Source organism: Melopsittacus undulatus, chromosome 5 (genome assembly GCF_012275295.1).
Source record: "Melopsittacus undulatus isolate bMelUnd1 chromosome 5, bMelUnd1.mat.Z, whole genome shotgun sequence".
Classification (NCBI taxonomy): domain Eukaryota; kingdom Metazoa; phylum Chordata; class Aves; order Psittaciformes; family Psittaculidae; genus Melopsittacus; species Melopsittacus undulatus.
The window spans coordinates 18,307,859-18,596,216 of record NC_047531.1 but is presented as its reverse complement, the minus strand read 5'-3'; the positions used below and the strand labels follow the sequence as shown (position 1 = coordinate 18,596,216).

Here is a 288,358-nt window from a genome sequence, read left to right as displayed (position 1 = left end):
CAGTATTCACCTAACAGAGAAAAGAGATGATTTACAGTGCAGTTATTAAGGTTTTTTGATATTTTAACTTCCCCTGTACTCCATACTGGAAGCAAGACTCCTTTCTCCTAATAAGTCAAACAACTAGATTTGAGAATCATGTCTGTTTATTCTCTTTCTTTATGTCTATTGGAAAATGATTGAGCAGGACTTCCAGTTTCAACAAAGACATGTGAAGAGTCCCATATCTAGGAGTTACCTCATGCAACAGTACAGACTGGTCACCAACTGAGTAGAAAACAGCTTTGAAGAAAAGTAACTGCAAATCCTGGTGAAGGGTAAGATGAACATGAGTCAGCAGTGCTGTCCCTTTCCATGAACAAGGCCCAATTGAATACTGATTTGTACTTATGAAGTCCATAGTGAACAGATCAAGAAAAATAGTTATTCCACACTCCTGGCACTTTTGAGACCACACCTGGAGAACTGACTCCAGTTTTAGGGTCTTTTCTATGCAAAAAAGGCAGTGACATACCAGAGCAAGTCCAGCAAAGGGTCACCAAAGTCACTGGGAGGTGGAGGACAGGACATAATGATAATAAATTGAAAGAACTGTTTTTTCTCAGTCTTAAGCAGAAAAGGCTGAAAGAACATCTAGATGCTATCCTCAAATACCTGATTGGAAGTTATGACAAGATGGATCCAGGCCCTTTGCAGAGGTACAGCGACAATACAGGAAGCCAAGGGCACAAGTTGAAAGAGGTGAAATACAAATTAGATTTAAAGTTTGTTTTTTCACTGTGAGTATGGTCAGACACTGGAACAGGTTACCCAAGGAGGTTCTGGATTGTCCATCTTTGGTGATAGTCAAAACCTAGGTTATAGTCATAACTCAAAACAAGGCTCTGAGCACTATGACCTAACTGAACCTGCTTTGAGCAGGAGTTAGATGAAATGATATTGAGAGATCCCTTCCAAATACTTTTTTAATGATTCTGTAATTTTATGAACTGTGACAATCCATTTGAAGTGCATAATAGTACCTTTTCACTCAACTCTGTGTCCCTGAGTGGTGTAAACTCTGAAATGTGTATACAAGCAAACTAACTATACTAATTACATCAGTTATATTAGAAACCAAACGAAGTATCTGAGCAGCCATTGTCTAAATTACATGGGCCAAATTCAGCCAAAGGTAAGCAGATTTAAACCTACTAAGGGAACCAAAATTTATTTGATAAAAATTATGGGACATAATGTAAACTTATGCAGGCTTTTCCTAGTCTTTCTGTATTGTGCAGAGTTGACCTCTGACTTTTTAAAATCAAATTATGAAACCCCTCTATTCCTTCTGATTTTCCACTGTGTTATGGTCAGAGGCTCCTTCTTATTGATGTTCATACTCCATTCTCCATCTCCTCTTTATTGTTCCCTGAATTTCAGTTGGTTCTCCCACTTTTAACATTTAATACATTTTCTCATAATGATCTATTTCTGGATCATTATGAAAAATGACCCCTTAACCTTTTAAAATCTCTTATAGCATACCTCAGTGCTTCATGACAATAATGTTGAAGAAAAAAAAGAAAATCTTGGTCTCCTATTCTGACAAATTATTATTCTTGAATAGAAATGTTTTCTGTTGATTACTCATAACATGTGACTGCCAGAAATATTCTTTAACAGAGGGGGAAACCGTAGGTTGAGGAGCCAGAGAGCAATAGGCAGGAGGAATCATTGTAGTAAGAGGATTAAAAAAGAAATGGAAACATTTTTAGTGATGAGAACGGGAGAAAAAGAATATGGAAAAGGAGATGGAGACACAGAAGAGGATGAAGAAAAGGAAGACTGCGTTGTCCAATGCGTGGAGAGGAATATATAAATATTTTAAAAAGACAAAGGTCTGTGGTCTTCTCTGATTTCATTGCATTGCCTCTTTGTCTTTTCATTACTATTTCCTACTGTGACCTGCTGAAAATTCCTCCTTACAGCTCCTTAAATCCTGCTGTAAAGACATATGAAAGAAAATTCCTGCACACATTTTGGTGTGAAAAGAGTTGGAGTAATTTTCCCACTTACCAAGAAAGTGCCAGCTAATTGATAGATTAAAAACCCCACACTATTTCTCTGGTCACTTTCTGTCTTTGGGGATACAGCTTTACTAGTAAAACAAAGAGTGTAAGGGCAGGGCTGCCAGCAGTGATATCTGCACGCCCATGCCATCCAGTCACTATTAAGCTCCCAGAAAGAGTTTAGATCTGTGTTAGCTACCTTCCCCAGAGGATGGCACAGGCCATGAGGGTGCATACAGCCTGGGCAGAGAATGGACTGAGACCAGCCCTGAGGAGAAGGACTTGGGGTCTTGGTTGACAAGAAGCTCAACATGAGCCAGCAATGTATGCTTGCAGCCAAGAAAGCCAAACTGTCCTGGGCTGCATCAAAAGAAACATGAGCAGCAGGTTGAGGGAGGTGATTCTCCTCCTCACAAGATGGATGTGGACCTACTCAAGCACATCCAGGGGAGGCCATAAAGATGCCCAGAGGGCTGGAGCACCTCTCCTGTGAAAACAGGCTGAGAGAGATGGGGTTGTTCAGCCTGGAGAAGTCACCTTTGCAATACCTAAAGGGGACCCTACAAGACAGATGAAGAGGGACTTTCAACAAGGGCATGTAGTGATAGGACAAGAGGGGATGGCTTTAAACTGAAAGAGAGTAGATTTAGATTAGATATAAATAAGTAGTTCTTTACTCTGAAGGTGGTGAAGCACTGGGATTTGTTGCCCAGAGAACTTGTGGATGCCCTACCCCTGGTATTGCTCAAGGCCAGGCTGGACAGGGCTTTCAGCAACCTGGTCCATGGCAGGGGGTTTGGAACTAGGTGATCTTTAAGGTCCCTTCCAACTTAACGCATTCCATGATTCTAATGATGTTTGATAGGGCACCTATATGATCAAAATATGTGTTGAAGAAAAATGAAGAGACATAAAAAGCCTTTAGTTACTTTCTGTGTCCCAAACTGTCTTGGCAACCCAGGTTTCAACTTATCCAAAGATACGATTTTTAATTACATTTTGTATTTTAATTCCTATAAATTCTTTTCTGGGAAGGTTTTCTCTTCAGTCCCTGATTTGGAAATACTAGCTCCAAATGGAAAGATGAGTGCATCACACTGTGACCTGGGAAGTTTTCTATGATGGCCATCATTCACTAGCATTGAGCAACCACTTACACTGCTCACATGCAGTAAAAAACTTGTATTTTGTCTCTGCAAGTGATCTAAATGAGAGCTTTAATCCTCTTTTGCTTTAGTGCAACAGTAGTAGTTATTTATAGAACCTCTGGCGATGGATGGACATTGCAGATGGCTCTGTCTCACCACAGAGCTAAATTAAGTAATTTGTTTCTGAAGGGGAGGTTTATTTATTGACCTCAATACAGTTAATCTTGCTTTTGCCTACAGCTCAACATGCAAGTATATTCCCATAGGTTCATTTCACCTATTCTGTGATTTTTCAATCTTTAAATGTCTGGCTTTTTTGCCCTTTACATACTGTTCTACATCATGGTTTAATGTCCCTCTTATTTCAGACCCCACTGCTTTAGGCTTATTCTTATGTCATTTTCTACATGTGTTCAGATTTAGCTGGCTGCTTGGGAACCTACGCTCAGCTGTACATATGGTGTGAAGCCAAAAACTTGTGAAAGTAATGGAAAATACCTTCACAGCTGAACTTCTCGCACAAGAGAGCCTGATGCACTGAAACAAGGGGTCAAGGTGGTCCTGCTGCTGCTGTAGACCTCCAGAAGAGCCCTTTCTTACTGACCACTTTGCTGGCTCCGACTCTTACAAAGACAATGGGGTGGCCAAGACCTGACTTGTCCCCTTGTCTCTTGACCTGGGGACGTGCTACAGTGTGTCAGAAGAAATCATAGAATCATAGAATAGTTAGGGTTGGAAAGGACCTCAAGATCATCTAGTTCTAACCCCCCTGCCATGGGCAGGGACACCTCACACTAAAGCATGTTACCCAAGGCTTCGTCCAACCAATGCACTAAACCAGGACTCCCTGCAGACATCAAATCTCACGTTTTTTCTTTTCTTTTCTGTTGCTAACAAAGGCAGTGGGCATTTGGGTTTTGCTGCCAAACCCAACCACAGCTGCTTTTGAGACCAAACACTGCTGAAGCAAGGTGACAGTGTAGCAACCAGGCTTTCTCCTCTCCTGCTGAAGCAGACAAATTCAACCTTTCCCATTGCTTCAGGATCCTCACCAACATCACCAGTTCTTATGGCACTGCCCTGCCTGCTCTTAGGGTTTATATTACTTAGCCTGTTATCCCTAGGAACAGGAAAGATACAAATGATTCCCAAGGCCCTATCCAGAACAACATGATTTTGTAGAATCACAGAATAGTTTGGGTTGGAAGGGACCTTCAAACTCATCTAGTCCAATCACACTGTCATAAGCAGGACATCTTTGACTAGATCAGGTTGCTCAGAGCGACATCCAGCCTGGCCTTGAATGTCCCCAGGGATAGTGCATCTACTAACTCTCTGACAACCAGTTCCAGTGTTTTACCACTCTTATGGTAAAGGATTTTTTCCTCACATCCAGCTCGTATCTCCCCTCTTTTAATCTAAAATGATCACCCCACATCCTACTGCAACAAGCCCTGCTAAAAAGTCTCACCCCATCTTTCATATAGGCCCCTTTTAAGAACTGAAAGACTGCAAATAAGGTCTTTCCGAGTTCTCTCTTCTCTAGGCTGATCAACCTCTACTCTCTCAGACTTTCCTCACAGAAGTAGTACTCCATCCCTCTGATCATTTCTGTATCCTCATGTGGACCATCTCCAACAGGTCCATGTCATTCCCACACTGAGGACACAGTACTCAAGGTGTGGTCTCAACAGTGCAGGGGGGCAGAATCACCTGTCTTGACCTGCTGGCCATGCTCATTTGGACTGTTTATCATACAACATCATGAGCTGAAATCCATACACAAAGGCAATTATGGAAGCAAAAATAAAACCCCTAATGTCTATTGAAATTCTTCACAGTATGTATTCCTTAATACCAAGCTACATGTAAATCAGCTAGTGGACTGACTGTAATTTTCTTGCATCAATATCAAGAAAGTCTATACAACAGCATTTCAGGTGAAGTGAATATGCCTTGACGAAACACCAGGGCCTTGCTGATGACAGATGTTTGTATAGTCTTGATGTGACCATGACAGGCTCACAAACAAAGATAATGTGGTTTGCAATCCATTGCTTCTAGAGTAAATATAAAAGTAAATTGCTTAGCACAACAGAACTACCAGAAGTGATATCTTATTTAAGAAAACAAAATTCACTAGAATTCTTATTGCAGACTGATCTGAAGCTGTGATATGTACCTAGACCATGATGACATTTTACCCCTCATCTAGTATTTTAACCAAGTACAGCAGTTAACTAGAGTTAACCAAATACTTAACTGCCTGGAGAATATACTTTCTATGGGCAATTTTCCAGCCCATATCTGCATATATGTGTTGAAGATAATTCTGCTTTTTGTCCTTGTTTTCTTTTGGGGGGACTATTTGTACCAAACATACTAAATTGTATAATCTTGCCTTACATTTGAACTCTTTTGCTTCTGTAATAGTTTGCCAGGTCTTTTATTCACTACAAAAATTAACTCGGGGGCCAATTTAATGCTTAAAGGTGTAGTAAGGAAAATGGACAGTTTCTTTTAGTAATACTATGATTCCTTGATCTAATTCTTATGTCCTGTGGAAAATTAATCTAGTATTCTCAAGGCTCTTAGCAGCATTTGCAGAAAATTGAATTTTGGCTTTTTTATATATTTAATTTGTAAAATAACAGCTTTACTTTATAATTTTGTGGTAATCTGGTGACACACTGTGCATAATTGGAATATGAGAAATCGCAGCCCAGGTTTTTAGATAGATATAAGTAAGAAGGGTGGTGAGGCACTGGAACAGGTTGCTCAAGGAACTGGTAAATGCTCTGTCCCTGGCAGTGTTCAAGGCCATGTTGGACAGAGCCTTGGGCAACACGGTTTAGGGTGAGGTGTTCCTGCCCATGGCAGGGGGGTTGGAACTAAATGATCATAAGGTCCTTTCCAGCCCTAACTATTCTGTGATTCTATCAATGTACTTGGTTTTTTACATATTTTCAATTAACCGATCACTGCATTACTATAGAAGATGCCTGTGTGATCAGATGACATGTTATTTGGGTGACACAGAGCAAAAAACCTCCATTATATCTTTCATCTGAGGTTAATCACTAATCTTCAAGCTAATTACAGATAGTCTTTATACCTTCACTTAGTTTCTAAAGAAAGCATGTTATACGTGATTCAGTTATAAAATTCCCTTGGTATCTGTGTTGGGACCGATCTTGTTCAACATCTTTGTCGGTGACATGGACAGTGGGATCGAGTGCACCTTCAGCAATTTTGCTGATGACACCAAGCTGTGTGGTTCAGTTGATATGCTGGAGGGAAGGAATGACATCCAGAGGGACCTTGTGAGGTGGACTGATGCCAACCTCATGAAGTTTAACCATGCCAAGTGTAAAGTCCTACACCTGGGTTGGAGCAAACCCAGGCACAGCTACAGGTTGGGAAGTGAAGAGATTCCGTGCAGCCCTGTGGAGAAGGACTTGGTGTTGATTGATGAGAAAATGAACATGAGCCACCTTTAGTGTGCGCTCGCAGCCCAGAAAGCCAACCATATCCTGGGCTGCATCAAGAGGAGCGTGACCAGCAGGTCAAAGGAGGTGATCCTGCCCCTCTACTCTGCTCTTGTGAGACCTCACTTGGAGTATTGTGTGCAGTTCTGGTGCCCTCAACATAAAAAGGACATGGAACTGTTGGAACAAGTCCAGAGGAGCGCCACTGGAGCAGCTTCCCTATGAAGACAGGCTGGGAAAGTTGGGGCTGTTCAGCCTGGAGAAGAGAAGGCTGCGTGGAGACCTTTCAGTATATGAAGGGGGTCTATAAGGATGCTGGGGAGGGACTATTCATTAGGGACTGTAGTGACAGGACAAGGGGTAACGGGTTAAAACTTAAACAGGAGAGGTTTAGATTGGATATAAGGAAGAAATTCTTTACTGTTAGGGTAGTGAGGAGGCACTGGAATGTGCTGCTCAGGGAAATTGTGAATACTACATCCCTGGCGTTGTTCAAGGCCAGGTTGGACAGAGCCTTGGGTGACATGGTTTAGTGTGAGGTGTCTGTGCCCATGGCAACAGGGTTGGAACTGGATGATCTTAAGGTATTTTCCAACCTTAACTATTCTATGATTCTATAATTCTAAAATTATAATATAGTTTAAATATTATGATTCGTTGAATGTTTTGCTGTATTAGTGGCTTGATGTACTAGAATGATGTACTACTAGAATTCTATGCTTCATTAATGAATTATAATTGCAGATTAATTTCTACTTAAAATTTATTTCTGTTAGTTCTATTCCAAAGGCCATAATTCTTCCAGGTACACAGGAACAGTTAGTTCCTATTGAGCATGCAGGAGGTTCTTTACATGCCAGAAATGCAATGTGGCCAGTGAAAACAGAGAGGGTTTCTGAGTCTACATATTTTATTAAATGTAACTGAATGTTTTCTGTTCTGAAGATCACATTTGCTCAAGATGCAGACTACCCTGACCTCTTATTCAAAAGCATAATTTTTTTTTGCCAGAGGAGAAATGAATTAATGCTTTGTTTCACATATTAAATTTAGTCATACTCACGCTGCCATATAAAACCCTGTGACAATCAACATCACTTTTGTTGTGATTGTTTAAGTGGAATCCACTTAACACTGCCAATGATTTTTAGTTATGGTCTAGATGCTGTAGTAAAAATTCCCTGAAAAGAGAAATATTGCCTTAATCATGTGTAATCAGAAGAATCTTTTCTTATAAATGTTGCATACCCGTAGAAGAGTAATCAAGCAGAATATGTAGACACCTGAAGACTTTTTAGGCTTTGTAGATTAATTAGGTGCAGAAATAGATTGGAAGATGAGAAGCAGAATATTTCAGAGGAAAACTTAGTACTAGCATTGACAATCAGCCACATGTGCATTTCAGCTGCTTTTCCAAATGACGTTCGCTACTCAAAACTAACATTAGATGCATCCATAATCTGAAAAAGGGGGTAAGAGCCTAATTCCTTTTTTCTGCAAGTCATTGTGAGGTTTGCTGTTGGTTTCAGCAGCAATAAGCAAAAACCTGGGGAGAGCAGGATTTGCTTGGAGCTTCAGCCATAGATATGAGGTCTGATGCTTAAAGACTCACTGTCCTCAACTTCTGTCAAATAAATAAGATCCCTGGATGTAGTATAACAATACAGTGCATCTGTCTTGCAGGAATTACACAACCGTTCATCCAATTTGGTCTCCAAGGATTTAGATGGTCCTGCACTATTCCACAGAAGCCATTTTTTGCTCACTATTTAAAGTGTTCTGTTTGAACAGTAGAAGTACTGCAGCTCAGACATGGACAGCCTCTAGTAGAACCTCATAGAGCATTGCAAATCTATCATAAAATTGCAGAATCGCAGAATAGTTAGGGTTGGAAAGGCCTTAAGATCACCTAGTCCCAACCTCTGCCAGGGGCTGGAATGCCTCACACCAGACCATGCCACCCAGGATCTGTGCAGCCTGGCCTTGAACACTTGCCAGGGATGGGGCAGCCGTGGCTTATCTGAGCAACCAGTTCCAGTGTCTCACCATCCTCACAGTAAAGAACCTCTTCCTTATATATAATCTAAATCAATCCTCTGAATTTAAAGCCATTACCTTCTCTCCCATCTCTACATGCCCTTGTAAAATGTCTCTCTCCAGACTTCTTGTACGCCCCCTTTAGGTACTGGAAGGCTGCTTTAACCTCAGGGTTCCCCTGAGCCTTCTCTTCTCCAAGCTGAACAACCCCAACTCTCTCACTGAAAGAGTTGCTCATTGCTATTTGTTCTGATCCTCATGAGAAAGATTTTTTTCTGTTGAGAAGGAAGTCAGGCTGGGGGGTAACAGATGTGATTCCCACATTTTCTGAGTACCGAAATACAAATAAGTAGATTGTGCCTGGGGGCATTAATTAAATTTCTGTGGTAGGTGACATGGTTTTACTGAGTGCTTTGTTCTCTATTTATTTATTTATTCTAAAGTTCCTAGTTAAGCCTAAGACAATTTTTCTACAATCCCCTTGTGTATAATTACATACTAATAGATAATTCCAAAGCAAAATCCTGGTCCCACGGATTTCACTCACAAAAATAAGTTCAATTGCCTTTATTGTGAGAAAGACGAGTTAAAACAGCCTGAGCCCTGAGCTTCTGGCCCACGTTTGGATATGCTTTTAACATCTCAGTATGTATACTGCTTTCTATCTTCACCAGCATCAAGTAATAACTGCAGGTAAGCCAAGTTTTGCTATTCAGGTGTGAGATCCAACGGATACCCATCAATCTGGTATGTACTCAGACATGCATATCAGAGCTGCCAGCACTCTTTGTCAGTGGATGCTTATGGAAGAAAACTTGAGAAAGGGGCAAGATTGAAACTGCAGGATTTTCAATAGGATTTGCATCTTCTTGTACTGAATTTGATATTTAATACTTCGTATCCCCACAGTACAAGCTTGTTCACACAAGTTTTAGTGGATGAGTTCCCAGAAGTGGAGTAACAATACTGGTTATTTAAATGCACTTCTGCTCAATTTTGTTTAAAGCAAGAAAATATGAAACACCACCAGATTATTCACATATTCATCAAGGTTTTTACTTATCTGATGATAGCAAGTTATGAATTTAAAAAGAAGGGAAAAAAGGGTCAGCATGATCTTTCTTTTTCTTTTTTTTTTTAACAGGCATTACAGAACCATTTCAAAACATGGCTTGCTGCTAGGAAGTCTACATCAATAATGTATTACATAAAGAGATGTAGCATTGTTTTTTCCAAGTCTGTTATTTACAGCTGTGATATTTAAACATGTGCCATGCTCTATGTATAACAGACATCGTGATATGGAACTGTCCCTCTCAATAATAAGCAAATCAAAATCATACTTGGTTGGTATGGAAACCTACATACACAATCCCTTTCCCCCTAAAGATTAATATGCACTTTATCTATTTCTCCAAAATCAACATTTACTGGGTATATTAAAGATTATATCCTCATAATCCATAGCAAACAATTTTCCTGCAAGCCCCCTCTACTGTCAGATGCACTGTAATCCTTCTTTCACTCTATCAAATATAATCCTACATCAGATACCAAAACACAGCTGCTGCTGCTAGGACACAACTTCCTTCCCCCACCCACTCCATTTCTAACATACAGAAGCCTCCCTTCAGCTGTGGCACAGGTTAACTCTGCAGCCCATCTTGCTTACCTCTGAGCTGGAGCAGCTCCAAGCAAAACAGATCGAGGTGTTAATGTGTTTATTTACATTTTAATGAACCAGAGGTAGGTACTGTTATTACCATCCCAAACTACCTGGTTTATCGTTGTGCAGAGGAATCTATGCCTTACTGTACTGTTTGTGGTATAGATTTTATTTTCTTGCTATAAATTACAGTAAAGAGTGCATGATTGAAAATATATGCTCTACTGTAATTTAATATGAGGGACTTGTTGTCATTCACAAACCACTTAAGTTGAATTCAGTGCATTAGCAGGTCATCAAAACTCCCTACATTGCATTACCATCCAATATTCCATTTTCTATCTTGAGTTAGTCTTTATTAAAATATGAAGTGAATCACTGCACAGCAGGCACCTTGCCAGGCAAAAAGTTATTAAATCAAAAGCAGGAGACACAGGTTTGGCTGAAGCACAGTACTAATGGTTGCCTTATTTCTGCTCTGATTAGTAGCGAGGTTTGTCAGAACACCTGCCTTACCTTCTCCTGTGACTTTCAGCCCACAGTGCTCTCAGCTACTCAGCAGGGATTTATAGAGACATCTGCTTTTCAAAGACATCTGACTTTTTCTCTTTTTTCCTTGGGACCACCTGCAGGAATTCTGTGCTGCATGAAATTTTATGTACAGAAATGGCAACCACCTTCAGAGCTGTCAAAAAGAATCTATTAAATGTTCCATGTATGACTCAATACATGGCTGTAATCGGAGTTTCTTATTATTCAACTACTAGGAATTTTAGATGAGGATCCTATTAGGTACTCTGCCTGCTAGATTTCCTGCTGCAAAAGAAAAATGCCATGGAGTGTTTCTCTTTCTCAGGAAAATTTGATTACATTATCCAGAACTTGGCATCATTGAAACAAATTGCTCTAATCAGAACAATCATTTCTGTCCTTATATCTTTTCATCTTGACTTCAGATACTGCAGAATGGAAAGTGTCTCATGGTTTACTAGTGGGCCTTGTGAATACTGAAAACCAGTCATTCAGTATTGCTGCATGTATTGTGTGTAACACACACTAACCATTAAGAGGGAAAGCATAAACAGCAGACTGACAGATGCAGCATGACAGCTATAGGAGGATCTGGTTATGTGCCTTAAAGTCAAAGAAGGTCCATAAGTGAGAAATCCATTTTAGGAAAGGGAGCAAAGAGGCACCGGAAGGGTTTCCAAGACAGAGAGAAGCAGCCAGGCTATAGTAGACATGGGAAGACTGCTGCTAAGAGCAGGGAGTGCATGCAGACAAGGTGATGGAGAGTACAGGTTTTGATCATGGTTAGGAGGAGGTGTATTCAGTGATGAATTGCATGGTAAGAGGACTAGGGACTGACTGTTCACTCTCTCTTCCAGTACAGCAGCTAGGTGATACCAAGGAAACCATAAGGGGGCAAGCTCAAAACAAACAAAAGATTTTTTTTCTCACATGGTGTATTTAAGCTGTAGAACTCCTTGCTTGAGGTTTTGGGCATTAAATTTTGTATTGATTCAAGGGAAGGCTCAATAGGTTTCTGAAGAACAAATAATCTGCTTTAAAAAGAATATAGAGAATATAGCTTATAAGGTATCAGGGTCTGGTTACAGATCAGAGAGTGCTAAGGGAACATACTGCACAACTCCTCCTACTTTTATACTAGGCATCCACTTTTGGCCCGTATCAGCGACAGAATACTGGATTTACAGGAACTTTTAGTCTGATCCAACAGAGCCACTGTCATTTTCTGAATATGAAATTCATGGGTGTTTACCCTGGGTGTCAGACAACAAGCAAGAAGCAGGCTAATGAAATCTAATTAATCACAAACAATGGACTCACAAAATGTTTGCTTAGTTGACATGCTGGTCATTCCAGAAAGCAGTTGAACTTCGTACAGTTGAGTTTAATGAGTTGTCTTCTGAAAACCCTTCTGAAATGCTAACTTCTTCATGAACCACTGAAAAAAATCTACATTATGGAAGAGATAGGAGGCTTATCTTAGTGGCTGTGACAGCTTCAAAGTTAATTTGAAAGCTTAGCTGGATTTGATAAATTTCGGAATTCTGCCAGATGTTAACCCTGATGAAACACTGATGCATAAACTAAGTCTAGTACCATGTCACGCAGACAAAATACAGAGGTACTGCTGTGGTGATTTAAACAATGCTAAACCACCACCAGACAACACCAGGGAACCGGGGCGCTGAAGCTACCGTGCTATCAGAGTCCCCATAACCAGCCTCATGCCATGGTTTGCACAGTCTGCTCTGCCCCTCTCAGCAGTTTTCTCTGTCCAGAAGGGAAATGCAGAGTTGACATGGATGAGTGCAGAGCATCTTGGGTCACAGAAGGGTAAGGAGAGAGGAGAGCCTCACTTACCACAGAAGGCTGGAGGAGAAGCAGTCCCAATGCCTTCCTCTGCATAAGGAGATTAAGTTCCCCAGAGGGAGCTTGCAGCAGCAGGGAGGTTACCAGGTCTCTCCATCCACAGCTGCTGAAGATCCCTTTGGATCCTTTCTTCAGAAATATTAACAGTTCTGTTGTATTTGGCAGTAAGCATGATCCTCTTTGGTAATATGTGCTGTGACAGAGCCCGATGATACTGCCTGTTACAACTGCAGGTATATTTTGTCACTAATCGTGTTTTAGGAAGGAACCTGAAATGGCCTCCTTCCTCAGTCCTTCCCCCTCCTCGTGCATCAGAGATATTTCACTTACTTCAAAGGTCATGAAAGAACAGTCAGCCTTTTGGAAAACTTGACCTAGATTTTTGCTAGCTTTAAAGGTCAAGGCAGGCCCTTTGACAGTGATATGGTACTGGAGCCATCTGATATCCATACTGCTACCGGGCTGCACTGCCTCAAGGCGGTGCAATTCGGGCATGAAATTCGTTTTAATTTCCACTTCGTCTCCAAGACCAGCTGGGAAATGCAATGATTTAGCACACATTGGAATGAGAAGGACCACATCTGAGAGGAAGGAATAAAATCCCTTCACATCAGAGGTAAAAGAAGCTCTTTGGTCATGGCTGTCTGGGATGCTAGAATGTCATCGGTTTGGGGTTTTTTCTCTACTGTTGTCATAGAGGCGATTTCCCAAATGATCTGAATCACAGAATACTAGGTTGGAAGGGACCTCAAAGATCATCTTTCTTGGCAGGAGAGCTAGTCAAGATGTCCCAGCACTCTGTCCAGCTGAGCCTTAAAAGTGTACAATGTCAGGGAATCCACCACTTCCATGCGGAGATTATTCCAAAGGCTGATTGTTCGCATTTTGAAGTTTTCCTCCTATGTCTGACTGGAATCTTCCAGGGGATAACTTGTACCCATTACCCCTCATATTTTCCATGTGACTCTTTGTAAAAAGTACCTCTGGCTTCCTTCTAGCTGTCTTTTAAATAGTAGAAGATGGTAATAAAGTCTTTCCTGAGCCTCCTGTTCTCTAGGCTGAACAAACCCAGCTCTCAGCCTTTCGACATATGGCAGGCTTCCCAGTCCTTGGATCATCTCCGTGGGCCTTCTCTGGACCCTCTCCAGCCTGTCCACATCTTTTTTGTAGAGCTGGGACCAAATCTGAACACAGTATTCCAGGTGTGGCCTGACAAGCACTGAGCAGAGACTGCTGGCTATGCCCTTGATGTCATGCAGCATCCTGTTGGCTTTCTTTGCTGCAGGATCACACTGTTTTCTCATACTGAGCTTGCTGTCCACCAGGACCCCCAGGGCCCTCTCTACAGAGCAGCTCCCTGGATGGGTAGATCCCAGCCTGTTCACCTGGATTTTGTTTTCCCAGGTGCAAGACCTTAAACTTGTGCTTGCTGAACTTCAGGTTCTTGTTAGCCCTCTCTTCCAGCCTATCCTGGAGGTTATGTCTCCCTTCCAAAGTGTCCACTCAGTTTGGTAATGTTATCAAACCTTGTTAGGGCACACTTGATCTATCACCTAGATAAGAAGTTAAACAGCACTGAGGTCAGTATTGATCCCTGGGGGACTCCCCTAGTTACAGGTCGCCAGTTTGAAAGGGAGCTATTTCCCACCCCCCTCAGTACAGCCAGTTCCCCACCACCACCACACAGGCCACTTGTCTAGACCAAAATGTATCAGTTTCTCTAGGAGAAGGTTGTGTGCAACTGTAATGAAATGCTTCCTCTACATATTTTGGGACTCTGAGCCCAAATTTATCTAATACTCAGCTAATCTCAACATGTGATGCTGCAGATGAAAGTTAGGTCGACACATGATCAATTACTCTAAATCACAAAACACATCCCTGTCAAAGATCGCTTCAAAGGCAAAACAGGAGGTGATGTGGTTGTGCCAAGTCTTAAAAAAAAAACCTCTGAATACAACTTGCTTTGTGTTAATATTGAGCATTGATGCAAGCCGTGGTTCCACTTCTCTCATGGGTTCATCTGGAAGATGAAAGATGTATAAATGTGGAAAATTCCTCTTTCTCTAGCAGTTTGCCTTCTTTAGTGCTGGGACCCTGGCGCATCAGTGAGGTTTAGGTGATCCAGGGGAAATCAGTGGTCTTTCTAGTAAGTTTTCTATATTAAGCAGTCCCCTTTCCCATGCAGTATTTATGAAATGAATTCTTCTTCTCTGCCACATTTAAGCAAATTGGGCTGAAATACAGTTTAAATACAAAGTGGAAATAAGCTCTTCTTTTATATTTCTTTTCTTTCTCTGAGACACAAAACTGTAGAGTTGGCACAGATTTTATAGAGGGTGTCACTATACAAAAGGTTCAGACACCACCAGATGCCTTTCCTGTCCTGCAAAACGCATGTTAGCTCAGCCCAGCTCTCAGGCATTCAGGCAAGAGCTCCATCAGTTCTGAGCAGAGGCAGTGTAAATCTGCACCCACCATCCAGATAGACCCACTTTTAGCATTTTTTTATCAGCCTTCAAAAAACCATTTTTTCCATTCACCTAGTACACCCACTTAAGTGCGGTTGCACTCTGGACTTGGACTGTGTGCACTTCTGAGACAGGAATTCACGCTTCGTATGTGCTTTATTCTCAGTCAATAAAGGAATATTGACATCTAACTAAGACGTGAAGATAAGACTGTAATACTATAAAAATTTCAGAAATTACCTGGGTTAAATTCAGACACGATAACACTACAGTCAAAATGGTCAATAAAGAGCTTTCATATCCTGGGGAGAGGGAGGAAGAAAAGGTTTTTTCCCAATATTTAAGATTTTCAGCAATGCACAGAAAATCCAGAAGAAGAGAGAGAAGTACACAGGAAAACAAGCCATTTTACGTTTAAAAGATAGGCCTTGAACACCACATTTAAATGTCACTAGTCAAGGCTGTAAGCTCAAGGTTATTATGGGGTTGAATGTGGAAGGTACATTCCTCACCCATGGTTTGGAATTTGAAAGTTTCTGTGGTGACTTTTCTTCAGTTAATTTTTTTTAACCAACAAACCTTTCTCAAGGTGTCTATGAAGGCAAAGCGGTACATCGAAAAGATAGAAAAGGAGGTGGGGAAAAATCACTGACCCAGAAAAGATGCAGGGCCAGAGCTGCAAGACACAAAGTTAGCAAGTGTCTGCTGTCTCCTGCTTTATTTATCACATCATCAAGCATATATACCACTAGCTTGCATATTAGTTCAAATGTGTCAGGTTCACTAATTTTAAATATGTTTTGCATTTGCTTTAAATTGGATTTATCATTATTTCTGTCTTTTAGAAAGACTGCTAGAATTACTGCCTTGTTTTCCCATCAGCAGTGTCTGTACTTCAGTTTAATACACTGCAGTCTAGAAGTAAATGACTGATATACATGTGATTTGTGACATTAGCCATGCACAACAGAATTTAGTTATTTTCCTGAAAAAAAAAACCCAATATTTAAATTCTTCTTAGTGTAGGAGAGGGGGTTTTGTAGGATATATCCATACCATGTATGCAATACCGTCAAAACAGCTACAATTCAGTTCCACCTAAACATCACTAGATGGCACTGGCAGCACCAGCAATTCTTGGTCACAGACTGCAGTTATTAAACGAAAAGCTTTAGACATCAACCTGTCAGTGTTTCATGAAGATTTAGAAGAATCTTTTACTGAAAGCAAAGCAGTTTTGAACACCCGTTCATCATACCATGTCACATGTGCACTTCTGATGGATACTGATTTCTAACTTTCTCAAACATCACTATAGTAAATGAATAATTCATATGTTGAAAGGATATGCATCATCCCTGCACTTTTTGAAAGCTGGCTGTAGTTTTCATGTACACCCCTCGGATTCTTTGATTATAAGCTTGTTTTATACCTGTGCTATGTAGCAATATGGTAGTTTGATTAATAGAATAATAGTTTAACAGAGATGGGATCAAACTTAAATAGATACAAAGCAAATGCTGAGCACAGATCTAAATGGTATCTTTCAAATCTACCCCTGAATTTAGTGTGTCAGCTGCCAAGGGCCCAGTGAGAAGACTCTGATCAGAATCCAGTCCTGCATTTTTATCTCCACATGCAGTCACCAAAGGATGTGACCTTGGAAGCTTCTTTTATCTGAATGTCTCCATAGCTCTAGAATTCAGATAAGCTAAAACTAAGATATAGGCTCCTTTTTATCATCTTTGGATTTTCCCAGGCCAGAAGTTCACTCATTTTTTCATTCATCTCTAGCAAATGACCCCCCAGAACTTTGTTGACTTGATCTAGGCAATTAATGCTGACTTTTTGTCTGTTAAATAGAAAGAAACACTGATAATCTGGGGAAAGTTTCACGAAAGAGCAAGGGGACAGTGTAAATGAAGGGTGATGGCAGACATTCGTCAATTCTGGTTTAAATTATTTTTTGTAAGCTTAACTACTTTGCAGGGAAACTTGTAACTAATAGCTGTGTCTGGGGAATATTCTTGCAGTTTAAACAGTCATGGACTTCAGACCAGGAAAAAGAATTCCAATAAACCAGATTGTATGAGGAATATTTGTTCCTGTCCATGATGGAAACATGAGGCATTTCCTAAGATCCTGACAAACTTCCTGGTGTTCTCATGGTGTTGGTCTCTCCTGCAGTGTTCCTGTGCAATTTTTATGCCTCTGCTCTATTATATGCAAATATTTGAAATTTGCTTGTTGTAGGAGGTGTTGTGCAGGTTCTGGTACACTGCAGGTGCGTTGGCCTCGTTTCTCTGACCTTTCTGAATCTACTGTGATTGTTTAGGGACCTTTATGATTTCTGTAATTGAATGATCACCTGCAATTTCAAGGCACAAGCTTTGAAGATTGCTTTTTAAGCCTCTGTGCCTACTTTCAGTCACTGTAGGTAAAAATATAAAATTATTATACTGCAACACTAGCAGCTGCTGTTGATAATAATCATAATTTCTCCCTCATAAATGACATAAAAATCTCTTTTGCTATAAACGTACTATCCCCGCATCTCCCAAACTGAGATGACTAAAATATGACACAAAGATCACCAGAACATCTTGACAGCGATGAGGAGAGCAATATAAAGTTCATAACGTAGGATCTCTATTTTGAACAGAAGTTACTTTATTTAAAAAGTAACATCTTTGTAGTTCTTTTATAAATCTCAGCTTTATTCCCTGTGGGTGTGAATGTGAAAGAGCACATCATGTTGATGCTCCACTGGTGTAACTGAGCTCAGAGTTCTCTTCCCCACAGGCAAAATTGGACTCATTTCATCACAGCTCCCAAGCAGCCTCAGAAACCTCAATCACAGGCTCCTGAGGGGACAGAAGGGGTTTTAAGCAGAGGTAAGAGGATGAGATATATTATTAATATATCTCATATTATTATATATAATCTCAACATATACCATTCAAGAAAACTGTTACCTATGGAAAAAAACCCTGATTTCGAAATAGAGTCTTATGATGGAGTAGGCTACTTAATCCAAGCCTCCTGACAAGCATCCAGTAGAAGCTATATAAAATTATTCATGCTTATTCTATGAAGATAACTAGTATTACTGAAGTGATAAAGTGATTTTGCTGTGGAAGGCGCTGCTGAATATTATAGACCTACTACAGCAAATCTCACACTAAGCTGTGAATATGAGTGTGTCTATGAAGCTTTTAGTCTCTCTAAATCATGAAAGGTACATGTTGGAGTGTAGAGTACGAAAGAAATCTCAGCACTTCAAATAAATGACATTTCCCTTTAGCCTTAGAAGATGAAATAACCAGCTGTTTTTCTATATATCCTGCAGAAGGAATTACAGAGAAAACCTTCAAATTTAAATTCAGTTCACAATAATTACAGCTACAATATGTACTCTATATACACATATAGGTTATTGCAAGTATCACATTATCGGTGACAAGCATTCATAAAATGAGAACGACCCATTTATGTGTAACTCTCACATGACTGTATCAACTGTGAAAGGAAAAAGAATAAAGAACTTCAGAGTTCCCACGAGGCAAAGTAATTACAAGGAAAAATCCTAAAATGTGACTTCACTACTTGTCCTATAACATGCCAAACACCTGCCAGCTCCACAATGCTGGCTTTGGCAGCAGCTGAGTCAATTTGGCATTCTGAAGTGCTCAGCAGGTTTCAGGACAGCACCTTGCTGAGCCTGATACTCCATATGAATAGAAAAAATCACCAGTGATTGCAATCTCTGAGGGGAAATATTGCCTTTCATTGTATTTAGATTTTATCACCTAAAGTGGGTGCAATTTGAAAAGATGCAAGTGAATGTAATCAGTCTGGAACATGCATTATGCAATTCTTGAACCGGACTTGCAGCACGTACCTCTAGTTAAATTATATTACTGAAGCCATAAAAACTGTATTAATTAAAAGAAAATGGTATGTGGAATCATATGAAGATCACAAATCTTAAGATTTATTTTGAGAAAGATTTTCTCTGTCAATCTTTCTCTCTCATAATGAAACTTTTGTGCAAACACTCAAAGCAACTTCTATTAGTGAATTTATATTAATAACCAAAAAGAACCACAGACATAAACCAGACATGAAACAAAAAGATTTCTCTAGATACTGCAAGCTACCATCTGTGTTGCTCTCCTCCTAGTATAATTCTTAAATCCTTGTCATAGCTTTTGCTAGAAAGTTGAGATTCCATGCCTACCCTCAAAGATGGAGATTCCCACTTTTATCAGGAAAAGATTAACAAATGCTTACTTGAATCTTGCAGTTTTTATTACAAGCCTCAAATATTTCACACACAGGCAAAGTCTGACCAGTGTATTTTGGAGGACTGTAGTATTCCAGTCAGAGGTATGCACAACACTTTAAGAAATGTCTCCTCCATGGATCCCTACTCTAAGACACCATATATGATTCAGCTAATCTTTAGGACCCATGTGCTGTTTTAACTGTACTGCATTTATCCACTGAACCCAATACAACACCATGAATGTCATGTTAAGGACTGTCAGCTACTCCGAATAGTATTTTACCTGTACTTTTCTATAACAAAAGTTTGCTTTGTTCATTAAGAAATCCTTCTCTGGTAGAATTTGGTGGCACATTTCCCCCTGCCTTCAGCCAAACCAAGATACTATCCAGCACATTTTGTTTCCCTGAACATTTTAACAGAACTTTTGGTGAATTGTTTCATTGAAGTGATAAAATTCCATGTGATTTGTTTGAGGACAGAACATTAGCACACATTTGTTTATTTCATATATAGTAGGCCTTTTCCCCAGGACCAGACTATCATAGATAACAGCAGCCAATAAACACAGGCATCTTTTTCTTTTATTTGTTGACACTGAGTCTTCTTGTTTTTTATCTGCTCATACCTTTGTATTTTGACATTTGTATCAGCTGGAATGCTCTTTACAGTCCTGAGAAACTGTAGTTTCTACTTCTGCAACATCCAGTTCTCCCACTCAAAAAAATTAGCAGCACATGACTCCCTCTCTTCCTCTCCTGTTTTTGCACAACTAAACAAGTTTGAACTTCCCATAATGAAAAGAAACATGTAGAAAGAATATCATAACATTGCCTATTACTATGTGAGCCAAGCAGTAAGGCCTTTCTTCAGGCTGAATCAATTGCCTCAATGCAAGGGAGCAGTCTATCATATAGAGAAATGAATTCAGTGAACAGGTAGCCAGCTGGGCTAATCCTTACAAAATATCCTAAATTTCCTTCTGAAATGTAAATTCCTTAATCAGGGCACCACTGAAGAGTTTTAACCTGTCTTAGCTTCTGTAGCCTTCTTCTAGAGGTGTCTTCATTATTCTTCTCTGCAAAGGGATTCATACTCTCTCCTGGGTCCTCCGATGCACAGATCATGGTTTGGACTGTACCTGCTGTAATCTGCCAGAACCAGCAGCCCACATGAGGTGAGGCTGACACAGCTTCATAACCCCACATCCAGCCACTAGTGAGTCCAAGCAGGTATACCCTATAGCCACACACACATGCACACATATATGCATATATACCTAGATATATCTACACATCTACATGGCTGGTCACACAGACAGGAAACACAGTACTTCAGTGAGCATAGCACAAAAGGCCTGATCCTGTTCCCATCTCTGGCTGAGCAGGATGAAAGTCCATTACTGGAAAATATGTAAATATATAAGCACATGACTAGTAGCTGCTCCTAGATCCCAGTCTCCCCTGCTGCTGGCACTGGGACACTGCACCAGTCCAGCTGCTGGTACTCTGACCTACACACGTGCATGCACACATATATGCACATACCACACACACCTCCCAGAACACACACCTGTCGTGGGGATCAGTTGCAGGCCATTGTTAAACACAACCACCTGTTTACACATTTTATCCACTTTCCAAACTATTTTTCCACACTTGTTGCTCCTCAAATGATCTTGATGCCTCCCCTTGTCTGACCTTTGGTTCCTCCCCCAAACCTCCCATAATAAATCTCTTCCATGGCCGAAATGTTCTTCCCAGCATACTACAATGCATTTCATATCCTTGAAGGCAGGACACATCCCCAGTCAATGTAGGGAGAGCCTCCTAGGCAGCAGGGCTGATTTCTCTCTGTTGTAACCCAGTGAGTAGGTGTGCTTGGCTGGCAATGATTAGGTAATTGGGCTTCTCTGCCTGATGTTGATCCCCTACTCCACATATATGGTGATTAACCTTAAATCATGTTACCTAAAAGTCCCACTTTGCACAGAAATTGTTTCTCACTAGTCTCAAATGAGTACCAGTCAATGGTCTTGCTCTTGGGTGACATGCTTTAGTGTGAGGTATCCCTGCCCATGGCAGGGAGGTTGGAACTAGATAATCTTAAGGTCCTTTCCAACCCTAAATATTCTATGATTCTATGATTCTTGGGTGAGTCTTACTGTCACACAAGAACAACTTTGGGTTTCTGGCAGGGTGTGGTGCCAGATAAAATGTCCACTTAACAAAAGAGCCTGGGCCTAGGTCTTGTGGTGCCATCAGACCTTTACAGCTAAGCAGGACAGTCTCTGCTCTCATTAATGCTTTGTGTACAAGTTAGAGCACAAACCAGAGGTCAGGTCTCCATCCAGGTGCCTGAATCATCACATCATTGACTCATTTCCACAATCCCCATCTGTCATGCCCACTGCTTTGATGAGCCCACAATCTCCAGTACAACATGCACCACTGCACACACAGCGACTTTGGGTGCTTTTCTGAGAGTTTAGGCTTACAGCTTCCAACCTCCGTCAGCAGAAGAGGCAGAATGCAAATTCTTTCCTCTTTAATGTTAATCCTTGACCATCTGCACAAAAAAGAAGGAAAGCAGCACTACCACCACACTTTCCAGCCATGTACTGGGAGAGATCTACTTATTATAATATAAATGTCTGCAGGGCCAAGTCCCCAGCTGAGAAATACCACTTCATAAATCATTGTGTGGCTTAATGTGCAATGATTGCTGAGCTTTTGTAGATGCCAAACCTTACAAAAAAAAAAAAAAAACAACTTCAAATACCTGGGCTATACTTTACATTGGAAACATTAAAACATGTGGACTTAAAGCATCTTGAGGATTAGATGGCAATTGGTTAAGAACTGGATTTTAGGTGTCTACCTACAATGAAATTTGGAATAAAGTGACTGAGACCACCTACTTTTCTGTACTTGTAAAGCCTATCTGGCATCTACACTTATTGTGTGTCCACCTTGTAATGGGTTCTCTGGACCTTATCTTTGCAGTCTTTAGACTTGGGAGATAAGCTCCCAAGCACATGCAGAAATGCCCTGCTCTGAGCTGCCAGGCCTGGAAGCTTTCACACACTGGTGCAGCATGTGTGCAGACACATCTCCAAAGAGCACAGATAAAAGCATGTGCACCCCACATCCGTTCCAAGAGACAGCCACATCTTCAGACAGTGAGTCATGCAGTGAATCACCACCTGAACAGAGACATCACCTGTGTTTGTAGAATTTCATCATAAGAAAGTTGAAATATATTTTGGTTTACTACAAGAGGAATATATTCAACACTTCAGCTGTAACACTCCCACCTTTTCTTCTTGAGCTTTTCAAACTCATGCAATAACCCATTCTAAATTGTATAAATTCCTTAGGGGAAAAAGATATATGTCAATCTTTTCCTACCTTGTTAATTTACAGATGTGGTGCTTTTTTGGCTTGTGGGATTAACGAAAATGTGAAGAAAATAAACTTTATTTTGGATAGCAAATCAATATTTGTCACCAAAAGCAAAATAACCGGTTGTCTCCTTGGAAAGACTGTGTGATCCTAGAATTTCTACTCCAATATGCTAACATTAAAAAACAAACCCTCAGATAATGTGAGCACACGAACAGTTTATGTTATTTCTTCTAGACAAAGTTCCCAGGGCTTTTTTTAGCCATTATTCTGTAAAAGCTTCCTCACAGCCTTCTGATAAAGACAAACATTACTTTCTCCACTTTCTGTAAAAAATAAACAGGCTGGAGCACGGTTAAACAACACCAGGTAACACAGGAAAGCTGCAATCCCCAATTACTGCAGTATCTGCACCATTGGAAGAAAGAGCCGGAATCAGAAAATCCCAATGCTATTTTATAGTCAAAACATATAAAATGACCTGACTGTGAATTCATCATTAACATACAGAACTATCTTTCCTCCTACAGACAGCAAACCTATGTAATTAACTTGAGGTCCATTTACCATGCATTTTTAAGAAACAGAAGGCAAGGAAGATGAACTTTCCCCTTTCCCATTAACCAAGCTCTCTTGAGGGTGATATGACTGGCAATGTCACAGCTGTGCTGTGAGCACTCCACACTGAGAGACAAGATTATTTCACCTGCAGTTTAACAAGCTACTGGTAATTGACGGGAGGTCCTCACTGCAGATGTGATATAAAATGTCTCAGCTCAGTCTTCAGGATAGGCTAATAAGAGAAAAAAATGTTTTCCCTGGCAAATGCCAGGGAAGGAGCAAGCACTTTGGCAGTCACCTGCCTTGGCTGACATGCAGTAAATTATTATGGTTCAGAAACCCACAAGTGTGCTTGAACCATTAGAAACAAAACATGTCACCCTAATCAAAATGCAGCTCTGGAAGCTGCCCTTCAGGAGTAATGGTATGTGCAATTCAGGTTTGATCCTGCTTCATACAGAAGGGAGAGTGATTATGCAGAGTCATGAGTTTACTTTACAGATGAAGGAATAATACTAATGATGGTGCTCTTGGAAACAGAAAAGTGTGTGCAAAGCTTTCCTTGTCAGATTGGAGATTATCCTACCAGTGCTGAATAAAAGTTTGTTATATACTAAAAGGGTTTATTTTTAGTGTACATTTTTATGTCCTTTTTTCTGCACTAAGGTACACCTACTATCAAATATTACAAAAACTTACATCACTTTTATTTTGTAATTGCATTTTTACTCAGAAATTGGCATTGGGTTGGTCACCTCTGTTCCACCCTATTTGAGACTGCTTTGAGGCAGGGGTGAACAGGCAGCTGGATATGGGGCAGGACTGCTGGGGAGAAAGGGGAGAACAAAGGAGTGTCACAGCCTGGAAGCCACCTGAGCAAGAGCTGAGGAAAGCCAAGCCAAGCCACCTATAGCTCTTGCTGCTGTCAGTGGGAGGGCAGGGGTTGTGAGCTGGTTGTAGTTGCAGAACAAGTGGCTCTGACACCCACTGTAATCACCCCTCTGTCCCTCCCTACCCCCCAGGTGTTGCAGGGACTACACGTCCAGCTTCCCTGGACTATTCCCTCAGCTATCCCATCCCACTCTCTGACCTTGTGGTCAATTCACTCTGGGATGGCAAAATTCAGCTTATTTGCACTGCAGAGAAGCCCAAGTTGAACGTGCGTGATTATCCAGGCACAGATCTTTCTTAGCTGCTGTAACTGCGTTATCGTGGTTCACAAACATTCCCACACTGAACTACTTATCAGGATGAAAGAGGGCTCCAGTCTCCCCAGCATTTGGCTTTAATTTCTAGAAAGTGAAAGAAATTTTATTTTGGAACATGCTATAAATAAATACCTAATAAACCAGAAGGCAAAGGGAAACACTACAACTAAGAAGAAATAATGTCTCCATTTCATGTTCTTTTGCCTATATAAATCTACAGAAATTGTACTGTGGAAGCAGGAGGTATCAGGCAGCTTTGTGGAAGCAGCATATGTTGGGGAATTGCAGCCTTACAACTTAAAGCCAATCTTGAAGTAGCCTTATGCTGCATAGCACTGCCCTTTTGCTTTCCATGCTAGCAGGATGGGTGCTAGAGAGGGAGGTGCAAACAGTTTGTACCTAGGGTGATCCTCAGATAATTATACTACCCAACAGTAGGTGGGGGCCCAATAAATCCATTACAAGCACTTTGCAAAGCCTTTTTGTTCAGCCTACAGTTTTCTCCTTTGGGGCAATTTGTAACGGCTGGAGGTGATGTTTTGCCCTGTAGTAGTGACTTTTTAAGTAGAGTGTTACTGAAAGGTTCAATAGTCATTCATCTTTTTCTTCCTCCCTCCTGACTAATATAGTACGGAGAAGGTATATCATTAGCACTCACAAGCAAAATGCGAGAAAGTGAACGTCCTGTAATGGATTTCAGAAGCATCCTTGAACTACAAGCACAAAGAAGCAGATGAAACACTGAAACACACTCTGAATTTAAAGGGACACTTTAAAAATAATCTCTATTCATGGCTAATACTGTGTGCACAATTTGCTAAAAGGAAAATAGCCAAAAAAATTGTCTCATTTGTGGAAATAAGCAGAAAATCAGCCACAGAAACAAGGAAAGAACAGTCTTATGCCTTCCATTTCAAAACCTATTCTTCTCCCAGGATTCCTGCATTGCCACTGAATATAATGGCAGTACAGCTGTGCCTGCTTTTCCTTGCATAAGGAGTTATTTTTAATTCAGACTGGGGACAGCAAAAACAGTGACAGCCTTAGAACATTTGCTAATGAAAGGGAAAGACCAGCCATCACGTTCTACAGCATTTGACTTAAACAAATCCGGGGATAAACCGCTTGACAATAATCAATTAAAATATCTATGGATTTTGGGGGGTTTGCCTCTCTGTGGATGATCTGTGATATGAACTGGTAGCTGCAGTGCTGTCGATCTCAATTATTCCTTGTAATATTTGCTAGGTTTTTGTCCACACTGAACTTCAGCAAAAAATACTCTGTGTATGTAGATCAGGCTGCCTGCAGGCCAAGCTCTTCTGGTTGGTGTGTAGATCTTGTCAACAGTTTTCAAAAGGACATTCAGTCAGAGCAAGCAATTGCCAAGAATAGGGAATAATTAGTATGTCAGCCAGACCACTCTGGAAAAGCAGGTTTCCAAAACAAATCTGGCCTGATTTGCAGCATTAGGACATGGCTTTGCCCTGGGCAGTGTTTGGAGCAGCCAGTCTATTCTTTCTGGAAAATGCATGAGCCAGTGTTCCTCCCATGGAAGAAACAAAAAAGGTGAAGCCATGCTCAGCTCCTCCTCCCTGAAAGGCAGCCACATTCCCTGGTCTCTGCCTACAAGACGCAGAGGTGCTTTGTTTGGAAAGTATCACCGTAAGAAGCCAGATAGATTAGCTCACAGTTTTGCCACCACTAGTCTCATGGCAGGGACTATTTATTTCCATCTCAGAAATGTATTTAGAAAGATGTGTCCTTGCCTTTGCACACCCACTCACATACAGGCACTGAGAGGGCTCAGACCTTCAGAAGGTGTTTCCAGCTGCACACTCCATACAGCTCCCTTTGCTTTCTGCCCAGGAAGGACAGACTGGAGCATCCAGTCTGTACTAGCTGGTTAAATGAGTTTGCAATACGTTACAGCAGTGGGTTCATTTCATGCTGACTTTTCCACAACTCCCCCATGATCAAATATGCAATAGGCCCTGTTTGTCTGTCTGTCCTAGAGACAGTTTTATCTGGATACAGCCCTGTATTCCCCTCCAAATTGTGCTCTTTGATGCAATGCAGAGATTTATTACTGTGAAAATATCTTTTCTGAAATTGAATCTCTTTGAGTACTGAGAGCCAAATTTTGCAAAGGGAAGGCAAATGAGAACACTTCAGCAGGTAATAAATGCACAATCAAGCTCATGTTTTTTCTCTGAAGGAATCCTTGGCTTGTGGTCGAATGATTTTGGATGCTAATCTGCTAAAAATAATGTGGTGTCTTGCATTCCAATGACAGGATTGTTATTGTACAGATAATACTTCAGCCTGCATGAGATAATGTGGTTTAGTAGGTCATGCCCTTGAGGGATTTTTTTAATGGCAGAAAACTTTTATAAAGCCAAAAAAGAGTTAGAAAAATACTAATTCCTTGCAGTCTTCTGCAGTGAGAACACCCAAAGGCACACTGACATCAATTTCTGGTAAATTTTTATTCTGTGAGCATAATTTTGCATCACGCTCAAGCCTTAATTATTTCACAGCATCTTCTTATACTTCATATTTTTGTAGGCATAAACTGTGTGATTAACTCTGGTGTTCCATGGGAGATAATGAGTCTCATGACATAGGTCTCCATTGCAGCATCCGTAGGAGTATCCTGATGACCAGTTCCATGCTCTGTTTATTGCTGTGTGAATCAACTGGTTCCACTGCAGAAAAGAGCAGGTTTTTGATAATTGTAAAAGTGTCATTCATGAGAATTACCCAAGACTGAAAATGACAAAAACATCGTTAGCCCTGAAGGCTAAACTCACAGATGGAGAGAACTCTCATCTACAGAGGACACCCAGGAGAGAATGAATTGAGCAGACAGCTTCTGCATGAATTCAGGCCAGGCCAAGTGACATAGGGTTTGGCCAGAAATCCTTTGAATTTTGGGTGTAAAGCTAGTGAGTCCTCTTGTCTGACCCAGTGTGGTCTGACTGTCAAGCTGTAGTCAAATGCAGCATATGGAACACCTGTATCTGGTCTCTTCCTTAGAGGAAATGGGAGAGTTAGAATCATAGAATAGTTAGGGTTAGAAAGGACCTTATGATCATTTAGTTCCAACCCCCCTGCCATGGACAGTGACACCTCACACTAAACCATGTCACCCAAGGCTCTGTCAAACCTGGCCTTGAACACTGCCAGGGATGGAGCATTCACAACCTCCCTGGGCAACCCATTCCAGTGCCTCACCATCTTTATAGTAAAGAGCTTCTTCCTTATATCCAATCTAAACTTCCCCTGTTTAATTTTTAACCTGCTACCCCTTGTCCTATCACTACAGTCCCTAATGAAGTGTCCCTCCCCAGCACCCTTATAGGCCCCTTTCAGATACTGGAAGCATGAATGACACTTGAAGAGACAAGTGCCTCTTCCAGAGGCTAGGAATGAGCTGCTACTGCACTGCTGCTGCTGCCTCTGGCAGACATGGGTGGGAGACAGAGATTCCAGCCATTGTTTTCTTCTCCCACTTCCCCCTCACTGCATACAGCAACAGTGGATCTCCCAGAGACAGACATGGGCTGCAGCGGGTACTGCTCTTGATGGCAAGAAGTTGAGGTAGCAACAGCATCCAGGAGGTGAGAGTGGAAGAGAAGGATGACAAAAAATGGCCAGTCTTCAAAAGACCCAAGTGAACACACCACCTTATGCAGCGATGCAGGCCAGGGCAAGATTTGAAATGTCTTCTCAAGCAGAATGATATCCTCAGTGCTCAGACATTTCTCAAATGCTCACACAGGGCAGAAACCCAGGCTTTGGTCTGAGTACTCATTCTCTCCTTTGTCTGGACTCTGTTGAACATAAACAGTCTTAGCTGAGGACCACCATCCTGTCTTAGCCAGGTGGAGTAATTGCTTGGAGAGGCAGAGTTTTTTTGACAGCAGAAATGGGGAGAGCACTGCCACTAGAGATACTGGGGTAGATAAAAGTCTTTATACTTAGGAGGCTGAGCAGAGAGGCAATGTGACATGGACAGCTAAGTGCTAAGGTAGAAACACCATTATGCCGCCAAAAATACTGCAGCTACAGGGTGATGGCACCAAGCCATGAGCATCTTCAAGGCAGCTGGAAATGGGTCTGCCTCAAAACAGCCTTGGACCCAGAAACTTCACTAACTCTTGTCACCCAGCTGAGGGCAAAAGGAAAAACAAATCAGGAATGGAAGTAACCCGAACTGGTAGGACTGTGTAATTCACTATTGACATATGCTAACTGTTCAATTCTTCCTAAGCTGTCCTCAGGTAATGAAGGTTTTCCTGTCCCCTTAGCAAAGCATTCAGTGATCATCAATGATAACGCACTTTCCATTAAAACTGGTTAGGGAGGCATTTGGCTTTCTCATATTTCAGGGTGAAGCTTGGCTTAGTTTTGATTTATAAGCTTAGTGAGGCTTTGAATCCTGCCCTCATTTCTGCATCTGAAAGTCTAGAGCTGCTTCAGAATAGCATGAGATAATGACATTTACTGGAAAAAAAGTTGCTCATATCTTTCCTTCTGTTCTTCTCCAAACTCCTGGTTTTAGTTCAGCAGTTTAGTCAGTGCCTCCTAAAGCAAAGGACAGAATGGCCCTGTTCACACACTCCCAAACAATAAGGAAACCTATTACTCTTTAGGTAATTCCAGTAAGGGTGTTTCACTTGACTTACTACACCAGAGAGACATGGAAAACATAAAAGACTTCCTGTGTTTCTCAGGATTATGGCTGAAGAACAGTTACGGCTGGAGAGCTGCTTTTTCTAGCATTATGTGTGGACAATGCATCTGACTGCTTCATGAATGCTTTTAGGGAACATTCCAGCATTCGTGGGGAAAAAAAAAAAAAGAAAAAAGTCATCTTTGAGTGTTTATTTTCCAAAGAGATCATGTATTGGTGTTCTTTCAGAATGACTATTTATTTTGTACCAGATGACTGATGGAGCATTAATCAGCTTATCTGATGCCTTCTGTGTGCAACAGGGGCATTTTCTCACGCTATTGCTATTGATCCGTTACTGTCCCATTAGCTTATGAAATTGGCTTATGGAGCACTTTAGACAGGGGAAAAGCATTTGCTACACAAAAGAACCCTCTATTTTTATTAATACACTATAATGAAATTCTCAAGAGTTGGCATGACACCACTGACATACAAGAAACTGTAACCTATCTGTATGTGTGTGATAAATCTGCATCTCCCTGTGGAGTTAGTATTGACTTGTAACGGGATGTCTATTGCTTGTAATAGTCTCTCCTCTCAGTATTAACAGATCAACTTTCTATAGGATTACGAAAAGATAACACAAGATCTAAGTACACCATATTCTAACTTCAATAGTATTTACAGTTCTCAGCAAGGTACTTTCATTACTGATATCAAGAGCTCTGTCTGCTGTCAATCACATCAATCAAGATGGTCTAGTGAAGACTTGTTTCACACAGTCTACTTAGGATAAAAAATATAGGAAGGAAAAAAAAGAAATTTGGAGCCTTAGAAATTTTCCATATGTTACTTTTGATTTCAGTGGACACGTAACTCAGCTCCTTTTTTTACTCTCATATCTGGAGCATACTCTCACTGAGGAGACATTAAAAAAATCCACTGATGTCCCAGGAAGATGATCAATACACACAGCTCATATTTTGACAACAAGGACCTAAGTAAACGTCAGGTCTTTCATACGCAGAACGGGCTTTGAGAAGAGGGAAGTAGATAATTACAGAGCAAGCTATGCTGTTGAAGCAACAGTGGCAAAATGGTCCTTACATGGCCCCATTTGCTCTGGCTGGTTCACAGTGTAGAGATCAAGCAAGTTCCACAGCCCCTGCAGTACACAGCTACCTGCTGCTGCTTGCATCCTACCCATGTCCCACATCTGCCTCTGCACGTCATGGAGAGGGCAGCCACAGCATCAGGAGGCTTCCCAGGCACTGAGGGAAAGCAACGAGTGGTGGGCAGCACTGTGGTGGGCAGCACTGCATTGTCTCACCTTTTCCTTGGTGAGTGGCATGGTATTGCCTGAGCTGGGCTGGGCACGAGACAGGAGGGAAAAGAAGAGCAGGCACTTACTGGATTCAGGCATGTGGAGGTAGCAGATCCATGGGAGATTCCTGTTGAAAAGAGGGGATACTCTGCCTCAGAGTTCCAAGCAGGTTATGGAAGATGACACTTTGGTAAGCAGCTTTGCTGTTGCCATGAAATCGATCGTTTTATGACCCATTATGAGAATAAAATAACATATTTAATCTTCTTCGATTATGGGGAAGAAAAATGCATTTGCCTGCTTTGCTGAGGTCACGGAGCCTACCTTGCTTGCTGGGGCTGGAATGAATGAAACAGCTTTGTGCAGCCCAGTGTGATTATCCTCTGACAAAACCAAAAAGAAGGCAGCTCTGTCATATCTACTTAGGTGCATGCAGTACATTTAAATTGCCCTTTTTCTGAGCAATGACAGTTATTCATACCAATGCAGTCTGCTGCTGAGCAATTAATTTATATTCATTTCAGAGATGAGAAAAATCACCAGAGCATAATGCACAGTGGTGGTGAACTCAGCCCAAAAGAGAGAACCTAAGATGTGACAGACACTTCTGTTAACAAGTAAAACAAAATAGATTCTACAAAAACTCCACATGCTCTCTCTCAACTAGATATGTATATTACGAAATAAATCTTAGAATTAGACTGATTAGAGGTTAGTTCTTAATTTAGACACAAGTTGCCAATATAAAATTTACCAGAACCTTAAAGACTGTGGTCTATATTTCAGGACACAGAGGTCCTCTATAGACTTCCAAGATAAGGCTCTCTTAAAATGAAGAGTGCCAACAAGCAGGCTTTATTCTTGACTGTCTCATAAATCTTGCATCAGTTAGCAACAGTTCTGAAAACCACTCTCTTTTATAATAAAATGACTGCAGATGCTTCCCAGAAATGTATTCTCAGAGTCATGAGGAATGCACCTCCCCCTTTTTTGACTGTGTAGGAATCACTCAGATTTGTAAAGCTGGTGCAAAAATGAGTTAAAAAAGAGGTAGTCTGAAAAAAGTAGGCCTTGGACACATTTGAATGGTAATGGATATAAAACCATGGCTTTGGGTAACAGATAAAGAAAATAGAATGGACTTTGTAAACTGATTATACTTTGTCCTTAGCTTTATTGGTGTCTTTCCATAATCTGTTTAATTCCTTGCACATCTGCAGAAACATCTTTTCCTCTATGGAGATCATTCTTATAAAGTGAATAATTGTTTTGCTCTGTTGCTTCAGTTTTTATTTAAAAGCTAATTTATAGGCAAATTCTGTATTCTCTCAAGATTTTATGAATTATAAAGTATACATTAAATGTATTTAACTTAAACCAACAAATTTTCTCTTTCAAAAGCTAGGAGCTCTTCAGCACTGTAAGAAGTCAGCAGTATCTAAGCAGGCAGATGATAATTACCTGATTCTTTATCAAGCTTGTGAATCTAATGCACATTAATTGAAGCTTTATTTGCAACTCTGAGTGAAACCTCAGTCTTCAAGGTGTTGAACAGCTTGCTTAACACCTGGAGGTGGTAAACACCACTTCAAGGTGCCAAGCTCCTTGTAAGAACCAGAGGCCTCTATTATAACCCAAGGCTTCTCCAGCTCATTAACAAACTTTGATGCATCCATTATAGATTCTGTCTTAGAGTGAGAAATCACTTTATATTTATCTATCTAATATTTGTGTTTCACTCTTGGCTATCCAGACTTCCTCTATCCTCTAACAGAGGATATCAGGCTATCCTCTAATAGAGAACTGCAAGTGTCATCAGACTTCTAGAGATGACATCTGAGTTTGTAATCATCTTCCTAATTCTTATAAAAATAATACATAAATATGTATCAATGTAATGTAACAGTAAGTGTGTATATGACTGAAGACCATCTTGAAGATCATCTTATAGACTCTTCTCCTGAACTGCTTTGGCAACATATTAAAAATAGCATCCTGCAGTCCTCCGTAGAATGCTTTGAGTTCTCCTTAAAGAAAAACAAAGACTGGTTTGATGATAACAATCAGGAGGTCCAGGAATTGCTGACAAAGAGATCCGCCCATCAAGCACACCTTGTTCAGCCATTTTGCTATGTAAGAAAAGCAGCCTTTTGTCTTGCATGGAGTAAACTCTAACAGAAACTTCGAGACATCCAGAACAAGTGGTAGCTCAACCTAGCAGAAAAGACTCAATTATGTGCAGATTTGGGGGTGCACAGAGGATTCTATGAGGCTCTGAAAGCAGGGTATGGACCCACATTTCAGGTTCAAAGCCCCTTAGTTTGTGTAGATGGCTAAATGCTTCTTACAGATAAAATCTCCATCCTGAATCCTTGGTCTGAACATTTTCAAACACTCTTTAGTGCTAACCATGTAGTTCAAGGCGTAGGAATGCAGCACATTTTACAACATCCCGTAAAAAACAAATTGGATATAGCCCCTATCATGGGAGAGACTCTTCAGGCTATACAGCAGGTGAAAACTGGCAAGGCACCTGGGGTCAATGGAATCCCACCTGAAATCCGGAAGCATGGAGGCCAAGCACTTCGTGCTAAATTTCACGAGCTAGTTGTGTGATGCTGGGAACAAGGTAAACTGCCATCAGATTTTCGTGACACAATCGTCACCCTGTATAAGAAAAAAGGTGTAAAGTCAGACTGCTCAAGTTATCGAGGTATAACTTTGCTCTCCATTGCTGGAAAAATCCTTCAAGAATACCATTGAACAGACTAGTACCTGCTATGGCAGAAAAACTTCTACCTGAAAGTCAGTGTGGTTTCAGAGCTAATAGAAGTATCACAGACATGGTATTTCTTCTCAGACAACTGCAAGAGAAGTGTAGAGAACAGAATAAGGGTCTGTATGTAACTTTCATTGACCTCACCAGAGTTTTTGACACTATGAGCAGAAAAGCCCTGTGGCTGATCTTGGGGCAATTATGTTGTCCCCCCAAGTTCCTCAAAATGATTCTTCTGTTACATGAGGATCAGCTCGGCCAAGTCAGATACAGCGATGCACTCTCTGGGCCCTTCCCAATAACCAGTGGTGTGAAACCAGGTTGTGTTCTCGCATCAACTTTATTCACAATCTTTTTCGGCATGATGCTCCAAAGGGCTATGGTAGACCTTGAAGAACAAAGCGGCATTTATATTCGATATCGTACTGATGGGAGCCTATTCAATCTAAGGCGAATGAAGGCCCACATTAAGACCCTAAATCACATTGTCCATGAACTACTTTTTGCTGACAATGCCTCCCTTGCTGCTGACACAGAAGCAGCTCTGCAGTGCTTAACATCTTGCTCTGCAGAGGCAGCGGAGCTTTTTGGGCTGGAAGTCAGCTTGAAGAAAACAGTAGTTCTCTACCAACCTGCACCACAAGACATTGGCGAGTCAGAGCTCAATTCAATTCAGCAGTTCAGCTATCTGGAAAGCATTATATCCTTGGATGCCACAATCAATAAAGAGATAGATAACAGAATAGCAAAGCCACATAGAGCCTTCAGAAAACTCCATAAAAGAGTCCGGTGCAATAAACACCTGAAGAAAAGTACAAAGATTAGTATCTATAGAGCCATTGTACTGTCTACTCTTTTATACGGATCTGAATCATGGTTTATCTACCGCCACCACCAGAGACTCCTCAAACGCCTTCATCAGAGCTGCCTCCATACAATTCTAAACATCCATTGGACTGACTGTGTGTCAAATGTCACTGTACTTGAACAGGCAGAGGTCACCAGTATCGAGGCCATATTGCTGAAATTGCAGCTGTGCTGGGCAGGGCACAGCCTCCCTAAGACTGTTTAATGGTGAACTCGCCACCAGCTGCCGCAAGAGAAGTGCCCCAAAGAGGAGATATAAGGACTCCCTGAAGCAATACCTCAGCCTTGGCCATATTGACCACCATCAGTGGTCCACCTTGGCCTCCAACTGGGAGACTTGGAGACACACCATACATAATGCTGTTGTCTCCTTTGAGAACACACACAGAATTAGCCTCAAGGAGAAAAGACAAAGTAGAAAAAATTGCACCTCACCTGTACCACCCAAGGAGACCTTTTGCTGTGCTTTTTGCAACAGGATTTGCCTATCCCACATTGGCCTTTTTAGTCATCAGAGCACTTGCAGTAAGCAAAGGTAAAGCCTTCCCAAATCTTCGTTTGTGAAGTCAAACCATCATATAGTAACTGTATGTCATATAATATTAGACCAAAATCTCACACTAAATTCTTTATCTAGCTCAACATTTCTACGGCTTGGCTAAAACTGGAAGTAAGTTTTCTTTTTCTTTTGAAGAGTAATTCTCTGTACTCCTGTATTTGCAGTTGCTTTTCCACATTCTGATGTACTGGATAACCAAGAAGAAGCGTGAATTACCTGAGATACAATTTTGTGATGGTAATGACAGCACCCAGGACTCAGTCACTTGATTTTAATTGTTATTGCCCTCGTTCATGTCCTTTCTTGTCCTTCTGACATTTTGTGTCCAGCATAAATGACTAATACTTGTCATCAAGTATACCCAACCAAAACTTCAGCAAAGTTTTTAACTCTGCTAGTATTTTTGTAAGCATCTTGTCTTTAACATACTACCACTGCAGTCCATTTACAGTCTTCTGTTACAGCACTGCAATTTCTTAAGGATGCCATTACATATCATCTGCATTTCTGCTCCCATATGAGTTCAGTTTTCTAATTGCATACATAAACCATTGTATTCTTTTAGTACACTGCTCAAGATACAACCTAGGACACCTGGGCTAGTTCTTGCATTATTACAGGAGAAAGCCTAAGTTTAACAACTTTTATTACTATGACACAGCTGTTTAAGCTATCTGTTAGGTGAAAGCTCTGTGACTAACTGCTTATCCCACTCAGTGGCAGAATGTAAACTAGTTTAGCTAACCTGGAATACTGTCTTCTCCCCCCCCCTTCAAATTGAATAATTAGCTTTAGGGCAAATGAAATGTCTTATACACAGAGTTGCACTCTGAGACCCTACTGGGCCCAAGGAAATCTAGGTTAGCTGTAGCTTCAGTTCCACTTGACTGATACCTTTGGTTAGGGCATTCCCCTGAGCTGAGGATGGCCTGGGATCAAAGTGCTTGTCTGCTTCTGGACAACTGAACAAACATAATCCAGAGAAGTGCTCTAAAGCTTCTGAGCCCAGGGACTGCGGGACCTTTTGGTTTTCCAGTCACTTGTTGCCCTTACTCAGTTCACTCAATATGGATGACACTGAATATTCACTATTCAGTTTACCATTTTACTGGCACTATGTTTGCCTGAGCAGCAAGGGATGGATACTCCTGAGCCGTGCTTGCTGCATCCCCACTTAGGATAGGTAATGTGGTTAACAGGAAACAGTAGGCAGTATCACAGCTTCAAGGGCAAGTCAAAGTGAACAGAACAACCAGGACTTTAGGTGTAGGTGGGAGATACGTGTGGGAAGCCACAACTAAGGTAAGAGGATGAATGAGCCCTGAATAGATGAAGATTACAGGAGGATTGGAAACCATAGAGACACCTAAAGGTAACAAAGCAACTAAAGATAACTGTGCCATCCTGTTGGGATTAATAGTAAGACAGCAGGTAAACTGGGATAAGTGGGAGAGGAGAGTGTGAGAAGAAAGAAAAGCTTTGACTTGCTTTGGTTTATGAGTACCAGAGAGAAATAATGCATTATTCCTTTCTTTCCTCTATGGTTGTGCATGGGAGAGGGGAATGAGATGGTAGGTTTCAAGCATGCTCATCAATAGAGTGAGAAGTCAAGAAAGCAACTCTTGCTTTGTTCTTTATTGGTTCTGGTGGGAGGAAGGGAGCTGGTGATGGAGGAGAGCAGATTTTATTTGCATGTCAGTTGGAGGATCGGTGAGCAGAGTGGGAGGACAGTAAAACCTTTTGTAGGTTTCCAAGATGAAGAGAACTGTGAAAACTTGAAATTTAGCCTCATATTATTTGATCATTAGTGTGCAGAGCACAGAATAAAATAAAAATAATCCATTTCATTGGCTGAGGGTCTTACAGAGAGAAATGTAGTATTTATTAATGTTGTCATGCCCTTGTGTTCATTGTACTTCTGTGGTTTTGCATTCATATTCAATAGCAGTCTATTGCACAACTTGTATTGTTAATGTTTAATAAGCTGATTGTAAGGGAAGGAATGGAAGTAGGACATTTTTATGAGAGGGAGGAAGAAATCAGTGCAAGGAAATTCCTTTTTTTTTTTGGAAAGAGGTTTGAAGAAAATAAAGCAGTGGGTTTTGTGTATGTTTACTATGAGAAGTTTTTCCTTACATCTTATTTTTACTTGACTTTTCCCTGTTGAACAACTTCAGATTTTTTAATCTTTCCTAATAAAGCTGCCATGACATCCCCTCAGTAATTTTAGTTGCCTTTCTCTGTACCTTGTCCAACTCCAATGTGCTTTTCTGAGGACCCAGAAATTTTAAGTTCACAAGACGAGGGTTTTACGTGGTGGCAAAATTATGTTCCCTGTCTCGGCACCTCTCCTGAAGACAATCTGTATCTTGCTGGCTTTTTTTTGTATACTGCTGCTGAACACAAGGGCAATGATTTTGGTAAACCCACTGTGATGTTTCCAAGATCACTTTCCTGAGCTGAAACTGCCAATTCTGAATTCTGCATGTAGGCACACTTCAGATTTTTTACTATATGCATAGTAAAGGTAAAGTGTATAATTTGATGCCTTTTTGACCACCAGTTTTGTAAACTTCTGGAATTCGTCACTGCCTATTACAAGATCTTGGTATCATCTTAAAACTTCAGGATTTCACTGTGTATCCCTTTCCAGATCACTGGTGAGGACTTTGAGTACATCTGGTCCCAATACCAGCCCCTGTAGAGCTCCACTGCTGATGTTTCTCCACCCTAGAAGCACAAATCTGTATTTCCAGTCTTTTAGCCATCCTCCAGTCAATAAAAGGTGATTTCCCACAAGGCTGTGGCAGTGTAAGCTTGTTGTTTGGGTTTGGGTTTTTTTCAGTTTTGGGGATTTTATGAGTTTTGGGTTTGTTTTGATTTGGTTTTATTTTGGTTTTTGTTTCTGTTTTGGTTTGGGTTTTTTTTTTTTTAATTTTTGACATATAATCTGTTCAAAGTCTTTTGGAAATTCAAATGTACTATCCCTTTTGTCCGTGTTAAAGAATGCCAGCAGGCTAGGGAGACAAGGCACCCTTCACCCCAGCCATGCTGACACTTTTTCAATAGACAGTTTTTTCATGTATTCAGTGATCCCTTTCTTTATTATGGACCTTTCCTACCATCTTCCCATGAATCAGACTCACTGCTCAGCAGCTCCCAGGTTCCCTCCTCTAACACTTGCTATAGATGACCAACAGTTCTTCAATTTTATGTCTCATTTCCTTCTGAACTCTTGGGTGAATGCTATCTGATCCTGGTGATTTACTAAGATTCAAACCTTCTGGTTAATCTAAATACTTTTGGTAAGCCTATTTCAAACCCTTCTACCTCGCCTGATCTCTGTGCTGTAATGGATGCACAGGTAATGGGAGCTTTCCCAAGACTGATGCAAAGAATCTACTGAGTTTTTCTTCTGCAGCTTTTTGTCTCGAATTGCTCCTCACTTCCAGTCCTCAGGCTCCAGTGAGCCTCCATTTAACATCCAGGCTTCCTGCTTGTCTGGATAAACCTCCAGGAGGAAGAAACATGCAGCACTGTCTGGTGCTCTCTCCTCCCCTGTAAATGTTCAACTTGTGGAATACATTGGTATTATCACCTTGTCTGGGGTCAAAGCTAATGTCCGTGTTTACCTGCAGTGCTTGATGAGGAAATGAGTAATGAAAAGGATCACAGCATATTAACTACTGATAATTTTTCAAATGTTCAATAAAGAATACTGTTTATCATGCCTAACTTAAAACTACAGGGTATCATTAAGAATGTGTTTGTACTGCTTCAGATTAAAATGTCCATCCAGCCTAGTATGCTGACACTGATATAAAAGCATAGTAACAAGGCATAGTCCCCCAGTTGCTAACAATATGTGGCTCAAAAAAACAATGAAGTTATTCCCTATTCATATTCACTATGACACTCATGATTTTATAGGCATCTATCGTATCGAATCTCAGGGGCACAGACCGGAATGAATAGCCTTATCTATTAAGCAAATTATTTCCTTCTGTTCCATACATTTGTTCATTCTCATCCTTCTCTGGACCTTCAGCTGGAGATTTTTGGTTTCCATGCCTATTATCAAGTCCTTTGCCTAGTTTTAGTTGTTTTGTGTCTGGAGTATAATGTACAAAACAGGGCATCCTGCAAACTTGTTCGTTCTCTTCCAAGTTAGTAACAGACTCTGGCATGGGGATTTGCAACTCTTTCAAATCACATGTCCGCATCCCACTCTACATTCAAAAAGCATGTCATATTTTCATCTGGAATTCCTGGGAATAAAAATGTGCATGCACACTACGCAGAGTGCCCATCATGGCTGTTGACACACAGTTAAACCTTACATCTGAACTTAGATGCTTACCATCTATCAGGAAACAAACTTGTCAGAAAACTAATTCTGTGAATGAAAAGGAAGTAGTTTTTCTTTGGATTAACAAACTGAATCAACAAACTTGTGGCATGAGGTGTGCTAGAGCTAGAGTTCTGTGACTGCAAACATGGTAAGAAAGGGCAGGATCAGTCTTCTGGGAAGCAACGATCAATGAGGACAGCCAGGCTACACCTGTTCTGCACACTGACTCACTGTGGGTGGAACAAATGCAGTTGCAGATCGATTGCAACTTTGAGCTGGATATGTGTTGAAACTTGGTGCAGCCTGGACAAGTTGCAATTACTGAACACTTAGGGAGCAGCTGTACTGGGTGGCCCCTGTGAGAAGTCACCAGGGGCTGCCCCTGTGTTTGACAGACAGCTCCAGCCAGCTGCAAAATAGACCCACCACTGGACACAGCTGAGCCTGCCAGCCACGCTGGTGGCACCTCTGTGAAAATGTATTTAAGCAAAGGTTAAAGACCTGCATAGCAGCTGTGAGAGAGAGGAGTGAAATGTGAGAAAAAACACCTGGAGACATCCAAATCAGAGAAGGAAGAGAGGAAGGAGGTGTTCCAGGTGCCAGAGCAGAGATCTCCCTACAGCCCATGTATAAAATCAGGCTGTTCCCCTGCTGCCCATGGGACATCATGGTGGAGCAGAAATCCACGTGCAGCCCATGGGAGACCCCATGCCACAGTAGGCTGTACCCTGAGGAAACTTGCAGCTCATGCAGAGCCCATGCAAATGCAGGTTTCCTGGTAGAAGCTGTGGCCCATGGGGTACTCACAATAGAAAAGTCTGCTTCTGAAGGACCGTACCCAATGGGAAGGGCCCTTGTGGAGCTGGAGGAAAGTGTTAGGAGGAAGAGGCAGAGAGGAGCTGTTATGCACTGACCACAACCCCCCTTTCTCCATCTCCCTGTGCCACCAAGGGAAGAAGAGGTAGAGAGTTAGGAACAAAGGACTGAAACTGAACCTGGGCAGAAGGTCTGGGGTGAGGGAGAAGGTGGTTTAGTTTTGTTTTTGTATCTCACTATCCTACTCGTATGTTTTTCCTCTCTTATTGGCAAAAAAATTAAATTAATCTTCTCCAAGTGAAGCCTGTCATACCTGTGATGATGACTTGGAGATGATCTCCCCATCTTTGTCTTTACTCATGAGCTTTTCCACCTTATTTTACCCTGTCTTTCCACCTTATTTTACCCTGTCTTGGTGAGGATGTAAGTAAGAGAGCAGCTGGGTTGGTGTCTAATGGCCAGTCAAGGTCAACCACCATATTCTGTCAAACTTGGACTATCTTAACTGCAACCGATTCACTGCATATGCAAAGTAGAAATACAAAGTACTCATATATCAGTGCTGCCCAGTGTCTGGGAACCTCAGCCAGAGAAGTAGCATTCAGTCACATTGTTAGAAATCTCACAATCCTGGCAAAAATGCAGTGATGGTGTAAAAATCACAGACAAGCACAGTGAATTATTGCAGGAACTGATAGAGTTTGCCATTCTGCAACAAATAATAAGTAGGAAAACAGGATTTACAAGAGAAGGTGATCTGAAGTGTCATCCCCAGCCATGCACATGAAGAATGTACAAGTTTGTAGGGGTCTGGGTGCCCTGGTTACACCTGGGAGCCCTAGGATGCATTATACCCATGTCACTGCACATTCATGCAAAGCCTCCTCTGCATGTATTCTGAGGAGAGCGTACCAGACACAGCCCAAATGGCCCTGAATACCATGGAGTAGAAACGTGTGAGAAACAGGTGGGTTTGGGGGCCTTACAGAATTGTTTATCTAAGTGATAACTTTGTTTTCATATGTTTTCCAGAAATCTTGGACTCGGTCCAAGTCACACTTGGCATTTTTCCAGCAGGAGGTGTTGTTGTAGTTCTATTTTCATTGTACTCTGGGTACGTTAGGGGCTTGGGAGTTACAAGTCTGCCATTTTGCTCTCTTTCTGGCTTTCTGTTTGTACAGCTGTAACCAGAACACAAACAATCTTCTTGAAAAGCTGCAGTGATGTAGTGACATTCTCTTCGCAATTCTGCAGTTTTTTTCTCACATTCTGCTACTTAAGGACGTATATTTAAAAATACATAATGATACAATGACCTCAAAGCATCATTCCAAATAGACAAATGAAAGAGCAATTAAGCTCTGTGAAAACACTGAAACTAGGAGAAAAGAGCTAATAACAGTAACACAAAACTGCAGGAGCTAATCTGAATAGTTTAAGTCAAATGCCAGCAGACCTTAGAGCCAGACAGAGATGCTGCTGTGCTTGCTGAAGTCAATGGAAAGATTCTTACACTTTTCAGTATGAGCTGGATCAGACCCAGCCATCTCAAAGATGACAGGTAATTAACACACAGTGTAAAAGAATGAGTTTACAGTATATCATCCTCTATCATTTTTTATAAAAAACACACTATGCTTTGAAATTTGTAATTATTCCTTCTCTTACTACTCATTAGAGCAGCTGAGTACACAACAGCTACTGTAAGATTATTTGGATGGCTGATTGCTTTATTGCTAACACTGAACTGCAGTACGTCAGCATTCTGATCATGTCCTCCTAGAAACATGTTTGAAATTAGCTTCCTCCTTCCTAAGACAAACATTAAAAAAATAAAGATAGTAAAGCCAAGCATTCACAAGCCTGTAATATGTCCCAGTTTGGACTCTTCATGTTAGTGTAGTTTGTTCTTCCATCTGCGTGTTATGATGTCATATTTAATTGTAAGTTAATGAAAAGACATTCCAACTTCACAAAGGAAATGGTTAATGCACTGGGACAAATTTTGAGCCTGTAAGGGTAAAGCCTGTAGGCTGCTTCCTTTAAAGACATAAGTAGACATACAGTGGGTAAGCCAGGGAAAAGCAGGGTGGCAAGTCCTTAAGACTAGATAGCTGAGTGTTCTTCAAGGGACTGAATCCTAACTTTCCTTCAGGTACAAACTGCTTCTGTGATCCCTGACAGTCTTTTTTGACATTTAACCTTCTGCCTTGGGCAATAAGTGAGTCTCATTCTGTGAGAATTTAGGACCATGATTTCTTTTCTTTTTTTTAACAGTAGAAATTGGCATATATTTTGTATAGATAATTTTGTCTTTCATTTCTCTCCTTCTGCCTACAGAATGAGAATAATGATACCATCTAATGTAACGGTCACATTGTGGAGACAACTATAATAATGGTTGTGAATCGCTTAACTTGTTCTATTAACAGCACTCCTGAAATCTCTGTGGAGAAAATGAGATTTCCTTATAATCCAAATCACCAGATGAGATGAGAAGCTACTGAAAAATGTCAGTACACTTTCACATTATTAAAGACAATCACAATGTCTGTGCATTGAAGGAGCAAATTAAAAGTACACAGACATCCTCAGTTCTGTCATTCTTTAGGTTCTAAATATCTGAATTTAAAATCTTTTATCTGTTTTAATGCACCAATTTTGAACCTAAATTTTTGCATTTAACTTTCACAGTGCCCACTTAATCACTTGAACTTCTGGCAAAGCAGACCATTTTATGCTAGGTAGAGAAGAGTCGTAAATTTGGAAGTTGTTTTCTGATAATAAGATACATATATGCTAGTTGCTACAGCCTTTTTCCTTTCAATTTGTTTTGTCTGCTGCTCTTTTGCCTTTCAGATTAATAATCTTCTAACTCTTTCTTAGCTTCCAAATGTTCACAATGAATTTATACTCAGCACTGTTCTATTTTACAGCATTACAGAAAAAGTTATGCTTCGCTTTCAAAGTTGAGAGTATTGGAGATATTAAATACAGTCAAGCCTTGGCACGCATTGCAAATGGTGCTTCCCAACTCTAATGAACTTCCGTGTCCGATTCTTCTCTCATTTAGCCATGTTTCTCAATAAATTAAAACATAATGGGCTCTAAGGATCTAAAATTTAAGCAGTAAAATACTGAAAAAAAAACATATTAAAAATGCTGTATAATCTTAATTGCTAATCCTAGCAGCCATGCATGATTCAGGAGGGACAGCACAAGAGGCTGAAGGAGCTCCTCCTGTAAGGATCTGTGGTGGTGAGGGATACAGGGTCTTGTTAAGCTTCTGTCCTCATAGTGTGCTACAAGGGAGAATATCTACCTGCACCTGCACAATTTTTATTCTGCTGATATGCTTGCACCTCTCTTCCCACCTGTTGTGTCACACTAAAAGGCTTCATTATGTAGGAGACAGTGAAATTTTGCACAACCAACCTTTTCTTTGGATTTTCTTTGGGACTGATAACTCATGAAACCATAATGTTCTAACATAACAGGTCTCAAAATATTCTTGGCAAAGCACTATTTTTATATTATTCTGCTGCTCCCTTCATCCTCAGCAGCAAGCCAAAAATGGTGGAGTTGTTGGCTATTCTATCTAGAAGCAAAAGTGGTTGGCAGTGTGTTTCTTTGTTAATGTTTTCTTTATTTTCAAACGTGCCAATCTCCATATCTTTGCTTTGAGGAAGAAGAAAGAAAGAAAAATAGATTATTCATTTATTTTGAGTTTTTCTTCAGTCTACAACACACCCTTAAAAGCCCGTTCATTTGTCTCTAACTGAGGTCATGCCCTAAAGCTAGGGTGAAACTTAGGCCTCTGTCAGCTTCACTGTTGACAGTGACATACTCCTCCTCCTTCTCTTGAATGACCTCAGCTCCACCAACCTGTCTTCTATTAATAGCATCTAAATGAAATCCTTCTGCTCTATGTAGTCAAAATTTTCATTCTGATAACTAAAACCAATGACAGACACCCTGGTTTTGACTGAGAGTTGACAGGGATGAATCTGGCACATCACATAAACTAACATAAGCTACCTAAAAAGTTTCAAAATCTGATGTGCCAAGTTTGCATTTATCTCATGGTAAATGTAGAAATCAGGGCAATAAAAATAAACTTTGCTAGCATGAAGATTTCTCCTTTCTCACAGTCATTAGATCACAAAGACACCTCAGCTCCTCAATCACTAATTAACCTTAAATTGCAGCAACATAGAAGTAATCATTTTTAAAAGCCAGTCAAGTAAATAAAATTAATTTTCCAGAGTAATTAGCCAAGCAGCTATAACTGAGATGAGTGATTTAATTAGAAATTGAATTATGCAGAACTTCTTGATGCTGATACACAAAAACCCCCAAGCAAATATTCAGTCCATGCTTTGGGATCCTGTGGCTTTTGTTGACATTCCTATCAAGACAACTTCGACAGGAAAGGCTTCTTCTCAAGCAAATAAACAAATCTATTTCTGAGTAATTATTAGCACACATCAGGTAGTGAATGTTTTAAGCCCTGATGCTACATGCTAAAGAAATTGAATTAACATTTAGAAATTCTCTGCCTGAAATGCTGTTTGTTTTTTAAATCAATTAAGGAGCAGTAATGAAGATCAAGATCAGGGTTTATTTTTTCTGTAGATATTTAAGAAGGTGAAATGGTGTTAGAAGACATCCCCTTACACTCTGCCTGTGAAATACAGTCCCAGTATTTGTTATCTCCTGGGGAAGTGGTCAGCTCTGTTCCAGCAGTGCAGAATGGAGCACCCCTTGTAGTACCCCTTGTGCAACTACAGGATACAGAATAGAAAACAAAAATGTGCTTTTCAAATATAACAGTGCAAACATTTTCTTAGATGTTGCAAAATTTGGGCAGCCATTTGCACAGTTCATCTCAGTTATTTTAGGCTCCTAACTGAAGTCCCCAATTTTTAACAATGAATGGTAAATTTCTTTAAAGAGTGATTCAACCAAGCCAAGTATAAGTGCCTCTCTCCATTCATTGATTAGAGGTTTTAGAACACACTTATGATTTCCAGAGGTGTCATAGGGCTGACGGAACCTCATATTCTACATATGGAAGAGTGCCTTGTAAGTACAGTCATCCCGCAGATAATCATATCACACCTCTGTTTGTTGTTATTTTGCATAATGGTACTTTTCCAATGATATAAGACGACCTATTCTTGGTCCTCAAACAATCTCGCAAAAAGTCACATTCTATTCTATTCTACTTTATTCTGTTCTGTAGATCAGATTGACTAACTGCACCACCCTATGCTATCTCATTCAGTCTCATAGTGTTAAGCATTATTCTTCTAGATGACAAAATACTGTATGCATTATAGTACTTCTGCACAGCAAATCATATACACAGAAATTACAGATACAGGTATAATACTCAAATGCTGCTTTAAACTAAAGACAGAAACTGCTGTGATAAATTAGTTATCTCAATTATACTTCAGCATCATGCATTCTTCTGAATATTTAGAAAGTGACTTGATGCTTTTTCACCACTGATACAAGAAGGTTAAACTCTATTTGATTCAATAAGGATTCCACCCATTTGCCTGAAATATAGTAAATATAGGCAAGGAATTTCAAAAGGTTGAGATCATCAGCAGGGTAAAGCATGACCATAATATTATCTTATACTCCTATCTTATATAACAGTTTGAATATTTTCCTTGATACATTCATGACATGTTTATAACGTACTATGGATAAAAGTTGCCACTAAAAAGTATTTCTTTGTCTATAGTTGCTGTTCAATATCATCTTGGATACCATGGTATCTCCCTCTATTTCAAGGGGAAAGGTTGAATTGCTAAGGTACTTACTGTGCAAAGACCTACTGTCTTCTTTATCCTGAATTTTGTATTTTCCTCCTGTGGACTGTGTGGCACAGAAATCTTTTGCACACTTGGAGATTTGCTTGTTGCTCAGCATGGCTCTTTTGGAAAGACTAAAGACTTAATCACTGTAGTACCTAAGCAAATAGTAAGAAATAGGAGGCAATACTGTGAGTAGACAAATACAAAGATACGGGACATCACATCAGCTTTGGTGTGAAACAAGAAGAGCAGACCACAAGCTAAAACATTCTTTGATGTCTGCATATGGAGGAACACACAGGCTCATCCAAATAGCGATGGGGAGATGGACAAACTAACCAGTGACTCACAGAAGGCTGCTCTGTGGCTGTAGCCTTTATCAGTGAACACACTGGAAGGGCAAAGGTAAGGCAGAAATGAATGCCCAGTCAGTCCTTGCACATTGATGGACATGAATGTGTCTAATAACATCATCTCATCTGCCATTCAGTTTTGTGTCTCTTCTTGGGGAATCAAATTAAGCAACAAGCTGTCAAAATTCACTATGGCTCAGAAACAGTGCTAAGAAAATACGACTACATATAGCAACAGGAATAGATATGGTAATGCTATTTCAAAAGTGCAGATAAACTCCTCTTCATTTTCTGAATCTGTTGCTCATCTGAATTGAGTAAGGCTTATGGTGACTGAAAGAGGTTGTAATACAGTCTGCTGAAGTAAGTGCTGCAAAATAAGTTAGATGGACTTCATCCAGCTCCCAAGACACATCTCAAAATCATCACTGCTACTGCCACTAACTGGCATCTGGGCTGGCATTTTCAACAGAAGAACTGAAAGCACTGACAGAGGACAAAATAATGAAATCTTTGCTGCTCCTTATGGATTGTCATTTGGGACAGGCCTGAGACACACTCACAGGAGCAGAGAGCAGTGAATGTCTGTGTGAGAACAGTGGATGTCTTGAGAGCCTGTAGATCTCCCCTAAGTCCAATTATGTCCACTTATCTGCTCTTATACAGCTTTCATCACCAAATTACTTAAGCTCTGTACATGTGTCTGATGTTCTGTGAAACACCAAAGTTTCCTTCCCTTTTTCTTTCAAATAGTTAAAAGACTGAGGTGAACATGCTAAATGACATACCAGCACATACAGAAAAGTCACTCTCACATCACAGTCACCAGGCACAAAGCCAGTTTCTTGAGGCTTGTCTCAGGAATGGTTAACCTGGGCTGAGCAGAGGTCTTCAACACCCAGGCCTGTTGATGTGATACATCTTGTAGGTTTAACATTTTGCATGTATTATTTTTTAAGAAAGAATTAGAATTTAAATTGCTTAGTATAATCTAGGTGTGTAGACCTAGAACCTAGGAACCCTTTTCTGTTGCTTAAATATGACAACATCAAGTATGTAATTCTGTCATTATTTGTCATTGGTGTTTTATTCATCTACTTTTTATTCTTTTGAGTTTTCATTCAAGATGACTACAGACAGTTTATTCATTAAATTGGTATTTCTGCCCTTACTGTGAAAACTCAAGTGATTGAATATGCTGCAGAGAAAATAACAAGCTGGTGTCCTCAGAAATAACTAGAGATGGACTTGTGTAGTGTGTCTCTGAGAAGCAGTCTTTGCCAATACTCAGAGAATTCCTTGTTCAAATGAAGTTTTACTAGGCCTTACTTACAATAAAAATTTAGACACTCCCATAGGATGGAGCAAAATACAGATAAAGAGGTGTAGTGTGAATACACAATAAAATACAAAATAAATACACAATAAAAAAGCTCTGTAGGTGCTTAGTCAATTTACTAGATTTATCAAATTTCCTATTTCATGTGAAAAAAGACCCAAACCCACAATACTTTAACATAAGAATCAAATAAATAATTCTTAATTTGCTACATTTTGTCTATTTGTCCAGGTAAAATTCCTGCATAGACTTAACACCAACTTTTCTCTCTCAAACCAAAATGACTCAGATATTTCCCACTGTAAACATATCATTGCAAGAGAAGTTATACTGAGGTTGGGTACAAAGGTGCACAGTGCTGTTACTTTTTTGAAGTTCTCCACCTTGTCACCTGTTTGCTTGATTTTGATCACCCTGTTTTAAAAATAGTGTACTTTACAAGGAGTGTTTTAGATACAATCCTGAAAAAGAAATCAACCACCACAGACACCAGTTCATGAATTCAATTCACTTATTCCAGCGACTTTACAGGCCTTTGTCCACACAGGAAAAAAATCATAAATTCAAGTAAATATCAAAAAAGTCTCAAATTTTGTTCTGAAGCTGAAGAAAAAAACAACCTATGTGACAACTTCATGATATTTCTTTTAATCCATTTCTTCATCTTTGTTATATGAGTATCCAACCTGCATTCTCAAAGCCAGTTTTCATTTTCAGAGGTGTTTGTGAAATACACAAGTACCAACAGTTCAACATTAATAAGAAATGTCAAGGCTACAGTGTTAAATGCTGTAACCTGTTACCATCATATTAATATTCAATTCTTCAAGAAATAATTAAAAAAGAATAGTTAGATTGTTCTTTTCTCAAGGCCTTAGCCTGAGAAGCTACTGTAGCACTTGAACTGATTTATTCCTTAATCTCTAGTTTTAAAGTGAAAATGGAGGCAGTTACCTCACACAGGGCCTGCATTTACATCACAAAATTCACCAGAGCTGAGTTTCAGTTCAGCCTGGACTCAGGGTCAGAACAGCTTACAAGCTTTACATCATGGCTGACGTACTTTGGCAAAACAATGTGGAAAAACCTGTACAGACTCATACCTCGAGCCACTGCGTTAGGGTTGAATTGATTTGATTTTGCTGCATAGTTTGCTTTATGAGCTAATAAGAAAACCAATATCCTGTTTATGGACGTTGCAATAGCTATGTTTTGCAAGAGAGTGAATTCTGAGTATAGCTGTGGTTGTGAGTGCTCCTACTGAACTCAAAGGTCTGTGGCAGTAAAAAGGGAGAAATAAGAAGCGGTGAGTACATTAGTTTGTGATAAGACTTTCTACTATTACTCAGTTTATTCAGAACTAGCCCCTATACACAATGGAAGGGACTACAGTGGAAATGTACTGTACCATGTATACATATGTGCCACCTACACAGCCTTAGGAAGCAATTTGGATAAGTTTGGTGGTTTTCTGGTATGTGAAGAAAGCGAGATTACTCCTAGTTTTTAGCAACTGCTGCAGCAATAGCTGTCAGTCTTCTTTCAACAATGAAGCCTGATTTGGGGGGGTTTGTTTATTGAATTGGTACCCAATTTTTTTACCTTTTGCTCCTTGTTTTGTGTTGCATGAGAGAGCTCTCAAAGCATTGGGATAAAAGGATAGCACCATGTCCTAACAAGAAACACAGTTCTACTTCCAAGAAAGTTTTCTACACACTTGCCATTGAGTGTATATGGCAGATAGACACAGTGATGTCTGTTCATGCACCACACCTTTTCAATTCTGCTCACGTGGCAAATGTCCATCTTGGCCAGCCAGCTGTGGTCATGGTGTACCACCACAGGCCTTAATGAAGTAACAATTTATGCACATCTATTAATTCTAAATCAATAATCATGAGTTTTACATAGGCTTTACCAAGGTAAGAGGCTGAGATGAGAATACTTCTAGTCCTCTGATTTCAAACTACCTAGCAGCCTTGGGGAAGGGATTTGTGTTGTCTGAAAGCAGTGATGCTACAAGCATGTGTTGTACAGAATCTTATTCTGCCAGTGGGTCCAATGAACTCAAAGACTATAATCTTTTCAATTATGCCTAATCTATCCCTGTAATCTTTCTTCAGACTAACACAGCTCATACATATTTGCATGTGCATGCAGCCTCATGACCCAGATGCATCAGAGCTATTGTGCACATGCAGATTAAACTTCAATGCATCTCCTGCAAAATCAGTGTTCAAAATATGTCTTACTTCCAGTGCATGGGCGAATCAGTTGCACAGTGGGCCCCACATGCTATAAACCTGTCATGTTGTTCATATATCCTATAGCGTAAGTAAGCACATAAGAGGTGGCTGTATGTCATGGATTTGTGGATGTGAAGACACTCAGACACTTGGGAATCCTTGACAAGTGGCAAAAAAACAGTAGTTCAGAAGATGATTTGTAAAAGCAGCAGCCTATAACTAAAACGGGTAAAGTAAGAGTCACACGCCTGGCAGAGCAGTGCTGCAGGTTAGTTTTCCAGTGTGGTAATGATGCAAGTTCAGTCATAATGCCACAGCACAGTGTAACTGGGGGGTGATGACCATGTACATTGCAAAAGTGATTTAGGTTCATAGATTATTTCAGAGAGCTTTGAAACTATTTGGAAAGTGTATAAGGCCAGGTTTGACAGGGCTTTGAGCAACCTGGTCTAGTGGAAGGTGTCCCAGCCAGTGGCAGGGGAACTGGAACTAGATGATCTTTAAGGTCTCTTCCAACCCAAACCATTCTGTGATTCTATGATAAGCTAAATTGTGACTAGAAAGTCTGAGTGAACATATAAGACTGACAACCCATGTCAGAAATAATAAGCCTACATGTAACTAATATTATACTGGTATCTCTGTCTGGGTGGGGTTCTTCACTCTGTGTCAGACTGATCTCAACTTTACAGCTATGAAATGCCTTTTCAGTTGCATTTTTCTGTCTGGCTGATTTCTCATTGGATCAAAGCAAAGACTTTAGGAAATTAACTGTTCCTCTCACTCTTGCATCCAGTATTTCTTTTTTGTCTCCTGGGAAAGTGTTAGGCTATAGGACTGGAAAATCCTATCCAAGAGCAATGGAGTTCCCAAGCACTGCAACATACACAGAAATGAGAACTGCCAAAGCAGGCCAAGATAAATAGTAGCAGGAGCCCAAAGACACATAAATATCAGATTGAGTCAAAACCACCCAGAGGTTTTGTATAACTAAAAATATGGGATCTAATTTAAAAATAGCCCATTAAAGGCAAAATATTCCAATACTGTAGATGAAAGTGTACCCACAGAGGGAGTTAATCTGTTCACTTTGAAGTCAGTGAGAGCAAAAGTGGGTCCCCAGTATTCTGGAAAGAAAATCAAGGAATAAGATCATCCTTAAAGCATAAAACTTGAGTGTGGGTTAACACAAGAATGCTACAACAAACAGAATGAAGAGCCTGAGCTTTGAGGTAGGCTCAGACACTAGCCTTTCATCTGCTGCCCAGTTGCTCTGTGTTTTCCATCTATGGCATAGTAGCTCTTATCCTGTAACATGAATGGATGTTTGACTAACTAGGAAATAAAGTTTAATCACTACATAACAGATAATTTGGTCCTCAATATAACTCTGCCAGAAACTCTTGCTCACATTTCTTAAAATTTCATTTCATTAATTAAATTAATTAAAATTTCAATTTCATTTCACATCATTTCATGTGCTTCCCACAGTGTTGTCCACACAAGGTGTTGGCCAATAAAGGCAGTTCGCCATGACTTCAAAGGAGCCAGGATTTTCCCCATATTGATCACATGGCAGTATATTGGGCACGATAGCAAAATTAAGGATATTTAAAAACTCATTTATTACATGCAAAGAGTAATCAAATAAGTAAGTAGTCAAAGGTGAATCCATCCAATGCCTAATCTTTGCCAACACATATTTATCCTTATACAAGGCACACCTTTTTGCTTAGATTACTTTCTAAAATACACATACCTCTCAATTTCAGGCAAATGACAGGTAAATTACCACTGTCTTACAGTCTCATAAATGGGCACATTAAGATAATCAGCTTGAAATCTGGCTCCACTGAAATCAGTAGGAAAATTTCCATGGATGTTGCATAGCGCCAGGATTTCATGCTCTCTCTGAGGCAGTATCTGAACATGCTGTGACTACCAGATACCTCTTGACTGCAGGGCAGACTTTTTATTACCTTCAGCAAACGTTTACATTCTACAAATGTGGAAAGAGCCATTATACTTTCCTTTAGGAAACTGGAACTGGTATTTTCCTTAGTAGATAGATCAATCTAACAGTCCCTTTAGCTCTGTATTTAACAGTAGCTAATACTATATATTTTGGGGAAAAAGGGTTAGGTAAAATCATGAGTACAACATAATAGGGTTTGTTCACAGTGTGCCCCAATATCCTGTTTATTTGCAATAAAGAAACTTCCAGAGGTCTTGCTTTAAACTAGACAATTGTGTTTAATGTTAAGCAAACAGAATTTTAGAAAATATAATCTTAATAGAATCATAGAAATGTTGACTAGAAGGGACTTAAGGCTGTTGACTGGTCCATCCTCCCACTCGAAGCAGGGCTATAGCCAACACTAGATCAGGTCAGCTAGATTTTTGCTACTCAGGACTGCCAAACCTGCAAGGACAGCGACTTCAATGTCTCTCTAGGTGACCAGTTTGTCTGCCAAGCCATTTTTCTAGAAATAAAGTTATTCCTAATGTCCAAATAGAACCTCCCAACTGGCATTTTGTGGCTGTCACTCCTTCTTAAGCTATCTGTCACTACTGAGAAGACTTCAGATCTATTGTCTTTGTAACACTTCTTCAGGCAGTTGTAGGCTGCTATCAGATCACCCGTGAGATTCCTCTTACCTGGAGTGAGCAAGCTTAAATCCCATAAGCTCTGACTTACAGGACAAACTAAGCCTAGCCAGCTAGCTCATAAACTATGGCTTATGAGTCAAGCATCTCAAGTCCTTGATTGTGTTGTGGGTCCTATCCAGTTCTTCACATCCTTAGTCAATTGGTAACCCGTAAACTGCACAAAACATCCCAGAGACAGGCTCACCGGTGCTGAGTAAGGAGAATAAGATCTCCCACTGACCTAATGACCAGTGTCCTCCTGATAACAGCTCAGTATGCAATTTCTCCTATTCACCCTGACAACACAGTTATAGAAGCATAGAGTAATTTAGATTGGAAAAGTCTGCTCTAGATCACCTGTTTCAACCTAATGCGCAAAGCATTAAGGATGATCTTATTTCTTGATTTTCATTCCAAAATACTGGGACCCCGCTTTTACTCTCACTGACTTCAAAGTGAACAGATTCACTCCTTCTATGGATACACAGTTAGATTAGGATTCTCAGGGCCTTCTCTAACCAGGCTTTTAGTATTTCTAAAGATGGAGATTCCACAGCTGCAACAGGAAGTTGTCAATCTTTCCCACTGTGCTTAATCTCTCCCCATGTAGACTTCATGTTTGTTTATCTGGTGAAATCATCCTTGCTGCAGGTTTTGAACGTGGACTCTTGTTCACTTGCTGTGCAATTCTGAGGAGAATATCTCTGTCTTATCTTCAAACCCTTCCTCATTAGACCGCTTCAAACAGCAATTGGATTACTCTCTTGACCTTCTCTTAAGGCTGAACGAAATCCCTCAGGCTTTGTACAGCACATGGTACTACCCCATCATAGTGTTAGTGGTTCATATTCAATTTAGCAGCTGCTGTGAAATCCGCCACCAGCCCTTTTCATCAGTGCTGCTTCTCAGACAGTTAATTCTGCTTCAGGTGCAGCACTTTGTACCTCCCCTCTTACAACTTCATGAGGTTTCTGTTGACCCAGTCATCAAGTTTCCAAAGCTCTTTCTGTACTGAGGCTCTACTATTTGGCAGGTCATGCAGTTTAGTTGACTGTCAGTAGTTTTCATTACATTGTAGCAATTCTAATCTTATATTTTCTATACTTGGCATTATGCCTCATATAAAGGATATTGGAGCTTTTCCCAAAACATAATAGTGAGGGAATGCCAACCAACCCTGAATAATATGAATGGCAAGTATCCATTTTGGAAAAATCAGGGTGTGGCTTTTAAGTCATTACTATCTCCTTAGCTGTTTTCTGCTGTCCTTTTCCTGTAGATACTGAAGCCAACAGCAAATCAGTACATAGGTCATGTACTGCCATGTTAGGCTAAGTTTGAGAGAGAGGCAATGCCATCACATGGAAGTGGGTAAGAAACAGTCACACACTCCCTCTGTCAGCTGAGCTGTAAGGCCTGTAAGTCCCTTGAATGTGATACTAGCATGTGAAAAGTGAAACATGGAAAGAACAGGCAGGTGTCATTTTCATTAGCTGAGGGCAGAACTGGATGATCACCTAAGGCACATTTTATATTAACTAAAACTCTTAACAGAATATGCTGGGCTGTCCAATAGTAAACCAGATTATGTTGATATGTTCTGTGGTTCTGAGCAAGCCATTAACATTTCTATGTCATTTTTTTTGCCTCTAGAATGGAATATTACTTATTAGTACTTCAAGGATATATTGGAAGAACTAATCAGTTGTTAAGTACTGTGAAGAAAAGTGTTAGTAATAGCAGTAGCATGTAACCACATCACCATGGGCACTACTGCCTTGTCTTATGTTCAGGTGTGACCTTTATCATTCATATGCCTATGTGTAGTCAGCCTGCCAGAGCCCCATTAGTATCTGTGTAATTTTCTATAACAGCTTGTAAAACTAGATATGCACTCTCCTGCAGTATTAGGCTCTGATCAGGAATACAGACTCATTGTAGCAGCATGAAGAAATACAGACCTTTTTTCCAGTAGAAGATTTTAATATTTCAGACTTTGGAAAGAAACCAAGGAGTGTTGAGCCTTTTCACGGCATGGTGTCTCAGCTCTGGGGCAGCCTGTCAGCCTCACCCCTGTATGTCTGGGGAATCAGGATTGCCAAAAAGCCACAAACTGGAGGGTCTTTCCTTCCCAGCTCTCAGTGCTCTGTCAGCCCCCCCCTGCAAAGCAGTCTGGAAGCCCAAAATCCCCTAGAACCAGCCAGAAGAGCCGTTGAGAAGGCAGACAGGGAAGCTGTCAGGCTCAGTTGTCTTGGAAACCTGCCTGGATTCCATTGGAAATTGGTCAAAAATGGAAATTCTCTTGTGGAACATTTTGATGTCAATGAACAGCATATCCTGATGAGAAAATGTTTCATCAGAAATATTCTAGCCAGATTGTTCTCTGTTGGAGGTAGATAAAGATATTTTATGGAATTTTCCCCCCCCCCACTCCCACAGTTTTGGTAGGATAAGATTAATGAGCAAAGCATTCTGAACATTCAGTGGCATTTGGTTCTGAGATTATACTCCAGGAACCCCTCCCTCTAGCTGAAATCTAAGTTCCAGCTCTATCATTCAGGCCTCCGCTGGAGAAATTTTATCAAGTGGAGCACACTGATAACAGAAGATAATCAATTGCTCTTTACTGCTACATTTCTTGTATGCCCGTAAGTGCTCTTAAGTTCAGAGCAGACCTTGCAATTAATTTAACTAGAGTGCTGCCTCTGATTAAAGACATACATTAATACCAGATTAGTCTTAAAGGAAGGGAAGATTTCCTGTGAAAATCCTGGTATACATTTCTGTGAGCAGTTTCTGTTCATTTAGACAGCTTGTAATAGTGCTACAAGAAATAAAACCTAATCCCCCAAAAGCAGCCTCAAAAAGCATAGGATTCTGATTGTTTCAATTTAAAAATGGTCGTATGTAAATGACATTCATTTTGTGACTATAAATGTGTTTTGTGGTTAGGTGGGCAGATACTGCCTAATTGCTGGGAAAGCAGTGAAAATTCCATTAATGAAGAAGAAATGTTACTTCAAACACCATAAAGACCAAATGCCTTTCCTCAGGTTATCATCAGAGACCCTATCATGCTAAAGCCTATCACGCTTAACCAAGGTAACAGGCCATGTAGACAGGAGAAATGCAGTGCATGTCATATACATTGATAGGAGTGGGGCTGTGAACTCTGCCTTTCGTGGGATTCTCAGGAGTAATCTTGGTATGCAAGCCTTAGAGAAAACCTGCTACAACATGGGTGTAACACTGAGAAAAAAACCTGCACTCAATCTGGATAATGCTAAATCCCTTTGTGCTGTGCTACCCCCAGTGGGGTCTGTGTTGGTTCTAGTACATTAACATTCCAGATGATGGAGTATTTAATTTTTAAATAAGCAGATACTTCCATTTGCAGAAGGCTGTGAGGACTTGTCATGGCTTAAGCCCAGACAGTAACTCAGAACCACACAGCCAATTGCCCATCACCCCATTCTGCAGGGATGGGGATGGGAAACACAAGAATGTAAACCCCATGGTTGAAATAAGAACAGTCCAATAACCAAAGCATAATATAAAACTACTGCTACCATCAGTAATAATAATGATATGGGAGATAACAAGGGGAGAGCATATAAAATTAAAAAGGAAAAGGAATAAAAGAAAATAATAAACACAAGTGATGCACAATACAACTACTCACCACATGCCAACCAATAGCCAGCCCGATCCCAGAAGCAATCTGGGCATTCTGGGTAACTCCCCCCAGTTTATATACTGGGCATGATGTGCTGTGGTATGGAAAACCCCTTTGGCTAGTTTGGATCAGGTGTCCTGTCTCTGCTTCCTTCCAGTTTCTTGTGCGCCTCCTCAATGGCAGAGCATGAGACTGAAAAGCCCTTGATCAGGGCAAGTGCTACTGAGCAACGACTGAAAGCATTGGTGTTATCAGCATTGCTCTCATACTAAACCCAAAACAGAGCATTGCACCAGCTACTAAGAAGGAGAAAAATTACAGTTACTGCTGAACCCAGGACAGGACTTAACTTCAGGAAGAGCTGAACGCATAGCAGAAATGGTATAAAAAGACAGGCTACAGCTTAGAGTTAAAAAAATCAGCTGTGTAAATACAGAACTGGAAACTCTCAGCAGGGTAGCAGCTCCACAGACACAGATGAATATCAGTCAACACAACTGCTGTGACAAAAATGCAAAAAAGGATCTAGATTACTGTGTACCATAGATGATTTTGTATTGGTAATAACACCTAAACAGGAGAGTTCTGTTGAGGTTTGGCCACCATGTCTCAAATAATCCAGAGGAGACTGAAAGTCTGGAAAACATAATCCATGAGCAAGGTTTAGAGGAAGTGTGACTATCTTGTTTAGTGAAGGCTGAAAAAAAACAAGAAAAGACATAGTCTTTAAACACACAAAAGGCTAATATCAGAGGTAAAGCAGACACATGGTTCTCTGTCTTCACTGTAGATGAGAGGAAGAAATGAGCATGCCCTACAGCAAGGGAGGTTTAGGTTAGACATTAGGGCATACGGATCCCTAATGGAAACTACATTCTCCATCACCAGATGGAGATAACATAAATATATAGTAACCGTTGAAAAGAAAGGTTCACGCTTCTGATGGGAAATAGAAAGATGGATTAGGTGACCACTAAAGGTCCTTTTCAGCTTCTTCTTAATATTATGTGAGAACTATGCATGACTTTAGCTGATCAACCAGTAACATTTTCAGCATACTGTAAAAAAGGATTTGGGAATAATTTAAACCAGTATTCTGGGAGAAACAACTTCAGTGAATTTCTAACACAAATATAGTACTTCAAGTAGGAAAGTACGTTAAAAGGATGCTTTGTAACACAAATCTGTTACAGTAACACTTCTGTCTAGTGTAAATCAAGTGACTTTAGCTTCAATATGTCCTGTCTAGAAACTAACTGTGCAACAGCATAACAGACTCTCACTCCTCCAGTATTTTCCTTTCATTTCATGCTGTTTCCATTTGCAAGATAAAAGGCTGGTTGCAAGTAATAAAAGTTGAGAATTCAAATCTTGCCTAGATTATTTTCTGAACAAGTGCTAAATAGATTTTCCTTTTGACAAGTTATATTGTTCAAATTCAAAAAGACAAAAAAGAAAAACAAACAAACCAACCCAACAAAACCTACAAATAAACAAACCCCAAACAAGTGAAAAAGAAAAAACACATTCTGGCAAATGCAAATGGTAAAAAACAAAATTGCTGGTTTATGTTTGGGGATTGTTGCTAGAAAGGGCTGTTATTACTTTATTTAAGAATTGCAAACTATTCTGTGCACTTCCTCAGACAGGCACAAGTACAATCTCACATCCTTTAGAACGAGCAAAATTTCCTACAGAGATATAGGCTCAAAAGACAGGGCAGGGCCAGCTGTGTGGACCTGGTGGAGAAGGAAGTCCATGCTCTCTTGAAGCTGGCTTTCCTTGGGAAGGTGGACCCCTCTGTGTTTTTAGGGGCAGGGGGTAGAATCTAGGAGATTGTACTGTCTGGACATTACACAAGCTAGTATTTAAGCTGAGATTTAAACACAAGCCTAACAAACTGCAAAAGCAGAGTAGAAAACACTCCAGCACCACAGGGTGCCTGCCTCGAATTACTGCCTGCCTTGAGTTAAACCGCATCTTTCTGTCTCTCAAGAGCTCTTTCTTTCCTATGCTGTTTGTACAGCACATTACCCTGAAATAGAGCAAGTATTCTCCCAAGGTCATTATTTGAATTAAAATCTGTCTGTAGTTCTATTATATAGGAATCTATGCTTTTAAATTCCAGTGAAAGCCATATTGTTCTTTTGTCAGAAAATCTGTGTGATTAGCCTTGTATGCTATTGAACCCAGCAGCATGAGAAGGGGGTAAAAGTGCTGATGTATAAGCAATGAGTGTCTTGCTGCAAACAGGAGGTGTCAGTTCTGACAAGGTGTCTTGCTTAATGAGATTGTTGTTAAAATCAACTGCTTCTCATACCATACTACTTGGGCAAGCCTCCTTCAGAGACATCTGAGTTTCAGTGACCTTGTCAACTCTGTGGTAGGAGGAAGCAATCAGTGAGAAATATTTTCTTCTTCCTAAACTGCCAAGCTCAGAAAGCCACCATGCCTGTGACCAGATGAACAGAAATTCCTCACTGCACTTGTTTTTATCACTCAGCAAGGCTGAAGCTCTGTCTGAGCTACAGTGTGAAAAGCTTTTGAGAGAGGAATTGGTCAGCTGCAGGCAAAACCAGGAGTCTGCTTGCATTTCACTGTGAATATTACTGTGCTACTTTGAGACTCTCAGAAATAGCAGTGAGATCCACAGAGGCACAATACCAGTGTGAAGATGGCAACTGGACAGTACCAGAGGGCACATGGATTAACTGAGGAGCTAACACCTTCCAAATCATTCCAGAGGTTCTCACAGTTCTGGTTCTTTTCTCCACAGCTGCAAAGTAACCTCCTAACCTCAGTGTATGAACTGACACAGCTTCATTGTTTTAGTCTCAGGAGAGATCATTTTTACACTACGATCTTATGGCTGGTGAGCCGTAAACTCTGCTTTATCACCAATTGTCTACTCCTGGAGTTTCCACAGTTGCCAGGGATCCTTTCATTAGAGGTGAGCTGCTTGAGCTAGAGGGGCAATGATGTAGCTTAGTCTGGTCTCTAGCTAAATCCTTTTGGCCTAAAACCAGCTGTATTTGGATTTGCTTCGCACAAAGTGTGTTTGGTGTCCAAGTTCTCTTTTTCACTTTCAAAGTCAGTCAGATGCCTCAGCTACCAGTTCTGTAACACTCTGTGGTTAGAACTAGAATACCCTCCTCAGGGTTGTGCCTATCAATTTACAGCTAAGGATGCAATTTATTTTCTGTGGTCTAACTAAGCACGACAGTAGGGATGGGGTGATCACCAATGTCTCTGCACTTTTTATCTTACTCATCACTGAGGCTTTAAAGGATGGGGTCTGGTCATTCCATGCTGGTGACAACTGTGTGAGCTGGCAGAACCCTTAATATTACAGACTGCTTTCTATTTCTGTACACATAGGATTTAATGTTTTTTATTATATAACTGAGTACAGGATCTACCCTCCAGATATTTGCTGAGCTGCCCTGTCTTTTTGCCCCATCACCTGAGAGTTTCCTCACAAGATGGAATTCTTTCCTTTCCACTAGAAAAGCCCAGACATGACAACTATTGACAATGGTTTATATGTTGGTAAGGCAGGAAGAGTTATTATCTTGATTAAGCACTAAGGCATGGGTGGGCATGGAGAGACTGTCCATCACTTCCTCTCTCATTTGAGTTTGTGTTATAAAAAGCAGAGCACATGGCTCATGCAGTTACACAGGTGGGAGGAAAGAAACAACAATGAAAGCTGGAAGCTTGCGACTTCTTGCCACAGGAGGAAGGCTCTTGCTCCTATTTGCAGATCTGCACCTACAAAATAGACCAAGAGGTCTGGTAGCAGCTGATAGGTAAGGAGCTCAGTCCAGCAAAGCAGTGGCACCAGCCTAGCCTGAGATGGCAGCAGCAGCACCAGGAAAGACTGGCACTAGGGGGATAACAGGAGCAAACTCCCTGCCGTTGTGAAGGAGGTCCCTGTCAGCTGACCTCACCTGCTGGCAAAGGGCATTTCCTGCTTGCTGGGACTTGTATCTCAGATACTGAAGGAAGACTGTTGACTTGTGAGGTCTTAGACTACTGTCCTCTGATGCTTTTCCGTAAAAGCAACAATGGTACTGCCAGGGGAAGCTGTGAGCATATTAGGCACAACTATATGGCTCTGGTGGGGAGTGTCAAAGACATAAGGGTCCATATATAAGGGCATAAGGGTTTTCTGCTTGATCCTGCCAGAGAAAGGAAAGAAAGGGCTTACCAAGGAGTGGACAGATACTGCAGATCACCAGCTGTCATCATGCAGCTGGCATCAATGGCAAGTATTTGAGTTTTGTGTTTGTAGGACCCTATTTAGGGGTCAACAGCTGCTTGGAATAAACAGGATCCACCTGAAAAAGTAGGGCAAAAGCAACTTTACCAAATGGCTGGCCAGTCTGGTAAGGAGAGCTCTAAACTAGAAATGACAAAGAAGGGAGATAAGGACTTACAGTCTAGTAAGGAAGTGGTGCAGGCTGATATGTAATCAGCACAACAGGTGAAAGAGGTCAACTTAAGCAAACAGACATCAATAAGGAAGTATTAGCATGGCACTAAATATGACATATATGCCAGTATGTTATTAAAGGGATAGTTCTCATACCTTTTCTGGGAAATTAGCACAGCTGGCTGCCTGCCTATCTGAAGTGCCTGTGCATTAATGTCCATAGGATGGAGAGCCAACAGAAGACGTTAGAGATCTGATGCTCTACAGAGCATTCATTACAGGGCTATAGTATCTCATTGGGATCACAGTGATGTCAGGGGATAGCTCACACATGGGGGCTGTTTAGCAAGGACAGGTGATAAGGGAGGGGAGGAGTTGCTCTTATTGTGAAAGGGATGCATGGATATCTGCCTCTGGAAAGGTGTGAGCTAGTTGTGAGCTTATGGGTCAGGAACTATATCTTGTTGAAATGAAGCATTAATAAACTTGGAAGCAAGCTCTATATGTGTCCTGTGAGGAAGAGTTGTAGTTGGAGGAGCTTCATCGTGTGGAAGAGAAGAGCTCTCTGCTGCTGCAGCTCATGAACAATACTATCTGTAGCGTGTCTGTCTCAGGGCATCTACAGTTTCCAGTTTCCAAGATGCTTGTTCTTGACCTGAATCTCAGCTGCAAGTGTTTCTCAGATCCTCCTCATGTAAAACTAGAGCAATGATTTTTAGGGCTTCTAAAGCAATTTGGGAGACTGCTTAGATTCAGTAACATCATAAAATATTACTTTTAAGATGTCCACATCCTTAGATTAGAGGTTTTGCAAAAAATTGACATTTTGGTCTTTATAATGATGAGCAAATTTAGTGTGGGTCTCTAGCTCATTACACATTGCTTATAAGAACTCTAGCCAGCAGTATTTCCAATATTTCACTGCATCTGCACTAATATCTATGTACCAGATGAGTCCCCATATGGTAAAAGAAAATTATCACCTTCCAATTCTGTCTAAATGACAGAATATCCTGCCCTTATTGGCATCAAATTGACTAATTTTATTTAAAAAAATCATAAGGAAATTAGTAAAACTTTATATACAAGGAACAGCCCTTGTAGCATTTAAGGAACCTTAACAAAAAAGGTAACAAAGCTTCCTCTAATGTATCTTGCATGCATACTTTACAGGAGACTCTGGTCACTAGTACTGCCAGTCTATGAGTTAAACAGCACTAGATGCATTCACACGAAAGAAAATGAAACAAGAAACTCTGTGGTCAAAATGTGACATTATTTTAGCAATTGCAATTATAATGACTCCAATGGAATTTTGCTCACTTACGTACAGATTTCCTTTTATAATCATATGCACTTACCTTGAAATAAAAATAAGCCAAAATAAAGGAAGAAAAATGAGTTGATTTTGATATTAAAGAAGAAAAAAGAGATATCTGTGAAATATTGATCAGATTCAGTAAATCAGTGACAAGAAAGGTCTGGAGATGCTCAGATCCATCCCCTGGATTTGGATTTTTTTAATTACTTCCTACCATCCCTTCTATTTATTGTTACTCAGACTTCTTATATCAGAGACCTGATATTTTGGCTGCTTGCAAATAAAATTCTAATAGCAACAGGTGGAGAAGTCACAAAAATGAGAAGGTATCTAGTATATATATCTACCACATCATAAAGCAAACACTAAATGGCACATTCTATTTCAGACATACATCCATACTGACTATATAAAACTTGATAGCACCAGCCAGAAAGCTAATAAAATGCCATCTAAGGAAGATTTTTTCATACATGTTTTCATGTGTTTGGAAGAGGAAGGAGAGGACAGAGGAGTGGGCTTTATGCTGTGCTTGTACATGTTAGATTCTATTTATAGTTACACGACTCAAGACTTGGTGAAAATCACATTTTCCAATTGCTCCAAGACAAACTGCCTGCAGCATTCTCAAAGTAGCTTTCTTCTCTTCTTTCCATTTTTTTTCTGTATAATAATTAAAAGATGGCCTAGGGTTGGCATTTTAGCACTGTAATCCTAGTCCTACCTAATGCAAAGACAAGAAGTGTTTCCTATGATTGTGCTTCTGTGTTGAGAAAAAAACCTTGCATGCCACAGATACTCCAAGTGTTGGAGAGCTGGGTCCCTGCCATCAGTCTGAGGCTGGCTCGTTCACAACACCATCGAAAGACCTGCTAGGGCACAAATATTAGTTTATAGTACGCAAATGTGGAATTTAGGAATACAGGAAAAAAAACCTTTTAAAAGCCATCAGGAATTGCTTTGATGCCAGAACTGATAATCAAGACTGATGACTATTAGTAGAACATCCACTGCTAAAGGTAATAACAGCCTAAAGATAAATCACCTGAAAGGGTTTGCTTTTTTTGTTCTCATTTATCCCCATCAGCCTTAGGATGCTAAATAAGGCATGCATTACATTTAGCTTTCCAGTAATTACATGAAGGAGATGTTTTCATTATCAGTAACGCCCCCACCAAGAAAACCAACAAAACGTAGTGCAGTTCTATAATTTCATTTAGCAAAAATTAGTAGTTGTACGAAAGATAAGAAAATTCAGAAACTTGTCAAAGATGTGAGGCCAACAAGGTCATCTTTGTTCAGGCCCAATATACCTGAATTCCTAAGATACTTTCATTTCTGGCTTTTGCAACATAAATAATTAACAGTATACCTTTTTCTTAGAGTTTAAGAGTTTAATGATAAACCTAATGTAATTCATTGTTTTATTGATTAAAATAAATATAAGCATTTTGTATTTTAAAATTGTAAATTTAGAAAACATTATGTCATGATGAAACATTTAGAATGTATGTGCCTATGAAACACCTTCTGTTTCATACTGAATTTCTTAATCTACAGAAGCAAAAATGGACAGTTCATCACAGACAATAATCAAAAGGAAAATAAACTCCTCTAGGTATAGAGATAATTTTTACTTTATGGAAGACTTCTACTTAGGGAAAATAAGAACTTAGAGGCTCCCTGAGACACTAGGGAAGGTGGCATACCCCCTCTTTTTTGGGCTCCTGCCAGCTGCCTCATTTGCAGGGAGCTGTGACTCTCCACCTGGCACATATTGTGGCACCCTTTCAGACTGGTAAATAATCAAGGGATTTAATCACAGCCATTCTCAGGTCTCAGTTATTTTTTTTGACTTTGATACAGGTGTATTCTTAGGTGCTGGTTATTGTGCAGATATTTCTTTTTTGATACTGCTACTGTTGAAAACAGTTGTTTATCAAAGGAGCCAGCCTCCTTTAGCGTAATGACCTTATCAGTTATGTAGACAGTGTCACCTAATAAGTAATCAGGGGAACATGGTGAAATTTCATATGTTAAGCACTGAAATTATTGTCAAACTAAGCTATACTATCATTTAGAATGAAAAGCTATAAAGACTTTTTCTTGAGCAATGCTCCCACTGAGTATTTCTTTGCTCATTTTGAGATTACATGAGTATGTCTGAAACATCAATGTGTTGTGAGAATTTACTAAAGAAATTACTTGACTAATGTTCAAATAACTATCCGATACCAAGGAACAGCTGGCATCAAAGTTTACTATTTTAAACCCATTAAAAGAAAGATCTGTTGACCAGATGTGGTAAAAATAAGACATGGAAACTGCCCTTTGTCCACCTGACTTTGATGGTGTGCGATATGCCCTGTATTTTAGCTGTGGCTTTGTTCTCAGCTAACAGAAGTGCCACGCTGGTTTTGGGAGAATGCTTTTTGTGGTGTGACAATAGTGGAATGGACTGAATCTGCTGCCCCAGCACTTCCCATGCACACCCTCGCGATAGCTCAGCCGAGGGAGTACCACCAGCAGAGATCTTACACACGATAAAAATGATGTCTTTCCAGCCTGTCTCCCTACCTAAGCCATCTTCTCACTGGGGTAGAGGAATACCAGTGCCAATAAAAATAAATAACTTAATAAATAAATAAATTAAGTCATAAAAAGGAGAAAAAAAGGGGAAAAGAAATAGCAATCACAGAGCACAGCCAAGGATGAAGAGATTACCTTTTCTTCTTACATGATAACACACATCAGCTCTGTCCTACCCATCAAAAAGATGTGTGGTTTTAAGGGGTTTTGTTTGGGGTTTCAGGGTTTTTTTTTCGCTTTGTTTTGGTTTGTTGGTTGTTTTCTTAAGCAGAAAATACCTTTTCCTTTGGGTAACTCCCGTTGTGTTGGGGAAAGTTGTATAAAATCTGGACGAAATCAAGCGTGAACATTTCACACAACCGCACCTCCCCGGGACACCAGACTGACTTTAGGGCACACACGGCACCCTCGGTCGCGCACCCAGGGCTGCCGGCCGGCGATGTGCACACGTGCGGGGCTGTAGGCGCATCCTCCTCCTGACCATCACCCAAGCACGCCCCCAGAGCTGTGGGGCGGAGCCATCCCGGTCCGCCACCGGTAGGGGGCGGGCGTGCCGCCTCCGCGCTTTCCTCTGCCTGCGAGGCGACTCCACTCCGCTTCCTGCTCGGTGGCCGGCGGGCGGCCCGGGCAGCCTACGCGGCACGGCAGAGCACGGCACGGCCGTATAGCCCAGGTAGGGGTTCGCGTCCTTCGCGGGCTGTGTGTGGGGGGGAACAGGCACTCGTGCTGCCGTTCTTGGGGCAGCACCGGCCTCTGCTACCTGGGTTCCTGCCACACGGGCGCGCTTTGCTCCCCTCCACGGGGCAGCCCCGCGAGGCTGGCGCTGGCCGCCCGCCCTTGCCTCCACTGCCGTTAGAACTTCTCTGGACAGTCTCACTCTTCCCTCGGTCCTCCTCGTCCCGGAGCCGCCGCCGTGAGGGGTGAGGTGGGCCGGGGCACCCTGTCCCCTGGCACTCCTCGGGGCAGGCAGCCCCGTGGGGGTCTCCCTTCGCTTCCCCTTCTCTCCGTTCCATTCCTCTTCTCCGTCGGCGGGGCTCACGGCCAGGCGGAGGTACGGCGCCAGCAGCGGTTCCCGTTCCAGCCCCGTGCTGCCGGTGCCCAGGACGCGGCGGAAGGGGGGCATCGTGTGGTGCCGGTTCGGCAGAGCTGAACGCCTCGGGCCGGTGGAGTGAGTGAGGTATTGGCAGTGTGGGCAGCCACTGGTGCTCAGTCAAAGCCTTAGCTCTGCAGAAATGTATCGTGCTGCTCTTAAGTAGATTTGATCCCCTCTCTTTCTCCTTTGGGTGCCGGATCGTGGGTTATAAGCCTTGACTTAAAAACCCGAAATAACACAGTTATAGAGAGCGGTCGTGAACTGAGCAGGAAGGAGAAATGTGCTGTGCATCCAGGTTTGCAGGGTTGTACTTGTCGAAGCAGTCTGTGTCCCTTTAGTTTATAGCTTCTGCGTTGCTGAAAGGGAAAAAGTACAATAATTCTGTATTTTTTCTTTTGTAGGTAAGTGATACTGTATCTAATGTTTTTTGCATGAGCTGCTAAAGAGCTTTATAACTTAGCCAACTTATTTTTCCATTTTTTTCACTTTTAAAAGAAGTTAAATGATAATGTAATAACATAACTCCAGACTTCTGTGAAGATTTCTGCCTGTACCAGGTATGCTTTGTAGTATTCCGTGTGGCCCGCAATGCTCACAGGCTTAGATGCTGTGGGGATTCTGCTGGTGAAGGCAGCTGACTGGTCCTCTTTTTAAAAAGTATTTCGTTAATACTAACAGGAGAGTTACTCGGGGAGGGGAAGGGGGAAGAGAACAACAAACAAATCCAACTTACAGATGGCTGGCTTATGACTGTTTAAAACAGTTCTGTGTTTATGTGCTCCCTTGCTTGTTTGTTGGGCATTTTTGGGCGTGGGGGTTAAGACTGAAAAGGCAATCAAGGTATGAATGTCTTCATTAGCACATATTCCCCCCCCCAGGGATTCTTTTAACAATGAAGAAATCTATTTGTCTATTGGTTTGCATAGTTGTGTTGTCTGTGTGGCAAAACAGGTTTTGTAACTTACTTTAAGCCTTCAGGTAGGCTCTTCACTAGCTGATAACTTGGCATTGTTCTAATCATTTCGGGATGGAGCAGGCCATTGCTTTGTCTTTCCAGAAATCCTGACCATTTCACCCCGTAAGAGTGTAAATAGTTACAAGTCAGTCAGGGTTCCCACAAGCTGCTGCCTAGCCTCTCCAGGTGCAGCCCGAGTGCTTCAAGGCAGATGGGCTCTACATAAAATCATGGAAAGGTTTGGGTTGGAAGGGACCTTAATCATCATCTAGTTCCAACCTGCAGGGGCACCTTCCTTCCACTAGACCAGGTTGCTCGAAGCTCCGTCCAAGCTAACCTTGCCCCCTGCCAGGGATGGGGCAGCCACAGCTTCTCTGGGCAGTCTGTGCCAGTGCCTCACCACCCTTAAAGAATTTATTCCTTATGGCTAATCCAAATCTACCCTTTCTCAGTTTAAAGCCATTCCAACCTTGTGCTACATGTCCTTGTAACAAGTCCTTCAACTTTCTTGTAGGCTCCATTTATGTACTGAAAGGCTGCTCTAAGGTCTCCCTGAGCCTTCTCCAGGCTGAACAAACCCAACTCTATCAGTCTGGGCAGCTCCCTAAGCACTTTTGTGGCGTCTTGTGAACTTGCTCAAGCAGGACTCCGTTCCTCTTCTGTTGGGGGTGCCAGAGCTGAATGCAGTACTGCAGGTGTGGTCTCAGGAGAGCAGAGGGGGAGAGTAACCTCCTTTGACCTGCTGATTACACTCTTTTTTGATGCAGCCCAGCCTACATTTGGTTTCTGGGCTGGAAGCGCACACTGCTGGCTCATCTTGAGCTTCTCATCAATCAACACGTCCAAGTCCTTCTCCTCAGGGCTGCTCTCAGTCTGCCTGTATTTATGCTTACGATTGCCCTGACCCAGGTGCAGGACCTTGTGCTTGGCCTTGTTGAACTTAATGAAGTTGGCTTTGACCCACGTCTCAGACCTGGCCAGGTCCCTCTGGATGGCATCCTTTCTGTCCAGCGTGTTAACCACACCACACAGCTTGATGTGGTAGGCAGCCTTGCTGAGAGTGCGCTCAATCCCACTGTCTGTGTTGCTTACAAAGACGTTAAAGAGATGTTAGTACCAGCCTCTGAGAAGCGCTACTCATCTCTGGTCTCCACTTGGACATCGACTTATAGCAATTCTTTGAGTGCAACCATCCACATTTATTGAAAATTCTTAGTGTTCTAAGAAAAAAAGTGATAATATAGAGCTTGAAAATTTAGTGGCATTTGGCAAGCTAACATAAAAGTGAACTCCTGAATATTTAGTTTCCAGTTTTGTTTGGAATATTAGAACACTATTCAGGAAAGAAGGTGTTGTTTTTGGGTTTGTTGGGTTTTTTTTCCTGTAAGATCATAAAATAGATCAGTACTATGTAACCTAAGAAAATATCAGTTTACTTACTGATTGGTTTGTAGCTTAAACATTAGATGTCCAAAAGATGAATCTGTAGCACAAAGAACTTGTTCCTTAAGATTTAAAATGTTCAGTGAGAAGTTGGTATTCAAATAGCATGTAGGTTCTGGTTTTAAAGTCTGGAGTCCCAGCGAAGTCAGAGGGTTGACATGTGAGTGTAAGGGCTGCAAGTCTTACCACTTACGTAGGCGATCAGTGTCACTGTGAGCCTTAATGTAAGTAATATATATGTTCAGTTTTGATGTTATTCACTAAAATCTGATGAGAAAGTCTAGGATTTAAGGCATAATTATTGTAAACCTGCATGTTTTCTCTGCCAGTGGCCAGCTGCGCTACCCTGTGACAGTCATTTTGCTGTCAACTGCATGGAGTTATTGTAATCATTTTACAGTTTAGAAGGATCCCTCAGGGAAGTCTCACATTGATCTAAAACCAAGACTGTTCATAAATTCTCAGGATTGGTTTAGGAAAAATGCAATCTGCAGTAGTGTAAGAAGTCTTAAGTGTCCTACAGTGGGAGTTCATGAGAAGACTGAACAAAACAGCCTGCTACTGCTGTGCTCTGCCTCCCAACACTCCTAAAAGTTGTCTACTAATCTGGCAGAAGTTATATTAATTCTCTTGCACTGGGTTAACTTTTTTTGGTGAGCAAAATCATGTGGCCTGGGCTGAAGAAATGGTGAGTGGGCTGGAGCAACCTGGCATGTGAGCTCACCTATCTCATAAATTTCCATGCTTCCCAGAACTGGCCAGGCCTGAGGCCCAGTGATGTGAGAACAAAGAAGAGCAGTGATGAGGAATAACTTTAAACCAGTATTGCTACTTGAAACCTCATTTCTTAGCACCAGAATTTTCAATTCATATGGATGTTAACACATCTGTAACCTATGAATAGGTGCCAAGCACAGCCTTCTCATGCTTTTCTTAATGCTGTATGTGTCACAAGAGGACTTTAGGATTTTTTTTTTCTTTTCTTAAAAGTGACTCTTTTGGAACTGTTCAATTATTTTTGCTCCCCATATACAGTACCATATTTCTGTGATACAAAAATAGTTTGTATCTTCACTTTCAGGCAGAGCTACAACTTAGATTTTTTTTTTTTTTGTTTCTAGCTTTCTTTGGAGCTCAGTGCCAAGAGGATATGGAAGAAACTTTGTGGTTTAGGAGGAAGCTCTGGTAGACTTATGAGGACAGAGGGAGCTGGTGGAGTAAGCCCTACTTTGCTGTTGAGTCAGTTTAATGGCAGAAAGTAGTGCAGTGTTCATACGTACAAAAGCATGGTAGTTCTCATGAGTGTCCAGTTAAAATCTTAATTAACATCAAAGTATATCACACTTAGTCTCCCCTCTCTTCACAGGACTTGCTTTCTTCTTGTGACTGACTGACTTCCCTTTTCCCACTGTCTCCACTTCTGTTTTATCTGAGGAAAAAGTATCTCCTAGTAGCAGAGACTTATTTTCTTGATCTGTTTTGGTATCACCAGTTAGTTATCATTTCACAAAAAATTAAGCTGGTATAAGGTAGAAAGCTGCTGACTTGCTCCCAGACACTTATTTCTGCTTTTGGATAAGCCCAGATATTCTTGAAAGTATGTGGACAGGTGATTGAGGGAATTACCATGGCTGTTTGTCTGCTTGCTGATCAGCTGGACATCAGTGACACCTCAGTGATTTTGGAACTGCACTTGAGTTGGTTCAGGTAGAAGTTTATTACTGGAATGTCTGTAATAATCAGTGTATTTCTCTTAAAACAGCATGACCCAGAGAGGCATGGTATCAGGAGTTATGATACACGATGATTACACATCAGTGTCTTCCTGTCAACTGTGTCTCAGTAGTAAGCTCACTGTGGTAAGCACCCTCCATGATACTGACGGATGCTGTTCCTCAAATTAGTTTGTGTACTTAATGTGGCAAATTGACCTATTGGTGATGACATGCAGTAACATGCTATCCCACGTATTTTTTTCCCACCGATGATAATTGTTGGATTTTAAAATCTCAAAGGATAGCAGGGGGCTGTGTTTGATTATAGTTAGTGGGGTGTATACCAATTGTTAACTAATTTTGTTCTAATTCCTTCACACTCAGAAGCCAGTGCAGAGACTGCAGTTTTTGTTGCTGTCTCTATGTCTTCAGTAGAAAGAAATGAATCACTCTAGAGGTGTTAAGGATCATGTTACTGACTGACTTCCTTTCCATTTCTGAGCATCTTCCTCATCATTGCTTCCAAATTATGTCCTGTCCAGGGCTAATGTAGACCAGTAGCTATGACTTGGCTGTACCACAATAGCACTGCGATTCTGAGTGTATCATGAAGCCGGGACGTTATTAGTCATCAACAGCACTCTTCTTTCTGCAACCTGATCCCACTCTGCAGTGTCCGGTAGGCGTAGCATGGCCCCTATGTGTGTTGGGCTGCTGCTACCACTTCTCCCTGGAGCTGATGCACGATGCTGCCTCTGCTGGGTGCTCCACTCAGCTGGTGGCACACTCTTTCTGTAAAGGAACAAAGTTCTGACTCACAAAGGAGGTGAGTGGATGAGAAGGCGCTCTGTGATGGAGCAGGAGTTTGTGTCTCCCATGGAGCAAGAGGAGGGAGAGATACCAACAGTACTCTGAACTGTCACCACAGTACTTTTCCCAGAAGCACACCTCAGCTTCCCAAGATCAGCTGTTCCCGAGCAAAGGTTAAAACACTTCTTCAACATGCAGCCTCAGACCATGCTGAACTTCTGTTGAAGAAACTTAAATGCTTGGTAGTATCATAGTATTTTTTTTGGCATCAGTGTGTGGTGGTGTCCCTTGCTATTATCAGTACCCTTGATCCTTTCTGCCTTGCAAAGTATACAGGAGTTCTGTGCCTTGCTGTGTCTGTGGTCTTGGTGTGCAGCTCTAATGAGGCCCATGTAGGGGTCTATGCAGAAAATGAATCTCACTTGTAAGATGATGATCTTATTTCTGACATCTTACAGCTGCTATCTAGAGTCTGGCTGTGTTTGGAGAGAATAGTGCAAAGAAGCAGATTCCTGCAGTAAACTTGGACCTATAGATGAAATATTTGTAATGCTGCTTTCCTGTTCTGCTTACTTGACAACATTATTTAAAATGGGTGCCAGTGTGAACTGCAGCACTCTTACCATAGCCTGAAGTAAATTTCTGCGGTGGTTGTGTGTGTTTATATCAACTCATAGTAATTACTTGTATGTTACTTGTTTTTCAGACCCATAACCTCTTTTTATGGTAGTTCTATTGAGAATTACTGTATGAGGCAGGATACAATCAATCCATGGGAGTGATGCATTATGGTGATAACAAGCTTGGTATTTCTGTATTGATATAAAGATGTGAGAGCTGTTGTACATTTGCAACGTTTACTGGATTTTGGCAAGACCTTGTTTCAAGTGAGACCTGGTGATCTTTCAGATGAATACATTGCAAAGCTTTATGTATCCTGTTGTGGACAGGCTGAACAGACTTTGCTGTGCTAGGAAATCAAGGTGGTAATTTGTTTCTTTAAAGAAAAAAAAAGACAAAACAAATCAGCTTAAACTTTTGAACGGGTGGAAATTGCATCGGTGCTTCAGTTCCATGATAGCTTGTTCATCATTTGACAGAAGAAAATGTTAAACTTCACTCTCTTAAACCTGTTGTGAGGTTTATGTGTATCCCTGTGATGAAGTTGTAAAAGAGGTAGGTGAATGAAGTTCAGCAGGTTGTCCTTGAAGATTTTATCAAACTGAATTTCTCGACGTGATTTTATCCAACCCTATAAAATACACGGTTAAAGATTCTCTTCAATAGATACGTCAGCACCAGTGGCAGAGTTTACTTCATCACATTGCGTAGATTGTAGGGCCAGTAAAATCCTGGTTTTAAATATATGGTCTAATAAATTTTGTGTAGTAATATTTGGGAAGAGTCTTCAAAGTACGGATAAGGTACTTCATTTGGTGTGGGGTTTTTTTTCTCCTTTTTTTTATTTAATTGCAAGAGAAATGTGGATTGAGTTTCATTCTCAGTGGAAAGAATGCCTTAGTGCTTCTATTTCAGGCTTCCCAGAATTCAGAAGAATTGTTCTGTGGTTGAGGCTGACTTTGTGTGTTGCCTAAGGTGAAAGTACTGGATTGATGCCACCAGCAAAAGCTTGCATGGTCAGTAATTTGACAGGTGACTTGGGAAAGTTTATTGTGCACAGCAGGTATTAAAACAGTCCCCATAATGCTGCTTCTTGTGTATGTTTCCTTTCATAGGAGTGGAACTACATAGCAGCATTTGCAGCATAGGATATGCAGAGGTAGCTGAATTAATCTGGTTTTAATTTTGGTTTCATTTGCTAAATTTATGTGGGTTTCAGTTGCAGTTGATAGAAGTAGAATAGTGACTCATTTGAACAAACAAACACTTTGGGTCTAGTTTAGTGTTGTCAGAATACCAAGCTGAGTCTTGCACAGTATATGGAAGAATACAGTTCAGGTGGTATCATCTTTGTAAGAAGTTAATTGTTATATTTCATGGTACTATTTGTCTCAAAGGCAGAAAAAATACACATCCGGGATTCTGTAAGGTGTTCTGTGTGAACAGACCTTTAGCTTGTGTGGAGTTCTGCCATAATCACAAGGAATTCACATGAATGTAGGAGTGCATGTATTGGGTGACAGTCTGTGTTATCAGAAGACACCAGTGGTGCATGATTATACAGTACAATTGAACTACAGTAGTTACTTTTCTGAAGATACATATTCTTTTTTATATGTGCCCTTCACCAGTTTCAAGTAAAATGGATTCTGTAAACGTGGTGGAAAAACTGTGTAGTCTAGCAGAAGGGTAAGTAATCATCTTGGTAAGGAAATGCATCTTGTATTTGAATAAAATGATCATATTAGAAGCCTAGATTCTTACTCAGATTTAGACTTGGAAAGATTTTTTGATTGTCTCAGCTGTTTGGTCTATGCCATATAATTGAGATTGGCACAACTGCTGGCTTAAAACTAGAGCTCACATAAGAATAGCTAATGCTGTCTCACACATCTAATTTGTTGTGTAATTTTTGAGAAGACCACCACTCCTCTGAACTGCTTGAAACCAGACTGAAATGTCTATTAGCAGGTCTCGTTTAAATAGCATATTGTTTCATTGAATGTGGTTTAACAGCTAAGAAGAGGTGAAATGGCTTTTGTTTTTCTTCCCAGGAAAAAGCATCTGCTAATCATTGAGGAAGGCAGTTTGTGCTGCAAAAAATGAACACTGTCCTAACCTACTCGTGACTCAAAAGTAAAAATAAAAGCTCAAGCCTTTTTTTTTTAATCTTTTTTTCCTTCTTTGGTACTAAGTAGTTTTGAATGCTTATCTGGTTCTAGTACTGTGTACTTTGTATGCTATTCATATTAACCATACATGTAGATAAAACTAGGTATAACATTATTTGACCATTTTTGAAAGTGTACAAACTTTTAAATCCTGTTGGGGGGAAAATTTCCCTCTGAATTTAATTCACAGCATCTCAGGCTGATACAGATGCAGTGTGACAAATCTGGGTACATATGTGCATATAACAGTGTAAAAATATGGGGTTAATATTGAAGGTGACATGCTTATCCTGTAGACTACCTAGGTTAAGAAAACATGTTTCTTGTATTTTTTTTTACTTTTGTGATGATTTACAGCCACCTTTTGCGTTCCTTATTTGTCCTTGTAGCTGGAAAATTGTTCTTTAACATTATAGCTACAAGTAGATAAGCAACTACCAGAGGATATTGAGTGCAGTCCATCTCAGCGTAAAAATATGTTTAAATTACACCATGGAGGTAAGAGGCAAAGGTGTCCATTCCTTACTCTTTTTGCTTTTACAGTTCTTTGCAAAGCAAACCAAATTCTTTTAGCCCTTAGTTGTTTTATTTAGGTCATGTAATTGTTATCTAGATTCTTCCATTTGGGGATTATGCTCTTAAGGCAGATTTAGAAAACACTACATATGGGTCTCTGTCAAAAGTCTAGATAGCACGTAGGGTATTTTTTGTTTAAGGCAGAGCAGAGTAACTGCTTTTTGTTTCACACACTGCAGTAGCATTGGTACAGTTCACAGCAGTTACACTTTTGCAGCAGCACCTCACTGTTGACCCCAATATTAAAGAGTTGCTATAATCTCTTGAATCCTTTTTTTTCATTACTGCTGCCTGTTTTGCTACATTTGATGTCCATTCTGAAGTGTATTACTTTCTGGTTTATTAAACGTTGATTTTGGGACCTTTTTCTAATCAACTAAGGTCAGAATTCAAAGATATCTCAACCTACTAAATTGTTGCCTCTCATCTTTGCTTGTTTTTGTGTGCCCATTTAATGAATATAACCAACACACATTATCAAACTGCTAATGGAAGCACCATTGTCCTGGGAATTAAGTAAACTGATCTGCATGTTTCATTATTATCCATGAAAACATTTATTCATTCATGTTTGAAAAAGCCTTACAAACAGAAATAGATTTCAAGTGACCAAATCTTTCATGCTCAGTAAGTAGGGCCGAGGCTGTGCCCAAGTGATAAGTGCCCAAAATCATGAAGTCTGGACTTCATTCAGGGTTGTCAGTATGGCAACACTAATAAGAACTGTTTGTATGAGTTTTGTTGATTACTTTACTCACCTCAATACAATTTCATCTTGCACCTTGATTATGGGAGAACTTTCTTAATGACCATCATATCTTATGCACAGACTTGGAAAGAACTCAATCTTGGTGTGTTGGAAACATTATATCATCTAATAAAACATGATGATGATTTGCTTGGCAGAATTATAGGCTCATATTTTTTTCTGAATGAAGTTATAAGGTCTCTGTGTGAAAAACCTGACAGGGTTCTCTTGAGAGAGGTCACTTTTAAAAGCAAGTATCTGCTGCTTTACTGATTAAAGCTAGTTCTACTATGTTTCAAAATGTGCAGTAGTTGTGTGGACTTGTATGCTGAATTCCTCCAATTTGTGTTGAGTTTGTTATCCCCACACGTTAGTAAGTTGAGCAGAGATGGGGGGGAAGCCTTTTACTTTCTTCCCTTTTCTTTTATTGTAAGCTGCCGTTTTCTGTTTTTTTTCTACTTTTATGTTGCCCTGTGTATAGCATTTTGGGCTCTCTTGGGGGTTGCTTGGAATGGCTTTGGCACTGGAAATTTGCAACATCTGGAAGTTGCCCTGGCTTTGGGACAAAGTACAGTGCACAGGGATGGGTGGAGTAGAACAAAAACAACCAGTAACCACAGTTCCCAACTGCCTTTGACATATCCCCTCCTTAGTTGTTTGCATCCAGAATAAATAATTCTTTTTCTGCGCAGATAGATGTGCAGCTCCATGCAGGGAACAGGACAGTGACATGCCAGCATTCAGAAATTATTTATAACCTGTAACGTCTTCTCTGGTTCAGAGTGCTGTCTACCTTTTCCCTCCTACTCTTGAGGGATTGAGCAAGTCATGCGTTGGGCAGAAAAAGAACTTGCCAGTATGGCAGCACCAGCTTCCTGCCTGACTGCTGGTTTTCTTTTACCTCTATTGTTCAGTCCATCATGTTCTGCTGATTCAGAGAGAAGTTTCTACATCAGTTTCCCTTCTTTCTTATGAAGACAGGCTGTGAGAGCTGGTGTTGTTCCACCTGAAGAAGGCTCCAGGGAGACCTTCGAGCAGCCTTCCATACCTAAATGAGGTCTATAAGAAATGTGGAGAGGGACATTTTACAAGGGCATCATGTAGGCATGAGATGAGGAGGAATGGCCTTAAACTGAAAGAGGATGGATTTAGATTTGATATTAGGAAGTTCTTCACTGTGAGGGTGGAGATGTACTGGCACAGGTTGCCCAAAGAAGCTATGGCTGCCCTATCCCTAGCAGTGTTCAAGGCCAGGTTAGACAAGGCTTTTTAGCATCCTGGTCTAGTGGAAGGGGTCCCTGCCCATGGCAGGCGGGTTTGGAACCAGGTGATCTTAAAGTCCCTTCCAACCTAAACTGTTCTAGTATTCTTTGTTTTCTACCATTTGGTATTTCACAGCAATCGAAGGAATGTTGTTGCTACTGGTTTTGTGCATCTGAGTAAACTCAGTTGGGAGTCATTGTGTACTTTGTTTTTAAATGATCCTAAAATACACACTGTTAGAAATTTAAAATCCATTTTTATATCACTTCTGTAGTTCCAATTATGAGGTTTAACACTAAAGACATGGAATAATGGTCTATAAGCAGTCACAAGGTTTCATGGGCTGTCCTTTTTTTGTTTCTGTTATGTCTTGAATAAAAAATAAAACAACCACCCCCCCAAAAAAAAACATTACAAGATAATGCAGTATAGGAGAAGGACTTGCCGTTCATGAATTATTCTCCTGCAGTTAGATAATACTGTGCAAAGTTTCTGTACTGTAGGATTCCTGTTTTTATTTTCTGGATCAAAACGCACAATTTCTTGGTATGCTGTAATTCAGGAAAAGAATCTCTAAATCACTTTTAAAATTCCTTCAAGTTGAGGCATGACATACTCATTTTTACTTTTTCTAAATAAAAAATAGTTAACACTTAAAAATGCATCTTGTGTATTTGTTAATTGCAACAAATAATCGCTGAGCGGTTGGATGGTGGGTGTTGGGATAAAAGCATTCTTGTAGTCAAGGCTGGATCATGTGATAGTTTCACTTTCTGCTTTTTGGTTTTCTACATATCCTTGGTTTGATGCTTTGAAATATGTGGTTTTGTTTATAGTAAAACAAAAACTAAACTCTTTTTAGTGCTGCTTTAAAACAAGCTCATGGTTGTTCAGACTAAGACAGTGTTTATTTTAATGTTGATGTATTTCTGGAGGCAGGGAGAGGAGAGAAAGGAGCTTAGAATAATTCTGTTCACAGATTTTAAAATAAAATGGCTTTATCTGCCCTGGCAGAATCTTTCTGCCTTTTTACAAGACAGAAAAATACTAGTTGCTCACTGAAAGAAGGTATTATGTATGGATATAATATATGTAGCTATATAGTGGGTATATTATTTCCATACTGTGCTGAGATTTCCCTTGTACAATCTTGGCATTCAAAACAGGGATTTGCTTCTCAAACTTGTTACTTATTTGCAAATTCTTAGGGAACAGAAGTAGTTATTTCTATACCTGTATTTGTTTTTTCTTGTTTATTTCTCTACTAACCATTTTCTTGGAAACTGTAAGCAGCACAGCACAGTGGCTGTGTATTGGCAAAAAGGATCTGGACGCAAATCACCAAACTTGAAAATACTGAGTTAAGTGAGGGCAAAAGGTTGTGTAGTACCAATTTCTCCTCCCTGTAATAGGCTATGGGAACCTTGTGGGGTGTTCAGTGATCTTCTCTAAATGATTTGCATTTCCGGTCTTGTGGTAAGAGTAGTCTTTAAAATAATTTCTCAAGATAATGTTTTTGGTGGTTTTTGGAACCATGGCGTAGGACTGCAGTGTGTTAAGGATGCTGTACCTTTTGTGGTGGGGGTGTGGGATGGCTGCTTGGATTAGGATGGTAGTTTATTACATGTTTTCGAATTTGGCCTTCATATAGGTGATCCAACAAGATCCCTGAAGGCCAATAATTTTTTTCTTTTGCTGTATTAGACGTAAGTAGTTATGCAGCAAAATGCTAATTCAGAATTCCTTTTTATTGTTTTATTATTTTTTTTAATCAAGGAGGGTCCTGATTTGCATAGATACCATGTCAATGCTGGGAGTTCTAAATTGCTGTACATGGCCATCTGCTCTGTGCTTCTTGAATTGGGAGTGGAGGGAAGCTTTAGCCTGAATATGTCCAGGCTCACTGAAGCATGGGTCCACTGTGGCTGAGCATGGGCAGGGTGCAGAGACAGCATCTGCTGTGGCCCTGCAGGCAGAGGTTAAGGGATTTGGTGCAGGCTAGGGACAAGAGGAGGCTTGAAGAGAACGGTATTGCCTTTGAGCAGAGCCTCTGTAGGTTGTGACCCCTTCTGACTTTACATGGTGGTAAACTTCTCAAGAAGAAACTTTTGAATGTTACATGGTATTTGTTCATAGGCAGCGATTTTCAGTTTGTTCTGAAATAGCTCTGGGGTTGCTGCTTCTGTCACTACCGACCATCACATAAATCTTCTGAATGCTGCTATGAGTAACAAGTGTGTTGCTATGTTTCTGTAGTGCATAGATTGAAGTATTAGTATAACCTTTTTTCTGTTCCACTAAATGCAATTTATACACTATCCTAAAGGCTGAAATGCTTAAATCTTTGCTCTTCAAAGCACAGTTTGCTTTGTTATGTTGCCAAATAACAACTTGCATCTGAAAGTTGCTAGGACTTTGAAGCAATGCAGATAGAGTTGTTAACTTTTACCACATAACTTGAGGAAATCAAAGACTGTTTAAGATACAGCACTGATAAACACTTGTTTCATAGACTGAAGGTTGAAAGCTCAATGGAATTTGTAGCAGATTTGATGAAATTAAATTAATGTTTTTTCAGGACGCATGTTTAGTGAAATAACACATGAAAGTAATACATCAGAAATCCAGCTTAAATCTTTTTCCCTTTACTGTGAGCATTAAGAATTAGGTATTCGGGACAATCAGTGTTATTGGCTAGGAAGTCTATGGGTTTTTTTTTACTGGTAACGCATCATGAAATACTCATTTAGCTGTCATTACAGTGATGTGCTTTTCTTTTCCCCCTAGGTGGTTGTTTTTAATGCAGTAGTGTCATTAGCTGGCTGAAGACTAAACATGAGAATAGCAGGTAAGCACACTTGATAAAAGCAGACTTCTGTCATTTGTGAAATAAGTCTCTATATACAGCATTAACAAGTAGTAACAATAAGGTTTTAAAATAAATTTAACTGGCATACAGGCATTGCTGCTCCATTTACCTGGTGTTTAATGAAACTCATTTTGGCATTTGGGATTGTCTAAGCAGAAGCATATAGTTAAAATACTTCAGCTGATCTGTAGGGACTGTTTAAGTTGCCATAACTTGATATGCTTGGCTGCTAATGCTGTAAGGTGTTAAAAGAATAAGGAAATGCCAGTTGATGTCTTAGGCAATTTCTTAACTGCCTCACACCCCAACTAAAAATGCTATGCAATGTTACAGTGTCTAAAACTTCCTAAATGGTTACTGAGAGATTGAAAGCTATAAAAGCCTTTTCTTAGAGGTAGTTTACTGTAGTACAGGGTTGCAAACCAGACTGAACTTGACAGAAGGTGTAGTGGTTGTAAAAATAAGATCTTTTCTGATGTAACACTACAAGAAAGTATTATTTTAGACATTTCCTTGCAGTGGAATAGCTTGTGTGGCAATTGAACAGTTTCGAGTTTCTGATGCATTGCACTTTTATCAGGAATTGTAGTGTTATGTTTCAAAAGAAGCAACTATTGGCGCTTCTAGGAGAGAATTATACGCTCTTTTCCAAGAGGGCTGCACATTAACCTCCTTAATGCATGAAATTAGTCCTGAGTTTTGTCACTACGGTATGTATAACTGGGAGCAACCTGCTAAAGTAGGTCTGATAAAGAACTGGAAAACGTATCGATTTTTAGAAGATAGCTAAATCACCTGGAAAATTACTTTTCCAAGCCTCCTTTTTTCCTCCAAGTTTTTTTGCTAAAACCCACAGACAATAAAGATAACAGCAGTTTCTAGAGAATGTTCAACCTGTGGCAGGCAGGCTGGGTTTGGTTCAAGTGCTAAAAGAATTTTCTGGGAGATTTCTTACCTCTCACTTAGAGGAAGGCCTTGCAGTTCAGTTGAAAGGCTCAGGATATAGAGGGGAGGGGATGGTTAGTGCTCAGACTGAGTTCTTGTCATCTCGCCTACTGTCTACTGAAATACCATGTTTTCCATGTGCCACTTGCTATGTGACATGTTCCAAAGTCTGGTACCGTCTTTTTAAGCACTGTTACTTTGAAAACCTTTTCTTCACTTAACGTATGCTCAGATGGTACGTTTTCTCTAGTGCTTACATGTGGTTCACTTCCCTTCAATTGCAATAATCTCTGAAGTTCCAGCTTGGTATTTTTCAGTTAAGTTTGCATCTGTGCTTTCTTAGTATGTGTGTGCTTGTACACATGAAAAGAGAAAGTGGGAGAGGAAGGTGGAACTACAAACAAAGAAAAAAAAATGTTATCTTTTCATGTTGCTTTTCTTTTTCATCCCAATATCTTTATTTAGGCTTTTAGACGGATTAACATCTCTTATCCTTCTGAAGGCTGAGTAATTGATCTATTTTAAGGTTTTCTGAACAGCCCATCACATCAGCCATCTGAGATCTGCTGGAGTTCAGAAGTTTGTTTTTTTTCTGAAGGATTTATTTAGCTGTCAATCTGATAAACAGAAACATGCTCTAGGATTGCTTCTTCCAAAGCAGTTGGACAGCAGGGAGGAAAGATGTCGATCAGATGCCTCCTTGCCTAATTTCTACTCTCAGTCAGTATTTTATAATAAACTGAGAGTAGATTCTGAAAAAATTTATTAAATTATGCTAAAAAATGGTGGTGCTCATGGCAGTACCACATAGACCCAAGTTTCAGATATAAATTACTGTGGTTGTGTGGTTCCGGCTCTTCTCCTATGAGGTAGTTTGTCCACTCAGCACTGGCAAAAATTAGGCATGTAAAAGTTTAAGCTACCTGAAGCTTTGACATATTGAAGAGGGAAGGGGAGGGCTTTTTATTACTTTTGAAATTACTTCTTTTGAGTCTTCAAGCTCTTTTTTTTGAAGGTCAGTAATTTTAATTTGATGAAAAGGAGGTGAGGAGGCTTTTCTGGTGTGTGGTTGGTTGCGGGGGGGGGGGGGTTGATTTGTTTTTTGGTTTTGTTTTTTTTTTTAATGTAATGCTCAGACCTGACTGACCAAAGCAGCCAAGCTGCACTATATGAAAAGTTCCCTAATCACTCAATCTTGGCCATGAGTTAAAGTAGAGGAAGCTCAGTTTGAGGGGCAGCAGAAAAAAGAGGAGGAATTGTGAACAGTGAGGAAGCAGGTACACATAGTTAAGAACAGGGCAGTGAAATGGGAGATGGAAGTTTCCCCTTTGAACAGTAGACAGTTAAATCGGCTTAGTTCATCCTGTCAAGATGGATATCCAGAGAAAGGTCTGTGGTTTCTCCTGGCTACTGGGCTGAGGTGGCATACTGTAGTGTCAAACAAGCATGAAGCTGGAGGAAGCTGAGGGAAGGGTGTATATATTTAGTATAGTAACCTGATGGACTGGTTCAGTTGCTTCCTGTGTTACAATGTCCATTTTCTTACAGATTACTTCTATTTAATGAGTCACAAATGGTCATCCTGTTCCTGAGTTCCCCTATGTATAATCTCATACACATTTCTCATGTTGTTAATTTTGGTAGACTTAATGTTACCATTTGCAGATAATGTTCTGAAACCTCCTCTGCTTCCAAATAGGTGCTGCAAAGTTGGTAGTAGTCGTAGCAATATTTTTACTGACGTTTTATGTCATCTCTCAAGTGTTTGAAATAAAAATGGATGCAAACTTAGGACACATATTTGGTAAGTAAAGTGATGGCTTTGTTTTCTCTGAACATCCATAAACATTCAGTTGAGCCATAATCAAGAATATTATATTCAGATTGCTTTAAGCTTGATTTAGGCTCTTCCAGTTAAAAGTTATGTGTTCTTATTGTCTGTACTTGTTGGTTTTTACATCTGTATTATACATATAGAACGTGTGTATTAAATTTTTTCTGTATGAAATATTTAACCTACTCTTAATCAGTTTGATTCTTTTGCTGGCCAAATATGCATAATTTTGCCTGCGTTTTCTGTTTATCACTACTTACAGTCTTAATCTGGAGTTATAAACTAGGCAACCTGAGTGATGCTTCTAGAAGTTTCCACTCTGCCTTTCTACTGCTCAGACAATTCACAGCTTGTTTTGTGTGGGCTTTCTTGCTTCCCATGTGCAGTAACCAAAACATTTCAGATGTGCTCAGGTCCTATACAGAAAAAGATTAGCTGCTGAAGTGACTTAAAATTCAGTCTTTTTTGAACCAGCTTTAAGGGGTTTTTCATTAGAGAATGCTAATTTCAGGTACATGATGTAGGAGTTTGTTATCTAACCCCAGCATGAGCTGACATCTGGACCAGTCCCCAAGAGGCATCTTGAATAACTGTTGAAAAGACACAGGTGTCATTAAGTTTGACAGATGTATTATACATAAGTCCATGATGAGGTTGCTTGTGTCCCTTTCTATCCCAAGAAAGAGAGTCATGAATGGTTGGGTTCAGATGGACCTAAACTGCAGGGTTCTAGTGTCAGGTGAAAGGAACCCTGTCCTGGTGAAGCTGTAAGAAGGGAATTCATTTCACTCTAGTACACACACCTCCAGGAGTCCCTGCTGGCTTTGCATCTCCATGTATCTTTGTGTTAATTGAAGAACTATAAATTAAGGCAGTGCTTCTCAATCTGTTTCCCGATCACTTTTGTGTTTCTGCCATGTAAAGCTTAATGTTTTATATTGGAACATAATGTTAGATGTATTTCATACTTCATGTCAACCAACCTGTTTTTATAGGGCTACAGAAAGGTTTTAATTTATAGGTTATTTTATAGCAAATGACATTTTAGTAATAACATCTTGTAAAATTTTTGGTTTTGCATTTTAGCTAGATCAGCATTGGATGCAGCTGTGCGTTGTGAGTATTCATATGCATGTGTTACTGCTGTGACTTGCTTTTGCTAACAACAGACTGTTGAATTTTCATAGTTAAGAAAGTCTTAATTATACTTTAAATGCAATCAGAAACTAATTTTCCTCTTTCCCTGATTTTCCTAAATTTCTGGTGAAGTCTGGGGGTTTTTTTGCTAGCATTTCACTTGTAGTTTTATCTCATGGCTTTTAATTACGTGCCAGAGCAAGTAGCACTATGAGAACAAGAAGCAGAGTAAGGACATACTGCAGGAGCCTATATTATTTTAAGCTTCTGTGAAACTACAGATGAGGCATAGCTTCTTTGCTCTTTTCCTTGAATTTCTTCATAACACTTGATATTTTTCTGTTAGCCTACCTGCAATGTTGTCTCTAAAACCCTGTTTTATTTCATTTTCAAAGCTACAAAACCTCCAAGATACAAATGTGGGATCTCTAAAGCTTGTCCTGAAAAACATTTTGCATTCAAAATGGCAAGTGGAGCAGCAAATGTAGTTGGACCTAAAATTTGTGTAGAAGATAATGTGTAAGTATTTTTACCTGTTGTCTCTGGGTATCTCAAATACTGTCTTGGATCGCTTTTCCACAAAATGAGTAATTTAAATGACTCCTTGTAGGTTTTGTTTTGCCAACAGTTTGACCACATGAAAAAACTATATTGTGTTATAAATTAATTTCTGAAGCATGCTTAATACTCTGCACTAAATGCAGAGAAGTAAGCTACTTTAATACATGCAAGGTAGCTTACACTATTTCAGGTTTACAGACTTAAGGATTAGTTAGACTTTGAGTCAGATGCAAACTTGCCTCCAAGTAACTGGCTCTTGTGCCTCTAATAATTCAGAGAGTGATTATATTTTTATTGGGTTACTCTTGATACTTCTAACTATTGTCAACTAAAACTGTGATACGGCATCATCTTTTGCAAGTCATCTTTTAAATAGTCTATCGTTTCATAGTACCATAGTATCAATATCAGAACATATTTTCCACCTTGTTTTAAAGAATGATTTCAAAAAGGAAAAATAATATTTTAATGATTAGTAGTGATTTAGTTGTGCTGATGGTAACAAAGTGTAATAATTTCAATTTTGAAATGAGGAAAGAAACTGCTTCAAACAGTTTGATTTTGAGTTTAAAATCCTGTATTTCTAATACCTTTCTTGTTGACACAGTGTTATGAATAATACTGTGCCTAGAGAATTCAACTAAATACTCTTCAGTAATCCCCAAAATAGGAATATTAATATTTATTTTTAGATGATTTGTTTCTTTGCACTTAGGTTATTCCTGCTCATTGTCACTCACAATGTGTAGCTTTGTGGTAACATAATCTATCCTCTCAATTTTGCATGTCACATGTCAGGAAAGACAGGATGTTAGCATTGTCAGAAGGAGATTTTTGTTTTACCATCAGTCACACTTAGCAGCCTTTGCCTTGCATTTACATTTAAACCGCTCCAGGTCAGCTGTTTCTGGGCCTTTGCTATGTTAGCACAGAGTGGTTCAGATAGCACATACTGCAATTGGTGCTAATGAATTCTAGAGCAAATGGCAACTTCACTGTGAATATAACCCCGAGTAAATAGCATAATTAATCAGTAAGAGAACGTAATGTATTGGTTCAGATTTTCCATCACTTTACTCTGTAAAGTAATTCTGCAAGATTAGTCTTGTATGATCTTAGAGAAGACTATTTTTATCACTAACTCTAGCAATTAAGATGTAGTGAAGTTGAAATAGCTTCTTTCCCTGCAACTACACATGCAGCTGTTTCACTTTGCTTTGTTACTGGTAGAAACATGAGCACCATTCAGATTTCAGGCTATTCTCTGTAAAGCTGACATAGCTCAAGCTTGTTCATTTGTGTGGAGTAAGTTTTCAGCGGAGCATCACAGTGTAGTTGGAAAGCACACATAAGGTGAGCATGAGCTCACTTTTTGCACATACTAACTAAAAGCTGCTAGGTTCTGCTGTCCATTCTTATCATTGATTTTCTTCATAACCTTGGACAGCCTTCAGTATCGCTGCATGGTATTCTTGTTGGTGTTATAAAACTTGCTACCTTCTCATTCTGGTTGCTAGGGCACTTAATATCTGTGCAGACGGAAGTTTTTTGGTGGTTGTTTTTTGTTTTTTTAAGTGTCTCACTGGCTAACTAAGAAGAGATTTGTTGTTCCTGTTGAAAAAAAAATTAATAAAATCCTCTACTGGATGTTTCACTGAAGAAAGTGATGAAAAGAAAGTTGTTGCTAGCAAGAAATCCATTCTTTTAATGCTAGTGTGCACCTTAGTGCACAGTTATGGGAGTCTTAAATACAGTAAGCCTTGACAAAAATCTTTCTGAACTCGAATTCTTCAAAGAACTTTTCTATTTAAATGTCCACCAGAAATTTTGATTAATTATAATTTCATTACTGTGCTTGCAAGACATTTAATTTCTCTTTCAAAACTTTCCATAACTTGATTGTAAGTTGTTGGAAGAATTCTAGAACTGATGAACGGCTGCCCTCCTGTGAGAAAACTGTCACATTACAGCCTACAATGTTTGACTTGATGCACAAGCCATCTCATGTGTGTAAGGTAGCATCTCGGAGCTCTGAAAGAACTTACTTCCTCTTCAGTAGCTCTTTTTTGAGTGATATTTTGTGAACTCACTCCTGCAAAATGCATTTTTTTTTCCCTGATTAGTTTGTATTCTTCATGATTCCATGTCAAGGAAGCAGGGGCAATTTTGCACTACATTCCTTTAATAACTAGTCATACTTGTATTCATATTTGCAGGATTCTTTTGTTGTCTGAAATCCATTACAACTTTCATTATATATGTGTAAATTTTCACCATTTAGTCACACCAGTACTAGATATTTTTTGACTGGTATTTACCTACAGAGAATTTTGTCATTAAAAGGAAGTTCTTAATTCTTTTTGGTAAGTTAAATGTCCACTAAATTTTATATGAGCAAAGGAATGCATTCAGGACTTCACTGCCTTTTTTCATTTATATTTTCAATCTTTATTTGCCATATGTCTTTATTGTTCAGGGTACTGAGATGTGATGTGAAAAAAGAAGAAATGATGCTCCAGTGGCTAAAGTACTTCTGGAATTCCCTACTAACTAGAACTGAATTCTGCATTTCAGCAGAAAATTAAGTCTTTTGTTTCAGCAGTTACTAAATTAGAGTTTTAATTTTAATCAGAATTTTTGGCAGATAGTATGACTTTGAGGTCTATCAGGAAAATTGTGGACTCTTTCATCTCTGATTGCTAGGTCTTTAAAACCTAAGTCACTGTGCCAAGAGTTACCGTTAACCCGTAGTCTTTCATGGCTTCTCTGAACTAGCTAATACTGAGTCTTTTCCTGATAGTTGTCTATTGAATTTAACATTCCTCTACATGTTTTGCTTCTGTCTTCATCGTGAGTGCAGAAGATAGTGTCAGAGAGGAGGGTTTTTGTCATATTTCTGTGATAGACCATTCCTTGTTTCTATCCTATCACTAATAAGCTAGCATGAGAAGGCTGATTTTGCAGTTTTGTGTTAAGGGTGTGGTCCTTCCAAAACGTTGCTTAAAATGGATGTTCATACATCACCTGAAAATCATATGGTTGCAGAACAGCTGTGAAAAAAGTTCTGGACATAACAGGGTTGCACACATCTACAGCCCCTTCTGAGAGCGAGAGAAGGAGGTTTAAAGAAATCCTTATAAGGATGGAGTTCAAGTGTGTGCTTGTCATTAATGAGATGTGCACCTCTGTGCTTGCACTGAGATGCTTTCTTGAATCTTGGCTGAGGACTTGATTTTATGTAATTGCTTCAACTCTCCTATGTTTACTCTTACTCCTAGTTTCAAAATATTAATTCTCCAGAATGGAGATCTTTGCACAGTGCCAGTGAAAGGGATGAGGGGGTCTAGAAGCTTCCTTTCATTGGAGTGGTATACCCACCATGGCCTAAGGCAGTACAGCATCCTAGCTAACAGTCTTGATGTTCCCATTAGCCCTTCTTTGCAGGACTGAAGGTCTTCCATTTCACAGTGCGTCTCTTTCTAGCTCCTTTGCCACTGAGTTTGGCCAAGTAACTGCTGTTATGGACTGTGACAGTTTTTTTGGGATGTGTGACTGTACTCTGAGATGATATTCAACTTTAGCTTGAAGTCCCATTGGTGTATTAAATATTTTTCTTGGATTTAGGTTTCCTATTACACATATAAGTAGCTAACTCCTTTGACTTTGTTGTTTCGTATTGTAATGCTGCAGTATTGATTCTAAATGCCTCTGCTCAGTTAGCTTTGAAACTTAATGAACACGTTCTTGTTCATCGTGTGCTTACAAAAAAGCTTAAACTGTGGATTGTGTGTCTGTGCTAAGCTCAAATTATTATTTGTTTCAGGCTCTTTAACTGCAAGGAAGCTTTTAAAGTACACAATTAGCACTTTATTGTGACACATTTAATATACACACATAGTTTGAAACCAAGATGATTAAGCAATCAAATGAAATTGATACAACTGGGGATATCTGATCTGTTGTTCTCAATTCAGGGGTGCCATGAGAGCACAGAGATCAAGGAGACTTCGCCTCATTTATGTGAACATGTGGTTTTTCAACTACACGTCTCCTACAATCTGATTGATCCAATATAGAAATCAGAAATATTTCACATCACAAAATTGGCCTACTAAAAATAATTTATTTTATTTCAGTTTAATGAGTGGAGTGAAAAATAATGTTGGCAGAGGAATAAATGTGGCCTTGGTCAATGGTAAGTGACGTTTTAAGTGAGCATATTGTTCTCATTTTCAAATTGCTTCTGAAGTTTGAGGTGAAATACTAAGGGATGGTGAAGGGCAAGCAGGAGGAAAAAAGGAAGTATTCAGCATCTCCATACTGAAAGAATGTCAGTTTTTGGCACTTGTACCTTTTTTCTTTTTAGAAAAACAGCACATTTTTGTTTGTAAAAATGTGTAGTAATGTGGAGTGCTGTGGTGACTATTTTGCTGTCACAGTGGTACATCAGATAAGTTCCTAATGCATTTATAAAATGGAAAAAGACACAAGATGCATTTGTGTGTTGCCAACACTAATAAAACTGTAGACTAAATTCTTCTGTTGCTTTCTTTTGCAGTGAAACTGATTTAACTATCTGAGAAGACTAGCTCATTTTTTTTTCCTAGCTTGAAATCAGTATATTTGATTAGTCCACATATGTAGGTCTTGTTCTTCAGTAACATCATGTTATATAATTGTGTTCAGGATTCTTATCTTTCATTAAAACCAGACAAGTTTACCTGCGTGCCACCTTGAAAGCTGAGCTGAATGTCAGTACTGGCAGCTTTGTCCTTTGTCCTTCCTGTGTAGGAAGCAATTCCTTATAGCACTGAGATAGCACTCTGACATTTCATTGCACTATAAATTCATGTTCTTTCTGGATTGTGCTCAGGTTTACATCATCTAAAGCATGACTTGAACAATATTTGCCTAATCTTATTTTGCCCTTCTAAATTGTCTTAATCTGTTAAAAATAAAAATAACTACCTTCATGTTACCTAGCTGCCAGTCCTTCCGTCTTCCAAACCTTGAGTGTATGTATTAAAGAAAACTGTCTTCCATCAATTACTCTATGAACAGCATAGAAAAAAAGATACTGTAAGATTACTGTATTGTCCACTTTTATGTGTTTTGGATATTTAAGTCAAGTACAAATTTCCAGCCTATGGCAAAGCATGCAGTGTAATTTTAATCTTTCTTACTTTCTATGTGGCACTAAGGGCAACCTGTATTTATGCCATTTCCAAAAAAAAAAAAACAACTTGAAGAAAGGCCACTGTATGAAGTGAATTCTCTTCATTGGTTTTAGAGACTGTGGGCTTTTTGTGTCCCTGCCACTTGAAGCAAAATTAGAAGTTTGCATCTTCTCTCTTTCTTCTTATGTCTTCCTGCACCTTCTCAGAGATTATTATGCTGTTTAAGGAGCAATCTTAATAGAAGATAAGAGTTCTGTATAATTGAGTTACATGGTGCCTTCTGCAGCACTTTGTCCAAGTCATTAAGAGGAGTTTGGCATGTTGTCTTTTAAAGTAATTTTAACTGTATTTAATGACAGTATTTCTTTTTCTCCAGGTAAAACAGGAGAAACATTAGACACTAAATTCTTTGACATGTGGGGAGGAGGTAAGTGCAGTTACCTGAGCTGGTTAGAGAGAGGCAAATGTCTTTTCTGGTTTCTTTTTTTGTTTTCCTTTTCTCCTTCCTATGCCCCCCACTCTCAATTTGCTGTGGTGGGTTAAGGTGATAGCTTGATGGAGTCCTTCACTTCTACCTTTGTAATTGTGAGGAGAGTGAAACTTTAAAGAAACACAAATAGTTGAGGTGGGAGGGAATGGTATGGTTAATCAAACACACTTGTTCTCCCAAGAAGTTCCCACTAGTTGTGTCTGTACACAATATGGGTGAAACTCTTTCTATAAAATGGAGTTCTCTGATGTATTTTATCTTTCTCCCACTTTCACTCTTACAAATTTCTAAGTAAATTTATGAATATTCTTAAAATAGTCTTTTAAGGAAGGCATTGCAGGTGCTTAAATATGGAAGGGTTGCTTGTTATTAAGCAGTTTTCTGTTCTCTCTTCAGATGTGGCTCCATTTATCGAATTTCTGAAGTCTATCCAGGATGGAACAATAGTGTTAATGGGAACATATGATGATGGTGCAACCAAGTATGTCACTGGTTTATATAGTAATTAACACTTAAACTTTTAAATGCCATTTTATGCTGAAAGGGTATTCTTTATCATATAATCACTTGATAAAGTTTTGTTAGAATCATAAAATGGTTAGGGCTGGAAAGGACCTTAAGATCATCTAGTTCCAACCCTCCAACCGTGGGCAGGGGCACCTGCCACTAGACCATCTTCCAAGATGATGGGTTTGAAACTATGCTTTCAGTTTATTAGTTTTATAATGCTGATGTGATCTGGGGACAACAAGGATCAAATTAAAAACTAACCAGGTGTAATGGGTTATGTATGTATTTACATAAAGGACTGTTAGGTGTATACTTTTGTGATCCTAACAACAGAGGAAACAATAAATTGGATACTAAGCCAGACCCTTGAGTGGAAATACCACAAGTGTTTGAAAATCTGAAAAGGACAGAGGTTAATAGTCAGCAAGTGCTATATCAATACATGTAACTGTTGTTTTGCTCCTCTGAGAAAAGTTCTTAATGCAACAAGACAATGTGGGGCGTATGGTCAGAATAACAGACTGCTTACTCATATTACTCACAGCTATGAAGAATATATTTATGTTAGGCACTGTACATTTAAATCACTCCCTTATCCTCCCTGGTTTCTGAAGACCCTGTAGGTTTCTAGCTGATCTCCTAGAATCTGTCTCTACCTTTCTTTTTTTGAATGTATGCTGCCAAGTGAATCTGCTATTTGGGTATGTGCTGGGTCTTCTATTGCTGATACCTCATCCTGTCTCATGCTAGTAAGTTCAAATATGTCGAGATACAGAAACAAGATTGTGAGGACATAATCTGGTGGAAACTGGTCTGTTCCATCCAGCACTTTTATCACATTGCCTCCAAGTCTGAGCTCAGTGGTTATGGGGTGCAGAAACCATTCCGAATAGGCCTTGCCTGTATGCTTTCTTTCAAAGTCTGAGAGGTTACTAAGTGTGTACCTTATACATTTTGGCCTCAGTGTTTGTACTGTTCCGCCCTAAAGCTGTTTAATTTATTAACATAGACATAGCCTAGGAGGTTTTAGTTCTCTTTAAGCATTATCTTCCAACCTTCCCTTAGTCAATTTTAAGAGACAATAAAAGTTACTGTAGAATTTGTATTGTAATCTACTTCTTACGTAAGGCATCCTGTCCAAAGAATTGCTTTCCACAGTAAAAATTAAGAGGCTTTTTTCTTTCCCCTGGTTCTCCTTCATTGTTTTACTAATATTTAACTTCTTTTTAATCTGTTCTGTGTTTCTTTCTTTTTTTTTAATATACATCTTTTGGTTCAATTTATTATCCACAGCTCATCTCTATTTTTATATAGAAGCATCTTGCCTATGGCAAAGTCCTGACTCTGCAGGGTGCAGTGTTGTCTGTATGTTCACTGCTAAAAGGAGAAGAAAGTACTTTCATGTTTCTTTATGCCAAGTCTGGATCTTCCAAGTCTTCCAAGTCTGTCATTCCATTAACTTGTTTTGTTACTTTTTTTTTTTTTTTGATAAGTACAGTTAGTATGTTTCAGTAATCAGTCACAGCTGATGTTTTTGAAATCTTGCATGTAGACATAATATCAGCTAAGCAAGAAGGTGAATTTGTCCCATTTTTGCTGACATCCAGGAACCACTCCTTAGTAGGGATGTTACGTAATTAGCCAAAACTGTGCTACTGGCATTTGATGGTAAACATAAATGCTAGTTCTTGAAAACAATTTAAATTGTGAAGAACCAACATTTTTAAAGTGTGGGGGTTGGGGTGTTTTTTTAGATGTATGTATATAAACTATTCACATGCTCTAGAAACTTGGAGTATGAGTTGTGCAAATTATCTCCAAATTACTTAATTTCATAATTTTAGCTGACTAATAACAACTGGCTCACTAGTAATAATCAGGTGTTGTGTGTGTTGTTTAATAATCAGGCAAATATAGTAACTGAAAGGAAGAAATAAAGAGCACCTGTTTGAAGATTTTGGTATAATAATTTATAATCCTACAGAATCATTTTCTGTTCCATACTAAAATTATCCAGCTCAGACCTACAGGCACTGAACTGTGTTGTGGGGCAGCATGCTGAATTTTAAATTAATTGGCTCAAGCAGACAAGAACTTCTTCCATATATTTAGGTCATTCTTCTGATCTAAAATAGCTTTTACTTTATCTAGACTTCAACTTGAGCCTGCAAACAGTGTTTACTTTAAAGGCTTTTTTTAGTTGCTTGGAGAGTTGCTAACGTGACTTGAGAGGTATGTATAAATTCTCACGAGTGTTCCTGGCTTTTGTTGGTTACTGATAGGTTTGTATGCTGTTTCCTTGAGATTGTAATATTTGGGGCAGTGCTCATTAGATCAGGTGATTTCAGAGCTAGAGTTATCTGATTTTTGAAAGATAAATCTTGCCCAATATTGACTGACTTAAACTATGTTTAATCAGATTAAAGCTGAATGGTCCATAGAACAATGAAAGCTCTAAGGGAGTATATTTTATTCACGTAATGAACTTCTCTGTTCTGTTCAAGGCTTAATGATGAAGCACGGAAACTGATTGCTGAATTAGGAAGCACATCTATTGCTAACCTGGGCTTTAGAGACAACTGGGTCTTCTGTGGTGGAAAAGGAATTAAGACTAAAAGTCCATTTGAACAGGTCTGTGATTCTATAACTTACTGGAATTTAACAGCTTATATTAATAAAGGTGTAGCATGTTTTATAAATACCATGCATTTGTTCAGGATGGGGGTCTAATATTGCAGTAGTGGCACATAGGATTATTTTCAAATTTATTCTTTGACTAGCCTCCTCCTTTTAAATGTACATAGATTCTTTGGTGATTCACAAATAAGAAAAAAAATGTTATACAGGGTAGATCTTATTATCCCAATAACTAGATCATTTTATCTCTTTAATGAAACCAATTAAACTGAAGAATTCAAAACTTACTGCCTAATACTTGTGTTTTAGATGCACTAACAGTGGCAGTCAAAGTCTTGGTGTTCCCACCTATTTGCTTTTCTGTCAAAAGCTAATGCTGCCAGAGTGAAATTTGTGAAATAGAATGTGTTCCCACACTTTAGCTGTTACAGCTGAACATGCACCATAGTTCTCTTTAATTACTGGTAAGATAGCTCTGCACTGGGAGAGTAAGGAAGGCACATTCTCTTGCCAGCTTTACAAGGGTGTGGGAATTAGTGCAGGAGCAGTGGCAAACTCTTGGAGGCAGCAGTGTATTACCTGACTGCAGATGGGTGCTTGGTGGAAAAATAAAGCCCTAACTTTAAAAAAGGCAAACATTTAAAGTTACATAAAGTTCTTTAAAAACTGACCATTTGTTTTGAATGCCTTGTACATTTATATCCTTATTTATTTTTTCCCTAGTGTTTCATGTTTCAATGCAGGTGGTCCTTTCCTTGCTTGTTCCCTTCCTAAATAAACATCCATAATAAATCTAGGACATGTTTTCCCACTATGGCTTCACTGTTTTTAGTATATACCTGTCTGAGCAAGTTACATGAAGTAACTCATGAGAGATTGTTATATTTGATACAAAGCACAGGAGTCTAATAGAGATGTCTTCTTTTTGTCCATGTCTTGAAAATAAGTAAATAAAATGTCTTTTAAAGTTGTAAATTAAAGCAGAAGAATACATGAGTTTACATTAACGGTAAATTGATGTTTTCTATTTATAGCATATAAAGAACAACAAGGACACAAATAAATATGAAGGCTGGCCAGAAGTTGTTGAGATGGAAGGCTGTATCCCTCAGAAGCAAGACTAAATGAAAACAAAGGCAAGGGGAGAGAATCTGGAAGAAAATGCACTTTCTGCTATTATTAGGGAGAGGGCTATGAAGGAGACTGTACTGTAAATAATATTTTTAAAGCATGCAACCATCTTGTCGGTGTGTGCATGAGCACTGACATTTTGAATATTCGGATTATTTATTGCTAACACACATAGAACTCCGTTTTGTAAATACGTCCAAAATAAAAGAAACATCAAGTCATTTCTATGCAGGTTTCTTAAAAGCACAGTAGTTTTCCTGTGGTAAATAATATCTTGTAGATCAACTGGCTAACATGGCATATGCGGATAATAAACAGATCCTGACAAATGTTGTACTGTTCTCTTAACAATGTTGCTGTGAGTATGTAAGCTTTGTGGAATATTGTAGATTTTAGTGATAAGTTAATAAAGAGCTCTATTTTTTTTTTATCCTCTGCCTTTTTAATGGCAGCATCACTTTCTATTAAAACTGTTTGGTTATTCTAATACCAGGTGCTCCAGAAACTTATTTTGTAGTCCCCTGTCAAAAACTGAATAATCGGCAAAGGAAGAATACATGATGGCATAACACAGATATGCCTTGAGAAGCACAACATAGAATATTTTTATTAGGGGAAGAACAGAAGTAAATATGTAAATAGTCATGATAACAGCTTGGAAGGATCTGTACTTGAAAATGCTTGTTTCAGGGTATGCAATTGTGTGCACCTTTATCACCTATGTTACACTTAATGTGATCTGAGGCAATTTGTTCTTACAGTGAGATGTTTGAGAAAGCATTGTGTCTTGGGTTGTGTGACATTTCAACTTAACTGACAATATTTCCTTCATCCTTTTTGTTCTTTTTTTAATGGAAAATAGGGACCAAGTTGAAGTGGCCTTATCCTTTAGCTTGTACCACAGCTGTGAGGGAACACTGCTTGCTTTGGAAATTTCTGTTTTAAGTAGGGCCAGCTTGAACTTTTCCTGAAACCGAGTTAGCGTGATGTAACTGATGGTGTCGTTATTCACAAAATAGGGGCTGGCAGAGAAGTGGGTGTACTCTCTTGGAGCTTTATGTCATGAGTTCTGGTTTAATCTTCACAAACTTCTAGCTAATACTGTGGGGCAGAAGGCACAAAAGATTTTTGAGGAACTTACAGTGTGAGTTGAGCAGAGCAACTTTCAAAATACTGTTATTGTTGTTGTCTTCCAAGACAATTCTGTGCACAAAAAAATTCAAGTAATATTGGGAATTACCTTGTGAGTCAAATAAATAACCTGTGATACCAGAATAATACTGGATTCAGAGTTCTGTATGTTTAGCTTGTTAAATAATGTGGTTTTCCCTCAAGTTTAATGTAGAACAGCAATAAACTGCACCTTATACAGTGAAACTGCTTTTGTTAAATCTCTCAGATTTTTTTTTTGTGTAGGAGGACATGTCAAAATGATGTATCTGCTTTTGTCAAAGTAAACATCTCTGTTGTTATAATTGGAAAATAACTTCTATTTCATAACATTAGGCTATTATGGAAAATGGTGCAAGTCCTGGAATTGTCACAGAAATGCAGTTTTGCTTGGTGTATATGCCAGTATTGGTTATGCTGCTATCCAGAATAGCACCAGGATTTTGAAGTTACTTGGCAGGGACTTAAGGGAGAAAAAAACATGTTTGTCTGCATTACCAGTTTCTGTGGATTATTCTTGCCTTCATTCTTTCAGTTTTGTGTGCCAATGAATATTTCATCTTTCATCAAATTAAAAGGTTTACATTTCCTCTACAAAATTAAATGGAGAGGGATTAAGACTAAAGGTAGACCTATTTTAGCCCTTGTAGCTTTTAAATTTGTGCCTTTTTTTTCTTTTCCCCCAGTGTAATTTGAATATATGATGCCTATCCACCCCCCTTGCAGGGTGACAGATATAAAATCACAAGACTTACATAGATTTTTAAGCAATAAAATGGTAGGATTATTTTCATGACTTCTTGGATAACTTGATTCTTGTTATTTTTTTTTTTTTATGGAAGTCTTCCTGTTATTCTCCAACCCATGTCCTCACGGCTTTATCATGTCACATTTAGTAAGACTTTCCAAGTAACCACTGAAGTGGGCGTGAAGTGCGCTCTCCTTGCTCTAGGTCATCATCATGGTCTGTTGACATGCCACAGGATTTGGTCATGCCAACTCTTCTCTTATGCCTTGAGCAGGCTAGTCACGGTATCCCCCTGCTGAAGTAAACTTTCTGATGCTTACTCTTCAGAAGTGAGACTTGCCGATTATCTGTATTTAATTTGACTCTTCTGACCTCCCTAATCTCTCCCACAGCAAGTCCTAGGAGCAAGTCCATTGAAAGATTACGACATTTTGTACAGTTAGCTTTATGTATAAGTACCCATGTGTGACAAGGCTCCAGGATGTGTATTTTCCAGTGCAAGACGATGGGAGCATTTTCAGCATCTTGCAGGATTGATAACAGAGCAATGAGGGAAGGAAAAATAAAGACTGGGGGGAGGGAGGATGTTTACCTTAAAAAATGTGGTTGTGATAATGGGGGGAAGACACAAGAAGGGTGTAACTTCATTTTCACCAAGGAGCACCTAGCTGGGATGCAAGCCACCTGAAAACTTCATTATAAACCACAGCTCTCAGTTGCTGTACTAGTGTTGCTTTATATAGATAAGAGGAGTCAAGAAAGAAGCTGCAGAAGCCTCCACCTCAACATAACCTCTGCATCTTTCGTAGTATCTTTCATGATCAAACTTCATATTTTCTGTTCCTCTGGAGATGGCAGAGCCTTTTACAGCTTTAGTATACCGGCTGCTAGCTTGCAAAAGGCTTGCTTTTTCTCAGCATGTTTTGCTTTCCAGATGTCTTACTGTGGCACTTAATTCCCTTGAACATTGGCATGACTACTAAATGCTTGATGTGTATGTAATGTCTCCTAAACTGTTTGGATTTTCTGCAGTCTGTTTTTCAGGAATGAGTGTATTAATAAATAGTGGCCAGGTGGATAGCTTCAGAAGGGGAAATAAAATAATACTGCCACCATTAAGTGTTGACTGACTTAACCTGCATAAGGGTAGGAAGGGCTTTAGTTCCTCCCTCAACTGACTTGAGTCATGGCTAAGGTGGATACCAAGCATGGGACTTTTTATTGATGAAATCCGACTTGGCATTATGTCTGTAAGGCCAGGCTAAGGCTATTCCTTAGCTTAATACAAAGGGCCTGGCTAAGAAAATTGACTAAGAAACCTGGAAGGCTGGATGGGAACTTCGAGGCCAAAGTAGGAAGGTACAAGAATAGCTCTCAGGCCATTCCAGTGCTACTATGAGGTGTCAGTGGTTCCTGAGGTTGAACTAGGGACATGAAGGACTGTGCTTCTCACCTTCTGAGCACTGTGCTAAAAGGACACAAACGTCTCAGCTGTCTCCTGCTGCTACCTCCTTGGAAGGAAAAAAGTGAACTATAGCAAATGAGAATGTGCTCTATTTGAGATGTTTCATTACATTCTGATTATCTTAGTATTAGCTTAAACCCACTTTCAATTCTTCCTTGCTGCTCCTGTGGTCAGCACTTTCAGCCTTAACAAGACCTCATGTGTCCTTCACAGTCTCAGATTAAACCAGGTTCCTCAGATATCTCTTCGTGTGCTTAACTGCCCATCTAGATAGGTTGTCTCATGTACCATCCAAATCTTTGCTGAAAATTCTGGATTACTTTTTTTGCAAGTTAAAAATTGATGATTCTCCTCTTAGGTGCTTTTTACCTTCTTCCTGCCCTTTTCCTTTCTAGAATATACAACACAGTGCCTTTAATCTTGCATATACCCTTTTTAGTAGCTATAATGTGTAACCACCCATTCCCTCAAAAAGTTCTATTCCTTGCTTTGGGTGGTGTCATAGCCCCATATGGCTACAACCTCACTGACACAAAAAAGGCACTCCCAGATGAGAAAGAATCATGTCTTCCCATTGAGCTTGATGGATGGCAGTGGAAGGGAGTGCTGTCTTCTGTGGAATGTAGTCTGCAAATGTTTTTTCCTATCAAATCCTGCAGCAATCCTCTCTGACTAATTATCTTTCTCAGCCTTAATATTTCAGCATTGTCTTTATCAGCACAGCCTCATGTTCCCAGATGTTGGCAGCTGAATCATCCTTCCCATTGGAAAACTTGATGGATAATATCTTGATCTCTGCCTTTTATATCAGCCCTAACACACAACATATATAACTACACCTTGTGTTAAGTTTTGCAGTGTATTAGTAGATAAAATGAGCATTGTATGTTTATTATTATTCAAAGTATGTAGAAATGAAAACTTTCAGAGCTTTAGGATGTATGTGGAGAGAGGTAGGGATCAGTATAGAGCACTGTAATAGTCCAGCTACATTGTCTGCTGTGTAAAATGCACAGAAATCACTCCATCCTCTGGGAATTTTCTGATCCCTGGAGGAGCCCAAAGTAGCTAGTTAATTCTGTTCCTCTTGTTGATCTTGCACTACAGTGCAAGAGGTTCAGAGAGATTTCTAAGCATTGCAATTATTGGACAATCAGCAAATAAAAAAGCAAAACAGAACCCACTGAACCCAAATAACCCAACATGGTTCTTGAAGTGCTTAAATTTGTATTATCCCAAATACAGTCTCAGCAGAATACTGTTCTATCTTTCCTTATTGCAGTTTAGTCCTCAGTGACCAGAAGCAAGGAGGACTTTTTAAAGAGATTACTTTCAGTTGTACTGCCATAAAATCACTGATCAGTGGAAAATGTGCCTGCCCTGCAGTGTCAATCCTTTCTTTTGTACATGGCCTGCTTATTTTCCTGAGAGGGCTCCTATGTTACCACATTTTGAGGGATCATAAAACTTCTACAGGAGGTGATTGTAGCATTGGATAATCCCAAAAGTTGGGTTCTGCCTGGTTCTCTTGCATGGAAATCACTACAATGGGTTTATTTCACTAGCTGCTTTGTTTGCAGAACTTCTGTCAAACACTGTCCATTCATGCTTCTTGGGTTCTGGTTTTGTTGGTTTATGTTAAAAACCTGGAGTTTTCAATGCACATGAAGTGTGAAACCATAGTTGGATAATATTATAGCACTGGCAGCACAAACAGCTCAAAGAGTTCTTACTCCTGGTCACCTCCCTGAGTTCTTACTGCCATTGCCACAGTTTGCTGCTCCAAACTGAGCCCAATCTATTAGTTTGAGGAGTGTTTCTGTGAACCATGTTGTTAAACCAATCCTGTCAGGATTGCTGTCAGTCCTGTGCTGTCAGGGCAGGGGGTAGAGAACCTCATCCCACACTCTGCCAGCCTGACACTACAGTCTAGAGCTCCAGAATAAGCAAGTGTAGAACTTAACCACTTACTTATGTCTCTAAATTTCAGGCAATTTCTGAATTGGGTTTGTCCCACTGGCATAATCAGCAATGACTAGCCAAATAAAACCCAAATAGCCCATTTAAAACTGGAATAGTGTCTTGCTGTTGTGTTCCTTTGCACACCGATTCTCCTAATGATATATAGGTCCCCTGAAAACTCATTATGTTTAACATCAAAATATTATTTAGTACATACTGAGACACAATAGTGTGTCAATTTCTTAGATTATGGGGCAGATTGGTCCATGCAAAAGAATGGGACATTGTTTCAGCTGTTAGCTGCTTTTGTGCTAATGACAAGAGGCACAATGTACCTTTCAGCACAGGGAATAAATCATCATCCCCATAAATAACACTGCAGTCTGGTTTTAACCCCTAGTAGAGTGTCAAGCTTTTTCCTATAGAAAACAGAAATGCTTGTGAAATGTGTTTCACTCTGTTCCACAAACACAGATTTTCAGGGCTTAGGGGAAAATGGCTGTATCTTAATTGCAATCTTACCCAATCAGAAGTTTCAGCATTTTAATTACGCATCCTGTCTGATGCACACATAAAGATACAAAAAAATAACAACAGGATTTCCTTGAAGTAACAAGGAAAAAGAGCATCTCATTTAAAATTACCCTGTATAGTCATAAACAGAGCCAGGCTGAGAGGAAAATGAAAAGGCCAAACCCTGAGATGGGCTCTTATCTTTTAGCCTGTGATGAACTGCACTCACACTTGCAGGCTCAGGTTCAGCAGAAGGATTCACAAGGCATGTGGCCCTACATTGTACCGAACCTCTCTTTCTTCAGTTCAGTTAGGGCATCTAAACTCCATGTGTTTGTCTGCCTTAACTTTCCTAGACACTTTATTTGTTACATCTCTTTGCTGTGCAAACGAAGTGATAGCTCCCCTCCACTGAAGGTCATCCATTTACAGTCAGCCCTGTCATCTAAATTCCAGCCTTGGCCAGAGGGATCACTTGTCAGTGTTATTTGCTAGCTGGGAAATGAGTTGCAGTCTCATGTTCCTATCTGCCATTGTACTTTCAGCACTGATACAGAGCTGATAGAGCAGCCATAGAGGAATAATTCCCATTTCATTCTCCACTGAGTAAACCATTAGTTATTTTACAGATCTACCTGTGGAATTACACAGTTGTCAATTCAGTTGTAACAGCAGACTCTGGGACAGGCATGGGTATTTTACAGTAATTACCTGCAGCATTAATGTAGAGTTCACAGGCACTATATACCCTTCAGGATGAATGTGTCATGTGTGTGAGGGGAAAAAAGCATGTTTGACTCCCAGAAATAGAGACAACAGGAGCTCATGTTTAGGAAATGGAATTGTAGTCAACTGATTATTTTAGTCTTTGCCTGTCCTTGAAAAACTCTGATGGGCTCCGCAGCAGGCCTTGCCCAGTAGTTATGACTTGGATTGTCCTGACTAGTCAATCACAGTTTTCAAATCTATGTGGGATGAGAAACAAACGCAGGTGACCAGGTAGCCAAAGCACTAGGCTGACCATCAGGAGACCTGGCTGGTATAATTTTATTTAGCCTAGGTCTGCCACTGCTTTTGCCAGTGCCTTTGAGCAAGTCATTTCTTCCCAGCTTCCCATTTATAGTCAGAATACTCCTAACGCTGCTACCCTCCTTGGGAATGCTCATTGGATGTATGGGTGTGAAGCCTCGATTCTCAGTGAGGTATTGTTAGCTATCGTCTGCCTGTGCCTGTGCTGATCCACTAACAGTAAAAATTGTGAAAGTGTGTAAATTCCTAAAAACTGCTATTGCAAATGCTCGCATGAAAGGGAAAATAAAGACATGATACCTCATTCACCATTGCTATTGCTGCTGGATCTCAGCATTCCAGGTCACCTGGCAGCACAGATGGGATACTGTCAGGAGAGGATTCATTATTAGCATTTTTTGAAGGCTATCTAGAACAAATAATAACATTTATTCCATTCTAATACTTGCTGATATTCCACCCTGTGTGATAGCTACCATAAGTTAGAGGGCTCAGACAAACAGCTCTCATTTGGCATGGCACTGCCCCAGTGAGATGATCCTTTTACATGTTTTTAATAACTTTGGGGCAGCAGTGAGTTGGTGTAGGTTCAGCACTGTCCATAACCCAGCCTTGATGGTTTTGACCTACGAGGAACTGCCTTACAGTGAAGTTTGCTGTCTTGTGAAACCTCTTCCTTCCCTGACATCAGGCACCTCAGCTCCATCAGAAACCTCAGCCAGTGATGTCCTTTTAACACCATTTCCTCTGAGTGACCAGTGCTAATTGTTGCTGTTTACCTTACACATATGTTTCACATACTTGTCATTCATCAAAAAGTGCTGCCCAGCACCAAGGCATTTTGACAGCACTGGAGGGTACACATCCATTTACTACACATCCTTTGACAAGGGATCTCCAACAGGCAGGGACAAGACGGTGTGATCAGGGGCTGATGCATGCACAGATAAACTGGCATGTTCACACACTGACCAGCTGTATTCCTGCAGTAACTCCTCACTAGGTCAGCACTTCGGTCAACAGCACAACTTTGCTCTTAAAACATGCAGCCAGTGCACATATATTTCGATTTCAAAACAGCATACAGCATTTTCACTTTTGGAAGAGGTTACAATTATCCTTTCTTCAAAAAGTAAACTTGTGGCATTTTTCATAGGTTTGCTACTTTTCACAAACTGCTGCTTTGTGCATAAAAGAGCAGTGTGAGGGAACGGGACTGGGATAAGACCTCTCTCCCAATCAGACTGTGGATTTCTTTCCATTTTTTCTAGTCTCACTTGCTCAGATAAGCACGCACATGGCTATGTTCAAACAGAAAGAGTGTATTATTGCAAAGCTATACAAGAGTATTATAAGACTATGTTTTAAAAGGGTGGGGAAAAAAATCCACCCTATTATTCCACCCTATTAAACTGAGTGAAATTTATATTAGTTCCATATGTCCATGAAAGTAGCTGAACCACGTATGTCATATGTAGGCTCGTTTTTGAAAGCAGAGGCATGCTGTCTTACAGATGGTTCTCACTCAAGGAAAGCTTTTCCAGAGTGGAATAAATACTGCACTAGATATCAGCTAATTTCTCTATCCTTGTGATGCTACTACAAAAATATGTTCATATCCTGATCCCATGCAGAATTGCTTGTACAGATGCTGCCAATGCAGAGCTAGTTTGTATGGATGTAACTTAGACCAAGCACCAGTTTCAGCTGTGACAGGTAAAGAGAGAGGCTCATGCTCCAGTCTCCCCAGTGCACTCAGCTTTCCTTCTGCTTCCCCCTGCAAATCCTTGATGTTAGTGCAGCAGAAGAGGGACCAGCAGCCCCTTGCACCACAGGCACTTGCTCTCACCATTGCTCTGCCCTCAGTGCAGAAAGGGTAATGCCACCTCCTGCTGCTGCCAGTGAAGGTCTAATCCATTACCTTGTTTCTCAGTGTACCTTTCATAAGCATGGTGGGTTGCCACTTCTCTTCTTTGTCTTTTGTCATCCTTTAAAAAAATAAACTCTTCCCCCCACAAACCAGGAAAAGTCTTTTATTTACAACATTCATGAACAAAAAGATTTTCTTTTTTAAGTAGATGACATCTCAAATATAATGCAGCACCAAAAACTGGATAGCCAAGTAGGCAAGGGACATCCTGACTGCATTGGCTGCTTCGCAACTCCCATCCCTTCAAACCCACAGAAACAGCCAGCTGTGGCTTTTCTCCTGGGCAAACCCCTGAAGCTGACCTTAGGCCCAGGAGTCCAGGACCATTTTCTCCCCATTTCTTACCCTGCCAGAAGTTAAGGCATACCAAGAAGTACACTGGTGATTTTCCTTGCTTTACAGATGAGGCATGGGGAACCTTTAGATCTGGTAAAAGCTAAGGTAGTTTTGAGATACACATTGAGGCAGCTTCAAGAGAAGATCTTGGTCTCCACACTTGTTGCTGCTTCCTGCTGGAGCCCCATACAACAAAATGGTGGAGACCTCAACACTGAACTCAATGGATATACGCCTAGGAGCAGTCTCACATAGGGCACAGAGGCACTTACCTCTGCAAGCAATTTGATGTAAGGCAGATTCAGAAAGAATGAGAGGTGGTCTCTACAACACCTCCATATCACCAGTGGTCAGGAACATGTCCCATCCATTCTGACAATAGGTGCTGTGGTACAGCCTCTGGGTTTATTTTCATTGATGGGAGATGGGAACAGCCTCAGCTTGTAAATTTCTTGAGGGTCTTCTACCAGGATGTGTCCTCCCCATCTAAGTTTTCACAGGGAGGGTATTAAATCTTCCTGTGACAACAACTGGTACACTGAGCACCCTTCCAATAGAGAGCAGGTTTTGTGTCTTCAGCATAATTATATATCGGGCTGGATCAATAGAGACAGACTGGCCAAATGTGGCGGGGGAAAGGTCCAAAGAGAATAAGCAGATAAAGAACTTTTGGTTGCTGAACTGATGTTCCTAAGGCACTCCACATAAGGCAATGAAGTTACACAACACAGAAGATTTTGCTTGTTTCTTCCTGACCTACACATCCATTAAAGAGTGACAGGGAATCTGGTCACCATCTTTCATAGGAAAATAATTGACAATTAGGAAATCAATTCCTCAAAGCAACTTTGAAAGCCTCAACTAAGACATCCCAGATTATTTCTTTCTAAGAACTATTAGTGTAGAAAAAACTCAGGGACTGTAAACCCTTGCAAGTCCCCTAATGTCAGTGGGAGTTCTGCACTTACCTCTAGAGCTGGGATTTCACTGTTTGTAAAATGGATTTAAATGAATAAAAACAGTTTACAAAGTATTAACTGATCATTTAGAAAATCATAGTAAGTGTTTCTCATCAGTGTGCATTAACTACAATAATTATAACCACCCCGATGGTAAAAAAAGAGAACATTTACGTAATTTGCTGACTAATTTCCCCCTTGCACATGCAATTAAAAATCACTTAAAGGCTACTATAATAGTAACAAATATCTAACCAACAAATGTCAAAGGCTGTAGTCTTATCACATTAGTTTTGGGAACCTTTTACATAACTTGCATAATTTAAATATTTACAAAATATAAACTTTCTTGTCTTATCAAAAATAGGTCTTTGCATATTTAAACAACAGAAATCCTTTTACATGATGATTTTTAAACCTGGCATTAAAACACTGCATAAAAATAAGCAACCTCTCACAGCTGTAAAATGAAGCGGAGACAACATATGGAAGTGGAGAAAATGTTATCAATGACAGTTTAAGTATTTTAATGGTGTGAGTCAATCTGTGAAATAGATTGTGCATTGAGCTTACTTAGGGTGCAGGCTCATGAGAAGCTCTAGCACTGGGTCTTATAAGAGAAAGTAATGTTTAGAAAACCATTTCACTTTATGGCAGATTTCTTTGGGCTGAATCTCACATGGTTATTTGTGAAGATGATGGCAAACCACCAGCGAGATGGTTGAACATGGCAGGTTGTTGCTTACAGTCCAACAGTGGGCAACGACCGACTGACTCCCAAATGGTGTGTTCAGATACTGAGGAAATGCCTGCAAAGGATTTTATTTCCTTTAAATACCAAACTACATTTCTGGCCCTCCTCAGATCTGTTCTTTGTCCATTTGAAAGACAACCTATGAAAAATTCCAAGGCACACCATGGTCCTCAAGCTCTGCTCCAGCCCATCTCCTCTGGACACAGCTTGCTCCATGCCAGGGGACCCTACTCCTCTACCCAGGCAGTGCTTGCCTTTTGACAGTCACACATGTTTCCCAATGCCAGATGGCTTCCTGCAAGACAGCTTTCTGAACAGTTGCAAAGCAAAGGTTTGATGGCCAACAGCAGAACATTTCCCCTATCTTTGTGTTTTCTCTCTAAAGCCTGCAGAAATGAACCATCTAGTGGGTCCATCTAGCCCCAGTTTTAAAAATACAGACATAAGGATTATATCTAATGTCGATATCTTACGTACACATGTATCTTACACACCCTCCTACTCTCCAGTCTCTGACCAATGAGGTCTTGAGTTTTCTCCACTGTACCTACCGACTACATGGATCTTCAGGACATTGTGGCCATTAAAAACTTGGAAAGTTCAGTGTCTGTCCCTTCTCATGGAGTTACATGTTCAAATGTGTCATCAGGAGTCCTTTTTTTGTTGTTTTATCTGTACCTGTGTGCAGGCTGCTGTTTGCTTGCTTGCTCTGCATACACCAAATGCTTGGGCTACCCGTTGTTTGATAATACCCATTCCCCCTGAGGCTGATCCTCCTGCAATTCCGTACAGCAAGAGTAATCGCTTCCCGTGCAGCAGTTGTGTGTACCAAGGAGTGCAGGATGGTTGGTGTGTTCTCTGCACTTATTTGCAAGTGTGTACATCAGTCATGGTCTCACATCTCCGGCACCGCACATAGCAGCACCACACAAACTTGCACTCACACCTCTCCACGTGCCTGACAACATGGGTGTTGTACCCGCGCCCACAGCAGAGGAGGTTGCAGCCGTCAGGTCCCTCTGAAGTGCGGTTACATTCCCTTCCCTGTGTTCCAGGGATCCCCAGTTTTGGGTCTTCAACACAATAGTTGGGTGATTTGTTCACATACAGCAGGTCTTCTTTCCCAATTGGTATTTTTCGTTGGCTTTTCTCTTTCCTGCGTAGCTTTTTTTTCAGTCTGTCTGATATTTGTATGCTGTTTTCATACTTATCCTTTAAAAAACGGCCAATCTTTTCAAAGGAGGACATTGTTTTCCAACAAGTTTTCACAGCACAGGACCCAGAAACACCATGACAACGGCAATCCACTGACATCAGCTTCGCTACAGCCTGAAAGCAAAGCAGAGAATGACATTTGGATGTGGTCTTTTGTTCATTAGGAATACTGCCTGACATCAGTAACACAGAGGTCTCAAAGTATTACAGCTGTCAGTGCCATTTCAGTGGTGGAGAAGCCAGAACACAGGAGGATACATGTCAGAAATCAGGTTTCCAACTCCAAACCCCCACTATGAGAAGCCTGATCTTCAGAAGTGATCTACATTTGCAGTTTGCAATGGCAATTACATAGCAATATCAAATCATAATAAGAAAAGCATGTATTTCTGGCTGGCTTTTCATTCTGGAGTCTCCAAAATACCTGAAGCGACACGTCCTGTGTCACTCCTCCCATTGCTGGAATGCAAACAGCCCTTACGGGGAATAGTAGGAGAGGGAGCAGGGACAGGGCAGGTAATGGCACTGTTCCTATATTGGAAAACATTTCCTGGGTAGGTCTATGCCATCTTTTAAGGGTGCCTTGAAGCTACCATCAAGATCACTAAACATTCACAGTATGCAAGTAAGGCCAGGGGAATGCCTTGAGGCTGACCAGTGTGGCTCAGCATTCAAAGCAGTGCAGATACAGGCTGCAGGCTCCTCAGGGCAGACCCATGTTGGAATAGCAGGAGAATGCCCACATCTCTGAGCTCCAAAGGAAGTCTATCAAAGGAGCCACTATAGTGCAGCAGGGGTGTCCTGAACTCAGTATTCTGGAGTAAATCTCAGATGCTTCTCACTTACAGGATGAAGTCCTGATCTTGTAATATAGGCATACTAGTACTATGATGGGTTTCTAGTGTTTCCAGTTGAATAACGGCTCGATTTAACACCATTTGATATTCATACTACTATCATAATAGTAGTCATAATATCAGAAGTAGTCAATAGTAGTCATAATATCAGAGTATCATAATACTACTATTCATTCATAGTACATTCATAGCTTCCAGTGTTTTAGCAAGATTTCCACGATTACCAACATTAAATACCCTAACATGGGCTTTTTTTCTATGCCCAAGCAAAACTAAGCACTGGGCTGAACAGTAACTGGGAATCTGCAGCCTGCGTTGAGCTTTTGCAACACACAAGAATTTTGGCTCAGTTTATAGAAGACCCAGCCTCAAAGAACTGGAATTTGTAAACAAGCAGTAACTTTATCTGGGACTGCAACTCAGTCAGCAGAAAATCAATATACTCCCTTCTAGAATATCTAACAGTCATAACATTATCCAGTTAGGCTTGTGACACATCTCACATTAGAGTTTGTAAAAGTGCGCAGAAAAATTGTTGCTTGTGCAGATACAGCACAAGGACAAGGTATCATAATTTTTGCTTTACCTTTCCATTAACATACATTCTGGAGCCATTCTAAAGACTCATATGAGACATTGGTTAATGGTGTGGAAACCTCGTGTTACCATCTCCCATTTTACTAACATTTCCACTTCTTCCCCCCCACCCCCTGCCGCATATTTAATCTCCACAATCGAGACAGTTGGGAAATGCAACAGAAAATGTGAATTTTAAATTAACTTATAATAATTTTAACTTGAAATTCTTCATGCAGAAAGGCCAATGCAGATTAAAATTATTCTTCTGTGGAGGAGCAAGTATTTCCCCAAAAATGGGGAAGATGCCACCCCCTCCCCTCCAACTTCATGATGTTTATTTAATTTCACCCTAACACTTCACTCACCCCACAGTCCTCACAAACATTAACTGAGGTCAGTCTCTGTCAAGCTGTCCTAGGGAAGGAAAAGAGCAGAAGAGAAATCTACCTAAGACCCTCCTCTGTTTTCCCCTGACAAAGTTGTTTCATTTGCCTGTTCCTAAGTCTTGATTCTGCAGTGAGATCAGAGCCCTGAAATCCTACCGAGTTCCACTGACCTGATTCAGGACCAGAAATAAACTCAGGCCAGGCTGCTTATGTGTAGCTCAGGCAGCACAAATGCAAAAGTTTAAGAGCTGGTCAGGGCATGGAGCAGATAAAATGAGCAGTTTCTACCCTGTGTGTTAAACTGGCAGTTTTCATCATGGGGAATGTGGTCTCTGAAGTTTGGGATGAGTCCAATGTTGTTAAATCCATTGATTTCAGTGGGAGTCAAGGCTTCCTGACACGTTCTGCCCCAAAGATATTGACACAAGCCCAAGCTGGTATTTGCATATAACTCTACAAACATTATTAAAAACGTACATGACCAAAGTGCTTAGAGTCACATCTTTCTTTGGTGAATGAACAGGACCTATTTGTTGGTAGAGGTTACTGCAGAAGACAAACAAGGCACTCAAAGAGCCATTATCAACAAAGAACAGGTGTATGCCCTGACCTAGAACAGCCATTAGCCTTTGCAAACTCAGCCTGGTGAAGTGATACACCAGTACAGGAGATGATATTTCCAGATGCTGTAGATTGCTTTTGGTATTGGAGATCTTTCCCTATCCTGGAAGACACATTAAGAACATTGCAAAAAGCAGACCCTCACCTCAGAGCACACACAGAATTTTTCTGTAGTAAATCAACTGGCTGTAATCCTTTTAGATACCTGTCTTCTCTCTTTCCCAGGTTAGTTTCTGTTTAACAGACAGACTTGACCTTGTGCTTGTGTCTCAAGTATCTATCAATAATCCAAGAATCTATCAATAAGGAAATCACTGGGTAGACAGAATACGTATCATTAAGACTGACAGTGACTGAGGCAGACAAGAATTTGAGATCCAAGGATAGAAAGTCTTTGTTAGAACACAGATAATCTAATAAAATGACAAACATGATAGCAAAACATATATTTTACACATGTTCTAAAAGCAGAAGGGATTTAATATTTTCAAATTTCTAACAGTTATTTATACAAAGGTAACTAACTACAATCTCTGAGTAGTTCGAAATCACATTGTACTATAAGATTTATAAGGTTACAGTTGTAATCCTTGCTTTCATTGCAGTATGGCAGGGCTCTAATCAGGGAAGAAACAACAGGGGAAGAATATACAATTTGGTTTGAGGAAAGAAGTGTAATTCCAAGTCTGATAGAATCAGGCATAGTAAAATATGGGTGATGCAGAAGGATCCAGAAACTGTCTGGGAAGGACTGGACATGTCTGCTAGGTGCTAAGGGTGAGTTACTTCCATGTAGGCAAGTAGTCCAGCAGTTTATGAACAGGAGCAGAAACTGATGATGAAGCCTCAGGTTGATATCAAAATATATCATTAAAAATGCAGCATATGCATAGCAGTGATGGGTGATCAGATAAATGCTTTGATGCACTCTGTTTAGAATGATTTATGGTGTCATCAGAATTGTGCATGACCCCAGCCTGTTGCTTCCCAGCTCCTAGGATAGGCAAGTTTTCTGATTGGACTCCAATATATTTCGGGTTGTCTCTTGCCTTGACTGATGACAAAACATGCCACTGGATCTCAGGCTGCTATGAAAGCTTTAATGAACAAACCCCTATAGTTGAACATCTAGCAAAACTCAGGTACGAGAAATCTTCTCTTGCTGTTTTCTTGCAAGTAAACCTAAGATGGTGCCTATAGAGTCAAGGCAGCCTTCTGGTGGGACATGGCTGAACACACACCTGTGTCTCAGCAGTGCACAGTTAGTGATTCACAGAGTTACTGGGATGTACAGAATTACTGTGAGTGTGACTTCCAGACTGACTCCCCAAGCAGTGCTGTGTCACATCTTTAGATTGACAAGATAAATCTTTCCAATTATTTATGAAATTGTGAGAGGATTCTCCCTAAGGAACAGAATTCCATAGAGAACTTCAAAGGAGTACTGTTACTCACAGAAACATGGTGGATAGATGTGTCCTGTGCAAGATGGGACAGGTTTTCAATTTTCTTGGGTGGATATTGAAACCAAGTGACTGCTGGTGAGAAATCACCAGTGTGGAACTGAGATTGGTCTGCAGTGGAGTCACTGGGATTACAGTTTGTATACCCCTTAATGCCAATTAATGCTTAGTATCTCTAAGCTAAGCTCTCTGTTTGTAGGCAGTGTACTCAGCTGTGAGACAGAGGCTGATAGTACTTGTTTTGCAATGGGAGCTGATGCCTATAATCAAACAGCCTAATTTATACCACTGGTAGAACGAATAGGACTATTCATGAGACAAGCACAGGTCCTACTGGAGGTACAGCACTTAAGAAGGGTTGCAGACCACTGATAGGTCTGTTATAAACTCACAAGTATCAGTAAAACCCTCTGATGAACCTAGCTATGTCAGTGTGAGAACACAAGCCCTGCAGATCAAATAGATTTCCACAACTGGAAAATTAAGCAGAATTCTTCCATCAGTAAAAAAATACTACTACTATAATGGTCAAACCATCGTGCCTGACTCGCCTTTATATCTTTATGTAAGGAGCAGAGTTGCACAACTCACATAGGCACATCAAAGTACACTGAACACCGCAGTGCTAAAAGATAACATTCATCTTGTAGCAGAATAACTACTGAAACTGGAACCTTCTGAGGTTCAGGTTAGCATCCTAAACAGTGGATAACTCAGTAAATGGATTTCTTACTGTTTCAAAGTTTATATATTTTGGATTTAGCTAAGAGATGTAGAAATAACATTTTATACAGAAATGGGAAAGTAACAAAAGAATTCTGCACGTACCAGTTCCATTAGTAACTCCAAACATACACGGAAATATTTTGCCTGGAAGACTGCTCTTGCAAGACACAGAACCAGGAACATGATAGTATTTATTACAAAAGGTCATAAGGTACCAAAATATATTGCAAAACATCCTTCTTGTAAGCTCCCAGACATGAAGGTCAGCATTTTCCAGCATCTCCTAGTTAAGGATTTTGGAACTACAGAAGAGCTCTCTAAACTTACTTCAGCTGATATTGCTGTTAGAAATTCCAAGTACCAACAATAAACATTCTCTTTTACTCTGGACAGCAGTCAAAAATATTTGCTTTATCCTACAGTTTGCCATTAAGTTACAAAATATTTATGCATGGAAGCTGACTAAATACTCTATTTCTTTCCAAGGTAACGAACAACAAATACACCATTGAAGCTAAATCAGTGAAATAAGTGCCTTCTGGCCTTGCAGGCTTGCAGGAGGTGCTGGGCTAACTATAGAATCATAGAATAGTTATGGTTGGAAAAGACCTTCCAATCATCGAGTTCCAACCCCCCTGCCATGGGCAGGGATGCCTCAAAGTAGACTGTGTTCCCCAAGGCTCTGTCCAACCTAGCCTTGAACACTGCCAGGGATGGAGCATTTACCACTTCTTTGGGCAACCTCTTCCAGTGCCTCACCATCCTCACAGTAAAGAACTTCTTCCTTATATCTAACCTGAACTTCTCTGGTTTAAGTTTAAACCCATTACCCCTTGTCCTATTGCTACAGTCCCTGATGAAGAGTCTCCCTCCAATATCCCTGTAGGCTTCCTTCAGATACTGGAAGACTGCTAGGAGGTCTCCACACAGCCTATCTCTCTCTACAAATGTGATTAAGTACCCTTTGCTCTTTCCCTAAAGAATAACCACTTAATCTTCTGCCTCTTATCAACATTCTCTACTACACAATACCAACCACCTTTCCTTGGAAATTATTTCACTGACTGACATCTAATTAGACTCACAGTAACTGTTCTCAGTTTATTTAGGTTCAAAGTTTGCTTCTTGTATTTCAGTCTTAAAAAGGACCTATGTCCCTGACAGATTTTCTGGTTTTCCAAGTTAATCAAATTAAATAACGTATATAACCTTGTAAACTGTAAAGATTAGTTTAAATTAGAATATTTTGCAACAATATCACCATGGCTTTTCCCCGTCTATGGCAGATAGAGCAGTTATTTTCAGTAAAACCCACTGATGCTGCTGTTGGCTACAGGAAATTCCTGAGTTACAATGGAGTCCATCAGTATATCTAGTCAAAACCACAGGGTGTCTTTTCTTTTCTTTCATTACAGCTATGTCACTGAGCAGAACAGATTTAAAGCGTTATGGGGCCAGAGAGACACATTAAACATGAAGTTATAAACTCCAAGGTAAAACAGAGAAAGTGATTTTAAAGCAAGAACTAGAATCCAAGTCTGCTATTCCAGATGTAAGCCCCAAGCACTAGTTTACAGATTCACACTGTACTGGCTGTTTCTGCTCCCATTCATCACTGTTCGCTGAACAGGACAGGAGGACCCAGTGTCACACACATACACAGACATTTCCTCTGCAAGCAGGGATTTGAAGTCTTTTGAGCTGAAGAAGAGCTATCTGAAGCCAGTCTCCTCTCACTTCTCTGTACAGTGCCCTAACCAACTGGCTTCTTTAAAACAGAGACGTCGTTTCCATCCAAGCTTTTAATAGAAAAGGTTAACTTTTGATTTCTTCTGAATGATTTTAGACTTCTACTCTCAGGCACAGACCCAAGACTGTGGATGGGTAATGATGGCTCATGTCCAGTCTGCCTGTTCATTCAGTATTAAATTAAATACTGAATTAAAAACGCAGACCATGATAATAGTGGAATAATCAATGAAAAAGCTCCTAATGTATTATGCTGATAACATTTCAAGTTAGCTACAGAATATCAAACATCTACTTAAGATAACTCTGATTAGCACTCTGGATGCAATTCTTACTTTGTGGATTTAATTTTAACTTGTGGAGTTTAGTTATCTGGTTAAAACCAGCTCTGATTCCAACTTTGTACATGTTTGCATTGGTGACTATAGTGCTGTTCTTGCCACAGGCCCCAGTTGTACCTGCAGTCAGGGACAAGCATTGTTTGATTGATGCCATTTTGTCAATGAAGGTGAACAAGGAATTGCTGCCATTTCTGAACAGTGACACATACCTGCCTCCCGGCCTCATTGTTGTGCAGATTCATTGCCACCAGCCCGCTCTTGCCCGTTACGTTTTTAAAGGGCACATCCAGGAACTTTCTGCTGAATGACATTCCATAGTGGATGTCGTCGGAGCAGCCGCCCCAGTGCCAGCCCTCGATGGCCGAGCCACCGTGCCGCAGGTTCGTGTCGCAGGAACACTCAGTCACGTTTCCTGCACTGCATGACCTCGTCACCGAATGCACGAGGCCAGCCGATGTCACTGCTGATATGAACGCGGTCTCCTTCGTGCCTACAAAGCAAGGTGTGGGTATGTTACTTCATCACTCCCTCTGATTACCTCCATAACAGAGCTCTAGAAAGCCATTTTACAAACCAGACTGTTACTAAAAGGGAATAGTTACAACTTTAAAGCCATCACAGCTTGGTCTGCAGAGTTAACTTCTTTAAAGCAGTGGATATTCACATCCAAAACAGACCTCAAGGCCCCTTCACATGACTGCGCTATTAATGGTGCTGTTTCTGGCTGCTTGCACCATGCAATTTTTGGTAACTCCTTTCTAAATTTGGTTGGGAACTTTATTCGCCACAGAAACTTTCAAGCCAATTTGCTTTTAATAACAATAATAAAAAAATATCAACCCCCAAACGAACCATACCCCAACCCCATTACTCTCTAAACTGCTTTTCACTATTCACATTCATTTGAAGAAGAAAAGGTTAGTTCAGACCTCAGAGGAGGAACTTGAAACTGTCACAATCCCAGGTTACTTTGGTATAGGGCCAGAACTTACCTCATGCTAAGTTTAGTAAATATCGAGGTGGTTCTAACTCACAACGGTTGCAAACAGCACCAAGAACCTTAAGCAAGGCAGAAATCAGAATGGCACAGGGATAAGTAGGCCATGTGCTTTTCCTAGAATAAGCTGCCCATGGGAAAGACAGCAGTTTAAAAAACCTTTAACTGTTAGGCTGTATCTCAGAAGAATCATGGAGGGACCTGCCTGGGCCTCTTGAGCTCTGAGACTTCTGACATACTGTAGCAGAGCTCTGTAAATGTGTTAAGTAAGATGTATATTCTCTAAGCAAACTGAAAATCAATGACTGGCCATTCACTGTAACTGAAATTTCACTGTACTAATTTTCACCGCTGTAAAAACAACGCATTATTTCCGGTCTCCCAAGTTTCTGCTCACAGGCAGAAAAGTTCCTGTTTGCTCCTCCTGTTCATATTAATCGGTGGTGGTGGCAACCTCATAAAATGCTTCAACAGGACATACTAGTGACACTTGGGGGTTAGTAGTGCTGCTCATTTATGAGTCTGCAGGAATAGTCCTTCCCACTGAACAGAAGGACTGACATACAGCATGTATGACTAAATGCAGTAGGGTAGACTGCTCTCTGCTTTTCTTTTATTTTCTTTACATTTTTGGAATATGCATCATTTTTTATTGCACATTTTACATTTTTGTGGTGAATTTTTGTTTTTTTCCACTGTCGCAGTATAAAGTGAAGACTGTACAAATACAAAATGAAGTAGTAAAATAGTTCAGTTCACACCAATGCCCGCACCAAAATCATTGAGCAGAGTGCTCAAAACAAACTTGCAGGATCAAGACCTGCCACCTGGTACCAACAAAGTGTCCCAATTTCAGTCTAAATTTCAGCTCTAGTGCTTTCAAGCAGCTCTGGTCTTGCTTTGCTGAGCAATACCACCTAATTGAGCACATTTTAAAGTAATTCACATTGCATACAGTGCTGTGAGCAGATTTTTACCTGCAGTGAAGTGACCTTTTCGAAATACTATGTGTCATTACCCCACTCATTGAGTAATTATGACATAAGGGGATAAAGCCGACATCAGTCTAAGAATAACAACATTTCAACACAGTTAAGTAGATCTAGTTAAGGGCGCTGTCATGCTCGGACCTATTAAGCAGAATTACAATAAGGAACAACGATTTTGGAAATGCCATGATAGGCTGTGTCTGCTCCCTGCGCTTCGTGTACCTGTGTCAGGTTCCCCGGGGGGGATGCTGTAACCTCCCACTACCACGCCCGTTCCCTGCGCCCGCCCCGCCGGAGCCCGGTCCGCCGCCGGCACCTGCGGCCTCACGGTCCCGTCGGGGCAGGCACTCACCGCTGCTGAGCTGGTGCCCGAAGGCGGCAGCGGTGGCCGCGGGTCCTCGGCGGGCGTTGGGTGACGGACGGCAGTCCCAGCGCTCGTGTCGGAACTGGCTGCGGCACTCCTGGAGGCCCAGGCGCGCTCCCTCCCGGATGGCGGGCACCAGCTCCGGCTTCTGCTTGCACAGCTCCTGCTGCCGGCGGCTCAGCGGCGGACTGGTGCAGCCAGGCTTCTCCGGCCCGCCGGCGGCGGCGATGCCCAGCCACCTGCAGAAGCAGCCCCCTCGTCAGCTTCGGGCCCCGAGGGGACGGACGGGCGCCGCGCAGCCACCCCATCCCGCGCCCAGCTACTCACATCCAGGTGCCGCCGGCGGCGGCAGGGCAGAGGGAGATCAGCATCGCTGACAGCAGCAGCCAAGGTCCGAGGGCTGTCCCGCGCTCCATGACCACCGCATCGAGCCCCGCTGCACTGCCGCTGCCCGCCGCCGGCTCCCCGGGCAGCAGGGATCGAGTAGGACCGTTGCCGGTGGAGCACACCTACTCGGCGCTCTCCTCGTCGGGGGGCAGGCGGCAGCCGTCGGGGAAAGCCCGGGCCGTCGGAGGGCCCTGCCGGGGAGGACTGACTGGAAGGGAGGGCAGCTGGAGGGCAAGCATTGGGAGCTCCTGATGCTCTTCAAGGTGAGAAAGTTGGGTTCGATGTTTTCCCCGGCTCTGCCTCCCCCGAACGCGCATTGGCCGCCCGGGACCGGGGCGGGCCGGGGCGGGGCGCGGAGGAGCTCAGGGGCTCTGCACCGCACCGCTGTGCCCCGCCAGGCCCGGTGCCGCTGCTCGCCAGCCCCTCTGCGGGGCTGCCCCTTCCCTCGGGGAAGGACTCTGGCGGATGGCCGGCGCGACAGAGAGGGGCTGCAGGCGGGGGAACCGATACGTCTGCAGGGATTTCATCACATTTCTGCGGAAGAGAAGGCACAAAATGCTGATGTTAATAAATCATAACATCCACTACACTTTTAATTCAAATTTTCTAGTGCTTTAGCAGTATTAACTGCCTGGCTCCACAGTCAGCATCAGTAGTCATTAGGATAAAATTTGTCCACTCCCGTTGACTTCAGTGAGACGCTCTTCTCAACTACTGCCTCAATAATAGTTACTCATTTTACACATTAACAGCCAATGAGTCAGCTAGCACCTGATGAAGAGCTGGTGTTGGCACTCTGGACTTTAAAGTCCAATTTGATCATGCTATATTGCTGCTTCCTTCTGTGTAAATGCAAAAACACCTGCAGTAAACGTAATCTGGATGAGGTGGCAGCACTATAAAGACTTTGATTTGACACAGTTGTAAATCAGCTAAATAGCTCTTGTTGACTGACAACATCTCCAGATGAAGAGCACAACAAATCATTTCAAATGATAGATGTACATTTTTAAGAGTACAACATATTGAGAAATAACTACCTAAATGTGATGTTCCCCCTCACTTTTTCCCCATGGATGTGCTGAGATATTTTAAGAGCACAGGCTGTGATACATTTAGATCAAATTTAGACAAATTATGTCTCCTTCCTACTCTGTGCTCATTTGCCTGCTCTTAAGAGGTCTCCAAAAGCATCATCAGTTCTGGACAGATGCCACATGACCCCATGAGCTTTTTAAACCTTTGGATATGGCTTGGTTTCTCTCTTCTGAATTTTAGTCTGGAGAGGATCTGCTTGTGTGTGCAGAAGAACTTAGTTCAGAGTGAGGGAAATGGATGGAGGATGACATGGGAACACAGGGAACCGGCTGTGAAACAGGCCTGGACCAGCCAAAACTGTGTGGGCTGTGTCAGAGAATTATCTAATTATTCCAGGACACATGGTTCATTTTATCCTCACTGCTGCTTCCTGGCTCCGCCTACCAAAGTTAATTCAAAACCCTGGTCTAGCAGCTGTGTATTTCTTATGTGCTTCTTGATCTGCTATATACATTTATCAACCACTCTGAAATGGTTCATTTTCCTGCAGGTTCTTTTATTTGACAGGGGTCACTGTGATTTGGGGTTTTGTTTGTTTGCTGGTTTAGGATTTTTGTATTGTTGGTTGTTAAGTTTTATTTGAATTAATATGGAGCTTTCAGTCCTAAATTCTTATGTTTTGTTGGTTTTGTTTTTTTTTTCCCAGAAGCTGCAGAATCTTATATGTAAGATTTAAATTAGAAAAATATCGATTCAAAAAAGTCTGGTCATGTTTGTAGCATATTTTATATATGATACCACAAATAAATTACTTCTCTGTTGTGTTTCCACATGCTGTGATCTGATTTTGTCTACATGTTTTAGGTACAGAAACCACTAAGTTTTTAGGAAAACTCTTTGATCCTATACACTTGTATAAAGCTAAGCAGTTGCAATTTGGAGAGCTGATGCTTAAAAAAATCCCAATATAAACTATAAGGGACTTCTTGAGATCATCCAGTTCAATAGTTAGCAGTGACTGGAAACAAATCACATTTTTGCATGACCATCTGATTTAAAGAAGTTTGGATTATTATATACCTGTGTCCTAGCCCACATTTACCTCTCTTCCCACTTCTTTCTATTAGAACCACCCCCCCATTACACACAGCCCCTGCATCTCCTCTCTGGCTGTTGCAGCCTGGTTGCCCACCCTTCTCCTGCCTCTCAGCTTCCTGCCTGCCATTTATACCACTTCTCTTCTTTGTTGCATCCAGCAATACTCTTCTCTCCAGGCAGAAGCAGCACATATGGGAGCTATGTGTCTGCATATACGTTGGTTGGGTACCAGAAACTGAAGGGCAAATAAATTACTTTGCAAGTTTTGTACTTTGCAAACCTACAGAGGAGCACAACATGGAAATACCTTGCTGATCTACCAAAATGTATTGAAATTTGCCAAATGTTTTTAAAGTCCGTAACTCGAATTCACTGGTGCTTCGGAGCCCTCTGTGCTGGAAGACCATCCAGTCCATGAGAGACAGAGCCGAGGTGTGATGCAGAGATGATGAACGAGAATCCAAGCCAGGGTCAAGTGCCAAGCCACAGAGATCAAAATTTACTATAAATCAGGGAAGATAAATTAGATTTGCTAGATTATCTAGTAATTATCTATTAGATAATCTACTAATTATCTATTAGATTATCTAACTCTCTCTGGCCAAGGTGGGGCTATCTGTGGCTATTCATACTAAAATGCTCATAACATTCTATATTAAAAAGAAGATAATAAACTGTTTTTAAAATACAAAAAAAAAAAAAGGAAGGAAATGTGTCTAAGCTTGGTGGTATTTCCTGACTGGACATTTACTAATTCACTGTTTTAGCAGTAAGTAAGCAGTAACTTATTTAATGATGATTAATGTGATCTGGACAGAATCAGTTCCATATATATATATATACACATATGATTCACTGTTAGATAAGGAAAATGCTCTGTTGTACAGAATCTGTGGGAATAAGCAGATCGCTTGAAAAATAGCATGCTTCACAGGTAGACCAGTTATCTCTGAAAAGTTAGTGGCCAGTGCTCTCACCATAACCAAGGTCTGCCATCTTATTTACTAGGTGCAAATACATACAAAGTTAAATTCTCCTATACAAGTTGTCACTTTTGAAAGCTTCCTTTATATTTTCTTTGCTCTCTTGGAACTTCTGGTGCCCAGAAGAGACATGAAAACAACACTGCAGACTTAATTAGCCCACCAATACATATGGGCTTTACTACTGACCAACGTGGGCATCATCCCATTATCTTAAAATACTGAGCAGAGGTAAACCTGCCATCCAAACAGGAAAATCTCCCATATTGTCTAAATCAGATTATCCCTTCAGCTATGAAATCTATCACATTTGGTGACCAAGCACAAATTCTGTAGTGCGTTTTCAATTCACCTCAGTGTCTGGCTGCACAGTGGCATCCAGCAGCCCTGGGAATCATGGATGTGATGAGTCTTTGCAGTGAAGAAACTGGAACAGTATCAGCAAAATAGTGACAACCAAGCAAAGCTGTTGCACTATGAGGGCTGTGAGAGCTCTGTACCCTTAGCAAGAAGGGAAATGAGGAGAGCAGTGCAGTGAGACCCCAACCTTCAGGCCAGGGGTCCTTAAACTCTTGGTACAATGCCTCTTTACATTGCAGCATTTCTAAAAGATGATGTCTCAATAGGTAAGTCTCAGGCCCTCAATAAGGTCAGGCTAGTAGAAGAGGGAAGTTAGGAGGAAAACAGAGATGCCCCCTCCCCCATAAATAGCTCCCTGAGCCCTGCTGCATTTTGTCCAGAGGTTTTACATTATTTTTGCTATCAGTGCTATTTTTCATTTTGGTACTTATAGCCTGAAAATGCACACGTCTGCTGCTAATTTAGACCTGGCATGCTGAGTTCACAAGTGACTGGGATAGCAATTAAAGTGCACCTAGTAATGACATGATGGCAGATGGAGACCTCACAAACAACCTTCACAAACATGCGGTGATTCCAGAGCTACCGCTTAATATTATCTTTATAATAGTTGCACAACACAGTATACAGAACTGCGTTTGTTACGTGCATGGGTATATAGAAAAAGGCAAAGTAGGACCTGAAAGGCAAGGAGAAAGCAGCCTCTCACAATCCCTTCCATCCTTACCAAAAAGTCGTGAAGAAAGCTAGTGTGGCCTCCAAATAAGTTTTCTGAAGCCTGTAACTTCAGACAGTTGCTGAATCAACTGCTGAGCAGATTCTGTTCTCTGAAATTAACAGTATAAAAGTAGGTATTTTCTAGACTTACTCTGGAGCTTTTACGTATCAATTTTAGCATACCAGGATTAAATAAAATGTTTCAAGGGAATGCTGATAAGGCTTCAAAGCATAACTAAGAGGGGTGTGAAAGATGTGGAACAAAAAAATCTAATTCTTATTTCACCCACATCGTAATTACTACTAAAAATTAAAATGAGCAGTAAAATTGTATTTGATAACTGTGCACCTCCATGCCACCAATTAATTTCCCGGGTTGTTTTGATGAGGAAAAGAAATGCTCTAGGAGATATTATGCAAAATGAAACCTTTCATTGACATATAATATTTTCTCTTTTTTATATATATACTTAAAGCAGCATTATTTAAGCTTTTAAGGTTTTTCTTTTGTAGATAAAGTGTATGAGATTAGAGGAGGGTTGGTGCTGCTGGCTGTTGTAGCAGAGCTTCTAGGAGGTAATTACATAGTTTGATGAAAACAGTAACTCAAGCATATGGAAAAACCCAAGTCCCCTTAGTGAAGAGGGCAAGTCTGGAAGTGTTTCTTATTTAGCTTTTAAATCAGACTCCTCTGAGGGTTTAAACTACTATTTTGCTACTCTAAATGGAAACTTTATGCAGAAGTTCCTGAGATAAGCAGGATAAGATACTCCCTCTGTGTGAACACATATGTGCATACATGCACATAGGTTGTGTGCACAGAAGCAGCATGCTCACAAGGAGTTTGCTGTATTTTAGGTATACAACAGGTAGAGGAAGGAGGGGGAGCTGTTCCCGTAGGGGCAACTCAGTTCATATTCCTGCCCCAACTGCTAATTTGCCTTAACAACTCACACACATCTCTTACAACAATAGTTCAGTTCTATCTCACAGTAGTGACACGTTTCACGTGCACAGAATCCTTGCCATCCTGTGACGAGAGAACTGGGTTTGAGAGACAGATTTAATTTGTTGGTGTCAGGTGGCACGTGATCATGAAACCCATAATTAGGACCTAGTTTTTCCATTTCTAATGAGGTAGTTAACCTTTGAATGAGGATAATAATGGAAACAAAAGAATCTACTTTGTAACTGTCATAATGCAATGCTGGCACTCATTTTATTATATTCTCATCAAGGCACAGATGTGTGCCTAATCCATAAAGCATTTGGTCAAGTAATCAGACTATTTGTATCTATGTGGGAATTTACCTACAAGGCCAGTTTCAAAAGGATGAAGCTTAGGAAGAAATGGGAGTGAATGATACTGTGTTGGAACTACAGGATGCCTGCAGTCACCTGCTACTGCAATGCGGTGGTGAGAGGAAAGAGTGAATGGCCTAATTTTTCAAGTTATATGACAACATTTAAAAAATCCCCAAACGTTGTTCATTACCCACCCTTTCTCCCAATTTCAATGATCTTACCCATTTCAGTACATTAATGTCATCTTTTCTGTCTCAGCATTTTCCTTTACACCCTCGGCACTCCTTGCTTCACATCTTTCACCATTCCCACTTAGCACTTTTTGATCAATAAAAATAAAATAAAAGTTAAAAAATCATACAGTTACATTCAGGGCCAGAATGTAACTGGTCCATGTAAAATTATATCTCTTCACTGATAATAAACACAGCAGATTTTCAAAATCAAGGTGCAAGAAACTCTCTAATAAGAATGTAATCTGTCCCCTTTGTAAAGATTCATTTTAATGTCAAATGGTTACAGGTTGCATTGAACTAGAAGGTTTTACATGACTTCCAAAATTTGGATTGGATTAGATGATAAACATAAAATCCTTCCTTGAGTCTTACTTAATCTTGCTAAATCAGTGTTACATGTTACCTGCTTCCTGAGCCACTCTCTATTTCCTCTCCTTAGTGATCCCCTCCTCTCTTTCTAACATGTATGTTTTTTTGGCTGGGCCTGGCACTGGTGTATTTGAACCCATTTAAACCTCTCAGCACTCTCGTCACAGACAGTCTTTCAGCTTTGGAGATCTTACCTGTGCTATATCCCTGCAGCTGTGATATTTATCCACTGTTGTATAAGGCAGGGTGGTTGTGATTTAAAATGTGTGTAGCCACAGGCAAGATGCCAAAGTCTACAGGGTTTAGTCTGTCCCCAACTAACTGAACTCTGCTAAACTGGCCAGTTACCAAAGTAACTGGGGCTTGACATCTCAACAACCTTGTAATAACAAAGACAGAAATAACTAAAAAGTTAAGGCCTGTGGGGGCAAATGGGTTTTGGTTTTTTTATGCCTTTCCCACGGGGAGTTTCTTATTGTCCTAGTAATTATTTATTTGAAAACTTACTTCAACTCTTATCCTTTTATCTTAACCTCTTATCCTTGAGATGTTTGAGGGGTTGAACTGCTGTGAGAATCTTCAGTGACCACCAGTGAAAATGGGGTCAGTGTGCAGCCTAATCATCTACAATTTCCCTACTCATATGAGCAGAGGGGAGTATCCTTTAGCATGGCACAGGCAATAGTAAACATGCCTTGGGTTTCATCCTGGAGAGTAGGGCAAGGCACCCACTACACCATCCCTGTGCAGGAGGCACTACAGATCATCATAGTCATCGCTAGGAGAGGCAAGCAGGAGGCGCGTGGTCCAGTGTTGCCTTGGATAGTCTGGGTGATGTCATGACTCCATAAACACCTCTGAAGGAAGAGTCTCAGCCCCTTTGAAGTGCAGCAGCTATTCCTGACCCCGACAGTGGATCTGGGCAATTTGTCACCCCCTCTGCCTTTCCTCACCCATCCTGCAGAGAAAGGGCTGGAATCTCTTGCCGGTTGCAGCTCTTCACAATGTGAGGAGTTTTTCACAATGTGAAAGATTCTCCAGATGAAATGCAAAGGACCTCACAAACACAGCTGTAAAATTAAGTGCCATGGTGCCATCAATATCTTGTTTTAATTGCACACACAGTATTAAGTTTCCCTCTTGAATGAACAATTTATTTACAAACTTAATACCAGGCTAATTTCTCTGCCTAGAAATTAGGCACATTTATACAGTTTCAATATGGTCACAGCAAACACTTTCAACCCTTGCTACTGCTCATAAAATTCAATTATCTTACGGTTCAGAATTTTGCTGCCCTTCAGGCAGTGAAGGACAACAGGCAGGGCCATCAAGTCCTTTAATTTCTCATTTGTGTAAATATTAATCTATTTTATTTCCTGAGTATCCTCAGCAGCTGCAGTAGAATTTACTCCATCTCATCACTCTGCCCCAGCTGTGCTTGTACTTCCATGTGTGAGAGCCCAACAGGTGCCTCATTTCTGATTTTCTTTATATCTATGGCTATTTTTACAGAAGTGATTAAGAAATATGTTTGGGTAACGGAATTCCTCTTATCTGTGCTTGAATGGAACATACACCCTCTTCGGCTGCACCCTAGGGAGTGTTATCTGCAAGGGTTCTGGGAGAGTCCATTCACTCCTGTACAAACACCACAATGATACACAACAGGCCTGGTCCAAAATCAAAAAAAGAAAGTGAGCCTGTTTTCTGGAAATGACTGCTACTATCTGCACCTCATCTTGTGTTTTCCAGTGCTTGTTATAGCTCTTCAATATCTGTTGGAGCAAAGGGGAGGAAGGCAATAAGGGATTTCTATTTTTGTTGTCAGAAAAGCGACCTGGGTAGTGTGCAATTCCAGTATCTCTGTGCACTTCTTGTCTATCTAACCTGAGGCTATCCAGGATGTCACAGCATGCTGGCCAATAACATAGGCGATTCAACTGGAAAGATTTGCAGACTCACTTGGTGATACTTAGCTTGCACTTTGAAGTACAACTTAATAAACACAGGCAATTAAAAGCTTTTATGATTGTAGAGGAAGTTTGAGTGTGCGATTCAGGTGCAAAAATATATGAAAGAGGACTCAATATATTTTGTTTTATTGTAGCTGTCACCAATGTTATATTATCATGGTTTTGAAGCACTGATGTATTGTTTTTATTTTTACATTTGAGGTTGAAAATGCTACTGTTAGCAATGCCAAAAATCGTGTCTCCATTAATGGCCTTCTTCTGGTAAATGTAGAAATTAAGAGGTAAAAGTATACTGACAAAGCCAAGACAAAAATATTAACTGAATTTGAACTACAGAGGGTAAGTTATCTTTACCAATAACAATTACTTGTACTGTTATAATAACTGTCAATGGCAAAGCCTGATGCAGCAGGGAAGCCTAAATACAAAATATTAACTGAATCATATGTATTCAAAATGGAGAGGAGCATATTCTCAGATCTGGTTATAAAAAAACACAGAGCTTGCAAATGTCCATATGGCTTCTATTTTATATCTGTGACTACTTTCAAGGAATAAATGGCACTATCTGTACAGTATAAGTAAAGCAGAAAAATAAATGTCTGCTGAATCAAAGCATATCAGACTGTATTTACGTCATATATACTCAACAGTAAGTGCCTACTGGATCAGATCCCTGCAGCAATATCAGAGAACAAAGTTTCATTGTGATATTTGTGGCTACAGAGGGACTCTATATTGACTTTAAATTTACCTGCCTTACAAAAATAAGCAAACTGGTTTTTAAAAAAACAATCAGATGTGAAACTACTCCCTAGCTGCAGAATCTGTGAGTTTCAGAAAGTGGCCAGGAGCTGTGGAAACAACCTTTTTATAGAAGTAAGCTTTAAGACACTTAAAGCTGTATGCTGAGGTGATGTGTTACAAGGTAGACTGCTTTACAATATGACTCCTGAGACCACTTACACACGTGTGAGTGTGAGAGTTGGTGCACTTTATTTACCAAAGTCCTGAATCTCCTATGTTACAGGAGTACAGCTCCACCTATTTAAATCAGGGGTCTCCACCTCAACAAGACAAAACTTTCCTTCCTTTAGTACATTGTCATTATATTAGGACCAGCTAAAAAGGAATAGATGCCTACGTAAATACACTGTATATTTCACCTAAACAGGCACATGTGATGGAAGGTTAAAGGGTAGGTAGACATATTTCTATGAAAACAGAGATTTGATGAAATTCATTTACAGGCAAACAAAACAAGGGAGATGAGGATGTGGCTGTTGTAAGAGAACATGGAAAACTGAAATTCATTCTCACCTTACTTTAATTTTTGTCTTCTCACAAATTTTACTTCGAAGAGATTTGAATCATGCAGTGGACCCCATTTATCAACACAAGGAGTCTTAGCTCAGGGAAGTCATGCTGGGTCCAGATGCTTGCTGAGATGCAAAGGTTGTTGTAAGTTGGCTGTACAGCTGTCTCTGGACTTCTGAGGAAACAAACCATGCAACTTGTCTGTTGGCTTTGCTGGCAAGGTAGCCTGTCATCGTTATGAATGTGGCCATAGCATGGCAGCACACCAGCTGGTCACAAAGCCTTCACCACTTGTCAACCAAAAGAAAGCTGATGGACAGCACAGCTTCACCAGCTGAGAACTGAATGCTAGTTGGCAGGGTAAGGTGGTGGGTGGAGATGGCAAAATGAGGTCAATCAACTGTTCACAGACAGGGGCAGGAGGAGATGGAAAGTGTGCAACCTCACAAGAAGAAAGGCAAAATGATGGAAGTGGAAAAAAAAAGTCTGAAAAATTTTACAAAGGAACACTCAATGAAAGGTAGGAGAAGAAGAAAGCTGGGAATGCTTCTGTAATAGAACGGGAACTATTTGTTTGCTGGACTTGTCAGTGTGGGCCAGAAAAGCCCATTAATTTGTTGCATGCAGTCATTCTCACATAGCGCAGCGTGTGCATGCAAGTGAAACATGAGCAAATCTGAGGAACTTTGGGTTTCTGAGGTTTGTCATTTTCTGGCCCTCTGGAAGCTCTTTTGGGGGATTCTTTCAAATAAAAATGTGAACAGTTGGAGGAAGGCATCTATACATGAGGAGAAGGACTCAGGTAGCAGGTCCACATGTTGGAACTATGTGCAAGAAAATAATACCAAACAGTATTATCTGCATTCTTGACTAGATTGATCTGCATTCTTGGACTAGGCCATAAAATATATCTGGATCCAGGGAGCAAGTCCACTAATAGCAGTTGAATGTGTGGCTGTGACAGAGCATTTTCTTAGACACTTTCATAGTAGTTGTCTCTAAATCTGTGAAGAATAACCTGGAAAGATACTGAGCACTTATGCTGGGTATCTTCTTTCCTTCAAAAGTAATAAGATATCATGCATGAACAAGGTACAGCTGGACCTTAGATTTCTGACTATTGAGCATAGCTTGCATTACCATCAATATTATCTTGTGATGAGAAAAAAAAAAACTGCAAATATTTCATCTGAATCAAACAAACAAAACCCCCCCCAAAAGGCTAGGTCCCTCAATAGTGCTTGGTGAAAGATTTTAAGACACCAATAGGAGAAAACTGCCAGTGTTGTGTCATAGAAGTTTTACCAGAGCCCTTGTAAATCAAGCCTTGATTTTTCTTTCATTTTATATTGAAGTGTGCTGCCACTTGGATATTAGCCATACTTTTCACTTCAGTAACTTAAATGTGCCAAAAGACTTATCTCCATCAGTTTTCCTTACCCAGATCTTCTATACTCTTTGTAGAAAGCCTTTGCTCAGCAAAGGCAAGGACAATCTTGAATCAGGCAACAGTCAGTGTGGTGTTTTCACTTAAAAACATCCCAGGAAATGTGAGTCTGGGACAATAGTAAGAGGCAGGATCATCCCAGCTTTCCCAAGCCTCAGGGGGCAGATGCCTGGTTATGGTGCAGAGAGCAAGGCTAGGTCTGACATTCCCAAATAGAAAAAACTGAAGCAAGCCCACAGCAGGGAGCAAGAAAAGTCCTGCTGGAAGTGCAAGTGCTGCTCTTGGCTGCTGTACAGTTCTCAGTCACTTTGCTTGTGCAAGGTTGGGTTGTGCTACTGTACTGACTCTCTCCTAATAGCTGTAGGACTGCACTCCATGGTGTTGCAATGGTGTTACTGTTATTTGGGTGTTGATACCTTACAGGTAGATCAGCACACCTGAATTGACCTTTCCACAGTCAAAACGCAGGTTTTCTGTAGGGTATCAGCCCAAACTAGAAAAACCTGTTAACCTGAGGGACAAAAAATGACTAACAGATTAATAGTCTGTCCCTCAGACACTAGGAAAAAACCTAAGTGCCTGGGCTGGAGCAGCACTGAAGATGTTAAGCCAGATACAACGTGTGGTAACTGCAGCATTGTTGAGACAGCCTCCACTCCAGACTGGCTCCTGTGGAGTGGCAGATCACTCATTAAAATGACTTGCATCTCTACTGAATCTTAATTAACGAAAGTGTGAGGAGCAGGTGTTAACTTGTTTTATAGACTCATTATAGTCCCTTAGGACTATCTAGGCACAGTTAGATATAGTTACCTAACATACAAATGCTCCTGATTTTGACACTTTTTGCCTTATTTACAGACTTGTATTTGTATCGGGTATTTATTCATGTTAATTTAAGACTAATTCTTTGAAGCCAGGCATTCAAACCCCAGGAGCTGCAGCACAAGTCCATCAGCAGGACTTCAGAGGGGAAGGTTGCTGTTTCTGTCTGCAGCTAACTTGTGGAGAGATTGTCAGCTCCATCCTGCCTCCAGCTCACTATTTGCTTTCCCCCTTCATGTCTTCAGGGATGCTATCATTCACCCCCTGGCATAGCTGCTATTTAACAGTTGTCCACACCAAATCATCTGAAATTGCCCAGTTTAGCTTACACTCTAATTCACAGAGGTCTCTTCTAGCCTGTATTGTTTTGAATGAAGTGAGCTTGCAATTACATGAACAGCTATAAAACACAAAGTAACAGGGCAGTAGTGCTGGGGTGTGTTTGTGTTTCTGTGGAGAAATGATCAGTGCAATAAATCCTTCACAGAGCCAAAATGATGTATGCGACCAAGGTGTTTGCCTCAGGTTTTTAATACCTACTAGATGCTTTACTTCTTAGTAATCACCATCCCCTAAATTACTTAGGCTTACCATGCAGTTCTAGTACAGGCATAAGTGCTAGAGGCTGGAGCAATCAGATACTAACCAGGTACCTACCACTAAACCTGAAAAGGAACCTTCTGGAGTTGAATGCCTGTCAGCTTGGCTTTTCTCATGGTAAGAGAGACATTTACCTAGTCCCCTTGTAATGCAATAGAAAGAGATTTGTTCATTTTTCCAAATTAAGGGTCTTGAACCTGCATATCCCATATTACCATCAAATATTTTGCTCACCAGGTTACCTACAGGACTGACTCCCTTCTGCCTCAGTGCACTGTTGTACAATTGAGCAGATGTTGAGAATATACCAGCCTAGGCCATACTAGGAAGCATGTTCTGGTAGTGGTGGCTTGTGACCAAGTTCCAGGCTTAAATGAGCAAAGAGGAGATGCAAAAAGTACCTTCTACTTGCACAGTGAATCCCACAGCCACTCCTTGCAAGCTGATATCTGTGTCTCAAAACTTTAGGCACCTATCACACAATTCTGAGAATTACTTTATGTTCCCTGTACAGTAAGCAATACTGTAGAAGTAATAGACACATCTAGAGAATAATTTAGATCTTGGTCTTTCTGGGATGAGTACAAAGAAGTCTAGTGTGACCACACTCACAATTAAAAGGCCTCAGTTAAACATCTTGAGTTTAAGGAGGAATCCAGGTTCTGGTGCCTGAAAATAGGCTCTAGCAGATGTCATCCTCTACTTCCAGGCTGAACTTATCCCAACAGGCATGTTTTAAGCATGCCTGCAGGCTCTGTTCTATGCATTTCATAGCTGAAGGTGTGTTATTTTGATGGCTCCAACAGGGCTTTAACGTTGAACTGTTCTAGAGACAGGAGAGCCATGCAGACAGCCAGCATTACAGGGTTACTAGACCCTCACTCCTTGTTACTGCAAGAAATGACGCAATGTGGAATTTAGGACCAGCAACGGGTGGAGGAGTGAGACCTGTTATGATTTAACCTTTTACCACCAGCAGAAAATCCCCTTCTATGTATGCATTTTACAATAACAGGGCAGGACACAGTACAAAAAGGATGTTGAAACAGGACTTTAGAGTAGCTAATAGATACCATTTGTTGTCAAGAGAGCTCAACAAAGGCCCTGAGATTTAAAAACCAACCTGCCTATCAGTCAACACAATCATGTTCAAATTGTAATGACTTCAGTAAAAACTTCAGTAAGAGACAGCACCACATTATTACATATGAAGATGTGACTGATAGAGAATCTCTATTTTAAAGGAAGCCAGTTGTGGGCTAGATCATGCTGGGTGATGCATTGTCTAATTACATGCAAGGTCAAGTTTTTAAGGATTAAGTGTTTTCCTATTAGTTTAAATAGGGATTATCAGGTTTCTTTGAATATGTTGGAGTCATTAAAGCTATTGTAACTAAAGCATTAAAGCTATTATAACTAAAGCCACTGGTGATTAACTGTAAATATACAAAATCTTTAGAGCTGGCATGTGGAAGTAAAGGAAAAAAAAACCCTGCAGAAATAATAAAACTTCTCTGATGTATAATAAAATTTGACTACCATCTGGGGAGGCTGCACAGTCATTATCAGGCAGGACAGTTCCTTAATCCCAGAGAATCATAATGGAAATATGGAAGTTGATAATGATAAGTGGGGAAAAAAAGAAAGATAAAAAGACATTTTCAGAACATGGCAAGTGAGAAACTGCCAAACACAGATCTGGTCTCCAAACCTTGGCAATATCCCATAGCATCTACTGACTTCAACTTTAGTTTCTCCCACTTGATCTGCAGTGAGCTGTTTGTAACTGGTCTGACTTCACCAAAATGCATCTGAGGCATTTTGATTCCTTACTTAAGGGTTTTAGTCCTGCAGTATTCACTCAGAACCTGCCCAGCAACCCGAGAGCAGCACTGGGGCAGGTGGTGCAGGCAGACACTGCATTGCCTGACCCAGCTCGAGACGTAATATTGAAAACACTGCCTGCCATGGGAATTTTGTCCCTGTAATGAGGTGTGTGAGGGAATGTCTACTGCAGTGACTGCATGCAAACACAGCTCATCTCACTATGTTTGGTGGGAGCACGCAGAGAAGATCCCTCCCTTTATTTCATGCAAGCAAGCAGTGGGGAAAAAAGACCCCGTTACCCAAGAGTCAGCTGAAAGGGACTGAATTCTGCTTCTCATTAGAGCAGCTCAGTTCTAGAGGAAATCAAGGAGATGCTGAGTAGTTGCTGTGTTTCACAAAGACCTCAGTTCAGATTTCAGTTAAAAATACACTTTATCTTCAGTTCATGGCTACTTAACAGTGTACCTTGCAAGGGTTGTCGAACATGGAAGGGCTGCCCACAGCTGCCAAGGATCTGTTCAAGTAGCCAAATGAATGAACCTAGAAAAGGTTCAAGACCATTTCAGCAGAAACCAGTGCTGCAGGAGCCCTTGTTGTGACCCTGTGGGCCCATCCTGTCCATTTAAGTTAAAGACTTGAGTAGATTTCTGGACACTTGGCTCTAGGTACTGGCCTAGACTGACACATGTAACATTGTTTAGCACCACCAAACCACAGGTTGGCAAGGCTAAAATACATAACATGTTTTTACTGTGTAGTTAGGGTTTTCTGTTCAGTGGGTAGCGTGAAGGTACCAGTAAATACTGTAGGATATGTACCAGCACCAGTACATTGGTATGCCTGCATTATACACTGACTGTTCTGGGGCTTTTTTTAGGATTTAGACAGGTAAAAATGGCAGTGGATTTTGAAAGATGGATTTCAAAAGATGGATTTCGACTTGGCAAAGGCAACCTAGTTTGCTGGTGCAAACTAAGCACTTACCACAGCACAGCTGTTTAAAAGTCATCAGAGAAAACCCCCACCCTGAAGAAGAGGCTTGCTCTACTCTGGCTGCACTTGGTAAATCTTTGCTGTTAAACTGACAAAAACATCAAGATAATAGCATTGGTATTTTGAAGAGTCAGCCTGAACTTGCAACCATCATCTCTCAGATTTCCAAGAGCTGCTTTAAGTATGAAACTGAAACTTCTTGGGTCATCTAAAAGAAAGGCTGATGTGGAGTAGAGCAGGTACAGATAGTCATAACAGTGAGGTAAAACAAGCCAGCTGCAAGGCTAGAAGGCAAACAAAAAGGTAAGATTATATTTTTCATGTGAGCCTACAGAGGCTTGTTTAGCAGTTTGACTCTGTGCCAAATAGCTCACTGCACTTCTAAAAAAATTGCTTTACTCTAAAAAAGTAATCTGAAAGATCCCTGGACTGCAGTCAACTTAATATCACACATATTTGCATCTTCAAAGCATTCTCTTTGGCTCAGCATAGTAGCAGAAGAAACTACAAGTGGTTATTTCAACCTTGAGGTAATTGGATGCATCGCTACCCCACCCACCAAGCAAATAAATTGACTTTGATGTCCCTTTAATATGTCACAGAACAGAAAAATAAAGGCGTTATATTTAACAGTGTGAAAGAGATTATTATAAAGATTAACATTTTCAAATGAATACTAAGTGTAAATTGGTATTTGTAGTCCATTCTTTCAGCACCTTGCTATATTTGAAATATACCATCTTCAATGACAGAGCTGACTTGTCAAGACATTTCCCTGCAAATAGGAAAATATGTTTTATTACAGCCAGTTATTCCAAAGATACTCACTGAGATGAACTTGATCATGGGGGCCATCTGTCCTGCAAGGCTCAAACCCAAATCACTGTTCAACATCTATGCAGTTATGTGGAGACGAGGAGTTATAACTCATTGGACACTGGTACATCATACTGAAGCTTCAGCTGGAGTTTAAAGTAATGCAATAATAATAGCTGAGATTGATGCTGCGTGTGTTGCAGTATCTATCTATCTATCTATCTGTCTATCTATCTATCCATCCATCTATTTCCAGCACACCTTTGGTCTCTCTACTTGTAGCTGAAAGAATACTCTGGTTACAGGCTAAACTCTGTGTGCTACTGGGCGGATATTGATCAGGGAACACCACTTCCTCGTGTACTTGTTCCCCAACTTGACTATTGCATTCTGAGTACCAGTTCCAGGGCCATTCATGCATGTATTAGCAGGTGGAACTCACCTCGACAATTAGGTCCTTTGCTATTTTAATGGTAAGTAGTGGGACGAAGGTAAATATATGGAGGGAAAAATTCTGCATTATCGATCAGTCTTAATATAGTAGGAACACTTCAGTGGTTATTGAGGCAAAATGTCACAGCAGACATGATAAATCTAGAGTAAACTATTGATAAAAATACATTCACTAGAATCCAAACATGGTATTTTTTTTATTGTCTTAATCTGTGAATTTTAATGTGTATTAGCAAGCAATGCTTCCATGCCGATCTCAGTTCTCCTTTTTTGCATACCTACAAATGCTAGATGTATTTTAAAGTTAAATAATGAAAAATGTACATTGGCACCTGTTTTAGTCTGCCTGTTTTAGTTTTCCCTTTGTTTATTCCTAATATTACATGGATCATATGCAGTGTTTGAAAAACTCATTCAAAGAACTCCTTTAAATAAAGATCAATTTGCCAACGGCTTTGTACAGACATATATGTGTGCATAGACATGTAAAGAATAGAAAACACACAGGAAAATTTCCACTTGATACAATTGAAAAACATTAAGATTTGGAAAACGTTAAGACATCCGGGTGTACAGCACATGTAAACCATTTTGTGGTGAAAGCAGAAATGTTGATTTGCACATTTGCTGATAGCTGCAGTATAACAAAGTCAGCTTGCTCCTTTTCATCATTATAGCTGATGCTTCAGCAATAGGTTTTGATTAAAAAAAAAACACTCTCAAACATAAAAACCCAGTTTATGCTTTAGAAACAATTGTGTACAGAACAATAAAAATAACAGCATGTGGATTTAAAGGAGCTACACAAAAAAGCTACACAAAAAATCTTAACAGAAGCAGAATTAGGAGCTTTGTCAGTATAGTGGAAAGTCTCCTAAGTTAGATATGTCAAATCCTCTTTTGGAGGATCTTCGTATCGTCTAGGGAAGCTAAACTCCTTGTTGCATGACAATTTCCCATCATATCTTCACATATCTTATCTGAAGCAAGAATGCACAAAACTTTGGCTAGGAATACAGGCTGTGGTGAGTGTAAGGATCTTTGGTAAATCCCAAATGTGGTGTCATGAATTTATGGTCCTACTTCTATATAGGAGTAGGACTATATCCGGTGTGCTACTAAGGCCTGTAAAATGGTGATTAGTTCTGTGGTTATTTGTTTATTCACTGACATTGCTTGCAGGTTCCTTTCACAAACACAGCAGAAGCTAGTGGAGGATTATATGTAAAATTGTAAAGAAGAAAGCATGCCTCAGAGCTTGGTGGATGCTTCATTAGACTTGTACTTACCTGGTTCTGACTCCCTTCTCTAGTGTACGATGGGAGAGAGAGATGTCTTGATTCCCTGCTCCATGACTGGATTCATAAAGATACTGGATATTAAGTGGATAATTTGAAAGCAGAACATTCTTCTGGGTGTCATTAACCCATCACCCTGCTGCTAAGCCTCGATTATGCTTGGTTTCCCATCAGGGCAATACAACTATGAATGAGTGTGCTGCCAATGCTGTGGCAGGAGATCAGCTTCAGTTTCCCCCTGCAGTGGTAAAACCTTTCCTTGGGGTTTCACCCAGAGTAGGTCTGCAAACATCAGTGATGTAGCTGGGCTACAGCATGAAACTGTAATTCAGAAAAGGTCTTGTCCCTGCTACGCTTGAGACACAGGCAGTACATTATGATCCCATCATATCCCACTTTCCTCATGATAGATTAAAAACCAGATCCTGAACTTCTTATGTGTGCTTGCAAAGGGTATTTTTCTTCTGTTTGTGATTCTGGCTTCATACATTGGCAGTGTTTTATAATAAATCATTAAAGAAATGACACTTCCATGCTGGGAGAATACTTGCTTGTCTTACAAGCTAAGGTAGACACTGTAGCAGTATTCCTGTATATGGCCACTCTCCTAAAGTGACACCGTAAGCAAGGGTTATGTTTACATATTCACTATATTTACATGTTACATCAAGACAATTATAATCAGTCTTGAGTCTAAGTAATCTATCTCTAGATTAGCTTTGGAACATGCAAAAAAACAGAGTAGACATCTGTTCCATCTAAGATACAAAGAAGGGGTGTGTTTTCACTAAAAAAGACTGAAGTTCAAAACTTGTCATCCTCAGTTAAAGGCTCGTAGGCATTATCAAATTGTATAAACCAAGTGTCTAAATAGAAAAGGTTTGATATTAAAGGGGAACCCATCCACATAAAATAAAACTCTTTAAAATGGAATGTAGCCAGTTTCTAAATACATTCAAATATTACAGTGTCTCTATAAATAGAAAACTAGATAGTGCTGAAGAGCTAAAGCAGTCCTTTCCAAATAGTTCAAGTATATACATTTCTTTCTCTTTACTGTCATTAATACACAGCTGCTTGCGCTGCAGCTGTTCTAGCCTTTGGCAACAGTTCAAGTAACTTCCCCTCTTCTCTCCTTTGCAAGCCTCCATCTTCCGTTTTGACACCACAGAGTTGCCAGGCATACCTTGATTTCATAAAGTTTTAGGGAAAATGCCATGTGTCCCAAACTGCTGGTGTCTGTGCAGCCAATCAAAGAAGCATGTCAGAAATTCACCATGGTCTCACTACTTTCACTCATGTAGTGGCACATCTCGAGTCCCAGCGCTATATTCAGCAGAGGCTATGTGCTGACAAGCTCCCTCTTACTTGCACAGAGTCTGCTGAGAAGGATTTCAGAATAAACTTGATTTATTGGACCTCGGACATGATACGGGGACTGTGAATTTGTTGCATAGTCCTGCAGTTGTGATGGCTTGCTTTGACTGCCGAAATACTTCCCCAGTGTGTAGTGCCTTGATAACGTCATTGCTATGTGTGGATTTTCTTCAGAGGGATTGGATTTCACCACCTGCAAAAGGAGTGACATATGTGAGTGCTTTCTGCCTGCACCTAGAAAGATAGATACACAGTTGTGTGTACAGAAATGCTCAGACAAATGCTCCACAAAACAGATCCTGACACTCTTACCTTGAGCTGCAATTTGCTCACAAACAGTATTTTAGTGGGCCAGCTTGTTATGTTACATACTAACTAAACTGTAACATTTTATTCACTTGAGCCTTGAAATCTAAATGTATAGGCCCATTATACTCAGTTGGTTGATTCTGTAATGCCTTTGTATACTAGACCCTGTTCTCTTCATTAGGGATAATTTATCTAAACAACAAAATTCAGAGATAACAGCTTGTCTGTATATTTACCACGGGAAAAAAATAAACTTGAGACATTCCTGACTTGCGGGAAGGTTTAAATCCTGCTCTGATCCCAAGCACCTGAGGAACACATGCTGTGTTTCAGCTGTGATTCCTGTGAGAATGTTTCACTCTCAGATCTTGCTGCAAACCTGGCCCAGCTCCATGTAAGGATGAAAACACTCGTGTCATGTTTCTCCAAGAAGGGAGTTACAGTGCAGTTTAACATCCCTTTCCCCAGGGCATCACCCTCACATAACCACAATGTGGTTCAGTGACTTACTACAGAAGAATGCTCCTCCTTATCTCCCAGATATGCATATATTTTGGGGATTATCATGTTCAATCTGCATGGAATAAACAAATGACTGTGGGACTAATGAGAGAGGAAGCAAAAGGTAGGGTTGTCTGGAGCCTAATGACTGGGGGGGGGGGGTGATCTCCTGTGAAATACTGAAGGTTTTATCTCAGTGAAAACACAGTCATTGATGAATAATGAAGCAACTTCAAGAGAGACAAAACTTCAGGACCTAGCACAGATGCAGGACAAAGGACCCTGACCCTGGCATTGGCAAATGCAGAGAAAGCAGAAAAGGGGCCAAGTGGTTAAACTATTTTCAAAACAGTATGTTGACTTGGTTGCTCTGATGCCCATCAATTTTCTGACTTGATCAACCACAGCAGACATTTGAAAAAGCAGACTTCATTTATTAATGCACATTTTTATGCAGAAGCATATTAACTTTTTAAAAAGATGCATATTTAGGGTTACTGAACAATCAAAAACAATGTTCATATGTAATGAAGCTCATAATTAGTGAAACAATTCAAACAAAATTAAATGTGAAGGATTAACATGTTCAAAGGCTGAAATGACTGGGCAAAAAGGCTATGAGGGAGCTGGCTGAACTAAAAAAGACCAAGAATTATCCACACAGAAAATTAATATATCCTCTGATCAATTTGATACAGCTAAGCTAAGAGCTGTTATTTGTTTTCATGCAATTACTGCAGGTTCATTTTTCTAAATTAGTGCCTTAGATCTTACAACTACTTCAGAACGATGCCACCTTGAACCAATCACCCAAACTGCATTCCTGTTAGGCATAATCTCTCAGGAATGCAATCTAATGTTCATCCAGCAGCCAGGCACTGGCTGAGATACCAAAATCTCAAGGTTGCTAGTTTTTATATTGTGACCATGAATTCATTGCCATTAAATTAGGAAATAAATTTGAATTAAAATAGAGGTTCCATAAAGAACTTTTTATTTGCTGGCCAATGTACTTCTCCATAAGCATTTGTGAAGAATGAGGTAATTAAAAAGTCAGGTTTGCATGTGTGCATAGACCCAGAAGGATGTTTGGGCAGAAAGTGACAGACATATAAAACATCTTTTGTCCTAGATTGATATAATCCCTTGGCAATCTGAGTGAAGATTGTAGGGTCTACAGAACTGTATTTCTATGCAATCAGGGTGACCCAAGGCCCTCTGAAGTGGGTTGGTGGGACCTCACAATAATTTCTCAGGACAGTCGGGAGAAGTAGTTTTCTGATTGGCCAGCTAGTGAGAATTAAATGAGAACTGCTGAAGCATTTCAATTCTTGTTTTCTGACTGCACGGAATGGCCAGCCCTCCATTCCCACATGGCCATGCTTTAGCTCAGATGGCATTTAAAGAGGGGTGCCACCTTCTGCGAGTTTAGGAATAATTTATTTAAGAGAAAGAAAGTGAAAGTACAAAGCAGTAGAGTTAATCTATTTCATCTGGTTTCCTAAAACATGAAAAGTGCTGGTTTTACACAGTGTTCTTGGCTCTGTCCTTGAAGGCAAAATGCCATTTTCCTAGTGCAAACTGCTTTAGCACCTGATGAAACTCCACTTGCCAGGATGCAGAAATAAACTGATGACAAAACTGTTAAAACTAATGAGGTATCAAAAGCATTCAAGGACTTTCTTTCTGCTTTCCTCAAGGATCCATTCTGTTTTTTGGTGGCTGATGGATTCTCCCGGGCACATCTATGCTTCTTTCAGGCACAACAACCTCTCAAGCCTCATTAACAACAGCTCTGTGAGCCAAATTCTCCCCTGATCCTCCCCAGAAACACATACTCTCTGTTGAGATTCCTCTGGCAGGGAAGCAAGGACAAATCTGCACATGAGCTCATACTAAATGATGGAGGAGTGCATGAAAAATGCTGATGGCTGATCACGCCCTGCTGTTTTCCACCCAGTTCCATACAAAGCAACTGAAATATTTTACTTTGAAGCTCCCTGTTTCATTTGAAAGCTCTGTGGAAATAGGGAGCACCAGCAATGACCCATAAAGACACCAGCATCTGGGTTCTAGACAATAAAGGGTCAACATAGCTGTTTGAGTAAAATGGAGGGAGGCCTTTACTCCACAGGACAATTTATCCATTGCATAAATATCTGCTAGGTGACTTGCTCCTCTTTTCCAGCTCCATTTGGACTTAGCTGTGTTCATGCCTCTCTCATGTACTGAGCAGAGTAGATTAAAGGATGGGTTAACTAACCACACCTGCTGTGTTTGGTCTCAAAGCAGGACAGAGGCCACGGCAACAGGCTGAAAACATGTGAGTTGCTGAGGAGCCTGAGGTGGAAACCAGCTGTGAGGCTGACACACAGCACATGAGGTCAGATGGGTCTGATAATGCTCCCACAACTGTGCTTAGTCCCAGTGAGCCTCACACTGGAGAACAGTCCCAACCAATGGCAGCTCATTGTCTCCCCACTCTCTTTTGGAAATACCTTGTTGTCTGGTATTTTGCTTCTGATATTATATCTCTGTGATACCTAAGGAGAAAAATCAAAGCCTTACAGTTATTAACTGTTTTTATTCTGCTTTATGTAAAGGTGACTGCTGTGGCTGAGAGAAAATAGCCAGGATTGCTATGCTAGTCCTTGTTCAGCAGACACCACAAGGACACTCTGGAGCCTATGCCTGAATTTTACTATCACCACCACTGAATTTCAGTTTGTTTTGTTTAAATTCTCCTAAGTTTAATTAGCCACAGTATATTTTATTTTCCAGTGTGTACTGTGGGTGCCTGATGAAGGAAACCTTATTTTTAAATTTTTGCTTTTTTTGGCTTTTTATAGAAAATGTATCATAGTTGTCCTGACCTTTCTTCACAGCAAAAATTGGTGCTTCCACTTCAGTCTTGGTCTCATGGCCCACCTTTGTACCTGTGAAGCTCTATGGAGCTTCTGTGCTAACCCTGCCCAAATCCAGGTCCTGGGAACACGCTTGGCCAAGAGTGAGGCTTACACAAAAATAGGCATGACTTGGCAAAATAAGCAAAAGGATTTTATCCTTCTCTTGAGAGATTAAGAAAACATTTGGTGGTATCTCTTATTTGAATTAATTTGTTTTGATGGAAAACAAATTCTAAATTCATGCTGGAAAAATGCTAGCCTTTCACTTGTGTTAGTGATAGTCTTTTTTAATATTTATGCACTTTTGATAGCTCTAATTTTCTCCATAAGACATAAATTATGGAGTTCTGTCTTCTAAATGACACATCAACTTGCTTGTGTCATTTTTAGCCAGTAAACAAAATCCTGAGTTTTCTTCTAAGTAGTAGCTTCCTACAGGCTCAAAGCCCCCATCTGACTGTGGAACACCATAAATTCATTAACTCTTGATGTCAAAGAGACATCCTTCATTGTATCCTTTTTTCCTTTCAAGCTTTTTGGTAACAATTTGTTCTCATTCTATATTTCATCCTATGAAAGAACTTGCACCTGCCATGCCCAGTTTGATCACTCAGGGGAAATGCAATCTTCCTGAAAGATACAACAGTTCAAGTTTTATTGCTCTAAACAGGTTTTAACAGAATAAATTGTGGTAGTTTCCTAATCTTTTGTAAAAAAGACAACCCAGATTCAGTTAATAAAAATGAAGATCCTTGTAGCTTCACAGGCAATCTCTCACTCTGGGAAACATGACTTAAACTGAAGAGCTAGCAGAAGGCTTCTCTGTCCTTATATCCAGCAATGAATTGAGGCAGGGGACTACTGACAATGTCTGAGTGCACAATTCCAGTTTTCACTGAAGAAATATTTTTACTGTGAATCAGGAGTTAAGTATCTGGAAAGATATGAGCCCCTTTTACTCCTCAAAGCTTTTTCAGGTTTCCAAAGGGAGTAATGTAAGATTCATGGGTCTTTTTGGGGGAATGAATGATGTGTTTGGATTCTCAGCAGACTGACCACTCATAACAGGAACCTGGGAACTGGCCTTTTACACCAACAAACTGGTGTCATGGATATGAGGAAGAGCTTGTTTGGAAGCTATAGGAAAATCTGGTGGTGTTGCTGGCAGTTCTTTTAACTATCCTATGCAAAATTACTGTCATCAGCCTAATGACAGAGCTATCTGCTCACTTGCTACTCAACAATTACACCCTGTTTTAATTCAGGGTCACCTGCACAAACCAGAGGTGCACTTCTTCATAAGGTACAAGAAATTCCAAACTGAAACAAATTCTTCTTTTGCTGATGGGGTAGAGCATTTACTATAAAAAGACATACCACATACTCAAAATACATCTTAAAGGAAACCAGTAAAACTTTAAATATCTTGTTTTTCAAACCCTTTACTTTCACTGGTTTGGCAGCCTCTTGGCTGATTTTGTGCCTAGATATAATAATGTGTTTGCTTATTCATTTTTTATTTAATCCATGGACTCCTGTCATTTGTAATATATTGTGAATATTCCTTGCCAGAGCTTCAAATGAACAAAATAATATATTCTCAATTGCCCTACTCATATATTTTCGATGTCTTTGTTTCACCAGGCCAGTAATTATAAAACAGAAGACAGAATTTCTGTAGATTTCAGACAAAAAAGAAAGAACTATGGGCCTGAGTGACAAGCTACTTTTCCACTTCTATTTGTATAGTCAACCACTATAACCATCCCAGATAAATCTTTCTCAGACATATGAAAACAGATCCATAGCAGTAAGACTGGTCTTTCAATTTTAAGCCCCATTTTAGATGTACCTATGGTTTGATGGGAGTCTGCTGAGCTGTTCAGTTAGGAAGGATTTAGACAAAACCCGTGTGACTGAGATGTGGCAAAAAGATAAACTGAGTCCATACACAAGTAGTATCAATACAAAACACACAGCAAATAATACAACAACCTGGAAACCATCCAACATCCTTTGCAGAAGAGCATGCCTAATTTTATTTCAAGGAATCACCACTACAGCAGTTAAGCCTGCCCTTGGGTGTCGTCGCACTCTCAGCAGCAAGGGATGAGCACCGCCGTAAAAAGTGCTATCCCTGGGGTTTAAATTCAGGCCTAACTTTGAGTCATGGATGCAAACCTCATTGTGTACGGTTTTGCTTCTAAGCACCTGGCAGCTAAAATCTCTCTTAAATACCTGGGAATGATATAGGTGTAAACTATTACCTCATGGAAATGGCAGCCACACTTCCCTTGCAGGAATTCTTTATAACGTCCCATGGTGATGACGAAGGTGTCAACAACTTCATAGCCAAATTTTTTTGCTGTATCCAGAATAACCAAGTTTTCGTTCCACAGGTTTTGTATTTCTACCTGCATTCCAGACAAAATATTGCAGTGTCTTGTCAGCAGGACTGTTTAAAAGTTACTGTATTCTGCCATGGAAATGAATAGCAAGACTGCATTTTGAGTAAAACAAGTATAGAATCATAGGATCATAGAACAGTTAAGGTTGGAAAAAACCTTAAGATCATCTAGTTCCAACCCCCCTGCCATGGGCAGGGACGCCTCACATTAGACCATGTCACTCAAGGCTCTGTCCAACCTGGCCTTGAACATTGGCAGGAATGGAGCACTCACAATGTCCTTGGGCAGTCTATTCCAGTGACTCACCTCTCTCACAGTAAAGAATTTCTTCCTTATATCCAATATAAACTTCCCCTGTTTAAGTTTGGACCCATTACCCCTTGTCTTGTCACTACAGTGAAGAAGAATCCCCCTCCAGCATCCTCGTAGGCCCCCTTCAGATACTGGAAGGCTGCTATGAGGTCTCCATGCAGCCTTGTCTTCTCCAGGCTGAACAGCTCCAACTTTCTCAGCCTGTCTTCATACAGGAGGTGCTCCAGTCCCCTGATCATCCTCATGGCCTCCTCTAGACTTGCTCCAAAAGCTCCATGTCCTTCTTGTATTATACTCCAGACATGAATTACCATAAATTTGCTCTTGAAAACAGCTATTACTCCAAGGCTGTTGTAGATTTTTGCAGGAATTATAATTACTTTTCAGCAGTTGTGAAGCTTCTTTCATGCGAAGATTTCAATGCTGTTAATAACTATTGCATAACTGGTTTTAATATGTACTTGGCTAATGTGAAATGTAAAAAAATAAAAAGAAAATCCTATTATAAAGTTGTCTGTAGTGAATGGTGAAATTGTTCCTGTAAATTAAAATTCATCTTCAAATCAAACTCATTGAGACTATTGCTTAAAAACGAGTATAGGGCCATGGGAATCTTAGAAATTGTTACACTGAAGAATAGATTGTTATTTCTAAAGATTATGCAGGAAGGCCAGGAATACAAAAATGTTAGCCATCAATTTGGCAAAGCGGTGTATTTGACATTGCAGACAGAAGGGCTTTGAGAGTAGCTGATGTAATCCAGAAGTCCAGAGCACCCAAACCACATGGATAATTTGGCATGGGATTCCAGTATTGCAAGGGAAGAGAACATCAGTTACGCTGGTCAATGTAGTTGATTTCTGGAGTTTCATAAATTTACTCCATAAGAATCAGAAAAAGGTAAACCTGGGAAACCATAATACTCCTTCTATCCTTGCCTCACCTTCCTTTGATCAAAGTTCTGCTTTTTCTTCTTCTAGGAGTGAACTCTACTGAAAGCCATGGGAGAAGCCATGACATTTCTTCATGATGATGCCAACAATTTCCCTACTTCATTCTCATTTGATCATCCGGATAAATTAAGTAAATGGTTGGAATCAATAAGAAGACATTCAGCAGAGACAAGGCGGATAGTACTAACTTAGACAGAAATAACGGGGAAAATATGACAGGGCAGTCTCCATAGCAAAAAGAAGGGTGAGAGTAGCAGTAGGTCTTACAACAGTGTGTTACAGCTGCAAAAAGATGTGGGCGCCAGTCCTCAGTGTGATAGAAGCGCTGTACTTAAATTATGAAAGCAAATCATTTTCTCTTTTCAACACCTGTGAATAGCTGGAACATTACACACAGTTCCGGTAGGCACCATTTACTCCTTTCTGCCCTCCAGCTCTTCCCATCCCTGTGTCATCTACATATTTTATTATGGACGGTTCAACAGAGACCCACCCTTCAAATTGTAAATAAAAATATTGAATGAGTTACACAGCACATTGAAATGGACCCATCTGTTACTCTGAGAGTCTTGGATATGATTTAAACTGACTGCAACAACCCATTGATATACAAATAACAGACTAGATTCACCACTACATTCCAGCTGCTCTGTAATGTTCTGGTTTCATAGGCTGGTTAAAATGGATTTATGGATAGCTGTGCAACGCAGCCAGACCAGTGAATCTGATCCAGCAGTAACAACAAAGGAAGCCTGAGGAGGGCCCATTTTCGATGTGGTATGAGGAGAAATCTGCCTATCCCAGGCTCATTTTCTCACCTTTGACATCAGGATTAATATTGGAGCTTCTTCTGGTTCTTGTGATGGCTGACTGAGCATGGGTGTTCGAACAGCGGTGGAATATGTGAAATATGGCAAATTGGTTTGAATCCATATTAGCAAGCAGTATGAGCAAATACAAACATTAATTTTTCTTTGATCCATTTAAAGCTTGCTCAGCAGAGGTTGTAACATATTTTGACCAGACAGTAAAATTATTGCTGAAATGACAAATCTTCCACAAAAATGCACTCTAAATGTACTGTAGCTTACCTGTGATAGAGAATGTATCCCATCCACTGGCAGGTGAAAGCCCATCCCTATGGATTTGATAATTACCAGGATATTTGACAGATTTTCCCTGTTTGGCAAATTGAAGAAAAAAGGTCACAGAGTTTACTTAGCAGACACATCAAAACACATTGCATTTTAGTGTCTTTTCACTAGTTTTCAAAGTCACTTAAGTGCACACACACATGAGAAAACAAATGAAGTGGTTTGTGGAGTTGGTTTTTGTAATTTATTATATCAAGACTTGGAATAATACCAAGTACATAGCATTACCTGCTCAACACCTTTTGGATAATTTGCAGATGATTGGAATTAAGCCACTGAACACCACCTACAACTAACACGGTCTGGGCTGTGTTCTCCAGGGGACGTGATCTGAAACCCAGAAAGGAAAACCAACACGTTGCCTTAAAACAGATGTCAACCATTTTAACTGCGTTGCATTGCAATGCATTTCAATGAACTATATCTGGCATCCTGATCAGAGACCTGATGTCATTTTCTACTATTTTTCAACCACACAATACAGCTTGCACACGTTATATTTAATTGTTTACTGACTTTAATTGCAAAATCTGTTAAACACATTTGTGACTAGAATGAGAATACAAACAAGCTGGCAATAGAGTTTGTACGGTACCTCTGCAGCAGTTGTTCTAGGGCTTTTTCAAAAGTTGGTCTCTGGTTTGAGCTCATCCAAAACTGGGGGTAGTAGGAGTAACTGATGAATGTTTTCCCCTCGTTGATATTATGATAACATTTAACATCATGAGTCTTTTGCCATTCCTGAAGAGTCTTATTCACTCTTTCTATTAGATAGTACATCATTCCTCTGTTAGTTGAGTCACCTATAAAGAGAATCTTTGGATGGAAAAGGATAGTACTTAGAAGTTATACACTCCAAAACCCAAAAGCTAAGAAAATAATACAGATAATCTGACGGTCTTTTAAACCCTTCTCATAAGGTTCAAGAAATATCACTGTGAGCTGCCAGCTCTTCAGCCATGACATCTCAATATTAAAGTTCCCCTTTAGCAAAAACTGTGTAATCTGATTAACAAAAAGTTATAATTCAAAGATGAAAAGTACAGGTTATAGATGGCTATAGCTGCACAGCCCTGCATTTTTCATACTTGATCATTTCTATTGCTTAAGTTTACTTCCAGCTGCTAGTACAGAGCCTCTTGTGGTTGCTTGCAGCTTCCTGCTTTCTTTCCTCCAGTTTTTTGTGTGGTTTGTTTCTACACAGCATGCCTTCATTAAAATGTCTTCCATAAATGTGATTCATCAGAATTTACACCAAGTAACACGTACACACACACACACACACACACGTAGAGCTGTTGCTTTTTTTGTAGAGAGATGGCCTTTCTGCAATTTCAGAGAGGGTGGAAAAAGAGGGTTGTTTTGGTGGAAGACATGAACAGAGTCCTGGCATGTATGATGTGACCACCAGGAAGCATTGCGGCCTGAAGGGAGTTAGAAGTGCTGTCAAAAAGACAGAAGTACTTCAAGTATAGCAGTTTTCACTGGGCAGCTCTGAACCTGCAAGTGAATGAACAAGTCAGATTTGGGCTTGCTACTACTCATTCTGTAGACTCCCTTGAGAAATCAAACATCTCTGTATGTGGAGACCACAGAACTTAATGTATGGGATTTTTTTAATGTAATTTCCCTATATTTGTGGCTAGAACTAGCATTTCCTCCTGCTGAAGAGAATATTTAAGCAATAACAAGAATCCAAAGGGGAAGAGAACCCAGGTTCACTGTGGTTTGCCAATGAAACTGTGTGTGTAATCAGCTATTACCACAGTCACCTCAACCAGAAGTCCCCACAGAGGAGCTTAAATATAAAACTGGGAGTCAGAAACCCCACAGAGCCATAACAGCGTAACAGCCCTGTTTTCTGCACAACAGTAGGCAACTTCTCCTACCTCTGGCACTCAGAGTAGTTGACACCTTGTAAGCTGTGTTTTGTTGTTTGGTATTTTAATTTGATTTGGGCTTCATGCTTTACCACTTCCAGCTTGAATATTTAGTTATGCAAATAAAATTCAGACTGCACAAGATTATGTGTTTAAGAGTACATTTCCAAAGGTTCTCTTAGAGATTTTATGTGGTGAAAGCATCTTGAACTCCTCTTATCTAATACCTCTCTATTTATCTATAACCTTCAGGAATGTCAGTTTTAGGAACTGATTCCAGTTCCCGCTATAAACCTATTTTGATTAAAAATAAGCCACAACAGTATAATAATGATGGTTCCCACAGAACAGAAGCAGTTTCAGATGAGCATACTCTGATCTGGTGGCAGGGTCAAGACAATGGCTTGAACTTCCCAAGCCTTGTTCACTGTGGGCTGCAGAAAAGCACACAAATTAAAACGAACACTGGGCACATAGAGGTTCTTTCACCTCCTGTCCTGGACCTATCAAAGCTGTTTCACAAAGTAAATTCTTAAACAGCTGCTGTTCATGCTTGTGTTGCACAAGCACTTCTATTTCATGCAAGGAGATTTCCAAATCTTTCCCATTATGTCAGAAGAAACCTTTTAAAACCAAACGTAACATGACTCACAGAAGCTAGGGATCCTCCGACCCTTGGAAGGAGTGGTCGGATATTCACTCTTTCCCTCTCTGACAGATGGGAACATGCACGCAATTATTTACAATTAGGAAGATAGTCCATGGTTATGATATGCCCTAGTTATAAAGTAGGTTAACTAGAGGTTTTAAACAGTTCTTTTAACTTGCAAAATCTCTTAATCTCTCCAGTCTGTCTATATCCATGTCTTTTTAATCTCCATTTCATAAGTCCATCACTGTATTATCTAAATGTATATCTATTTAAAAAGCAGTTCTCAGATATTAGCAGGCAAGGATATCATTAACTTGCAATGTGGGTGAGAACATTGCTGTAATAACACAACACAGCAATAGCAGAATAACAAACAGGCTCTACTAGGTCATACACATAAAGCAGTTGGTAGAACATGCTAAATTGTTTCTCTTCTACTTGTATAACATATGATACCATTTTGTTATCATTGCACATAAGGATTTTGCAAAGGAGCATTTCAGCTATTAATTGCACTGATTTGGCAGATGTGGCTTTTTTATCTCACTCTTCATTCTACCATAACTAAGATACTGATACTTTTCTCCTTCTAACTGTATTTGGTCTAATCTCCTCTACTACGGATTTCAAATAACAGAATACTCTTCATGGGAAAAAAGAAGAGAAATCATGGCCCAAGACCAATGAACATGATGCACAGATGTTTTGTTTTGCCAACACTGTGCATTCTCTAGCAATTTAAGTATAAAGCGTCACACTCAATATTTTCTAAGTCTCAGACATTGCAGAATATCAAAGACTGAGATTGAATCATCAGTCTCTTTCCCATCTTTCTCATTATGTTTAAACTAGAGCAAAACATCCCTCCTCCAACACACTCACACTCAATTTGCACTATTAAATACTTCGGCATTGTAGGGCTTTATGATTTCTACATCTGCACAGCCACACACACATAAGCAATGGATCTATGAATGAGTTTTCAAGTCTGCCCTGGGATACCTAGCTGGCCAGGTCTGCAGATGGGAAGTCCCTATGTGCAGTCATTTAGAAAACCAGTTCCAGGAGAGACAACTTAGCTATGATGACATCCTAACGTGGCAGATCTAGACTGTAGGTGCCATGATGCTGGGCATCATATGAAAATATCAGGTGGGGCTTAGAATAGTACTGTTGTTGTTGTCCTGATATTCTGAGAACATGAAGAGGGTGACAGGAGTCAGAGCAGGTTCCTTTAGAGCAGTCAGTATAACTGGAAGAAACAGATAATTGTTAGAGCCCACACATACTTCAAGTATTATCACAAGACTGATGAGACCTCACAGAGCTCATCTTTGAAGGAGTAAGCTCTGAGTCTCAGAACATCTCCATTTTCACTCTTAAAGTGAGCTTGTTATGAGGAGGTAAAGCAGGAGGTCAGGAAATTAGATGAGACAGCTAATATTGAGTGCCTGAGTGTCCATCTGAGAATCTATACTTATTCCTAGAAGAAGGTACGGCTGAGCAGGATGAGTCAGGAATGTGACAGATAGCAACATCACATTGGTGAAGAATACAGATTGTTTCACTAGGGAAATGAACCTGAACACACAGAAACAGCTCTGCTAAGAGAATAGTCAAGACAAGTAAGTGGGGAGGAGAGAAATGAGACAAAGTGGACTTGTGATTGTACAGAAATCCAGATCAAAATTGTAGGTCACGCTCTAAGATGTCAGTCAATTGTTGCAGCCGTGTTAGATTTCAGTCAGTAAGTCTTTCTTCAAATAGGTTGAAGCCATACCGGGATTGTATCACTGGCATCAAGCAAATCCATTTAACTCCAGCTATGTCTTTTACAGTGAAATAACAGGATTGTTGAAAGATATGTCAAATTAAAACTAGGACTGCAGTATGTGAAACTATGGTCTCTGCTCTCTAGCTCTGATGGAGAGTTCTGAAGTCTGTTTTCAGTTGTCATAGGAGAGTATCACCAATCACATTCTGGAGTCTGGGATTCTGGGATTTTGAGGAAATGCTCTGTCATAGGTCTAAAGAAGGTAGAAAGATGCATTCCTTGTAATCCAATGCACTCCAAGATGGTAGATGCATAGTACATCACCAGCAAGTCTGCACACTCAGATCATCCATTCCTTAAGACCTTGACTACATCCAACAGTCTGCTTCTTTCTATTTGTTGAACCATGCTGTAAGACAGAGACATGCAATTCTTGGAAAAATAAACAAATCCTTCTTTTTCTTCCCCCTAAAATAATGAGGTGGAAAAGAGGACATTTGTAGATAATCCCAGCTGCTTTTCAAACTGCCCTTCTGCAGAACTGACCAAGAACATTTTGTTGTTTAGGCCATAAGAAGTCATCTATCAAAGCATCTATCAAAGTCTGTCTTTTATAAGTCAGCTTCCTTTCCAGCAAATGCTTGGAAGACACAAAGGCTAAAATAAGTGGTGGCTAGCTCCAGGAAGAAAACACAGATCCTTCAGCTAATCCAAGAGCTTCAATGAATTCGAATAATTATTCAGTGTAATTGAATGTGTGTTAGCTATGGCCACACTTATTTCTATGCAGTTGCATAAACTTACTGTAGTTGTGTGTGCCATGTGGTATTTACTATGATTTGAACAAAGGGCTCTAGAGAGCATTCTGCATTTAGCTCTGTGACAATAACGAGCAAAATAATGACTCAGGTGTGTTGAATATGTCATATCTCATTCTCTATCGTCTGGCACAAAGCTTAGTCATGTACTGTTCAGGTTGATGGGGCATTTGTCTGCAGGATGACTAAAGCATCAGACATACGTCGAGTTATAATTTTACCAAAGAACAACACTTGCACGCAGACAGATGTTTTCAGTGTTGCAAACGTTTTGTGAGAAAAATTCCATTATAGCTTAAAGGCTTTAAAAGATTGGGTAAGCATTGTGGAATTCGCTTCTTAACCAGACCTATCATTATAAATTAACCACACTTAGGAAATTTAAACACCTGTAAGTCCAAAACACTACTTAACTCTAAAATATTAAGAAATTATAAGTTAAAATTCCTGCTTTAACAGCTGAATTTTAAGTACTTCAGCAAATATTGCCTTTTCATATTTCCTGTTCTTAATTACACATGACTCAATGGTACTTTATTATAAGACTAAACTCTGAGTAGTATTTCTCAATTATAAGCAAAATATATATCCCCCTGCTATTGAAGCCAGCTTTCTATATGCTGATAATTAGATAAATTTACCTGTTAAAACCCCTTCTTGACCCAATTTTTAAATTCTTGTATATAAAAAAAATTATATCTTAATAGAATTACATAAATATTACAGCAAAAACTCATTGACCACAATCACAGAGGATTTTGTGGAGCCAATATAATACAGATATAATATTTTTATTACGATTGCCAATTTCTTTGATTCAATTAGGACATACACATGGAGTTCCCTAAGAACAACACAGCAGGCATCTCATTACCCTTAGTTAAAAATGGAAAAGACCAGACACCAGAAGCAGACTGAATGAAAACCTACTTGGCCAGAATCACCTTAGCCTCAATACTTGAAAATTTTCCTGTTTGCTGTGCCTAAAATGCAAACATATGATTAACTAGTCTTGATAACACATCATAAAGCAAAGTAGTGCCTCATAAACTGTTTTCATGGATGTATATCCTTTGTCATGTCTCCACCAATCTGGATGATACTGTTTCACTACAGCTGGTCTTATGTTTTTATGAAATAGTGTCCTGGTTTCAGCTGGGACAGAATTAATTTACTCCCTAGCAGCTGGCATAGTGCTGAGTTCTTTATCTCAGTTTTTAAAAGGAATTTTATTACTTTTCTCATTCTCTCCCCTATCCCAATGGGGTGGAACGAGTGAATGGCTGCATGGTGTTTAGCTGCCTGATAGTTTAAACCACAACACACAGAAACAACTTAGCTCACACACAGTTTTATATGCACACATACTAAAATAGCATTTAATGATGATGTGAAATCAATTGGAAGTCATAGCCAAGGAAAATGAATTTCTGTTATAAAGAGGATGATAATTTTGGAGTTGAGATCTGAAAAACACATAAATTTTAATATTAGACTTGAAAGCAGCCTGGAGTTAGAAAACAAATTAGAAAGCGTTTTTGAGGGCTTATTTATGATGCAGATAGGAAAGAAGTGCTCTGTTTGTGTGTCCTTGGGTGGCATGGTTTAGTGGGATGTGTCCCTGCCCATCGCAGAGGGGTTGGACCTAGATGATCTTAAGGCCCTTTCCAATCCAAACTATTTTATGATTCTATAATTCTATGACCATAAACATATTTCAGAAACATTGTCAAATGCATAGAAGAAATGAATGAGCAAGAGACATATTTGAATGCTACGTTTTACTGTTGCAACATGAGAAAAACAGAAAGACTGAACTTAAAGATACAGCTGATCTTACGTGTGCTGCGTTTCATTAAAAGCAGAAGCAGGCTCAAGCAAGCTTTTTTTTTCCTCTCCTTTTTTTTTTCTTTTTCTTTTTTAATAAAAAGCTAATAAGGGAGCACAAGAAAGCTGCCTGCAGTTATCATAGTCAAAATTTGACACTGACATAAAGATTAACACCTGCTATTTAGAGTAAAAGACATAATCACAGGTACTTATGTTGCTTATATCTTACCATGGTGTTTTTAGCTCTAAGAAGTAAAGCCAGCAGAATAAAATACTGAAGCTAAATTATGTTTTATTTTCCAGGACAAAACCACAGAGACTTCAGCCTAGTGAATCTCATATGTCACTGCTTGCTTTTCCTGTGATTCCTGGTGAAATCTTGCAGGACCCTGATTTTTTTATGAAGGTATTCACTAGTGAAATTCAGTCATCATAGAAGGCTGTTAGTGTTCTGATGGAAGATATGATGTCATTTGACTCAGAGACATTACAGACATATATGTTTCTGCTTTTCTGAGGAAGGACTGGCAATTATGTGGAGGTTTTATTGTCTTCATTCAGAATAGACTTTGAGCAAGAATTCAGATGTAGATCATATAGATGACTCCTTTGTAAAGAATTTTGAACTCCAGAGACCAGTTACACAAGTTGAATATTCAAGATATGGTGCCATACTAAAAAAAAACCAGAATACAGAAGCATTCAGGTTAGTTGAGCCCATTTTGACAAGTGGACACATGAGAGAGCTCTGTTGCTCTCAGCTAACTTTAGCAAATGACAATATAAATAAAGCAGCCCTCATTCTAGATCATCTGTTTTCTTCACTTCAGTTGAGAATTTGTGAGTCTTTTGCACTCACATGGGTTTTTTTGCAATTTGTTTACATTGAAACTTTCTGCATGTTTTATTATGAAAACTATGATGTTTGTTTGAGAAATCAGTAATCTCTGTAGGGCTTAAATATAAGGTATACAGTGGTTCAAAACTAATATCATAAATTAAGAAATTTAGATATTTCTAGATGGTTAACAAAATCTCTTGTGTAATAAAAATTTATTTGCTCACAAGGATTATGTCTTGATGTCCACTTAACAGCTCCCTTATCAAAGACCGGCTTGCTTAAACATATATCATACATTCAATTCAACTGACAAGAGAAAGTCTTTCAGTGAGCACCTGAAAATACTTTCTCTATTATATATCTTAGGCTGTGTAAAGTGATTCTAAATTTTGCCTTAATCACAAGCAGAATCAGGACCTTATCACCCAAGCAGAAGACCATTTTTACTCATCTGACTTAGGCATAAACAAATTCTCTCTTAGTTCTTAAGCTCTACTGACACAAGCTTGTTGCTCCAGGCTCTACATTTATTTGGTGACAGAAGCAAAAATCCCATTGAAAAAACTGTCACACAAAGTTTTTGCCACTGCAAAACGATAACAGAAATTACACTAGAGGGAAAGATATAGGGGAAACATACCAAAATAGAAACATGCTTTAGGGTGAAGACTTTAAAAGGATAATTAAGTTAAGTGGACATCTGTGCAAAGGTAACAGGAGAAATTCAGCAGATTTCTACAGAGCAGTGAAGTTTAGAAAGTTTAGGGAGGTTAGAAAGTTCTAGGAAGAAAATTAACTCTATCCCAGCCAAAACCAGAACATCAGAAAATGATGGAAGATTTTGCAAAAAATGAAGAAAGCGAAACGAGTGCAATTAGTTTTACAAAGATTTTTCTGTTAATATAGGTCACATAGAATCTGGCTCTCATCTGACACTAGACTAGATCAGTGACCTTAGAAATTGGAATCTGAATCAAGAAATTAAGCTTACAAACATACATTTAATACTTGGTTTCAATGGACCCTTAACACTGTTCTGTTTTTCACACTGGTGAGCGTGAGTGGTCAGACTCAGGAGGTAGGAATGTCAGCAAAATCTTCCCAGCAATATGCTGCCAATCTGCTTCCACAGTGGTGTACTGTTCCTCTGCTATCCTTCAATTGCCTGACCAAAGGGTGTTTGCCTATTGAAGCAGCCTGACATCCAGGGAAATTAAAACCAAAGCAAAGCTATCAAATTCTTCTATATTTGTTGCTGTGGTCAATCCATAAGTGGTTGTTTTGTACACAAGGAGCAGATCAAGCATCTCCTCTGTCATATAAACCTACTTTTTTTGGGAAAAATATGTTAGGAGAAGCCCACAGCTCTAGTAATGGAGAAAACCACAGGCAGAAATAAAACCAAATGGCAATGCAGGATTTTGGGCAAGAAAAGAATTGACCAGAAAAGAAAGAGGATATGTTAATTGAAGACTTATTTTTGCATTTGTCTATATGGACATGATCTCAGATTTTATAAAAATGCTACTTTTAGATACCATTTTCTTACCTAGACAATACGTTATAAAAATGTTTATAACAATTAATTACTTACTTTCTGGATACTTGTATCCTCAGTAAGGTACCTGAGCCTCAGATCAGAGTTCTGTTTCAACAGTTTTACAGTCATAGCATGCTTATTAAGGAGACCTTGTATTTCCAAGCAATCACTTTAGAAGCTTCACTACAAGAAAAGAATGTGCAAGAAGACTTGGTAAGATTAGTGTGCACAAGCAATGCCATGCATTAGGTACGCAGCAGAAGAAACCCAACTTGCACATTGAGTGTGACACAAACTGTGACAACAGTGCAAAGCCATCCTCCATTTGCAGTCCTTGCATACTCACTACAGGTCTAACTGGTAACCACGTACACCGTAGGTCTTGAAGCTCCACTGGTGTGACCTAAGGTCCTATGCAAAATGGCAGCAGAAAACTGTGTCTGCATAAGTCTTAACTATAGATAATGGTTGTTTTTTGACCATGTGGATTTTCTATCAGTACCTTTTTCCATTTATAATAAAAAGGGATTTTCTTACACATCAATCATAAAAGTGGTTTTAAAGCTTCAGGACACCAAATATCCAGGTAAATAATACCAAATTAAAATGTAAAATCTGTCACATACCCTTCTGCCCTCCACGCAGCGCTGGAGCTCAGGCTTCGCTAGCACAGCGTATTGGCAACCATGGGGCTGCCACGTTATTTCTCTCCAGTCACAGGTCCTGTTGTCAGAGCAGCTGAGGCAAGGGACAATCCACTGCCCTGGAAAACAGAAACGGGATGTCAATACCTCCTCTGCATTTTTGTGAATAGCTTTATTATAAAGCAGGCAAGATATTTTTGAGTATGCTGTCATGGGAGTTTTCCCTAAATTAAATGCCCCCAACCATTTGAAGAGACTTTCCTTCCTCTGTGTTATGCCCTGTTCATTTAGCTAGCATGGGAGGTTTCCCTTTCCCTGAAAGAGTTGCGAAGGCTCAAATCTGACAGTTGCTCGTGGGTTCATTTCTCAGTTCATCTTGTCTTTCTTGTAGCAGCTTGTCCTTTTTTCACAAAAGGGGTATGAGAAAGGGAAAGGGGGTTGAGGAGACTGAAGGCAAAAAGAAAATATCCGTATCCAGAAGGGCCTAAAGACAAGGTTCATTCTCATGTACAATTAAACATCTAAAAGTTGGGTTGTTGGCTGAAGTTAGACTTCAGGAGTCCCTTGAGAGAAAAATGGAACAAGAGAGACAATGACTTTCCCTCAAAAATACTGATTTCTTTGGTTTGTGAGAATTCAGAGGACTGTCCCAGACTACATGTATACATTTCAGAAGGTGAAAGTAAGGTCAGGTGAATAACCCATGTGATTTGTTAGAGCCTGATTTTCCTATTTTCAAAAATCATTTTCCAGACTAGGAGCATAAAGTGGAATTACCAGAAGTCAGTGGGGTTTAGGCACCTCTTGCCTAAGGTTGAGTTGTTTTGTTATGTTAGTTTTCTAAAGCATTAATTTACAAAATCCTACTGGAAGTCTGAGGGATTTAACTTCTGAAGGAAGACAGAAAACTTTTGAGATACCTTTTATTTTCAAGTCAACACAAGGAACACTTTTTTCTAGCCCATACAAGTGCACCTTCCTAACAATATCTCCCAACGCCTATGTAGCTCTGTCAGCAAAACCTGCTTTAGCTCTGATTAAAGGAAGAGTGCAGGGGCCCTGAGGTCCCTGTGTCAATGCTATTAGGTCTCCCTAGCACAGCCAGGTTTCTCACTGCAGCCCATCAAACAGCTCCAAAAGCAAATGTTTGCAGAGTAGGCCTGGTCTTAGTGCTTGTGACCATCACTGCCACCAGACAGCAAATGGGTGAGCTTTGCTGTGTGTGATACATTGATGCTACACAGGAAGCCACAGCAAAAAAAACAGGCTATGAGTGCCTATCAACACTTATCAGGTCTGGGACAGAGTGGGAGGCGGAGTGAAGCAACCCTGAGGATGACAGTGGCCTTGGGGGAGTCAGCTGCTAATTTGGGCAGAAGGCAATTTCCAGGGAGGCAGCGTGCGCATACGATGAGCACAAGCCCCATGTGAATATGTTTTGGTAGGCGGCAGGGTGAGTTGACTCAGCAGATAAAGAAGTCCATATAAATAAAACCATCAAGAACTGGTACATCTAAGGGCAGAATGTATGCCACAATGCTACGGGAAGATAACCCATATATATATATATATATTCCATACATATATTTCATATCTTTGTGCACAAGTCCATGGGACGTGATGAAATACATCTGTGGGTCCTGAGGGAGCTGGAAAATGAAGTTGCTAAGCCACTGGCCATCATATCTGAAAAATCATGGCAGTCAGGTGAAGTTCCTGATGACTGGAAAAAGGGAAATATAACCCCCATTTTCAAGAAGGGGAAAATGGATGACCCGGGGAATTACAGACCAGTCAGTCTCATCTCTGTGCCTGGCAAAATCTGGGAGCAGATTCTCCTGGAAAGCATGCTAGAGCACATGAAAAACAACAAGGTGCTTGGTGACAGCCAGCAGGGCTTTACTAGGGGGAAATCCTGCCTGACCAATTTGGTGGCCTTCTATGATGGGGCTATGGAACTGACGGACAGGGGTGGAGCAGTTGGTGTCATCTACCTGGACTTGTGCAAAGCGTTTGACACTGTCCCACACAACATCCTTGTCTCTAAATTGGAGAGACATCAGTTTGATAGAAGGACCACTCAGTGGATAAAGAACTGGCTGGATGGCCACACACAAAGAGCTGTGGTCAATGGCTCAATGTCCAGCTGGAGACCAGTAACGAGTGGTGTCCCTCAGGGATCGGTGTTGGGACCGGTCTTGTTCAACATCTTTGTCGGTGACATGGACAGTGGGATTGAGTGTGCCCTCAGCAAGTTTGCCGATGACACCAAGTTGTGTGGTTCTGTTGATACGCTGGAGGGAAGGAATGCCATCCAGAGGGACCTTGACACGCTTGTGAGGTGGGCTGATGCCAACCTCATGAAGTTTAACCATGACAAGTGCAAGGTCCTACACCTGGGTTGGAGCAATCCCAGGCACAGCTACAGGTTGGGCAGAGAAGAGATTCAGAGCAGCTCTGCAGAGAAGGACTTGGGGGTGTTGGTTGATGAGAAAATGATGCAGTTTCAATGTCTGCTTGCAGCCCAGAAAGCCAACTGCATCCTGGGCTGCATCAAATGAGCGTGACCTGCAGGTCGAGGGAGGTGATCCTACCCCTCTACTCTGCTCTTGTCAGACCTCACTTGAAGTACTGTGTGCAGTTCTGGTGTCCTCAACATAAGAAGGACATGGAACTCTTGGGACAAGTCCAGAGGACGGCCAAGAGGATGATCAGGGGACTGGAACACCTCCCATGTGCAGATAGGCTGAGAAAGTTGGGGCTGTTCATCCTGGAGGAGAGAATGCTCTGTGGAGACCTCATAGCAGCCTTCCAGTATCTGAAGGGGGCCTACAGGGATGCTGGTGAGGGACTCTTCATTAGGGACTGTAGTGATAGGGCAAGGGGTAGCGGGTTCAAACTTAAACAGGAGAGGTTTAGATTGGATATAAGGAAAAAGTTCTTTACTGTGAGGGTGGTGAGTCAGTGGAACATGCTGCCCAGGGAAGCTGTGAATGCTCCATCCCTGGCGTTGTTCAAGGCCAGGTTGGACAGAGCCTTGGGTGACATGGCTTAGTGTGAGGTGTCCCTTCCCACGACAGGGGGGTTTGAACTAGATGATCTTAAGGTCCATCCTTAAGATGATCTTGGGTCCTTTCCAACCCTAACTGTTCTATGATTCTATATGGGATTATAACCCACAGCAGCCTCATCTGCTCTGAAGCTTTTTTTCTGCGCAGAATATGCTCACCCCACTCTCAGCTACACATGCAGATGACATGGAGGAAATAATGGCAGACTGATCCTAAACACTGGCTTCACCACCCTGTGGGGCAGTGAACATAAACCAGCTCCCCTGGTTCCCACTGGTGTGGGTGCTTCCTGAAGGCTGCTGCCAGGCAAACAGCCTGGTTCAAGATCGAAGGAGGAACTCTCAGGACAATGGTGGTAGGTAAGGGAGATGGAGCTGCCCAGGTCTCCTTGCTCGGATGAGTGTCAGACTTGCATTGTCTGTGTTCTAATCACCAAGCTGTTTGTCCTTAAGGACAATGTTCCCTGTAATGGTCTTACCAGCTGAGGATCACTTCAAACTTCAGAATTCATTAGGACAGGAAAATAATATCACTGTAACCTAGCAATTTCTTGTGGGAGAAGAGGTTGTGGCCTCCTGGCCACCACTGGGACCAGGCATGCTTTGATACTGTAAGATTTTTATCTCCACTTGTGGACCTTGCCCTTAGTTCCCTCTGCACCTCCTTTGCAACTCATGACTAAAGGGTCATTCCCAGCTCCATAGCAGTTGTATGAAGAAACTGAAAAGTGCAGGGTCTCAAGACACACAGTAATAGGTGTCATGCAAGTATCTTTTACTGTTCTGTACCTTTTGAGTAACAGAGCATGGACAGAATAGTTGATTGGTTTAAGGTCTGGACTCTACTGTAAAGTGCTTCATAAATGAGCTGAAAGTTGTTTTCAGCAGTGGTTTATATTTAAATTATATGAAAACTGGGCAGTTCTTTCCCTGACGTTGTAGTTTTTCTTTCAAGCCAAATACATAAAAGTTCTGGCAATGTTTACAACATCTGAGATCCCTAATTTTACTGAATTTTCTTAACATCCCATATATTTATGAGCTAATCTGGTTTTAGGTAATAAACTAGAAAAGTAGAACTATATAAAATGAATATTAAGAAGCTGAAACATTTGAACAATAAAAGTTTAAACTTTGGCAACTGAAAGTGATAAGTACTTTTTGAAAAACAACTTTCAAATACTTTGGTTTATATAGAATAGCTCTCTAGGTACATTAAGAAAAAATATGTCAGTTTTTGGCATATGCTAAAGGTTAGTGGCAATTGTAAAAAAATTATAGAACAAGGATATATGGAGATAAACTCAAGTTTATAGGAAGCACTGACATTTACTGCTAACAAAATAGTTGCAGGTTTTATATTTATATGGATTTTTTAAAATTGTGTGTAAATTTATGCATTTTTAATCCAATTATTATGAACTTTTCCTATAGTAACTTCACAACAATTAGTCAATGTATTCTTAACATTTAAAAATAAGATTGTGTTGAAAGATGAAATGAATCACATATATAAAAGAAGAAGAAATACTGCAAACAATCAATATCAGTTTGGGAATTAAGATTATTTTCTATTAAAATTATAACTTGCTTTTTCACCATTTATATAAGGCAGCAGCACGCAAAGTAGCTTTCAGCACCACTTCAACCAATTTTGTGGTGCTCTGGTAATTGGCCCTACCAGGCCAGGGAAAGTTTACCTGCTATTCAGTGAAAGAGAGCAGGAGAGAGCTGCTGTTAGTTTATTCACAAATTAAACACAGATAAAAGCAAAATTTTATAGAAACTCATGAGTTTTCCACAGGAAGAGTGAAAGTAAACTGGATTTTTGGCTCATCAGAGCAATTTATCATCTCATGTATAAATCTTCTCCTTAACATATGAGATTAAATGTTGCCAGTACTTCCAAAAACAGCTCTCTTAAAAAGGCATGAAAAGAAATATACTTTCAAAATAATTCATTGATCTGTGTACCTTGTATTAAAATGTATTAGTCCAAAGTTGAAAGTTTTAACCAGTAAAGATAGTTTTGTTTCTCCTTTTAGCCTCTTTTGTTTTTATTCAATCTTTCCCACTGGTATAGCCACACATACACAACTTATGCTTTTAAGAGCAAAATCAAAGTTTTCCAATAATGCTAAACAGTTATTCATATAAAAGGAAAAAAATTATTTTCTAAACTGACAACTCAGATTTTAAATACTCAACCAAAACTAATGCTAAAGATAGTTTGATGATTTATGACTAGTTTAATTTTAGATTTGGTGTCTATTTGGCACACTAAGACTTTGAAAAATGTTTTCTCTAAGACTTTGCTGTAGATTCCTTTAGCTTTTAGCTGCACTCATGAAAAACAAAACTGAAATTACTTTTAAAGGACACAATTTTGTTGCTACAGAGTAAAGGCCCTTAGGCCTACAGTCTTACTTTCGAACTGAAATTTACTCCTTGTAACTAAAGAAGACACTCGCTTGAGCATCAGTTTATGTATCTGCTGGACCCCAATCCAGATAGCTGTTGAACACAAAAAGAGAGAGCTCACACACAATTATGTTAAACTGGATATGCAGTAAATGTGGAAAGTGGAATACAACTAAAACACACATGTCCTCCCAGCAGCAAAGTAAATCTGTGATCTCTTACCATATTCTGTAATTACCTGCAAACCAAATTTCCAGAGTGCACCAGTGTGATTCACCTGCAGTGACTTAGTACAACTTGGGGTTCTCGTGGTATCTATCAATTATATCTCTCTCTCTGAGGAGCCAAGCACACAGTTGATGCTTGTTGGCTTATTTATTATTGATAATACAGCAATACTGAACAGAGAGCTAATGTTCCTGTGATAACTTCATTCAAGGTCTGTTGAATCAAAAGGAATTTTCAGACAGAAAAAGGTTTTTAATAGCTATAAGAATCATAATTTCATTCCATAATCTAAACAAGATGGAAAGACAGAACTTTCCCATGTGGAATAGTCAAAAAGGGAGAGAGAGATGGTGTAAATTAAGTGCATATTTGGTAAGATACAGAGCTTCCTCAAAAGAATAGTGCCATGGTGACTAAGACAGGAGGAAGCCAGTTCCCTGAACTACTGTCTGTGTACTGCATCAAAGGACTAGAAATGAGGCATGAAATCCTGGTTGTATTGAATTGCAAAGCAGACTGCTGTTTTACCATTAATCTTACCACTAATGTCGGAGGAACCAGAGTTTCATCTCTATCTCTCCTGCTGTGCCTCACCCTCTGTAGGCACAAACATAAGCTTTTGCCAGCGCAGCTACATTTTAAAGTGGTAGTACCTCAGCGCCCCTATACAACTAACCTGTTCCCTGGCATAAGGTCAGTGTATGACACTGCCTTACTTCTGCAGAAGTTTTGAGCTTTCTTCTGAGAGGAAATGACATTGCTTGGCTTCTCTGAACATTTATTTAAGTAAAAGAGATGTTGCTGCTTCAGCTGGGAATTTACAATTGCTCCCACATGTGTTAGGAAAATGCTCACTGCCAGGATTCGGATCTCACTTGGCTGTTACAAATTTGGAATGATTTTCCACAAAAAACCCATGCTTTCCAGTTCCAGTTGGAAGTTGTGACGTACATTAAAACTATACAGCCATTTTTGTTGCCAGATACTGCAAACCCCAGTTCTAGGCTCATTAGATACCTCTTGGCAATCTTTGTTTTATATGCACAAATTATTCTTCCCTGTTTAATATACTTGCCCTTTGAGATTACTTCTCCTGAAGTTTGTTTCCATTTTAATTGTGCATATTATTCACAATAAGGCTGCAAAAGAATATTTTATATTCAGCTTTATTTTGCTAGATGCATTATTCAAAAGAAACATGTTATATATCAGGAGAAACAGTTTATCTGCCCCAAAAGGACTCTACTGTGGATTTGGTTTGGGTTTTCTAGTCAGAAACATTATGTCCTGATATAGTAGCATAAGATGGGTTGTGCTTATTATTCACAATTTGCTTTGTGATTAAAATACACTACTTCTCCTTTGTGCATTCCATTCTTATAACAAAAGTTAATATATGCATCTGTTTCACACAAAGTGATGTATTCAGGCAGTTCCCATATCCCTTTTATTTTGTGTTGCTTATTCTGTGATTGTTCAAATTTATTGCTGTGAGAAGCTGTTCCTATCTACGGCAAGATAAAAAATAGAGTTTAGCAGACCATACAGGAGTGTGGGGTCGTTTTTCATTTGTCTAACAAAGAATTAAACATAATTTATTGTTGTCTAATCCAGCAACAACTTCAGCTATAAAATTGCATACCCGAGTAGTCCTGTGGAATACTCAGATTTGTTAAAGTACACTTGCATAAAACTTCATGCAGCTGTGACCTAAACATGACAAGCTGTTGTAAGCTGGATTCTCACTAAACCAAAGAGATATCTTGGTTGTATTGGGTACTATATAATGTTTGGTTTGTCCATCTTGTTTTTAAGGTATCAATATGTGCAAAACCACATACTTTACTGCTTGACTATTTCTGAGTTTCCTGTATAGAAGTTGAAATATAAAATTCAAATGGATCATAATGTTGTATTCTTTTCCTAAAGCTAATTTTTGTTTTTAGTAGATAATCCCTTCCATTTAGAATAAAGCATTTTCATTTAAAACGGGTTTTGTTGGACATATTTCAGTGCATTTTAAAGGCTACATGATAATAATACAAGCAGTAGTAGGTAACTGATTAGTTATCTGCCTAATTGTGAACTAAAAATTGTCACAAACTAACTTGATTTTTAAAATCTGCAACTTTTACAAGTAGTTAGCTAAATTTACTGTATGTAGGTTAGTGCATGTCCACAGAACAGAGGAAACGTTGCTTCTAGTTTTACTTTGATGAGGTGCAAGAATTAATTTTCAGAAGAAACAGGATTAACTGCAAACCTTTTGTGTCTCCAGCTTCACATGTCTTAAACATCGTCTGTGAAATTGCTGAGAGGTATTCACGAGACAGAGGCTGCAAGCCACAGGACTCCTCGGGACGAATTCGAGAACCACAGTCCTGAATTAAAAGGAAATCTGTGAAAATGACAGTACTGCACCCATCCATATGACTTTGAAATCCTCTTCAAGTACATTTAAAGAGAAGTTATTTGAGGTTGGTTCTGCAACTCATTAATCCTTTGCTTTTCCACTATATTTTTAATATGAAATTTTGAATCCTTTTTCCAGTCAGACAATGGATTTGTAATAAATTATCACAATCCACAGTAAATGTATAAGATGCTACATGTGCTAAAGGTACAAGGAAAATTTTTAAGCCAAACATATATAATATTCATGTATGTTATGTTGTCTATAGTTAGTGTACAAGCTTTACCTATTTGACCTCAGTAAATTTTGTACACACATTTGCAGTCATATGGAATACATTTCTGTGATAAATTGTTCCATGTGAGCTTCAGGAGATAGAGATGCATAAAGGAAAAGAGAAAAAAAAAATCAAGGGGAAAATATTTGAGCTAGTAAAATGTTTTGTAAAAGAAAGTTGTGGCCCTTTCTGGCCAAATGGAATATTAGTCACAGTAATGTTCAAGAATTCAAAAGTTCCCTTTTTAAAGAACTGCATATGCTTAGAACCACTAATTCTTTACAAACTAACTACACAAATGGAAACACTCTTGGACTGGAGTGTTTTCATTCTGAGTAGAAGCATTCTTGAAACCTAGAAGAAGATGTAATTTCTCCAAAAAGAAAAAAGAAAATATTTCATTGTTCCTTTCTTCACCAAAGTATGCTGATTTCTATTATTATTTTCTAAAAATATATTAAAGTTAATTTGGCAACTGCCATGTGATATGTGCCACTTATACAGATGGAGATACAAATCCACCCTGAAATTCAGTAAATAGTGGTGAGTCTTGAATATGCAATCAAACCCAAAGTGAAATAGTTGTCTCAGAATTATTCTGATCTCATTAAATTCCATGGTGGGAGAAAAAAGAAAAAGTAAAAAAATAACATAAAATCTTCCCACTGACTTTGAAGGGTGAAGGCCACTTTTATGCATAAAAAGTCAGATACATGGTAGTTATGTGTGGGTTCCTTGTACAGTTGTCCCGTTCTCTGCTTAATGCACTATAACTAGGGAAGATTTGACTATTACAAAAAAATGAACAGCACAGTATCTTTTAGTGTTAAACTGTGATGCTGTCTTGGAGCCTCTGGGTCTGGACACACTGTACAGCTATTTGACAGTATTACTCCAACTAACATTAACATCAGAAAGCAAAACAATTTGCACAGGACTTCACAAGAAAGCCTGAAATTCCCGAATGTGCTGCCAACATAGTGCCATAAAATAACAGGGATTTTCTTGTTCATACCTCTGCTCAGGCTATGTGTTTAAACAAACAAAAATTGATTTTGATTCCCTGGATGATATTATTAACAACAGTTTAATGTGGCTGGTTAATTACTAATCACAATAAATATGCAGGTCAAACTACATCACCAACTCCCTTCAACTCTATTGTGTTTTCGCAGTATGCAAGCCATGAATTTTAAAGGACACTGCATGTGTTTAATGCGCAATTCACGTCTAAAACTATATGGTCATGAAAGATTGTAAATCACTGAACAAGCCTCATTTGCTTCATGTTTCCTTTTGTAGAAGACCAATACTTTATCATCATTATTGACATATTTAATATAATGCACAAAATTAATCTATGGCAGGTACAGATTTACTGCAGCTCTACCAATGCATGGCACATTAAGGGCTTTTCTAACTGCCTGAAGACATTTTTAGAGTTTTCTTCAGGTGCTGCAATGATATGAGATTGTTTTTGCCTTGCCCAAAGATGAAACACCTTGTGATCTTAAGTATGTTTACAAATGATCACTCATGGCAAAGATGAGAGCCAGACGTAAACTTAAATGATAGCTCTTGCTCTCTGTCTCTTCTTCCTGCAAACCTTCACTTTTAAAAGGCAGACATAAAAAGCCCCTTGAGATGTCTGGACTGGAATCAAAAGAAAAATTCCCCTGCATTATGTACTTCAGTGCACAGTTAGAACTGACATTTCTAAGACTGGTTTGGCATTTTACTAGTAAACTTTCTTTTATCTTTGCAGAAGATTTTCTGGACTCCAGCAAATAAAAGAGGAATAAAGCTTTGCTCTGTACATCTAGAGAGCTTTCAGTCAGCATCAGCTGACAGTTAGAGTGAACATTTCCATCTGCTGTGTGAAAAAAAATAAAATTGTTTCTGTTCAGACCAGACTATAGTAAACTTAATTCTTCATAAAATTTTAGCCTTTAAGAGATCGCATAGATGTTTGAGCCTGCTGCTTTACAGTTCTCTCAAATTAGTACTTTGGCAGTATTAATGCATATGTTATTTAATTTATTTATAGCTTAGGTACCGCACTTGTTTCCTCTCAGTTATGTACTAATGCATACTCATACATATAAACAAACATAGATTCATTCAAGTGTACATAAATATTTAAGAAAAATTCCTGGTTTAAAGTCATATAGATGTGTGTGATAGAGTAAGAGACATAACCAATGCCTTTATAAAGATGATCCACACTCATGCAGCTATTATCATGGCCTGAATGTCATATAGATAATACCACTGTAGTTGCAGTTATGCTTTAGATTAAGAGATCTAACTTAACTATTAATGGATTTTAAACTGTTGTACCTTTTTACCACCTCCACACTAATGAAAGAATGATTACCCTGAAACTGCAGTAACTGCCAACAGATCATCCCCATAAGCTTCCATCAAACTGGAAGCAGTTAAAAGGAGGGAAGATTAAAAGCCCATGACTTTCCTGGGAAAAGTCACATAGACTGGGGACAAATTGCTCATCTGTGTTTGTTTGAATGGTCAGTGCTGCAACGGTGACAGTGAACAACATAACAATAATAAAAGCACTTTTAGCATCTACGGCTGCTGCAGTCAGCTCAAGAAGTCATTTTAAAATAGGAAGATAGGGTTTTCAGAATTTTTCCAGAACAACTCAAATCTGTTACTCAAAGCTGATGCCAAAACTATTATCTTCAGTGGACGTAGATTTATGTTAATGAAATGAATGCTGTGGAAACTCCTACCCAGGATGTCTGTATCAAGGATCTGTACTCAGCTTTCTCAGTAAAAGTCTGTTTGGTTTTTTTTTGTATTAAATGTCCCAGCAGTCAATGGGAATGGTGGCCCAACACTTCAAAAACCATGTAATTTCTCCTTAGCTATTCATGTCTGAAATAGCACCCAGCCCAAACCACTGAAGGCTACCCCTACCAGACTAATAAAGGATCCACATATCAGAATGTTTTAAACTAAGCAGCAGGAGAAACATAGCTAAACACACAGGAATTCATTTTAGCATTGCACACAACCAACATATAGCCAAAATCCTGCATAGTTTTAATATCCAGAGCCCCAAGTGTCTGGGAACTAGTGGATGAGGTAAACCTCACTCAATAATTCTCAACAAAGAAGGCAGGAGACCATCCATCGAGCTCTGCCCCTGCTGTCCTTCAACCAGTGTTGCGCATCAGACCAGCAGGTCACCCAGTCACCTCCCTTAAGGCACTACAACTCTGCCTCATCTTATGCTGCTGCCAGGACTGCCTTACTTTTTTTGACTGTTCACATTTTAGACATGACAGAACAAATTTTCCTGTGACAGAGATAATTTTGAAAGCTTTCCTGTTGGCCTTTGTAGGCTTAACTTTATTTGATCTGGTTCTATTTAAGCTGACCCAAGTTTCTCATTAAATCCTTTCATGTCTCTTTAAGTCCATTTTTTCTAGTATTTTAAACATGACCAAAACTGGAAGAAAAGTGATTAAAAATGATGCTATGGAAGGAATTCTAATAAAATTAGTCAAAGAGTGAGCTCATGAAATAGTGAAATTTTATCTTATTGCTCAGGAATAAATTATGAGCAGATGGATTAGTTTCACTCTATCAACTTTATTAATATGGCAGTAATAAATGAAGGAACAGTTGGCATATTGAATTCTATTCAACCATCTCCCTCTGTCCAGCTGCAGTGATAGATGAATCTCTGAAGATTCAGGGGCTCAGGCTGGTTCAGTTCAGCACCCAAATTAACTAGACTGAGCTGAAACTTGTGGGTGTACAAAATAGGTCTAGAAAGCTCTAACAAAGAGCAAGGCACTCTCCCCAGAAATTTTAGTTCACTCCTGCATTTGGCTGGGGAGCAATGACTATTACTATTCATCAAGCACTAAGACATAGATGAAGACATGGCCTACATCAAAAGACACAAATCCATTAAACAGAGAATATAGGATTAATAGGTTGAACTGATGGAGTAATGTGTCTGTGTGTTGCATCTGTGTTTTAAAGGAAAGAAATTGCCACCACTGCATTTTGTAAGGAACTTAATGTGTTCCATCTGCAAAATGGGATAATATTTCCCCAATGACCCCAAAGGCACTGTCACAAAAAAAACCCACATTCAAAGATGCTCAGTTCCTCACAGATCTGGTAGGGGCCATAAAAACACTTTAGAAAAAGAGTCTTGGCACTCACAGGGTTGGAACACACAGTGCACAGACATCAGTAGGAGACTGGGAATGATATGAAAAGCTGAGATACTGGCCATATTGTCAAGGCATGGGGGAGACATCAGAAAACAGTTTGAAATGTGTACAAAGTGCAGCCATCAGTCTAAATTGCTTTCAAGTTCTTACTAGCACTATTCATGTTGTTGCTATAATTCTTCTTTTGTCTGAAGAATATAAGCATACCATGAATCGCAGGATTTTTCTCTCTCAGTCACAAACTTCTATCTAGAAAATTTGTCACATTTTGACCACTGATGGAGGAACATCATATCTACACAATATCTTTACTATCTGCTAAGGAGCTTTTGAAAATCCCAGGAGGTGCCTCTCTACAAAGACAATACCTCAAAGCACATACAGATTATACAGACAACTAAATTTCATCTTGATAATAGAGCAGACGCAAAGTGGTTTCCCCTGCACTGAGAATGCTAACCTCACAGACAGCTAAGAAACTGCTTTGAGAAATAAGCACTACTTATAAAGAGAAACTATTACACGTTTCATGCCACTATTTATGTGTGCAGAGAATATAAAAGAATCGTTTCAATCTATGATAGATCTTGATTCAATTGTGTTTCACATCATGTTTAATAATAAAATGTCAGTTGGACTCACTCTGCACTTACCTTCCTGCTCCTAAATAGTCAATAGTTCAAAACTCTGCATTTGTGAACCATAGAATCATAGAACAGTTAGGGTTGGAAAGGACCTCAAGATCATGCAGTTCCAACCCACCTGCCATGGGCAGGGACACCTCACACTAAACCATAACAAAAATATTCATGAGGACTAAAAGACCTGAGTCAGTGTAGCAGAGACCTGTGAATTTCAATTCTGAACAGCTCAGAGATGTGGCAGAACTACTTAAGTAAGGTGGCTGAATGTGAAACCTAGATTCATTAGAAACTAAATATTGTAAAGATAAGTTTTGGACAATATGTCAAACTGTACCTAAAGATAATTTTAGTTTTGTTTTGTTCTTTCTTCTCCCCCCCCCCCCCCCCAATATTTGAAGCTAACATATACATGGGTTTTTCAACCACTTTCTTAACAAACATGTTTTACAATTAATGATTTTTTTCCCAAGCAAGAACAATGACGATTTCAAGCTTGTGTTCTTTATAAAATAAAAACACAAAGAAAGAAAAAAGGAATTAAAAGAATTTAGTGTTTCTTCCTCTCTCAAAATGAAAATAAAACAGCAAAAAGGAACAGCAGATAAAGAAAAGCATTTTGCTATTTTAGGTACTGGTGTTTTTTTGGTTTAAAAAGTAAGGTGGTAATACTGACTTGGACACTTTAAGAGCTGTATCAGTTTTGGATTCCCACTTAGTCCTCTTTCCCCCCATCTTTCCCCAGTACAAGCTCTGAATGTGAATTGACCTGATTTCTGCCAAGTCCACTATCTGAAAACAAGGAATAGCATGAGAAAACCAAGTACTTTGACAGTGCAAGAAGTAAATATGCTATGTGAAAACCAAAGGAATTTATGGTATTTATGGTTCCATCTCCATAAAATGTTGATGTGGCCCTGACTTTTCCCTGGTAATAGGGTATAAAAATGTACTACATTAGCTGGGAAATCCCACAGCCTTGTGGCTATTTTTAAGGAGTACTCTTTTCTACCCCCCCATGCTCAGGGTATGTGGCATTCACAGTTCACATATCAGAGAGATTTATGCTCTACACCTTCCTATGTGCAAGAGGTGATTGAGCTCTACAGTTGTCTCTTTTTAGACTAAACCCTTTAAATCACAGCCATGATGAACACAGCAGACCTTCTCAGTCTACTATTATCACTATAGTCAAAAAGTATTAAAAAGCATGAGCAAAAGAATTAATTGAAAAGCATTACTGTTTATTCATTAATTCTGAAATTGAAATACTCTATGAATGCAACGCATTGAAAATCCCTGTTAGCTAAGGACTTGGTCCAATCAGGTATACATCTGCTGAAGGTACTGTTAAAGCTGCTTTTCACAATAAAAGCTTTTTGGAGAGACATCAATTTGATAGGTAAACCACTTGGTGGATAAAGAACTGGCTGGATGGCCATACACAAAGATCTGTGGTCAACGGCTCAATGTCCAGTTGGAGACCAGTAACGAGTGGTGTCCCTCAGGGATCAGTGTTGGTACTGATCTTGTTTAATATCTTTGTCAGTGACATGGACAGTGGGATTGAGTGTGCTCTCAGCAAGTTTGCTGATGACACCAAGCTGTGTGGTTCGGTCGATACGCTGGAGGGAAGGAATGCCATCCAGAGGGACCTTGACATGCTTGTGAGGTGGGCTGATGCCAACCTCATGAAGTTTAACCATGACAAGTGCAAGGTCCTACACCTGGGTTGGAGCAATCCCAGGCACAGCTACAGGTTGGGCAGAGAAGAGATTGAGAGCAGCTCTGCAGAGAAGGACTTGGGGGTGTTGGTTGATGAGAAAATGATGCAGTTTCAATGTTTGCTTGCAGCCCAGAAAGCCAACTGTATCCTGGGCTGCATCAAAAGGAGTGTGACCAGCAGGTCAAAGGAGGTGATCCTGCCCCTCTACTCTGCTCTTGTCAGACCTCACTTGAAGTATTGTGTGCAGTTCTGGTGTCCTCAACATAAAAAGGACATGGAACTCTTGGGACAAGTCCAGAGGAGATCCAAGAGGATGATCAGGGGACTGGAGCACCTCCCATGTGCAGATAGGCTGAGAAAGTTGGGGCTGTTCATCCTGGAGGAGAGAATGCTCTGTGGAGACCTCATAGCAGCCTTCCAGTATCTGAAGGGGGCCTACAGGGATGCTGGTGAGGGACTCTTCATTAGGGACTGTAGTGATAGGGCAAGGGGTAGCGGGTTCAAACTTAAACAGGAGAGGTTTAGATTGGATATGAGGAAAAAGTTCTTTACTGTGAGGGCAGTGAGTCACAGGAACATGCTGCCCAGGGAAGCTGTGAATGCTCCATCCCTGGCGTTGTTCAAGGCCAGGTTGGACAGAGCCTTGGGTGACATGGCTTAGTGTGAGGTGTCCCTCCCCATGGCAGGGGGGGTTGGAACTAGATGATCTTAAGGTCCTTTCCAACCCTAACTATTTTATGATCCTATGATTCTAATAAGCAAGGCTTGTAGACTTGAACTCAGTGTTTGAGTACTGTACCAAAAGTACTTCTTCCTCATTTTTAGCACAAAATCCTGTAGACCTTGCCAGAACATCTATTAACTTTACTTATGGCTTGGGGCATACTGAGATTAAGATTCTGAAGAGAGATTTAGGATGATTTGGTCCAGTTCACATCTTGTCTTCTTAGTTTCTGTATTGGCCAGATGACTTGGGAGCTCCATCAAACACTACTCACACCCATACTATATCATCTGAAAACCCTTGCTACCATTCTCCTAAGTGCCTAAGTTTCTTCTAGTGGGCATAGGCAAAATCACTCATAGCTCAGTAGAGCTATGCTAGTCAGCCCTTGTAGCTTTCACAGTTGTTCAAAAATCCCTTTGCCAACAGTGCTTGATTTGATAGATGTTCTCAGAACATCCCACAGGGAGTATGCAATGCACAAAGGTATTCCACTGGTAGAATATTTCCCTGTGATATAAAACAGTTTAAAGTCCTTCCTTTAACTGATTTGCAGGAAAGATTTCAGTTCAAGCTCCCAGTGTCTTCCCTCCAATAGGGGGGCTATAGTCTATTCTGGGTAGTGCTGTTTAGACCACTCCCAAAGAAACTATTTGTGTTTGCTTTACATACAGTCAAATACTGTCATGTAAAGAGATCAGGAGCTGCTCCATCTACAGGCTAGATGTGTGAAACTGAATGGAGGGTGAAACTGGATAGAGGAAGCACGACCAGGCTCACTGTTAACTGTCGTGTGAGAAAGACCAACTGAAGTGGGTATTTGGCTCCCTGAGAGAGCATGCATGCAGCAGTTCATAGTGGAGGACAGTCTCCCCTGTACCCAAGACCGGATGGGTAACTCCCAGAGAAAGGTACACTTAAGACATATTCCTTTCAATATGATTTTTTGCAGGGCAATAATTTGGCCCCTTAATCACTGTGCTGATTCATGTAGAATCTTATTTTTACAAGCTGCACTCTCCTAATTCAGATTTTAAAATGGGTTGTACCAGATATTTGGTGTGCACTTTCTTCCTCAAGTTGTATCAGATGTTCAGCTGAAAAGAAGTCCTAAAACTTTCTATGCAAGAGTTACCTCACTAACATTCTCTGTGCAATACTTAAATAGCCCAGTTATACTGCTTGGACATGGTGTATTTCCCTAGGCCTTAAAAATGCTTAAATCTCTCTTCCCAACCGATTTCCCTGGATTGGCCTGCACATTCCCTAAACATGAGAAAAGGAACGTGATACTTTTCTTTTTTCAGCAAAATATTCATGATGAATAGTAAGCTGGTGATCGCCAAATGTAAATGAACTAAGTTGCACAAGTCCAGTTCAATAAGAGCACTGATTTTGATTTTTTAAATTTTTCTAAATAAAATAAAATAAAATAATTGGAACATTGTGATTTCCTTTCTTTGTTCAAATAGAGCTTAAATTGACCCAAAGGACTGAAAATGTATCTGTGCCATGGGTGGACTGACAAGATTTCAAGAGCTTTGTTACCAAAGCTAATAAATAAATGGACTAAGTATATGAATGTAAAAAAAAAAAAAAAAAGCCAGAAATTTTATTAATTTATTTCTGTTATGTTGGCTGCAGAGTGAATTCAAATGGGTTTTGTTTAAGGACTTAGTGCACGTGTGATTTTATACAGTGGCATACTAGGCTTTGGAATACACATGAGAGCCACCCATGGTCTGGGGAACATTGAGGAAACCACTAATAAAGGCTCAGAAACTCTAAGTAGAAGACTTCTAAAACAGTTTTCCCAGACAATGCCAAAACACCCCAGCAAGTTCCTGCCTTTCATGTAAGGACAGAGCCTACACATATGTGGAGGCAAATAGAAAGCACGCTTGTATCTGGTGGACAATAGGAGGTATTTCCCTTTGCATATTTACAGTCTGCACTAATGCACATGTTTGAAGAGGCCAAACACACTACCAGCTTCATACAGCCATGTCCTTTGTTTTTGGCTGTCTTTAATGGTGTTCCAGGGAACACACAGGGCCAGATCCTGACAGCAGTTGCACTGAACGCCTGAGTCATTCAAGTCAACTGCCAAGAATTGACCATGCTCCTCTTCAAAAAGCAATAAACTTTCTCTTCAGTGAAAGTGGTACAAGTGGTTTGTACGCTCAATACCCAGTCTGAACTGAAAAATATCAGCCAGCTATAGATGATTGGAGGGACACAGGGGTGTGCCATTGGGCCAGGCCTGTGCCTGGGGATGTCCATGTTGTGAAAGGCCACCTAGGCAACTACTGCTCCTCCTCTGAAAGGTGCCAAGAAGAAAAGAGGCATGTGAAATAGATATGTGCTATTTGCAAAGTCCCCATTTTGGGCAGGGATGATCTCTAACACCTTGTGCTTTCACAGCAGCTCAGTGGAAGGCAAGTCATAGCTGGCAGCCCCACAAGCAGCAGCCTGACCCTTCTGTATTTGACTCTGGTTTTAAAGTGGCTTTTGATGAAGGTCCTTGCTCTGCTAAGGATCCATCTCTGAAGCTTTTCAGGCCAAATATCAGACCCGTCTCTTATTAAGCCATTAGGATATTTGTTTTGTGAGTCAAGAGACAGGTTCAAAGATCTTCAGAGGGTATATTTTTAGAAAGAAAGTGTTTACACAAATTGTTCTAATTGTAACCAGCAAATATTTTATTAAAAATATACCACTCATGTAAAGGTTAGAGCCTTGGTGCATGCACAAAGAAATGTGAGGACTAAAACTCAGAATGTGTAAATGACACTAGAGAAAGTCCCTGTGCAAATATCCAAGACACAAGGACAGTGCATGGATAGGCCTCCATTCCACACCACCCATAACTCATATTGAGCTACTTACATTCAGAAGGTGCTTTGTAAGCCTATGGTAGCGCAGAAGGGAAAACTATGATTTTTACTCTATATGAGTGATAGAAAGTGAGAGAATGTAAAGATTTAAGAAATGTTGTGGGGTTTCTTTTCCTCCTTTCTTCCCATTCAGTTAAAAGCTTCAGTAAAAATACAATACTGAAAAGGAAATCAATCAACATCATTCAAGACTAAAGTTTCTTGGACAATGGAGAGAATGAAGACTGCATCAACACAGAAAAAATGAATGCATTTATAGACAGTATCTGGTTATCATTTATACTTCCCTTTTACCACACTATGGCTTAGCATGAAAAGAATGAAGTAATGAAGGACTGATTTGCCTTTGAAAATCAATACATATTTCATTCAAAAGAGCCTTTGAGTTAGAATATTCTACTTGCTATCTAATAGCTATGTCCAGCACTAAATTTTACATATCCCCAGATACTCATTTAATATACACAGCTGGGAGACAGGAGTAAGACAGGCAAATTTGTTTTCATAGAACACCTACAAATCTGGCCATGTAGTAATTTATTTTCTAAACTATAATGGGGTCAGAATGGACCCTAATGAATTTGCAGCACAATTTCTGCTATAATCACAGAAGTGAATTTAACGGATTTTTATTAATCATTATCTTTTTCAAAAGGTAGTTATTAAAGGTTTGCCTTCTGGTGCATAGCAGACTGAGAATGCAGCCTCCTTACAGCTAGATGGCTTACTGAACAGCAGACTGCATGCAGGCAGCTTTCACACATGGACAGAAACAGATTGCATGCAGTTAGTGCCAAACTAGCAGATTGAAGTTAGAATTCATCCCACTTTCTCCAAGAGCCTGCTCACAGTAATTTACTATTGCGTGTCCTTTTCATTCAGCTAAAGTCATCAAGGAGCCACTGGTTGAACAAGGCCCCCCTTACAAAAAACAGCTAATTGCTTCTGAAAACTAAATAATATGCATGTCAAGTGATGCTGAGCTGAAGCTTTGTTTTGGTCAATACTGAGATCACATTAGCACAGAGATGGAGGACAGCAGAAAAAGAAAAAAAGCTTAAAAATTTAGGGTCCTTCAACAATGTATTAAGACAGCTAATTACAGCTTATTAATCACCTAAGTTCCTCTGACCTAGACAAATAGTTTTATACAGCAATTTACTTTCCCTAGTAGACAGACATCTAGAAGATTTCTGTGATTCACTTCAGGTCTGAGGAGCAATGAGGAGGCAGATAAAGCAGCGAGTGCAGCACTACAAACATAACTGAATCAAAGTGACTCAGATTGTTCCCTTCCAAATGTCAGAAACATGCTAACTACAGTTTTTCTTGCAAGGACAGAGGCTACATTTGGATCTGGGCAATGCTCCAGGCCTAGGCGGTGACCCAACCTACACTTGCCAAGATTCATCACTTCAAAGAAATAACTCTGTACAGACCTAAGGACTCCTACACCTTTAGTACGTATTTTGAGTCAGCCTATGAGGTGTTTTCTGTTTAACTTTCTTGTGTCCACTAGAAAAAATAATTGCTGAAGATTCAGGTTTCTGAAAATGTGGAGTAAGTTTCTCCTTCTCCAAAGAAGGCATGGGTACATTCACATCTCTCAGCAAACCCTCCCACATTGTAACTTACATTGTTTTTCTGACTGATGGGATTGATTACAGGCAGTGTGCCCTGGGAAGCTCTAAACCCATGGATTGAATATTACATTATAGGTTCAGTATTTTTTCCCAGACAGATGAACAGTTTAGCTGATGGGTTGCTCTTGGCCTGCCTGTACTCCTAGTAGTTAACCAGCTATTTTTCATTTTCCCACTCGTACTCTGGATATCTCGCAAGAGGAATTTTATTGTTTGCCCAGTAGTAACTCCGCAAAGCCCCCTACAAATTTCGAACCAAACACAGAGCCCATATTCCCTCCAGCATGAGGTCTCTTCCATGTGGCAAAAGGCTTCCAGAATTTACTTTGAGATCCTGGCATGCAGCAGACTTAGCTGCTACAGAAAACTAAAACATTTCCATTTCAAATCAGACTTAGAGGATGTACTACAGATAGAAGAACTGAGATAATGGAAAGGATCCATTCCAGAACATATTAGATTAGAATGTATTAAGACATAACATACATTAGATGACATTATATACTGTATACTGTAATCTGTATTAGATACAGGAGAGTAATTTAACAAAGGTTAAATTACATATTAGTGCAAGGATGCTGTCATCTTGCTTTTACTTCTTTTTAATTCCCTCCTTTCATATCCTTTCTACAGCCTTTTAATCATTTGATAACAGTAAAGTATATATAAACCTTACACTGTTTTTTTTTAATAGAAATACGCAGAACTAGAGTAATTTTGCTGTGTTGATTCCACCATACCAATCTTTACCCTTCAGTTGCTAATACTCCTTTTCCGTCACTTCTGCATGACTGAATCAGGGGAGGATACTTCTAGAAAAGTATTCATGTTTGATGACTTCAAAGAAGTGCAAAAGTGCAAGAGGAAAGCTTGACATAAATGAGACTTGGATGTTCTGTAAGGCATTTCTTGTAAAGCAAAAAAGCTGTCTCAGTCCTCTTCTGTGTTTCTGAGCTTCCAGTAACTGACTGAAGTTGTGAAGTTAGCTCTGAATTAAAGCCAAATGAAAGCTGTGCTATCATTATTTATTAGTGCTGGTGGTCCACTGGCAGTGTACTCTACATGACCAGTTTTCACAAGAAGTTGGACACTTCCCAAGGTATTCTTTTCCTGTCTTCTGATTGACCTCAGAGGCAGGTGTTGGGTGCAATTATCTCAAAGGTCCACAAGCCTAATGAGTACCTCTCATCAGCAAATACTGTGAGTTTCAAGAGCAATCTCTATCTTTTCACAATGCTTGATAGTGAATGCCTCAAATGCCAGGAGATAATGCAAGGTTTAGGTGCCCTGAATACTCCTTTTTGTACCTTACCAGATACAGCCCACATATATAAGGTCTTGTTTTCCAACAAAGCAACTCTTCCGATCTGCTTGTCCTTCCTTTCTGAAGTATAAACTGACACTTTTCTCACACAGTCAATAATGGTATCAAAAAATACAATGTCAAATCATGATGTACTGTCAGAAAACTGACAAATGGAGTGAAAGGATGCTGATCAGAACTTTATAGTGATTTTAACTGGAATAACTTGCTGCTTGCCATATCCACACGTGCAATGTTTAAGGGGTTGTCTGACCACATGCTTTTGCTCCACATCTGTCAACTAAGACCAGATATCTGTTTGCACAGTCTGTCTGGAACATTAGGATACTCCCACAAGTATTTCTGGTTTATAAAGCAAGAAATGGGTTACCTTCAGGCTGTGGTATGTTCATCTGTGTTTTATATGTTACGATTGTAACAGCCTTCATATTCCGTAAATTATATTAGTCCAAATGTCAAGTGATAGAATTTCAAAATGAGAAGGCACTTTGAACCATTAATGTAAACTAACATGTAGGTTTGAATTGTTCACATCATTTTGATTCTGTGAACTCTATGAAAGAACACTTTTTTGAGAGATATAAAACAAATCAGATGTGCTCTTTGACTGTGGCAAATCACTGAGTCTGTCACAAAATCATTTCAGTTGGAAAGGACCTCAGGAGGTCTCTAACCTCTTGTTATATGCAGACTCAGCTATGAGATCAGACCAGGTTGCTCAGGTTGCTTTGTCTATTCTGGTCTTGAAAACCTCCAAGGATGAAACTTGCACAACCTCCTTCTGCAATCTGCATCACTTGACTGCTCTCAAAGTGAGAAATGTTCCCTTACATGTGCCCAGACAGAAACTGCCCTGTTTCAATTCATGACCATACACTTTTGTTCTGCCATGCACCTTTCATGAAGAGCCTGGCTCCCTCTTCTTGGCAACCTCCTCTTAGAAAGGCTGCTATTAAATTTCCCTGAAAACATCTGCATTTTGGGTTAAAAAAGGCCATCTCCCTCATCCTCTTCTCAGAAGGCAAGTGCAGCAAGCCAGGTGTGTCCTGAGCACTACAGGGCATGGGGCACATCTGCTGCAGCTTGGTATGCACACAACCACCTGAGTCCTGACAGTGCTGAGATTCAAGTTAGAAGTAGGTATTCCTCTAATTTTGTCAGCAAGGCTGATTAATAAATATTCTGGAAATGTATATGCCAGACAGCCCAGTGGAAAACACAGCTATTAGGCTCTAATCTCTAAAAGCCTAATGACTGGTGATGCTGTAGGAGATGCAAATTCAAATCCTTCACGTACTGATAGATAGGAGTTCAGTTAGTGGTAAACTTGGAGTTTACAATTAACTCTAGCTATCAGTCACAGTTCTGGTCTATAAAGACAAGACAGTTTTAGCAGTACAGAACTCAATATATATATTAATTTACATCAGCTTCTGCCTGCTTCATTAGGGGAATGGATATCGAAGCTCCACTTGTGGAACAATCTTTACAAATATTTCATAGTAGTTGTCTGAGTTGTTTAGTACAACACAAAATGCAATTTACTGGAGACTAGCAATAGCACTAGCCATTACAAAAACGCAAATTAAGAAAACATCTATTGCAAACATATCTGCAGTTACAGCAAAGGCCTTAGCAATCAGTCTCTACAGCAAAGGGCTTAGCAATCAGTCTCTACAGCACAGCTTAGCAATCAGTCTCTACAACCAACAGAAATATCTCTCTCCATCATATAACATGGCCTAGTAAAATAATCAACAGCATGTGCATGGCAAGTTATGTATGATAGCTGTGCAGATAACAGAGGGGTAGGATCTTTAGGGTTTTTTTACTCCCTACAACTGCTTGTTCCAGGCAGTCTTCTCTTTCTTGGAAAGAGTAACTAAATAACAGTATTTCTGTAGTTTAGCAGATGTGATTCCATTAGCAGGATGGAAGATGAGATGTGATAAAAAATGCCAGTTCTGTGGCAGGAGATGGAGCAAGCGCACAAGGTAACATCATATGCTAAGTACCTGCATACTTCACATCTTCCAGCTTTAGGTTCACATGTTTAAGGTTAAGCACTCATATTGGGATTTTGCTGAGCTTAGAAAAAAATAATCATCATTGCAAAGGAACAACTTCTTCAATTCCCACAATTGCTGGTGTTCCAGGCACAGAGGTTTCTTTCTGTAGTATCTTTACTGGCAGAGCCCCTACCCACAGGCAATAGCCAGGAAACTTGCAGGTCTTTCTGAACCCGCAAGGCAGTTTGCAAAAATAATTGTTGAAAGGTGGAGATGATGACGTGAAAAGCTCATCATCACCTAAATTATATTTCTGGTTTTAAAAGTCACTGTCATCTCTGATTCTTGAGCAGGGTAGAATAGGGCTGCTATTGGCTTCAAGAAGAGCTGTTTTCTCTAAGGGATTAGGTTATCCAACTCAGTCCCTGAAGCCTTTCTTCATTCATTTAACTGAGGATCCTGAGGGCCTAATACTTTAGCTTAGACATCTGAGACAAATACTCAGATGTGGATAGGGATGAGCACCTCTCTCCGTTTTGTTCAGGGGACCTTCAAACACGCTACGGAAATAGGTAACTGAGATAAATATGGACATATTGAGAGTGACTGTAAAACACAAAGTTGCCTTAAATTTTTTCATTTTAACATTTTATGGCAGAGACTAGCTATTGACACGTAATTATTGTATCATTCATAACTTGGCATGGAAACTGGTGCTTTGTCCCATATTCCTGTATTAAGCAGCTGAAGCCATTTTTAGTCAAAGAACGAAGAGTAGCAGTTCCAGATTTTTTTTTTTTTATCATGCCAAAGTTAATAGCCTTCTGGGGGAACCAGAACAGTGATCAGTTGCCACAGAGGAGACTTACTGCAAGTATCCTCTGGTACTCCCATGAAGAGTTAAATCAAAGACAATGCTATTGCCAAGAGGAATGGGATTAATCCATGTTTTTATCACTACAAAGCTTCCAAGCAAGTGAGAGGGTCAAAAACATATCCAAAATTAAGTGCATTAGATGCTCTTTCCATCCTGATGGGCACCTATCCCTAAGATTTAGAGACCATCCATTTCTTTTTTCTCTCCAGGAAGAAGACTTTTCCAGATGGTTCTTACCTCCTTTTAAGCTTGGTATTCATAGGTTAAGAAGCACTTCTGAAAGAGCCCAGACAGTCAGGCTTGGACTTAAGAACAAAAAAGAAGGAAAAGAAAAAAAATAACCCTGCATTTTTGAGCCTCTCTACTGTTTGTTAATTTGCTATGCTGTTTATACCATTTTGGTACAAAAAAAATAAAAGCAAAACATAGCATTTACAGATCAGCTTTTTATTTAAAAAGAAAAAAAGTAATAATGTGTTTCACACCTAAAGGTAGGGAACAGTCACAAAACTATGTGACTGCAGCAGAGTTTTATAGCTTCATAAGGTGAGGGGCAAACACTTTGAATTTTTATTTCATAGAAACTAAAGACAGAGCCTTCAGGCTTAACACTAGTGGGTTTATTTCTCTATTGTTTATTTAAATTATAAAGTGCATTCCTAACAGATGATAAAACCCTGGATGAAGGACAAAGCCTCAAGACATATAAAGAAAAAATAGAAGAAACCCAAAATTTATGGTTCCAAATAAAATTATTACAGGGAAAGTAGTTTCAGTGTTCAATTTCCTTCATCACCAGTCTTCTTTTTTTTTCCCCTCTTTTCTCTTCTTTCACTTCCTTTTCCAAAACAAACCTTTATGCAAAAATCACATTACCTCTATAATTACTTGACCCTTTACTGGTAAAAGTTTTAGGAATTTTCAGTGGGTAAAGACTCAGACATGACACAGGTCAAATCAGTTTGGAACATATGCTTTCATTCTCCTGAAATGTATGTCCACAGAATACCCAGCATTCCACAAGTCTTGAACTTCTGAACATCATATCCATCTTTAGATACTCAGTAGTCACAAAGTGGCACCACAGTTATGACAGCAGCTTTGAGCTACATGTATCTTATGTGCTAGTGGATTCAACCAACATCCTGCTAGAGGAGTTTGAATTACATTCCCTACCTCCCATGAACACAAGACTTATATAATTTTGTATGCATGAGTCATCATACATATTTTATCAGGACTAATCAGGATGCAAATTACACAGGATAAGTTTCACCTGATCAAATATTAACAGCTGAAACACAGACACCACATCTTTATAGATAAGCCATTCAGACAACTAAAATAGATATTCAAAACAGATCAGCTGAACCATGCCTTAAACCTGCCGATTTTTCCCAACTGATTATAAAGTCATCCAAAGGAACAAGCTCAGCTGTAGAGCTCTACGTTGTTGAAAACAGAAGTCAAGATGGCTCCCAATCACAGTGACAAAACCCCTTGGGTCACAGAAGGCTTTTCCTTCCATCCACCTGCCATATTTTCATTTTTGCAGAGAGTAGAGACTGAGTAAAATATGTGGTACAGAGGGTCAACATAAGCCACCAGGTCCCAGAGCACCCTTTAGAAACATACACGGTAGCTCTTCAGGTGCTACATCAGCTCTTGGGCAACTCACGGTTAAACAAATTTCTTTTAAGCCTGCTACAAAGCACAGAGGGAATTCACATTTCTGCCCTCATCTTCCTTACTGTCAAAAAAGTAGGCAGCAGAAGATACTATTAATGCTTTTTTTGTACAGCAAACCAAATATAAAACTTAATGGGCCACAACATACAGCAATTTATTTCACAATCTGTAGCAGAAGCAGTCAAAGAACATATGAGCTTCGAATGGGTTTTGGATACAGTTAATAGAAGGCAATAAGGCACAATAATGAAAAACATCTTTGAGGCTAAACAGAAAACCCTACTACTTTCAATATCTTGTTTTCAAAGGCAACAACAAAATGCATTCTAAAGAGATGATATTTGTTCACATTTCTTTTTCAGTGGATTTACATATTTTTTGTATTCCTGTCTAAAGCTGATGATTATTAATTTATTGTAAACTAGAAAAGAAATAATCAAATTCCTATTTCGTGTGGTATACCTTTAATCCATGACTCAGTTTTCCATCTGTTCTTTGCTGAATACAGCCAGAAAACACAACTATTGAAGTAGAACAAAACAACTATAACACTCCATTTTCTTTTTCTGAAACACTGTTCTTTCTCCCAGAAGTCTCTGTCTTTATTAATGAACCTTTCAGACACAGCTTGGTCTATAATGCCTCACCTTAATTTAGCCTGTCAGGCATTCAAACACTGTTGAACCTACAGAAAAGGGAATAAAGAGTTTCTTTTCCAAAATGAACCCTGGTGGGAAGAGTTATTAGAGAAGGTGTGGGTGATGTATTGACTCTGCTTTTCTGAGTTTGTGCCTGAAAGACATCTCTGAAGATGTCCCTTGACTAAGGACATTGCTATTGCACTTATCTATCTGGATCAAACACCAAAGTTGCATAATAAAGCCTATTGCTGTTTTGGCCTTCCATCGCCTCTCCCAGTAGGATGTCCCCACACAAAAGGACTGACTTGACAGTTTTAGATTTCTGTGGTTATTCTTGAAGTCTTATCTAGGCTTGAAATAGGATACACAAGAATTTTTTATCCTTAAAATCAATATTTTTTGTAGCTAGACTAAACAGTTTCAATAATGGAGACTGTTTCTTCTTTTTCGTATTACAAATAAGGAAGCCTTGAGCCTCCCTTTACTGGATTAAACTATCAGCATGGCAGAGTGGAGTGTGTGTGGGTAAAACCTGTGGCAAAGTGTTACAAGAGGAAAAAAGGCAGCCTAACATCCTCCTGGCCTAATGATACACAAGTGTTCAAATTTTATCTTCAGAAATGACCAGATAGATTCTGCTTTTAGTAAATTCACAAGCATCTTGATAAGATACTTTGAGCTCTTCTGGTACTTACACATTAATAAACATTTCCAAGATGAAGACTGTAGCATCATCAACATTTTAAAAAGTCATCACTTGAGTATTTGCCTGCAATCACAAGTCTTCTTTTTGCAGCTGTTTTTTACTGTTTCACTTCTGTCTTATTAGTGTTCTGTTCTTTCAAAAGAACAGAGCTTTACGTACGCTGGCTTTGTTCAACACACTAGAGCTTAGTATAAGTTTAACATATGTGACACAGCTGATGTTAATAGACTTAAATGTTCCCAATGTAGTTTTCCATATTTACTTTGGAACAGATGTTTTACCTCTTTTTGTGTCCTTGGACACTGGCCATTCCGTGGGACTCTAACTATGGAACTGTTAGAGGAGCCTTGTGGCTAAAACATGTTTTTTTCAGCAAATGTATCTTCCTTTGGAATTACTGCCAATATCAGAGGAAAGATTTTATCTGAACAGGAAAAATATTAAAAATTTGCTACCATTATGCACAAATGACCAGAAAAGCTGAAAAGGTGTTAAATACTTCCTATGACTATGCTATAAAAAAAGAAGTTATATTAGAACCTCTTGTGACAATATATAGCTTCTCTTACTTGTGCACAGCAATTTTATCTTCAGATAAAAAAGGGCATTTCAAGCAAAACACTTTTGTCTATCTTCTCAAATTGGAATTATTAACCCAATACAGAAAAAGGTTTCTGGAAAATGTAACAATTATTAGTTAGTCTGAATTTCTGGAAAAGTATTAGAGCAGCAATACGTAGTTGGAGATCACTTTGCTAGCAAGTAAAATATATTGTCTGAAAATATCTTTGTTTTCTACTACATCACAATTCATTAATTTAAGCTAGGTAGACATAATAGCTTGCTTTGAACAATGGATTAAAGTAATTGCTTTCTTTGTTTTTATACATTCTTGTAGATCTTAGCACCACAGTTCTGTTGACCTCCAACAACCTCATAATTCTTCAGCAATCATAAATGAAGCCTTTATTCTTGAGCCCAGCTTCATTTCGAGTTAAAATCTGTATCATGAGTTTGTCTTCAATTCAGAGACTTCCTTTTTCCCTTTATTTTGCCTTCATTTCCCTAATGTCCATATGTTTGGTTACATAGCTCCATAACAGAATGTTTACTCAATCAAACAGAAGGGAAAAGTCTCATTGTTCTAATGATGGCATCCATCTCAAACCATATTAGCTACAAATAATTGCTTCCTAAATTGCTCAGTTGGCAAGGAACATCCTGGTTTAAAACCCTCTTGACCTTTGTCTTTACAAAGCAAAGCATTTTTGGAGCAAAATTTCTGGCAACAAGACATCTCTAAATTATACTTCTCTCATCTCACTGTTTAAAAAATGAATAGGAAGAGAAGTCCTTAAGACCAGATATGTGAAACAAGGATAGAGCAAACCAACAACAATTCTATTTTATTTTCAGTTTAGGTTAAACTAAATGCAGCATGGCAAAGTGTTTGAGGTGTGTTAGACATGCAAAGCAGGAAAGAAAACCATGAGCAAAGAAACCCATGAGGTCATGTAGTGCATCCTTCCATACAAGTTTACCAGTGGCTTAACTAATCTCACTTAAAGTCTTCCAGTGAAGGGCATTCTGCAAACATAGCTAAAAAAGTCTGGGAGAAGATACATAACCTATATGAAATGCTTAGAAACAGTGAAGGGTGAAAGGAACAAGCAATAATGTTCTTTGCCAAATATCTGTTTCCCATTTATTAGTTCTTTATAGGACCTTCCTTTGTTTCATAGAGGGATCTATAACTAACCATTATTAGAAAGGAATTAATTCACAGGGCAGAAAGGAATTCTCTATAGATCTGCAACTATAACGTTAATTGAAAACAGTGCAATAAAAGAGAGACACTGGCATGAATGAGATTTCCTTCAAGCACAAGGATTCAGAAAAATATTTATCCAGAACTGTAAACCAAAAAGGACATTTAACCAGAAACATGATAACAAAAAAACTCCAGATTATTTATGCTCATTTCAATTAAAAAATTTTTAAAATATGAATTCATGTAAGTTACTGATTACTAATCCCAGTTACTTTTACATGAATATGACTGAGAGTCAAATTCTTCTGAGTGGAGTTTTTGATTAAATGTGACATAAAGGTGTATATGGTATCCTTTGGACCTTAATGAACTCTCTCCTTCAAAATGTCAGAGCATTCACACAGAGCCAAAATGAGTTTTTTATCTGAATGCAATGGTTTACAAAACTGTAAATAAGAATGTTAAAGAAATAAAAAGTATAAGAACAGAAAAAAAATTAGTCAATATTCTCCCTCTCCTCTGCTCTCTGAGTGTACTAGGATATATTTTGTCTCATATTTAGCTTCACATTAAGATAAACTTCACACATCTCCTAGCTTGGTGAATGGAGAGTTGCAGTCTGGCTCAGCAGACGATGCTCCTGCCTGACAGTGCCAAAGGTCCAAAAGTTGAAACCTAGCTGCGGTCATGTGTAGGATACATACAAGTCCAACCCCCAGCTAGAACTAATTGGTTATATCCACTTGCACATCTGATTGTCAGCTGGCAGGCACAAAGTATTATTTGTGGTATTTATTAAAGTGGAAGTGCTACAGTCAACTCAGACCTTCAAAGACAGGTGAAATGCTGCTAGATGCAGTGGAAGAACTCCCTGGTGTGCTCCATGGGGTACACATAAAAAGGAGGTGAGAAAAGCTGAGTTCACAGGAGTAACAGAAAAGCAAATCTATTATGGGATGGATTCTGTCTGAAAAGTGCCCAGTGCCCTTCATTGAATTATGCATGTCATGTAGCTAAGGTATTCTCAACAGCCTTTGCACTCAGCTAAGTTTCATGGACTCTAGACCCACAAACTCAGAGAGTAACTTAGGTTGGAACAGACTTCAGGAGGCTCAAAGCAGAGAGAGATGTGATAAATCACTTTTTGAGGGCTCCTAAGTATTTTAAATTCCAGATACTGCAGTCTAGCAAACCTGGTTAATCTTGTTTCAAAATAGTCTACAAGCATTTATCTAAGAAGTGACTGCACCTCTGCTGAGGAGTCAATGCCAAAACCCTGACCAGCAGAAACTGATATAGCAGAGAGCTGGTGGATCCCACTGTTTGGTTAACACACCTCTAATCAAAGGTGTCCTAGTGAAAGGTTTGAACCTGTTCCAGAATGAACAAGCTGCAGAGCCTTCTCAGAAATCCATTTTTGTCTGACATTCTTTCTCAGAGCCTCCATATGCAATAAATTACATATAATAATAGAATCATTGAATTGTGAAATACCAGGTTTGAAGGGACCTCAGTGATCATCTGGTCCAACCTTTCTTGGCAAAAGCATGGTCTGGACAAGATGACCCAGGACCCTGTCCAGCTGAATCTTAAAAGTGTCCAGTGTGGGAGAGATTATTCCAATGGCTTGTTATTGTGAAAAATTTTCCTTCTGAAGAAGGTCAAGTGAAAGAGATAGGAAAGCACTGGGTTGGAGGCAGAAGACAAAGCTGGGAGCTGCTATTCTTTTTTTGGGGGGTAAGACTGGAGGATGCAGAAGGAAATTTCAGGTTGAAGGTTTATTTAATGAAAAAAACACCAATTTGCTCAACTTCCAATCTGATGAACCAGCCTTCAAAAAAAGTCTCTTTGGGCACCTGAAAGCTGAAGTAGGGGTAGAAAAACTGAAAGCACGAACTGACAATTAATCAGTATTTCTGAACTTAATTATATGCATCAACTAATTTCACAGAATCACAGAATCCCAAGGGTTGGAAGGGACCTCAAAAGATCATCTAGTCCAACCCCCCTGCAAGAGCAGGGTAACCTAGAGTACATCACACAGGAACTTGTCCAGGTGGGCCTTGAATATCTCCAACGTAGGAGACTCCACAACCTCCCTGGGCATTTCCAAATGTATTATTTATGGTTTACTGTAGAACTTGCCAAGGTGGTAATAAAAGTCTTCTATGCCTTCCATTGAACCCTTGTGTTGCTTTAGTCTATGTTTTTTTTAATTGACTATTTTATGTTTGTTTTAAATTACTATTTCATCACATGCAATAATTCAATTAAGAAATTTGAGGTAGTATTTCTGAAAATCCAAGTACCAAAAGATACCTATCAAACAAAAATAAAGAACCTGTCTCAGACAGAGGGTTAACACTGAAACATCCAAATAAGAAAATTAAGTTTCTTTATACTCCTAAAGACATCCAGAGGTATAAAAAAAAAGTTATTTGACTTGGTTTATTGCATTTTTCTGATGTGCCCAATTCAAATGGGATTTCTGTGGTTCCCAGGCAAATTATTAAGGGGAGTATCTCTACCTTTCAGTTCATGAATGGATGGTTTGGTCCTCCATGACATCTTCTGATTTAAGGTCAGGTGTGTTATTATGGCTTCAGTCCTGTTTTGGAGGTTGACTTGAATGCTTGGACTACTTATGTAATGTGTTAAAAGTTCATCATATTAAAACACTAAATTCAAAGTCTAACAAATACATTTTACCTGGTCTTCAATTTAACACCCTTGACCAAGCTAGGAACAAATGAAAGCTGGATACAGAAATATATCAGTTCCCAGAGGCTTGCATTTAAAAGACTGCTGTTAAGAAAATGGGATATTATATGTCATAAAATCATCACATAATCAGAGCAATAACAATGAGTTATGGTTTTGGCTCTGATCCATCAAAGTTTCCAGATGCTTTGCAAAATGCACAAAACTACAGTCTGTACTCAGTTACAATAACTTCAGTTACTTCCCTAGGGTTATGCCAGACTGGTACAGCTGAATGTAAGCTCAGACCTCATTTCGACAATAAAATATAAAAAAAACCATAAAACAGCCTAACGAAAAAAAATGGAAGTTTATTACTCACTAAGCTGCTTCATAATGTCAACATTAGATACTCAATGTATCTGAAGAGAAATGCATGATTATAAGTAAAACAAAGAAAAGAAACTGTGCCAAGCCCCTCCTGCATTGCCACCCTCGCAACACTTTCCCTTCTATGACACGCAAGAATTTCATGCAGTTTAATGTCAACTTCTCTGCTGGAATTTTCAGGGCCCCATGTCGCACAGTCTGAATATGCCTTCCTGTTGTTTGGAATATGTGCTAATCATCACACATATTTCCATATGACTTCTTGATGCTTATTAATGGTTTTGAAAATGCATCCTAGTCATGTGCTGAAATAGTCTTGAAATGTGTGGCCAAAGGTGAGTGCAGAATTGAAATAGATACATGCAAAAGTGCATTTTTCAAAGGAACTGAAGAGGATTGTGGTTTTGTGAGCCAAGTACTTTCTAAGCCCCCAGCACAAACTCTTTCCAAACAAAAAGAGGCATTTTATCCTGTCTACTGCAAGAACTGCTAATAGCAATACATAATGCAAGTTTCTCGCACTGTGATCTACAATGTTTTGTTCGCTGTTTAGCTGATGCCTTCAATATGGACATCTTATATGTTTTCCTCTTAGAGATTCTTTTGGTGGGTAGCATTGCCTTGTAACACCAACTGCACTCTATCTGTATGTGAGAGGAAGCAATATCCCAAATTGCTTATTTCTAAAACCTTATGGCATGTTTTCTCTATCATTATCAGGAGAGAGTGGGCCTGGGACAATATGCCGAGTATTAGCACCCTGTCAAAAAGACTGTGAAGAAGCAATTCCTGACCTCAGATGTGAGGATGTAGAACAGCTCCCTCTGGCTGAGTACTTTCTGCACTGCCTAGTGAAATGGACAACTAATGTATCTGTCCAGATAAGGATTCAGAGACCATGTCCTTATATCCCATGAAACTTAAGCCCCAGGCAGGAGGAACTAAGGACCATAATTTTGTACTGTTATTAATTGTATTTTATTAGTTTTGCTCTAAACATGAGCTTTAATTTCTCCAACCCGCTGTGGCAGTCAAAATAAGTGGAAGAGTGAGTGCACAAATGAATAGAGAGCAGCAGTGGCAGAGGTTATCACAGACAAGAAACTTTGAATAGCAGAGCAAAATACAGAAATACCAGTATTAAGTGCACCTGCCAGGGACTGAGATCTACTGCTGTAGATGTCGTTCTCCCCAGGCTATTCTGTTCAGTGAATTTGCTACTTGTAGAGACAACTGTAGTACTTCAGTCACTGTAACCCGTCTAGAGTATTTGATCTCAAGGTTACTGAAACACAAATGAATTCTTCAGTCATATGTTCCTGCCATTTGTTTAGTGGTATACAGTATGCATACTACAGAGACCTATCTGGTACATCTGTAGGCAGGGACTCCGCTCATGACCAGCCCTGCCTATAGCTTTCATTTAGATTTGAAGATTTCAGCCATAAGATTTGAATTTTAGCATAAAAAAAAAAATAACAAAACCCACCTCCTCTACATTGTTCCACACCATTTAAGGAATGGAAAACTCATGTCCTAAGATGTTAATGCAAAGACTAAAAGACAGTCTCTGTGCCATGTCTCTGCACTTGTTTTGATGCTTTCCTAAGTTTGACTACAAATACAGAATTCTTGCTGCATATGTTTTCTCAAATTCTCTTGTGAGGTTTCCAGATCCTCATGAAGACCTCAGTTCAGCCTCTGCTCACATTGCACAATCAGCTAGAGGATTCCAGGTGTTATGTTTACTCCTAAGTTAGGCTTGGCAACTTATGCAGTACAAAGAGGGCAAAAGTTTGGCAGAGGGAAAAGAAAAATTTAGGTAATGGCAAACAAAGCAGAAAAGTAAGAGGAGTGGTTGATTTGATAACAAAAATTAGTATCTTCAGATTTCTATTAAATGATAGCTCTGTTTTGATTAATGAACTTACAAAAGGAAGAACATAAAATCATATTTGACACAATTCATAATATGCACCATGTAATATTTTACATAATTTTACTATTACAAATAAAATTGCTTCAAACATCATTTGGTCAGGTAGAGCTTTTGTTGACTATAGATTGTGTTGAGTGAAACAGCTACAGAATACTTGAAACTATTTGATTTTACTACTGCTGGTAAAATATTTTTAGGGAGGAGTTTTAAAGGTGTATACAAGCTAATTACAGCTAGTTGAGTATTTTGTTACTCTGCTTATTAATGAGTGGAAAAGACATTCATCAGCTGAGGTCTGAACCCAGGTATGGTGCTTACAAGATTAAAATTTAGTCTCTCCGGTGCAAAACATACGAATTGACTACTTGTCCTAACTTTCCAAGACTCTGACCTGATGGAATTGAGGAAACACACACTGTAAATCCACTAGAGGTACTTTCTGAAATTACATGTCTTTGACCTGTTTTCTCCCAAAACATTTGCTCAAACTTTATCACTTTACCAGCCAATGAAGACTAGAATATTTTTCATTGTGAAAGGAACATCAATGGTGAACCCAACAGGCATTTTTCACAAATATTTGCCAAACAAAACAACCATGATGGACATATAGACAGAAAGAAAGACAGAAAAACCAAACAAAAAAATATATTCTTTCTTTGTAGTTCTGATTATTCTAGCAGATGATTATGTCCCATCAATTTGCAAAGACTTCAGGAAATGGCACTGTAAAAATAGTTCAGAAGAGAGGATCCAGGTCCCATATGTCTGTAAGGAACTCTGATATTTATCAACGGCTCTGGGTAATCAAAGAAACTCCTTCAAATTTTTAACGTAATAACTCACATAAAATTTGAATAGAGCATTTATTTTTTCCTATTTAAAGAACAGGGTGGATTTCAAAAATATCAAAGCATGTCATCATGAAAAAGAGTAAAATGAATTAGAAGAAATAAAGTCATGAGCCTTGATAGGCACTACAAATATGTTTTTGGTTTAGGAATAAATCCCAGACTTAATAAATTCTGCTTAAGACTTTGGACCTGCAAAGATGGAGACATATGGCATTATTCAGAACAAGTTATCCCACTGATTTCAGTGGAAATGTCCACAGTGTGTGAAGTTAAGCATGTACAGCTCTTTGCAGAAAAATACACTAAATCTTCAAGATCTCTCTCTGAAACCTCCTTAAGCCATGGAGATTAGAGCTCTCCTCAAGTGTTCTCTGGTCTTTTTGCTGTCACCATATTGTTGTTCAGTTCCTGCATTCTATTAGCATTCCCTTTTGCCTAGAATTTACTTGGCAGATCTTAGAGATTTTTGGTAACACCATGACCAATTTCCCTCATATCCACCCTCTCACAATAAAATTCTGAAGTGTCAAACATCTGTCTCAAAAATAAAATAAAATAAAAAATCAGCAGCAACCGCCATACAAAAAATGTGCAACCTTTCTGTCAAGCCCTGCATCTCTTGATAACGCCAGTATGGCAAAGTGCATAATCATAATTTTACTTAGGAATGGTTTTATTTTAATTCAAAGAAGAAAAATCCTCAAGCAAATTTTTTTTAATCTGTTTTTTTCTTTCATTTTCATCTCAGCTTAATACCATAAAAATTTTAGGCTATTAGGCTGTTGGACCAGGAAAGGTATAGCTCAGTGAAGACAGCAATACCAGAAGGATATCATATAGCAACAACAGGTCATGGGAATTACCTTAACCTATAAGGTGAAAAACATTCATGATTTGGTACAGGTACTGAAATACAAGTACCTAGGTGCCACTCGGGTGCATTAAGGTGTAAAAATTATATTCAGAATACCAAGAACTTACACAGAACTGGCAAACGTGCACAGTCCTAGTCTCTTCGAGATCGGCAGCTTTGGGTGAGATGTAATACTGACTTTCTGATGAGACAAGAAGTGTGTAGTGAGGCAATTGATCCTTGTTCCCTTCCTTTTCAGATCCTTTTCACATGGCAGCTCCTAGTAGTTTCCTTGATCATTTTTTCTAAAGTGATTTCATTGCTGAAGAAGCAAAAGTTGGGAACTTTCCCACTGAAGCACTTGCTTTCCTTGGAAGAACTCAGGCTAAGAGGTCTAAGTGATTGGAAGCAGTCGTAGACCCTTCTCCCAGCAGAGCATGGTACAGGGCTTGTGCCTTTGTATCCCATTGAGGTCAACAAACAGGGAGCTAAGGAGTAAGCCCACATTAAGACACCAGGATAGACACTTCTTTAAAATTTTAAAACCTTTGGGGGTTCTTCTAAATGTTTGTTTCTTTGTTGTTCTTTTTTTCCTCTTGTACTTGCTATCAATGCTGAAAATACAGTAATATTGAGGAGTGTCTGAAGGAAGAAAATAATAGGACAAAAATGAATAGAAAATAAATCCCTAGCACATGGTTCCATAGGAAAACATAGGCACTATTTGTATTCCAAACTGTCACTGGTAAGACTTGAGGGATGTTGCAGCTGTCTCCAAGTATTTTATAAATCAAGGCATCCTGCAGAACATAGGAGGGGTAGGCATATACAGAACAGATGATTCTAATGAAAAATAAGCCAATCTCTCACATCTGGAACAGGAATACACTGAAGGGTGTGATTAATTTTGAGAAATTCTCAAACTAAAAATGTGCAGCCAGAACACTGGCCACAGGTTAAGTGAATTACATAGATTCACAGACTCTTTAAATCAAATGACAGCATATCTTCAGTAGGCACTTCACTGCAAGAAAAGAAGGGTTTATTCTGCAGTCTTTTTGAGAAGAATTTTCCCCTTTTTTTAGAGGGTTGGACAAAGAGGGCAACACTCATTTAGCAGCAAAGGAATAACATAATGACAGGGTGACACATCAGCCCACCTGTACCACATATTACTTACATTCTTTACTGAAGCCCAGAGGACTCATGTGTACAGTGGCTCACTGTCATGGCTGTTTCACTTTTCATGCCATGCTCAGACATTAAGCCACTCACAACTGGTCTTTCTTAAATAAACTCCAGAAGCCTTTGATCTGTTTTCTACAAGGCTTCCCAGCAGATACTGGCATCTACTTTATTTTTCAGACAACACCGATGGAATGAGATTTATGAATAACTTCTGTCCTCTGAAGTAGCCTGGTTACAACAAGCTGAGCACATGCCACTGACTGGAAGACTCGGGATCAGCAACACAAGTCTGTTTCCTTCCTAAAACTTTTGGGAAAATCTATTTTTCAAGGTGAGAACCATTACCAGTGTGTTCAACACATGAAGGCTCACAGTTTCAGACTGAAGATCCCAACTGTGGGTGACAATAATGCTGAATACTCTTAACTAAGGTGCAAGGCAGCCCCAGTGTGATGGTTACAGTGAAATTTTAAAATTGATGCACTTTGTTACAAATACAACCATAAGTTTCAGAGTAGCAAGTATATGAGTTTGCAGTATTAGCCATAAAAAAAAGAAGTACTAAAAATACTGAAAAAACTCCTAAATATCTCATGTTCTAAAATGAACTGGCCCAGTATTGAATACTGTCCTATTTTTTTCTCCATTACCATATTGTTGTCTCGCTCGTACAGGGTTGTGCATGTAAATAAAAGGAGTCTGAGATGTACAGAGACTCCAGCTGGAAAATATGCTTGAATCAACATAATAAAATGGGAAACAGAACTGTATTTAATTATATCAACAAAAATCACATAAATAAATAAATATATTAAAAGTATTGCAAGGTAGACCTCAATAATTCATTATAAAGAGACTTCATACTACAAAATCTTGGGATCCAGAGACAGCACTAGTGAAATGGTTTTGCCTTCTTTGAAATGGAGTGAAATATGCCCCCAAGCAATGTTTTTCAGCAAATAGGTTGATGGTGTCTTTGTCAAGAGGGCAAGGATTCCCTCCAAGGATGGTACTATACGCAAAAGCAGCTAAAGACATTTAAAATTCAAGGTCATTTTCTTCCAGTAACTAGGCAGATACCTGGGAAGTACTCATGTTTTTCATTCTGTTTTCTGCAATGAATCCCACCTTTTTTCTACAAACTTAATTTTAACCAATCACCATTTTTATTGCAATATCCTATGACTAATTTATGCAGATCATTATAAATGTTTAAATGTGTTTAAATTTGACTAACTAAAAAACAGATTCAGTGGATAAATTTTTAATTGATAATCTTTAAATTCACAAGCACCTGTAATGGCTGGAGGTTTTTACCTTAAAGGGAACAAGGCTGGCCTTCATTCTGACCTGACTGTGACTACTCTGATGTGACTGATTTAAATTAAGTGCTTCCTTGTTTGTATCTACACACAGTAACCCTGAGCAAAATCAGAAACACTTACACATCAGTCGTTCCATGCTCTTTTACGATGTGCTGCATCATGTTCTGTAAACACTTAACTTGACAACATACATCATGTGGGTAGCACATTTTATTTGTAAGCTAAACAAAATAGATTGAAAGCACATACACAAAGAAAGTATTTAATGGCCTGAATTCCAGAATGTTTGCTTGGTAAAGTAACAGTATCTGCTGAGATGGTCATGGTACTGTAGTTCTTTCCCCTTACCAAATACATGCAGTAGGAAGTTTCCCTCTGCTCTTTTGTCATCTTCTTTGCTGCTCTCTTATTTCATGACCTCTGAGTTAATCCTTCTATTCTTCCTATTAGCAAGTTTAAGCAGGCAAACTTCAAACAGACTAGTGATGGGTCACAAGGTTTAATGGGCATGTAGATAATCATCTAAATTACATTTCTGGAGCTGATGGGCCAGACAGGCTTAGAGAGTAACTTTACCAGCTTTCACTGTTAATCAGCCAGGATTGTGTGTCTCAGTACGTATCTGCCTTTGCCTGCCTCCCTAAGGGGCTGGGTCATACTGACTGATTTTCAAAGGCAGCTGCATTAGCTTTCTTCTCCCACAAAGTGTGTCATAGAGGCCCAAATGACTTGAAAGGCAAATGTGACCACAGCTCAAACACCAAGCGCTCTCTTCTCATCAGTATGGAATTGCTGGCCCTCCTTTTACAGATTATGATACTCGGCACAACAGTTGTTGCCAATTTTCATGATCTGTTAACACTTAGGAAGCCTCATGCTGAAGGCTCTTCTTTCACATCCATTGTGGTATCATCAAGGGGAAAATTCAACAGGCTATTTCACATTTTCTGATGAACTTGAGAGCAGTGTATGAGGGGTACTGAAAAGAATACAGTAATTGAACTGTCAATAGCAAATGCCCTGGATTTAAGCTATGAAACACAAACTGTAGAGAGAATAACAGTTCTCTGTAGGATACAGACAATTTTACAGCTACAGAAATAGCCATGAATATATGCTGTGAACCTGTTTTTCTTAGTGAAGATACAAAGCAAAGTCCGTAAAATCTGAATCTCTTTTTTATTTTATATTGGTGGTTATGTTTTATATCTACTTTGATTCAAAAAGGAACAAGACCAGTGGGTGGTTGTCTTCCTGACTTTGACAGAAGCTTGTCCTTCAGCTTTCAGGTGTTAGACTCATCTTGCATAGTAAATACTTCTTGATGATTCATTTTACTGCTTTTTATCAAGTTGTTAAATAAACACAAAATCAGAACAATTAAACTATGATTAGTCATGAAATAAGCTTTCAGTGTCTTACTTAGGCCAACATTGGCCAACACTAGCACTCCTTAAAACAGTAAAAACCATTTCACGTATTTATCACTGTATACAGAAAAGAATCTGACTAACCAGCTAAGAAGTTAGACAACTTTCTGTTTTGGATCTCAATTAACAGCATTCTACCAGAAGAAACTACTGAGAAATAAATTAAAATAATCAAGAACATTGATTTCCTTATTTGCCTTTTGAACTTTGAGAAAGGAAGTTGGTTTCTGACTTTCTCCATGTTTTCATAGATGAAACTACGAAATGTCTATTGCTCTGTGACCTAGGTACAACTACTTCTGACTGATGTTAGAGAGACATGAATTGGCCTCTATACCTTTATGTAATTTTCCAGTCCACAGAGCACACTATTTCTCGATCTTATAAACAAGGGTGACCAAATTTTCCACTTTATCTGGGACAGGCCCAGAATGTGAGGATTTTGCCATAAAACCTTCAGTCTGTTTTGTTTCACATATTCAGAGACATGAGATTATTCCATTTCCCGGATTCAGTATAGCAGCCTGAGTAAGTTACCCACTCTTGGTGCCACTGCATCTTTGGCTCTTTTAGTATAAAACGAAAATGGTCAAACATCTATGCCAGATCAAGAAACCCACAATAGGATTTCAGTCATGTCACATCCTCTTTACCAACATAATGCACAGGAAGAATGATCTGAATTTCAAATATGCATTGTGATCATATAGCTGGAAGAGGTGATAGCCTTTATGCAATGCAGCAATAAATCACTTAAATCTCCATTGTTCTATCGTACCATATGGTTGACTTGCAGAACTACCCTTTCTGCTTTTATTTTACCAAATCAGAATGATAAGATTATCATTAAAAGACCAGACAAATTACCATGAAGAGCTGGGGAGTCATAACTATGACATTAGTCTTCCACTTGTATCATCATAATGAGCTATACCATCTACTTCCCAATACCGCTTCCTAATGGCAATAATTTCCACTAGAATCAAAAGCTGAGATGTTCAAAATACAGCTATTATTTCTGGAGATGTGATAGTAGGCATACTTTGTTTTCTGTATACTCGTTTTTGACAATACATGTTAATAAAATAAGCCTAGTCAGGTCAGATGGAAAGTACATTGAAGTCAATGGGAGTCTTTTCCCTGTTCAAAGGGTTTGAATAAAGGATAATTTTCTCTTCTTTTATACACATGACAAAAATGGGGACAGAAGCTGACTAAATCCAAATTACAGTCTGATTGGAGAGTCTCAGAACTGAAGATCTGAGGTTTTCTTGCACAACTGTGAACTAAGCAACATGCAACTTTTGTTTGCCCTCAACTTGGCTCTAGACAGCTTTACCATGCACCCCTCATGATGTACCTATGAGAATGACAAAACCCCTTGCAGGCAGAGTAAGCTCAGGTACCAGAGACCATGACACACCACATCACCATGGAGCTGGACTGCCCTGGGTGCCAGGCAGCAGTGGCACTTTGTTCCCTGTGTTTGTTTTGCACCAGCTTGCTCACAGTCAGCACAAGAAGCTCCACAGCCCTCTACTGTCATGTCAGCAATTTAACCAGTGCTACCATTCACAAAAAATGCAAGTGGGGCACCACAGAGACCTGGTGTGTCACACAAAGCTACTGAAGTATAACCTTAGAACAGTAACTTTTGCTGCAGTACAAACTGCAATGGCCATTTATAAACAGAAACAGATTCATGTGCAACATATCTGTGGCAAATACTTTGCCCATATGCATGTACTGATTTGTCAGTGACTTATAAACTGGCAGCCTGTCCATGGTTGTAACACTTCATTTGCTGTCATACAGTGCAACTTATTTCTAATTAATGAGCTTTCTTGCCATGAATCAGGTACATTGACAGAATGCAAACACTGACACAGCTATTTACATACAACATAAGCTAAATATTTCAACAAGGCTTTAGAAACTTTGGATGAACTTTTCTTCCTCTCCACCCCCTTCTATTATTGTACCTTTAAACATGTCATTGCACTTCCTGGAGCTCATAAATGAGAACAGATTAACTCATACTTTGCACTTCTCATACTTTGGCTCATCCAAAGACTTGTAAGGCTTTGCACTTTGCTGGGTGGTTAATTCTTATATCCTGATATTGCACAGTTGAAATGGAAGCAGCAAATAATAATGGGCTACATTCTGACTCCCTAATTGAGCACAGTTAATGTAAGCAATCAAAGCCTGAAAGCAAAAGCTTGGCCCACCATGGTGAATGAGATGGCTAAACTTGATTCTACAGTTTCCCTGTGGAATCAGTAAAAAACAACAGCTGTTAGAAGGTGACCAAGTACATTACCTGTTCCTCTCCAAAGATCTCAGGGGCCTTCATGAAGTGATATTATGGTACACAGGGTATACCTCAAGAGCACCCAACTCAGGGCTGCATGCTAGGAACTGCCTCTGCCTGCCCAGGCTCTGGCTCCAGTGGTGCCCTCCCATAGGCAGGGGCAGTCAGAAGGAAGAAACCTTTCCGTGGTTAGTCTTGCTGGGTCAGCAGCACTGAGCCCCAAGCACTCAGCCTCTCAGCTGGCCTCAGGCTGAGACAATTCCAGCACGTACTCTCTTTTACCTAAAGGGTTCTTACCACCAGTCCATCCAACTGTACCTCTCCTGCCTAAGCTGTGCAGAAGTGCATGGAGGAATCATGGAGGGCAGGGATAGGAAACAAGCACAAAAATATCTGTGCTACTTGGAATCTTCTGCACAAACTACTGCTACCAGTTCTCTAGCAAAATGCAATTGATTCCAGTGATGTTACTGGGCCTGTATTATACTGAAATCATCCAAAATAAGAGCAAAAAAGGAGCATAAGTGAAAATCTATTCTAATTGTGCGGGATGATTTCCTGATAACTTAGCACAAACAAAACTCCCTAGCTTACAGGAATTATATAAAACCAGCTTTTCTCATAAGCTTTTCCAGAGCACAGTGTTCTCTCAAGAGCCGAATTGTCTACCCAACATTTACTGTTTGTCTCCTTTCACAGCCACTCACAATGGTTCATTGCTATTGTTTAAAACCACATTTCAATCCTGTGGTTAAAGGCAATGAATCAGAAAAAAACTAGGTCTTGTCCAGTCTGTACTAGCAGTCCTTTATGGGCTCAGAGATAGCACTGTTTTTACAGAATCTGTATCCACAGCATTATACCTGTCTCAGCATCTCCCCAACCTGCAGCACCCTAGGAAGCAAGGCATCTATCAGGCTGAAATGTCCAGTCATACACCCCACCACCACTAGTGGAATCTTGCTCACTAGTTGCAAACATATGGGTCAGAATTTGACTCCCTATCATATTTTAGTCCTGCAATTGTGAGTTTCTGCTTGGCTAGTTTCCAAGTTGATCTTCATCTTCTGTGTCTTTAATGTGCCACGTACACTCATAGGATGACATCAGTAATTGTATGAAGGGGGAGAACAGCCTGAATACACAAAAGAATTGAATCACTCTGTCAGTTTGCTGAGTTTTTTTATGGTTTTGTTCCTCATGTAATGATACACTAATGACATTTTTGTGTGGCAGGATAATACCAAAATAACTATTCAAGTCAGGAGTCAACTAACTGAGCATCTAAGATGGTGGTATGTTCCTAATAAGACCGTGCTAAGCTGCAAACACACAAGAGGGAAAGGAAGGGGAGGAGATACTAAATTTTCCTTTGCTGCGGTAGGAGGTGCTACAAACAACGCTAGCTGGTGTCAGTAAATCCAGTGGTGATGAAGAGAAAGATGATTCCTGGTTTAAGAATTTGTTAACTAAGAGTGCTGCCCAAGGAAATGAAGGAGAGGAAAAATTAAGGCAGAAAGCTGCCTAAAGCATTCTCTCTCTTCAGGGTCTAATTGTTATAGCAACCTAATACTTCCTCTGGTTAATGATCATGAACAAAACTAGTTTTTTTGTGTAATCTCAATCATTATTGGCTTAAAATTGTTAAATTGCTGAATCAGCATCACATGGATTGTCTCAAAGCACTGGTGGCAAGTTATCTGTCAGTGATCTTTGTAACACACTCCATTTCCTGTGTACAAAGCATCATAATAATGACAAATGTAGCCGCTGCATGGAAACATCCTGTCTCTTCAGTCTCTGACTAATACTTCTGGAGACATTTCCTGGAGGGTATCTGGTATTAATCTTCCATCACATGTTAAACAGGAAACTTAGCTATATAAAGAAGACTAAGCACAATTAATATAAAATCAGGAGAGTAAGCAAAATGCAGTAAGCCAGAAGACTACATGCTTTTCTCCAAGCAGCTGGACCCAATGCGAAGTTGAACCTCAAAGCCTGAGCTCTGGAATGTGACATCCCCAAAGTTCTGGAGAATATGATGATGGTCTTAACCAGGCACAGCCTACTGGAGCTATAGGACAAAACTGTAAAGCAAAATTTGCATTCCATGCTTAGAGAAAGAGATACCTAAGTAGAAGCAGAGACAAACTCATTCTTTTGTTGGTTCTTCCCACCTTGTGCCTATTTTCTCTCCATGGCCTGGTAGAGCCTGGCAGACATCTGACTGAATAGTGATTATGGGAATCCATAATTATCAGATCATAGTGCAGACTATGTATGAGGTCAGCTGTGTAGGTGAAAGAAGTCAGCGTTTGATTTCTAGGAAAAAACCCAGCAGTATTACATCAATTACCCCAAAGGACAGATTTATGCTCTGTAGCAGATACTGGCTGCTGATCATGATTATCCATCCTAACAGCCACATTTCTGATGCTGAGATCCAAAAGAAGTTCAGCACAGAACAGCATACACGTAAAGAAGATCCATCAAAATGATTAATTGTTCCTCTGATTCATCTACAAAGCAATGCTTTAAACCATCATGGAAGTCTTGTTATAATTAAAACGTGGCAAGCCTTTTTCCTCCAGTGGTATAGATGTTGACAAAACAGAATATGCTAGCTCTACCAAATGTTTTGTTCTGAGATATAAACAGAACATAACTTTCTACTTGCAAAGTAGCTCAATGCATTTATTATTTATACTTTCACTTTCTGTATCTTCATATACCTATACTTTTTAGAAGCACCAAGCTTTATTATCATTTAGGTGCTCATTAATTTTATACTTACAGTGAATTATGACTATCCCATGGTCCCTTGATCTTTAAATGCTTTAAAACCACTTCAAATAGTTTTTAGATTTTCCTGAGCTGTTGCTTGACTATGAATATTTAGGAAAAATATGAACAATACCAGAAGTTTTACGCAAGTGAATTCACTCACTACCTTTGTCTAGCATATATAATGGAAGAGAATTTAGCTGTAAGTTTCTGTCAGGACAGGTACTCCCCCAGTGTAATTTGAAATTGCTCACCTTAAATAAACTGGACCATGTTGACATACAGCAGTTGAACATAGAAGCCCTCACTTTCCATTTAACAGCAGTCTCTCTGAACCAGCTCTCTAATAATTTTGTGGCTTTCATCTGAAATTCCTCCCATTTTACAGTGTATTCAGTTTGCTGTGTAATTGCTCCTCAAGGTTAGGTGAACATTGTTTTGTCTGTCCTGGGGAGTGGGTTGCAAACCCAAATAATTAACATTCTATTTAATAACTTATTTAATCTATTAAATATTTATTATTTAATCTATTAAACAATGCACATGTACTTCTAGCACTAGTGCACTTCTAGTCTTTAGTGTGTTTTCACACATAAATCCCTTCTACAGTTTTTGCATGAAGGTCTTCCTCATTTGAAACCAGGTCTCTGTTTCTTCCTGCACAGCTATATGTATTCAGTCTCAGGAGCTTTAAATCTCAATGTGAATTTATTTTATGAAGAAAGCAGAGGATGCCTTAAGCAGCACCCATGGCCACTGTTCTGCACCCAGCTGCTCACTCCTGCCCCTGCAACTGCCCCTTTGCTTGTGCTCACATGGAGAAGCTAGGAACTTTATCCCAGAGACTAGTCCCTTTAAAAAAAATGTTCTTCCACCTAGTTCATGCATAGCTGAGTGTAAGGAAAGGGACGCTTAAGCTGGCATTGGTCCTGGAAAACATGACTGTCATATTATGCTGTCACCAGTATTTCTGAAGAAAATGTAGGATGTAGTGTTGAGTATTTCAGATCTAACAATGAGTGGGTTTTTTGTTTGTCCCAGCCACTCCCTCCTTGAAAACAGTTAGTATTCTGGACTGCACAATAGCTAAAATCTTTAGCTTAACAGCTGTGCCAATATAAATTCTGAATTTTAATCTCTTTTATCAAGTAACACTCTTTGAATCAAAACATCTTCTTTCGAAGAAAGCAAATGCTTTTCTTTATTTTTTTCTCATAATCAGAAAGCTTAAAAAAAAGAAATAAAAACTGCAACAATTGGACTCAACTTATTTTTTTTTTAGTTTGTAGCATTTTCTGTTGCTTTCTGAAAAAATCAAAACAACTGAATAAAAGTCTTGCCAGCTCTAGATCTAAGAAGGCTAAAGAATGCATTATTGCTCCTACATGGATATTCTTTTATTCTTTGACAAAGATATGAGCTAACTTTGCAAATAAGATACAGCCTGGTTGCTGATATAATTAGGTTGTATATTCAGTTCCAGAGATGCGCTTTTCCATGTTTTCAAGCAAGTCAAACCCAGAACTAGCAAAGGTATTAGCTGCTGCCACAACAAGCCCTGCAAAGCCTGAGAGTCTGCACATGGCATGTGCACTGCCCTAAGGACAGAAGAGATGGGTGGGAAATAGAGAAGAGACTAATGTGCTTCCAGCCTGTCCTACTGCGGGACAAAGTCTTTGTTTCTCTCCTAAGCTTTTCTTATTTCTTTTTATTTTATGGACATTATATAATATTTCCAAGGTTCTTTGCAATCTCTGCATGAAAGCACTAGGCAAAGTATTAACTCATGTTTCTATAATTCATAAGTTTTACTTGTACTGTCTGGTCTGAAAGGTGTAACTGTAACAGTAAACAGTTTAAAATTAAGTAAGAACATTTGATTTTGCTTGGGAAACTCATAACTTGAGGTGAAAAACAAAGTATTCTTATATCTTACATAACAAAAGAAATGAAATTACTTCTTTTTTTTTAATTCTTTCTTTCTGAAGGGTTTTATCTTTACCTTTAAAGGACTAAGATAAAGTTAAATATAGTTATGCTATTAGGCCTAGATCTTAATTGTTTTTTCATCCACGGAAGATTAGTAGACAGAAAGAGAAATCAACATCTTGTTGCTGGTATCTTGTTGTCAGTATCTTGCTGCCAGCTGCATTACACAGTCAGCAATGCTATACCAGTATCTCATTATCATATCTCATTATCAGCTCTGTTGGACTTCTTATGCTATCTGGACTCTAGGAAATTAATACAATGAAACAGTTAATAAAAATATAAGGGAGAATAGTACTTAAGAATAAGGCGTTCTATAAAAATCAAGGACGTTTTTAAAGCTCTTCTGTAAGTCTGTTCTCTCAGAGCTGAGAAACCTGCAGAACAGCCAAAGCATCAGCCCACTGCACTGCACTGCACTATTCTGGAAAGAGCCTTTTCACATTTTGTGCAAATGCACAGACAAAGATAATGATATGGCTATAAAGTATAATATTCGCTCATATTAGCTCATCACTCATATTGCGAGTGCAAAAACAAACAAATGACTATACTACTAAAACAAACAAACAAAAAAAAACCCAGAAAAAAATACACAAAAACCTCCAACAAAAAACAAACACCAAAAAACATGTGGCAGCAAGGACACTGTGGGCACAAAAGTTCATAGTGTCAAACAAGATTCTCAAGGCACAGTTGCTTTCCATGATTGCAAAGCTTAACAGTCAAAGAGCATCCACACATTTCAAGTGAGGCATAGATAAATGTTTGCATTTTTAAGATAACGGGCAGTGCAAGAATGAATAAAATATTTTTTCCTTTATGACAGTGTGTACATAGTCTGGGATCTTTCAGGTGATGGTAATCCTGATACCCCAGTCTTAAGGGCTCATTGTTTTTTCTGCTTGCTTTGTGTTTTGCCTATCTTGGTATCACAGCTTCACGGGTGATAATGAAATGGCACTTCTTTCAAGGACATTTAATTTGAATGTTGTCAACAACTGCACAAAATTAAGTTAAAGCACAAACCAATAACCTCTCCATTTGCAGCCCAAGCAATACTGTCAAAATACAGAACCCACAATAAAAAGCAGCCAAAGCTGCTGAAGGTGCTAAGGTGATGCCACAGTTTACTAATTTGGTTGTAATGAGGATATTATAACTGATATCAAAAAGTTGAGAAGACAATATTTTTTTCCCCTTTTAGAAGCTGCAAGGCTTGGAATGACACACTTCTTAACTTCATAGCCTTGAAATTAATCCAGGATTATTCAACTGCATGAGAATTGTTAGAAGACTGGAAACAACATCCCGCACTCTGTCTTTTTATTGTAACCTTCCTTATAGTATCATCTTGCAGTGAAACCTGAATATCCTAATGGGATTAAACATGAAAGCAAGTCAGGAAAAAAATCAGTGGATTAGAATTTTAACTGAAGCCTTCTGTGAGAAAGACCACACCACTGTCAGTGACCTTTCTCTCCCCATGTGTGATCCCAGTTGTGCCTAGTCAAGTGCCCAAAGCATACTCCATCAGTTCATGCTGTATTTATCCTTTAGCTCCTAAAACAGGTGTCTTGTTACTAAGAGAACAAGCTTTCATGCTATTGATCAGGGTGTATTAACCAACCCTGCAAAAGTGCATAATGTTCTCTAGTATGAAAAGCAGAATGTAATGATGCTACTTAAGACATGAGTTTTGTATTGATAAAAAACATCATAATGAGCAAAATTCTGTTCTAGCAAGGAGGAAAAATGAGGGAAAAAATACAGGCTTTTGAATGTGTTAGAATGCCATTGCTATCTCTAGCTCCAGCCTTTGTTTGTTTTTGAAACACATTCTGATAAGTTTGCCTTTATATCTCTAAAAAAATGTTTTAGAATCTCATACTGTATCTTCACAGCCCTCATTAGATACCACAAGAATGCTTTTCATCTCATTTTTACTCTAAACTCCTGAAGTCCTCCCTAGCTCTGAACAATTATGTTAAGTAGGGAGCAGTTATTCATAGATGGGCAGAATCAAAAGAAACTTCTAAAACACTTTTCATTTTTATCATTCTAGATCTCCTCGCCTTTGCAGTGCTTCAAAAGATTCATACTCAGTCTCATAAATACTATCATAAAACATTAACAACAGTGTAAACTCTAGTGTGGGAGGATATGTATGAGGTTGAATTCCTGTTCCTACACCCAAACACATGCTCCAAATGAGCAACAAGGGGAACTTTCCTCACATCTTTCCAGACAGTGTGTTCTCCCAGTAATGTAACTCCAGCTCAGCCTATTGTTGCTCTCCTTTTCATACTAATTGAAACACCTGAAATTAAATCTTAGGTATTAATTTGTTAGTTTTGTTTTACTGTAGCAGCTACTACATCTAGTGCTGAACCAGTACAAAGAGCAAGAAGATAGTCCTTGACCTTTTGTGAGATTAGTGTAAGAGAATAGCTAGACAGCACCATAATCAGATATGCGGATCAGCAGTCAGTAGGCCATGACGACTACATGCATTTTATCTGACAGTTCTGATTTGCAGATTGAGATAATTATTGTCAACATACAATTTCCTATCAACATTTATAATCTCTTTGGCTCCTGTTTTAAAGACCCAGTTCTTATTTCTCCTAAAGAAAAAAAAAAGCCTCTTGATCTGTCCTATCACATAAAATGCTCTGCCTCCTCCCACCCTGGTCTCCCAAACTCTTTTGTAGTATACAGAAAGAAAACAGAGTAGGGACATAAAGTTTACAAAAAGGATGTATTGATATACAAAGATCTTCACAAAGAAGATAAATTAAACATTTGACACGAACATGAATGACAGTTTCAACACTATGGTTTTAAAAATCCATTTCCTGGTTGCAGAATTGTGATGAAATATATTAATCCTGGATGGTCTAATAATAGGGAGCACATTTAATGGGCCTTTTAATTTTCCAAACCTTTTAATCTGCCTAAAATTCCATAGACAAAAGCCTTTGATTATGATTTACCATGTCACTTCCCCTTTGAATCAACTGGCTTATCTTTGCCCACCATATCAAGTACCAAAGTTTAGTGCTCAAACTCTGTAATCTAAAGAGCACTGCTCCAGTGTGTCCTAGGTTTTCTGTCTTACAAAAACTAACACCATAATTTCATGAACAGAAAGCTTCACTGCTCCTTTCTTTGATTATCTTTCTTCCCATTCTGTGTCTAATTCAGATTTAGCTCCCATTTTTTTCATCCGAGAGACCCACTGCTTCCTAAGGACTGTTATTTTTTAGGAGTCATTTATTTGCATTCCCAAACTTATATTTGGATAAATGTGATGTAAGCAACAATCATCCCTTCCTAAGGAATCATCAATGGTTTTTTTTCCCCTGTTTTTCAGTCTTTTAGAATAAACACATTTCATTCATAAATTACCTAGCAGCATTTGTCCTGAACACTGATAAACACACTGTCATTATAAATAACTTTTCTGGTAAAAGGATTTCGATGGCTCCAATGTCATAGATACATAGTTATGAAAACTGCTCTCGGCCCACTGCACGGTACAGAGGGACTGTTTTCTCGCAAACAAACAACAGCTCTCTGATGAGTAAGGTTTGCTGACCAAAGTAAGGATTAGTTAGCCTGGAGCTCTCAAATACATAGTAACTCTTACAGGTACTTACGCTGGATTTACTTTTTATATCCTGTATTTCATACATTTATAGCATTTAGAAGTCATGTTTTAATGTCACCAAAACTTACTCTACACCAACTTTGGCCCATGTATGCTAATGTATCCCACTGGATGAACAGAAGCCAGTTAAATTCACTATTAATTTGCACAGCAAAAAAATACAGAGACAATACCTGCACAAACCCACACATCATGTAGTCATCAAACAAAGGCAGACTAGGGCGGTCCTCTCGATATATTGTGATTTTGTAGCTGCTCACAACCTGAGGGCTAGGTTGCGAGTCATCTGTTACAAGAACAATGACTTTGTTCAATCCAAGGCCAAGTGGGTAGTTAGCAATGCTGGAAGGCAAAACAGGAAAGGAGTGGAACACTAAAGATACAAAGATTTGCACAGCTTTATATATGGCAGACAAAATTTACTTGCTCCTTGAGGTATCTATTTCTGACATTTTCTTTTTCTTTCAAAATACATATGATTTTAAATAAAAAACAGTGTAAAATAAGATTTGTCACAATTTACATTTCTTTCAGGAAAACACCAACAGAGAAACTTAGTGGTAACAATGTCAGTGGCAACAATTCTGACATGGAATCTGTGAATGAAGGGAAATAAGACATACTGAAAGACACAGAGCCTGCATATTTACTTTTCAGTGTAAATGACATATTGCTATTCTACTTTCCTTCTACAAGGAAGTAAGCTTTTTCACATGTATCCATGTTGACTGCCAAGGCAGTTAACATTAAAACACTAAAGCTGGGTGAAAGAATTTTACAGGAGCTTCTTTTGAATTGATAAATCAAGACTCATTTCCTTTAGAAAATGGAGAAAGCATATTAGGCATTAGATCAGTAACAACCGTCCAGTCTAGTTAATAGCAGATATTTTAGGTCAAAGCATCTGCTTCATAATCAGCCAAAATGCTATGTGTTGCATAGGCCCTTTATGTCCCTGCTCTCCCTTTCATCCACTCACTAATGTCTAGTGTGTAAATAGGACAGCTGTCTAGTTCTGAGTTACCTGACCCAGATAAATAAACCTTCTTTGTCCCTCTGAACATCAAAAAACAAGTCATGCCCAAAATACCTATTGGGATTGTCCCTGGCATATGCCGTCTATGAGAGAGATGGTTGGGAAAGCCAAAACTGTGCCAGAGATCAGAGTAACGATTAAACATCATGGATGATTGTGTTTCAGTGCTCAAACCTGATGTTTAGTGACAACTTTGCTCTCTACCCTGTCTTCTAGATTTATACTTTCTAAAAGATAGATAAACTGGGACTCTTGCTGATGACAAGATGACCCACTTAGTAGAAAAGGGAAAGGCTGTTGAAGTTGTTTATCTGGACTTTAGTAAAGCTTTTGATGCTTTCCTAGAGCATTCTCCTGGAGAAACTGTCTGCACATGGATTAGATGGGTGTACTCTTTGTTGGATAAAAATCTGGCTGGATGGCCAGGCTCCAAGAGTGGTGGTGAATGGAGTTAAAACCAGTCGATGCCAGTCGTAAGTTGTGGTCCCCAGGGCTAAGTACTGGGACCAGCTCTGTTTAATATCTTTATCAATGATTTGGATGAGGGGATCAAGTGCACCCTCAGTAAGTTTGTAGATGACACCAAGTTGGGCAGGTGTGTTGATCTGCTTAAGGGTAGAAAGGCACTATAGAGGGATCTGGACAGGCTGGATCAATGGGACAAGGCCAACTGTACGCGTTTCGAAAATGCTCAGTTCCAGAACCTGCACTTGGGTCACAACAACCCCATGCAATGCTACAGGCTTAAGGGAAGAGTGGGTGAAAGCTGTCTAGTGGAAAAGGACAGGGGCTGTTGGTTGATAGCTAGCTGAATATGAGCCAGCTTGTGCCCAGTTGGCCAAAAAGGCCAATAGCATCATATCTTGTATCAGAAATAGTGTGGCCAACAGGACTAGGGAAGTGACTGTCCCCTGTACTAAGCACTGATGAAGCTGTGTCTTGAATACTGTCTTGAATACTGGGCCACTGTCAAGAAAGACATTGAGGTGCTGGAGTGTGTTTAGAAGGGCAATGAAGCTGATGAAGGAAACATAAAACAATTCTGTAATATTTTGACATATTTCCAAAGTTAATGACATTTTATTGTTTATACTCATATTTTGTTGCTCATACCTTGGCCCTTTCTTCTCGTCAAGATGTACTTTGCATCGACAGTTAGAAGGTTCTGCTCCTATCTTCACTGTCACCATGTCGAATGGGACTTCTGCATAGTATTCTTTGATCTTTGGGTTAAATTGAGGATTCAGGTCCAACTGTGGACTGGTGAAGATCTGCCTGATATGAGATAGGGTATCTTTATCTGTTCCAAGAAGGCATCAAAGAAAAAACTGTGAAATGTATGAACATTTTTAAGTAACATGCAGCTTCTGGCAGATTGATAACATATGCAGTGACAAGATTTTTAATGCCTGGTTATTCTGATACTGATAATCCTGCTGCAAGGTCTTAATGGATTTTCTATTGGCATTTCATAGAAGTTTTTAGAGCCTGGAGGGATTTTAATCATTCAATGCCCAATGACTCCAGACAAAGTCACAAAACTCAAAGTCTTAGTAAGCCTTTGAAAATGCAAGGATTAGGTCTGGGAGATCTTGGCTCCAGTTGGTTAACTGAAACTTGAAGAGTCAGGCCAAAATTCATAACCTACTTAGGTACCAGCCTGTGTACAGGGTTTATATACATGTTCAATTGCCAATAATAATCAAAATAACTTAGACATATTCCTAATGCTCATGAGAACAAGTCACATGGAGATATCTAGACCCATGGGGTCATTTGCAGTACAGCTGGAAGAAAGTTTTATTAAAATTCCTAAATCAACAAATTCCAGCTCCTTCCATGTGTATGAAACCTCCACAATCAAATCCTATTTGCTCAAATATATCCTTTATTTTGTAGTGTTTGCCAACTGACTCATTGTCCTGGGTTTAGGAGAAAAAAAGGACACTCATGAGAATAATTATTTGCTAGCTACCCACTTATGACAAATATTTTAATCCAAACTATTGGATTCAGATTTACAGCATAATTACACATTCAAAAGTTGTTTTTCATATATATTCTCCAGTACAGGTTTAAAGCTGAGTACTTCAGAAAATATTCCAGCCAGGAAACTCTTTTACTGTAACATCCAAAAAATCTTGTGGCTTCAAATACAGCTTAGAAGGGGCATAAATCATGCAAGCAGTTCTATGAGGGCCTTTTCTACCTTGAAGTATCTGCTTTGAGAAGTGCAACAGGGCAATTTCAGCACTCTCTTGCATGGATTAAAATGTAAAGGAAGCTCTTCCAGTGGAAAAGCAGAATTAAGGTTAGACTTGCAGGGGAACGGAGGTGCGTAAGTTGGCACAAAAGGTATTTAAAAGAATTCTATAGGTGAGTATAAAGAGTTCTCCAGATCCTCTGTGCCTTACCTAGAAAGGTTGTCTCACTACTAGCTTAAAAAATAGGAGGAATTTTCTAACTAAACCTAATTGAGGCATTTTCAAAATAAAATATCATGGAATTGGAATGGTGAGGACAGTCAGCCAGTCCAGGAGCATTTCTGGCCTCTGACTGACACTGAGGAATTCCTGGAGGCACCATGAGATGAGAAACAGAGGTGAAATGGGACTCAGTGGATAGAAAAGTCTTTCTGCCACAGAGTAGTTATTTTGCATTTATAAAGCAACCACTCAGATCATGTGCCAATGAGGAAGGCAGCAGAATGCATTGCTCCCACCAAAGACAAATATACTTTTAAACTTTAAGCATCCTTACATACCCTTTAAATATTCCTACAAGCAGGTATTTTAGAAAAACTCTTCATCTCTTAAGCAGCTCTTTAAAACTCCACCACTGAGCTGAAAACTGACATTATACAAGGCTGATTAAACTCCATATAAGCTTAAAGATCATTCCACAACAACAAAATGTATGCTAAAGTTCTTGGAAATAAGGAGCAAAAGTCTATTGAAGTGAGGCAAGGGATCAATGAATGAATTGACATTAACATGAATACATAGCAATGTTTAATTTTATGCTTGAAGCTTATTTAACATGATAGACCAATTATTGAGTGTTTCATAAACATTCTTGCTACTTAAGAATCCTTTTTATTTTTCTTTTTTATATATAACAGCCCACAGGCACTGCACTCATCCCTTTCATGCAGAAACCCCTCCCCAAAAAATTTGTTCAAGTGATCACTCTTCTTCCCCCTTAGTGGTCTAGAAAGACCCTGACTTACCATAACTGCATTGTCTTTCTTTAGTCTTACTGGAATAATGCAATGCTGAAATAGAAGCAGAAACAATTAATAACTTTCTCCTCTGAGCCTGAATCAAAATCCTATCAGAGAAGGAACTCTCGTTGTGTTAATAACAAAAAATACAGTGTACTTTCATGCTTTTTATTTCTTTTATTCTTTTTTTCATTTTAGACTTGAATACTGTTTATGGGCTCAGCAGAAGAATTTACACCAGTAAGGAAAAAACTGGTCTTCTATATGTAAGCCAAGAGCTTTCATCTAAAATGCAACACAATGTAATCTAAATCAAATACATTATCAGAAGTAGTACAAATAGGAAGAACATACCATGCATAACAGACTTAACTCTGATCCCTTACCATCACGATTCTTCTTGAAGTCAGAAGGAACATTCTGCTCAGGACTTGCATTTTCTTGAGAGGAATTCCTGCCAATTCAATAGCAGATATATTTCTGCATGAATGCAATTAAGATAAACCATAGAACATTTTTCAAAAATTTCTATATGGCATCCCAGGTCCCATGATATTTTAACATTCTCAATGGAAAGATGAACCTCCTGGAGTCATTTCCCAGCATTAGCTATATTACCTGATTGAACATGATAGAAAACACACATTCCATAATAAATGGTAGCATATCACATGATAAAAAGAAAATCAGAAATAAATTAAAAAGCACAGTCAAATTGCTAGGGGAAGAAAGAGTAGATATAGCCAAGAATCAAATAAGCCAAGCCATATCTCTTAACTGTTTGTATAATGTTTGGAATTGGGGTGGTTTGTATATATTTGAGTTTAAAGTTCAACTTCGTTCAAAAAGAACTAAACAGAAAGGAAGGCCTGTGTCAAGGCGAATACCTGTACCAATGTTAGCATGAATTCATATAATGGAACATCTATGTGTTTTAATTTGTTTACTAATTCATAACAAATCACATGATCAGCATCCAGTGTGTACGTATAATTCCTCAGTGAAAAAAGAGAAGTCATTAGGATTCTTTCCAATCCATCGACTGGAACTCTGGCTGATAAGACCTTTTCAGAGATTCATTCATATTTCTCAAAGCTTTCACGTGTTTTCCTCTCAGTATGTAGAAGTTCTCATAAAACAGCTTCTTCCTGGATACCACTGCCCATATATTTTGCATTTTGAAAGTCACTGTGCCAAGGAATGAGATGGCAATATTGCTCTGTACAATCAGCCATCACTACTGTTTCAACAGGAGCTGCTGAAAGCAATAGTGAGGTCAACCATGGTACAAGGTAAACTGTCTAATAACAAAACAGAGATTTCTGTGTTATCTCAATAAGGAAAGAAGCAGCTCTGTCTCTGTGCCTCTGTGTGTGCATGAAAATGTAATTTTTAACTGACAGTATCTAGACACTGCCCTAATTTCATACACATTCATGACCTACTTCAAAGGAGAAACTTAACAAGCTACTAGAGAGAGTATTTTTCCAAGTTATAAACCATTTTACACCCTTTTTCTGCTTGCCAGGGAGGTAATGGCTAACACTTGCCAAATATACATTTTCTCCCTGCTGTTCCTTTTTGATTGCCCAGTCCCAAACCCTTTTTTAAGGTGAAAACAAGACAATTATATGAAATGCCAGACTTTGGTTTAGCCAGAGGACATCTCAAGAGCGTGGCAGTGTGTACCACACTACAAGGTCTTGCATCCCAAAGCAATAATAGAATCATAGAATAGTTAGGATTGGAAAGGATCTTAAGATCACCAAGTTCCAACTCCCCTGAAATAGGCAGGAACACCTCACACTAAACCATGTCACCCAAGGCTCTGTCCAACCTGGCCTTGAACAACGCCAGGAATGGAGCATTCACAGCTTCCCTGGGCAGCACATTCCAGTGACTCACCACCCTCACAGTAAAGAATTTCTTCCTCATATCCAATCTAAACTTCCTATGTTTAAATTTGAACCCATTACCCATTGTCCTATCACTGCAGTTCCTAATGAAGAGTCTATCTCCAGCATCCTTATAGGCCCCCTTCAGATACTGGAAGGCTGCTATGAGGTCTCCACACAGCCTTCTCTTCTCCAGGCTGAACAGCCCCAACTTTCTCAGCCTGTCTTCATATGGGAGGTGCTCCAGTCCCCTGATCATCCTTGTGGCCCTCCTCTGGACTTGTTCCAACAGTTCCATGTCCTTTTTATGTTGAGGACACCAGAACTGCACACAATACTCCAAGTGAGGTCTCACAAGAGCAGAGTGGAGGGGCAGGATCACCTCCTTTGACCTGCTGGTCATGCTCCTTTTGATGCAGCACAAGATACAGTTGGCTTTCTGGGCTGTAAGCGCACACTGAAGCTGGCTCATGTTCATTTTCTCATTGACCAACACCCCCAAGTCCTTCTCTGCAGGGCTGCACAGAATCTCTTCTCTGCCCCACGTGTAGTTGTGCCTGGGATTGCTCTGACCTTGCACTTGGCACGGTTAAACTTCACGAGGTTGGCATCAGCCCACCTCACAAGTGTGTCAAGGTCCCTCTGGATGGCATTCCTTCCCTCCAGTGTATCAACTGAACCACACACTTGGTGTCATTGGCAAACTTGCTGAGGGCGCATTCAATCCCACTGTCCATGTCACCGACAAAGATGTTGAACAAGACCAGTCCCAACACCGATCCCTAAGGGACACCACTCGTTACTGGTCTCCAACTGGATATTGAGCCATTGATCACAGCTCTTTGTGTGTGGCCATCCAGCCAGTTCTTTATCCACCGAGTGGTCCTTCTATCAAACTGATGTCTCTCCAATTTAGAGACAAGGATGTTGTGTGGGACAGTGTCGAATTCTTTGCACAAGTCCAGGTAGATGACACCAACTGCTCTACCCCTGTCTGTCATTTCCGTAGCCCCATCATAGAAGGCCACCAAATTGGTCAGGCAGGATTTCCCCTTAGTAAAGCCATGCTGGCTGTCACCAAACACCTTGTTGTTTTTGATGTGCCTTAGCATCCCTTCCAGGAGAATCTGTTCCAGGATTTTGCCAGGCACAGAGGTGAGGCTGATTGGTCTGTAATTCCCCTGGTCATCCATTTTTCTCTTCTTGAAAATGGGGGTTATATTTCCATTTTTCCAGTCTTCTGGAAAATGGCATGACTTGTATGTGTCAATTTGTAAGGAGATTGCAATTATTATCAGGCAACATTAAGAGTCATATAACTGCTCTATCTAATTACTGCAGGGTATTGAACTGTAATATTTAGAAGTGCTATTACAGCTAGATACTCAGATTACTATATTTACAGAAAGATACTTAGATTATAGTGTGGCCAGCAAAACTAGGGAATTTGTTGTCCCTCTGTACTTGGCACTGGTAAAGCCACATCTCAAACCCTGTGTTTGGTTTTGTGACTCTCACTACAAGAAAGACATTGAGGTACTGAAGCATATTCAAAGAAGAGCAGTGAAGCTGGTAGAGGGTCTGGAGAGCAAGTTTTATGAGGAGCAGCTGAGGGAACTGGAGTTTTTTTAACTTGGAGAAAAGGAGGCTCAGGGGAGACATCACTCTCTACAGCTATCTGAGAGGAAGTTGTAGCAAGGTGGGTGTTGGTCTCTTCTCCCAGGTAGCAAGGGATAGGACAAGAGGAAACAGCTTCAAGTTGCACCAGAGGAAGTTTAGATTGGGTATTAAGAAAAAAATCTCCACCAAAAGGGTTGTCAAGCACTGGAACAGGCTGTCCAGGGAAGTGGTTGAGTCACCATCCCTGGAGATATTTAAAAGATGTGTAGATGTGGGACTTACAGCCATGGTTTTGTGGTGGACTTGGCAGTGCTAGGTTTACTGCTGCACTCAATATCTTAAAGGTCTTTTCCAATCTAAATGGTTCTATGGTTTATTGCTGCTGAAAACTGGGCTTTTTAATCATCATCGCCACCAAGTACTCCTTTGTCCAAGCCCCTTTGTAGTCAGCAGACTGAGGGCTGATGCATTTACAAATATCTTCTTCGGGCAGGCAGTGGCTGAGATCCTGGACTCTGCAGAGTCCTTTTCTTCACACGCTGTTACCCAAGAAAGAGCCTTCATCTTTATGAGTGGCCTCTTATTTATTATCTTGGAGAAGTTATCAAGCACAGACATACACATTGCCTATTAGCTCTAATGAAACTAATGACTGTATGTCAGGTACCCTAGGTGACTACAGGCTTGTGAATCTACAGAGGGATTTTTCAAAGGTAGATAAAAAAGGAAAAAATGTAGTCTCTTTTGTGGTCTCCAGTGCATGTGTTACTTGTGGACGGTGCAATTCTTAATAGGTCATAAAGAAAAAATTGATATTTCAGTATTCAGCAGAGTTACTAATTTTATTTCTTTAGATAATGTTTTCTAGGTCTCTTGAAAATGAGAAGCCACAGGAGGTAATTTTGTGAGACGTGATCACTAGCAATTTTTTTCTGTTCAATTAACCAGCAATGTGAGCTCTCTTGTAGTGTTTGCATGGCCTCAGTCATAGCGTTTCCATGAGGGCATACAGTTCACTGAATGAAGTATCTTGTGCTGATCTTCCAAAGAGAAATACAAAAGAGCAGACTGAAGAATGGGATTGGTTTCCTCGCATTTAATCCCAACTTTCCTCCTTCTCTGTCTCTCATTCTTCCCATTGCAGAACACTGATCTCATACAGACTTCTTTGCTGCTGTTTTCTTCTGCCCCACAGGCCAAACCATGTTTGTTTCTCAAAATGCCCAAGTGTTGAGCATGACCAGGTTAAACTCCAAGAAAGTATTTCCAACCCAAATTCACTTTCCAGGCTGTTGCTTCTATTTTGGCCTCACACACAGGAGGCTAGTGACACTTTCCCAAATACATCAGTTGATTTCATTAAAGCATTTGCAACTTTATTGACCTGCTTATGCTTCTGTCTTCTGCAAATACAGAGGGGTTAGCTTTTCTCCGTAAACTGATCCTACCGTGCTACCCTGCTGTCTGATACAGCCAAACATACTTGCTGCAATACTTCATAGCTCCTATTCTAAAAGACAGCAATGATCTTAGTCATATCACAAGTTGAAACTGTGCAAAGTTGAAAAGCAGTGCACAAACAATGCAGAAAACTGATCTTAGTGCATGTTAGGTAGTACCACTCCCTCACATTTAAAGAACTTTTTTATGTTATACCAATACATCTGAGATAGTCATTCTCACCTAGGCTGTAACCATTTCATTACAGTTTGAGATGAGTTTCTAGAGCTCTTCTTGCTTCTCCTGTGGAAGGAATACAGAGAGATCACTAATACCATTTAAAGTTTCAATACTAGTCAGGTAGATGAAATGGGTTAAGAAAACTACACCTTCAAATTCTTTCTTCACCCTGTGTACTCATGATCAGTGAACAGAATAACTGCACAAGACTGAAGTCAGAAGTCATTATTTTTCCCATAAGTGTCTTGTCTGGTTGGACAGACAGCTGTGAAAATCACTGGATTTTGTAAATGAAAATAACGATGTTGCATAGTCAGAGAAATAGGAACCGTTAAATGCACCAACAAAACAACCTGGCCCTAACCAAAGAAATTCAGGAAAATTGTTCTGATATACAAACTCATCAAATCTGGGAATCTCAAAAATGATTAATTAAAGCTTGGAGAGAATGCTTACCTGAACTACTTGGGGAGTAAACTCTACTAAGCTCTTTCTTGCAATTAAGTATAATTACATGCATATCTGACATACACTTCACCATCGCATGTAGCTATAGGAGTGGAAGATTATGATTTTGCAATGTCAAAACGAGTGTTCTTTTATACAGTGAATGGACAGAATGGCATTATTAGCTTAGCCATTGCAGAAAAATACAGCGCAAAGAAGCAGATCGGCCTATGCCCTGGAAAAAGGTCATGGTACTTCTACATATTTATACATACACAATAATATTCATATTGAAGAAAAACAAAAGAGGCCAAGGGGCTTGCTCAAAGAGAGAGTGGCACCTCTTAGATTAGAACAGAAAGCTGCTAAAGGCTGGTATGCTTTGATATGCAAACCTAAATATTTCAGCAAAAGGGCAAGGGCTTACACATGAATGCAAACAGCTGCATCTTTTAGTTTTCATGAAGTGGCTGGCAGTAGCAACAATAATACTTAGCACATTCATGGAACTATGTGTGTTCAAAACACCAATAAACAGTTACCTAGCATGGTGGTAGAGTATAAGCTCCACTTTACAGCTAAGCAAACAAAGATATAGCTGACTACTGACTTGCTGAAAGCCACACCCAATTTAATGAGGAACAAAATTAAAACTTGAGAAATCTTACAGATGCCTTATGTAGTCACCATGGTGTTCTCCAAGGAAAACATACAAAATAATGTCATTTGCACATTTAACTTTAGACTCACTGGAATGGAGCATATACATTGTCTAATGAGCCTCTGCTCCCAAGCAGTTGTTTGCAAAATCAGATATGATTGTAGTTAGTAAAGAAGTATGACATACATGTGTTAGAAACAGAACCAGAGAAAAAAACCTGTCCTATATAAAAAGCTAACTACATCTCTAATGCCAGGGTGGCTGACACTGCTCCACAATGGGATGATGGACCTTCATCTCAAGTGTTGTAAATCCACTACATCTACTGAAGGATTAAGTTTTATGATGCTCACTGGATCTGTTGCAGTTAATATAATTTGAGAAACTACCCTCAACATTTCGTATTATAACTATCTTACCATTCTGAAGGATTCACTTGTGCCTCTTTAGTCATGGACTGGAATTGTTCAAGTAAACTGGAGAGCAACCAATGCACAGTCAGGACTGAACCAAGTTGTCTCATTGGGTCCACCATGTGATAAAGGTCGTGCAGTAAAGTTTGAATCTGGGGTGCAGCAGAAGGGAAAAGCTGAGAAGAGAGACACTGATTAGAGACTACACATTATAATATTTGTAAAATGCAAAGAAGAGAGAAATCATCAGATGACAGTGTATATAGTATATGGATAGATATATATTAATGCTCTTTCCACATGTGTAGAAAGTGATTGTCTTGCTCAGCCTTGCAAATCAGGATTACTAGTACTGACACGGAGGTCTTACTACTTTGCCTCTCATATGACTTCCACAAAGCCTCATCTGATACTCATCCAGAAGGTCTAGAAGAAATCCTGATATCATGCAGACTTTCTGAACAGTAGATCCAGTTGCAGAACTTTTATTTCCCTAATACTCATAATTTCCCCCATTAACTGCCATGCCTATTCAGAGACACTGACTGTTACTTCTCCACCTCTATTCTTCATCAAAAAGAAACTCTCTTGAAGTGTGAAGATGACATATTACACTTTCTTTTTTGCCACTCTTTCATCTGTATCTATTATCTGGTCATGATCTCAGTGCTGTATTGTCTCCAGTTCTTCCATTCACACCCACTTTGCTGCATTACCTTTCTATTTTCTTACTAGCTTATTAGTAATCTATATAATGTTTATCCTTTTCCTTTCATTCTATTTTCTGGTCTCTGTTTCTGCTTTAGCTGTTCTTCTCAAGGAATCCTAAAGTCAAATTATAAGTTTTATTTATCTATTTTAATTTAAATTACAAAAATCCTCCAAAATAAGATCAGCATAACTTCTATATCCTTTTCCTATCCATCCAGCTTAATACATGTGCCAGAGACAGCAAAGAATGGCAATGAAAGAGAAATATTTAGATATTTACAAAAAATACATATCCAATACAACAAAACCCTGTCATTTTACCAGCTCAAATTGTCCAAGATTCTTCAGCTCCTTTATGAAAGTTATCATTGAATTTATCTCTTCTAAAGACAAACATTGCTCATCTTCTCTGTGGTAAGTTCCATCCTATGAAGGAAAGGGCAGCATATTCTGGTCAAATCACATGGAAAGCAACATGCTTTCTTTAGATCCCAATCTTTTTGGTGATCAAAGGAACAGGCTATGCAGCTCTCAACTTGCCCTAACCTCATCCAAAGTCATGTCAAGCCAGCTCTTTGATAGCTCTTCCCATTTCTCAGTATGGAGTAAAGCAGACTATGCATTGGCTTTGTGTAGAAAAGTACCGTTAGAAACTACCATGAGAAGAGACTGCATGAAGTATAGACAATGAAGTAGACACTGAAATATGGTCTGGTCTTCTATGGAATGTAAATTTAGGTTATCATATCATATATATGCCCATGTCTGCAGTTTCCTACTTTATCCTGTTGTTAATTTAGCACCCATGATCCTGTTTTAGCCACACCTGTCTGAAAGGCAGAAGTTGCATGGCTAATTTAGTCCTTGTAAGTCTTGCAAGCAGGGGGTGCCTTAGAAATGCACCCTTAAAAGTGACCAGACTGAAAGAAATACTGCTACAGGAGATCCCCACTTGTCAGAAATTGTAATGTAAACTTAATGCAGATCTTATAAATGCAAAAAAAAAAAAAGGTAACTGGAACTTTTATTCAGAGGAAGACACAAAGTTGTAGAAAACAAGTGAATTCTGATGCTCGTGAATCTCCTTGTCTGAGTTAGTAAATTCTCAGATTATGAAAAGACACAAACCTGTATATTTAAAAAGACCATCTAAAATGGTGGAGAAATTGTATTGTTAAAGGTTTAAATCTATCCTTAAAATACTGTACGCTGGGGAATGATATAATTTGAGAGACAATTTTTTATTAAAACAAAATGTGATTGTTCAATATAATTACTGTTTTATTCCCCAAAATTCAGTAACAGGTTTTGATGAAATAAATCCTGCATTTGATTAAATAAATCCTTCATTCTATAAGTTTGCACCAAAATTTCAGAAAGGCATACAATCTAGAATTAAATATTTTCAAATAGTTAATAATAAGCAAAAGGTGGAATGAACTACCTTACTCACAGTTGATCCATATATTTTTTGTAAAGCTTCTATGAAACTGGTTGTTGAGGATTCATTAGACAGGAGAAAATTAAAAGTGTCTTCAAAAAGCAATTCTTTCAAAGTTTGGTCCTGAAGTTTTGATTCATCCTCATCCTCAAAGTCAAAGTTTTCATGCACCTGTTGGAAATAAAGATAAGAATTTACAGTCTGAACATCAAGTCCACTCTAATAACCACATATACCAAACTGTAATTATATATTTAAAAAGCAGGTCATAATATTAATAAAACATACAGGATTATAATCTAACATAAATTCTGTACCACATTTTCCATCAGAACTACACATTACAATGTTTGCTGACCTCCAGTGGATAGAGTGTAATATTGCATACTCATGTGAAAGCTTTTTTTCATGTGCTTGATTTGAAATTTAATTAAAAAAAAAAAAGTCAGTTTATATGTTAACAACTCTTGCAAAACTCTGGTATTTAGGACTTGTGAAAAATGAAAGTTTAAGTTTTACAATACATAAACACAATGAATAAACTCATGTTTATAAAATACAAATAAATTAGTATTTTAACATAAAAACATAAAACCATGTAACTTCAAGCCACATGGGCTGTGTGCATAACATGGTTTCCAAAAGATATTATTCAAAGTCAAAAATCATAGTAATTATCAACTGGGATTTTTTAGAGTAATTTGTGTTTTCATAAGAAACTATTCAACTGATTGACTGTACATTCATGGATTATAGCTGATGGTTGAGACTACTATACAGACAGGTAAACATTATGTGTTATATTTAGTTTTTTAAGCAACTCCTGGCAGAATTCTTTTTACAGCCTGTTAAACAGTTGTTAATAAGACGTCATATTTCTTACACCAGCTAAACAGGTGTTGTCAGACTAATTAAGGATATTGTCTTCATGGACTTATTTTAACTTGCACAAACTTTCTTTCATATGTTCCTTTTTCCATTGTGTTTCAAGGATCTTTGTTTTTGTGAAGGATGGAGAGACTGACTGCACTCTTGTTACTAGAAACCTCTACAGATTTTTACTGAGGATACATTTTTAAAATGTTCTCTTGTAATTTCCTAGGATATATTTACTTTTTTTTTTCTTTGTATATAATAAATATGAACAAAGATTTTACGTACCTAGGTCTACACATATTTGTGTGTATATACAGGGGCAATGAGAAGCAGCTGGAAAGCAGTACAACTATTGTTTCCACCCCAGCTGTTCTGAGGTAGGAGTGGTACAAAACTGGCACAGGGAGTTTGTGCCCAGGTCATATTTCTCTGGTTTTGAGGGCCCTGAGGACCATGCAGGAAGAAGGCAGCATGGTGGAGGTCAAAGCTGGAAAAGTACAGTTCAATTCATGGAGAACTTCCATTTTTATTAAAAGCCAGTTGTGATATTTTAACTTTCTCCCTTCATGTCTGTTCTGGCACAGTTAATACCTGACTCTGCCTTCATGCAATGCTTCCTGTGGATTTTGTTTCACTGATAGTTGGGGTGATAGTCCCTTAATGCTAAAATGGAAACTTTAGTGGTGTACCAAAATTCATCACAGGAACTCTGTCCCTTACAAACTGGCAGCTCCCCACTTTGAGGCAAAATTAATATTGATGTATTTGTACATTTCTCAGAAATTTGAGGGTACCTATCAAAGAGGGTTCCCTGCTGGTGATTTTTGGTGTAAGTTTTTTTGGGTCAGGAAATAACTTGTGCAATTTTCTCACCTTGAGAACAACTGGATATATGGAGGTGCCAAATCCAATGTCAAAGGTTAGCATTTGAAAACATTGGCTGCATCTGAAATACAAAGTAATGGAAATCAGATTCAGTAAAATAAAATTGATTGAGAATCATATAATCATTTAAGCTGGAAAAAACCTTTCAGATCATCAGGTTCAAATGGTAACCTAACACTGCCAAGTCGACCACTAAACCATGGCCCTATATATGCTACGACATCCACACACAGGCCCAGAGAGCACACACAAGAACATACACACACAGGTCAAGAGACAGCATGCAATACAGACTAAATAAAATAAAATTACACTAAGACAGTATTAAAGACAGATAGAGTCAGATTATGAGCTGATGAAAATAGTGCTATATTAAAGTGTATTTATATATGGTTGACTTTTAAACCAGTGAGGGAGGTGAAATACATGGGAGGAGAAAATGCCTTTTGATGAGAATCAGCTCCTGCAAAAGTTCTTAAGACATCAGGAGCGCAATAGATGGTGAAACTCTCTGACTCACTGAAGCTAAAGAATTGGCTGCAGCTATGGGGTTGTTTGAAGACATGGGCCAGGAGCAATAAGTAAGTCTTGGTCTACACTAAACAGAGATATCCGTCCCATTGGTAAAAAATACTGGGCCACTGTCAAACTAGCTCCATCCCTGTTACACTGCTTCCCTCCTCATTACTCTCTCCACTCACAATGTAAGCTTTATTTCCAACTTGCATAAGTCAAATAATGAGCTTTATAGTATTGCTACTAAAACATCTGGGTTCTCAAACAGCTTTATAAAACATATAAATTTCATTAATAGTAACTTATTTCACATTTATAGCTAAAATGTCAGGGATATGACAGAACATATATATAGAACAAATACTAATTTTAATTAATACAAATATTACGTAATAAAAGTTGATTTATGTGTAAGAACTTTAACACTCTAATAGAAATTATTACAATGATTTAAAACCCACACAAATGTGACTGTTGCCGACTAGGTATATTTACTACTGTATATTTCATAAAGTATTCTACAGTGTCTCTTGTTCAGCTTGCCTGCCACAGCCAGCTCTGAACCATCTGGACTACTCTAGCATTAAATATTTGACAGAAGACAGAAGGTTCATTGAAAGGAAATACAGCTTTATATATGTTAGAACTAGCTCAATTGTGAGAGATTTCTGTTCATTTGTGCTACCTGAAACAATCAGGACACAGTATCTGATCCTAAGTATTCATCATAATCTTTCACAAACTATAAGCACTGTGGATATTGAAGAGTTTTACTCCTATATGCAGCATGTTGCCACTTTAAAAGGAAGTATGAAATAGAGGTGAATATCCTATTTTAGGAGTCATGTATCCTTTACAATTTTTATTCTGTTCTAAGGAGATATTTTGACAATAGCATAGCAATGACCACTGCAAGTCACTTACTGACTGAAAGAATTTGGTCCTGAGGCAGACGATTCACTGAAGACCTCAGTCATAAGTAGAAGTTTGCTTATCGCTTCCTTCATGTTGTTGAAGGCTTGTTGGGGAGAACTGCTTCTGAAGAATATCTCAAAAAACCTTTGCAGCTGTAAAAAAGATTACATGTACTTTTGAACATTTACAGTAAATCATGCATTGAAAGGCTAGTAGAAGTAAAAATTGCTTTAGAATGTCAGCTTCAGATCTTATTCATTTGAAGAGTGGCATGAAAAGCTCCACACTGCATACTAATACAGAATGACTCCTTGTTTAAACATAAGCATATCATAAATAAACCCGTATTAATGGTTTTAAAAAATACCCACAGACTCAGGCTTTGCTCACAGACTAAGTTGACTTTGATAAAACCTTTTGCTCTCACTGGTTCTAGGCAATGGAAACCACAGACACCTCTTCAGCAGCAGGTAATAGCATACTCAAAGCAAAAGCATTTTTTCCTGTTAACACACTGCACCAAGGGCTGTCCCACTTGACCTTGACTACAAACCTTTACTCCAGGTTAACAAGCTTTAAATAAAATACAGAAGAAAGATGTGGAAAAGAGCCGGTCAACACAGCCTGTGTTTTGACTGAACTCTTGCACATCCTGAGGTTTCTGGACTTGTGAATCTTCTCAGTGGCATAATCACTGGCCTGCACAACACTGTCCTCAGCTGGTTTCATCACTTATGTGAATTAACCAACCTCATCATTTCAGATAAAACTTAAGAAAATGACAGGAGCAACACAGAGCTCTAGTGAAGAGTGGGACACTGCCAGCTTTTGTTGCATTAGAGTCCTTTGTGCTAAAAAAGGGGCTGCCTTTAAACCATATTTCCATTACAGCTATTACACAGCACATAACACAATTAATGTATCAACTATATAAAAATATTTGATAATTTAGTAGTACTATATTATGAAACAGATACATTTTTATAGTAAAAAGTACTATCTCCGAAGATAAAGTACAAAAAATACACATAGAACATGTTCTGTATTGACATTCAGAAAATAAAAATATCTGATTATTTCCAATAATTTCCCTACTTAATGGGCTTAGAAATGTCATTGTATATTTTCTATTACCCACTTACACATGTTCCACTGGCATAACATGGTGGAAGCATGCAGCTTCTCACTGGAATCTGATATGGTTGTTATCTCTCCAGCTGCCTTTGAATACTACAGTGATGAACAAGAAACCACAGTAGATGAGTTATTCTCATGATGTGGAAATCTTGAATGACATCACACTGTATTTTTATGCCATAGAAAGTTTTCCACATGTACTGCTATTCCATGAGTCTCTAGGGCAAAAGTGCCCCGGAACTGCTATTTATAAAGAGATTATCCAAACCCTCATGTCATGCTCTATTTGCCTGGCACAACAGGCTGAGAGGGAGTCTGTGTTTCAAAAAGTCTAAGATCATCAAAGCTGTGTTTCTCCCATAGAGCAGTACAACAATTAAGAACAAAAAGCTACATGCTTTCCAAATCACTTGATTTAGATTCATCTCTGAGTGAAACTGTCTCATTTCAGTTCCTGGTTTAGGAAAAAAACAGTTAATTAAACCATTCATTTGAAATAATGAAAAAAAAAAAATTAAAATGGAGACTCATTTCACCAAGAGGGAACTACACGGTGGTTCTTCAGCTAACTTTAACAACTGTTTCCAGCATCTCTGCCAGATCCTGTACACCATGCATATTCCTTTTAAACTGGCTTGCACCTTTTCTCTGTTTTCCTAAATCTGCAGTAGGCATTGAGGTGCTAAGTAAAAAATGTGGGATTTTGTTGCACAGGGAGCATAAAAAGTTATAGAATTTTATAAGGAGAAATGGGGATTATTGGAAGAAAGGGCAAGAGGGACAGAAAAGGCCTCATTATTCATTTTCTCCTCACTGTAAATAAATTCTTAAGCATCTGAACAAAAAATATTAGCAATGCATATATTTTCTAGTAAGAACTGATGAAAGACAGGCTGATTTGCCCTGTTTGCACCCCTAGCGAGCTGTTGGCTACTGTTTCCAACACAACAGGCATTAAAATAAAACTGGCTTCGCCAAGGAACTGTCTTTTAGCTACAGCCCTCCTTAGCCAGCCTAGAAAAGAAACATTGCTCAACAGTTTCTCATTAGGGGATATCAGATTTTAGGACAATGTTTATTCTAAGCCAACAACTGAAAATAAATATTTAGTCAGGCTGGTTCAGGACCAGTGGAGACAAGAGATGAATACTCCAGGTTACATTCCAATTCACAAAAAAAATGCTATTTAAACAAGTTCAAGTTAGTTTTGACTGTTATGGTTCCAACAGGATTCTCAGCAACTGATGGGGAAAATGTAAACTATATGGATTAGGGGTGACAAAGTCTGAAAGCCTGCAACAACCTCCGGTTCTTCTGAGTGCACCCAACAAAGATATATAAATATCTATGTTCAACTGCAGTATACAAAAGTCACTGAATTGAAGGTTTCTTCAGAAGGTCACCATTGCCACTAGTTCTCTCACCTTCAGAAGAAACAGACTACCTGTCCAGCAAGATCCAGTCTCACTGGATAAATCTCATTGATCGATCATGATTAAAAGCAGCATCGAATGGTAGAAAGAGGACAGAATTGGAAAAACTGTTGGCAGTCACAGGAAGTTAGTCTGGGACAAAGCTTACCTCTGGCTGGCAAATTTTTAAACAGAGGGATTAAATTTTAGTAGGCTGTAAAACGTAACATTGATATGCACATATATTATGTACAATGACACCTTTGTATACAGAATTGCAAGACTTCTCCGGAGCTGAAAGATGTTCATCCACATGCTGAATGCATACAGTTGGAGGTACCTTCCACATATTTATGTAATCCCTGAAAGAAGTGTGTAAATGCAGTCAAGTTACATGGGTCAAGCACACATTTTCTGTAAAGGCAGAATGAACTAGGAGTATTCATGAGATTAATTTTAACTCATTGACCGTTTGCTCACTGATAACTACTCCTGCTTTAGGATAAGCCACTAATCAATATTAATTTTACAATGCTTTTTCTCTACCAGCTTTGGCATCCACCTTTTACAGTCTGCAGTCATTAAAGTAAGGTTTATGATCCCAGTGACATGGATCTCTTTGGCTCCTCAAAAATACACTGAACCACCAGCATAAGGCCTGACACACTGATAAAATGCAATTTAATTGAAAAAGGAATTCTGATTTAAGAGCTTCATGAACAGAGTCATGGGGACTCAAGAACAGTGGAAGAGCAGGGCACCCACAGGGCTGAATGCTGTGGTGACTGTAGTAACTCCCTTGAGAGAATTTTCCTCTGGCAATTTTTCTGCAAATGAACTTCTTAGGAGAGATGCTGGAGCAGCAAACCAGGGAACTGCCCTGAGAAAGAGTATAAAACCAAACTGTAGGGATCTTTCTGAGATTACCTTCTAGCTCAGCCCTAGCATAGTCTTGTGTGGGAATTCTTAAAGAGCCAAGGCCATGTAGTGAGGGATCCTGATAAAGTAAGAAGATTCTTGGCAGGCATAAGCAAGGTCAATTGTCTTGTTAGGCCTCTGTAATTTTCCACTGAAAACATGCAGAGAATGATCTCTGCCAAGGTTGTAGTTTCCCACTGGATTTTTAGAGTAAAGTATTTAATTGCAATTATAACAAGTTGTAAACATTAGCTCTGTAAGTGATAGTAACCTCTAGACTAACCAATTAGAGCTCAGTATCCAAGGCTGTTACATAAGGGAGTAAGGGTATAAGAAGAGCACTGTATCTAATAAAGTTTGGCAATCACTTGATCACATTGATTGCCTCTGCGTTGTCCGGGACTCCTGCGTCAACAGCCTTGCCTCCTGATAAGAAATATTTTCTTCAATTAAAATTAGGAAAGGCACTCTTAAAAAACCTACCTTCACTGACTGAATTGATTAGCTTTCTGTTCAGTGTTACAGACACAACTCACACGAAGACAATTCACCCAGGTGTCAAAATCCATGGAGGGATCCCACTGCATAAGACTACATTGCTTATACATATGTGAGTGTCCTGGGTTCAGCAGTAGCAGTCATTTTTTCTCCTTCTTATAGCTGGTGCAGTGCTGTGGTTTTGACTTTCAGCCTGGGAACAGTGTTGATAACACCGATGTTTTTGGTTACTGTTCAAATGTTTGGTCTGACCAAGTACTTTCAGAGTCTCATGCTCTGCCAGGGAGAAGGGGAAGCTGGGAGGAAGCAGAGACAGGACACCAGACCCAAACTAGCCAAAGAGGTATTCCATCCCACAGTACATCATGCCCAGGATGTAACTGGCAGTTACCTGGAAGGGCTGGTTCACTGCTCGGTCAGGCTGGGTATCAACAGGTGGTATTGTATTCTCTTCCCTTGTTATTTCCATTATCATTATTATTAATGGTGGCAGCAGTAGCGGTCTGTGTTCTACCTTAGTTACTGGGCTGTTCTTATCTCAACCCGTGGGAGTTACATTCTTTCGATTCTCCTCCCCGTCTCTCCGGGGGGGGGAGGAGGTGGGAAAGAAAAGTGGGGAGTGAGAAGGCTACGTGGCTGACTTACGGTCTGGGCTTAATCCACGACAGAGAGCTAAATGTCTAGGTTATTTTTATACCTCTGTGCAGAACACAGACACCTAAAGAGCATGATTTATGCCATCCTAAGATAGACACCTCAAAATGGTGACATTAATTGCAATTTAAAACTGCTCTGCTCCTCCAGTGGCTGTAGAGGGAATCTAAATGAGACACTGAAGACACGTAGGAAATATGCCACAGGAGTGCTCACACAGCCTGCCCATGGACAACAAAACCCGTGTGCCTGGGAGGATGTTTGCCCCAATCTTATAATGACAAAGAGGAAGATGATCATCAGCCAGATTAAACAGTAACCAGGAATTTACAAAGTGACTTTTGAAACAAGAAAGGAGTCAGCTTCAGAAATTATATAAAAGCAGTATGAAAACTTGCAGCAGGGGACTTTGGGGTAGAAACAGCAGCAGTCAAAACCTGATTAGGCACTGCCAGAAGTCAGCCCAGTAGTATCACAGCTTCTGCCTATGCTGCAGGAAATACTAGTGAAAGGGATTGGCACAGGTCCTGCGTGGGTACACATGAAATGGTACATACAGAGCTGGAACCCCCGCTTATCGAAGGATAGGTGCACACAAGAATGGAAATTGCATCCAGGAGAGTTGGGGATGTTTGTAACCTGAGCTGCCTGGGAGAGAATGTAAATGGGTAAATGTAGGTAAGGGGGTGGGTGTTTCAGAGGGTATTTATAGAACAATGTTTAGAAATGTGGAATGTTTATTAACAATTTTAAGTGTCTGGTATCGTGGTTTACCTGTTCTGCTAATGAAATTAATAGTAAGTGTATCATTATTTCTCATTGACAGCTAATTGCATATCATCAATTAGCCACTTCTATGCTGGTTTTGCTTAGATACTGTGAATTCATCAATTTTACCTGCAACTGTATCTCACCTTTAGAGGTGTAGCTAAGCTCTAAACTTATCAAAGGGGAAAGGAGACAGAAGATAAGAGGCAACTGGGGCTAACAAGTAATTCAGTGTAATTTTGAGGTTTACATTTTGGGCTTTGATACATCAGACTTTACAGGATTTGTATGACTAGACTTTCAAAGGACTGCATTGGTTTCCAGTTGTAGCCTTCAAAACTAGATGGCACATGAAGTTACCAGGATCATATCCAAAAGCAAGGTTTATGTCTGAGGAGCCAATGCATAACCTTTGCTTTAAAGAAATTACCCTTTTTGAAGGAACAAAGGATGTCCTCTACAGATTGTCTGCTATGCATCAGAGGCGCTGTTCTCCTAATCTGGGTCAGCAGAGCCTCAAAAGACCTAAGGTAATTGCCTCTCCTTGAAAACAGCTGAGGATGTTTTCACTTGAATCAATTTAATCAATCTCTGCTAACCTTCAGTATAGGTTCTGTACTCTCAGTTTATTTTTGTACATTAATTCTTACTGGATCTATATTTGATGAATTTTCTTCATCAAGTCCAAATACTTTTGGTTGTAAGTAGTGATCCATGGATACAAAAATACTCTTTAACACACAAGTAAGAATCTCTTTAACTTTACATACAGAGTTATCTAAATAACTAAGATGTCTGCAAGAATACTGAATGATTCCACATGGAAGGTTGGAAAAAGCATACTTTGCAATAAAGCCATTTCCCGTATTGCCTGCTAGCACAGGAAGACCTCACCACCAATTACAGTATATAGAAAAACTTGTAAGTCATATAATGGGAGAAAAACATACCCATAATCAAAACAATGACTCTAGAATACATTACAGAGAAAACAGTGCCATAATTTATCACAAGTTTATAGTGTTAGCTTCAGGTAATTGTTTATTCCACCCCTGATTTATTGTCACGATGTGCCATTTCTCTGCGGCTCTATCATGGCAACTGATGAAAGGACAAACCACAGTATTATTCAGCTATTTTCACACAGTAATTTTCCCACTTATATATATTTTTCTCCTTTACTAATGATTTCTTAAAGATATGTCATTTAATATTTCAAGACAAAAAAAAAATACAGCCTCATCCCTCAACCCTTACAACTTACATGGAGGAAAAAAGGCCACCTGAGAAAGATTTTCTCTAAAGATCCTTGCTAGTAAGACTAAGCCTAAAGACAAAAAGCCACCTAATAAGCTTCAGCAACCACTAAATTAGGTCCTTTGACTACAGCTGAAGGATGGTTTCCCAACCCAGAACTGACTTAGTGGGAAAGTAAAGGTTATTTACTAACAGCATTTCCCAGCTCTCTGTGAGAAGCAAAAGTGTATTAGTTTCACTAAGGGAAGCTGGAAAGCAAAAAGGGAAAGATTAGAAGAATCAGGATAACGGGAGGTAGGTCTGAGAAAGCTGGGATCCACGGAGGGGTGCACTTAGCAGAGAGCTAAGGGCCTAGGTAGTAATGGTGTAAAGACTTACATATGACATATCCACATTATGAAAAACAATAAGCCTAGAGCTCTTACTAGCTAAATTTGGATATTCATAGTGACAAGATCAGAAAAGAACTCTAGGAAGAATTTTACCTTTATTTATGCACTGCATGACAGATTGGCATGGACATGGGAAAGGTCAAGAAGTAAGGATTATTCATTATTTTCTCCTAAGAAAAGATTTAAGGGTATGAAATTAAGTAATCCGGTCAAATTTTAAAACAAATATTCTTTCTTGAGCAACACACAATCTGTGGAGTCTCATTGATGAAAGATATTGGGAAGACCAAAAGCATTAATAGGTTAAAAATTCTAGAATTACATGGCATAAAAGTCCACTGTAGCTTATTAAACATAAATATTCAACTTCCAGTTTTGTGTTCCTAACCTTGCAGGTTACCAGAAATATCTCTAGTCTGCCTTGGGACTCACACTTTATGCTTGTCTTGTTATGCAGATTCATGATGCTTTCTTGCCCAGCTGTTGCCAGAAACAGAATGTCAGACTAGGTGTGTCTTTGATCTCCCCCAGTCCAGACAGACTTTTGTTCTTATGTCAGTGCAAGGAGAAATGTTAGAGCTCTAGACACTATAAAGGCAGAAAACAGAGATAGCATTTTCGTTATGTTTAGGAGAGGAGCACTGTAGTATTGATTCTTGCTACTTGTAACAACAGTGAAATGCATATGCTAAATTCTTACAGAATTTAAAGAACAAATTTAATTTTATTCCTAAATAATCTTGTAATCTAACGGATTAAGAGTTGATGCCAATTTTCTTTATTTGCTCCTGCTAAGTAGCAGGGCAAGCATATGCAATTCAGAAAGAAAATAAAGGGAAAAAATCCTGAGCCTTTCTGCTGTTTCTAAGAGTTTTGCTCTTTAACGGCATGTCTTTTCGAACCTAGCTTATTCTATGATTCTATGCACCCTGATGTCCGTGGTTATTACTTGAAGTAGTATCAAAACTGGCCACTTGAGGGCAATACTGCAACTGAATTGTCACAGGGTTCGGCTCTCAGCCAGAACTGCACAACATATTAAAAGATGTGTTGCCTCGATTGGTGAGGGTCCCGTTTTATTTGCATATACGTTAAGTAAAAAATATATTTCTCCTTACTCGAGTTTCCAAATGCTTAATACACAGACAGAGAATTTCAGTGGTAGTTATAGTGACTTATACCACAGCAAGCTTAACAGCAAACTGCTTTAATAAATTTACCTCACTGCACAACTGGAAAATCACTTAAAAGCACAGTTTCAGCTGAACATATCGAGGATTATGCAAGAACAGCAGTCAAGGAATTCAGATCCAGGAGGTACCTGACTGTCTATTTTGGATGAGCAAGGGGACAGTGCAGAGCAGGGGCTGTGGGTAGTTGCCAACAGCACAGAAGAACCTTCTGAGGCAACACAGGATGTGGCACCACTACAGACTACAAAAGTGCATCCCTTCATTAAGAACTGGGACCAGGTTGTGAAAGGTTAACAGTGGGGCAAAAGGAGCACTTCACAGTGTGTTAAACCTTGAGATACTTAATCATAAATGACTGTTTTGCACACCAGCTTCTATAACACAGAAAATTATTGCAGGGTCAGCCTTCTGCTCAATAGACATGCATAATGCCCATTAACACAAATGGAATTACTGCATACATTGACAGAGACCCACCCTTTAATTGGTACCATATGCAAAATAGAAAGCTTCCATTTGATTATTAATTTTTCAATGCACAGATGGTCTAAATAAAGGGTTTCCAAATTTCCTCAAGGAAATAAGGCTATTATGCAAGTCTCACATCAAAACATTTGCGTGGCAGAAAGCCATTCTCTCCCCTGTACCTCCTGCATCTTCTCATCCAGGGCATAAATCTAGAGTTGCGCTTTTGCTACCCCTTGACTACACACAGAATCCTCATGCCAGCTCAGAATATTCCTTTTTTTTTTTGCTTTCTGAATTGAGATACTAAAATATGTATAATCCAGGGAAAACCTGGCAGCTGGTGAGCAAAACACACTTGAACTCTTCCTGAACTGCCATTTGGCCAATGCTTGTTGAAGGCGTCATTCTGAAGCCTTGCCGCTATGATTAGGATAAGTAAATATAAGTTGTAAAAACCATTTACAATAGTTTACTAACAAGGAAGCAGCGGAGAAGGCAATATTATTTAATTCATTAAACTCCTGGTTTTTCTTTACACAGCTTCTCTTAATCATTTGAAATCATCTGGTAGCCCATCTCCAGTCTTTTAAAAGTTTCTCCTTCATATATACCACATTCTGGTTACTTCTAGCAGCTCTAAATGATTGTTGTACATATGGGATCAAATTAAACTTAAACTTAAAGTAATAAGTTTGTGATAGTCATGTTATAACCAAGTTAACCACAATTGGGGATTAGTTTCTTATAGTTTAATTATACTGGTAAGAAAATTTGCTGACTAGAAACCTATATACACTGGGGAGGTCCCAAATTATTGTGCAACATTACTGAAGGCAGCACATCCATGACTGCAATGGAGAAGATTAAAATTATTCTCATATGTTCATTAAAAAAAAAAAAACAGTCAGCTGCTTTTGGGGAAAAACATATTGCACACTAGCAAATCTTTCCAGACCAAAGTCTCCTTTATAGGCATGTTCAGTCCCCAGTGACATCAATGGGTATTCCGTCAGTCAGTGGAAGAACAGGTCTTTAGAGACACTTTAGATATTTACTGACTCTTGACAGGTTGGAGCTTGACAACATAACAAGCAGTTTTCCTTCCTGAACAATACAGTTGGCAGAAACCGAAAGCTCTTATTTCCAGTTTTTTAGGACCAGGTTTCTCAGCTAGTACAAAAGTACGTAGCTCCACTGGCTACTGTGGGAGAGGAGGTCACTCTGCTGGCACTGTAAATGCCACTGGCAACAGGTGACAGCTACATGAAGTTGATGAGAAACTTGATGTAATCTCATCCCAAAGGATGTCAGTGGTTGAAATCAAGCCTTCTTTCAAGTACTGTTTGCTTACTGATGATCTGCCTGATGCCTCTGCACCAAGCACAGAAGCCTCTTTATGATTTTCCCAGTAGTGCTTCCTGGCCACTCCATGAATTCTCAGTGTCCCACTTCTCTGGAACATTCACTGACTCCTCCCATGTTCTTTACAGGGCACACTTCTTCATGCCAAGAGACAGCCTTATGCACCCCATTTTCCATCATTTTGTTAATCTTCGTTTCAATCTATACATCACTCCAAATGCACTTTCTGTGGTGCCTATTTTTTGTTTATTTCTTGCCATTTTGACAAGTCTGCATAAAGCTGTGGAAGATATAACACCACAGCAGCAGTATCCAGATTGGAACTACTGTAGATGTGCCGCTCTTTCTATCTATCACTTTTATTGCTGCTTTAGCTGCCAAAGTACTCTATAAATGGTGGCTGGTGCCCTATTCAGCAGACTTCACTCAGTGGGGATTATTTCACAGAGTCGTATCACAATTACTAATGACTACTAGCCTTTAAAATAGTCCCTTCTTCAGCTGCAATGGTGATGCTGCTGGACATTGTGCCATTTTAATAAACATAAAACAAAACTGAACCCCGAGTTTTGAAAGCGAGTGACCATTAATCTTAGCAGAGGAAAACAAATGGCTATCTCCGTGGGCTTCCATAGCTTCTGAGGGAGGGAAGTAAAAGAAGAAGGTTCATCTCACCTCATTTTGGCAATCTAGAATTTGGTATGTTTTCTAAGAATGTCATAACCCACAGAAGGAAGCAGACACTCTTAGCAGGAAACTCATCTCATTCCAGTATTAGTGTCTAAATGGGGTGGGAAGATTTGTTTGCTAGGAGTGTCTGCTTCTCCAATAACTAGAATTAGATAATGAGCTTACACTAGGCACTTAACTTTGAGAGAGCTAAAATTGTAGAACATACCAAATGGCTGGCGCCATTGAGAGTCCTGACTGTGACACCTCAACACTCAGACTGATCTGAAGCCTAGACCTGCTCGTACCCCAAGAGGGCTACACAGGCAAGGTGCACCCATCCTCGGATGGCTGCTGCAGGAGCTGATCTATGCAACATCAAGAAATCATTGCCACTTTGTGACCTTATTCCTTCAAAAAGAAAGGAGCAGCTGCATAACCATAGCTCCTTCAAGAATAACTGCTGTGTTGCAAGCACAGTTCCTTGCTAAAGGACCAAAGGAATGGGAAAGCATGCTTGGAAATCCATAGAACTGCTCAGCAAACTAGATTTGCAGAGAGAGGGTGTCTCTCCAGGCACTTGAAGATGTCTAGAGTTAATCCATGTGAAACATCCTTCTTCGAAAAACTGAGACCATGGGAGGCCCACCCTCTCCATTGAATATTTCCTTCCCCTTATTTAGAAGTGCCCTGGCCCTCCCCCATTCTGTTTTACTGCACCTAAAAAAGAAAATCCAAACAAACTATTTAAAATATTTACTTTCCTTTTTTACAACACTGTCAATATCCGGGCAAAAAATGTTACTGCATGACAGGACCTCAACTGCTGTGCTTTAGAGAAAACTCCAACCTTGCAACTGCTGTCAAATGTCACCAATAAAAATGGGCTCTGAGGAAAGCAAATCCCAGGCCCCCACTGCCCAGGAAACTCTTCCCTGCCCTTCCCAGCTCTTCATGAGGAAAACCCTGCTCACTCAGAGAAATGAAAGCTGTACACTAGTAGAATATTCACTATCAGCTGTGGATTGCAAATAAAGAGGGAGTAAAAGAAAAGAAAGGTATTATCTGGTTTTCTGTCTCAGTAATTTGCCTGAAAGATGAAAAAAATGGGAAACTAAATGTTTTACCTTTACAGAAAAATGCTTCTTCTTGGGTGGATGCCAGACAGTGGTGGTTGAATGAATGAATGCTCGCAGAGGTGTTAAAGATGTCACAAGCACATATGCTTTGATGATGACAGAAAGGTCTTGAGCTTTAAGGATGTCCTTGTGGTAGGGTGAAAGTGATACATGATTCCTGGAAAGTAATAAAAATACACAGCATTAATGAAGTGTTTTTGCAAATGAGGAAAATGAACTATAAGAATTTGGTGGAATACTGAAATTATCAGAAATAGGAAATTAACCTTTTTTCCTCCAAGTTAAGCAATACAGCAGACAAAACCAAGCAGGCTGGAACAAATCATTACATCAAGTCTTTTTATTGCTTTCAGTATTTTTAAATCCTATTTTCTATACATAGAAAATAACTATGTTAGGAGGGAGTTACATTTGAGAGTAGGTATGGCTAAATGCATTGTGGGCATATTGCAATTGTTGCAAGACAACCTGGGATATTCAGAGGGAAGGTAAAAACATTAAAGAAATCCAAGCAGCTTAAACAACTGAAGTGCATTTAAAACAGATTTAAAACTGATTCAGAGTAAATTCAGAAAAAAAAAAACTACAGAAAGATTGCACAATTGTTAGCACTTTCTTCAATAAAGAGACAGAAATATGCAGTACTACATGTTTTCCCTAATGAAAGCCACAAGCTATGATTCCAAATATTTTGAAAGACTGACACCAAGGAATAACCCCACAATAAATCAGCTAATCATAAAAGAATTGTGAAAGTTAACTTTGCCTTGGAAATGATGTGGCTCTCCAGATACTGGTCTACAAGCTCCCATAGTCCACACAAAAGGAATCAGCCATGCTTGTTACTGGAGGAAATCTGAGCTATATTTAGGTCTATTCACAAATGTGGTTATTATTCTGACTGTTAAAATCTTCAAGTATTAGTCTACCCACAGCAAACACAATGAGGAGATGACTATACAAATTATGGGTCTCTGAGACTGATTCCTGGTAAAAGACAGGTCTCCTCTCCCATTTCTGTGTAATCTTTGGCAATATGTGGGCTTTCAGACCTCAATTTTGCTATCTGTTAAGGGAGTCTAATAATATCACCTTAAAGAGACCTTCCTCTCCCCTTGGCAGAATGGTAGGTCATAGAATCATAGAATCATAGAATAGTTAGGGTTGGAAAGGTCCTCAGAGCATAAAATCTGAGAGATACTGTAACATAGGAAACAGCACATGGACAGCCAGTTCTCCAACCAGCAGCATCTTGGTTCTTCATTGGAAGGGTCTCTGTCCAAAGGACTGCATGAGTATGTCTGTGATAGGGGCAAGGCAAGAATGGGAGCAGGAAACAGATCAGCCACCATGAGACCTAAACATTCAGGGCTGTCTCTGAGTCTGTATTTATCTGCCTAGGTGTTTCAATGCCCTTCACGCTTAGCTGTTCAAACACAAAACACGTGCAAGCTTGGCCAGTATAGAAAAAAACATTATGCAAGTATAGGCTATGCAATGCATTTGAGTGCTCCATCTGCTGTGGTCTCCTCTGTTGTTACATTCTGTGTCCCGGACTCCCAGACAACTGCAGGATGCAGCACTCATGGTTTCTGCAGGTGGGGTATCATTAGCTTACAGCTGTGCCCTCCTGCTCTGCTTCTACTAGTACCTTGGATGGGAACCACGTATCTTGTCAGTGTTTTTGCTGCCCTGGGACATGTTGCTTGCAGCGCTGGCCCGTGACATCCCAGGCTGGTCGGAACACTCTGGGGTGACAACTGGGAGCTGCAGGTCTGAAAAAGCATGGAAGAGGTGAGAAAGTCAGTAGAGCATTGAAAGCAGCAGTCAACTCCCACTGTTAAGGATAAAATGTGTGAACACAATAGGTAGAGAGGAGGTACCAGCATCAGCCAAAACTGTAATATAAGAAATGTTGAGAATATAATCCTTTTGGATCTGCTAGAAGAGAGCTTTACACCTACGAAGCACACCCTTTCAGCTGATAGCCCAGAGGCTTAGCTAAAACTCCCACATTATAGGTGAGTGAATGAGTGCTGCATAAAAAAAGTGTTCCCTTCCCCCTTCTTCCATAAAGAAATCTTTAATTTCTCAATATAAAATACCAAAACTTTGTTTCTCAAGTAGGTCTAATTACAATAATGAGGATAAGAAATTTATTTTACTAAGGACCAAGGGGCTTTACCACTGTGATCACACAGACAGCTCAGTAAATAACCATGTGTCCTTGTTTCCAAGTTCACTGCTTAAAGGCTGCATTTTGTAGCTGCTGAAATCTATGGGAGGTTTAGTTTTGCCACCAAAACACAGTGGGAGCAGGAATGAAATACCAGATTCCTCAAGATTACTGAGGCATGTGACTATTAATAGTAATCAAAATATTGTGATGTGAGATCAGGCAACGGGTGGTATGTATTTTCTGCTTTTACTGTGCCGATAAAAAGAGCCCTTATGTCATTGTTTCATGTAGCGTGGTTTTCATTAACTCTAACACACCTCACATTTCAAGTTTTTAAGTAATAGTCAGGGAAAAGTCAAGCTGTTCACATTATTCTCAAACCTTGTTACTTATCTTTTTAATGACATACTGCATCGCACTAATGTTATGAGTTTATTCATACAGCTTCTCTTTCAAAGCGTGCACTCTAGATTGTGGTACATAAAATGAAAAATAAAACTGAAGTTGTATTGTTGATGATGAGCTGTGAGCAGCCATTCAAGGAAAAGGACTATTCATTTTCATACAGATCCTGTTAAAACGACATTGTGATTGCCCATGTTTATCAGCTGTTCATCAGACCAGCTCAGTTCAGCCTTCCAGGCTCAACTGGGATCTAAAATTAATCTGGTCCTCTGCCTTACATGCACCATTTAGCAGGATTAAATACTTTACTAATAAAGACCAGGCACTTATTAATAAAACAACTCATGCTCAGATTATACTCTCACTGGCATCTTTGTGTTGAGTTATGCATTATAGTCAATATGGACCTTAAGTGACTAGCTGTTTGTTGCTAGCACAGAGACAGAACAGGCTACTTTCTGCCTACTTGGCTGTGCAGTGATCATAGGAATAAGCCAGTAAAATCCCATTAAGTCTTTTATTTAACAGACTTGCTTCTGAATATGCACAGGGAGCAGATCTGATAAATCAAGTGCCTTTTTTACCCATATCTGCTTTATGAAGACACAACAGCATTTCACTATGGCAATTTCCACCCTGTAAATAGACAACAGCATTTCACCACACCAATCTGCAACCACAGCACCATTTTAGTTTCCTAACTGAAGTGCTGATATTAGCAAAATAGTATTTGTGGGCTTTGTCTTTAGGCAATGGAGAGAGAGACCAGTTCTTGGAGCACTGAGAGAAATATTGAACTGAACTGTTCTCTGAAAGGATGCTTTTTCACCAGCTGTGCCAGAAAACTAAGCTAGTTAGTTGCAGCTGCAAATAATTCCCAAAGTGTAAATTTTAATTGCACAGCTTTCGTGTTCAGGAAAAAAGCGAATTATTAAAACACATAAAGGCCTTCCACAGTGCAAAGGTGACTTCAGAGCTCTTTTTCTGATTTATCCTTACATTGGTAAAAAGGCAAGACACAGCGCTCAGCTCCCTGTGATGTTATGGAGCCAAGCCCTAGTTCCCTGTATCTTGGTGCTGTAGCATATCCTGCAGTGCCCAGCACATCCTGGGAAAAGCCCAGAACTGCAAGACTCTGGAGTTCAAATCTCATGGCCTAAATCTTCAATCACAAGATACTGATGTGTTGATCATGAGTAGGATCAAAGTCACATAAAACACAGTGAAGCCCAAGACAGCTATGCCCTGCCAATGCTGCTTATGAGGGCAGACAAGAGAGAGAGGCAGGTTGTACCACACAGCACACAACCAAGAGGAGGTAGAAGTGTGCTTCCAGACCACGCTCCCTATAACATATGCTCCTTTTACACCAGGCCACACCTACGTGATGACATTAAGAGAACCATGCAAAGGACAAGAATAACAGTTCTTCTCAGCTGATCATCTGAAAGCCAAATTACATCAAAGGTGCACATTCATCAGCAGTTGCTTTAGCTAAAATGACTGTAATGTTGAGAAAAGGGAAATACACAAAACATAATTTTCTTGTTTCAAAGAAAGCAAATGTTTCAGTGAAAATAAGAGCAGGGCAGGAGAGAAGGGTTGTTCAGCTCATTACTTAAGAGAAAATAGACTGTCTTTTCCTTTTAAAAATATCATTTTAATGGTGTTGCTAAGGCAACAAGTTACCAATATGGTATTAAGTCACAAGACAAAATTTGAAAAGAATGAGGTGAGGTTTGTACCTATATTTATCCTTCTTAAATGAGAGGTTTAGCTGTTCTAGAGAAACAGAAAAGATTACTTAGACATTAATTCATTTGTCACTACCAAGTGGACCATTAACTGGAGCTGGATATAACAAATTAAAAAAAAATATGGGAAAGGGCAGATGAAAACAGAAGTGTAAAAAAATTCAGAAACTACTGGGTAGAAGATGCTCAGTCCTGCCCTAAGTCACTGTAAAATGCCTCAATATTAAAGAATAAAAGGGAACCTGCCATCTCTTAAAGAAGAGAAGGTTAAACAAATTCAGGGTGCTGGTGATTAGCATCAAGAACTGAAAAAGGGGCAATGCTGGTAAATTATTTCTCATGCTATATAGAGCATCATGTTTGCATGGCGCCTTACACAGCTCTGTTGATCTTGCGTTAGCATCCACCTTGGAGAGAGCCAATTGCAAGGTGGCTGGAAGGAGGCGGAGGGGGAGTGAGACTGTCACGAGTTGCTTGCTCCTTTGAGATGACACACAGCATGTACACCATCAGACAGAGTTAACAGGGAGTGCCAGTCCTTCACTTTGGTAAATCTACTCCCAGTAATCAATGAATTCAATTATCATTATAATAAAGAGATGTTAGTAGTGCTGAGCTGCAGCACACTCAGCTGCATCAGTTCTCATGGCAACTCTTCACCTGCTCTTGTACTCAAAATCGGTAACAGTGTTTATTAGAGCTGTAAATTTGTTAATCAACGTTATCATCAATAAAAACAAGCCTGCAGTGCCTTTACTGTTTGCAGTAATTGCCATGTATTTCCATCTTGAAATCACTTTACAAGCTGTTGTTAATTAATCAATCCTTTTGAAGTACACAAATAACATCAGCATTTTATAACAGAAGAGGTGAGGCAGGCTCAGCAGTTGATGTGTGTGAGGCAGCTTGGGAAATCAAGTTAGAAAGAGTCCCAGCATCCCACTGGCATGTCCAGATTACATCCTCTCTTTCAAAAATCCAAATCATAACATCAGTAATTTTTGTTGCAGATTCTAAAGATCAAAAGAGAAAGAAGACATAAACTAGAAAAGAACATTTTTCTTTCAAAGTGGCTATGCAGTAATTGAAATGCTGTTTTTTATGAGGACAAGCTACAGGCTTTGCCACAAGTACCTTTTGCTGCTGTCACTTGAAGTAACCCAGAGTAAAGCAAAGGACCTAAGGCTGGATACCTGCTTTCACTTAAGAGGAAAAAAAAAGCAAAAAGCTTCACTTCCTCAAAATTCTGGCTTGAAGGTTTCTTATGCTGACATCTGAAATGATACCATTGAAAACACCAATAAACACCACCACTTTTGTTCTGCATAGGGTGTTCTCCATGACACCATTTTGATGGGTAAGGAAGCCGCTACAAGCTCTCAGCTGAATTCACACATTAGCCCTCTAACCACAGCAATGGGTAAAACATAGATCTGAGACATAGGAACATCTGGGGACCACGTGTAAAAAGGAGGTATAAGGTCCACCAAAGCAAGTCAACACCTCTAGTTCAAAAAACAAAATAAGCACTTCTTTGTTACATGAACTGGTGGTAGATATTGTTCTGTCAACTGCAATCTCTCAAAGTACCACAGAATCAAACAGATCAGTTGACAGTGAAAACTGATATCTAACGCAGCAGCTACACTGGCATCTAATGAGGCCTTTCAAGTATTTTACACAGCTATGACTTCTTGCTCCCTCTCCCCCCATCTCCAGCTCCCAAGTTATTTACTTGACTTCGGCTCCGAGTTCTGAAGTGTAACATGAGACTAAACACATACACAATAAAGAATAGCTGATTTAAGAGTTACAACATGTGGCTGAGCAAAAGGCTTACCAACAGCTAGAAGTACATTTGGGCAAATTAAGACTTCCTGGAGGAGAGCCAGGTCACTGTTGACACTGCTGCAGCCATGTGGACTGCTGGTAAATGGAACACTTATGTTAACATGAACATCTGGTGTTTGCAAAGGTAAAGAATTCAGCAGAAGACCCTACTGGTTGAACTAAGTAACACTCAACTGAAAGAAAAGGAAACAAGATGAATGAGAATGCATCCTCTTCTTTATTCTTCCTTTTCTAGTATCCTTTGATGTTAAAAGGAGGGTTATGATACCGTTTTATTTGTTAATTTTATTTTACTTTGTTCAAGATCAAACAGGCTATATTTTATGCATTTCAAACATAGAGCAAGAAACAATTAAAACTATTGTTTACCAGCAAAAGGTCATTTTGCTTTTAAACTGCCCATCAACTGTCAGATATGTTAGAAATGTTTCAAGAGTGATTGAATCACTTTGGGAGCTCCTGATTGCTTAATGAAGCCCAAAGCTTGAGACAGGATCAAACGCAACTAAGGTGCTGAGCCCAGCACGTTGTTCATTACTTTTATACAGGACAGTGTAAGCTTAGCACACTTGTTCTTGCAGTCTCCATCCAATTGCTTGTCTTTTTAGTGGGAAAAACATTTCTTTAGAACATGAAAGTACATTAACCCTGAAATCAGCACATCAATCTGAAAAACAGGAGACTTTCCATCTGCACAGAAGCCATCTGAACCTCTTTTTAGGGTCTCATAGTGGTAGTCTTTCTCTAGCAGTAGCCTGAATTCTCTCACAGAGGAAAGAAGAATAATAATCACCTCATGTCATTTCTTAGTAGTTTCTGCAGCACAGTGTTCAAGAAGGACTGAAACAGGTCCTCTGTGTCAGCCTTACAAGTTTGCTCTCTGACAAGCCATCCCAGCGAGTTTGAAGAGCTTCATATTGCACCCTGTGCTGAGACCATCCATCTTCCTGACCGGTGTGGGCTGCTGGAGCACAAAGAGCTGATTTCTGATACAGACCTGGCAAGATGCTTTGCTACAACCTGGTCCATTTCTAGTATTTACAACTGGGCAATTTTCCAGCATTTGTAGGTTGGAAAGGTGTGTTACGCAGCTGCAAAGATTGTTTCACATCAGGAGATGCTTAAAAACCTTTCATAGGATCTTAGGCAGATTTCCGAGCATCTCCAGGCCTATGGAATTTTGATCAAAATAAAGCATACTACCAGTACCTTTTGCTCAGTCATTTATAGCCACCTTCTGTCAGCTGCATTAAAAGTGCATGTTTTTCATTTTTCAGTGTTGATTTTGGAGGATGGATAATTTCAGATGAACTGCTGCCACTACATGCCTCGAGGCTTGTCACAGAAAGCAGACCTATTCCATTAATTGCTTCCTGTAATCCTTTGACCTATTGGATGAAAAGACTCTGAAACAAAGACTAGTACTCTCCTCTGGCTTTCACATTATGCCTCGAGGTTGCTAAAGAAAGAGAGAGAGCCTTTAACACTCAGTTTTATAGCCCATGCATTTAGAAAGGGATGGCTGTGAAACTCAAAGCAGATGCTGTGTATTTGGAAGAAGCTAGGAAGACAAGGGCAATCCCAGTCCCCAGTAAAAGTCCTGGAAAAATTTCCACTGATTTCACAGGAATATGATTACTTGCTTGATACTTAACACTTCTGTGACGGTTTTAATGTGTTATAAGTTGCATTTGCAACATGCACATTGCTGCAGGTTTAATACACCACCTATTACTGACTATTGATGTAGCTGTCCTTAAAAGGTTTTCATATTCAAAAAATGCAGCGGTCCCTCCCTCTGTAGTACAGTTAATCTCAAAGCAACCCACTCTGCATATTTAGAATGGTGAAATTTCAAATTGTTAGTCATTTCTGGAAATTTTAACTATTTAAAATATGTTTAGTATTAAAAAACCTAAAAAAATATGGTAAAGAGGATCTAGAGGGAAAGGAAATTATACTGTGGGATGAAACCATGCTAAAAAACACCTGTGTAGTTTCAGAGTTAAAAAGACAAAATGATAGCATGTAATTTTAAAAGGTATATGTCGTTTATTTTCCCCTTTAAAAACATCAGCAAATACAGCTTCAGTTTAGATTAATCACTTAGCATGTTTTTTGCTTCTCTGTTTTGGCAGGTGCATGGGAAAAGTGTTTATTAAATATAGTGTTTCCTTCTTCATTCCTAAAGCATCCTCACAGTTAAAAGACAGAGGTTCATACTGGAACTTAAATTTACAGATAAGTTTTAGAGCTCCAGAAAAAGCAACTCAGTGAAAATGCTGGCTGACTGTTACATGATTAGAGCCACAGCTACAATTCTGTACTAGTAACAGGGTAGAATATAGACTAGTATAGGCCAAGTAATTAATTTAATCTGCTATAATTCTTTTCAGTCTCCTCATATTTTGTCCTAGCCGAGATCTCACCTTGTAAAACCAAGATCAATCCCCACATAGTTTATAATCAATGCTGATTTTATTGGCCATTCTTGAGGCTCTTAGTAACTTAGAAAGGTAATAGGCACAGAACTGTTCACAGTGGTGCGCAGACATTTGTAAGGGCCAGATGGCAAAAGAAATGCATCTCTCTATACAGAAGTATGTTCCTATCACAGAGATGCTGAGCTATTACAACAGAAAATAAATTTAAACTATAATTTCTTTCTTACATAGGTAACTCCATTGGACCTTGCTTCCTCCCTTTGCTTCATCACCCTTCCCACTGACTGCAGAGTAAGCAGGGATGCTGGGAACAGGCAGAGAAGAATTGTTAGGCTGGGGAGAGAAAAGCTGGCACAGGGTTAGTACCAGACAGTAAACATATCCCATAGTGAGAGCACAGCCACAGATGGACTATCTTGGTTCTTCCACCTAGTTTCGTTAGGGTCATGCCAATCCAAGACCTTCTGTGTGATTAATGATGTTGGCCAGCCCTGCAGGTGACCAAGTGAGCATTCAAGGATGGTAGACACTCTTAAAGTCTTTATACTAGTGACTACTAAAAAGAAACACAAAAGGAAGGTGTACAGCAAAAGTATTACTTTAAAAAGAATTGGTGATCCATATGGTAGAGAAAACAGCTATACATGGCACAGTCTGGGCCCTGGAAGTGGTGAAACAAGACAAACACTTATGTGGAAAGAGACTAATTTGGACTGTCCACACAGCAAGAAAATCAGAGAGGCAATGCTATAAGCATTTCCACTACTTTCCCAGACAAATCTGTCATAGGCAGTATTTATTTTGCATACACCAGGATGCCTTTCTTGTGCCCTAAAGTGATACTGGGTACTTCTGATCACATTGTGGACCTTAGCCCTCCCATCTCTCAGCTGAGAGTAGTCCTACGAGTCAGGCAGGCCCTGTTCTCACCCCACCTGTGGTGGCATACCAAGTATGAACACCTGAAATCCCTTTGACACTCATTCTTCAATATTAGAGAGCTTTCTATGTCTGGGTTGTTTGCAGGAGGATTTAATTTACAGGTCATTGCAACAGCTGCAGCCTTTGCTGAACTGAGCAATAAATGCCAGGAGCCTGCCTTAGTCTTTCAATAGTCATACCAGAACCTCTTTGTGGCCCAAATCTCATACAGTGAGCAGATATCAGACACCTCACTAAAAACTGGGCCAAATGCCCTGCAAAAGCAGATGTGAAACCAGACTTCTAAGATGGAGCAGTAAGCACTTACCAGTGTCTTCCATGTTGAATTTTAAGATCCATTACTATTAGTATTCCTCACAAACCCACTGCCACAAGCACCACCCTCCGGCAACTCCTCTTACTCAATCCAGTTTATCCACACACATCACACATTTTTCACCTTTTTGCCGCTCTAAACTTGTCTTCCAGTCCTATTTTCCTAACTTTTTTCTCTTTCCAGCTTCTCTCCTGTCTCCTCAAAAGCAGTCATCACTGGTATATGCATAATTTCCCAGCCCCCCAATACAGGTAACACCAATCTGAATTTTCAGACTGACAGAAAGATTTTCCATTAAAAAGAAAAAGCAAAGAAACAAGCACTGACCTGATATTTTCTACACCTCATTTTCTTTCCTATATTGATACAAAAGGGGAATGGAAAGGGGCACACTCTCTTAAATACAAAACCTAGCAGCTTAAGAATTCCACAACAGGAAAGATAATAACTTTTGGCTTTTTGTTTTTTTTTTTTAATATCCCTTACAAACTGGCTACGCTGGATATGGAGAAGGCTGAGGTTCTGAATGACTTCTTTGCCTTGGTCTTCACTGGCAAATGCTCTGATCACACCACCCAAGTCTTGGAAGGCAGACACAGGGACTGTGAAAACCTAGACCTTGGGCCCACTGTAGGAAAGGATCCGGTTTGAGACCATCTTAAAAACCTGAATGTACACAAGTCCATGGGACCTGATGAAATCCATCCGTGGGTCCTGAAGGAGCTGGAAAATGAAGTTGCAAAGCCACTGGCCATCATATTTGAAAAATCATGGCAGTCAGGTGAAGTTCCTGATGACTGGAAAAAGGGAAATATAACCCCCATTTTCAAGAAGGGGAAAATGGATGACCCGGGGAATTACAGACCAGTCAGTCTCACCTCTGTGCCTGGCAAAATCTGGGAGCAGATTCTCTTGGGAGGCATGCTAGGGCACATGAAAAACAACAAGGGGCTTGGTGACAGCCAGCATGGCTTCACTAAGGGGAAATCCTGCCTGACCAATTTGGTGGCCTTCTATGATGGGGCTACGGAACTGATGGACAGGGGTAGAGCAGTTGATGTCATCTACCTGGACTTGTGAAAAGCATTCGACACTGTCCCACACAACATCCTTGTCTCTAAATTGGAGAGACATCAGTTTGATAGAAGGACCACTCGGTGGATAAAGAACTGGCTGGATGGCCACACACAAAGAGCTGTGATCAATGGCTCAATATCCAGTTGGAGACCAGTAATGAGTGGTGTCTCTCAGGGATCGGTGTTGGGACCGGTCTTGTTCAACATCTTTGCTGGTGACATGCACAGTGGGATTGAATGCGCCCTCAGCAAGTTTGCCAATGACACCAAGCTGTGTGGTTCAGTTGATACGCTAGAGGGAAGGAATGCCATCCAGAGGGACCTTGACACGCTTGTGAGGTGGGCTGATGCCAACCTCATGAAGTTTAACCATGACAAATGCAAGGTCCTACACCTGGGTGGGAGCAATCCCAGGCACAGCTACACGTGGGGCAGAGAAGAGATTCAGAACAGCCCTGTGCAGAAGGACTTGAGGGTGTTGGTCAATGAGAAAATGAACATGAGCCAGCTTCAGTGTGCACTTACAGCCCAGAAAGCCAACTGTATCTTGGGCTGCATCAAAAGGAGCGTGACCAGCAGGTCAAAGGAGGTGATCCTGCCCCTCTACTCTGCTCTCGTGAGACCTCACTTGGAGTATTGTGTGCAGTTCTGGTGTCCTCAACATAAAAAGGACATGGAACTGTTGGAACAAGGCCAGAGGAGGGCCACGAGGATGATCAGGGGACTGGAGCACCTCCTGTATGAAGACAGGCTGAGAAAGTTGGGGCTATTCAGCCTGGAGAAGAGAAGACTGCATGGAGACCTCATAGCAGCCTTCCAGTATCTGAAGGGGGCCTATAAGAATGCTGGTGAGGGACTATTCATTAGGGACTGTAGTGATAAGACAAGGGGTAATGGGTTAAAACTTAAACAGGGGAGGTTTGATTGGATATATGAATGAAACTTTGCATGGCATGCATTAGTGTGAGGTCTCTGCCCATGGCAGGGGGGTTGGAACTAAATGATCTTAAGGTCCTTTCCAGCCCTAACTATTCTATGTTTCTATGATTATCAATACCAATATTGTCAAACCCATACTAAATCCAGTAATCCCATCCTCTCAGCCTTGCTGCCTGTTACTTCTTTCTGTGATTTAGTGTCTTTAATGAGATTACATAATTCTTAAAGCAGCAACTTTGTGTTTTCACTTTTACAGGAAATTGCTTGGCTCCTTGGGGGACTGACGAAATGACAAACACAGTAATAACAAAACAACTTGTTCTCTTCAACAGGCATTGCAGAGAAGCACTTTTGAGTCAAACCAGAGTGAAAGTACATGATCCATTTGAAAGGAAACAAACTCTTTTGTGGAGGAAATACTGATGATAGCTGTTCATTTCATGAATAATTTTGAAACTGAGGATCAAAAAATCCTAACAATTGTCAGTTTTGCTCTTGGAAGTGTGAAGAAAATTACTTTTGATTCGTGTCAGTTATTTAGGGGTAAAAAGATTAATATGTGCTTATGCAAGATTGTAATCACAAGTATATAATTCCTAAATAAGGACATATAGACATATGGAATTAAGCCTTATGCTAACCACAGGTGTGGAACTAAGTCTTATGCTAACCGCAGATATTCAGCAATGTAGACAATGCCTGTGCAAGCTTAGCACTGCTGCAAAGATATGGTTCGCTGCTTAAAGGTCACGGAATGAGAATGAAGATTGAGGAACCTTCAAGAAGGCAGAATAAGACCCCTAGCAACAAGATGGCACAGACTCAAATGATACCATGAAAGGACACGTATACAGGATATGGACCTGATAAAAGAGTGTATAAAAGGATGGAAACCAGGAGAACATTCGTGCATCATTGGTGGAGCGGAGACTCCCCTGCGCACCCAGCGCTGCTTTTCTTATTGTCTCTCAAATTATTAATCATTTGTAAATAAAGCTAATTTGGATAAAGCCCTGTTTATGGGAAATATTTATAACAGAAGGAGAGGCCTGTCAGAGGAAGCAAGTAAAAGAAAGAAGTGGGAAAACCTAGCTTTTATCAGATGAACGTAAGGAGAGGAAAGTGTCTGAAAGCTTCACTCTAGAAGCTTGCTTTAACTTATACCTTTTTGTCCTCGTAACCTGAACTCAAATGATTTGCTCTTCTGATTCTAATTTCAGCTTCTGTGGGTGAATTTCATTCATAGTAAATTAGATTAGTCACATCTAATGATACGAAGTGGGATTCATTTCTGGGCTGAGACACTTTGGTGTTTGGTCTACACAAAATGGGCCCCTGTGTGCCACATCTTAAGTTCCCACTCCTGTTACTGGGAACAGTCTAGTCTATAAATGAACGTGGAGCAATTCAGCTAATGATAAATTATGCTGAAATTAAGTGATCTCTTGGGCCTGCTCACTCTAAACTGTACTTCTGTTGATTTTTGGAGCTGAGACATCAAGTGTTAAATTCAGATATCCACACGTTGACATCTACTGCCATCTAGGACACCACAGGATATCCTTCTGAGCCTCTAACTCCTGGACCAAAAAGACATAGGTTCTGTGCTAAATCTGCCCATCCTACTGGTTGTCCTGAACTCTCCATGGCATCTCAAGTGGCATGAGAGCTTTTTGCTGAAACACCGACCTCAGCCCCTGGGCCACATGTGGAGACACCTAAATGTAAGAGATGGACTTTTTATTTTATTTTAAAACACTACAGCTAATTTAGGCTCAGAATCATTGTTACTGCTAACTGAGAGGTGAAGGATGGGCCTTTTTCCTGCTCCAGTGTGGGCTCCTCTCTCCATGAGGCCACAGGCACTGCCATGGCAGGCTTCCCACAGGGTCACAGTCTCCTTTGAGCTTCTGCCATGCTCTGGCATGGGGTCCTCCCTAGGCTGCAGGTGAAGGTCTGCTCCACCGTGGACCTCCATGGACTGCAGGGACACAGCTGCCCCACCATGGTCTGCACTATGGGCTGCAGGGGAATATCTGGCATCCGGAGCATCTCCTCCCTCCTCCTTCACTGACCCTCATGTCTGCAGGGCTGTTTCCCTCACATATTCTCACTCCTCTCTCCAGCTGAAGTTGCACAAGTTTTTTCCCCCCTTCTTATCTATGTTATCCCAGATGTGCTACCACCATCACTGATGGGCTCAGCCTTGGCCCAGCAGGTCCAACTTGGAGCCGGCTGCATTGGCACTGTCAGACACATGGGAAGCCTCTAACAGCTTCTCAGAGAAGCCACCTGCCCTCCTGTTACCAAAACCTTGCCACAGAAACCCAGCACAGGAGAAAACACTGGCCAGCTTAGAGACCGAGCAAACCAAGTGGCTTGTCCACGGTTTAAGGACACCAGTGAAAATGTGGATATTTTAAGGGGAAAGCTGTGTGTGTTGTAAGTGCCTCTTGGGTTTGTGGTTTTGCTGTAGCAAAATAATATAACCACTGCAACTGGCTTTTCTCCAAGCAGGAGGGGCAAACCAGTGTTTTTTACAGGCAGCCTGTTACAACATGGGTAGGATGTGCCAATTACTGAAGCCTTTGAAAGTTTCAGAAACCTGTTCAGCCTTTTTTCTTAAACAGGCATTATACCAGAATATGTTCTAATCCACTTTCCAGTGCAAGGGAACCAATGCACTAGGCATCACTGAATACATACTTAAAACAGCCAAAACAAAATATATCACCTTGTGTAATATGACTTCATGATAAAGGACTTTGAGCAACCTGAGCTACTGGAAGGCTGTTCCATAGGAGGGAGTAGGAACTAAATGATCTTTAAGGTCCCTTCCAACCCAAACCATTCTGTTGATTCTGTGGCTCTGTAGCCTGGATAGATGTTTGTTATACTGCATGTTTTGGACAATGTACTGCATTTGGAAAATGGAAATGCTCTATTTAAACTGACCCTTAGCATACAGTTAAGGGAAACATTTCACACAGGTTTTAAGTATTGATCAACCTTTAAATGAAACTGTACAAAAGATAAAGGGAAACTATAGTATGCTTAGGATAGGAACCACCTAAGCTGACTTTAGTCAAGCATCCTAATGTCAAGTATTTAATCTAAGCTATTTGCATGGATTCCATTTACAGTCAGTGGTGAGAGGTAAGTCCGTAGTAAGTACCTGCAGGGGGACTCAACACACATGTTATAAACACATAATTTAGAACAAAATGTAGTGTTTGTAGGTGCCCTTCTCTACTGATTTAAGGGGAAGACTAGAACACTGCTGCAGAAGATACTTAACTTCTAAATGATTAAATGAGGTGTAATTAATCCTTTCCTTATGTGCTAAATATAAATTATATATAAAAGGTGAAAGGAGGATAAGACAGATCTGTCTTGTATATTTGTCTGCAAACAAGGCTAAATACTAATGGAATAAATGTGGGCTTCATTGTTACTGGATTAAGAAAGGAAAAAGATTAAATTTCTTATCAGCAATATTTATGTAGTGAAGTTAGATCATAAATCCAAAATAGCATTGATGCTGGATATTAAGTAGCATAATTGAGGTAATAATTTGTCCCTCTGTAGTTTAAATAGACCAAATATGATGCACAATAGTTTTTTCCAGTTTCTATTCAAAGCTGAATTTCACCCACAGTAAATTAGAATTCTCTGGCAACTCGCCCATAACCTTTAAACTTTTCTGGTTGATGATTTTAATACAAAAAGGCTTTTTATCAGTAAATTGTGTCTGGATTGGAACCAAACTCTGATTCCTACTCTTTCTCCATGCCACAACATTTTTGTAAAGCTGAATAAATATATTACATCGAACCCGGGTCTTTGAAGTGTAAACATCAACATACTACAGTAACACAAAACAGTCCAAAAATAACACATTTATAGCCAAATTATTTCTGCAGTATGCAATAGCCAAACAATGCAATACCTGAAAAAAATACTGAGTAACTGTAACTTGTATTTAAGTGGTATCTGAAATGAATTAACATTCTTGTTTTATTTTTCTCCCTATGCATTTAGTTCCCTATGACTAAAAATCAAAAGGAATTGTAAAGCTGACAATTTTATTTCAGAGAATTCTGTGACAACTATTAAAAGAGCACCATCAGATATGCAGATTTGAACAAATAAGGTTACCTGAAAAGGCTTGTGTTATCTGGCATAATCCCTCTTTTCTGCAAAGGAAATGCTGGATTTCTGGAAGCAGGTTTACCTATAAGTAAAAAGAGAAGCTTTGATGATTCCATTCAGAAAAGTGCTCTTTTCCCTGGAGCTTTCAATGGGTTTGTATTTCATTTATCAGAGACACCTCATGTGCAAAACTTCTGTCAGTGTGAAAAGGGAATTACAGTGCCATCCATGCAACACAGGATAACGGAGTCAAGGATGGGCTCTATCTCCATGGCTATAACAAAACAAAATTTTAGACTTATGGCTCTCCTCCTGGCTGCTGAATTTTCACCCCTTCCTGCCCCCTTTTCAGTTTCTGCAGCTTCTCTGTTCTCTGCCAGTCATCAATCACTGTCTCTCCCTGCAGGGAAATAGCCTATGCCACTTGAATTGCTGTGCTTGGAAATGGTGGTAAACTAACATAGCTAAACCACATCCAGGCTCTGAAACAAAGGACTGTGTTGCACTGTGGTATGGACATGCCAGCAGCAAGTAAGCCCAATATTTAAAGTTATCCAGTGATATGGGCCATCTGGCTGTGCTGCACACTTCTAAGAGAACTTGGGTAATTCCTTTGATCACCTTGTGTCTCAGTTATCCATGTGTGAAACTTCTGGACATTTGAGAGTGCTGTAAGGATTACTGTAAGTAATTAGTACGGTATTAGAGGCTCATATGTGCTATTACAGGTAGAATGAGCAAAAAGCAGTGTGCAGAAGCCTGGGATGTTTTATGATATGGGACATGAATTCAACGCATGTACATTCCTAGCAAACCGGGACCTTGTTAAAAATTTCCCTTTGAATACACTTAGATAAGGCATCCTGTCGCAGGGAACCCCAGTGTGTACGATTCTGGGTCTGCTGTGGACACAAAGTGGGTTTTTTTATATCCTTATGAACTTCATACATGAACTAGATGATACCTTCTAAAAGCAGTTCTATCTCTCCCAGTCCCTCAAGACAGAGTCTATACTTTTGTGCCTTGCCATTATCTGTGTATGCTTGTGAAATATGAGCAAAACTGTACCCATAGTTAGGTCACATTTTTTCAAACAAAGACCTCAGTTCATATCTCGTATTTTTACGAACAAGGCAGGTACTAATTAGACATCTGCATATCTAAGTAACCTCAACTGTGCCCACAACAGGCTTAAGGAAAAAAAAAAACAAACCAACAAACCAATCCTGAAAATAGTAAGACATGAGGGTCAGTGAAGGAGGAGGGAGGAGGTGCTCCGGATGCCAGATATTCCCCTGCAGCCCATAGTGCAGACCATGGTGAGGCAGCTGTGTCCCTGCAGTCCATGGAGGTCCACGGTGGAGCAGACCTTCACCTGCAGCCTAGGGAGGACCCCATGCCAGAGCATGGCAGAAGCTCAAAGGAGCTCAAATGGCACTGATGCTTTGGACTGTGAATAAGCAGACTGCAGTGCAGAGCAAGGAAGTGCCATGAAGGCCCTGGAGGAGGACAGTGGTCCAGTTCACACATTATCAATCTTAGAAGCACTGTCATTATTTGGGGAAATGCCTAAATGATCTTTAGAAAGGAGCAATTACATTAGCTGAAACTCAGTAGTGCTAGAGGATGTGAAGCCTAAATTAATTTAGCTTTATCTTCTGCCTATGCTGTTATTCTGAAATATTTCATGCATTTGCTAGCTGTTTCTTCCCATTTCTAAATTATCTTTCCCAGTGGGGTAAATTGCTTAAATTTCCCTTAACTTATGTAGAAGTTTTTTCTGTCTGACATGCTACTTGAGAGTGGCCAACAACAAAAAAATTAAAGCCAAAGAAAAGAAAAACTTGAGGCTCAGCTGTAACAATTTCCAGTATTTACACTGAAACATTTACAATCAAAGTAACATACTATGTCCGAATGAGAAGTTGTTTGTGATCACTGGGTGTGATATAAAGAAGAATGAAATGTTGGGATCTAACAGCTATAACTCAGTAGTCAAAAAGCTTGGAAAAACTTTTTTATTGGTATTAAGCCATGCTGCTGCAATATAAAATAAGTATTAGATGCTTTTCTTTTTTGTGAGTGCTGAAAATCTGAGCTAGCCCTGGCCTCTCATTGCTACAAAAAATAACATGATAATCGCATACCTTCTGGAATAGCTCTAGATGATGCAAGTCTTCTATTTGAAAGCAGCCAGTGCCATCATTTTTTCTGGAAGATAAGCAGATCAAAAGATCCCAAGGGCTGATACCACCTATCAGGAAAGAAAAGAAGCAAAAGTAAATATCATCAATTTCTATTTGAGCAAAAAATACTTAGATCCAAATCCTGAGGAATAGCCAACCATTGCAATGCTGAGTACATGAACACCTACAGGTGGCAGAAGGAAAAAAGACATACTCAGTACCACTGTTCAAGCTTTTGGAACTGTATTAGGTATTTGATAGTTGGCAGCTCCTGTTATACGTGCCTACTGATATCCAGTCCCCTGGTGTTTGACCTGTTTAGCATTCAGAAATGAAAAAGTTCAGTAGCATGGCACTGCTTTAATTTGTTCTCTTTTATTTTTTTATTGCACTCCTCAACATGCACACTTGTAACACACATCCACTACATGCAGTGGGATCTTCTGAGGTCTTTCATTATTGGGAAGCAAATTTCACAGGAAGCAATACTAGTCGTGCTATTGCAAACAGCAGGATTTTCTAGCCTTAATTTTTCTGTAGTGGCTTCTTAAATATCAGACAACAGTTTTCCAACATCTGCAACTGGTGTACAAATGGGAATTAAGTCACATTGAGCAAGCAACTAGCTTCTGAGCTAGTTTTGGTGCTTCCTTTCTGGAACAAAACTAGCCTGTGAGACCATGGAGTTCTATTAGCAGCAAACAAGCAACACTGGAGTCAGAGATGGCTGGCTGACAAAGAGTCAAAACTAAATTGCACCAATTAAAATATCATTATGGATTACAAGATAAAAATAGGTCTTGGAGTCTGCCCATATCACAGCATGTGATGTGTAAAAATGCCAGTGTAGCTCAAAGGAGCTTGGTCAGCTCCTTCAAGTGATTATTTGTTTTCTTCTGTATATATGGCCTTCATAATCTGAACTAGTTAGTGTCATCTCTCAAAAGATTAACAGAATCACTATATCTGTTGAGGACACCATGAATGTGTTCAATAAAGGGTAAACCATTTCAGTGACAAGATGACAATCAGGAATAAAGAACTTCCAAACAGAAAGGGCAGTGAGAGAAGCTGTATAGCATCCAAGGCAGGGTACAGCATTTGGTCAAAGGTCTCTGCACGACATCTGTTTCAGTGACTGGTTGGCTGGTTCTTTTTCCCAAGGTTGGGAAGATTACACGCATTTTATTCCATTTTGTGCTATCCATCTGTGATAGCTTCCTAATTCTATTAGATTACCCTCTAAACTTGGTCCCACTGGTGGCCCACAGAGATATTTATTTTGGCTGAGTTTCCTCTCCAAAAATTTTTTGCTATCCAATCACAATCACAAATGCCAAGCAGGATGAAAATTTCACCTAAGGAGATTTAACACACTCAATTTACCTTAAGTACAATAATGAATTGATTGTGCAGAATGGGTCCAGGACTATGAAACTATCACCTTCACATTTGTAAGCAGTGTGACAAAGCTGAAAAGATGAATTTTCAGTTATGCTGTATCCATTACCATAAAGAATTCTTCCATTTCGCATTATGAGAACCAGTATTATGGCATAAAAAGAATTAAGTCATGTAAAATTTAGGCAAGATAGATACACTACATGCTCCTTTGTGAAAGAAACAGAAAAAAAAAACTGTAGGTAGACAAAAAAGGCACAGATAGATAGAATACAAATGAAACATTAAAGAAACATACAAGCAAATATTTCATTTTGGTGCAAAAAACTGTCAGTGTTAACCTACTCAATCACCTCACCATCTATGTAATTATCAGATAAGCAAGATGTGCCTTTGACTAGTAAGCACATTTGAATAAATCATTATAATTAAAACCTAGCTGTGAGCAAACCAAAAGGAAATTGGAGGGAACTCCATTTCTCAGAAGCAGTTCATTTCCTTCCCTTGTTTATTGTTACACATCCTGGCCAGGGATGAATTTGATCTCTGACTCCAAAATATCTGCTGCACTGTGTGTCATATATTTGCCTTTAGGACACAGCAGAGTGATCGATATGTATGCACCAAAGAGAAGAAAAGGAAAAAGGGCCCTCAGACCTAGCATGTTTCTGAGCCAGTGCCGATAAAGTAGAACAGTTAACTGCTGGGAGTGATAATTTTCAGGACGGGTTGAATGCCTGCCATTAGTTGTGTTTTCTATTTAGAGTAATTAGACATCTAGCCAGTTATTTCAGAACAGAACAATCAGAACTGAAACATGCCTATTTATAGAACACAGGAAACTTCCTATTAGAAAAACAGTGTATACCTAGTGCTGTCTCTCATACCGAGGCTGTCAGAGCGGAATGACTTGTTTAAATGTTTCAATACATTCCTTAGCAGCTACACCTGAAAAAAAATGTTCTTGGAAAACAAAAATGGTAGAAGCATGTGTTACAACAGTTACTTAGTTCTGGAACAGACTTCTCTTTGAATAGATACAGCCTAGAAAATGCCAGTGTCATTCCTCTCACAGTTTAACTTTCTGTGGAAAATAAACATGATGATCATGAGACCATGAGTCTCTCCCTTCTGCAAATGTAATGATTACAAAACTGTATCTCAGTGAAAAAGTGCTGGTGCTATCAATATTCCAGTAACACCAAATGGCCCAGGAAAAGGATCCCAAGCTTTTGGGCACTGTATTTTAACACAGAAGATCTCTTTTACAGAAATTATTTCTAAAGTAAAGCAATATACAACATCTGAGCTAAAACATTCCAGAATAAAAGAGAAAAGAACAAAACTGACAGTAATAACACAAGTCATCTGCATGGAAAAACTCATGTTTCAAAATGTTTTTAGAGATGTTCCAGTATCTGAAGGGGGGCTATAGGGATGCTGGGGATGGACTATTCATTAGGGACTGTAGCAATAGGACAAGGAGTAATAGGTTAAAACTTAAACAGGGAAAGTTTAGGCTGGATATAAGGAAGAAATTCTTTACTGTTAGGGTGGCAAAGCACTGGAATGTGATGCCCAGGGAAGCTGTGAATGCTCCATCCCTGGCAGTGCTCAAGGACAGGTTGGAGAGAACCTTGGGTGGCATGGTTTAGTGTGAGGTGTCCCTGCCCATGGCAGGGGTGTTGGAACTAGATGATCTTAAGGTCCTTTCCAACCCTAACTATTCTATGAGTCTGTGATCCTATGTTTAATGATGAATGTTTAATGAAGATGTTTAAAGAAGAATGTCCATATTATTCTGTCTTCAGTGTACACACTGTTGTTTACTACAGACTTCAAACCAGAAGCAGGCTTTAACAGGACTTTTGAAGTAGAACGTAAAAATGGATATTTCATACTTGAACAATATAACTACTAGCAATTTACACAAAGCTTTTTCCATGTAAAGGGCTTTATCTACAGTTAAGGATATCTTGTTTGCTTTATTCATCAAACCAGTGGAGCTCAGCATGTGGGGGCAGACAACCAGTTAAGTCATATGAAATCCCACCTCATGGAGATAGTCTCTACTGCTTTGTGTTACTTTGCATTTGTACAAGCACAAGAGTGGTAACTTAAGATGAGAACATACAACTGTATGTTCATCCCCCTTTTGAGCATCTTTCCAAAACAAGTTTTTTTTTTAGTTCAGCCTGTTAATTACACCCTTGCCTACACAAGGAATGTTCATCTGTAGAATTATATTTTATGCAGGTGAAGCGAGTTTAATATGAATACAGCTTATGCTGGCAGCATGATGCTTTTATTAATCTATATTTTTTGCCAGCTCTTTACCCCCACCTCTCATCCATCTTGCAGTCCCATCTTAAAAAGTGCTCCTGTACCGGAGATGTGTATCTTAGGTTTACCTGAGAATATCAACCTGAGTTGCTAAACCAAGAATCAGTAGTTCAGCATACTTTGATTCCAATCAGCTGTGACCACCTTTAATTAGTGTTATTCTCAATGAGTCAAAGTACATGCTGTTGAATTCAGAGGGCAATATCTTTCAACAGACAACTGATAGAATATACAACTTTCAATTTTCGACAAGATAACACAATTTTCATTGGTTTTGACTCTGACTTGTCATTTGGAATAATTAGAACAGTTGATGTGGAAAAATCATTTATAAGATAATAAATGATGGAGAAAAACAAGCATGTTTTTAGCAGCAGTGGAAACAGCAATGCAGAGACCAATAAAAACATTTAACTTTTTCAATAAAAATATTGTGCAGAGAGTTTTTGTATTCTGATATAATAGACCAAAGTGAACAGAAACAAAATGAAAACTGTAGGATTTAGTGGGGGTTTAAGCTTGCAGCATGTACATTTTATAGATGAACTTCAAGAATTTCCGAAGGTGGTTTCTTAAATGAAGTGATCCTATTCCAATCCATGAAATTATCATGGCCTCCCCATGAGCTATGGCATTGGAGGCTGGATTTTGCAGGAAAACTGTTATATGCATATAACCCCATGGAGGTTTTAAGTTCTTATGTGTATACACAGAATAATAGTGTTTCATTTAACCAAATGAGTAAGCTTCATCTCGAACACACAGCTTGAAATTTCATTTTAGTGTTAAGGTTTCCAACCTGAATTTTGACCTGAAAGAACTTTGAAAATAAAATATAGTGTTCATCTTCTATGCTCATCCTCGTGTACTTCATTCATTCTGTGAAATGAAAAGGCTGGTCAGCTTTATTTTTATTTTAATTTCCAGCTGATTTGAAATTTTGCACTTTCTTGCACCATCACACTAGAATGAATTAATTTACAAGCGCTGGAGGATAAGAAGATGACAAGAAACAGCCAACATTTATTTTTCAAGAACATATTTCTAAATGTAGTCTGATTTCTTCTTACAGAGTAACTGATTTAGTGAACAAAGGAAATAGTAGCAATGAAAGAGTTTTACTTTGATAAGTCTTTATACACTTTCCATGTAACATACCTATAAGATGGGTGTACAACTATTTGAAGAAAATGAAGTCTACACTATCAAAGTGGATTTTTTTTGGAGCAGAACCTCAAAGGATACCCCACTGTACACTGAATTCTAATCAATTTTTTCAGTAACAAATTTAATAATGGAACAGTTAAATGCACTTATAAATAGTAAATGATAGCAAGTTGATAGGGAGTATAAGCACTTCAGAAGACATAAGCAGAATTCAAAATAATTTTGATAAATGGTCCAAATTCAACCTGAGGAAATTCAGAGCAAGTTAAAAGTGCTATAATTCAGGAGAAATCAGATGACAATTGTCCAGAGAACACTGCTACAGAAAAGGACTAGATTCATAAAAATAACATTATAATACCATTACCACACACACACACAAATCTGTATTACTTTTGAGTTGTTGGCAAAGATTTATTGGTGCTGAAAGAGTGGAATCTTCCCCTTTAGAACTGCAGTTTCACATTATTCCATGCCAATTCCCTGCAGAACCCTAAATAACAGGGCCTATTTCATTATAATCATCAGCCTGTGGACATTAAGAATAGTAACCAACCTGTTTATGAGCACTGCATACAAGGAACAGGGGTAATCCTTCTGGTGCAGTTGGTGTTGGTCATACCTCACCAGTAACACCATTTCCCAGTTCTGGAAAACACAGTTTCAATAGAGAGTGCAAGAAGAAGGTGGATTTTGGAAGGCCTTGTAGTGAGTCTGACTGGGATAGAGTTAATCCTCTTCCAAACCTGTGTTTATAATGTTTTAGCTATTGCTGAGCAGTGCTTGCACAGCATCAACACCTCCTCTGTGGCTCACCCTGGCCTGCAGTGAGCAGGCTGGGGTAGGCAAGAATATGAGAGGGGACACAGCCAGGACAGCCGATCCCAACTGACCCAAGGGATATCCCACACCATATGGTGTCGTGCACAGCATTTAAACCTTGGGGAAGAAGAAGGAAGGAGGAAAGGTTCAGAGTGATGGCATTTGTCTTCCCAAGTAACAGTGATGGAGCCCTGATGCCCTGGAGACAGCTGAAAACCTGCCTAACCATGAGAAGTGATAAATGAATTCCTTGTTTTGCTTTGCTTGCACATGCAGCTTTTGCTTTACCTATAAAACTGTCTTTATCTCAACCCACAAATTTTCTCACTTTTATCCTTCTGATTCTCTCCCCCATCCCACTGGGGGAAGTGAGCAAGTGAGGTACTTAGCTTCTGCCTGGGGTTAAACCACAACACCATAGAATAAATTTTTACCCATCCCAAATCATTTGTCCTCTTTAATTACTGGAGGCAGGATATGAAGTAAACAGCAAAGATTATACAAAGTTTCTAATCAAAAGGATGACTTACTGGAACACGTCACTTTCAGGAAGCTATAGAACCCCTGCAGAGGAGATCCTGAGATTTTTACATCATCTTTTTTAAAAGAAATTCCCCTCAGCTCTGTTTGAAACATTTCCAGGAACCTCTGAGCTGCATGGATGTGAAGGGATTTTCAGAATAAGGTATTATTTAGATACTGACACATTAAACTGTATTCAAATATACTTTTAGCACGTTGTAAACCTGGTGTGTAAAAAAAAACATAAATACAATGAAAGTTTTAGCTTCATGAATCATAGCTTACAGGGACAAAAACACCCAAATCCTCTGCTCCTGCAGGGTAGTGGAGTAAGTACAGACTGAACCAAGTTTGATGAGGAGGCATGTAGTTATGGAAGTTGCATTCCAGTAGTAAATCCAACTTTAAACAAGACAGATGAATATGTTTTACAGAGCAGGCTTCATCCCCGCAATGTAGTCAGTTTATAGGAGCCAATGGTTTATAAGTCAGTAGTTTACAGTGGGAGAACTGACAGATATTTGAAAGACAGAACTACTTCCTCACTGCCTGGCTCTGGACTCTGGGTTGGATTTTATGTCCCTCAGCATCTCAGAGGGCAGCAGCATCAGGCAGGCTGTGTGAAGGGGTTTGGGGACGTGGGAATTCTACACCTCTGAAGATCTGAGCTTCACTGATAACACTCCAGGGAAAAATATCCTTTGAAGACTATTTCTGGTTACAGCAGCTCGGCTGTCTCACTTGTGCAAAGATCAGAATGCCACTTGTTGGACTGAATGCTTTCTCTTTGCTAACGACACGGCCTTTTACAAGTTTTTGATATCACTGTTTCATTTGTAGAGCTTTCCCTAAAGGAATGTCTCGTAACTCGGTATGCAGGAATTTTCCCCCTAAAGAAGTCATTGGAACAATTTAAATTTTTCTTTTGGCATGGCTCTTGATAGTCATGAGCTATCACCAGTTTGAACTCACCGTGACAACAACGAAGAAATGATCACCCTACTGAGTGAAGATAGGGTAGGGAAAGATGGGAAGGTTTCTGATATTTTCTAAACTACTCTCGAAAGCCGCTGTTCACCTGTTCATGTTCAACTCTTTCACTGTTTAACACAACTCCACGGTACTTCTTGAAACTGACTGTACGCGCAGTCCACTCTAATAACACCTGTTTAACTAGACAAATTAGACAGAAATCTTTTGGCACATTAACTGCAGTGTCATATTTTAAGTGTAAAAAAAACCAACCGCACCCTATGTATGAGGCTGACATTGTTGGACGCAGTTGATTCATTCACAAAATACTTTGTAAAGTTGCTGTATGGCTGCCAGGGAAAGGCTGCAGGAATCCTGAGGACAGTCACTATTCATGCTCCTTGAGGAGGACCAGAATTTTATTTGGCTCAGCTAACCCCTAACTAAGAGGATCTGAACTGCCAAGGGAAGCATTCTCTATGGAGGAGAAGCTGGTGTGAACCAAGTGGAACCAGCCTAATTCCAAGAACAGCTCATCTATCTCTACAGCTTAACACAAAACACTGCCCTGTGCGCAAGAGTTAATGCCAAGTCACATCTGAGTTCAGCATTTAGGGAGTGAAACCGCCATTTGAAGTCCTATCACAGTGCCTCACCTAATGCTTAGCTGCTCTGCATCCATTCTGCAAATACTGTGGGAGATGTTAGGTATAACTCCATATGGGGAGGCATTATGCTTCCACTGTTGTCTGAAAAAAAAAAAAAAGCTGTTTTATTACGATTTCTTCATCGCAAGAAGGGCCAGGGTGCAAGCCTGCTTTTCTTGTCAATCCAAAGCAGGATTTTAAGTGTACAAAAATAAATGAGGGTCACAAGCCAAGAGCTACTTGCTTCTCCCACAGCTCTTCTAAAATTTGGCAAGATGTTTTCCTTTTTCCACCTGTTCTCAGACTCCAAAACTACCTTGGAACTACCTACCAAGTCAACCAGGTACCATTTTTCTTGATGGAGTAATTGAAGATTCAAGGCAGATTACTTTCTCTGAAAAAAAAAACCCAAAAGAAATCTATTGCAGGCTTAAATACAAGAATTGAGAAGAAAGGAGACAATCCTTTCTCCTTTTATACCACATTCAGTCATGCAATAGTTAACAATCCTTTCTTCTATCAGTAAACTACGGTACTATAAAAGGCAACCACAGAAGAATTTGCAGACATGCAGCAAATGGTTTAAAGTGATGTTTTTCAATGTGCAGATAACTGCTGGTAAGTCAACAAAGGTAGTGCACAAAATTTGCTGTATTATTAAACTATACCCATATATTTTTTCTGTGCAACCAAAGAATGAGCAGAAAAGTGGAAACAAAAGTAAATAAAGTACATTCAAAGATTATATTAGTCTGATATGGGGAGAAGAGTACTGGAGTATATAAGACAGGTGTGTTAGATGTTTCTTACTTTATTGGGTACTTTATTGTCAGCCTAAGAATAACTCTCCATAGAATTTTATTATAGATTGTAACTCTAACAATCTACAGTTTTTATCATGGCATAATCTGTCAACTCAAGTTATGAAAATATGTTGTCAAAATACATTCTGAGCTACAGTAGAGTTCAACAGCAAACAAAATGAAAATATGTAGTCCTGACCCAATGGCAAACACATCAGGGCAATTAAAACACTCAAGCCTGTTATTCCATTTCTGTGCTTACACACCGTGCTTCAGATGAATATTCAGATTAAACTGGTATGCTCTACACATGGCTATTTCTGCATAGCTAACCTCAGTGAAACCAAAAGCACCTAGTAATCCAATACAGTATGCTCTACTTGCATGCAAGCTCAAAAGGTTTACATCCCTAGTTGCTCAGAAATGACAGAATTCTTACTTTATTTGTATTTAATACATCAGATATGCCACCATAATCAAAGCTGCTAAATATGTTTCTCACTCGCTCCATCCTCCTTTCAGGTAGATAATACATTATGGGAAGAATAGCTCCATCCTGCTCTGTGCCAAGGAAGAAGACAATACACAGGAAGGAACTCTACATCCCTGTTCTGTAAACCCTAAGGAAAATCATGTGAAAAAGCAGCATGCAGCACAAAGTAGAAGGATGCATCGGGGCAATCCCAGGCACAGCTACAGGTTGGGCAGAGAAAAGATTCAGAGCAGCCCTGCAGAGGACTTGGGGGTGTTGGTGAATGAGAAAATGAACATGAGCCAGCTTCAGTGTGCACTCGGAACCCAGAAAGCCAACCTTACCCTGGGCAGCATCAAAAGGAGCGTGACCAGCTGGTCAAAGGAGGTGATCCTGCCCCTCTACTCTGCTCTCATGAGACCTCACTTGGAGTATTGTGTGCAGTTCTGGTTCCCTCAACATAAAAAGGACATGGAACTGTTGGAACAAGTCCAGAGGAGGGCCACGAGGATGATCAGGGGAGTGGAGCACCTCCCGTATGAAGACAGGCTGAGAAAGTTGGGGCTGTTCAGCCTGGAGAAGAGAAGGCTGTGTGGAGACCTCATAGCAGCCTTCCAGTATCTGAAGGGGGCCTATAGGGCTGCTGGTGAGGGACTATTCATTAGGGACTATAGTGATAGGACAAGGGGTAATGGGTTAGAACTTAAACAGGGGAAGTTTAGATTGGATATAAGGAAGAAATTCTTTCCTGTGAGGGTGGTGAGGTACTGGAATGGTTTTGATGAAGAAATGGCAAACGCTCCATCCCTGGCAGTGCTCAAGGCCAGGCTGGACAGAGCATTGGGTAGTATGGTTTAATGCGAGGCATCCCTGCTCATGGCAGGGGGGGGTAGAACTAGACAACCTTGCAGTCCTTTCCAACCCTAAATATTCTATGATTCTGTCATGAGCGAGTGAGTCAAATCAAAATTGAAAAGAATTCATGTCACAGCGGAGTACCTAACCGTGAGCTGCCTGTGTGTATATATGCCTGCTCTGGTCTGATATTCACGATGTTCTTCAGTATCTCCCTGTCATGGTTTGAGCATGTTTTGAGGGTGTTTTTTGTTCAAGGTTTTTTTTTTTTTCCAGCCAGGTGGGAGGGGAGTCCGGGAGGAAGGAAAGACAGGGCACCTGACCCAGGCTAGTCAATGAGGTATTCCATACCATAGCATGTGATGCCCAGGATGCAACTGGGAAAGAGAAAGCTGGAGGGGTAGAGCTCTGGAGAAAAATGGAGGAGGGAGCACATGGTGCTCGGCCAGGCAGGGTGGAGTGAGTTATGGGTCGGTGGCTGGTGGGGTGTTGTATTCTTTTCACTTGCTGTTTGCTGTATCATTATTATTTGTAGTAGTAAATGGCAGTAGGGGTTTTGTGTTATGCCTTAGCAATTAAACCGTTCTTATCTCAATCCGTGGGGGCTACATTCTTTGGATTTTCCTTCCTAACTCTCAGGGAGTTGGGGGACTTGGTTTAAACTACGACATTTTTGGCGCCCAACGTGGGGCCCGAGGGATTGAGATAAGAACTGATCTGAGCGGATTTATGGTCTCTTGTCACAATGCTGATTTATTGGCTCTTAGAGGTTTTTCTCTGGATCTCGCTGTTTCGGGATTTTACCGGGTACTTGGTGTATGGATTGGATGTGTTTGTGTTTGTGTCGGAGGCTTGTAATACGGTGGGGCTCCGGCAGCAGGGGGGGATGGACGTGGCCGTGGACTTGAACTTGTACCAGGCCGTCCCGCTGCTCTTCGCCGTCCTTGTCCTTATCCTCGTCGTCGTCTGTGTGGAGCTGCGTGAAGCCAGGAAGGAGCGGCCCCGGGAGCTGCCGGCAGCTGAGGCTGCCAGGGAGAGCGGCACGGGGAGCCAAACGGCTGTGGCAGAGCAGCGGGAGCAGGCGGGGGATGAGCGGAGCAGGGCGGTAGCTGAGCAGCAGGATCAGGCGGGGGGGGTGAGTCCTGCGGCCGTTCCCGACCCTCCGACGGCCGAGAGTGTCCCCCGGAAGTCGCCCGCCGACCCCCAGCAGGATGCAGGAGACCACGCAGCACTTCCCAGCAAGGCAGAGGAGGAACCGAGTCCCGCCGCCGTTCCGAACCCCGCAGCATCCGAGAATATTCCCCGGAAGTCACCCGCCGAGCCCCAGCAGGATACAGGAGACCAGGCAGCACTTCCCAGCAAGGCAGAGGAGGAAGATCCAGACTTGGGAGAAGAGAAGCTGGTGGTGGGAGAGCTGGCAAGCACGGCAGCTACATCAGCCCCAGTGACAAGTGCAGCAGCATCATTTGAGAGTTCTGACGGTTATGAATGGCTTTTGGGTGCCCTTGGGACCTGCCTGCTGATTGTGATGGTTTTCGGCATGGTGGCACACACACAGAGTGTGTTCCATCCACAACCATTTTGTCTGATCCCAAAAGTTAAGCAGAGTCAGGTCTGGGTCTTGTCTAAGTTTAGACAAGTACATAGGAGCACCAGTAGACTGTTCCCAAGGCTGGACAGTCATGAGTGGTAGGGCATGTGGGACAGTATAGCCAGGTATCTGATCCACTGGGCCCCTCCAGTGCTTTGGAAGCATTGGAGGTGGAAGGCAGCTGTATGGAGTCCCCAGCAGCAAGCTGTAGAACTGCTGAAGGGGACGGTGAATGATTTTGGTGGGCCCAGATACTTAAGGCTATCAGTCCAGAGATGCAACTTAGAGATGTCTCATGATCGAGGGGTGGACTTAAGAGTGATGGTGTATTGAAAATGTGGGATCTGGGCATGACGTGAATGGTATGGAATAAGGGGTGGATAATGTCATGGTTTGAGCATGTTTTGAGGGTGTTTTTTGTTCAAGGTTTTTTTTTTTTCCAGCCAGGTGGGAGGGGAGTCCGGGAGGAAGGAAAGACAGGGCACCTGACCCAGGCTAGTCAATGAGGTATTCCATACCATAGCATGTGATGCCCAGGATGCAACTGGGAAAGAGAAAGCTGGAGGGGTAGAGCTCTGGAGAAAAATGGAGGAGGGAGCACATGGTGCTCGGCCAGGCAGGGTGGAGTGAGTTATGGGTCGGTGGCTGGTGGGGTGTTGTATTCTTTTCACTTGCTGTTTGCTGTATCATTATTATTTGTAGTAGTAAATGGCAGTAGGGGTTTTGTGTTATGCCTTAGCAATTAAACCGTTCTTATCTCAATCCGTGGGGGCTACATTCTTTGGATTTTCCTTCCTAACTCTCAGGGAGTTGGGGGACTTGGTTTAAACTACGACACTCCCACTGTTTATTATAAAGTTATTGTATTTAAACTCCAGGTAACATAAAGAAAAGCAGCAGTTTAAATGTGTGAGGTAGGTTCCTCTATCACTGACAGAGCACAGTGGTAAAGGAAGGGAAAGAAACACATGCAACAATGAACACACTGGAGACAGGAAAAATTCCTCTTGACTGGACACAGATGTAAAGTGAAAAACCAATAGTCAACTGATGTAAAATCACCAGGATTCAAAAAACTCTTTTACAGAAACTTTTACTAACATTACAATTATTTTCAATAGGGGGAGTGAGGGTGGAGGAGGAAGATAAAGAAAAGGAAGGGAATTTAGGCCTGAAGTTCTGGTATTTTGCTGAGAATCCAAGCAGAACATGGGTGACAGTTTTCAGATCCATGTCTTTGTCACTGGATAAGCAGAGTAGGAATGCTGTGATCACTTGTTCTGTGATAAAAGGTTCATCTACAGACATGTCCAGGGGAGCCCAGAGGAATTGCAGCAGACAGATGAACCCAAAGAGCACCCTCCTCCGGCTTGTCCCAGGGACATCACAGGACAAGGATCTGCCCACAAAACACTATTCTCTTTTACACATGTGTACACAGACACACAAAGGAGCACAAAGGCAAGATACTGGGTGAGGGAACTCCAGTAACCCTGTCAGAAAGACAAAAGCCCCTGCCCTGGTCCTTCTGAGCTGAACCACGGAAGACTTAGCCCCATGCCCATCAGGATGAGTGAACCAGGGCACCAAAGCACCCTGTGGACATGGGAAGTAGGGGAAGAATATTGCCTAAGGGGTTGGGACCCATCAAATGGGGCACAGTTGGAGCATTTCCCAATTTACTTACATAGGCTGTTTTGCAGAGGAACCAAAAGTGGGGAAAAGAAAGTTATCAGGGTGATTTGAAGAGGAACAAGTGTAGGAAAAGGAGGAATAAGGGGATAAAAAGGGCTTGCCATCTCTAAGCAGTGGGCTGGCTGCTACTTTTGGGTGGCCATGTCCTGTCAGGGCAGTCTGTCCTGTCTTCTCATCAAACGCCACTGCCAACTCATTCCTGGCAGCAGGGCTCTCTTGCATGCGCAGGTGTGTATGTGTGTTTCTGGACGCTAAGTGCAGTCCCTGGAGGGGGGCCAGGGCTCAGAGACCTGTGCAACCATGATGGGGCAGCAGCTGAAACAGGTGTACAAATGCAGATGGTGAATGGATGAGACCATGAGTGCTGTTTGTGTATGTTGAGTGAGTTGATCTGTGCAGCCATCTGTGTGTACGTGTGTATGTGCCGTACAAGGGGGTGAGTGTGCTGGCTGTGAGCACACACCCAGCCTCACTGCTGGCTGGAAGGGGGGGCACAGAGCTGAATCAGCCTCACTTCTGTCAGGCTGCCAGATTTGGCAATTTCTAACTTGGATGAGGGTGTTCATAGGAGCTACAATAAAACCAAGAGGCACAGGCATCTTTCCCACCAGACTATGAAAAAGTCTGCTGATCCTGCTACTCATACAAGGAAGAGTCTAGGTGTTTACAGAAAGGCATATGCAACAAATGGAATGAGCCGGAGGCTGGAAAGAAGATTCATTGGGTGATTCAATGGGAAAGTGGCATCTGTAGAGGAAGAGTTCTGCTAAGGAAACCAAACTGACAGCTTGGGTATATTTTTCATCCTGCGCTTCACCCCAAACTTTCTACCACTCCCACTCTCTGCAGCAGCACATGAGGAACCTGAGCTGAGAAGCCCTCTGAATGATGGCACTAATGAGGATTCATCCTTGACTTTAAAGGGCAGAAACTGTGCTAGAGCTGAGAAAACAGCTTCTTCCCTTCTACGGATATAGGAGCCCCAGGATGAGCAGCTACAGAGCAGATGGGTTTATCTTGATGTCCTGTCTCATTCTAATTACAGTGAATAAGGATAATAATTACAATGTTAAAATTATGGAGTCTGATCACCTCCTCATGAAATAAAGACAGATGTTTTAAAGTCCACATGGCAGCCCTTGATCACTGCATTTACAGCACTTGGTTATCCCATGACAACCCTAATTAATGTGTCAGATTCCTTAATACTGAGGAGGCAGGAAACAATCACGACACTGAAAAAGAGAAGCTTGGGAATAGAGGCAATGGCTAAACTAAACAGGCTCAACCGCTAGCCTGGAATCATCCACTGTGTTTGTTTTCTTCTCCGTGGGTGGCCCTGCAATGTCCCAGGAGTCAGCTCAAGCCAGTGACAGTTCCTAAAACTCAGCAAAGAGCAGGCCACCCTCAGTCAGTTTAGATACATGGGCTTGAACCATGCTGCCTCACTTGTCCTCAGAACTAGGGAACTGACCCATTTTATTTATGAGTTAGACAAAACCCACAGAAGACAGAGATACAGTAATTAAGTCATGGCTAATATAAGGGAGTTTACCGGCTGTACCCCACATACTGTTTTCTATGTATCACCCTATGCTGCCTTTCAACTCTACTCACCTGGTAATGCCATGGGGGTAGTGAGAGTAGGTGATACAGACATTGTGACTGCTATGTATATTAGTCCATGGAACATGAACTCCAAAGTATATGTTAAAATTATCTCTTCAAGTGTTTTAAAGAAATGTAGGGACAGATCTCTCTCTTTGAAGGTCAACAGACAACCCATATGGTTAGATTTGCAAATGTGTGTACAGCAACATCTGGCATGCAAATCAGATGTGTCATGGAGCTGGGCAGAAAAGAAACTTGCTGCTTTCTCCTACCTCACATATCATCCTGTCTTTAAGAAGGCAAACTAACTAGTCTACAATTAACTTCTGAGCTAATACTTTCTGGAATACTTTCTTTCTTTCCATCTTTAGAGCTTTCTCTAAAGGTCCTCTAACCATTTTTCTAAAGCCAAAGCACTTCATTTCAAAATTAAAATAGGGTTATCATGTGTGATTTTTTTTGTACTTAATGTCCTTGTCTTCAGCTTACTCTTTACAGAACATTACCTCAATTATTTTTTGTTGAAGGCTGACTTCTAGGCAGACGTCAGTGAAACTGAGCCTCACTATGGCTGTGAAAGCTGGAGTGAGAACTTTTCTTTGACAGAGCTGCTGAAGCAACATGGGGAAGAAAACTGAATACCTAATTCACTTTTGGACAGATAAATATTTCTTGATTTGGTCAAAATTAGCTAGGTCTTGTTCTTATTTTGATTATCCACCTGGTATGCTGATAGGTTTTCTATTTTATCTTCTAAAAAACCCCAAACTTACAGCAAACTTGCAGCAGTGATGTACCATTTCACACTAGAAGTCCTTTCTCAAAACTGATCAACTGAGCTGTATTCTGACAGATCTAAAATAACTGTGGTTCTGCCAGATTCATCTTCCATCTACACGGTGTAGAAGTCTCAGTACGTTCTATGAACATACACACTTTTAACAGTTGCTACAAATTAAAAATTAAACTCCTTTTTATAGCTAAATATTTATTTTGGAAAGCATTACCCCACATGTCAAACAAAGTCATTATAAAAATGAGCTTGTTATAGGAACACTTTATGCCTTGAATCATTTGTTTCAAACTTTCCAAAATGCATACCACTCAGCTCTTTTGTCCTTCCCTCTATTGAAGTCTGAATATATTTTAGTTACATTAGGCACCAGTGAGGAAATATGTTAAAACTATATATTTTAGTCTTGCTACCAGTTAAGGTTGCTCAAATCCTATTCCTTTGTTACTTTTTAATACAAATCCTTGCTGTATTTTGCCCTTCTGTTGTGAAAAATAGACATTGTTTTGTAAGGAAATACATCTTCCAAAAAAATATAGAAAATTGATTGTATGTGGGTTTTTTTTTTCTTTCTAATCAACGAGTAGGTGTCACTTTTAGTACAGTTTTCTGTAAGAAATATGGGATTTTTTAGAAATCTGAAATCTCTCGTGACCAACTTGAAACTGAGGAATAGTTTTGATTTCTGAGTACGTCAGAGAAGCTTGCTTTCTCTTCAGCATCTGTGCAAACTAGGATTACCTCCAGATGGACAACCTCAGGGGCCAAATATAAGAATATTCAATATTACATTGAAAAGTCAACTTTGAGGTAGAACAATGAACATCAGAAGGGTAGAATAACGATTCCTCTCATGACATAAAGCTTCTCATTTGGTGTAAACCAGCCAGTGTAACAATATGGTGCATGAAATTTTCAGAAACATGTTCTAACCCATGGGTGGATACTGCAGTTTTGATGTCTGGGGCATTCTGGGGATGTAGCATTCAAAAGAGCTGTCAGCTGAAAGTGGATGCAGCTGGAGAAAGTTGGAATCTGAACCTAGGAATGGAGTGGGCTGGCTGCAAATTACAAGGACGACCCACACAGTGTATTAGCTTTTCGCTATCAGAACCAATAGAAGTCATGGTATCTAAAGTCAAAAAAGAGAATAAATTAAGGTTTTGTTTCAGTGGTATATAGTGCCTCTACCTAAAATGGGAGCACAGCGATGAAAGACAACACAATCCTCACAGCTGACCAGGGCTCAGTGCCAGTGAGTGCATCAAAAAGGGTACACAGCTTCCAGCAGCCAGAACACTGGGCAGCAGTAATGCAACAATCCCTTAGAGAGCGTTCTGGCAGGACTGCTGCAGGCCTCTGCTTAGGCTTACTGTCATTCTCTCAGTACCTGTATGAGTAGACAATCATCTGACATTTAGGAACACACATACATATTTATAAACCAGTCTCTGAACCCTGTCAGAGCCTGGATTTATTTCTTAAAGGGGAGCATTTTAAAAATACTTGAATAAACAATTATCTGCTGTTACATTCTTATCCATAGGCCACAGTTACAAAACAGTGACTCAGACTCTTTTACAGGATTTGCATGTTACTAGTGTATTATAAAGCTTGTATACTTACACCTTAATCCCTTGTATTTATCTAATTTCAGAGAACTCACACATTGTTGCATTCCTTCAGCTAATGTGTGTATCTGCCTGGACACTGGTGTTTTTCAGATTCTATTAACATGACATAATTTATTCCAGCAAAGTTTTAATTTTAGCTCACTGTGCAATCAAGTGTGTAATATTTTAATTATTGTAAGTTCTAAATGATCCTAATAAATAACACTCTCCACTGACTTTGTGTTCTGTTCATATGACTAAAAAGAACATTCAAACAAAGTTATGTTTGGTAACTTTATGACTAAATGCTATATTTTGGTTTTAATTTGACAAAGTTCAATGCCCTATAAGGATTCTTTGTTATGAAAAAGGAAAAAAAATGCCTTTCTCAAGGAAAATAGTACATTTGAAACAGGGTTTTTAGTACAGTTCTACAGAGGGTTTATTTTAGTGATACAAAGAGATAATTTGTGTGCTTTTTAGCTAGAAAACATGAATAAGTTCTGCTAATAATTAGGAGGGAGAATACATATTGTTCAAGAAAATATATGGTGCATTTAGATTTTCTAACAAGAAACCACATGATCACATTAGAGAGCAGTATTTCTTAGGCTGTGTCGGAAACTGAACTGTCTTGTACTGAAACCAGTGATGTCTGTGGCACAAGATTAGGCATTCACTTTCAACTAGCTGGCAAACAGCCAGGGTTAATTGCTAAAAGCAAATTTAGAACATGATAAGGACAGTGTATATATTTTTGGGATACATTTTCTTCCTGAAACTATATGAACTTTCATTTTGAGGAAGCAGAACAAACTCAAACATTAAGTATGCTTATAAATCAGTACCCTCTGAGGACTGCATTTCTAAATATTTAGCTTGCTTAGGAAGCTCCTTGCTTAACAATATACAAGAAGAATGCTTCTGAAGAGCATTTTTTACTTGTCAAAATTTTGCCCAGGATTCACATATCATGTATTTTGCATTAGAAAACCAACCAGTTTTGTATACTGCAGCTATACATTTGTACCACTTCTTTTGGAAGAGAAGTTACATCTGCTGGGTTTGAAGATATACATGTATTTGTATGGTACCCCACAAGATATTTCTGTGGCTAGCCTCACTATTATTATTCTGCACAATATTTTAAATGACTTACTTATGATAGAATGATCTCGTGCTTTTGCTGGCATGCTAGGATCTCCAGTCCTGCTTATTTAACCTTATCTCCACAGGGTTGTTTACACTTTCAGAACCTGATTTCAATTTACTTTAATTTTCTCAGAGACTTTTGTATTTATAAAAGCTGAGCATCTAGTGACCTCTCTATTCCTGACATTTCCTTTACTCTCCACTATGAAAAAGAACAAAAACCCCAGTGTCCCATTTCTGTTCCAAAAAAACTAAACTGCTTCCTTCAGTGGGTTGGTCCTTGTAATTGAAAATGGCAACCAGATGTTTACAGAACACACCAGCAATTTTCCTTGAGGGCTTTAGTCTTCATAATTATTTGTTAAAGTTAGTTGGATTTCATGGAAACTTGTCTGAGGCTGTAACAAATAGCAAGCAGCGTCTTCCAACTGTACTCTGAACAATTAAAAGTAATTAAAAAAATGAAATAAAAGTAAAGTTAGAACTAATGCAATCTACTCCTGTCAATGTATTTGAAACTCCATAGGAAACCTCCAACAAAGGGAGGAGATTTGGTTCTTTCAGTACTGACTGTTGCATGCCATCTCATGAAAATCATCCGTATTTCTAAGTATGCTATTTGCTTTCTACCACCTCAAACTTCAGCTGGCTGTACTCTAAGCACCACTGATTTTCTGCTCCTTTCTTCTCCTGTGAGGAAAATATTCTCAGAAATCTGTCTCTTTTTGAGAATATTTTGCATTTTAAGAAGATGCTGTAAATTATATATTGCTCATTGTTCAGTCAGAAGCCTGAAACACCACAGGTGATTCACACCTGAAATCCCTCCATCTGCTTTAGAAATCACTGTTTTCTCTCTTCAGTTTATCTGCCTTATTCTCTCAAGGCTAGTCATATACTTCAAGAAGTCTGTGAGTCTATCTTGTTACTGCACAAGGGGACACACTACACCCAAAAAAGTCCCTTTACCTAGTCTTTCAGGACATCTAAGACTGAATGCTCCACAGCTCCAGGGGATCCATTCCATTACTTCAGCAGTCTTTTCCCCAAAACAGCTTTCCTAATATCTAACAGAACTTTTCTGTTGTTGAGTACTTCATGTGCTATTCACTGTAGGCATGAAAAACATGCCTACAGTTGTTCTTTTTTCCTTGGCAGCAGACTTTTTTAATATTTGACATTAACAAGTACCTCTGTTCTCTCATTCTTCACACTCACTGAAGAATGAGCATCACTGTGTCCTCCTGTCTCTACCACCTACTCTCATTCTCCCGACTTTTGCCACTATAGTATGTCTTGGCAAATGATAAGTGAATGTCAGATAGTCACCAGACACAGCCCTTGGGGGCGTCCAAAACCCATGGCTGTAGCTTATTCTCTAGACTAATTAGCAGCCCCAGGGAAACTATTACTGGTTGCACTCATGAAGTAGCACTTCTGCAAGTTCCCACCTTGCTGCTGGTCAGATGTCAGCAATTAAACTGATTCTTTTGCTGATTTATCCTCTGGTCAAAAGCATCAATTGTGATGAATACTAGAGCTGATACAACATACTAAAATACTAAAAGAATAATACAAAGAGATTTAGCAAGAAGCATGCATTTCACTCTAGTTCTGACAGTGACTCATATGATTTTTATCCTAATTTCTCCATCTCAGACTCTGGTGTGGCAACACTACTCTGCCCCTACTACTACTGTGAATAAAAGTGAAGAGACACAAACATTTTTTTTCCATTGGAAAATGTAGATTTTCTTTAAAAAACAATTTTTCCAAAAGTTATCCAACAAACCAAAATGCAAAACTGACAATGACTGATTTGGAAAATTGCTTTTTTGGGAGAATCACAGCAGAATTTGCTTTCATCTGTCCCCAACTGCTTCTTCAGTCATGCACCATCCAGAGACAGAAACCTGCAGCTGGCATCACTCCACATCTGTGAACACCTCTGCTGGCTCCTACAGGTTCACACTGACATTACCCAAGCAGCAGCTCTTATAGGGTAGAACTGCTGCGTGCAAGGAAACAATAGAGCACTTGATAGAAACCCAAGGAGGGAGGTAGCAGAGGCCATATCTATTAATGCAATAATTCTCAAATCAGCATTTTACAGCAAAATGAGTTGTTTGAATATTGTTTAGGTTGCTTTAGCAATGAGGGGTTATTCACTCCTTGCTGTAATGCCTAAGTAATGCTATGAGATGCCACCTTAAATGCCATACAGATCTCTTGACCCCATCACGTAACAATAAGGGTGAAGATTAGCCTGGATTTGCTCCCACAGTCTGTTGTCTTACACATCCCTTCCTGTTCTTGGAGCAGCTCCACCCAAGCACCACTCCCAAATCTGCAAAAGGCCATATCATCCACACAGTTGCTGGAACCAGGGCGTAATTTACACAGCTAAGTACTTTAACACAGCATGCTTTTAAAATGGCAGAAAACAGAACAGAATTCCATGCACATGGATGAAGTCAGCAAAGAGAAAATAACCTCAGAGCTAATAGTCTTTGCAATATATGTAAATTTAAGGATATATAGAGAGTATGATCTCCACTTAACAATCTCAGGTGAAAACAGGACATGATGCTGGTATGGATTTCAGTGGAAATAAATATAAAGACTTATTGCCAAGAGGTAAATATCGACCAAAGCTAAAATGGGTTCAGTACTTATCTTATGGAACAATAAATCACACACACAAAAAAACCAACCTCAAATCAATATATGTACTGTAACAATCTTTCTAAAGGCATGAACTAAAATTTCACCTTCAGTGGATGTCACTCAAACCCCAAACAGAAGCCACAGGAAAGTTTAAGGATTTAACTGTAGTATTCTAAAAATAGGGAATGATCATATAAAATCAATATTATAAAAATGGCTTATGATTCTTTTTCTTTTTTTTTAAGTCACTCACTGCAATTGCAAAGAACTTCCACCATATTATCAAAAATTAACATTTGAAGGCAGCAGGGAGCATATCATGTTATGCTGCACACAGTTTGGCGGCAGCCTGAATTGATGTGCTTTTTCCCATGGCTAAAATGACTGGCTATCGTTAAGCTTATGTAGAATATTTTCCATACTAAAAGCTAGTGGTAACAACAGATTTTTGCGTGTTACTGCAGAATGGTCAGATTTGTAGCATATAACTGCATATGTTTCTCATAGCCTGCATTCTTCTGAGATTTGTGTAACTATTAGTAAAGGTGAAGAATTGAGAAATGAAGGAAATGCCTACTAAGGGAGGGTCACCATTGGCTAACGAGACATGAGCATTGAGGAAAAGACAGGAAAAACTGATAGCTCCAGAAGTAAGTAGCTTAATAAGTAGTTTTATTTATCATAGAAATGTTTGAGTTGGAAGAGACCTTAAGGATCATTCAGTTCCAACCCCCTGCCATGGGCAGGGTCACCTTTCCATTAGACCAGGTTGCTGTCAGGGATGGGGCAGCCACAGTTTCTCCGGGCAACCTGTGCCAGCACCTCACCACCCTCACAGTAAAGGAGTTCTATTAAGGTTTACTCTAAATCTGCTTTCTTTTAGTTTAAAGCCATTCCTCCTTGTCCTGTACCTGCATGGCCTTGTAAAAAGTCCCTCTCCAGCTTTCTTGTAGATCCTTTATGTACTGGAAGGCCCTGTCTTATTAGATGTCATCTTGGGGGAAGTATGGAATTCATGAAAGGTTCAAGAAGCAGACAGTGACTACAGAATATTAGTGTTGGAGGTCAGAAGTGCATTAAGTGCAACAGATTTCTGATATAAAACTTCCTGTTAAAAAATGTTATAAAGACGTTGGCAGGGTGTCACTGAGCCATAGGTACCCACAGATCCTGTTAAACTCTACTGTAGCCCCACATACAAGAGCTTCTCAACTGAAAGGACAGAGAAGGCAGCAGGAGACTCTGGAAAATATTTGGCAAGTCTTTCACTGGTTTTTGCAAATCTGGAAGGACATAAGGGTGCTCTGAAGCCAGGCAGCTCATCCCACTGAGCTCTGACAGAGCAGCACATCTTTGTGCCAGGCTGAGGGAGGGAAGCACGCTTGTGTGGCTCAGCATGGGAAACCTTCCAGGAGAAAGCTTGGAGGTGTGGGGCTTTCTCACTCCTTCTTCTAATGCTTTTTTTACTTTCCATGGGGCTGTGATACCAGTTTCAACACCCTCCAAAGCTGCAGTAAAGCAGAACTTGTTGCAGAGGCTATGGCTCTATGAGTGGAGTCTCACACTTTTAAAAAGGAAGAGGGAGGAACGAAGAGCACACCAAGCACACCTTCTGCCTAGCTGAGAAACAAACAAGTGTACCACTTATAGATGTGCTGGCCAGTACAACCAGGTATCTTTCTCATCAGTTGTTATACAACTTCAGTTGAACTGCTTGCTTCACAATGACTTATCACAGATACTGGAGATACTGACCGTGATAAAACAGATCTACACAAGCAGCAGGTGCATGTCCAAAGAGGCAGCGTTCTGCAAAACATGACTATCCCATCCTCTGCTACTAACATGGTTCCACCACTCTACCTCCATCCTAGCAGCAGACTAAGAGATGTGTTAAACCTTACAGCAAACCTGGCTCATACTGGGCTGCCACAGAAGGAAGACTAAAGACCTCAGAGCAGGCAGAGATATCGTCAGTTCATGGGGTTTTCCCTCCATTTGGGTTTAAATGCTAAGGAATGGTGAAAGCACAGCTACTTTTTATTCAAGCAAAGCTGATGAAGAATTTACTGACAAAGCTATTTTTCAGTGAAAATTTGGGGGGTTGTATAATTTATGTTTTACTGCAGAACGTATCTGTATGGATTTTTCATAGGAAACCCATAAACCGCAGTCTCTTCACCATGAAAAAGAAACATAATATATGCCCTTCCTTTTTGGACAACTACTTTCCATTTACCAAAACTCAAAATGTTGTGGTTGGTCTCCAAGGACTGAAAAATTTCCACTGAAGAAAACTATTCTCCTGATGTTTCTCTCTGACAGCAAAGAACACTGCTGCAGCCCAGGTGTGGAGGATCTCTTTGGAAGATGGGTATCCAGATCTGTCACATTTGGATTTCAAATGGGAACAGAACTGGTCCCAGAATTAATAGCGGACCAGAACAAAAAAGTTAGGAATGTTTTGTGGTGAATTTTTTTCCATATATGACTTGAGCTAGACTCTTGGCTCTCAGCCATTCTAAACAAAAAATCCTTTCAAAATTAGAGTGAACTTTAAAAGATATGTGAGTAAGACAGACTGCAGAAAAACAAAAGCACAGGATAGAGCTCCTAAATAACATCAAGTAAGAAGGAATGACACTGTTTTTAGATTTTTCACATCACTTGTGATCTATGCTTCTCAGTCAATTATGTATATCTTTTTAATGGAGGCCTCAAGGAACATATTCTTTAATAATTTATAACATATTAGAAAAATATTATGACACAAAATAGCTCAAAATACCCTTCTCCAAAATAAAGAGTACTATCCCATCCAGAACAGTAAATCCCATCATCTACTGGCAAGGAAAAATAACTTTGAGCCTAACATTTAGTTCTAAGAAAAGATCATTGGTTTGGTATGCAGTCATGTTCTTTTACTTACTTGTTTTTAAAGCACAAGTTTAAAGCAAGACAGTTACGTAACACATGGCACAATTAAAGGCAGATTTACACTGCCATGAAGAGGAATTAGTAGAGTCTTGCTCTTTAAATTCAGCTGGCAAGCATTTGTCATTTTTACATATTCCAGCATCTGCTGGAAGCTGCAGGATGTTCCTGAAAAATACCTAAAACCTTTATAGTACTTTTTTCCTTTACTGGAAAAGTACTACAGGAAATACTGGTGCTAGCCTGCAACATATAAATGCCCACAGATAGGTGGATTTCTGCAGAGGCAGTATTTGGAGGGTAAAAACCTGTATTGGAGAACTTCATCCTGAACAGATCACTGTAGCAATATCCAGCACAGTCATTTATATTTTTTTCCAGGTCATAACTGAGTTTGCCATACCCACTTCCTTGGCCATTTAAAACAAAAGTATTTCACAGTGATGCTGCACATGGTCCCCAGAGATGCCATCTTTCCTCTGCAGCCCACCTGACATTAGCAAAGCCTGCAGACATGATGCATTTTGCAACTGAGATGGAAAGTACTCAAGGAAAGGAATGGCTGAAAGGTGCCTGTGAAATCAGATGAAAATAAAAGAGTGAGGTGAAGATAATTTACTATGTCCTGGTACAGCCTGCCAAGAAAACTGCATGAACCTCTTTTTCAAGTTTTTTAAAGGAACTTGAAATTAGTGGTGGAATTTTCAGCAGCCTCAAGCATGCTCAGTAATTACAGCTTTATCTGTCAAACTACTCCGGTTGGTTAAAGCACAAAGCAAAACTGATCTCTCTAGTAACCCCAGGAATGTACTACAAGCCTGAATGATGCAAGCAGCACTCCCTTTAGCTTGAGAAATAACCAACCACACCATTTTTCTACTGACAGAATGGTGGCCTGTGTATTTTTTTCAAAACCTTCCAGTTACAAAATTGACTTCTGACAGAAGACCAAATTGAGATCAGAATTTCACTTCATACCTCCTAAGGTGACCAAGAGCATTTAAACATGGTCAGTGCATATACAACAAGGCTCCTCTACCAATCACAGTGTAATTCTACACAACAAAGCTGCAGTTCCCTGTGTAAGAGATCAAACTTTTTCAGTAGCCTGCTTTAACTGTGGTTCAGATTTTAAAAGGAAGAACCAACTGTAATTTAACCCAGCTTCTGCATCAAGTGCAAAATGTTCTTCTGTATCGTGCTCTTTAACAAGCTTACAGAACAATCAAAACAATAGCAATGGAAAAAGCATGCTTTCATGCATACAGCTTTTCTTTAAGAGAGAAAATGAGAAGGAACCAAATGTAGCAGGTATTTGTTTTGTTATTAAATGCTCTATTGAAAATCTCTCAGTTACATTGATGAAGTTGGTGTGAGAAGCCATCAGGAACCAAATGGATCCGATTTGTTTGTCAAGACTATGATGAATCACTCTGCTGTATTCGTTCTTTTTTTCTTTTTTTTTCAGAAGGATGTATCTAACGGAAGAACCATCTAATTGTGGAAAATTAGCCGCACAACGGAGAAGGCTAGAATTTGGCTTCTGTGTTTACTCACATTGAGAGTTTATATGGAAGAATGCTGTATCAACAGCCAACATTTAGTAACTAATGAATTAACTAAGTCAAATTATTCTTACTGTTATAAGGGCTCTCATGTCTGGGTTCTCTCATCAGCCTCCTATTTTCAAGGACTGTGACTGTGTATCCATGTTTTGCCAGGATGCGCTGACAGAGCTGACGGTCGGTTTCATGGTGGGCAGGAGGTGCGTACAGAACTGCTCTTCTCCTATGGGTTCCGAAGTACTGGAGAATGGCAGTGTCGATCTACAGCAAATACAATGCAAAGACAGTGGCTGTAAGACAGGACACTCCCCAGCAGTATAGTACATAGTTATTACACTTTTCACAAAAAGAAACTAGTCATTTACTGTGACAATCCAGGAACTATTTCTAGTGTAATAAAGAATTCTCTTTATATCAGGGACTTCTGACCACAATTCCATTTTGTATGCCTCTCCGTTTTTTTTTCTACCTCATTTTGGACCGATATTTCAAGGGTTTGAAAGCTCAGGGTAACAACAGAAGATCTTTAAACCCTAATCTTCCCTTTACGGAAAAACCTTTGGCTGAAATCTGGGCTGCTCTGGTGAGCTAGTAATAGTACTTGCCAGCCAACTTTGATTGTGGCCTCAGGCCGATCTGTGGGTCACCTAGCAAAGAGGACTTGGCGGGTCTCATGTAAAGTGTTCCAAGGAACATGGGTCCTATGCAGATGCTAAATGTATGGTTCTGAGTTCTGCTGTGCAGCATGATTAAGATGAAGAAAAAGCATGCAGAGGATAATCCTAAACAGTACTGTAGATTGCTGTGCCTGTGGAAAATTAAAAGTAACCTTGTCAGTACCTTATTGCCTTATTAGTCCAAAACAATACAACCTCCAGGAGGACTGGCAGTGAGACTGGTATAGAGGAGCAAATGGAGAGGTCTCAAATGAATCCCAAATAACTATTGGGTTGTCTCACATTCACTGTCTTTCCACATAGTGCCTAACAATGGTATCTAGAGAAAAACCTTACTCTGTATAATAGCCTGGAATATGAGCTTCTTGCAAGTGGAAAAGAGCCACCCCAAATACACAGAGACAGTGTGAGCTTAAGTTCTGAAAAGAGCAAATTAGTGGGCCACTGTCACCAGGTCCCTAGGAAAGGGGAATAACTTATGTCTTACATAAAAATCTGGTAGGTTGACCTTGGCTGGACACCAGGCACCCACCAAAACTGCGCTATGACTCCCCTCTTCAGGTGGACGGGGGAGAGAAAATACAAGAAAAGGCTCTTGGGTCAAGATAAGGACAGGGAGATCACTCATCAGTTACTGTCATGGGCAACACAGACTCAGCTTGGGGAGATTAGTTTATTACAAGTCAAGTCAGAGTAGGGTAACAAGAAAAAATCTCCAAATCTTAAAATACTTTCCCCTTAACCCCTCTCTTGTTCTCGGGTTCAACTTTCCTCCTAAATTTTCTTATGTTTCCCTCGCATATTCTCACTCCTCTCTCCAGCTGAAGTTGCACTAGTTTTTTCCCCACTTCTTATCTATGTTATCCCAGAGGTGCTACCACCATCACTGATGGGCTCAGCCTTGGCCCAGCAGGTTCATCTTGAAGCCAGCTAGCATTGGCTTTGTTGGACACAGGGAAAGCCTCTAAAAGCTTCTTGCAGAAGCCACCCCTGTAGCCCCTCCCTGCTACCTAAAACTTGCAAACCCGACAAAATAAGGCATAAAAATAGGATGTGCTGTGTGGAAACAGGTTACTAATATCTGGAATAGTCTAGTTGTTATTTTGAATAAAAACACCATTAACAGACAAGTTTTTCCTTTGGTGATTTTTTTTTTTATTATTTAGCATTGAAACATAGTAGCATTTAAGGGATTAACTTCAGGACATTAAATCAGTTCTTGGCAAGTTCATGAATTTCAACCTACCAGTAGTTAGCAATATGTCCTTTAAAAGAACTAGGATATTCCATAACTTCTAATTTTAGTAAGCTTATCACTGGACATATGAAGTGCTACACAAACAACGCACCACCAGTTTGTGTCCAGTAGAACACACTGACAAGACAGATGTTTTGATATAAACGTATGTCATTCAAGATGTGTCCAGTTGTTTATAGGACCAGGCCTGTAAAATAAATACATTTTATCTGGTGATGAGTTCACTCCTCTCAGCAGTCTGTTCCCCAAGTACAAGATGCAGTTTGAAGTTACGTGTGGCTGATGGGTGAGCTCCTCTGCAGCAGTGAGGAGCACAAAGTATTTCAGAGCCCTGAGCCTCTGATGCCACATTTGCTGTTGCTCCAGAGTAGATGTGCCCTGTGGAAAGGGTCAGCATCATTGAGGGGACCCTGAAAAATGTCTCAGTATGACACTGTCAGAGCCTTCCATGAGCATTTGCTAAATGTGTAACCCAAGCTACTTTAGGCACTGGGATATTCAAGGCTGATCACATGCTGGCCGGAAGCAGCACAAATAGCACAGGGTGAAGTCACAGGAACTGCATTAGTTACTCTGTCAGATGTCCTCACTGGCATACCAGCGTTTTTAAAATACATTAGTTGGGCAGCAAGTGTCTCAGATCACCCTTCTCGACCACAGTACCTGCCACTCTTTCCACTTCTGCCTTTGCAACTCCCTCCTCTCCTCTTACCTTCTCTCTTTCCCGCTCTCCTGCACAGCCAGCAGCCGCTGGCAGGCTTTACTCTCTACTTCCTGTCCTCCCTCCCTGTTCCCAAATCCAGCCGTTGCCCCAGCCCCGCTCCCGTGCTCCCTCTCGCTCCTCCTCCGGGCAGTCCGGCCAGCCACTTCCCACTTCCCATTTCACTCGCGTTGCGGAAGAAGCTCGGAGGATCGGGACACCTCTCACTTTACTTTGCATGCAAATCCAGTTTTTCATCCCACGTGCTGCAAGGATCAGCGTTGTGGGGTGAGCTGAGGACGTGTGAGGAGCACAGAGGGGCTGCAGCCCAGGACACATCGCTGTTCGGTTTTAACCTGCAACTGCGGTTCATCCTGCTCCCGTCCCTCCTGGTGCTGCTGGGGGTGCTTTGCTGCCTGCTGCGAGGGTCCTGCCTTGGACTTGGTGATGCTCTGCCTGCAGCCCTCCTCACTAGCAGATACCACACTTGTATCGTGCTACCAAAATACACCTTTCTTTGTGAAAGCAAAGCCTCCCGCAGTGTTTCACCTTAAGTGCTTTGCTTCAACCTTGTTAAGAGCTCCTGACTCAAGCACCCAGGAATGACTATTTTCCAGTGTGGGCGATACTCCAAAGACGCCTCTCACAGGGCTCACCCCAGCCTGGCCACAAAGACCCAGGGTGCTGGCCAGGCTTGGCGCTGAGCAGCACCCCTGTTGCTCCTTGTGCCTGGCTGCTGAGGCACAGGGGACAGGAGCCAGGTGGCCTCGGGGCATCCCAGGGACCCCTGGGTTCAGCCTGTCTGCAGCAGGATCTGCCAGGGAACAGAGTGCTCCCTCCCTCCCGCTTCCATGTGAGCGCTGAGGCATTCCCCCAGCTCCCCGGGGACCGGCAGAGATGTTTACAACACTTAGGTCTGGTCACAGCAAATACTCAAGAGAACATTGATAGCAGCATAAAAACCACAGCAGTTCAAGCAGTAGCAGTAACCCAGGTCACTTCCACAAAACACAAAAGGCCCTGGGCTGCTCCATGCGGCCCACACAGCAGCTGGCTCCCCCCGGGCACCTTTCAGGTGTGACTGCAATGGCCCTTGCAGGAGGAGCACATGCTAGTTGCATAGAACACACAGTCCAGAGACACATAAAATCCCCCAGGCTGCCGGTGCCCAAAGCATCCCGATTCAAGGCTGGGAGGGACTGCGCAGGCCTGGCTGGGGACATGCTGGTCTGCATCCCTAGCCTCCCCTCCTGCCACCCAGGAGCTGGACACGAGGCGCTTTTATCCACAGCTTCCCCAAAAGCCACAAAGGGATCTCTAGGACACTGCAACAATTCAGGGTCCTAAATTTAACAGCTTGACCTGATGTCTAATCTGGTACTATTAAATAATATGAAGTAGCTCAACACCTTTTACGGTGTTTGCTTGAGAACCATGCATAGTGTTGCCAAATTTATTTCCTCTGCCCTTAGAGCTATTTGCAGTCCAGGTTTACAAGATGCAATGTGTCCTCTGTTTTCTTGCCAAGCCAGTGCACTGTAACGCCTCACATTTTCCTTTTTTCTTCTAAACTACCCATTAGCTACATAGAAGTTAAAATAATTCTGCTGAACTGCATGCTTATAGCAAGTGATTCCATATATTTTTCCAAAGCTCTCTATAAAATGCCTTACATCACTGGCCATGCTGATCTAGTTACTACTGGATGTTTTTAGAGTTTCCAATGTTATAGCAATGGCAGTCATGTTTATACACTTAAAGAGTCTTCTGGTTTTTATAAAATGTTTCTCAATCATAAAAATGCAGTCTGGGCAGAGAGCTGGTATAAAAGAAGCAGAGTGCAGTAGATGAAAATAAGCTGGTCACATATTTCCATGTTTTATGGTTCTGACTTATTTGGCATTCCTGTAACTTTAATGGGCAGCAGGCTTAGACCAAAAAACTGACTCCATAAAATTTTGAATATTAGAGAATAATTGCTGAATGGTCAAATGTTTTCATATTTCAACCATTTTGTAGCTCTTCCACAGTTTGATGTTGCAGGCTATTTGTTAGCAGGTCAGTTTATTACAGATTCAATACAACTTATGTGAAAGGGACCAGTAAAGAACATCTGTGGCCCATGTCTTACCTAGAGAATAGTATGGCTGTCTCCACAGACATCAGTGAGGCTTTACAGCAAAGCTGAGATTTCCTATATGATTTAGGAGGCCTATGACAGTTTTGACATGACATACCTGCTTTTACAGCTTGAAAACCACTGCACTTAGCTGAGGTTGCTGAGTCACTAACCTCATTTTATGCAATAGGATGTTACACAGATGACCCACAGCCTGAACAACTGGTCTAAACAAACCACAATGGTCAGAAAAGTGCTAAAAATGCATAAAAATTAATTCTATGATTTTGTTTTCATTTTATGAAAGAACATGAAAAACACAAAAGAAAACAAATTTAGCTCCATAAAATTTATTATGAATTAAAAAAGTATCAAATGAAACTTCTGTTCCTCTGAGATCTTAACAAATGAGATAAACAGTCCAGTTTACATAATATGAATGCTCAAGAATTACGTAACCATCCTTGTCAGACTGAAAATAGACTTCTATTATCTGAGTTGCAATTCTTAGTTCTGTCTGCCTGCAAGTTCCACATAGCTACAAAGTTCTCTGTTAAAGAGAAAATGTTTTGACATTTTCCTTGAAACTTCATTTTGTTTTATTGAAGTCATGAACCTATAAAGATCTAATTGATTGTTTAAGTCTCTGAAGCTTTCCTCTATTGTACAGTATTTCTGGGTTGTTAAAAATCCAAAATTTTGTCAGTAACTGAATCTTTAATATATTATTACTGGTGCTGGTTTGGCTGAGAAGAAAATAGCAAAGATATTTCAAGTTGAGGGAGAAAAACAGTTCCTTGGCTTTTTTTTTTTTTTTCAGATTCCAAGCAGACTACATAATTCCATAAATATTGATGCATTGTCTCTGCCTGGCAAGGAAACAAATATACAGTTTGAACTGTTGCCATAGAATTTCATTGACCATCACTTCAACTGCAGAAACAAAATTCTTCTTCCTAATATAATGGCCCAACTCCCGTCTGCCTAAGCTTCTCTCAGGAAAGAACTCAAAAACTATGAATCATCTTTTCAGCCACCCAGTTCTGGTGGCATTAGTCCCTGTGCTGATTACAGGCAGCCACTCTTTTACTCCAAGATATCCAAGACTGTCAGAGTTTTGTCCAACTGCTTCAAATAATTTGACTGCAGTTTATTTTAACCCCACTGGTTTCTGCAGGTACTGGGCTGCTGCAAAATGGATAGAGGAGGCACTGTGCAAACCAAAAGGCCTTTGCATGAAAAGGGAGTGCAACAGCAATTCCACGAAAGAGAACCAGCCTTATATAAACAACTTTGGCGAAACCAGCAGTGTTCACAGGCAGCAAACTGTCTTAATTCCCATTTAGCGAGCAGAGGAAGCGTGGACCTACCTTCACTGCTAAATACCACCTAGCATAACAACATTACAGAAAATCCATGAGTGGGACTCCTAGAAACTACTGCACTGATCTTAAACAGCATTAATAAAATCAAAAATAAAAACTTAGCATGTGGTTCTAATGCCTGAAGTCATTCATCTGCAGGACTGTGCAGGCCTTTATTAATTCCAAATGTGACTTTTAAATTCTTTTTCATGTTTGCATAAAAGTTCATAGAAATAGTAAGTTGTTCATCCTACCGCTATATTTGAAGTGCACACAGCTCATGTATCAAGAAGTAACAGAGAAGTTAATTTCCTGTTTCACTTTCTGGAGGATATTTAAATGTGTTGGCTTTATGTTCTGTTAGATTTCCTAATCAGAAAGAACCGGGTTGTAGAATTAAATGGTTGGAATGTAATTCTGCTTCCAATTGTTTGCTGAATAAATACAGAGCAAGCAACTAGATTATTGGCACTACTCTGATGGCTGGTTTCTGATGTCTTCATAAATCCAAGAGCAAAACTAGAGTTATTTGCATAGTCATCACCAGCACTCTGAGCTGGAAGTACAGAGCTATTTTATCAAAATGCCTTTGCTTTATGATTGCATGCAGTTGATGGTACCGACTGCCTTGTCTTGAGAACAGACAATGAGCCAATCCTACCATCTTATCAAAACAGCCACTTCTAAGGAAAGGGCTCCAATGAAGTGCATGAGTGAGAGTCTGCCTTCATTTCCCATTTGCTGCTGATGCATCCTTCTCAAAATTCCCTTCCTGCCAAAAGTCTCCACCCTGTCCCTCTTTCCTGACCGCTACCACAATAACCTTGCCCTTTATCACCAAAACGTCTTTAGCTATCTGCTTCATAAAAATAGCTGTTTCCTCAGAGCCTTTTGCATTTTATATTGAAAAGTAAGAAAAAAATTGTCTTGCTTTTGTAGGGTTTCATTCCAAGGAAACCAGTTGCTGATACCATTCCATCTGTCAATTGCTTTCTATTAGCAAAGGTTTCATACTATCAAAGTTCTTTGTTTTGTAAGAAAAGAGTTCTCATTCCCCTACTGTATTCTATAAAATAAATAATCTTTAAAGATTTAATTTACTTAAAAAATGTATCAGACCTTATTATGCATAAAATACTCTTTTCTATTCAGAGCTCTCACCACACTGCATTTCTGCATAATAGCAAAAATCACCCTTTGTCATTCTATCATCCAGCTTCATTTCTCCTTTTTCACATATTTACATTTCAAAAGTTCTCATTAGCTTTGTCTTCTTTTCTTTCTATTTCCATTCCCATCTCCCTTTCTCTTCCCCTGCACAAGTCCAGCCCCCTCTGTGCACAATCTCTTCTGTGCCTTTTGAGGATACTATTACTTGCAGTCATAATTCCCTGCTCTGCCTCCCACACCACCTCCTTTCCCCATGCTTTCTTCCATGACAGCCTTATCCTGCCCCCCTTCTTATACTGACTGAAGCAGGTATACTTCACCAAAAAAAAAGTCAAAGAAAAAAACTCCAGACATACATGTTTAGAGGGTGAAGTTAATCAGATTTGGTTTAAATGTCTACATACAAGTAATGATGAATTTAGCATTAGAGGTGGTTATTTCTACTGACTATGAAGTCCAGCTTTCTGGGTATGACAAGATACAGTGGAGTACTCAAGTAAGTAGAGGACAATTCTACTCTGGATGGTCATCATTCTAATGGCCTAGTAACAATTTCTCATCTTTTTAGTAATTTCACTCCCAATTTACAAAATATAGGTACCTGGGCCTGTAACCTGTGCAAGATGTTCAGCTGCATCTTCCTCCACATCTTGTTTAGGACTAAAGCATGACGTTTCTCCCTCTCTTTTTCTTCTTTTCCTTTTTCTACATAGCATATCTGAGATACAGCCACATCAAGCTGTCATTATCTTGCATCTTCCATACTGTCTACTCCCATTAAATGGTATCCTATCCTATTTGTTCAGAAGGAAGCCTTAAAAAGCCTTTTCTCTTTCTTCCTGTGTGCACACCTCATTATAGCTCCTCTTGAGATACATCTTTTATACCAAACATAAGTGGCAGTTTGAGGGTCTTGAAAGTGAAGATTGCTTTCTTTCACCATACCTGTGACATTTCATGTATGCAGATGCCAGCCTCACCCACCCATTAAATTCTCATATACTCAGCTGCATGTCCTGTTTATTTTCCTTTTCCCAGCGGCCTTAAATAGTCAGGGGATGTGAAGCAAGGCCCTTGTGAGTATCCACGGTATCACCTCTCTCAGGACCCATCTTAAAATTTAAAAATCTGATTTTTTTTTTATACATTGCCTATGGTTTTAAAGCTAGTATGCTGAAACAGTGCCTACCACATGAGCAATACTGTCTTACTTCTTCCTCCCCATAGAGGTCCTACGTCTACCTGGGCAAAATGCACTGCTGGGCAGAGACATCTAAGCTGGCTCTGGTTGAGTTAGTTCAGAGAGTGGAAACACAGTGTAACCAGCTAATTAACTCATCAGAGCTGGCTGAGAAGCAGAGCTAGATTACTTGAGTGGAATGTTTTTACATCTGGCTGGTACCAAAAGTATTTTTGGCACAATACCCTGCTAGCAAACCTACACACAAGGTTTTCAATGGGCTTTTTTCATTGACACCTATTTCAATTTGATGCACCAGCTCTTCTGCTTACTATATGTATTTGCAGATATTTCATCATACAGGAGGGGAGTGTGCCTGGCTGAACCTGAAGACAGCCATGTGATACCACCCTCTAATGCCTTTAATGTTGGAGATTCAAAAATAAGCCTTCTATTTTTCATGCCACAGGTGTTAATATTTCATTTTATACTAGAAAATGTTGACCTCTGTTCACATGAAAACAAGGCTGCAGGACCGGCTTTCCAGCAGCTTTTAAAACTCCTGTAATGTGTGGTACCTGAGGGAAGTACTATGAGCTGTCAGGTTTTCCAGGCTGTGAATGAAATTGGCAATTTTTGTAATTTAAAAAAGACATCTTGCAGTGGCTCCATCCCAGGGCATCTTGGATGTAGTTAAAGACACACAGACCAAATTGGTAATTTCCAGCCCCATACTTTTTCCACATTTGTCTGGAACTTTCCTTAGCAAAATGAGATGAATTTTGAGATCAGAAATGCAATGGCAAAGCCACACTTTTCCTCAGATCTCTCCCTCTGCTTCCCCAATGGCTCACAAAGCTGCTATAGAGAAAATATCAGACTTTGGAAGGGGATTTTGCTCATGCAGTAACAATCATAAGCAAAGTCTCGCAGCATGCTCAACACAATACTGATTGTTTCTCTAAAGGAAGTAAGAATTAAACCTGCCCCTACCCAGTCAGAAGAGATCCTGCAGTGTGACAGATGCTATGGCTCAGAACCCAGAAACACTGAGTGTTACCTGAAGAATATTATCTCCAGCAGGGTCTTCTTTTCCCTAAAATGTATTCATGAACTTTGATTTCAGAAGACCCACTGCAGTGCTTGCTTTAAGTCACTGTTTAACTGCACAATAGATTTTTTGGTTAAAATAAATTTGCTTGCTGGACTGTTTACAGAATAAGTAGTTATTTAAAAATGTGAATAATTTGGACCATATTTAAAAGTATTTTTCCAGGTTCATACACGAAGATTTAAACTAGAGCTTTAATGAAAACTTGTTTTCCAAACTAGCTACTGTGGCTGGGCACGTGACAGTAAAATAAAACAGTGTAAAGTTTCAACCATGACATCTGTCTTAGATGTTACCGCGTACCCAATACAATCAAGCAAGGTAACAGTTCAGTTGTTTGAATGAGCAGTGGGCGAAAACACACAGCTCAAGAGCACACTTTCAAAGCAAAATGATGGAAATTGTTGGCAATACTTGTCTTTTCTGTCCCCTGAGACTACTATTCAGCCCACACAACCAGCAGAATATCCTCTGGAAACTTAGAGTAACATCCCACCATGTGCAAGACATTTTGTACATCATGCTCTAGGGGAAACTTTCAAGACAAACAAGGAGCCAGCTATGGGTGGTCTTCAGAACTTGAAGAAGAATGTGTTAGAGCAGCAGAGCCCTGGAAAACATACCTATAAAGGGTTAATATATGCATTGACATCTGTACATAGGTTCAGCATGTGCGTGTGATAGTCACATCCAACCACGTATGCTGGAGGGCAGAAAGTACTGCATGTTGTAAAAACAGGAGTTTCCTTCTCATTTCAAACAGACAGTCTGCCAAGTCCTATGTTAATCCATAATTTTTCTCATGAAAATTGGGAAAGAAGAAATTACAAATACTTTCAGCCAAACAGCACACTTGCTCTTATTTCACCAGTTCTTACAGTCCTTAGGTAGCCCAAGGAAAGATGTGAAATGTTCTTTGCTGTTACAATAGCAACAAGTAAAAAGGAATGGGCTCCAAGTGTCAAAAGCTGTAACACAATAGGACCTGCATCTGTCAGCTGTGCTTACTGCCCTTTAAATTGTAATTCTTCATGTCACATTGTTGAATAAATCCAAATCTGGGTACCTAGGGTACTAAAAGGTCATTAAAATGTAAAGTTATGACAAATGCAGCATTGAGTAGATTTCTGCAACTCTAAGATATATCTCTCTGACCTTCGCTAGAAAAAATATAATCCATTTTTTAAGATTTAAGGTTAAAAAGTTCATGCCACAGTTATTTCATATATCTCTTTTTGACTTTGCAGAAGATGCACTTTACAACCGGTCTCCCAAAATCGATATTACTGACCTTTCAGACTGTGAACCCTGTCTAATCAAAGAAGCAGTCTTCTAATGTATTTTTAAATTTTAACTGCTTCATGTGGATGCTGTCCATAACCTGTGAAGTTATCAGATTAATGTTTACAGTCCTGATACAGTTGTATATAAAATGACAGTATAATGATAATTTCACAGTGTGCTATCTGTCTGCTGCACTATTAGCAGCTCCTTACACCATTGAAGAAAACCTGAAACATTTGTGCTAGTGCTGATCACAGATTCCAGAGTAAAAATAACTACCTCAGTCTGGACCATTTAACAAACCACATTTTCCAACTAAAATAACAGTGTCTGCATTTGTTGGCTTTTAACAGCCATTCTAGGAACCCTGTATAAAATAAACATGAGGTCAGGTAACCTAAGGATGAAGTTAAATTTGTGGGACAAAGATCCCAAAGTAAATAGTGAGATTTGAAAATGTGAAAAGTGTTTTTTCTACTTCTCAAGTGCAGTTTCTCAGCAGAATCCCAGTGAAGTTCAAAACTGACCAGGAGATAACTTTAACACAGGGCAGCTGCAGTCCTGGGGCTAACTAACAGCCTCAGTCACTCTCGTGAAACCCCACTGGCTCCTGATTTATGTGCCTGTACTGTAAAGCCTCTGAACCAGTACCTAAAGCCAAAATAAAATATGGTCTGTGCAGCAAAACTGCAATCCCCCTGGAGTCACAGAGCAGTGCCATGTTTCAGTAGAAGATTTCAAGATTCCTGTGTTAATAACACCACACTGAGGAGCTGGTAATAGCGATGTGCTTGAGCATATGCTGCTGTCATTATATCACCCATTTGTTTGTATACAGATCTCAGACTTCCAAGCTTAGGCTAATTTTAGATGATGGACTCAGATGATCCTGCCAGACTCGCTATCCATCGCTTTGCTAATTATTGCTCAGCACTATGCTCCAGCTGACTTACCTTTTTCACTGTCTGTGAGTTACTGCTAGGGAGGAAGCAGTAAATGTTGCTTGGGGAGACCTCCTTGTATCTTCCCTGCTGTGATTTGGTCAGTTTGTTGGGTGCAATCCCATTAACTGTCGAAAGGATGCTGCTGGTCATGAGAGGAGTCAGGGTCTGGCAGAACAGACAGATGGCCACCACTAAGGCCAGAAGGAAGGGACGAGGGCGACAAAGCCTGCGGCACCTAGGGACTTGCCCACAAACCATGGCCTCTTTGCTGTCCTCACTTCGCCCTTTGCCACATTGCAGATGCAGTCCACGTAGCTGCGACTTGTCAAAGGCAGACTTTACCCAAAACTAGCAAGAGTCTTGCCCATTTCTGCTGCTGAGCACTTTCGTGGTGCCTGGCAAGAAGTCACAGGTTCCAGAGGAGCAGAGGCTCAGGCAATTCCATCCCATGGGGGTACAGGAACAACCTGTGAAAAAACAAGAAGTCAGGAGCAGCAGACAGCAGCGTGCCATGGGGTGATCTGCAAGGAGCCACAGCCAGCTCTTCCACACCATGCTGTCGGGAGAACAGACCTGCTGGCAGACAGGTGAGGAGCAGCAATCTTCACCCACATTGCAGGAGGAACTATACAGCCGCACAATAGTATCCAAGAAAGCAAGAAGTTAAAGCTAAACACGTCCTGTCCACAGCTGAAAAGAGTATGAGAGTGTACCAACTTTGTGAACAATCGTTTGCTGGTTTCTTTCTCTCTTGCATTCTCAATTCCCACTTTGTTTTTACAGTTTCCTTCATTCCAGTCCTTTTAAATTGCCTCCTTCCTGTCAGCATGCACAGCTTTCTCTCTGAAAGTGATCATTTATCTGAAAACTGACAGACTATGAAGATTTTCGTTTGTATTTGTTCTATCCAGACTGCAAGTTCAAAGTTACGTTTACTTACTCAGTTCTTATCCTGTTGGAAGTTTTCCGTTCTCCTCTAATGGGCTGCTGATTAAAACCACTTGGAACAACCCTGGCTCATGATCCCAGCTCGTCTCACACACTCAGAAGGCAGGCACACGCACATACACACGCCATCTGAAGCCAGTTGGACCACAGATTTCATATAAATAAAGGCTGGACTGCTCAGAGGGTGGGGCTAAACAAGCTCTGCTCCGAGCAGGCACGGGGTTTGGAGACACAGCCTGGGATCTGGATGGGGAACAAGAGGTGTCCTCGCTCACACCGCATGCCTCCAAGCCACCATCACTGCAGTTTTTAGAAATCTGCTGTTACAGCAATCAGTCTAATTGAAACAATATTAATATCTTGCAGCCAGCAGAAATCTGAGCAGCACCTGCAAGATTGCAATCCAGATGAACAGAAATGTGAAAGGAAGCAGATTTATTTGGACATAAGCGTCACTGACAAAGCAGTTGTCAGTAATTTTCCACAGTAGATGTAATATCTTGTAGCAGTGTATAAA

At 39.8% G+C, this 288,358-nt stretch overlaps 3 protein-coding genes across 7 annotated transcripts; 1 reads left to right on the top strand and 2 right to left on the bottom strand.

Annotated features, from left to right (window-relative positions):
• The first annotated feature begins 59,878 nt into the window (after nt 1-59,878).
• Nucleotides 59,879-94,601, top strand: FAM3C (FAM3 metabolism regulating signaling molecule C). 2 transcript variants are annotated; one of them, XM_031046282.2, is made up of 10 exons: nt 59,879-59,999; nt 78,718-78,778; nt 81,444-81,548; nt 82,665-82,694; nt 83,111-83,234; nt 87,413-87,471; nt 88,830-88,880; nt 89,340-89,424; nt 91,958-92,084; nt 93,125-94,601. In XM_031046282.2, exons 2-10 carry the CDS (start codon nt 78,766-78,768, stop codon nt 93,212-93,214), a joined length of 684 nt encoding a protein of 227 aa, XP_030902142.1. In that variant the 5' UTR covers nt 59,879-59,999; nt 78,718-78,765; the 3' UTR covers nt 93,215-94,601. The 2 variants fall into 2 exon arrangements, with proteins under 2 accessions (XP_030902142.1, XP_005146138.1); XM_005146081.3 differs by lacking the exon at nt 59,879-59,999 and adding an exon at nt 65,096-65,208.
• Nucleotides 94,602-102,125: 7,524 nt separating this feature from the next.
• On the bottom strand, nt 102,126-115,121 carry WNT16 (Wnt family member 16). Its single transcript, XM_005146108.3, has 4 exons — nt 114,702-115,121; nt 114,363-114,613; nt 112,234-112,514; nt 102,126-105,416 (listed from the first exon to the last, which is right to left on the bottom strand). Exons 1-4 carry the CDS (start codon nt 114,788-114,790, stop codon nt 104,952-104,954), a joined length of 1,086 nt encoding a protein of 361 aa, XP_005146165.1. The 5' UTR covers nt 114,791-115,121; the 3' UTR covers nt 102,126-104,951.
• Nucleotides 115,122-130,532: 15,411 nt separating this feature from the next.
• Nucleotides 130,533-287,968, bottom strand: CPED1 (cadherin like and PC-esterase domain containing 1). 4 transcript variants are annotated; one of them, XR_004080177.2, is made up of 25 exons: nt 287,834-287,968; nt 286,903-287,360; nt 275,161-275,347; nt 249,423-249,529; nt 247,282-247,357; nt 232,869-232,992; nt 231,206-231,374; nt 219,360-219,502; nt 217,908-217,980; nt 216,162-216,329; nt 215,039-215,143; nt 214,013-214,182; nt 212,489-212,548; nt 207,677-207,744; nt 207,297-207,341; nt 205,181-205,367; nt 203,205-203,373; nt 160,301-160,418; nt 152,301-152,437; nt 142,935-143,155; nt 142,568-142,669; nt 142,277-142,364; nt 139,780-139,926; nt 132,411-133,989; nt 130,533-130,627 (listed from the first exon to the last, which is right to left on the bottom strand). XR_004080177.2 is itself a non-coding variant. In XM_031046312.2 (24 exons), the coding sequence occupies exons 2-24, from the start codon at nt 287,149-287,151 to the stop codon at nt 133,762-133,764; spliced, it is 3,141 nt and encodes a 1,046-aa protein (XP_030902172.2). In that variant the 5' UTR covers nt 287,152-287,360; nt 287,834-287,968; the 3' UTR covers nt 131,295-133,761. The 4 variants fall into 4 exon arrangements, 3 of the variants coding, with proteins under 3 accessions (XP_030902172.2, XP_030902174.2, XP_030902173.2); XM_031046312.2 differs by lacking the exon at nt 130,533-130,627 and having other exon boundaries at nt 131,295-133,989; XM_031046314.2 differs by lacking the exon at nt 130,533-130,627 and having other exon boundaries at nt 131,295-133,989; nt 216,171-216,329.
• Between the last annotated feature and the right edge of the window lie 390 nt (nt 287,969-288,358).

Excerpts from the sequence above, each read along its gene's own strand:
- FAM3C (XM_031046282.2), top strand. Across the intron at positions 81,549-82,664 it reads AAACTTAGGACACATATTTG|CTAGATCAGCATTGGATGCA; the intron begins GTAAGTAAAGTG and ends TTTGCATTTTAG. Across the intron at positions 82,695-83,110 it reads ATTGGATGCAGCTGTGCGTT|CTACAAAACCTCCAAGATAC; the intron begins GTGAGTATTCAT and ends TCATTTTCAAAG.
- WNT16 (XM_005146108.3), bottom strand. The coding sequence starts at position 114,790 with ATGGAGCGCGGGACAGCCCTCGGACCTTGGCTGCTGCTGTCAGCGATG. Across the intron at positions 112,515-114,362 it reads CGGGCACCAGCTCAGCAGCG|GCACGAAGGAGACCGCGTTC; the intron begins GTGAGTGCCTGC and ends CTTGCTTTGTAG. Across the intron at positions 105,417-112,233 it reads ACAATGAGGCCGGGAGGCAG|GCTGTAGCGAAGCTGATGTC; the intron begins GTATGTGTCACT and ends CTTTGCTTTCAG.
- CPED1 (XM_031046312.2), bottom strand. The coding sequence starts at position 287,151 with ATGGTTTGTGGGCAAGTCCCTAGGTGCCGCAGGCTTTGTCGCCCTCGT. Across the intron at positions 216,330-217,907 it reads TATATCCAGTTGTTCTCAAG|GTGCATGAAAACTTTGACTT; the intron begins GTGAGAAAATTG and ends TATTTCCAACAG. Across the intron at positions 203,374-205,180 it reads GACGAGAAGAAAGGGCCAAG|CATTGCTAACTACCCACTTG; the intron begins GTATGAGCAACA and ends TTTGCCTTCCAG.